This window comes from Sminthopsis crassicaudata, chromosome 4 (assembly GCF_048593235.1).
Source record: "Sminthopsis crassicaudata isolate SCR6 chromosome 4, ASM4859323v1, whole genome shotgun sequence".
Lineage (NCBI taxonomy): Eukaryota > Metazoa > Chordata > Mammalia > Dasyuromorphia > Dasyuridae > Sminthopsis > Sminthopsis crassicaudata.
Window position 1 is genome coordinate 459,394,721 of NC_133620.1, and position 288,358 is coordinate 459,683,078.

The following is a 288,358-nucleotide window of genomic DNA, read 5'->3' on the forward strand; positions in this document are numbered from 1 at the left end:
CACACACACACACATACACATACACACACACACACACACACTCACTTACATACTCACATACCATCTAATAATTTCATCCTCCCGGCATGTGCCATTAAAGAAAAAGTCGAAAAACCATAATTTATCCTTTCCCCACTTGGAGCAAATTTGTATTTATTTATTCGCTTGAATTATTTATATGGCACATAATGAAATGAAAACTCATCCCTTTCTGTTACAATGAGTTTTCTCACTGCTTGCCTTTTGTTTGTAGCACGCGACTATTTCTTATGCAAATGGGGACAGAATAACAAGTTAAAACATTTTCTACTGATTTCCTAAAAAAGAATATGTTCCATCCATATGCACAACATTCTCTTCCTTCTGCCACAACCCTAACATCTCCCTTTAGGGATCAGAACTTTTATTTTTCCAAAAGGTCACCCCATTTGTGGCATTTGTGAGCCTGTATCACTCTTTTCCTGTTTGAGGGCCTTTAATTTTAATATCCTGAATCTGGATTATTTTCGTCTCCAAAGAAGTCTTCATGATCCCCCATGGTCTTACGATGTATAAATCACCCGTTTATTACTCGCCATTGTTCCTTATTCCTGCTGCCATACTGGGAAATATTTATTGTACTCTGAATTAGGCTAAGAATTTTACACATAAAGAAAAGATTTTGATTGGAGAGAGATTTGCCTCTACTGATTTTCTCAGGATTGAAAGGAAAATGTCTACAGGAAGGCATTTCAAACAGCAACCCACTGAAAAGAGGTAATCTCTAGCAATCAATCAATTCAACAAGTATTAAGTGCCTACTATATGCCCAGCACTGCACTAGGTTCTGAAGATACAAAAAAGATATACATATATATGTATATATGTATATGTGTATATATATATATAGGATAATTTAAAGTGAATAAATAAAAATACATCAAAATTAGTTAACTATATTGTAGTTTGGAAGCGAGGATTCTGGTAACTGAAAAAGGTGAAAGGGTGGCAAAGAGGCAAAACCAGGAAAGGCATCCAAGGTCAACAAGTCAGGGGTAGGATTTGAACTCAAATCTTTCTTAAAGAAAGAATATCATTTCTGGATTCAGAAGACTTGACACTTCCTTTGTGACCTTGAATATCTTTTGAATTCAGTCTCCATATTTGAATCAAGTCACTAGATTAATGTTAAAGAATCAAGAACACAGACTAAATTCAGAATTCTTGGTCTATAGTGTATAGAAATAGATCTGCAACCTCATTGCTTTAGGAGTTCCCTCCAATAGTGCAGATCATGACCCATCCACATTTGAGGAGTCTTTCAGGTGTCAAACACAGGCCCCATTAGCCTTATTATGGCCCCACTGGAAGGAAAACAGGAGGAAAAATGGTAGATCCTGAAATACCTATGAAACACTTCTCAGAAGAATATTTTAGATGAATAAAATATTGAGATTTTAAAGGAAACCAATTATATTTTAATACAGTTGTCAATATAGGAATATTATATTGTTATTATAATACAACCTGTATAACAACCTAAATCAAGGCTCTTGAAAGCCACAAATGAAGCAGAAGTTCTGACAAGTTCTACCATTCTTGAAAGGACTCAAGTTTCATGTAAAGTGGAAGTTTTCAAAAAAAAAAGAATTCCAAGCTATCAACAATCACAGAGGGGAAATACTCTAAATCAATAATAATCGGAAAAAATGTAAATTAAAATAATGTTAAGGTTCCTCCTGGTATCAGTCAGACTGGCAAAGATGACATTAGAGGAAAATGACAAATATAGGAGAGGCTATGGAAAAACAGGTACCCTAACGCAGAATTGATGTGACTTGGTCCAGCCATTCTGTGAAAGCAATTTGGAACCATTCCTCAAAAGTCACTAAACTATGCATAACCATGGATCCAGCTCTACCACTATCACATCTATGCCCTAAAGAGATTCTTTAAAAAGAAAATTATCACTGTGTTAAAATTTTTCAGAGCAGCTCTTTTCATAGTAACCAAAATTTGAAAACTGATGGAAAGAAGGATAGTTACCTATTACTGTTCAGGCATTTTTCAGTCATGTCTGTAGAAGGCCACAGTCAGTGGAGAACTCTGGGTAAGGTATAAGACCCTTCATCCCAGAGGGAACCTGCTGACAATGTCTGGTTTGGCTCCCCATCTCCCCTAAGGGCTCTCGGCCTTCCTAAGAAGTCAGGGGGCAGTGACAACCTTTGTTGAGATTGAGGCAGAGTGGTACCAGGTGGCAAACTACGTACAATAGCAAGTTGTTCATGTGGTAGCAAACTCAAGTAGAAATGGGGGGTAGTAAACCATTCAGAAGAACCAATATAAGTACATATCAACTTTAAAAGACACATATTAACATTAAATATGATCTATCACATTTATTTATCATGATATTGAATTTATTTATTCTGTTAAATATTTCTTGCATTTATCTTGTTAAATATTATTATATTTAGCTATCTTGTTAAATAGTTTTCATTTATGCCTTAATCTTGGGATGTATTTAACACCTCTATAAGTATACACCAAAAAAAAAAAAAAAAAGGCAGACCCTGCCCTATTTTGTAAGGAGAAAGTAGGACAGAATAGAATATTCTATTCTATTAGGGAAGACCACGAGTTCTTATGAAAGAAATACAAAATATATTCAAGTAATTTTATGGAGAAGGCATTAATAACCAGTGAGGAATAAGACAGGCTTCCTACAGAAGTTGGTATTTAAGCGGCTATCTGGGAGGAAATCTGGAGGAGAGGGGGCATCTTAAGCATGGGAAATTGCCAATAAAAGATATGAGGATGATAAATGGATTGTCAAGTATAGAAAACAAAAGGCTACTTCGCTTCAAATTCATGAAAGGAAGTATTGTATAAATTGTATAATAAGACATTGAAAGGTAAATTGGGGGCAGGTTGGGAAGGGCTTACATGCCCCAAGATTTTTTTTAAAGGCTCCATTTACATCATCTTTTCCTCCTAGCATTCTACTCCCTTCATCCCATGTTCTCAGCCTTTAGACCAATGCTTTAGGAGGTCCATCTATCAAACAACATTTATAGCGTATTTTTTTGGTCTATAATGTTTTGTCTAGCTCCAAAGATCTCAGTGGTCACATTAGTTTGGGAAAAAAAATGACTTAAAAAATAAATGACTTATTCTAGGAATATGTACACACATACACACACACACACACACACACACACACACACACACACACACACACATAAAAACAATATTTTGGAGAGGACTGGACCTAAGATTTTGTCAGTGTGAGGAACTCCCAGGCAAAAAATGTCCTTTGTCAATGCAGATTCGACCCTCCTCTCCAAATTATAAGTCATGGAGAGTAGCCTGGGACCCTCAAAGATTACACAGTCCATGGAAAGCAGAGTTTAGACTCCACATTTGTGCACAATCTGAGACTGGCTCTCTAATCCCGGATCACATGGCTTCTCTAACTCTCCCTTAGCACAGCTCACAGGTGCCCCAAACCCTAGGCTCTTCTAGGTCTAAAATTGGTCCATGGAGTTTGTGCTTTGGCTTCCAAATGGATGGCATGGGAATTAAAAAAAAAAAAAACTATCACAAAATTTCCCTTCTCCTCCCCACCAGGTTCTGTTTGTACAGAGCTAATGAACTCAGAATCTCTCTTTTCACAGTAAACACCCACGTTTGCATACTACTAAAGCCAGAACTCCCAGGCCTGCACCCAGATACCAGAACAGGACCATTTGCATAGATCAGGGAAGGTTCCGGATGCTGCTTCCAAATCCCACCATGCAATTGCTAAGCATCATTTTGGCAGTATGGTAGACACGGGGTGTGTGTGTGTGTGTGTGTGTGTGTGTGTGTGTGTGTGTGTGTGTGTGCATGTGTGTACAGATGTATATATACACGTGTACATGCCTAATTTAAAAGAATTTGGCTGGTGGTAAATGAATATGTGGTGGTACTATAGTCAGAGTGCCAAGTTTGGAATCAGGAAGTCCTGAGTTCAAATCCAGCTTCAAACCCTTCCTAGCTGTGTGAGTCTGCCTTAATTTCCTCATCTGTAAAATGAGCTGGAGAAGGAAAGGACAAAGCATTTCAGTATTTTTGCCAAGAAAACCCCAAAAGGGGTCACAAAGAAGTAGACACAATTGAAAAAAATGATTAAACAACAATAAAGTGAATATGATAGAATATTGTATCCCTGTAAGAAATGAAGAGTAGAGGAATTTAGAGAAAGATTGGAAGACTTGAATGAACTCATACAAAGCAAAAAGAACTAGAGGAATCTCTCTCTATCTCTGGCTCTGGCTCTGGCTCTGTCTCACACCTGCAATGATGTAAAGAAAATAACATTAACAAGTATCGAGGTGCAGATCAATTATGATGAGCAATCTGAATCCAAGAGAAGGATGAAAACGTATTTCCATCCTCTCAGGAGAGGAGGGAATATGAGAAGGCGCACCCCGTCTCACTGGCTCGGTCATCACTTTCGTTTACCTGTTTCTCCTAGTGAACAAGAGTGTTTGGTTGGGGATGGAGAGGAGGAAGAGAGATGTCAGGGGAAGGACTATGGTCTAAGCCACCAAATGCATCAATAAAGATTTTAAAATCAAATAAAATAAATGCTTATTTTCTAAACAGAATAAAGGGAAAGGAAGCAACCCAAATCCAAATCAAAAAACTTGGGGAGCAACTCCAAAAAGAGCAGACGTCAGAATTTCAGAGACAAGGTCACATCGAATAGCCGTTCTAACCTTCCAATGACCTTGGGGGCAGGCAACATGGCAAGGACAAAAGGCTGATGCAGAGACTTTAGTCAGTAACAAGGAAGGAGTTTAAGGGTAGGGTCACATAGGCCACAGAGGCCCAGCTTGAAGGGATCTCTATCATCTAAGGCAACCTCCTCCTTTGGAGGATGAAGAAATCTATCCCTGAAAGGTTATGTGACATTTCAGAGTCACATGAAGATTAAATGTCAGTGATGGGATTTGAACCCCATGCTCTCAGATGCCAAACCTGGCACTCTTTACCAAACAATAATTAGGAGTCTAGTGCTCAGCAGTTTAAGTGCTTAGTTGGTGTTTTTCATTCATCCATTTATCTACTCATTCATTCATTCAGTTCACTCATTCACTCACTCATTTCTGAATTTGGCAAATTAACCCAAGGACATCAAAGTACAGAGACCAGCAGCATCTAGACACAGGCTGTCCCCCGGGAAGCTTTGTCACCTGAACCAAGCGGGCATCCAGCCCTGGAGCACCATTGAGCCAGGGCAACAATAATGTCCAGCACCTGACCCAGCCACATCTCCTCCCTGCTCTGCAACCTCTAGGAACGAGGCTCTAAAGGTGCCTCATCTGGCCCAAACCCTCCCAAAATAGAAGGAGGATCGAATTAGCACAAACCTTTCACCTAACATGTCACACAAACACCTCCTGGGTCTGGCTCAGGAACAGGAATTCTCAGGTTACTTGTTAAAAGCAACTTCCTCTTCAAAGGACGGAGACCGTTTGCAGATCCCAGCTTCCCCTCCTCACTCCAGTCCCGTCCCTTCTCACATTTTGTTGCCATAGAGAGTCATATCTAGAGTGTGTGTGTGTAAACATACATGCACCACAAACATGCTGAACACATACATGTGGATGAATATACATGTACACATGGTATGTCCCTCCAGACAGATATGTAGTACATGTACACACTTGTATGTGTGTGGGTGCCTGGGTGAGTACACACATCTACATGGTGTGAATATATTGTGTGCGCATGCATGCCTACTGAGGCACATAGTAGGCACTATAGACAATGTTAGCGATTATTAATATAATGTAACACAACAAAATGACATTCATTCGTGACAACCTGTCATATTGTTGGCATGCTATGCTATATTGTTATATATTTTGTATCATTCCTACCATACACTAAGAACTTTACAATTACTCTATCATTTCCTCCTTATCATGACTCTGGGGGAGGAGGGGGAGGTGCTATTTTTACTCTCCATTTTACAGATAAGGAAACTGAGGCAAAGTTACCCAGCTGCTGAGTGTCTAAGGCCACATTTGAACTCGAATCTTCCTGACTTCAGACCTGCCACTATCCACTGAGGCACACAGCTGTTGCTTTATATAGAATTGTACAGCATATATACATACATATGTGCATTTCACAACAGAGAAAATAGAGAGAGAAATAAAGAGAAAAGTGAGAGACGTTTGTCCCTCAACACATCTTAGAGTGACGGGCGTCAAAGCAACAGAGACCTTTCCTGGAATTTTTTTTCTTGCAGGTGAATACTCAGACCCCTGTGCAAGCTTGAAAACTGAAGTATATTTCTTTCCAGTCTCCCTCCCCATAGTCTGTCTCTCTATCTCTTTCTATCTCTCTCTGTCTCTGTTTGTCTGTCTCTTTCACGCACGCACACACACACACACACACACACACACACACACACCCCTCAGCAAGTTCACCTTTTATGATCAGATGGTCAAATCACAAAGCTTAAAAGCTTAATGAGCAAGTCACAGAAGTTGCAGGTTCCCCGGGAAAGCCATCTTTCTCAAGGCACGAGGCACTCTATCAAAGGCTCCCTCCATCCCTGTTGTTCCAGAGTTGCTCATGATAAAAAATTTATTCATAGAAACCATCAGAGTGTTGAGGCAAAGGCTTAGAAGCAGCAGCAGTTATCCTAACCTCCAGGGCTAACCAATCTATCCTGGTTTCTTTCCCTTCCTAATCCCTTACATTACATTATCATGTTCGGCACTTCCTCTTTCAACAGCCACTTTTCCATCTATTGACTGATTTGGTCCTCCCGACAGTGCTGGAGGCCAGTTGAGCTGCACATCACAGACTCCTTATTAAACTGAGAAAAAGGTGGAGGGACTTGTCCATGGTTCTGATGGGCCTAGGCCCGGGGTCTTCCGACTCCAGTGTTTCTCAAGGCACTTTTAAACACCAGAGAACATGACTGTCCAATTCCCAGAGACTTTTCAAGACTGAGGACTCAGCTGCTGGCTGATACATGCTGATGCTTACACCCTCTGTTGAGCACCAGAAAGAAATCAAAGGAAAATGCTAAGCTCTCTATGGTTCTCAAGGAGTTGGCTAGCTCTACCTCCCAGATCCACCCCTTTCTTGTAAGCTGTCTTCATCTTGTTAACCTAGAGCATATTTATCCTCTTAATCTCTTGGTTCTGCCGCTACTCATGTGGAAACTCCTCCTTTCATTCTTATAAGGGACCTCAATTACATGAGCATAAGTCAAGTCGGCCAACGGGCATTAAATGCTAACCATGCGCCAGGGAGAGGGCACATAGATGGCATAGTGGATAGAGCACCAGGCCTGGATTCAAGAAGATTCATTTTCTTAAATTCAATTCTTGCCTCAAGTACTTACTAGCTATATGACACCGGCCAAGTCACTTCACCCTTTTTGCCTCAGTTTCCTCATCTGTAAACTTAGCTAAGGAAGGAACTGGTAAGCCATTCCAGTATTTTGCTTTAAACCATGAAGAGTCAGACATGATTACAACTGAACAACAAAATAATATTTAAATTCTCTTTTCTGCACGCATCAGCTTATCAGGGACCAATGTCACTGCCTGGCAGATGTGGAGATAGCAAAGGAAAGCTCCCAACATTTGTAACTAATAGGACTTCAGCCTCTTCATAAACATAAATGTCATCATGGTATCTTGTGGCTCTCCACTGGAGACCTAATTATTTTACAGTAGCTAACAAATGATAATCTTAGCATTTGGGGCTTGGGAAGTCTAAAATGTGTACTTATTTCACCATTAATCACTAGATAATATCTGCCAACAATGCTGGTTTTCTCTTTTGAATCTGTCTCAGAAACAATTAACAAGTAGCTGGGTGATTCTGTGAATAAAGAATTAGATTTGGGCAGACAGATCTGAGTTCAAAGCCTCCCTCAGCTGCATCCCAGTTCTGTGGTCCTAGGCAAATTATTTCACTACTGTCTCCCTCAGATTCCTCCTTCCTAATAAAAAATAGAATAATAATAGTACCTACAGCATGAGCTTGTAGTAAAGATCGAATGAAATAACATGCATACAGTGCTAACAAATCTTAATATTACTATTTTTATTATTAGTGTTGTTTATTAAATGCTTACTATCTGCCAGGAAATTGAGATAAAACACTAAAATGAAATAAAGGTTCAAGAGGAGGACCATTTTTTTTTCTCTTGGAAGCAAAGTTTACCCTTTTAATCTACCAAAAACCAAACAAAGAGAGAAAATGGGGAGCAATAGGAAGTAGAATGTGCTGGATCACCAGTAGATGTGTTTAAAAAAAAAAAGGCTATGAATATAAAGTAGCTTCTAAGAGGTCTGATGTGGGTTTTCTTAGTTAGATACAAAATTAATATATGTTTATCAGGCAGAGAGAGATTAAGCCCGTTTCTTGGCTAATGCTGCAATTTAAAATCCATTTAAGATAATTTTCTTTATCTCAAATCTATTTTAATCAGCAGCCAGGATACTTGACTTAACTGGTTTATATAAAAACTTTATGGGGGGAGAAAAACAAACAATCTCTAGGGAAGGATACATTCTAGGTGGGAAGAAAGGAGCCCTGGGAAGCTGTCTGGGACACATACAACTGCCTACCTGGAGATCGTTAAAGCAGGATGGATATTTTTTGCTTTAAAGTGTTAAGGAAATGTTTTAGCTGAATAATAGGGGGAAATGACTAAACAGCTTCCAGAAGTAAAATAAGAGACTTCCTAGAAGATCTCTCAGACTCTAGTTCCATCCCTCTCCCCATCTCAGCTCTTGAATCCCATGGTCCTACGGCCCCCTCCAGTTTCATTAGTTGATGGCCAACATCCTTCCTCCACTCAACAAAGGGAAGATTAAAAAAAAATTCTTCACAATAAATGTACCAGAGTAAGAAATCTGTTAGACATTTACCACCTCCTTGGAAGAAGTCATAGATAGTGAGATTATTTATTTGGTAGATGGAACAAACATGGGGTGGGTTTCAGAAGTCCTAAATCGGCTGGAACAAAGGTCCACATTGTCCATATGAGGCCAAATAGGAATAAACATAAAGTCTCACTCTTAGGTCCAAAAAGTCATTCATCCAAAAATGGGATGGGGAAAGCCATTTTGTGCCAAATACTTAGAAATATTAATTAATTAAAAGCTCAATATGAATCCATGTGAATGTGATGTAGCTGCCAAAAAAAAATGTTATTCTGGACTCTTTATAAATAGTATAAAGAGTCCCAAAAGTCTTAGTGCAGTTTCAAGTTTTAATTAGCTTTAAACTAAAGTAGCTTTAAATTAAACTTTAGTGGCTTAAAACTGTATTTAGACATTGGGGACATCCCATAGAGTTTCCAAAACAAAGGAAATACTGGAACCAAAGGATTATCCAAAGCCAGGTCAGGAAATAGACCTCAAGAACTTCCAGAAAATAAGACTTCGCCTCAGCTTTTTGCAATACCTTTCAACTGAGGCTCAGAAAGGTCAGTTTGATCGCCTGGCTGAAATGAGCATTCATTGGCTGCTGTATCTACCACTAGAAAAGCATCGAATCGTTTTGAATTCTTATGGCTTATGGAAAGTCCAGAGTCCATTGATGCTGGTACCCACAGTGAGTGAAAAGCAATTAAGAAGCTCATTTTCCAGAGCCAAGAACAGTTGGACTATACAGAGAACTGTAGGGATTAGTTGACCTGCGGAGAAGTGGAGAAGGAGTGCTAAGGAGAGCGCAGTAGGCTGGTCTACAAATGGCGCCCCTTCTATCCAGTGTAAAGGAGTTGGGTAACAGAATGGATTTCATTCAATAAATCCTAGATGAAAAGATTCTCCCATATTTCTGGCTTATTTCCCAATATCCAACATTTTCTCTCCCTGTACTCTCCACATGATCTCATTAGCATCCATGATCCCCTCAAAAAAAAAAAAATGACTCAAATCTGCATGCGAAGAACCCATTTGTTTCTGACGTGTTACTAGGTTCAAATCCCAGCTATACCATTTAATCCTTAAGTGAACACTCTTGGCTTTGGTGACTTTACCTACAAAATGGGAATAATAATGTTGATACTACCTTCTTTATTAGGTTGTTGTAAGTAAAACTGAAGGATGAGTCCAACCATGCATTTCCAACTATCCATCTCATGGACATTTCAAATATATAAAATACACCTAATTAGCTTTCCCCTCAAATAAGACAGGCAGTATGAGCATTTTAAAGTCCATTTTGTAAGTGAAGAAACTTAAAAATAATAACAGCCACAATTATAGCTAACATTTATGCAATACTGTAGTATAGCACTTTACTACAGATAGCATTTATATACTACGTCATGGTTCGCAAACTGCTTTCCAATTCAAAACCCCTGGAAGGTAAGTGTTATTATTGTCCCATTTTTACAGAAAAGGAAACAGAGAGAAATTAAGTGACTGATCCAAGATCACCTAGGAAATGAGTGCTTAAGGCTATGTTTGAACTAAGGTCATCCTAGTTGCAGGTCCAGCCCTTTCTCCCACTATGTTACCTAGGCTACGCAGAGAGGTAAATTATATATACATATATGTGTATGTACATGTATATGTAAGTATGTATATATAGGTATATAGAAAATGTATATGAATATATATTAAGTGATTAGCAAACCATAAAGTGCTATTTAAGTGCTGGCTACTTTTTATAATTTCCTATTTATAATGAAAGACTGAAATCTTTCCTTGGATGTCCCATAGGCACCCAGAATTCATCACAGGTGACTGGATTTCCAATCACAAAAACCTTGGTTAGGATTTTGCCTCCAGACACAAGCTGTACAAGCCCTTAGCTTCTCTGTGCCTCTGTTTCCTCATCTAAAAAATGATTTGGATGTTTTGTTATTATTCTTGGTTAGGTCTGACTTTTTATGACCCCATTTTGTATTTTCTTGACAAAAATACTAGTGTGGTTTGTCATTTCCTTCTCCCGCTCATAGTCGATCCATTTCCAGGTCTAATGGATTTTATCTCCACAACTTCTCTCCCATTAACCAATCCCCACTTCCATTCACATGGCCGCCACCCAAGACTATACTCTTATTTCCTCTGCACCAACACAAAGAAAAAAGCTTTTTAATCATTAGAACTGTCCAAAAATCAAAGAGGTGAGTCACCTACCATTGAATGTCGGACAAGCAGAAGCCGGATGGCCGTGTCAGGAACAGAGCCAACGGGAGTCACGATTTGGGCAGTTTTAACTGAATGACCTTTGAGGTCCCTCTCCACTCTTAAGTTGTATGATACTATGATTTTATCCTCACATTTTTATGCCAGAAAACGACCAAAGACCTCAGCATCATCAAGTGGTTCAATATTGGAAATAGATAAGGTTTATCGATGGAAACTACATTAAAGAAAATGCATGACTCTGCTTTTCCAATGCTCCCTAAGGGCCACCACAGAGCCAGCTGGAAATACATTTGCAATATGCGTTGTTCCCCTGACCCCAATTAGAATGGAAAATCCTCCAGAACAGGGTCTCTCTTGCTTTTCTATTTGGCTCCCTAGCTCTCAGCACATTGCTTAGAACATAATAATTATTGTATAGATGCATTTTTCCTTTCATTCATTTATTCACTTACACAGAATTTTGCTTACAATGACGCTTCAAAGTAGATAGTATGAGCATGATGATACCAATTTTGCTTCTGAGAAAAACTAAGGTCCTGAAAGGGAAAATAATTTGTCCAAAATAAGATGGGGATTAAGTGATATATCTGGGATTTGAATTCACTAATCTGTCAAAACCCAGATTCAAACCAAAGGTTGAACTTTCTCCACTATACCAGATTACCATTAATTAGCTTCCATTAATGAATAATCTGAAGGAATGGACAAAACCCTTTCACTGAGCAGGGTCACATATATGGTTTCCTAAAACCGACCAGAGTTTAGGCTTGGGAATGCCATCATTCTGCAAATTCACAAGTTGCAAAGAAATGGGTTTTATCTGAGTCATTCTTGGAAGTTGGCAGAGAATAACTATACAGAAGAACATTCAGAACATGATATATTCAAACCTCATGTCCATTTAATTTTAGCCAAAAGCAGACAACACCATCCCTTCAGTGAAAATGAATGACCTTTTCTGAAACTCTCATTACCGGGTGACCTGCCTCCAGCCTCTCCATTGCATTCCTCATGTCCTGAGCGATCTTCCTAAAATATTGTTTTCATCGTATCTTCCCTTTCATGGAAAAAAGTCTTCACTCATCAACCGAACTTGGGGGTAAAAGGACATTTTGGCTGTCCTGTCTGGAGGCCCATCCCCAATCCTTTCCTGATTCTTTTTGCTTGTACGTTGTCTCCCCCTCTAAAGTATAAGCTTTATACTTTGTTTTTCTCTTAATTGCATAATACATGGCAAGTGTTTTTCGTGTCTGACTCCATGTCCCCTTTTGGGGGTTTTCTTGGCAAAAATATCATTCAATTGCTTACATTCTACTATAGAGGAACCTGGGTTCAAATCCAGCTTTTGACATATACTGCCTGTATGACCTTAGGAAAGCACTTAAGCCCTTCATTTTCCTTCTCCAGTAGGCCCTGATCCTCCTGGGCAGAGGAAATTTCTTCATCAGAAGTTTCGTAAGATGAGGAAATCACAGGTCCAGTCCAAAAAAAGAAAGAAGGAAAAAAAAAGGTCGGGATGTGTACTTTTCAAAGCTATTCAAGGATGGGCCTATTTAACCGCTTCCTGAGTTGCAAGCAGTTTGTGCTAGAATGTCAGAATTCTGTGACATAAGGGTTTGGTCTCAGTTGAACTGGAGGAACGCCTGAGGCATTTTCAAAGCATCCACCAGACCAGGCAGGATTTAATTTACTGGATCCACCAGCACAATTTATTTCTCAAGAAGAAAACAGACGGCAGCTTTGATGGAAGAGAATACATTCAGGTTCACGGGAGACACTAGAGGCTTCCAGCATTTAACGAGGTGGGGGAAGAGCTGAGGGTCCTCCTGGGCCAAGTTCCTTAAGCTGACATCAAATATTAAATTTTAGTGTGAGCCTGCGTGTGTGTGTGTGTGTGTGTGTGGTGAGAGAGAGAGAGAGAGAGAGACAGAGAGAGAGAGAGAGAGAGAGAGAGAGAGAGAGAGAGAGAGAGAGACAGAGACAGAGACAGAGAGACAGAGAGAGAGACAGAAAGAGAGAAAGAGAGAGAGAGAAAGAAAGAGATAAAGAGAGAGAGAAGAGGAGGGGAGAGAGAGAGAGAGAGAGAAAGCAGACAGAGAGAAAGAAAGAAAGAAAGAAAGAAAGAAAGAAAGAAAGAAAGAAAGAAAGAAAGAAAAGAAAGAAAGAAAGAAAGAAAGAAAGAAAGAGAGAAAGAAAGAGAGAGAGAGAGAAAGAAGAGGAGGAGGAGAGAAAGAGAGAGAGAGAAAGCAGACAGAGAGGAGAGAGAGAGACAGAGACAGAGAAAGCAGACAGAGAGAAAGAGAGAGAGAGAAAGAAAGAAAGAGAGAGAGAAGAGGAGGAGGAGAGAAAGAGAGAGACAGAAAGCAGACAGGAGAGAGAGAGAGAGAGAGAGAGAGAGAGAGAGAGAGAGAGAGAGAGAGAGAGAGAGAGAGAGAGAGAGAAAGAGAGAGAGAGAGAGAGAAATAGACAGAGAGAGAGAGAGAAAGAAAGAGAGAGAGAGAGAGAAAGAAAGAGAGAGAGAGAGAGAGAGAGAGAGAGAGAGAGAGAGAGAGAGAGAGAGAGAGAGAGATATGGGGGAAAGAGAATGAAAATAAAGAGAGACAGACACAGAAAGGGGAGAGAAAATAAAGAGAGAGAGACAAGAGACAGACAGAGACAGAGGGATGAGAGAGAGAATAAACACAGAGAGAGAATCAGAAACAGACAGATGGGGAGGGGGAGGGGGAAGAAAAAAGGGGGAGAAGGAAGAGGGGAGGAGGAAGGAAGGAAGAGAGTATATGACGATTAAAAAAGAAAGAGATTTTAAAAAGAGAGAGAGAAATATTATAGAATATTAAACAAGAAAACAGTAGAGTTGAGTTTTGATCTAAAGTCAGCTTTATTAGCTGTTTGATCTTGGCTAAGTCATTTACTTACCTCTTGGAGTATCTTTTTGTTTTCCATAAAATTGGGGAGGGGAGGATTCTGCTGTTACTTTGTAGGCTGAATGAGATAATGTAAGTGAAGGTACTTTGTGAAACTATAAAAGTACTTTATAAAGGTAAGATGTTTTTATATAAAGACAGATTCAAGAAAATAAGCCCAAAGACAGGCTCTATAAACAGACCAGACAGAGCAAAAACACAAAGACTGAATCCGCTCCATTTAATAAGCATTTTTATGAAGCTTTTACTAGATGCTACAGACCCTGGGGCTAAAAGATAATAACAGTCCCTACCCTCAAGGAATTTGCTTTCTACTGGCGTGAGAGACAGAAAATGATGTGTTTCTCTGGCTATCTCTCTTTTCTCTCCCTCCTTCTGTCTGTTAGTCTCTTTATTTCTGTCTCTCTCTGTCTGTCTTTCTGTTTCTCTTTGTCTTTCTCCCTCCTATCTCACTCCCTCCTTCTATCTATCTGCTCTCCCTCTCTCCCTCACACTCCCCCCTGTCCCTCCTTCCTTCTCCCTCCCTCTTTTTCCATCTTCCTCCATCCCTTTCTCTCTCCATTTCCTTCTTCTTCCTTCCCTTTCCTTCCTTCCCTCCCTCCCTCCCCCCCCTTTTCTCTCTGTATTTTCTTTCAGTTGTACAGAGTGTATTCTCCCTTGGAAGGTAAGCTCCTGAAGGGGTTTCCTTTTTGTCTTTTCATCCCTAGCACCTGGCACACAGTAGACACTTAATATCCATTTGTTGAGCTCATAAGAAGATGACTCTCTGTACGGCGCACTAAATATTAAATTGGAACTGGCTCTATGTCATTGGCCTTTGTCCAGAGTGACCTGAAGGCACCAGGGCTAAGGATGCAAACTGGATTGTAAAAATAAATTGATTAATTTCTCTAAGGTCTCCCCTAACTCTCAGATAACACACACACACACACACACACACACACACACACACACACACACACACACACACAGCTGAATAATATATATAGTTGAATAAAATATTATTATTAAATTAAATAATATATATTATTAATATATATCCCCTGTGATTTAATAGTTGGAATTTTTATAGTGTTTTAATTTTTCAAAGCTTTTAATATCCATGGTCTCATTTGATTCTTCAAACAATCCAGTGAGGTAAGCACAATTACTAGGGCCACTTTATAGGTGAGGAAACTGAGTCACAGGAAGAATGCCAAATGGGCCAGGATCATATAGCTAAGAAGCATTCAGGTCAAGATTCCAACTCCAGGTCTAATACTCATCTAAGGCAGCTTAAATTGTCCACTCAAGGCTTTGTACCACCCTAAAGAATATGAATTGCTGAAAATAATGCAAATTGTATTTTGTCTCCATTTAGAAACAAGTAATATCATCATGGAATTTCAGTGTCAAAACGAATGGAAGAACTCTACAGCCCAACCTGAATGAGGAAAAGCCATCAGGTATAGAATGACTATTGTGAAGAAAAAAATAATCGCAACAGCAAATAAAAGGAATGAGTGAGGAGGTAAGAAGGGTCTTGCCAGTGGGGCATCAATCCACAAGCATTAATTAGGTACCTACTGTGTGACAGGTATTTAGGTTAAAAGTACCAAAAAATGAGGCCATTTTGAGGAGGTTCTTACATCCTAACAGGGGATACAACAAGGACATATACAAGCTGTCCCAAAAGTCTTTGTGCAGTTTGGGATGCACCAAGAATTGTGGGATATCCTCTCTACTTATTATTAAGAGAAATTTTAAAAATATCTATAGTGTATATAAATCATTCAATTACATAAAAGGTAGTTTGGGAGGAAGGGTATTAGTAATTAAAGAAATTAGGAAAGGTTAAGAATTAAGAATTAAATTAGAAATTAGGAAATTAGGAAAGGCCTCCAAAACAAGGAGGATTTTATGAGAAGGGAGGAGAGCCTTCTGTATATGTTAATATCATCCATATGGATAACATATACAGGCATGTATGTGTACATGTATAAATATGTTATATGTGTGGGTGGGTGGATGGGTGTGGGTATGGTCTCTCCCATTAGAATTTAAGCTTTAGGAAAGAAGGGATAACTTGAAAGAAGGGGATTTTGTGAATAGGACCAGGAGATCATTATACACTTCAACAACAATACTATATGAGGATCAATTCTGATGGATGTGGCCATTTCCAACAATGAGATGAACCAAATCAGTTCCAATAGAGCAGTAATGAACTGAACCAGCCACACCCAGCAAAAGAGCTCTGGGAGATGATTATGAACCATTACAAAGAATTCCCAATCCCTCTATTTTTGTCCTCCTGCATTTTGGATTTCCTTCACAGACTAATTGTACACTATTTCAAAGTCCGATTCTTTTTGTACAGCAAAACAATTGTTTGGACATGTATACGTATATTGCATTTAATTTATACTTTAACATATTTAACATGTATTGGTCAACCTGCCATGGTAGGGGCGGGGATGGAAGGAGGGGAAAAATTAGAACAAAAGGTTTGGCAATTGTTAATGTTGTAAAATTACCCATGCATATATCTGGTAAATAAAAACTATTTAAAAAAAAAGAAGAAGAAGGGGGTTTTGACCCAACATGGAGCAGAGGGCCTAACATATAAAAGCTTCATTTATAATTTTGCCTAGTATACTCCCAGTAAGAATGATCATGTTGGGAAAGTTCTTATCTTCTATATCAACTAGAACCCATTTTATTTGTCTCAGAATCTCTTCCTTTATAGTCAACATTACAAAAACAAACAAACAAACAAACAAATAAACAAAGAAAGTACAACAACTCACTAATACAGCCGACAGGGTCTTTACTCATATCATTCCCTTCTTTACTGAGGTAAGAAGGAAGGTCAAAGGGAAAGGAGTTATGTCAGCTCCCACAGAACCATCTTCCCGATCAATGCAACAATAGGCACTTACTTGGTTGGGCGGTAATCTGGTATGGATCGATCCAGTGAAATTTTTTCACTAAGGTAGGAATTGTAGCCATACTTCTCATGGGGGCCCTTGGCCTTTTCTTCCTCAGCTGGCGAGAGGGTGGCAGGGAGCCCCCCTTTGCCCCGTCCACCATAGCCTTCGATGAGCCCAAGAGATTTGGATAAGCCTGAGGAAATAAGGAAAAAATAAAGAAAAATTGATGACTTTCAGGAGATCAACAAGCATGGTACATGATGTTAGCCACCAGCCTCACTCTAATCCCAAGTACGATCTAAAAGGAAACGCTCCAACTCAATGTAACTCCCCAGTATTTATAGAAAGCAATCATGGAATCATAGATTTAAAGCTATAAAGGAACTGAGAGCTAATGGAGTCCAACCTCTTTGTTTTATAGATAAGGAAACTGAGGCACAGAGACTCAGTAACCCCCCAGGGTCACAGAGCTACTAAGGGATAGGGATCAAGACTTAGGAGATGACTGGGAACTATATGCTGGTGGAGTTTGGAATTTGAGAACCTGGATTCAAATCCTAACTCTTTCAATTACTACTTGAGCCCAGGGCTTAGTAGCAAATGACTTAGATAAGCCCCTTTCTGGGCAAGGGGTTTTTTAAAGGGAAGAGGTGGAATCTTAGACTAGATATGGGTCTCATTCGGAATCCCTTGATATTTTTGCCCTTCAACATCTTCATAATGCCAAACGATGACATCTAAAGACATTTCCAGCTCTAAAGCTGGTCTCCTGGGCCTCAGTTTCCTTACCTATAAATAGAGGGAACTGGACTGATGACCTCTAAGGTCCTTACAGCTTTGTATCTATGTTCCTATGACTTCTGTGACGGCAAAGAAGCAGCCCAAATGCTGGTGCCCTTAAGGCCCACGTTCCATGCTGATCCCAGCTTTGAAATGTGGTCTCCGAACGGGAAAAGGGAAGCAAGGGCTACTCCAATTATCTGTCCTCTGAAACCACTCAGGGAGCCAGTTCCTTCAACTGGATGGAAAGCTTTGGTTATTGATGCTTGCTTGCTTCCGTCTTTAGGGGAGTAATCAGCCATAAGGTTAGAGATCCCCAAGAGGAGAAGAGGTTGAATGAAAACTCAGAACAAAAAAGCCCAGATAACTACAAGGTGGAAGGCACTTTGGCTTCCCAGCAAGCAAGCTGAATGCAGATTTCTTTCCGAGTGAGTTTTAAGGGTACCTGTCTCCAGCCCAGAGCTCGGTGGAATGGGTTTATTTAAATTTCATCTAAATGGCAAATGGAAATATGCAAAGTCAGAGAATGAATCAAAGATAAGGGGAGAAAATACACAAAACACTGTGATTTGTGATAAGTAAAATAAAGCTTCTGTCATAAACCAAGGCTGTCAAAGGGCACCTGGCATTTCCCCCGCCCGTGACCATCCCTTCATATCAAAGGTTTGACTGTCAAATGAACAGTTTGATGGGTATTTTTTTTTAACTCCAGATTTTTTTTTGTCTCCTTCTTGGGAAGAGAATATTTATTAGCATCTGCCCAAGTGCCTGCCCTCTGGCATGATCTTCTGTCTACACTGTATGTGCAAGAGAAGGGAATGGAAAACCTCTCCGGTATCAGAACCCCAGATGGGGTCACAGAGAGTCAGACACAATTAAACAATTGAACACCAACAACTCCGGAAAGATCTTATCCGTCATAATTGTGAGTTCCTTAAGGGCAGACACTGTATTTTTTACCTTTCTTTGTAATCCTAGTGCTTAACATGGTGCCTGAAACAGGTGATATATGGATGGATGGAAAAGATTATTGTTGTTTGTTCTTCGTTCTCAAAGAGGATGGATTAGGAGAAGGGAAAGACAAAAGAGAATGATGGACGGATGAAGATGGATAAATGGAGAGGAGGATAAAGAGATAGAGATGAAGATAAGCATGATGACTGAGGGAAATGAGGATGTATAGAGATGAGGATGCATGAATGGAAGGATAAGGAAGAATGGGGTGAGAAGGAGGGATGGAAAAGATGGATGGATAGGTAAAGAAGAGGATACATGGATTACAATGAGAAGGGATGAAGAGCATGGATGGGAGGACGAAGATGGGAATGGATGGCAACAAAAAAATGAATATTGATTGATTCATTTCATTCATTCATTCATGTAGGGATGAAAATGTAGATACAAGATGATAGGGACAGATGACATAAAGTGAAGATAAGGATGAAGCTAATGAGGATGATGTCCCATTTTTCCTTCCATCCAAGCCCTGGGGACTACTCTATAACTCCAAGGTACACATAAGGCTCTTCATATCTACAAAGGACTTTTTGATGGGATAAAGGGCAACACTATCCTTAGAGTCAAAAAGAAATGGATTGCAACCTTTCCTTAAATATTAATGGGTACCCTCATTAGAATGTGAGATCTTTGAGGATAGGGATTATTTTTGCTTTCTTTGTATCTACTGAACTTAGTCCAGTGCTTGGCCCATAGTAAATTCTTTTAAAAATGTTTATTAAAGGTTTTCTATTTTCAAAATATATGCATAGGGGCAGCTAGGTGGTGCAAGGGATAGAGCACCAGCCCTGAATTCAGGAGGACCCGAGTTCAAATCTGGTCTCAGACACTTAACACTTCCTAGCTGTGTGACCCTGGGCAAGTCACTTAACCCCAGCCTTAGGGAAAAAAGAAAAAAAAAGTGAAAGGAAATAAATTTAATTTAAAAAAAAAAAAAAATATATATATATATATATATATGCATAGATAATTTTCAACATTTACCCTTGCAAAATCTTGTATTCCAAAATGTTTTTCCTTCCCTTGCCCTCACCCCCTCCCCTAGACGGCAAGTAATCTAATATGCTAAACATGTGCAATTCTTCAATCCATATTTCTACAATCACCAAGCTGCACAATAAAAATTGGATCAAAAAGGGAAAAAATGAGAAAGAAAACAAAAATGCAAGCAAACAACAATAAAAAAGTGAAAATGCTATGTTGTGATCCACACTCAGTCCCCAGAGCCCTCTCTCTGGGGGCAGATGGCTTTCTTCATCTCAAGACCATTGGAACTGGACCATAATAAAGTCTTTTTTTTTTTCTGAGGCAATTGGGATTAAGTGACTTGCTCAGGGTGACACAGCCAAGAAATGTTAAGTATCTGAGACCAGATTTGAACTCAAGTCTTCCTGACTTCAGGGCTAGTGCTCTATCCACCTGACTGCCTGCATAGTAAATTCTTAATAGATTTTTCTAGAATTGCTTAACTGGCTGACCCTGTGCACATCACTTATACTTACAGGGCCTCAGTTTCCTCATGTGTAAAACCAGAGTGTTGACTTGACTGATCAAGGACCTTTTCAGCTCAAAATCTACGGTTCTCTCATCCCTAAGACCACCAACAACAACACCAACAACAATATAAAGTTTGCAAAGTGTTCAACATATGTCTCATTTGATCCCTATTCTTCCATTTGAAAGAAAGGCACTGGCCCCAGCTGCCACCACCACCATTTCCCTTTCAGCGTCAGCAAAGAGGCAGACAGTAGAACACAGGGAGATCAGAAGCCACGAGGAAAACATTCTCTTTGTGGGATAGACGAGGGAAGCAGCCACAATTCCTCTGAGATCACAGGCAAGAGAGTGATTCCGCTTGGCAGAAAGTCCCTGACAACGAATTCAAGAGAAACATCTCCCTCCCCTGCTCCAATAAAGGCAGAAAGTTGTTCTTCAGAGACTCCCAAAGTACCTGATGAGCAGGGAACTCTCATCCCTCTCCGGCTAAGGCTGTGTTCTCTGCCTTTCAAAATCCCCTTCAGAGATATCAACATTACGAACATTTCTACCCTACCAATACTGCCCTGGGTTGAAAGCTTCATCAACCCTTGACAGCCATGACTCATGTTTGCATCCCTACAGCTTAGTATAGCTCATGGCCTACAGAATAAGCACTCAATAAACTCATGTTGGCTCCCCAGACTGAATCGAGGCACTCTGGCAAATAATAGGCACTTAATAAATGCCTCTTAGAACAACTGAGGAATGGTTGAACAGCTTCTGGTTTGCTGATAAAACTGAACATTATTGAACCATAAGATGATAAAATAAATAACTTCAAAGAGTTGTAGATGGTATTAACTGATATAAAGTAAAGTGAGCAGAACCAGGAGAATGATTTTTTTTTAATAAAGACAGCAACATTCTGGTAAAAAAAAAAACAATTCTGAAGTTAGAAACTCTGAGCACGGATCCAGACAACCAGAGATGAAGCATGTTACCAGCTTCCTACAGAGGGAAGATGGACTCAAGTGCAGAAAGAGATGGATATTTTTGGACAGGTCACCATGTGGATTTGCCTATTTGTGATCCTTTTTTATTTCTCTAATAGAAGTAGAAGGGTGCAAGAATGAGAGAGGATAGCAGTAGTGATGAAAAAAAACTACTGAAAGTTAAAAAATGCACAGAAAAGAATACAATTTATGAAGGAAGCACAGACAGGCAGGACAGTTTTGAAAGTTAGATTTTTAAAAAGCCATTGTTATAAAAGAGATTCATGGTTTCATAGAGAAATCTTTTATGTTGTTCTCTGTGAAAGAAAATGCTTTTTTTTTAATCTTTAGGCTCATATTAAAAAAAGTTAAATTTTAAAAACATACATATGCATATATATATACTATATATATGTGTGTGTGAATATATATACATATATATTTATGTATTTGAATTTGTATTCCCAATGCCTGGCACACAGTAGGCATTTAATAAATATAAACAAAATATAAAAGAATAAGTAAAATAAAAAGTATATACATATGACAAAATTAGCAGGCATGTAACAAGATCAAATTTGTAGATCAAATGTGAGTTAACCTTGAAAGGAAAGGTACCAGCTACCAGAGAAAGGCCTCATATTGAGCTAAGTCTTAAAGGAAATCAGGGTTTCTGGTGAGAAGGAGGGATATTGCAGTCCCTGGATACAAATATATAAAGCTGAGTCACTTTTTATATCCAAATAATTTTCTCTGGCATTCAAGGCTCACCATGGCCCAGCTCTATCTTAATAACCCTCCCTCCACTCAGAATTCCCAATATTTTCCCTCCGCTGCAACTAGAACTACTTCCTCAGTGTCCTTTGCTTAAATCATTCTAATTTCCATCTCCCCACTTTTCTCATTCAGTTACTCTAGCTTTACTTGCCTTCCCCTCTTCTTTCTTTCTACACAAATCCTTCCTTCAGGGCCTGGCTTTAGACCCATCTACTTTATGGGGCCCTTCTCTTATCCCAGCCCTCTCTCATTCTCTTAACTCTTATTTCACTTCTCATCAATATCACATAGTTTTATAAAACCTTTTTCCCAAGGACCCTTACAGTGCACATCCTGCATCTTCATAAGACCGTGCTTCCTTTCTGGTCATAGAACCAGGCTAATAACACAGTTCTTTGACCAATTTCTCCAAAAATCTCAATAAATCAGCTCTATCATTATTATGATTGGCAACAATAATACTTAGCATTCCAGTCCACTGAGAATCCATTAGGGCAATTTTTTCCTCTGAAAATGTTGAGGATCAGAAGAATCAGACATTGAAGGGGAAGAATTTAGGGCCAATTTCTGTCTGTACCACTGTCCCTGCTTTTTCTCCTAAGCCACAAAAAGGCCTCTGTGGCTTTTTTGAAAGCATACAGCTCAAAGGTCACTGAAGGAGCCTCCATGGAAATGAACAGAACTGACCTTCCCTCTGATTCAGCTCCCACAGTGGAAAGCTTCTGATTCCTTCTCTTCTTTTATCTCTAGGAATTGGGAGCAAGAGGGGAGTTGGCCCTTCTTCTAATTTAAAGGGGTGGCCTCCAACTCCAAAGTCATCATCTGGGACAATGGGGTAGAACTGCATCTGAGCTGGGCTGGTCTATCATTCTCCCCCATGGACCAACGTGCCAAGGAAGTATGAGGAGGAAAATGGGAAGTCCATTTGGCTTATTTTAAAATAGCACACTAATGGAAGTAAAGAAATCACGCCAATATTACTTAGGATGCACAAGGGAAAAGATTATCACAGGATAGTTTTCTCTTTTCTGTGGCATTTTTTCCAGCAACATCAAGGACGTGCATTTTGGAGGCCTCAGACAAAAAAAGAGAGAGACAACCATCAACAATATACAATAAATGGTCTGGATCTTTCTATTTCCTCCTCCCAGATTTAATATCACAGAAGTTCATCAAAGTAGCAGGAAAAAAAATCATTCACAGGTTTGAGAAACTGAGCAGTTCACCTCAACACACATATATAAAATCCAAATTTGTTCTAATTTAGCTGAAAAAAAGTTGTCTTGGCAAAGCTGGGATGACACATGGGTGTACACACACACACACACACACACACACACACACACACACACACACACACACACACACACCAGCAACCCCAAGATTTGTCATTTGCCCTTTTATGGGTCTTATAGACTAATGACTTAATTGTCAAAAGAAATTCCCTTTCCGAGTGCGTGTCAGTAATTTCTTAGAGTTCTCTGGGACACATAGATCTTTTAAGAGTCACATAGAAGTAGGAGCCTAACTCAGGTTTTCCTGGCTCCAAGGATATCCCTCTATCACTAGACCATTACTAAACCTGTCCTAAGACTTTAGCAGAGTATTTGGTACATAGTAGGTGCTTAATAAATGCTTATTGACTGGTTGGCTATCCAAAGGGATAGACTTAGGACCACGTTTAGGTAATATAAGCCATTGTACTACCACTCATTTTATCATGTTCTGCTGACTTACATACATATATATATATATATATATATATATATATATATATATATATATATATATATGTATATATATGTATATATATATATATATACATATATGTGTATATATATATATATAAACACTAATCCCTAAAGACAAAAAGAAGAAAAATTAAATTTCATATTTAGGCAACATCTAAGGCTAATTACAAGAGATTATAAAAAAGCACCTGAGGAAAATAAAAATAAGACACCATCCCTGCTCTCAGAAAGCATAGCATCTAATGACAATTAGGCCATCTTTATAAATTACCATAATAAAATATATTTAATAATGATGGATAATTATCAAATTATGATTTGTAAAATGATCTGTGTACATTAGCTAACTATAATATGGTATATGAGACTTCTGTTGCATTAAATCTGTGATTTCTACTCATTACCTCTCTCCTCTTCTATTACAATAATCTTTCTAATTGATCTACTTGACACATATTTTTCCCACTCTATCCTCTGCTTAGTAGTCAGAATGATATTCCTCACGTGTGAGACATAGACATGTGGATTTAGAATTGTTCTCATTTCTGGATGAGGAAATTGAGTCTCAGAGAGGTTCAGGGTGAAAGCCACTAAGAGACCAAGATGGACAAGGTCTTTCTGGCTCCCATCTTGATACCCTAAACATTGCACTATGCTGTTTTTCAAAAGATCTGACTATCATTACTGGGTCTGTATCCCAAAGAGATCATCAAAGAAGGAAAAGGACCTACATGTACAAAAGTGTCTGTAGCAGTTCTTTTTGTAGTGGCAAGGAACTGGAAATTGAGGGGATGCCCATCAGATGGGGAGTGGCTGAATATATTATGGCATATGAATGGTATGGAATACTGTTGTTCTATAAGAAACGATAAACAAGCTGATTTCGGAAAAGCCCAGAAAGACATACATGAATTAACTCTGAGTCAAGTGAGCAGGACCAAGAGAACACTGTATACAGTAACAACATTATGGGATGACCAAATGTGATGGACTTGGCCCTTAACAATGAAATGATTCAAGGCTATTCCTTGACTTGTGATGGAATCTGCATCCAGAGAAAAACCTATGGAGACTGAAAGTGGATCAAAACACAGTATTTTCACCTTTTGTTATTTGCTTGTTTTTATTTTTTTTCTTTCTCATTGTTTTTCTCCTTTGATCTGATTTTTCTTGCACAACATGATAAAGGTGGAAACATGTACATATTTAACCTATATCATATTATTTTGCTCTCTTGGAGAAGGGGGAGGTAAGGGAGAGAGGAAGAATTACAAAAATGAATGTTGGAAACTATCTTTACATGTATTTGGAAAAATAAAATACTAATGAAAAAAATTTTAAAGGTCTATGTTATCAAATTCAATAACTTCCAGTGCCTCCCTATTACACTCACGATCAAATATATTCATCTACTGGCATTCAAAATTCTTCCCAACTTCATTCCTTCTTATTTATCACGACTCCCCTTCAAATACCAGATACTCTATGATTCATCCATGCTAACCTACCGTCCTTCTTCAACCATGACCTCCCCACCGACTCTGCCTTCCCATGACTTGTTCCCCACCCTAGCATCCTTTCTCTCCTTGTTCTCAAATTCTGACTTTCTTCCGGACTCAGCTCCTATTCCAACTTGGATATTCCTTTTCCTCCCCTCCCCCCATGCCTTCCTTCTATCCACCCCCCTATATGTTCTTGGATGGATGTAGTTATCTGCATACTGTCTCCCGTATTAAACTGTGAACGCTTTGTTTATTTTGTCCTTCTTTGTATCCTCAATGCTTAGTACAGTACCCAGAATATAACAAGCACTTAAATGCTTCACAGGGAGGTGACATCATCAAGAGAAACATGGTAGAGTAGAAGGGTCATTGGCGTTGGGGTCAGAAGATTCCCTGTAGGATTCAGATCCCACCTCTGACACCATCTGTGACTTTGTCCAAATCACTTTCATCCCCAGAGGCCTCGGCTTCCTCAAACTGAAGGGGTGAGAATATGGTTCTAAGATCCCTTTCTGCTCCGAGTCTACAATCCTCTTGAAAGATCACGCTCTCTCTCTTAGAATAAGGGCTAAGCACTGCAACAGAAAAAATGCAGAGCCCATGACAGGTCCAAGCAGGAAGCAAATCATCCAAACAACCCTAGCTCAGCTCAGGGAGGGCACCACACACTCCCAGGCTTCTCTGCTGAAGAGGTATTTTCAGAAACATTTTCCCCTAAGGAAATGGCTCTTTGTTTGAAGGTCAAAGAGTTACAGCAGAAGCTGTGTCTATTCTAAGAAAAAGAGAAAATAGGATGGGACTCAGGTAGGCGGCAATGCTTCTTTAAAGACTTCCCACTGAGCCATAAAGGGAGCTCCAAAAGGAACTATAATGTTCTCTGCCAACTCCCCCAAGCCAAGAGAGTATCAGGAGTCTGTCCAACAAAGTGTCTGCACTCTGGGGCTAGAGGTAAGCACCATCGTTAGTCTTTACATGAGTTCCAATATTTCTGATATCGATCAATCAACAAACAATCATTAAGTTGTACTATATTCCAGGTACTCCTGGCAGGCCGTGGCGACATAGAGACCAAAATCAAACATCCTCTGCCTTCAAGCAGCTTACAGTCTATCAATACTACAAATAGGTGTACAGACTGTAGGTCAAATAAATACAAGGCCATACGGGGAAGGGAGGTACTAAAGGGAACGAAGCGATGTTTTCAGTATTATGCATCCACTTAATTATTGTATGAAAAAATAATTTCATGGCTCAAGTGAATCTGAGACAAACACATTATAAAAGCTTAAGCCTGGTTGGTTTGTTTGGTGGGGGCTTTGGACCAGACTTACACAAGAACAGATGGACACACATCCTTCAGAGTCTTAAAGATACTTAAAAAACTGGTCCAGAGTCACCCAGAGAGTGTAGGTATGAAATAGAACTCTCATGTTTCCCAATTCCAGGACAACTCTCTGGGTCAGTGTATCAAAACATTTTTACATCAGGAAAGAAATTTCCTAGTGAAAAATCAAGTCTCGAGAAGACTGACTTCTGAACTCATGGCAAATGATGGTAGAGTTCACACAGCTACTCACCCATCACTATTATTGTAGAATCACAGAGTCTTGAAAGAATGAGAAAGGACCCGAGGCTTACTTGAACAAGGACTCCCACTATTCCAGCATCAACTAGGGACCCCAGCCCTTTCAAAAACAGAGAAACCCATTAGTTTCCAAGGCAGTTCATTTCCTTTGGGAATTCATTGTGAAATGTTCAGAAGTGTGTTTGTTTTTTCCCTTACATCAATTCAAAATTCGCTTCTCTGTATCTTCAACCCCCTGCTCTTGATTCTGCCTTCTGGGATTAAAAACAAGTGTTCACAAAAAGAATGACATGTCTTTCACATGACCAACTTGCAAACACTAACAGACAATAGTTTTCTCTTCTCCTCATTTAACATCCCCACTGATCTTCATTTGGGATAAGCTCAAGACCTTTCCACACTTTGATGATCCTCCCTGGGATGCGCGCCAACTTCCTACAATGTGGCACCTGAAAGTGAATACAATATGTCAGATTTTCACTGGCAATGAGGTACATTGCATAGGGTATTGAAGATGGAATAAGAAAGACCTGGATTCAAATCCTGACTCAGACTCTTAACTCTGTGATACAGATCACTAAACTGTTCTAATCTTTAGTTTTCTTATCTATAAAATAAGTCGGTTAGACCAGGCTATGTCAAAAGTCCCATTCAGCTATAAATCTATAATTTCCTTCCTTTCCTAACCCTTTTCCCTTGCCACTTCTTGCCTGTGTGGCTTTGAACAAATAACTAAATTGCTCTAGACCTCAGTTTCCTCCTGTGTAAGATGCTATAATTACTTGGCATCTCTAAGGTCTCTCCCGGTGCCAAATCTATGATCAAATGGCAAAATAAATGAAGCTATTCCATCAATGTCCACAGCCCCATCATCCTACCATACATGATTGATCTTTAAGGCTTTCACTTCTAGGAAATAAACAGTTATGTATGTATACAATAATTACCTAGCAAGATAAGGAATTTAAGGGAAATGGATGATTACTTACAAAGCTCTAAGATATGCTACTTAAATGAACATAAAATAGAAATCTTGAACTGTCCAGTCTCAGAAAATGAAACTGAACAATCCATTAAGTAACCATCAAAGAAGAAAAAATAATCCTATAGTCCACATTTATCTATAGGTAAAACCTATCAATGATTTAAAAGCACTATACAAATGAGCCTCAAAAATTGGAAAATAAAATACTCAACCAAACTTAGGTAATCATCAAAGAAGAAAAAATAACCCTATAGTCGACATTTATTTGTAGGTAAAACCTATCAATGATTTAAAAGATAAATTAACAAGCACTATACAAATGAGCCTCAAAATTGGAAAATAAAATACTCAACCAAACTTCTGTTAGGGTCAAACATGGTCCTACTGGGAGGAGCATTGTCACCTGACCTCATAATAAAGTTTAAGTCTGCCAGGAACTTTCCAATCATCTAGATGCTGCACCCTTAAGGATTTCTGGGATTTTTCATACACCCGGTTGAATTATTTTATATGTATTATATATTCCAACTGAAGCATGAGCTTCTTGAAAGCAGGGACTATAATTTTTTTCCATTTATATTCCCAGAATTTAGTATGAAGTGTTACCTATTTACACACACACACACACACACACACACACACACACACAAACACAAACACAAACACACATACACACCCCTCTAATGGGAGAAAATGCAAGTTTTCCTCTCAGCATAAGTTCTCCCTATTCTATCCCACAACCCTGGTTGATCTGAATGATCTGGTTGAGCATTGTTATGGACCAGAACTCTATACTTAAAACCAGAATTCTTACAAGGTGTTAAGTCAGATTCATTCCATCATCCACCTTTGTGGTGGGGCTAGAGGCTGAAGCACAAACCCTCGGACTCAGAGACAGATTCACTTCATCTCACAGCACCATGGTGGCTAGCCTCCCATACTTCCCCTGCTGAAACCAAGGCTGGTCTGAAAGGCTCTCCAGAAAGCTGCCCAGCCCCAGGAAGGAGATAATAAAGACTTTGGACTTTACCACCTGGCTATTCTTGTGGTGATTACTCTGCTGAAATGAAGGCTGGTCCAGAGACCTCCAGAAAACCAACAAGAACACTACAGAGCATGGATGTTTTGCCAAAGGCAAGAGGACTCTGTCTTTCATAAGCTACTCTGATCAAAGGGTGTCTGCAGGTAAATGGGCCCACTGAATCTTCAAACAAATATTTTGCTATGGTTGTTGTTTAATCCTTCCAGCCCCATCTAGTTATTTGTGACTCCATCTAGGATTTTCTTGGCAGAACTGTTAGAGTGGTTTGCGATTTCCTTCTCCAGCTCATTTGACAGAAGAGAAAACTGAGGAAAAGAGGGTTGAGTGACATAGATGGTGTCTGAGACCACATTTGAACTCATGATCTAATTACTTCTTTAAAAACAGGAAGGACTGATAGGCAAATTCAGTCAAGATGATCACTCAGAACTAGCCCACTCTCATCTCCAGATTCCCTGAGACTCCAGTATTCCTGAAAGTTCCCTCAGAAAATGGGACATAACTACAGGAATGGCTCTCCGTCAAGACAGAAATATTCTATGAGACTCAAGGACTTTGGAAACGTTGGCAAGGAAAAGACTCTAAGACCACAATTTTGTCTATCCATGTCTTTTCTCCTGTGTTTAAACTACTGTTGCTCAAAAGGAGAATTTTCAAACTTCCACTTGGGTTTTTTAGTACTTGGAAGTATCTGCTATACTTTTAGATTGGGTTAACATACACCAGCCAGTTTGGGAAAGGAAAACCCAAAATTAAATAAAATGTGATAAATATGTGTATTAAAAGCATTCAAGTATGTGTTTTAAGCACTCAAGGATGAATAACTGTTGCAGCCACGGGACCCCCTGAAAATGCGGAAGACAAAAGGACTCACTAGAGCTTATAAGCATACAAAAAACATAATCATTCAACATTTATTAAGCACCTACTGATAATGTATGTTTATATTTTATTGAAGAGTGAGATATACTTAGAATTAAGAAGGGAAATCCCTAATCAAGCAACCTTAGACTGGGAATAAATATTTTCACTGGGGGGAATCAGGAAGAGGAAAGGAGGCAGCTCCTGCATGAAGCCATCACCTGAGGTCATTCCTAAAACTTTTCAAGTGGTCCTTCTTAACTCTTTTTTTTCTGATTTTAGTCTCTTTCCTTCTCTAGCCTCTCTCATATAATTACCAAGTAAATCGTATAAGGCAAAGATCTGGGTATATTATAGAGAGTTAAAGGCCATTAGTGGACTTGAGAATCAAGAAGACCTGAATTTGAATCCTGTCTGAGATGACCCCTAATGATGTGATGCTAGACATGTTATTCAACCTCCCTGTGCCTTAATTTCCTCATCTCTAAAATGAGAGATTTGAACTCAATAATCTCTCAACTCCCTTTTAGCAACCCAGTGCAGAAAATGTACCAATTGTCATCAAAACTAGTCACTATCCCGTTGTTTCCCAGGATTCAGCAGAGTTGAGCCTCCCTTCTGATCTAACATGGCAATTCTCCTCTCTGCTTTCCAGACTCAGGGCAGCGTGAAGACACAAAATGGGAAGGATCTGAAATTAGTAAATGATGTGAGACAAACACCAAAGAACTGTCTCCATCCCAAAAATAAGTACTAGTAAAATGACTCTTGTCTGTTCACATTTCTGACTTGGCAAACCGGCCCTGCTCCTAAACTAAGAACAACCAGGGAGATGATACTTAAAAACAAAATAAAAAGCAAATCTGGTTATAAAATGAATCCTAGGCTAGAAATCAGAAGCTCTGGATTCTAATCTTAGATTTACCAACTCATAGTCATATGATCTTAAGTAAACAATCTGTGACTTTATTTCCTTCTCTGTAGTAAAGCCAGGGCTTACAACAACAAAAACCACTCACTCCCCAATATATAAGCAATGAAAAGATATGAATATATTTCAAAATATTCACAAACTATAAATAATCCCATGAAAACAAGAAATAGCAGAGCATACTGATTTGGAGACTGAACTAGGGAGTCAGAAGGATCCAACGTCAAATTTTGTCTCAGACACTTATTAAGTCTGTGACTCTGGGCAAGTTTTTTAAGCTCTCTGTACCTCAGAGTTTCATTTGCAAAATGAGGTGGACCCAATGACTGTTAAGGTCTGTTTCAATTATAAATAAATAATTCTATGGCCTCTTGTTCTGAATGACTAAGAGTAAGAGAAAGGAAAATGGAAGCTATCATTGCTGGTGGGGCTATGACAAAACAGGCCCAGAAAATTGTCATTCCTGAGAAATGGTCCAGTTTTTAGAGATTTCCATTAGGGATTATGAAAGAAAAAGTGACCAACCTGCCTGTCCAACAAATGAACATATGCCATAAGGACATTAAAGAAAGAAATGAAAAAGGCTCTCAAAAATCTTAATTTATTCATAGTATTTTATGTGGTAGCAAAGGACTAAAAATAAAGTGACTATCCATCAATGAATGAAATTAAATATTAGAACTTTAAAAGTGGCTCATTTCTTTAAGAATTTCTTTAGTGGACATTTTTAAATGACTAATATATAAAAAAATGAAGATAGGGAAATGAGGAACATGAAGAGAACTATATATTATAACAGCTATAAGAAGGGAAATAAAATGAGATGTCTAAAAAATAATTCACTAGATTACAATCAACACCCACTGGGGCCCCAGTCCTACCGGGCAGATTGGACCAGTTTCTCCATGAAAGGTGCCAAAGTTGTCGCCAAGACTTGATTGGTCCAGGAGGTCAATAACCAAGGTATACTTCCCATCACATAGCTTCCTGGTGACCTCTAACCATATTGATGCAGCTTTCTAGTTGTTTACAAAAGCCCACTCAAAAATAGGCCTATTTAGGTCTTGCTAACCAGACAGTTTCCATATGAAGCACGTATGGAAGCAGACATCCATATGGAGAGTACCATAGAAGTTCAGTAAACCAAATCCTGGTCTTCTATAATTAAATCTTTTGAGATCATTGTTGAGTGTCCTTTCTATGTCACAGTAAGGAAACAACCTTTTTAAACTGTTGAATGACCTACAAGTAGACTTTTGTTCTAACACCAAACCCAAAGAAAAATCTGAACCAACATGAGTAAGGTCAGCCCATTGTAATCACTATGGGAAATTGAATTCTGAGTAATGGAAAAATCAATAAAGAACCTAGAGGGAAAAAAAGATAATGAAGCATACTTCCTTCCTCATGGATGAAAAGTGGAGGATTCTAGGACAAAATATTAAAATATATTTACATATATATATATATATATATATATATATATATATATATATATATATATACTCAGATATAGTCTCACTTTTTTATTGGATATAATGATATAATTACCTTTCTTTAACAAAAAGGAGAGTTCAATCTGGAGGGAGTGGGTCGGAAATAATCAAGGCAGAAAACAAAAGGCAGAAACAAATTATTTACTCAGAGACTCGATTATTTAATTATATCACATATGTTAATGTATTGCTACAGATGTTTGTTTATTTTTGTACTCACCTATTGAATACAAACACATTCACTTCAAAACATCGTGCATAATTTAAAAACATTATTTGGCAAAAACAAGAGTCCTATCTACCAGAGCGATTCAAGAGTGAATTAGATGGTTGGGGAGGGGAGTTGGGCTTGACTCCCTACTTGAAGGTGTTCAATGAAAAGTTAGATGGCCACCTGTCAAATGGGAGAAAAATACTCATGTGTATGTTCATGTAAATGTATAAATTGTATGTGCATGTATGTGTACATATGTGCATTCTATGGAACACATATACAAATGAATTGTTATACATAAAACAATTTTACATTATATAGGGATTTTAAAATCTTAAAGCATTTTGTTTAAATGTTGACAGTGTTGTTAGTAAATATTGAGGTTGTTACTACTTTTGGTATTGAGAAGGGCTTACGGGATCCTATCCAATCCAACACCCAATTCTGTCATTTTCGTGTCAACACCCACAGAAATGTCATCACTGATAAAAAAAAAAAAAAGACTTTAGGGATCATCTATTTCGATGCTTTCTTTTTAAAAGATCAAGAATAAAAATGGAATATTACCCTTCTTCAGGTGTACTCCCTGCTCCATTGGTGTGTTCCCTTCAGGTCTCCACTTTGTAAAAAGGTCAAGGAATGCTAGCCAGCTCTTAACTCTGCTCCTGACTTCTAGACTTCAAAACCATGTCCCATCCTCACATTCTAGTCATTTGATATCTTATATCTTATATTTAACTGTAGTTAAATCAAATATTTATTTTTTAAAATAAAATTATATTATTCTTACACCACCTAAATATGCTCCTTTATTCCTTCTCTTCTCACAGAAAGTCATCCTTTATAACAAAAACAAAATTATAAGAGTGGAAAATGAGTAAAACCAATGAATATATCAGAAAAAATCTAATAATATAGGCAAGGTTCTGCACCCATTTTCCATTTCCTTCCCTGCAAAGGAGTAGGGGAAGATATATTTTCAGAGCTCTTCTTGGGGGTCAAACTTGTTCTTTATATTCTTGCAATAAATTGTTCATGATACTTAGATTCTAAGTTAAAATTATTAAATTTAAAAGAAAAAGAACACTATCAAATGAAAATGTACAAACTATACAGCATTTAAAAATCATTTTAAATTTTAGTGCCCTCTAAAATTTTAGTGCCTTAGGACAAATCCCTGTGGTCCTACCCCAGTTGCAACTCTGATTACATTAGATGTATTATAGTACTTGAGACTGGGCAAGCTAGGTAGCACAGTAAGTAGAGTACATAAAGTAAGGAAGAGTCATCTTCCCGAGTTCATATCTAACTTCAGACATTTACTAACTGTGTGATCCTGGGCAATTCAGCTTACTTTGCCTCAGTTTCCTCATCTATCAAATGAGCTGGTGAAAAAAATGGCAAGTGTCTTCAGTATCTCTGGCCCCCCAAAATACCCAGATGGGGTCACAAAGAGCTAGATACAAATGAACAACAATACTTCAGAAGTATTGTAATTATGCTAGCTAATTACCAGTTTTCCAATTGACCATATTTGTTTTCACTCTACCATCTGGGAGGACTACCAAATAAGGTCTCTCAAATCTAACAGGAAAAAATCAAACCTATCTCCTAATTCCATGACCTGAGGGTTTTCTTGAGATTTCCAAAGCATGGGACACAGAACCACAGAATGTTAAGAGCTGGAAAGAACTTCAGAGACAAGATACTATCCTGAAACCACCAAATGTCAGAGCTTAGAGATCACACAGTTCAATCATATTCTCTTACATGGAAATAAACAGAGACCTTCACAGGTTCTATAAGATCATACAAAAATTGACAGTCAGTACTTTTTAAAACTAGGCTTGGAGTTATGTTCTTTCTTTTATATTTTTGATGGAATAGAGACCAGTAAAGTGGCTCATCCAAGATCACACAGGCAAATGTGAGAGCAGAACTGGGAGTAGGCCTCTAAACTGCCAGCCCAGTGTTCAGTGCCTTGCCAAAACACACATATATGAGGGACGGAGGATGGTGCATTATGTAGGTAATCTATAAGTCTGTATCTCTTTGTGTGTATGACTTCTGCCCCTACCTGGAATATAAATCTCCTGATACTCTGTTAAGTCTCAGGGATGAGAACATCTGTTAGTTTAAGCATTATTCTTCTATAATAGTAAGTCCATGGGAGATCAGATTTCAACAGGGGGATTTAAAGTCCCCAGCTCCTTTTCCCTCCCATTAATAGGAATACTAGGGCTAAGCTTCCATCCTGAAGATTTATCCAATGAAGCATGTGGAACTTAAAGATAGTATTCAGGAGGGAGAGGAAAAGAGAGAAGGAGAAAGAGGGAAGGAGAAAGAAAGAGAGAGAGAGAGAGAGAGAGAGAGAGAGAGAGAGAGAGAGAGAGAGAGGGAGAGAAAGAGAGAGAGAGAGAGAGAGAGAGAGAGAGAGAGAGAGAGAAGGAGAAAGAGAGAGAGAGACAGAGAGACAGAGAGAGACAGAGAGAGAGAGAGAGAGAGAGAGAGAGAGAGAGAGAGAGAGAGAGAGAGAGAAGGAGAAAGAGAGACAGAGAGAGAGAGAGAGAGAGAGAGAGAGAGAGAGAGAGAGAGAGAGAGAGAGAGAGAGGACCTTTCAAAGTCATACTCCTTTTAAGAAATGACCTTTATAGCCGCAGTCTGGGGGATAATCTGGAGGTAAAAAAAAATAAAATAAAATAAAATAAAAAAAAAAAAAACCTCCAGAATTTATTGTTGTTGGCTTAAGAAATTGTGTTTCTGCTCCAGGGAATTAATGGCCTACAAGGTAAGTGGACAGTAAGAGGCTGACATAAAAATGCTGGTTCTTGTCTCTAAGGGGGAACCCCACTTAGAGAAGGGGCAGGAATCTACTGATTCATGGGCACACTATGTTAACACAATATGCATCGACCCTCATTCCCCTTGGATCCTCTCCCTCTCCTCTAATAGTTTTCTGAATGAAGTCAATATCAGTTGACTTATTCTCACATTTTATCCTGATTCATTCAGTTACTCTAAAGGAGCGATAACTTCAATTGAATATTTCCTTGAAAGATGGAGATTGCAGCCCATCCAGGCCTGCCTAATCTGTACAAATCTTGTACTTGTCTTCCTTTAGCATGTGGGCTGGGGGAGGAGAGAAGGGGGAATTGGTTCCTTGCTCTTGATATCATGGAGGATCTCAATGGAGCACCCCGGCTCCATCAGTTATTTACTTGCTCTGGTCATATGATCTGCCTATCTTCTCTTGAGAATACACATTTCTTGGGGGCAGCTAGGTGGCGCAGTGGAGGACCCGAGTTCAAATATGGTCTTAGACACTTAACACTTCCTAGCTGTGTGACCCTGGGCAAGTCACTTAACCCCAGCCTCAGGGCAAAAAAAAAAAAAAAAGAGAGAGAGATTTTTTTTAAAAAAAAGAGATAATACACATTTCTTGATAAAAGATGTGGATTTTGTCTTTTCCAAAAGAATACACGCTCTATAAGAGCAAGGAATGTCTTCCTTTATCTGTTTCCATCTCTCTCTGAGTGTGTCTCTGTCTCTGTGTGTGTCTCCTCCTCTTGGTCTCTTTCTCTTCCATCTTTTTACCTTCAGCTCACAGAACATAGAAGGTTAATTGATAAATATTTGTTGATTTTTTGATATCCCTCAAAGCTTATAGGGTCAATGACCAACAGGCTCAAAGACCAAGCCTGGAGAATACAGACTCAGCTAGTTTGGACCACGCATAGTCCTGGGCCTCAGACAATTCCTCCTTCCTGAGGAGCAGCATCCCTAAGGGCAGGATTACCACCAGTAGGCCTGCTGGCTGATGAAGAATCTTTATTAATGGCAACCCAGTCAATTATTACCTTGAAACAAAATAGAAGCAAATTCAGATCTTAATGCATGGATGTATGTCTTCATAGGCATGTGTCCATATATATGTTTGTTTCTGTTTGTAAGCCTGGTTATACATTTCCTCCATAATTTTTAATGTTCCTGAGTTAGAACAATATAGGAAAGGGCCCCATATTGGGAGGAGAGGCTTCTAGGTTTAATTTCTTCTTTAGCAGTTAATTACAATAACAGTAATAATAATGGCCACTAGCCTTTATAGAAGTACTTTAAGTTTTTACAAAAGCATATTATATATGCGATCTCATTTGGTCCTCATAATAACCCTGTGACATAGATGCTGTCATTCTCCTCGTGTTACCAATAAGAAAACTGAGAGTGATAAAGTTTAAGTGACTTCCTTGCTCAGAGTTATAGAGCCAGTAAACGTATGAGACAAGATTTGAATTCAAGTCCTGGATCTAAGTGCAGCACTATGTCACTTTGCTGCCTTAATTATCCTGCTAACAGCAGATCCATCAACCTCTTTAGGAATAAGTTTCCTTCCTTTTAAAATAACCTATTGGAGAAAAGTTTAAGACCTTTAATATTTTGAATCTGTATTCCCCCCAAAGAACAAATTTGCCCGAGTTGTTTCCAACTAGCCTTTGTTTTTCTTTTTATTCCAGAGTTCCATTATTTGTGAACCAAGAAACCATGACACACACACACACACACACACACACACACACACACACACACACACACACATATACACACATTCCTCTCTCATGTTCTAATTTCCAAAAGGAAGGAAGAAACATAGCCACCCTCACTACAAAGATGAAGGGCACCAAAGTACCTGATGTGATGGTTAACAGGGAGTCCAAATTAAATTATCTTTTCTCGTATCCATTAAGATGAAGGGTTTTTTTTTTTTAAGTGGCCAGCCTAATGCGCTCCTGATGAATTTTCTTTACATCTCCCTGAGGCACAAATTTTCTCTTTAATCCCTTCCCAATCCTAACAGTGGCAGGAACTCAACACTTGAAATTTAATTTCCCTTTAAAAAGCTGGTTTCTAGGGGGACTCTCCATCTGACACAATAGCCACTCTGGAAAGAGTCCAATAGGCAATAGCCAGGCCTTAAAACCAATATGCAATCATTGTTATGCAAATTGCCTTTATAGAGAGAAACTCTGAGTCGATAGATATATTTTCTCCACTGACTGGCTCGTTCTTTCTTACTAATTGGCTTTTTACCGAGCCAGGGCCTGTCACTTTTTAAGGTCAGGAAAGTATTTTGCAGAGTTTTACTTGGTGCATTTAATGGGTTTTAGAGGCCGGTCTTCCTTCTTGACCATCACTCTTGTGCTCTTCTGGATTGGTTCGGTTCTCTGCTCTAGGGCACTGAGGACATGAACTACATCTCATCTCAGGACTATTTCAGAGGTTCTTCAAATAGCATCCCATCTGTTTTTCCTGCCAGGTGCCATTTCTACATGGTTTCTACTGGTCACCATGGACAGAGTATGGTGTTCAGTTCCTCAAATTCCCCAAAGTGTAAATCAAATCCTCAAAAACTTTCTACTTAACGAGCATGATGATGCTTACAACGTATTTATTTAGATATCAACTTCTTATCTCCCTAGTGAAGCATAAGCTTCCTGTGGGCAGGGATTGTTTCATTCTTTGTACAGTAATTAATAAACATTTATCGACCCTAGAAGAAACACACGCTGCTTTAAGACAATGGATGGCAATATAAAAACCAGTGAAGAAGATAGGAGTGAGACAGCATCCCTTTTTCACCTTGTGGCTTGCTAATAATATTTTGGTTGACCTTTAAAGGAAAGCTCCCTGATTTGTGTGTCAGTTATGACACGCTGAGGCTTGAGCAAGATACAGGGTTCTAAGGTTTTTACTCAACTGCACCACTCTTTGCCAATTTTTGACTGACATGACAGAAGGTGGAGGCCACAGAAAGAACCGTGGAGAGTCATAGATTCTTAGATGCCAAGATGGAAAGGATCAGCCTTTGGGGGCCAAGACATTCTTAAGAACACACAAGAAACAAGCATCAAAAAGAGACGTATTCTCCGATTCCTAATACAGTGTTCCAATAATCGATAATGTTATATATATATATGTACATATATATATATGTATATATATATATGTATATTATATATATATATGTATATATAATATACATATATATGTATATATAATATACATATATATGTATGTATGTATATATATATATATATATATATATATATACCCTCCTCCAACATAGCCATCCTCAAGCTGGATACTCTTCAAACTATCTTAATTTTGGGAGAATAAGCCTTATAAGTTTAACAAGTTATGCTATATAAAGCCCAACAAACTTCCTTTTACTTTTCCTCCCTAAAATAACCTTTCTAAAGTTTTAAGCGATTTAAATTTCTAATTTAATCAAATATCTATGCATGTATACACATATGTGTGTATGTATGTGTATCTGCATATATGTATATGTGTATGTATGTATCTCCATATATCCACTGGAGAAGGAAAGGCAAATTACTTCATTATCTGTGTCAAGAATGAATAGCATGTTCCATAGGTAGTTCCCATATGTTCCCATATGTTCCAAGTAGTCAGACCTGACTGAGCAATAATAAATATGCATATATATGTATGTATAGATATACCATATGCATCTAAGCACACAATGTATACATGTGCATATATACATGTATGTATGTATGACGTGTATATCTACATAAAATTGAATGCCTGTTAGTACGCTCAGCACTAGTGGTCTGGTGGAGAGAATAAATCCCAGTCATTTCCTAAAGGAGTTCAAAGCCTGATTTTAGTCACTTGAATTCAAGAAGCATCTTTAAGCACCTACTGTATGCCAGGCACAGTCTGGGGGATATCAAGACAAAAATGGAAACCATTATTCCTTCCCTCTCCCACTTCTTGACCAATGACCACCAAGGAGTTTAGCATCAGACCAAAGTGGAGATGAGCCCTTCTACAGCATCACCAAATAGCTGACATTCATAGGGTTCTTTAGTGTTTCTGGTTCACGTACATTATACACTTGCTAATGAGATTGAAGTAAAACTAGCATTTTTATCCATCGCTGTGATAAAGGCATAGATGGCCATTAGATCTACACGTGACAGTAACCTTGGCCAGCTGGCAAACATACTGAGGATCAAAGGGGCTGCCTCACTGACCATCTGCTCCAAGCTCCTCACTTTTCAGATAAGCAAAGGTGGGATTTAAATCTAGATCTGAGGCAAGATAGCCACATGGGGAGCTGGGGGGGGGGAGAAGGAAGAGCCTTTCTTTGGATTTCTTTACATTGCAAAAGATCAATGAAACAAGGTCAAACAATCCCCCTAAATGCCAAAGACTGAGAAAACTTCTCTTGCTTTCTGGTGGATAGCCTTGCCCCTCCCTACCCCCAAAAAGAATGAATTCAACAGGAGAATCCACTAGGATGGAGATGAAGGCTTTCCTTCTACCAGTGTGGGTTGGCATCTGCTCTACAACTCTGGAGTAAGGGACTTCCAAGTTGGACAAAGGCAGCACTTGAACCCAGATCTTTCTGGATCTAAGACCAGTTCTCTATTCAGTTCCCCACTTTACTGTCCACAGAGTAAGCAGTTAGTCAATATTTTTGTAGTGGATAAATCATGGTCTTGTTTTGTATATAAGTAATCATCATATTGAAAAATAAATAAGTACTAAAATCAACACCTTGCAGAAAACACCAACCATGTGCCAGGCATTGTGCTAAGGAAGCATTACTCAATTTTTCAAGTTCCCAAATATTGGAGGATTCACTCAACAAAAAAACTCCATCTCAGATGCTACCAGTTAAGAGGCTTTTTTCACTCAGCCCTAGCCGAACTTTCCTTCTATATTGGCTAGAAAAAGAAGTGTTTCCAAAGCAAATGAATAGAACTAAGCTTGTAGGGGGCATGTTTAAACTGCTGGAGGGAATGAACTGTTCTTAAGAATATAAATACATTCATTATTGGCCCCCAAAATGCTAACAAATGAATCATCTTTTTATTAATGCAGTCCTAGCAGGTTATTTGCTTAGAAGCATTATTTGAGTTATTGTTTGCATTTGAAAATACATTTTTATAATAAGTCTTCAGCTCTGTCTTTTCTCTGCTTCAATCCTTCTCCCTTAATTCCACCTCAATCAGCTTAAATCATGAGACTGTATTATATGAAGCATGACTTTTTAAGCCAGGCCTATGATTTCACCCAATTAGGGAACTCCCAGGAAGGAATTCCCCTTCCCAGTGCAGATCAGCACCTTTGTTTTTAAAACTCAGGAGTAGTAGGGAATTATTTGAGGTATAAATTTAAATGATTTTCACAGGAACATACAGTATTCAACAGAGATTAGACTTGAAGTCAATGCTCTCTGATTTTGAGATCAGTTCTCTAACTACTACAACAGAGTTCTTTTAAATTACCAAAAAGGGAAAATTTATTTTTACTGATGTCTTTTGTTTTTTTTGTTTTTTTTTTAGTTATTCATTCAATTGTTCAGTCATGGCATGGCACCATTGTGGGTTTTATGGGCAGAGTGGTTAGCTATCTCCTTCTCCCACTTGTTTGACAGATGAGGAAACTAAGGTAGACAAGGTTAAGTGATTTGCCCAGGGTCACACAGGCTGGATTTGAACTCAGGAAGATGAATCTTAATAACTCCATTTCAGATACTCTAATTAGGTCCTGATTAATTATGGCCATTTCCAGATTATTTCTACCCTGTTATAACCTTTTTTATAATAAAACCAAAACTAATAATACAGTGATTTCATCTGAAAGGAATACAATATTCCACATCTGTAGCATCCTTTTCTATTTTAAAGTTTTTTTAATTAATTTTCCCCTTCTCCCTATCTCACTGAAAAAAAAAAACCCTAAGATTTCTATGCCTAAGTAAATATTCAACATAATGCCAAGATAACAGATATATGAACACAGATATGAGTTTCAGAATAAAAGTGGATGGCTTGAAAAATTGTTAAGTTTGGTCCCAAACAAGATATCCAGAACTTTAATTGTTGAACAAACAAGCCATTAATAGCGGCTGCACTAAGGTCAAAACCCTAATTTTCAATATGGAGAAGGTATCCCATCCTCAACTGTTTTCTAGAGGTAAATGTGAGAAAGAATATATAATTCTAGACTTTTTTCTTTTTATTTTGATTATATTTGCTGACTAGAACTTTTCAATCAGTTACGAGAAATAGTTTTGCAGAACAGGGAGAAGTACATTGGGAATCAAGGAAAAGTAACAAATTAAAGATATCACTAATAATTAATTTTTTTAATGCACAGAGAGCAGAAATCAAGTTACAGCTGAAGGAATTCAGGGTAAATGCTTGCCTGTGGTACTAGCAGCAGAAACAGAAATTAGGGGATTTAAAAAGCATTTATTCAACTCAACCCTAAAGTCAAGTAAGCCTGGAGGAGTTCCTGTGGAGGAAAAAAAGAAGTAGACACGAGGTAGATTTGACCTGAGGGATGCTTCCTGTGCTGGCTGGGTATAACTGTGAGTCTGGCTCACAAAAGAGCTGAATAGTCTTGAGGCTATGGGGTTTTTTCACAAAGAAATTGTAAACACATGCCTGTAGAGAAGAGGTCACCAAGCACCTGGAATTGAGTGAAGAAACAATAGATGACAATAGCAGCCAAGTATGAAAATGGCAGAAGGCAGAAAAGCGAAGAAAAAATCTAGGGGATGTAACTAGTAGCTCTGGATGGAGGCAGAAAGCAGCAGCTTCAAAAGCAGAAAGTCATTCCCGCTGGAATGCAACTCTACTATAATGAGTTATCTTGGTTATATGTGCACTCCCTCACCAACAGCATGGAAATCTATAGGAAAGTAGACCTTTGTGCATCAGGGAAAGAGAAGGGCTCCTAATTTAATACCTTTGCTTAATTTCATCCATCTTCTCTTTTGTTATGTTAAAAAAAAATTCATATGGGGATTAGTTTTAAATAGATGAATAAAGCATTTATTAACAGATGATAACTCAACAGATATTTTGAACTTATGTGTAGCTTTCAAAGGACCGGGGCACATAAAGAAATATAGAGTTTGAGAGCTATTTAAAAAATATTATTTAGATTGGATCTTTGGCAAGTGGGAGAGAATTTGGAACTCAAAATTTTTGAACATTCATGGCAATTGTTTAAAAATTACTGGATCTTATCCCAAATGTGGATAAGATAATAGTAAAAATAAAATAGATAATTTTGAGCATACCTGAATGTTCTTTTTTATAATTTTTGTAATCTTCCCACTTGTTAACAGTTTGCAATTAATCTGATTTGACAGAGAGAAGAGGGGATAGAAGAAAAGAAAAGAAGAGAAAATCAGCCATTTAGGGAGGAAAGACAGTAGAAAGAGGGGAGAGGAAAAGGGAAATTTTGAAATGGAAAGAAACAGCAGAAACACTTTGGAGAGAGAGAAGACACAAACATGTTCTTAGGGGGAGGATACAGAAGATCACTTATGAGAAAAAAGTGAGTGGGGAGAGATAAAAAGAAAGACACTTAGAGGGAAGAGAGACAGACAAGCAGAAACTGAAGGGGAGGGAGAGAGAAATAAATGGCTCTTCTTCCAAGCTAGGAGAGAACAGCTGCTCCTCATTTGGAACAGAAAATAACCACTTCCAGTTGATATCCTGTCCTACATTGTGATTGCCCAATAGCCAGGGCATCAGGAAATGCCAGAAGGAGCTTTTGAGAGTTGTTGAGATTTTATTTTTTTTGGTGGGATGGGGGGAGAGGAAATGGAAGGGGGAGAGGACTCAGGAAGAAAAGTGTTACTATTTTCTTGTGGCATATCAAATTTTGCTATCACCCTTTTTAACGCTTTTGGAGTCCTCCTGGCCTCTTACAGAAAGGAACACAACTATGAGCAGCAATCATAGACCCAGTTCCTCTTCTTAATGAGGACACAGGTTCCCCTGCTGTACATTATTAAAGGGGCCAAAAGCTCCTGGGGGGGTTTCGGAGTAATTTAAGCAATCTTCCCTTCAAAGCTTTATTGAAATGGTAGTCACCGAAGCGGGCAGTACCGAATGTCAGTATCAGCCAGCATGGAAATATAGGCATTGTGATGGGCCTTTAAGGTTATTATGGTTTTGCGTTTATTTATACCTTGATTTCTCTCTGGGGAGCTAAGAGCACAAGTACTGGACATGGCCATGTCCCGAGTCTGAAGTCTCAGTCTAGGTCATGAAAACACATGCACACAAATCACACAGTACATATCACAATGGTGATCCCAATGAACAACAGTTCAGGCTCAGTTCCATCACCTCTCACCTGACCTATTAGAATAGATTTTTAATTGGTCTCCCCAACACCATTTCAGTCCACTCCAATCTACAGCTCTCCAACTGATATTCCTAAAGGACAAGTCTAACTATTTCAATACCTTACCAAATAAACTCTAGGTCCAGAGCCTCTCGAATCAACTATGGGGGCCTTTACTATTTAAAGTCTTTCCCAACCAAATTTTCCAGGCCAATTAAATATGTCTTCCCTTTGTGAACTCTACAATTCAAGTTTAACTGGTCTTATTGCTGCCTCTCAGCCAAGATACTCTATATCTCACCTCCGTGCCTTTCATAAGCTGTCCCTCCTGTCCAGGATGTTTGCCCTCCTTATTTCTGATTCTTTGAGCCCTTAGTTTCCTTCAAAGCTCAGCTCAGCACTTCATCCTGCATAAGGCCTTTTGTCATTCTTCCATCCAGTTGCTGGTGAAGATAGAGAAATGCCTCTGTCTCAATTCAAAAAAAACCCTCCTTGCATTTATTTTGTTTATGAAAATTGATATGATGTATAATCTATATAATCTACAAAATATATTATCTATATAATCTATTCAATGTATAATCTATATTATCCATCACCTATATGATATATAATCTATAATATATAGGCTATATAATCTATACAATATATAATCTATATTATCCATCACCCATATGATATATAATCTATAATATGTAGGCTATATAATCTATACAATATATAATCTATATTATCCATCACCTATATGATATATAATCTATAATATGTAGGCTATATAATCTATACAATATATAATCTATATTATCCATCACCCATATGATATATAATCTATAATATGTAGGCTATATAATCTATACAATATATAATCTATATTATCCACCTATATGATATATATAATATGTAGGCTATATAATCTATATTGTCTATCATCTATATGATATATAATCTACATATAGATTATAGACATATTGGAATAGTGAATTTTGCATACTGTTGCTTAGATGTGAGCTTGGGGTGGTGGATATAATGATTACTCTTTGTGCCTGCCTGAAGAGTACAATTGAGAGTTTTGGAAAGTAGAGACATTCTTCCTCATTTTGAATTTGAGAAGGGCATGTCCTTTAGGGAAGAGATCAGTAGAAAGACTTTGGGAAACAGCAGACAAGGACAACAGTCATTTCCTTATCATCATCCTGATTTTCAGCTTGCCTCCCTGAAAATTCCAGGGAAAATCTTCTTGGGTGATATCAGGGATTCTCCCTTGGGTGAGCTAAGATAGCTTGTCTCCAGTAGGAGATTTCATTCATTCTAGGATTTGTCTGATGTATTCTAATCTGTCTAACTCCTCTGATTTCTGTTAACTATCTTTTTGGATAGAAGGATATGCAATGATACTCATTATTCATGATGGTCTTTTGTGTAACTAGCATTTGGTGGGAATCTTTATGTATAAGCTTGGGGTTTAAAGGATGGCAATCAGGAAATCTGCTTGAAATTTTTAAAAAATCACCCCATTAGAGCAGTAACATTTAGGGGGGCAGATGTAACTATAGTCCTGGACTCTTTTCGGAGGAGAATAGAGGAGCCTGCCTCAAGGGTCCTGTAGGTAAGAATCTAAATCTCCCTGGCACACAGATAAACAAGATTGCAGAGAAATCTATCAAAGCATCTCCATGAACTAGGTTAGACCATATTTACATGTCTACCACGTGTAAATCATGTCTGTTCATTGTTAGTTTGTCCTTCACTGATAACATAATGTGGTGATATTTCGACTCATGGATTCAAGTGAGGCCATTGAAACAAATTGTTCTCATTCACCCATTTCACCAGGGGAGTCTTCAGATACTTGGAGAGACACTTCCCTAATTCACCAAGTAGGTTTGAGGCTCTTCAGTTATCCTTAACTTGGGTTAGCCCATCCACTGAGGCAGATTATAGGGTATGGCCATTGTATATGACTTCTTGGAGCCACAGGTAAGAGTTGAGCACAGAGATCAAAGATGGATGAGCAATCCTATAAAGCCATGTAAGCATACATGTTTTACATTGGTAACACATGTACCTTACACACACAATTATATGAAAATGTGCTATGTCCCCCAGCAAAATGAAAAGTCCCTGAGAACAGAGTCATCACCTTATCCTGTACCTATCACACAGAAGCCAGTTAATAAATGCTTTTTGAAGACTGTGTGCCTACATCCTCTTTGGCAATAATATAATTACAGTGGCCTAGAGATGGTCAGGAATATCCAGAAAGCAAAATCTTTGTCCTCAGAGAGTTTAACACAGACCAATTCAGAGCAAACTGACAAAATCAATAATACCTGAAAAACTGCCTGATAGGAGTTAAAGGAGTTGGCCTGGGTGCTGAAATATCCTAGCACCTCTAGGAGGAAAATTACTTCCAATTCTGAAACGGTTTCCTTCTTTATAAAAGGAAAGTGCTGGACATTCTTGTTCTTTTTTTTGATGCAATTGATGCAGTCGTAAATGACTTGCCCAGGCTCACACAGCTAGTACGTGACAAACATCTGAGGCTACATTTCAACTCAAGTCCTCTCTATTCTATCCACAGCATCACTATAGCTACCCCGGTGTTGGACCTTCTTCTTAAGAATTCCATCCAGCTGACTTCAGAAAGGCCTGGAGAGACTTGCATAAACTGATGCTGAGGGAAATGAGCAGGACCAGGAGATCATTATATACTTCAACAATAATACTATATGATGATCAATTCTGATGGACATGGCCCTCTTCAACAATGAGATGAACCAAATCAGTTCCAGTTGAGCAATAATGAACTGAACCAGCTACATCCAGCAAAAGAATTATGGGAGACGACTATGAACCACTACATAGAATTCCCAATCCCTCTTCCTTTGTCCGCCTGCATTTTGGATTTCCTTCACAGGCTAATGGTACACTATTTCAAAGTCCGATTCTTTTTGTACAGCAAAACAACTGTATGGACGTGTGTGTGTGTGTGTGTGTGTGTGTGTGTGTGTGTGTGTGTATAGTATTTAACTTATACTTTAACATATTTAACATGTATTAGTCAACCTGCCATCCAGGGGAGGGGGGAGGGGGAAGGAGGGGAAAAATTAGAACAAAAGGTTTTGCAATTATCAATGCTGATAAATTACCCATGCATATAACTTGTAAATAAAAAGCTATAATAAAAAAAAAATTCCATCCAGCTTTGACATTGTACAATTTGACATTGTACAATTCCAAGGAAACAGGAGAAATGATTCACAGAAGCCTAATATTAACTTTAAGTCAACCAAAAGCATTTATTAAATGCCTACCGCATCCCAGGCATCATGTGAGATCCTGGAGATGCAAATCCAAAGAAAGAAAGCAGCTTCCCAGCCCCACTGGTGGGACCATGTTCATTGGTCCATCCCTGTGAATGTGAAAACCTGAATCCCTAGGTGGTTTTCCCAACCAATCTTCCATAATGAGCATTGTGTACGCTCGCCCATGTTGGCTCACTGTAAGGGAAGCTTACAACAGCATACAGTTTTAAAGCCCCTATTCAGCAATATTTTATTCAAACAAACCAACGAATCATCTCTACAAGTTCCAGATGCTTCCAGACAATTTTTGTGCCATACTAAGTGGCACTTACCCTGCTATCAATGTACACATTTCGGGGATGTTACTGGCAGCAACCCATCTTAGCAGTCATCTCAAACTGTGCAAATGGAAATTGGTGCGTTCCCGAGAACCCTCCCAGCCAGTGTTTTCTCGATTTTGAAAATTCCCGTCATTTATCTACCACTAATGGATGTGTTAATGGGATTATTAAAATGCATTAGGATTTCTGATTCAAGGGAGGGAGGAATACTGTACACTGCACGCAGAGTACTGGGAAATGGGCTTAAATTCATCAAAAATTAGAGCTGGGGGGAACCTCGGATATGACCCGAGTCAACTTGATCCTACAGCTGAGGAGGCTAAAGTGATGGCCAAGAATTTGGCAGCCAACCGCAGCAGCAGGAGTCCAGAGCTGAAAGGGATCCCTTCATTTTACAAATGATGAAAGAGAGCCCCAGAGAGGTCATAATTTAGAATTAAAGAATGATGGATTCTTGGAGATCATCAAGCTCTGAGGGAGTTCACAGAAAGGGTCCATGGACAGATTTCAGGGGGTTAGTGACCTTGGAAAGGAAAAATGATATAGTTTTATATTCACTGACCTCTAGCTGGGTTGTTCCTACAATATAAATGAAGGCAACAAATATTATTCTGAAAAGTGAATCCATTGGGTTTTTTTCCAGGCTACTATCAGAGTTCATAACATGAAAAAGGTTAAGAACTTCTAATCTAGCATGACCCTCTTCCTCATAAAGAAGAGAAAACCAAGTGATTTACCTAAGTCAATATGGGAGAGGAGCTTCAGAATAATATTTGAACCCAACCAATTCAAACACTTCATAGGAAAACTGGCCCCAGGATACAGCACAGGAAAGATAGCTTTGAAATAAGAGGAGAGGAAGCCCAGATTTCAGAATTGGCACTGAAGACTAAACTCAAGATGGAACAACCAACCAAGGTCAGTCAATCAGCATTTGTTAAGCATTTATGGCCAGGTCAACTTTGATCATTGGGGAAATAAGAATGAAAGAGGAAACCATCCCTGCCCTTGGGGAAACAACACACATACACATACACACGAAGAACTCTCTTTCTCTCTCTTATGTGTATAAATATATATAGAAAAACAGAGGAGGAGTGAAGGGATAGAGAGAAGAAAAAGAGAAAAGGAAGGGAGTAAAGAAAAGGAAAGAGGGAGGGAGGGAGGGAGAGAAGGAAGGAAGGAAGGAAGGAAGGAAGGAAGGAAGGAAGGAAGGAAGGAAGGAAGGAAGGAAGGAAGGAAGGAAGGAAGGAAGGAAGGAAGGAAGGAAGGAAGGAAGGAAGGAAGGAAGGAAAAGAAAATAATAGAAAGAAATGAAGAATACATGGACTTTTTGAATAATTTCTAACATCTCTCCCATTAGCATGTGAATTCTTTGAGATCAGACTACCTTGTTTTCCTATAGGCTTCTCCAGCTTTTCTAAATGTAGCAAAGTAAATGTTTTATTCATTCATTCACTCATTCATGATGCTCCACATCCTACTCCCTTACTTCTCAAAGGGTTGAACTTTCAAAGAAGCCAGTTGGTTCCAGATTTAACAGCAGAGCTAGGTCTAGAGATTTAATGGAACCAATTTTTTAAAAACACTCGTGGTATTATTTGCCTGTTGCATGGAATAGTAGAGAGATCACTGAAAATGGAACCCAGAACTCCAGGATTCAAATCCCTTCCTAGCAAATTATTTAATAGCCTCCCCTTCTGCTTCCCTTCTGTTTCCTCCTCTTTGAGAAGAAGGTGAGAGGACTGAATTCCCACAGCCCCCCCCCTTCACTCTCTGCCCACTGCCTCAGTTTCCCCACCTGTTAAAGTAAGAGGGATATGCTTCATGACTTCTCAGGTCCCTTGTAGCTCCAGACCTATTAACTCTTCATTATAACTACACAAACAACACTGCAGATCAGGAGAGGAAGGGAATAAGCATTTATTAAGCACCAACTGTGTGCCAGGAAATTTATAAATATCATTTCCTGTGATCTTCAAAGCAATCCTGTACAGTAGCAGGTAGGCACTATTATTATATTTGCATTTTACCTGAGAAAAATTAAGGCAGGCAGAGTTTAAGTGGCTTGTCCAGGGTCCTACCCTAGTAAGTGTGTAGGGCTGGATTTCAGCTCAGGTTTTTCAGACTCCAGTCTCTCAAAAGGAGTCAAAAGTCTTTTTTTCTGAAAGCAGGAATCCCATTTCCAGTCCCTGCTCTTGGTCCATTGCACCCCCTTACTGACTTTTCAGCTTGGGGAGAAATGTCAAGGAAATGGGATACTTATGTCTACTTTAGGTTCTTGGATTCCTGCTTCTTCCAGAAGAGAGCCCCATCAGTAGCCTTTTCCTTCCCAAATTTCCCTCCAAAACCACTACATTAGAACTGTTAGTGTGTCTATAGTTAAATGTCAGAATCTGTTGGGTCCCAGAAAGCCCTTTGTTTCTCCCCAGGGAGACTGCTCCAAGTTAGGGGAGGCAGGGAAAGCTACTAGAGTCTGCTAATTTTTGGCTGTTTTGATGTATGAATTCATTTTTCCACGTGAATGAATCTTTGTTGGTGGATGTCTCCTGAGTATGCATACATATGTATACTAGGCTTAACAAAGCTTCTTAATGAACTGATTCTCGTGAGCCAATAAATCTTTTAAAAATGGAATTCACTACCTAAAGTCCTATTCTAGCTGCTTCCTCCTCTATCTCATGAATTGAGCAATTCTAACATAATTTGGGGTGCTGTGATTTGACATAATCTCTCTGTATTAACATCTGATACAAAAAACAGAGGCACGTGACATGGTAGAGGGTAATTTGGACCCAGGTTTCCAGGCCTCCCAATCAAAGTAGGAAACTAGATGAGCAGCAGCCCAGGCAGGCAGATGTCCACTTATCCCCCAGCATCCAAATGGCCACAGAACCCCAAGACTTGTTGAGCAGCTCCCATAGCCTCTTCCTCCATTGCTAAGTCTTCCATGATGTGGCCCAACGTCCTGACAAAACAACTTGCATCTTTCTTGGCAGACCCGCTAATCTGGGCTCCTGGTTTTCCCTGGCTGGGTCCCTGAGATAAGACTCTGTACTTGGCAAGACCCCCAACTTCTTGGGAACTATCAGGATCTTCAACTCTGCCCTTCAATGAGCAGATATCATTCTGTAATAAAGTAAATTTTAAAATGTGGCAAAAGAATCTTAAAATCACATCCTTTGAGGTAAACCACAAATTTCCTAATTCAATACAATGTGTCATAATTCTTAAAATAAAACAATGCAAAATAATAATATTTACATTACTTCAAAATTTCCTAGGTCCTTTCTGTACATTATTTCATTTCAGCTACATGACAATCCTGAAGGAGATCCTATTCTTAGAGTCATTTTACAGATAAAAAAAAAAAACTGAGGTTGCCTTGGTCCCAGTATCTCTCTCCATTTAATAAATTATTAAATACTCTCTAATCTCTATCTTGCTCAGTTTCTCTGGCATTACAAAAGTAAGTTATTTATGGCAATATATAGTTTACTGATTCCAAGTAATGCAGCCCTACCTAAAGAGCCACACTGCCTCCAAAAGAAAGATAACAACTCTTCCTTTAATTTAGTAGACAAGAGGGAAGAGGACTCAGAATATGAAATAAGATGTAGTAGACAGAGGCAATCACAGTGCTGGTTGCTTTTGCTTGTGAAACATATCAGAAAATAGTGATATTTAAAAAATCAAAATCATTTTTAAAAGTGGAAGAAGGGTCACTACAAGACCAAGTACCTCCAACCTTTTATATCCTACAAGGAGATATTTTCACTCAGTCTAATAAGAGATCAATGCCCATGGTAGACAAAGGTAGATTGCTTCAAAAATCAAACAAGAAATTTTATCCCCTTAGGTGGAGAGGACCCCCCCTGGGGCATTATTCCATTGGGCAGACCAATGGCAGACCTGGTATGAGACCACCAAAGGGAAAAATAGCATCTCCAGTAACTTCCAAGTTTGCTTTTTCTTCTAAACTGTATGATCCTACCACCACCACCATCCCCCAACCAGCAGCTAGTTCCTACCCTCACCCCTATTTAAAAAATTATATTTTATATATTTTATGTGTATTAATTTATGTACATGTCTAATTAGGACACGTATTAATTTATGTATGTAAAATATGAGCTCTTTAAGAGAAGGTTATGTTCTATATGCATCCCCATATCCTCAGTAACTAACTCTTCTTAGTCATTAATCAATGCTTATTGGTTAATTCATTTGATAAAATTCATAGCTTCAGTAGAAATTGAAAGCATCAGCAAAATATAACTCTTGGACTCCTCTAAATTCTGATTGCCTCAGACAAAATCCCAGTTTCCCTGCTAGAGTTTGGGTTCAGGATAGATCTTTGGATCCCATGGCATTTGGAAACTAGGGAGTTTGGGATAAACATTGATAAATTAAAATTAATGTATATATATGAAAAGAGAAAAATTATTTCCCTGAACCATGTGGATGGCAGGGCAGTGGAGGGCACATCATCATCATCCTGATTGGTCTATTCAGACTTCTCTTTTTCTCATTTAAAGCCTATCCCAACATGGAGCTAACTTCCTTATGCATTATTCTCATGCATGATTTCTAGAGTCCAACCAGGAGGTCTCATTGTTCTTTCTCTTACACATGAAGTTTCATCTCCCACCCCCACATCTTTGCCCAGTCCTGGGAACATCTACAGGCCTAGATTCTGCCTCTAGGAATCACTGGTTTCCTTCAAGACTCAGTTCACGCTTCTTCACGTAACCTTTCCTGCTTTTTTCCTCTTAGACCCAATTACCTGTATCCGTGCATATGCATAGAATTTAGGCTCCTTGAAGACAGGGACTACTTAGTTTTTATCACCATCTTCCCCTTAACTGGCACACATTAGGTGTTTAATCAACGATCCTTGGTGACAGATTCATTTTTTAAAGTTCAGGATTTAGCTTTACAAAAATCAACAAAGAAATTTTTAAATATTCCATATCCACCAAAAACAAATTGAAAAGAGAAGGCCTTCAAATACAGAGAGAGAAATTAGGTTAGCGGTCACACTTTCTCCAGGTGAGTGGCCCCATTGCCAGGGAGGGAGGTAAGATGCATTTATGATCATAGGGCTTCCTCAGAAACCCCTTCTATGTAGAACGGTCAACAAGGCTGACCCGGGAAAGCACGGCCAGGCTGGATCCAATTCAATTCAACAACAGGAATCAGAGATCCTGGCTAACAGACACTAGCTCTGCCATTTAACACCCATGGGACACTCGCCAGTCATTTCTCCCTAAGCAGAAAGATTAAAATGAAACAGTTTCTGCCCTCAGAAAGCTTATATATACATGTACACGTATGTATACACATATATACATATATAATATATACATAAATATACATACATATGGATAGAATTCTATTTTATATGTAAGAATTCTATACATTATATATATAATTTTATATAGTGCACATATCCATACATACACAGATTAAATACACATATGTACATATAAAAGTTGTAGAAGGGGGGAGATGGGGGAGGGGGGAACTCTGGGTAAGGCATAAGACCCTTCAGCCCAGAGGAAACCTGCTGACAATGTCTGGTTTGGCTCTCCACCTCCCTTTGTCGCTCTCAACTTTCCTGAGAAGTCAGGGAGGCCGTGACCACCTCCCTTTGGTGTTCTCACCCAGAGTTCCCCCACTATCTGTGGCCCTCTACAAAAATTATATTTACAATATGACATTTATATGTATGTATGCAAATATATACATATATAATTACATGCATCTAGATTGTTACATTCTTATTTATAATCATAATATATATATATATAAAAACAAACATATTTATAAATTTATAGTTATAGCATAAATAGTAGTATTTTTTCTACTATGTATACATAGTATAAATTATACTATACTTACAATAAGGCTTATAGTTTTATGATGAGTGTGTATGTGTACACGAATATGTGTAAGTATACATGTTTGTGTATATGTGTTCTTATACATATGTACATATATTTGTACATATTTTAATCTACATCCATTTTTAGGTGCTTACCGTGTGTCAGGCCGTACGCAAAGACAGAATGGCACAATCCTTACTTCATTAGTGCCTTTTAAGCTCCACTAAGGCTTTGGGTGCCTTTCACAGGCAGAAGAACACATTTACATATATACCTATAGCACGTCCATGTTTCAGTAAGGATCTGCATTTACAGGAGTATAACTCCTTCCCTAGTACTGACTGGCCGCTATTCTGCCCCTAGATTCTTACAGAAGCTCCACAGTCAGGGAGGATCCTGACCCACTTGAGCCCAGTTCAGGGCTGTCTATCCATGGTGCTGCTATACTGAGCAACAATGATGGCGGCCCTCAGGGGTCCTGTAAGCGGGGAAGGCCCTTTGCAGGTGTAACATGAGTGATATCCTCCCCAGACAGAGCTCCAGATTGCTGGCAGCATCTCCAGCACTATCCTGATGGAGCCAGGAGGCGTTAGGAGAGCTTCCCTTCTGAGAAGAGGCTCCATCCTAAGAGCGCTCGAGAACAGAGAGATAAGGGATAAAAAGGGAGCTTACAAATAAAAGGAGGCAATGAATTTCAGATTACAAGATCTCCCCTTATCTGCTGCTTCCCTGACCCTGCCAAAGCACATCAGAGCTGTTTCGTCAGCCTGTCTGAGATGCCCGAAAATGGGCCTCTCACCACTCAGGAGGCCCTGGAAAGTCTTGTCTCTGCTTCTCTGGCAGCAGCTGATGGCCCAGACCCTAGAACTTGGAAGCTCCTCCCTGATCCAGACAGCAGCATCCCTGGGAACTGAAGCCATTGGGCCCACTGCAATAAGCCTCCAGGAGGCCTTAAATTAGGCTCTAGTGCAAAGCACATGGAGGTGGGGCAAAGGAGGCAAAGCCACAGCCAGACTCAGTCCCTGGGACTTGTGGATAGGTCCACAAATAGAACATTTTCCCCCAAAAAATTAGAAAGCCCATAAATACAAAGCAGCAGGCTTTTGATTATTTTGGATTTATTATTTATTATAGATGTTTTTATTCCTTCAAGACATGTAGTATAACCTAAGACACCTGAAGTGGTAAGGAAAAGGAAGTAAAGGACACCAAATAAGGAGTATAGTGCTGGACTTGAACAAATGAAGATCCCAGTTTAAATCCTGCACTAGAGACTTTGTCACTGTATGGTCCCAAGCAAATTTCCCCCTTTCAGGCTCAATTTCCTTAAATAACTCCTATCTCACATGGTTGTTGAGAAGATCAATGAGATAATAGAAAATGTTCTGCCAATCTTAAAAGCCTGATACTCCCTGCCCCTTCTCCACAAGTTCCTCAGCCTTGGGTGCCTCAAGTTCACCTGCAAACCTTCTCTTGAAAATGAAAATGAGCCCAAAATTAAAAAATCTTTTGCTTTAAACATGGTATAAATACTAGCTGATGATGGTGGTGGCAGTGGTGGTGATGCTACAAAGTTATCCCTCATCATTATCAATGATGAGACAAGGGAACGACCAGAATCTGGGGCAGGAAGGATTCCCAGGGAATGGGCCTTCAGGTGTGATGAAGCCCAGGCCAAAGGGGATGGGGAAGGGTACCAGCACGAGAGCCCACTAAGGCAGGATTCCCAAGCTGCAGGATCTCCTCACTCCACATTCTGGAGTCAATCATACCCATCAGGATTATCCTATTTTTTAAGAAGGAGGGGGGTCTGACTCAGATAGTGTGCAGGGTTCCCCATCATTGATGTCATAGGAACAAGGGAGCCACCAAAGGAAGCAGGCTGGAGAGGGCAGGGATTGTGAGACTAAGCCATTTTATTTTTTTAAAAGTACATAGAAAGGAAAATCAGAGGAAATAAATATGACAATCCCCATTGTTGACATATTTCTCAAATGAACTACTTTTCTAGTTTTCTCTGAGGATCTTCCTTGAGATGTAACTACATGGAGTGCTTGTAGAACCACTGAAGACACAGAAAAATCCAGAAAAACAGACTGGGTCTCCAAAGAATCATTTTTACGGCCAGGATAAGAATCTCCCTAGCCAGCGAGGGAAAGATCTAGGGAAAAATCAGAGGTGGACTTTTATTAACCATGAGTTTCTACAAGACTTCATCAATTTCTGCATCTGACAAGACAGGAAGGAACCTGCACACAAAGCCAATAGAGTCATTTAATACAACAACTTGAGAACATCTAGTTCATTTTACAGATAGGAAAACTGAGGTTACGAGAGTTTTAATTAGCTCACTCACAATCATACAGGGCTAGATAGCAAAGCCAAGAGTCAGCTTGGAAAGATTGGAAATATCGTCCTCCCTTCAATGAGTTGATGTTACCAAGCTAACTACATTCCCCTTATCTAGCATATCATCAAATCCTGTCCATTTTTTCTTTTTTCAAAATGCTTTTCACGGACCAATGATGGAGAGACCCATTTCATCCTGACAGAAAGGTGATGGACAGACTCAGGTGAGGATGAAGTGGGAGAGAAGGAAGGGGGGAGGTGGGAAAGGAAGAAAGAGAGGAGAAAAGTGGAAAGAGAAAAGAAGAGGGAAAATTAAAGAAAGGAAAAAGAAAAGAAGGAGGGAAGAGAGGAAGGGAAGGAGGGAAGAAGGAAGGAAGGAAGGAAGGAAGGAAGGAAGGAAGGAAGGAAGGAAGGAAGGAAGGAAGGAAGGAAGGAAGGAAGGAAGGAAGGAAGGAAGGAAGGAAGGAAGGAAGGAAGGAAAGGAGGGAGGGAGGGAAGGTAAGAGGGAAGAAGGGAAGGAAGGAGGGAGAGAGAGAAGGAAGGAAAAAAGGAAGGGAAGAAGGCAAAAGGGAAGGAGGGAGAGAGGGAAGAAAGGCAATAGAGAATGAAGCAGGAAGGAAGGCAGAAAGGAAGGAAAGAAGAAAGAAAGGAAGGAAGGAAGGGAGGGAAGGAGGGAAAGAGAAGGAGGAAGAAGCAGGGAAAGAGAGAGAGAAGAGAAGAGAGAGGAAAGAAGGGAGAGGGGGAAAAAAGGCATTTTTCAAAACTGCAAAGAAAAGAAAGAAAAAAAAAACAGAAGTTCAGAAAGATGCATAGGTAAGACAGTTTGAAAGTAACATGTTAAATTAATTATCAAAAAGCAAATTGTATATAGTAAAGAGCCGTGTTTTCCCACGTAATCCTCTTTTTCTGCTCTGCTTTATGTATAGAAATGTCCACCCCTTGCCAGGGAAGAGGGTTCAGAATAAATCAGATCTATTTTATTACACATCCCTGACATCCATCCCTTCTCCATTTCCCCTGACTCCTCCAGGGATCATGACTATACCTAGCCCAGCATGTCAATGAACAAATCTCAGTCTAAAAGCTGGCCTCGTCTGCCAGACTTCCAGAGGCAGTCAGCCCTGCCTAACCTCCCCAGACTTACTTCCTGCTCTTCTCCAAGATGGGTTCTCCATTCTAACAAACCTATTCTTCTCTGGGTTCTTTCTGACACACCACACTCATGGCTCTTTCCTTTCCTTCACTTAGGATTCTCTTTCCACTCCCCTCAAGCCATCCAAAAATTACTCCCATCCTTCACAGGATAGCTCGTGTCGTGTCTTCCACATGGACCTTCCCCTGGTCCTCACTGATCACCCCCTCCTGTACCACAAGATTTATCACTTAAATGAGTTGTTATTTCATTTACAGTCTTACCTTCCCAACTAAACTGTGTGCTTCGTAAGTCAGACTTCGAAAATCAAACATTTACTGCCTTGTAACATTTTTTACATTTCTGAACAGGCTTCATCCAGGTCCTTATTATGACTTCTTATCTTGAGTATAATGAACTCACAACTGGACAGTTGTTTTTATTTGCTTGCTTGCTTGCTTACTTTTTCAGTCTTTCAGAATCGTCATGACTGTATTTGAGATTTTGTTTTTGATAAAGATATTGGAGTAGTTTGTCATTTCCTTCTTCAGATCAATTTACAGATGAGAAATTGAGGCAAACCGGGTTATGTGATTTGCCCAGGGTTACACAGCTAATATCTAATACTGGATTTTAACTCAAACCTTCTTTTCTCCATACCTGGCTCTCTCTAACTACTTGTGCCACCAAGAAATTGATTGGAAGTGCACAAAAGAAGACTAAATTCACTAGAATTATCCCCTAAAATGAAGACTTCCCATTCTTTTTTTTTTATTTTTTTCTCAATGGTATTTTATTTTTCCAATTATGTGTAAAGATAGATTTCAACATTCATTTTTGTAAGATATTGAATTTCAATTTTTTTTCTCCCCTCAAGATAGCAATCTGACATAAGTTATACATGGACAAACATTTCAAATATATTTCCATATTTGTTATGCTGTCCAAAAAAAAAAATCAGAACAAAAGGGGAAAAACCACAAGAAAGAAAAAGCAAACAAACAAAAAAAGAGGTGAAAATAATATGCTTCCATCCACATTCAGTATCCATAGTTCTCTCTTTGGATGCAAACGGCACTTTACATCCCAAAATCAGACAAGTTGGTTCATTCCTCTTGGAGCTGTTTTTTTTTAATCAATAATCAAGGACTTACTGAGCACATATGGTGCTAAGTGTATGGGCACTACAATAAAAGTATGAGCAAAGAGCTTACTTTCAAATAGAGAGGCCCTAACTAATACAAACAAATCCAATCCAATTGGCACCTAAAAACCATCTACTACATGATACTATACCTTAGAGATATAAAATGATGGGAATAGTCCCTCCCTTCAAGAATCTTACACTCTATTTCAGGAGTGAAGGATGGAATAAGTAAACAAATACACACACACACACACACACACACACACACACACACACACACATATATATATCACTACAAGTTAGGACTAGAGTTCTTTATATCCCATAACTTTTCTATAGACCCTTTCTCAGAGTATTTGTAAATGCAGATAATAAAACACATAAGAAATTACTCATAATGTAAAAAAAAAGGATAATTCTAAAAGTTTAAAATTTTGCTAAGGCCTTGGGAATGCCCTATATAAGAACACACATAAGAGTGCATTCCCACACAGAAGATGTACTTGTCCAATTAAGTTTAGTTCATGAATCTCCTAAAATCACAGACTCCCACTGGTGGCCCCCAAGAATAGAAGTCCTGAACTGTGAGGAGCAGAAGAAAGCCCTTATAGCAGAAGGCACATAAGATCTGCCTTAAAAGAAGCTGGGAATCTATAAAACCGTTTTCCAGGCATAAGGGAGACGAGTGGGTTGTACAGCCAATCCAAAGGCATGGTGGTAGGAGATGGAAGACCAGGTGAGGGAAGGAGGGCCTTTGGCTGGAAGCTAGAGCATGTTTGGGACAATAAGGTGAGCCCGAAGGGTAATAACTCATGATGACCAGGATGCCCCAAATAAGAGTTCCAAGAAGGACCTGAGGATGTTGACTGGAGTAACATCTAATTGAGAAGTCTCCCCTTTTCTAAGAGTATGAGTTCCACAGGGAAAACCTGATTGAAGCCCAGATATCTTAGAAAATTTGCCCATGGCAGGCTAGTCCACTGAACTTGAGGCTCTGTGGCAGGCCTGTGTGGGCTTTTTATTTTGATACTATTTATTAAGACTCTGAGAGTCTGTGGAGCGTGAGAGCAGGCAGTCAATCATCTGGTGTGAAAGCAATGGAAGTCTTCATGAGGTCACCTTCCCAGCGGGTGCTGGTAAAAGCATCTTGCCTCCTCCTCTCCCCACAGTCCCAGCAGACCCCAGCAAGATGATTCCGCTTGGCCCTGCCCGGCTAGGCCCCGCCTCCTCCTCATTATTAGTAGAAAGGTAACGGTGACAAATTGCCAATTACAGTAGGTCCCAACCAATTACCTCGGGTCACATATTTCAATTCTGTACACAAATTAATCATCAACAGAATGGGAAGATAATGGATGAAAAGTTTCCTCTTTCTTTCATAATTGAAATAGTTTTCTTGTGACTAGTGCCTATACTGTGATGGAAACCAAAACCAGAGTTAGGACCTGGGACAAAGGAGGGTGGAAATAATTATTCAGAGACAGGTAATAAGCACTTAATAAATGCTCTAGCTAGGCACTAGGGTCTGGGTTGGGGAGTTAATACTGGGGGTTATACTGAATAGAGGAAAATCTGAATTCAAATCTGGTCTCTGTGACCCTGGGCAACTCACTTAACTTTGTTTTTCTCAGTTTCCTCATCAGTAAAATTAACTGGAGGAGGAGAATGGCAAAATCAGTTCAGTATTAGCCAAATGGAGTCATGAAGAGTAAGACATGACTGGAAAACAACAAAAAAAGACAAAACTACAAATAGAGCACCTACTGTTGTGATATAAGTGCTATGATTACTTCCATTTTACAGATTTTCCAAGGGAGGTAGATAGAAGTTAAATGTCTTGCCCAGGGTCTCAAGGCAAATTCAAACTCAATTCAGTAAGCCATCTGCTACTGTTTGAAGAAAAAAGAATCTGGCATTTTCTGCTGAGAGAACGGAAAATATGTGAAAACCATGTTCAAATCCCTGAAATCATGTGGAAGATGGAGAGAGATTTTTGCTACTTTGACACTAAGGAAAGAAGGTCTGATTTGAGTTAGATTTCAATTCAATAAGAGGAAAAACTTTCTAATAATTAAGCCACTCCAAAAATGGCTTCCTCAGAAGATAATGAGCTCTCCATCATTAGAGGGATACATTCCTTCAAAAAAGAATAAATATTAACTCATTTGAAACTAAGAGCAACTCATTGAGATAGTTGCTGTTATTATTCTTATTTTACAGTTAGAGAAGGATGAGGAAAGCAGTTTAAGTGACTTGACCAGTCTCACAGACAATAACTGCAGATCAGGTGCCATTCAGCTGCTCAGACATGTGCCAGTCTTACAGAAAAAAAATGGCAGACCACTCCCAAACATCAACTCCATCTTTCATTCTTTTAACTTATGGTTTCTTTGCTTTTGCTCCACGGTATTCAATGGACTTTAAACTCCTACACTAGTCTTCATCTGTATTCATCCCTAGATCTCTCATCCACAGAGACTAGAATTTTTAAAAATTGATACTTTTGACAAGGTAAAAACTCTCTCCACCTTCATTTCTATGCAAGACTCTACTCCTTTCTCTTGTGATTTTCTCCACCATGCCTTTTTACCTTGGTAATTCACGCTAACCTTTTAACCTTCCGTTCCTACTTCCCCCTCTAATGGGCAGGTTTCTCCTAGAACATCTATTTTAAGCGGAGTGCCCAAGTCAGCCATGTCTTCAGTCCTCTCCACACTTTCTAGTTTGTGCTCCAGAAAAAAAAAAAAAAAACTTCTTTTTGTGTATTGTCTTCCCTTGGTAGAATGTAAGCCCCTTGAGGGCAGGACCTGTTTTTCTTTCTACTTGCATTTGTATTCCCAGCACTTAGCCCAGTGCTGGCACACAGTACTGGCTTCATAAATGTTTACTGACTGAATGATGTTCTGTCAAGATGAAAAGCAAATGGTTTCTTCTATTTCTTTATCTAAACTCCAGTTCTTTTTTAATTATAGCTTTTTATTGAAAAAATATATGCATGGGTAATTTTTCAACATTGACCCTTGCAAAACTTCTGTTTCAACTTTTCCCCTCCTTCTCTCCTTCCCCTCCCTAGATGGCAGGTAGTTCCATACATGTGAAATATGTTAAAATGTATCTTAAATACAATATATGAACACATATTTATAGAGTTGTCTTACTGCACAAGAAAGATTGGATTTAGAATGAAGATAAAAATAACCTGAGAAGAAAACACAAAAATGCAAGCAGACAATAACAGGAAGAATGGAAATGCTATGTTGTAGTCCACACTCATCTCCCAGAGGTCTTTCTCTGGGTGTAGCTGGTTCTGTTCATTACTGATCAATTGCAACTGATTTGGTTCATCTCATTGTTGAAGAGAGCCATGTCCATCAGAATTGATCATCATATAGTATTGTTGTTGAAGTGCATAATGATCTCCTGGTCCTGCTCATTTCACTTAGCATCATGAACTCCAGTTCTAAGAAACAGAGACATCCTTACAAAAGGATGACGTTAGTCCTGTGTGTCCCAGAGAGCACAGACTGGAAGTGAAGAGACCTGAGTTCTGAGCCTCCCTCTGCCCCTAATGAGCTATGTGACTTTAAGGACATCATCCACTCTCTCTGGGGTCCAGTTTCCTCATCTCTAAAGTGAAAAGATTAGACAAAATCATTTCTATGATTTCTCTTACCTCCATCATGCTATGATTTCATGATGGACACAGCTGAAAGCTATGTACAAAATACCTCTATTTCTTTCTCTGAGTTTTCTATAAATGAGAGACAGGGAAGAGGAGAAGAGAGAGAAAGGAAAGAAAAAAGGGGAAATGGAGGTAAGAAGAAAGGAAAAAAGCTTTTCTGGAGCACAAACAAGAAAGTGTGGAGAGTAATGAAGACATGGCTGACTTGGGCATCTGCTTAAAATAGATGTTCCAAGAGAAATCTAGAAATGGGGAGGGCGGTGAGGAGTAGGGAGGGAAAGAGGGAAGAAAGGAAGGAGGGAGGGAAGGAGGGAAGGAAGGAAGTAAGGGAAGGAAAGAAGGAAGAGGGGAAGGAAGGAAGGAAGAAAGAAGGAAGAGGAGAAGGAAGGAAGGGAGAAAGAAGGAAGAGGAGAAGGAAGGAAGGAAGGGAAGGAAGGAAGGAAGGAAGAGAAGGAAGGAAGGAAGGAAGGAAGGAAGGAAGGAAGGAAGGAAGGAAGGAAGGAAGGAAGGAAGGAAGGAAGGAAGGAAGGAAGGAAGGAAGGAAGGAAGGAAGGAAGGAAAGGAAGGAAGGAAGGAAGAAAAGGAAAGGAAGGAAAAGAAGGAAGGAAGGAAGGAAGGAAGGAAGGGAAGGAGGAAAGGACAGAGAGAGAGAAAATGAAAGAAAGAAAGAACAAGAAAGAAAGAGAAAGAAAAAGAGAGAGAAAGAAAGAAAGAGAGAGAGAGAAAGAAAGAGAGAGAGAAAGAAAGAAAGAAAGAAAGAAAGAAAGAAAGAAAGAAAGAAAGAGAGAGAGAAAGAGAGAGAGAGAAAGAAAGAAAGAAAGAAAGAAAGAAAGAAAGAGAGAGAGAAAGAGAGAGAGAAAGAAAGAAAGAAAGAAAGAAAGAAAGAAAGAAAGAAAGAAAGAAAGAAAGAAAGAAAGAAAGAAAGAAAGAAAGAAAGAAAGAAAGAAAGAAAGAAAGAAAGAAAGAAAGAAAGAAAGAAAGAAAGAAAAAGTGAAGGAAAGATTTCAGACAGAAAACATGGAGCTAGCCATGTAGCAAAGAAAATGAATTGGTGCTCAAATTGTTATTCTCAGCTGCTCTTACACGCTGGAATGATTCTTAAAAAGCTTCCATCAGCTTTCTTTTTTGGTGAGATTTGATATTATTAGCCCTCTCTCATATGAAACAATTATAAGTGCAAATGCAATATTCATTTAAAGGGTCACAAGGAGCTTCCTGACAAATGTTGTTGCATTCTTATTGTTCCATGTTTGAGTGACTGAGGTCAGATAAGATGAGCACAAAGTCAAGGCTGCACGCAGAATATCGACAACACTTTTGTTGTCAGGTTTTGAGAGAGGATGGAAAAGGAAGAGTTGTAGCTGAGACCCAACTCTTTATGCCTGGGGTGTCTGCTTCACTAGACAATGAATGTTCTATCAACGCTTCTCACACTCCCCTCCCCTGAAAGCATCAGCTACCTCAAACATCACTTCCACTCCTGCCAGAATAGCCCAGTCGCCCAGTCAACTTCTCTCTCTCTCTCTCTCTCTCTCTCTCTCTCTCTCTCTCTCTCTCTCTCTCTCTCTCTCTCTCTCTCTCTCTCTCTGTCTCTCTTCCTCCTCTCTCTCTCTCTCTCTCTCTGTCTCTCTTCCTCCTCTCTCTCTCTCTCTCTCTCTCTCTCTCTCTCTCTCTCTCTCTCTCTCTCTCTCTCTCTCTCTCTCTCTCTCTCTCACTGTCTCTTCTCCCCGTCTCTCTGTATGTGTCTCTGTCTCTCTAATACCACATCTTTCGCTTTACATCCCTATTCATTTTTAATCAGGTACGTGCTATTATTATTCTCATTATACAGATAAGAAACAATCTTTTGCCCAAGTTCAAAAGAAACATGTCTCTGAGACCACATATGAACTCAGGCCTTTGTGACACCAGGCCCAGTGCTCTATCCACCAAGCTATTTGCACATTGGGTCAGGGAGTCAGTAGAGCAAATATTTTTATCCCCATTCCAAAAGTGAGTAAGGGGAGATTCTAAGAAGGGAAACTCACTCACCCAGGATAACACAGCTAGTAAACGCTAGAGCTGAGATGTCATAACAAAAACATCCCATTGGTATATGACAGAGATGGGGTCTGGTAAAGGCCTTGCAAATAAACAAATTGGGAAAGATATTTGCTGAACACCAAGCAGAACCATTCCCTGGGGCTGGTAGGGAAGGGGAGGGAGCAACATTAATTTCAAAACACAAGCATGGGGCCTGGAAATTTGTCTTCGCTGTCATATACCAAAGTTATTCCCGACTTTATAAATTATTTTACAGCACATTTTCAGCTACCAGATGTACTTATGGTGGGAAATGCCGACATTAAAGATTACATGACATCTTAGAAGTCATAATCTTCCTGGAGGGGGAGAGAACTATAAACTCACAACTAGAAATGGCAAGGTTACCAGTTATTCCTTCCTTAAAAGATGAAGAGAGAGGAAGATCTAAACCAGGATGTGCCGTTTTATTCTAGAAACACCAAGGGGAATTGAATGGTTAAGATTCTGTAAAATCTGTGTTCTTAAACTTGAAAATATACAATCGCCCCAGGCTTGAACATGCAATCTCCTATCCTTAGAGCAAATCATTCAAAAAGTCATTTGAAAGAGTGGCCTTCGTTGCTACCAATTGCCGAGTCCTACTAGGAGAAGTCAACGGCGTTTGATGAGAATGCAATTATCGCTCGCTCCCAAGTAGAGAAGGGCTACATTTCCCAGGACATTAGGCCCAGAGTGTGAGAGCTCCCTGGAAGACCAATGCCTGTGTATCCACCACATGGCTTTATTTCACTGACAGGGAGTCGTAGACACAAGAGAGAAACTTAATGGGGATCTGGTAATGAAAATCTGGAACCACGAGGGGTAGAAAGCCGTAGCAGGAATCACATGGATACCAGGAGCAGCTAAAGAAATGAGGAGTCATAGATAGCAATTTTCAAAAAGGGAGACCAAGATTGCCTGCTGGGAAGGCTCCAGCCCACTCATTCCTCCTAGATGAAGGGAAATCTTGCATATGCGATCTTTATCACATCATGAACCTGCAGAGTCTTAATTTAACACTTAATCCCTTGAGATTATAGTGGCTCAGGAATGTGTGGAGATATCCTTTCCTGTTATTTTACTGATCATTTCTATGGCAACTGTACTTTTATTTTTAATTTTTAAAATTATACATATGTACATAAATATATAACTACAGATACATTTATATAACTATGTAGTTACTATGTTTATAAAACTATATATAGTTACTATGTGTATAACTATATGCAATTCTATCTTATATCATGCTATATCATATTTATTATTTATTATATATTAAATAATATATCATCATTAAAACTATATTGGGCACTTAGGTAGCAGAGAGGATAGATATCATGCCTAGGGTTAAGATAATTTTTCCTGGGTTCTAATTTGACTTCAGACAATTGACTAAATTTCTACAATTCTACAAATTGCCTTCAGCTGTGTGACCTGAGCAAGTCATTTAACTCTGTAATTTACTCATCTGTAAAATGAACTAGAGAAGAAAATGGCAAATCATTGCAATATCTTTGTCAAAAAAAAAAACAAAAACAAAAACAAATGGGGCCATGAAAAATTGGACATGAAAGAAACTGAACAACAACAAAATAACTATTTTATTTTATATATAACTATTTTATATTTTATTTTATATATAACTAAGTATAATTTATTATCTACAACATAATATGTATATATAGTCCATAATAGTATATAATATATAGTATATAATAGACTATCATATATGATATGGTCTAATATTATATAGTATAGTGTATAATATAATGAATAATATAGTATAAGAAGTATGTTATTAATAACATATAGTATATTATATGAATACTATGTGTATATTACATAGCTTCAAATAGAAGGACAACATATTACCTTAAATTAACAGGCTCACAAAAATTGATATTTGGGTTCAACCCAACAAAAATGTAGAAGCCAATTAAAACTTTGGGAGCATTCTAGTAAATGTTTAACAACCAGCTGTCTGCAGGGAGGGAAATGAACACGTGGCACAATTTTAAGTTTAATATGCATTACTAACATTTTCTCCATCACTTTCTTATGCCTATTTTTTTAAAGCAATAAATCAAATCCTGATTTATAGTTTCCCAGTTTCCAAGGCGTAAGTAAATGCGCAAACTGAAAATTTAACAACCAATGAGTTAGTTCAAGCTGACTTCAGCACACCCCAATAAAGGAATGCCTTTGGTATCTCTGTCAGCAGTCTTTTATTCTCAGTTTAGCTCTTCCATTGAGAGAGAACTCACAACTTTTGTTAAGAAACCAATTCCACTGCTGAATTCCATCACTGGAAAGTTTACCCTCACATTAGCCCCAAATTGGCCTTCCTCTAACTCCCAACCCCTGGTCCTAGTTCTTCCCTACATTACCCTGATGAGGGCCTCCCACCATCTGGAGACACACATCCAGGAACTGTGCCTGAGGCACCATTAGGACTTTTAATAGCCATGAAACAGTCCGGCTCATACTCAGCTTGTGATTATTTCACATAAAAAAGACCTCAAGGTCTGAATCAATCTAGCCAAATCTATTTTGTTTTCCTGTATTTAGGTAATTGATTTGAAGCAAATATAGGATTTTACTTTCATCCCTATTAAATTGCATCTTTCTAATATGGGCCAATCATTCCAACCTATGAAGATTATTAGGAATTCCAGTTGATGCCATGCAACACATTAGCTCTACCTCCAAGTTCTGAGTCAGCCATAAATTAAAAAAAAAAAAAAAACCTCCTGTCTTCCTCTAAGGGCCTGTGATAAAAAATGCTACTAGTGTAAACTGAGATCTTTACTTCTTCCTCTTCCTTTCATGGATCCATTTGGAAGAATCAATGGTGCTCCCTGCAGAGTATGATCCAATTCATTTCCATCACATTGACATTTATTAAGTGCTCACTATATCATAACATAGTAAAATGGATAGTTTTACAGACACAGGACCCAGGTCCAAATCCAGCCTTGGATATACACTACCTCAATGACCTTGGATACAAGGGTCTCATTTTTCTCACCTGTAAAATGACAGAACTATATAGCCCCTGAGGTCCCTTCCCAACTCCTTTGATATATGTTCCAAGTCCTGTAATAAGTCCTGTAGATTTCATTCATAATGAAAAACAGTAGCTGATCTAGGAGGCTTCCATTCTATTAGCATGGGTGAGAACTACTAGAAGCACAATCTTTCTGATAGGTTGATGTCAGAGAAAAGCTGTTAAGACCAATGAGTGATTTAAATAATCCCAATCAGGGGCAGCTAGGTGGTATGGTGCACCAGCCCTGAAGTCAGGAGGACCTGAGTTCAAATCTAGCCTCAGATACTTAACATTTCCTAGCTGTGTGACCCTGAGCAAGTCACTTGACCCCAACTGCCTCAGATAGATAGATTGATCGACAGATAGATAGATAGATAGATAGATAGATAGATAGATAGATAGATAAATGAATGAATAGATTCATGAATAAATAAATAGATATCTAGATAGAGAAATAAATTCAGCTGGCTGAATTAATAAATAAATAATCCCAATCAGATTCTGAAAGGATATATGAGGAACAGCTTAAAGTGTATTCAAAAATGCCCAGATATTCTGTAGCCTGCTCATATTAACAAGAATATGTCAGATATTAGATTAAATGTGAACATTTATACCTAAGAAATAGATAAATGTTACAAAACCAGGCATGATTTTCTAGGGTTTTTATTGTCTAGACTAAAGAAAGTAATAGATAACATGTTGCTAATGCAAAATAAACTTAAAAGTATGTCTTGTGTACATTTTGGAAGAGCTGGTTATTAAACATTTCCCAGCACATCCCTAATGTTACCTCAACATCCACTCCTCAAAGATAATCAAAGTGAAAAAATCTAAGATTTGTGCTTACAGTTGAGTTTGGGAAGCAAGTTCTGCTGAAGCTAGAGAATTACTCAGGATGCTATTCCTGGTGAACTGATTCCAACAATGGTGGAAGCTCCATTAAGAGGAAATGATGGTCCTAGCACTAGTAACACAAGAGCAGTGATGAACTATGGGACAAATGAATCCTCCCTCAGACGATAAAACCAGGAGGAAAAAGCATATAACAATGACATCATAAAGACAAACCTACTTGAAACCCTCACTTTCTGAAAGAGGGGGGATGGACTTAAGGTGCACACATCTGTGGCCATGTCCAATGTGGAAATGTATTTGTCTTAACTATGTGGGTTTGTCAAAAAAAGGGGGGGGTGTTTTTCTATTGTTGTTTTCACTAATGGAAAAAGAGGTAGAAGAAAGGATAAATAGATTTTGAACATGATAGAGAGAAAGAGACAGAGACAGACAAAGACAGAGACAGAGAAAATGGAATTCCAAAAGTCAAAGGACCATAGACTGTAAAAAGGAAAAGGACCATCATAATCATTTTAAGAGGAAAGGCAATCAGAAAAAGATGTTCCTTTGATAGCAAAGACTGAACAATGGCCAAGAAAAAAATTTAAAGGTTTGTCCCACATTTACTAGGACCCTCTCTCAATCGAAAGCACCATACATACTTGTGAGGGAAAAACACATCCGAGGACACCGATAGGATCAGTGACCTATTGAACAGTAAAATAACAGGATCTGCAAAATACTCAGTGTTTGCCAAAAACATTTTATTGTTGGAGTGTTTATAATGCCCAGTCAATTTAACCAACTGGAGAAATACACCTAGGCAATCGTTCTCTTCATCCCTGGCTGACTGGCAGGGTTTACCCCCAAGGGTTCAGTCAGGGAGCTGAGCAGCCTAGGAGAATTAGGAAATTCAGTTTCACAGTATGGTTGGAGTTAGCCACTGATTGCTGACTTGTGGGATGCTTAGCTCTGGTCCCCAAACAATGAGAAACTATCTCTGGAGACAGGACAAGGTGTAGACAGGGAAGTGTGAGAGGATGTGGATTATGAAAGAGGGGAATGGAGAGGGAGAAAGTATTGGGGTGGAAAGGAAAAAATGGTATGGGGGAAAAGAAAGAAATGGGAGGGAGAAAAGTGGAAAGGGGGAGAGGAGGTAGAGAAAAAAAAAAGAAGAGGAAGCAAAAGAAGGGAAAGGAGGAGATGGAAATAGGCCAGAAGGAGATGGAGGGGAGTACAGAGTAATGAAGAGGAGGAAAGATGGGGGTGAAAGAAGGAAATAAAGGGGTAGAAATGGGAAGAGAAGGGGGTGGAGAAAGAGAATAGGAGATAGAAACAGGGAGAAAAGGAAGTAGATGGGGGAAAGAAGAAGGTGGATGGGGGGGAAAGGTGGTCAGAGGGAGAGAAGTAGGGTGGAGAGGGAAAGAGAAAGAAATAGAAAGGAGAGGGAAGAAGATTAATGGGAAAAAGAAGGAAATGAAAAGGAGGAAGGAAGTAGAAGGGATTGGAGTGGAAAAACAGGAGAAGAAGGGATGGAAATGGGGGACAGGGAGGCAGAGAATAAGGGATGGAAATGGGGGACAGGGAGGCAGAGAGTAACAGGGGATTAAAAGAGGAAACAGAGAAAAGGAAAAAAAAATAAAAGAATGATAGAAAAAAGATCTGTTAGCCTGGATATGAAAGCACCACCTTATAATGTTCCATGAGCTGGATCCTTTCAATCCCACCCAGACTGAATGCTTTAGTTTTTCCTGGAAGTCTGTCTTTATTTCCATATAGTGACATGAGTTGGTTCTGCTATCCCTCAGCTCATTGGATATGCTTGCAGAAAATAAGAAAAGAATAAGAGAGGTAATAATGCATTAATGTATTAAATCAGTTACATTTAAGTTTTTACTGTGTTCCAAGCACTGTGTGAAACATTTGTGATGAAAGGGGGGGTAGAAGAAATGGATGGATGGATGGATGGATGGATGGATGGATGGATAAAAAGAAATGGGAAGGAAGGAAGAGAGGGAGGGAGGAAAAGAAAAAAGAAAGAAATGGATGGTGGGTAGATCAATAAATAGAAAGAGATGGATGGATAGATAGAAGGAAAGAAACAGATGGATAAACAAATAGATAGAAATTGATGGATGGATAAACAGAGAAAGACAAGTAGATGGATAGCTAGAAGTGGATGAATGGATAGGTAGAAAGAAAAAGAAAGAAAGAAGGGAGGGAGGGAGAGAAGGGAAAAAAGAAAGAGAGGAGGAAGGGAGGGGAGGGAGAAAGGAAGAGAAGGGAAGAAGGAATGGAAGGGAGGGAGAAGAGAGGGGGGAGGGGAGGGGAGGAAAGAAGGAGGAGGGAGGCAAGAAGGAAGAGAGAAAGGATGGATGGCTAGACAAATAGACAGACAGATGGAAAAAATACTTGCCGTTACAGAGCTTATATTCTAACCACGAGACAATATGTTCAAAAACTAACACATGCTATAAGTCAGGCTTTAATCAATTCTTTTATTGATCATCTAGACTTATGAGAGTGATTGAAAAAATGTTAATAACAAGTGCATCATATATACTTTTTTTTTCAGTGAGCTGGTTGTTAAAACACTTCTCAGCATAGTCTTGGAAGGACTGTGGCAGAGAAAATAGATGGCAGGTAGACCTATGTACATTAAGTATGTTAAAATATATGTGAAATCCAATATATGTGTGTGTATGTATATATATATATATATATATATATATATATATATATATATATATAGTTATCTTGCTGCACAAGAAAAATCAGATCATGAAGGAAGGAAAAGAAAAGCTGAGAAAGAAAACCAAATGCAAGCAAATAATAACAGAGAGAGTGAGCTTGCTATGTTGTGTTCTATACTCAGTTCCCACAGTCCTCTCTCTGGGTGCAGATGGCTCTCTTCATCACTGAACAAATGGAACTGGCCTGAATCATCTCATTATTGAAGAGAGCCATGTCTATGAGAATTGATCATCGTATAGTCTTGTTGGTGGTACTCTCATATCCAGGCTAACAGTCTTTTCTCTTTCTATCATTCTTTTAATTTTTTTCCTTTTCTCTGTGTTCTGCTCATCTCACTCAGCATCAGTTCATGTAAGTCTCTCCAGGCCTCTCTGAAATCATCCTGCTGGGGGGTGGAGAGAAGAAGGGGAAAATTTGGAACAGAAGGCTATGCAAGGGTCAATGTGGGGAAAATTACCCATGCATATGCTTTGTAAATAAAAAAGCCTTAATAAAAAAATAAAGTTAGTAATTAAAAATAACCTAGCACATACCAGCAGCCCAGTCATGCTTCCTGGGACCTCTTGAAAGGCAAGTTTGTCAGCCCAAGAGACATCAAGGTCATGGAGCAATGGTGTGGAGGGTGAATCTTTTATGGAGCTGAGGGAGAGAGTCCCTGTCTTCCAATCCCCCCTCCCTGCACCCATGCTGAGGCATCCTACAGAAGTGCTATTTGCACCAAAGGAGATACTGCATCTGTCTGGGAGCAGCCAAAAGAAATACCCAGAGACATGAAGCAGCTTCCAGTAGCAGGATCTCTGAGTGCAGAGAAAGGAACCTTATGGATTCCAGGGAGAACATGGCTGGTGAGCTGAGAGTTGGCCTGTGGAGAAAGAAGGACTCTGGGAGCCCAGGTGAGCCTCCTTCCCAGTAGAGAAGCTTCTCCCAGAGTGAAGCACCCCCAAGATCCCATGAGAAGGCAGGACACTGGAGTGTTCCAATCCCAGGGTTACCATGGATACCTGCCTGGGTCCCCTCCTCTGTGCTCACACTTAGGGAAGGGATTGTTCTATAACCACCTGGCTCGCCATCTCAGTAAATGCTTCTTCTTTAAAGCCAGTTGTGTCCATGTGCCCATTATCAAAGTTAAGCTCACTGGGCAGGTGTGCAATCTGGAGAAGGAACGACTGACCTGGAGCCACATCAAGAAAGTTACTGAATCCAGACTCACAGTTTCCGGCTTTGAGCTTCTCTCTTTGTTCCAGGTTTTTTGATGGGGGGAATGTGAGCCAAGAGATGTGGCAAGAATAATACTCAGATCTATGGTTCTAAGGGAACCTCTGAAATGAAGGCTACTTGATAAACAAAACAGAGATGTCCTTCGGGATCAACCCAGTTATGAGTTACTCCAGTTATTTCTCTGCCTATGCAGAGCTGCACAAAAGACTCTTCTGGGGAAGGAAGGAGGTGGTGGTAGAACCAGTTCAATTTTTAAAATTTTAAAATAATTCAGCTTGAGCATTTACATCTAAGATGTCAACAAATGCTATAATTCAGGCTTTAATCAATTCTTTTATTGATCATCTAGACTTATGAGAGTGATTGAAAAAATGTTAATAACAAGTGCATCCTACATACTTTTTTTTTCAGTGAGCTGGTTGTTAAAACACTTAACAGCATAGTCTTGGAAGGACTGTGATCAGAGAAAAAATAGATTTCAGGTCATAGGTTTCAAATTGGAAAAGACCTTAGAGTTCACCCTCATCTTACAGTACAGTGAAACGGAGACCTAGAAAAGTGAATTGATTTGCCCGAGCTCACACTGAGGATAAAATTATCAGATCTTCTGATCCAAATCCCGGGGTTCTCTTCTAGCATGAAATGGCTGACCCTGGCAAGGAAGGTAGATAGAGCAGGGCCTGGAAGGTTTGGGATGTTTGCATAAGGGCCCCAGCCTGATCTTCCAAGGGCTTCCTTATTTAATGAAAGGAGGGGAAAAAAGAGTTGAAAATGAAAACAAAATGAAATAGGGGAAGAAGGAATCTAGCTACACAATGGGAATTGCTTAGCAAACACGTTGGTCAAACACAAGCAGGCACTTAACTAATGCTTATTGATTAAGTGATTGATTGATTGGATGGGAAAGAAAGAGTCTGTCATAAACCTGAAAGGAATGACTGCCCAGCTTAAAGGAGAAGTCAGGTGAGTATGGATTACCACAAGCAAGTGGCCAGAGGTAACATCCGGCTCCTGGAAAAGCCTCAGCTCCTTCTGTGCATGGAGGATTGTATTTCTAGTTTTCTTCCAACAGAGAAAAACTCTGGCCAGGGCTCTATATAAAAATATATTCTGATGTCAATCCAACCCCAGACAAGTCCTTTCATTTCCTCATTCGTATGTTTATGAATGCCCTCATCATATATTTCCTACACATCTCTAAGGTACAATAACCAGTGGTAGTTATATGACCTCTCCTGGCTTCCTAGTTCCCCAACTAAAAAATAAGGTCATTGGATGGCCTTCGAGGATGCTTCCAGCTCTGCAACAATGCAGTGACTTTTAAGGCACTCGGCAGGGAAGGGGAGGTAAGCTCCTGCCTCAGTATCCACAATACAGGCTAGAACTTGATGAGGATAGCTCTGCCCTGGGGTGATGCTATACGGTTTGGTAAAGCCCCATCATCTAATGCTGGTCCTAGACCACTTGATCTGCCTCAACATCTTGGTCTAGGATAAGGAATGTACACTATTGATGAGAAAATACTCCGAGAAGAAGCTCCCTCTACCAATACAGGAAGGTACCTTTTCTCCAACCAATAGCCTCCAACCAATGACTTGATTAGAACTACCATTTTATGTTAGAGGCAAGACTTAAAATCAGGTTTTCTTCACTCTCAGACCAATTCTCTAACCACTATACCATATTGCCTCCTTGCTCTGGAAAGAGGAAACAAAGGAAAATGGGAGGGAGGGGCAGTTAGGTGGCGCAGTGGATAGAGCACCAGCCCTGAAGTCAGGACCCAAGTTCAAATCTGGTCTCAGACACTGAACACTTCTTAGCTGTGTGACCCTGGGCAAGTCACTTAACTCCAATTGTCTCAGGGAAAACAAGGAAAATGGGAGGGGAAAAAAGGATAGAAGAAGAGAGCATCTGAAAGGAAGGAGAAAGGCAGAGTAGAAAAGACAAAAGAAACATTCCATTATGACAACCACAAAATAGATAGGAATCAAATTAGCATTTTCTTTATTAGACTCAAGAAGGCCAAAAATACATAATCCTAAAAATAGTATATTCTATAACTGTTCCCACTAGACTGCAAGTTCTTAGGAGCTGGAAATGTGTCCCCAAAAACCCAAGTGTCTTGGACAAACTTTGCTGATCAAACAACAGGCTTTCTTACCATAGGAAAACTTAACTGGGCTGTGCCTTTCTAGGGCAGATTCATTAAACTTCCTGGGCCTTATACTTATACGGTATTTACCATCTGCCAAGCCCTGTGCTAAGTGCTTATAATAATTATCCCATTTTTGATTCTCACAACAAGCCTAGGAGGTAGATGCTGTTATGAGCCCATTTTACACATGAGGGAATTGAGGTTGGTTGATTACATAATTTACCCAGAGTCACACAGCTAGTAAGTGTTTGAAGCAGAATTTGAATTCAGGTCTTCCTGACTCTATAGACTGTAATCATTTAACTTTATATATCTCTGTATAAACTCATATGTGTGTTTATTTTCTATTCTTTGGAAAGTGTTTCATTATTTGTGCTTGTACACAAAACACAGGCATTAAATGCAGTCCAGGGAAACAGTAAAGGCTAAATAAATGCTTCTTGGCTTAATAAATGACTTCAAAGACTCCTCTCCACTCTAAATTCAATGAACCTCATTGTCCTCAGCTAAGAAGGACATGCGAGACACATACAGACCCTGGCCTAGCTTGGCTGACAAAGAGAATGATATTCCATCCATAATTATCATGATTATCATGATCATTCTCAAAGAATCCTACTCTAATGAATGATGTCTGCCACAATCCGGCTCCAATAGTTCAAGTTGTTCCCCATTGTGTACACTCTGGTCAAATCATCTCCCATCCCCAATCCCCCAATCTAGAGTCCAGCCTCTACCCTTTTGCTCATGTTATTTCCTCTCCCTCTTATGCCCTGCTTTCTACCCAGTGTACTTGACAAATTACCTGTCCTTCAAGGTCCTTCTCAAGTACTCTGTCCTCCATGAAGAAGCCTTCCCTAAAACCCCAAGCTGCTCCTGATTTTCTCTTTGTTGGATCTTGTAATATTTGATATATCTCCTAGAGTGATTATATTCCGGTTCTGTCTGTTTTCCCTTTGCTAAATAAGGTCCTTGAGGGGCCAGGCTCATGTTTTATTTATTTTAGTTATCTCCCATCACCCTGTATCGAACCCCCCCCCCACTTTACACATAGTTAGAGCTGAATAAAAATCCACTGAATCAATATTGAATCCCTGAGGTTCCTCCTTCTTCTAATACACTACAGCTCTCCATTTCCTCTCTGATAGGGAGGTTTTGAGAGGAAGTTTTACATGATCAGGATGCCCATGATGGAGTCACTTTTTTGTACCGATGGGTTTTCACCTTTTATGGAACAAAGGAACAATTGTTCTCTGATTGGAGTGATTCCAGAGAGCCAAAGTTGTTTCTATACATTAACCCTGAAGCCAAAAAAAAGCCAAAATCGTGACAAGATCCTTGATGAATCATGACATTAACCAAGAAAAGCAAGGTACTCCCAAGAGAATTTATTAACTGTTTACTCTTTTCCCTACCCTGTCCTAAATGATGTAGGGGACATAAGACACAACCACTAGCCTTCTGGGGCTTATAGTAAGCTAAGAGACATGAAATGCATGCGCAATTCAACATGAGGCAGGTAAAAAATTATTTAGTAGACACCATAAGGTTTTGGATGCGCTCAGTCTAAGGCCCAGTCAAACGTATGGCATTTGTACCATAAAACAAAGATTTGGGAAGGTTTGTGCTTCTAAAATTGGCTTGGCAGACTCTATATTTCATTTCCCTTTTTGTGTTAAATGGGGTGTGGGCATCCTCCGAGTCAGACGATGGTCAAGACACAAGAGCGAGGAAGGAGAATCATCAGCCGATCCACCAACTAAAAAATACTCCTTGTGGGAGGTGAAACTTGGGGAGGGTTTGTAATGAGTAGCCTGACTAATGGGAAGTGGGAGGCGGCTCCATCTGGTTAATTGCTTTTTTATTATTACTGTTAATAATGGTTAAGATTTCTGATCAGAATTTCTCTCCTGCCAGGCCCCACTGCAAAATAGAACAAATTTTCACTTTCTCGTTCTGCCCTTGAGTCAAGCATAGAACTCTGTTGAGGATTATTTCTATGTGCTAATAGCAAAGGGGAAACAGAATTTAAAAAAGAAAATCTTCTTGATATTCTACCCTCCACCCTTTTCTGTCTTTTTTTTTTTCCTTAGAAGGAAAAAACAGAACAAAGTTCCAAGGATGACGATGCTGGGGTGAGGGGCTTGGGAATGGTTCCAGTTCTCAAAAATGGTGGAAAGATGGTTATCTTCAAGTATAAGCCAGGGATCTTGAGATTGATTCCGGGTAGAATTCCTGAATGGGTTATTAAAGAAATGGTTTGTGAACACTTAGAAAGGGACAAAGTAAACAGTGAGAGCCAGCATGGGTTCATTAGGAACAAGAACTGCCAGACTGCTCATTTCCACACCAGCGGGGTTATAAGACTGACAGATCAAGTGGTTGCTATAGACAGAAGAACGCTGGATTTGAGCAAAGAATTTGACAAAGACTCTCATGACATTCTGTGGAAAAGATGGAGAATGTGGGATGGATGACAGGTGGAGTATGAATCAACTCAATGATGGGGCCTAATGGGTGCTGTCCCAGCATCGACGGGTTCTGCCCTTGGCCCTATTCTGTTCAACACTTTTATCAATGACTTGGATGAAGGCATAGATGACACATTTATCAAATTTTCAGGTGATATGAAGCTTGGAGGGATAGATAATACACTACATGTCAGAACTGGGATAAAAAAAAGAAAATTCAGATGACTAGAATAATAAGGAAAAGATAGGTAGGTGAAATTTAATAAGGATAAATTGAAAATTCTGCACTTGAATTTTTTTTTAAATCCACAACTATATGAGTACAGGATTAGAAAGTCATAGCCAGACTGCAATTCATATAAAATTGCAGAGGGGGGTGGAATGGACTGCAGGATTCTTGAGTCACTGGTATGATAGTGTAGCCAAAAATGCTAATGTGCTCTTTGGGGATATTAAAATAAATATGACATCCGGTGTGAGGGATGGGATGACCCTGTTCAATTTTATTCTGATCAGACCAAATCTCAAGCCCTGTGCCCCATTCTTGAGGTAGGAGGTGTGGGAGGTAGGGGAGTTTTACACATTACACATTTACATTAAAGTGTTACCCTTTAATAATGCAAACTGGAGTGTTTTTGGAGGAGGATGGTGTGGGAACATGGGAAAATGAGCAGGATTTGGAAGTCAGCAGAACCGAGTTCCAATTTCATCTGGCAAGCAGTCAGTCAGCAAGCATTTATCCAGCACTTCCCATGTGCCAAACACTGTGCTAAAGGATAGGGATACAAGGGAAAACAAAGAGATGACCCCTGCCCTTGTGGAGCTCACATTCACCTGAGACTATTAGGGGCACAATCTGGGTCTCAGTTTCCTCCTACATAAAATGAAGGGACTGAACAAGAAGCCCCAAAGTCCCTTCCAGCCTGCAATTTATGTCTCTATTGTTACTTTGTGCCTCAGTTTCCTCATCCATAAAATGAAAGAGTCAAAGTTCCTTGAAATTCTGAATCTATGCATATGTCTTTAAACCATGCCCTACTTATAATCAATTTAAAGAAATTGGAAGAATCAAATGAGAGCAGTGTGATTATTGTCTTCAATATTTTAGGGATCATCCCATGGAATAAAGAGATTGAGTTTTTTCTGCTTGGCTTCCAATAAGTGTCTCTTTGAGCAAGAGAAGAAAGTTAAAGAAGGACACATCTTGGGCTTAATAGAAGAAACAATTTCCCAACAATTTCAAAGTACAAGTTTCTTAAAAAAAAAAAAAAAAAAACTTTATGAGCTTTGAATAACCCAAGATTTTCAAGCAGAAAATGTATAATCACATGTCAAGAAAAGTAAATTGGATTCATGCTTTGGACAGATACTGAACTCGGTAATCTTTGGTACCTTCTAACTCTGAGATGCCATGTCTAAAATGAATATAACCCTTTAAGGTTTGTAATATGCTTGACATATTTAATCCTTATACTAACTCCTTGGAATTGATTAATAATAATAATAATAGCTACCATTTATATAATACTGTGTACCAGGCACTATGCTAAGCCCTTTATAATCATCAGGACTCAAAATAATCCTGGAAGGTAGGTATTATTATTATTATATATTATTATTATACCAACTTTATAATAATAACAACATAGTGTCAACTATGAGCCGGGCACAATGCTAAGCATTTTACACTTATTATCTTACTCTGGCCTCAAAACAATCCTGGAGGTATTAGTATTGTTCTCATTTTGTAATAACAATAATAATATTGATATGATGCCTACTGGGGGCCAGGCATTATATTAAGCACTTTATAATTATTAACTCATTTGGCCTTCACATTAATCTTGGGAGATAGGTTCTATTATTAATCCCATTTTACAATCAACAGAGGTTAAGTAAGTTACACAGCCAGTTAAGTGTTTGGAATAAGATTTGATTGTAGGTCTTCTTGAACTCTCTGATTCTTTAATGTGAAAGAGAACTCCTCATTTTCCTCCCAAACAAATTGAAATTGAGCCAAGAACCTTAAAATATTGAATAAGAAAACTGAAAGTGATCATCCATTCCAAGTCCCATAAATAAATGTAATTACAAAGGTGAATAATTGATAGCAGCAGAATAATGTCCCGGGAGTACTAAGCCAGAGGAATGATGACTGATTAGGGAACTCATAGAAGGGATTTTGACCCTAGGTGGAAAATTAATGATCTCTTAGATCTTCTCCTTCTCCCAGATTCCCAGAAGCTCCCTTCATTCCCTCAATATGTGACTGACAACTATCTCCTCTCTCCTGGCTGATGCTGTCACAGAAGCCTCTGAGTGACAGAAGGCTGCTACACCCTGAGCTATTTTAGGGGTTCTGTCATTAAATGGGAAATGGGATTTTTGTCTCTTAAAGGGGGCTTCTTCACTGTGAGGTGGAAGAAGCATCAAACGAGAGGTGAGAAACACTTGCCAGGCTTCATTTCAACTACTCTGGCCTTGGTTCCCAATCCCATGAAGGATGTGCAGAAGCAACAAGCAGAGGAATTGAGACTTCTTTGGAAGTCTTAGAAGAAAATGAACTGAATTGGGAATCGGAAGTGCTAGAGGACCAGTTGAAATACGGCTTCAGACACTTACTAGCAGTGTGACCCTGTGTAAGTCCCTTAACATCTGTTTGCCTCAGTTTCCTCATCTTTAAAATGAAGATAGTACTAACCCCTGCCTCCCAAGGTTATTGTGAAGATCAAATGAGCTAATAATTGTAAAGTGCTTCACACAGCGTCTGGCACACATAGTAAGCACATAAATGTTAGCTTTTATTGGCTGTTATTAAAATAAAGGGATTAGATCTAAGGATTTTGAAGGCCCCTTCCAGCTCCAATAATTTATGAATCTAAATTTAACTTACTTAAAAGAAAAAATGATTTTGATAATTTTGGTACTTTGATTACTTACTTATAAATGCATCTTATTAATGACAAGTGAATCCATTCAGCCAAGCAGGAGCTCAGTTTGACACCAATTTATTATCAGCAAATTCAATGTTCTGTTTCTGTACTTGGAAGTAATAGGCACATTTTCAAAAATCTATCATTTATTCTTTTTGCTAATTCATGCACACCTCTTCTACCTCCTGTTGACATGAATTGGTGAAATCTTGAGTTGTTGCTTAGCCCTTCCTTCGCTTCTAAATTTCTATCTGTAGGAAGCCAAGGAAGAGACTGGATCATGTTACAGAATAGCACCCTAGACTAGGTTCTAGATCCAGTTTTTCCATTACTAGCTGAGCACCATTGGCCAACATTCCTATCACTTTCTGGGCCTTAATTTGATCTATTATAATATAAAGGGGTGATATATAGTAGTAGTAGTAGTAGTAGTAGTAGCAGTAGTAGTAGCAGCAGCAGCAGCAGCAACAATAGCAGTAGCAGTAGCAGGAGTAGTAATAGTGAAGTTCTTGTAGTACCAGTAGTAGTTGCTGTTATGGTACTAGTAGTAGTAGCAGTAGTGGTGATGGTGGTAGTGGTAGTGATGATAGAGGTAACAGTTGTAGTAGCAATAATATAGTAGTAGTGATAATAGTGTAGTAGTAGTAGTAGCAAGAGTAAAGTTGTAATAGTAATAGTAGCAGTGGTGGTGGTAGTGGTAGTGGCTGCAGTAGTAGTAGTTTTTTGTTTTGGGTTTTTTTTTTTTTTTGGCTGAGACAATTGGAATTGAGTGACTTGCCCAGATCACAAAGCTAGGAAGTGTTAAGTGTCTGAGACCAAATTTGAACTCAGGTCCTCCTAACTTCAAGGCTGGTGCTCTGTCCACTGTGCCACTTAACTACCCCACAGTAGTCGTATTAATAGTACAGTAGTAGTAGTATAGTTGTAGTACTAGTAGTACCAGTGATGGTATTAATGGTGATCATAATAGTGATAGCAATTGTAGTAGTAATAATAAAGTTGTAGTTGTAATAGTAATAGTGTAGGAATAGCAGTAGTAAAGTTGTAGTAGTAGTAATAGTAGTAGAAGAGCAGCAGCAGCAGTGATGATGATAGTGGTGGTGATGGTAGTGATAACAGTAGTAGTATTAATAGTATAGTTGTACTAGTAGTAGTAGTAGTAGCAGTGATGGTGGTAGTAGGGTTGGTAATGGTAGCAATAATAGTAGTAAGAGTGCAGTTGTAATAGTAGTTGTTATAGTAGTCCTAGTAATACTAGCAGCAATAGTATCAGTAGCAGTACTACTATTAGTAATAGTATCAGTTGTAGTTGCAGTAGCAATAATAGTGTAGTTTTAGTAATAACAGTAGTAGCAGTAATAGTGGTAGTAGTATTAATATTATAGTAGCAATAATAATGTATTTGTTATAGTACCTGTTGTAGTTGTGTCATGTTCCATATTGTCAGATTCTTCATGACCTCATTCAGGGTTTTCTTGGTAGAAAGATACTACTAGTAGCAGTAGTGCGATTGGCAGCTTCTGGAGACAACAGCATGTTACACTCTTCTTCTTTAGCTCATTTGACAGATGAGGAAATTGAGGCAAATAGGCCAAAGTGACTTGCCGAGGGTCACACATCTAGTAAGTATCTGAGGCTAGAATTGGACTCTGGTCTTCCTGACTTCAAGTCTTGTGCTCTATCCACCAAATCACCTAGCTTTCTTCAAAATCCCTATCAGCGCTAATATTCTTTTATGTCCTTTATTGATTTACCAAAAAATAAAAAATCCATTACCTCATCACATATAAAGACCCAGGCTCCTACCTCAAAAATAACACTAGCCTCAGAAGGAATCTGAAAGCCCCAAATGGCCAATGGTAGAAAGCCATCCATGTGCTTGAGGGACTCACAATCCCCACTGTATCCATCTCTCCTTCTCCCTGCAGAAAAACAAACATCCCACCACCAAATGACATATACACAAAAATCTCTCCACTTAACAGAAATCCATTGTTCTCTGTGCTGACCTGTCGAGGCCTTTCGCATACTCTCCCTTCCCTACGTGAATTCCTCACTCAGCCCCCACACAAGCTCTTCCCACTTAGGCTCCATCAAGTTTCTCATCACACAAAGCAGTAGATTTCAGGGACGTTGTTTTGTCTGAGCCCAACCAAAGCCGTGTTTGAAGGAGGCGGATAAAGGGCGGGAGTGTGGGTGCCAAACTAATTGGAAAGTCGTTATTGAACCGTTATCTGCCAGCCAATGAAGACTGTAGATTACATGGTGTGTTTGAAAGTGTCTAGTGCAATTATGTAGCCACTAAAAAGTCGAGTTATCCCAAATACATTGTAAGCTTCTTGATCATTCTAATCTTCCCCAGGATTTCCTAAGCCTAGTTCGAGCTCTCTTGATATTTCAAGAAAGATGCTGAAATCCTCCCCAAAATTCTCAAGGCAAAATTAATTTGGGCTCATTTGGATTTTTTTAATGAGCTACACAACATAACACTCCTTCCATCCTTGGCAGGAGTAAGGTACTATGGGTGTGGAATATTGAAGATGCTGTCAAATTCAGTTGAGGTGTTTGTTGAATTTTTCTAAGCTTTTTTTTTTCTTTTTCTTTTTTTTTTTTTAATTGTAAGGGGGGAAATGAGGAAAATATTCAAAAATGCTGGTTTGCCAAAACAGAAAATAGCAATCATATTTTTTAAATTAGCTGTGAAAGCAAAATACATGTAGATCTACTTGAAAGAACATAAAATTGTGGGTACAGAGGCATGAGCTTGAGTGCTAGTTCTAACATTTATCTATTTTGGGACGTCACCAAACTGCTTAAAACCTCAGTTTCCTCATCTGTAAAATGGGAATAATGATTATGTATTTTAAGTAATCCTATGAGATTTATTTTAAACAAAGGATCCAATTATAGGTTTTTACCTTTTTTTTCTCCTTTTGGACCCAAATTGCGATTTTCATTGGCATGGGGTATGGAGATACCCCTCCACTGTTGCAGATTGAAACTCCTCTGTAACCTAAACACATAACTTTAAACAACTGCTTAAATGATTTATCCACAATTCTTATAGTTATTATGGTCAGAGGTCTCATAGACAGGTTAGCCTTCTTACCACTATTGCAGACCACCTCGCAAGTTACTGAGATATCATGATCATTATTCTTATTATGACTGGAGTAGTAGAGGCCCTTTTTACCCAAGCAGAACAGATCAATGATAATCCAACAGGACCAAAAAATGGAGATGCAGGAATGACTTTGAGCTATCCTAACAGGTCCTAGCAGATTGCAAATATGGCAATCTTACAGGCCCACCTCAAATCAAAACACCTGTAGTTAGAGCTCAGATCTATACAATACAGGTCTAAATGAATGGAGAAAACAATGGCAAAAATGCCAAGAATAATTACATAAAATTACTATGCATATATATGTGTGTGGGAATATGTGTATATGCATATATATATACATATATATAAATGAAAGTTGTAACTATGTATATTACACTACTGAAGGTTTTTAAATATTTCATTTAATTCACAAAGATTTTTTAAAATTTCTGTTATCATCTGAATCACCTTCATGAGATGATAACAGAAATTTTTTAAAAATCTTGAATCTCATGAATCACCTTCATCACTCATCTCCCACCCTCATGCTTTTGCAAAGACTGAATCTCATGTCTTGTGTAAATACCCTCCTCAATTTCACTTTTAAGAATCTCTAATTCCCTTCAAAGCCCAGCTCAAGCTTCCCCAATTCTTGGGACCTTTCCTGATATTTCTGTTCTGAGGTCAGAAATTGCCTGATATTAACTATGTATATATTCATAGATACACACTTATCTCTTCCCCTAATAGAATTTAACTTTCCTGAGGGCAGGGACTACTCTCTTTTTATTTCCAATGCAGCATCTGACACATAGTAGGCACTTAATAACTGCTTGTTGATTGATTTACTGATTAACACCCTGATGTTGATCACATCCCAAGTTTATAGAGACCAGATTTGGGGGACAAATTTGGGAGACAGAAGTTTGGATTAAGCTCCAAAGAATTAAAAAAAAAATGTACTCAACAACTCTTTTCTATTTTTAATTTAGTAATTTTGTTCATTTCAATTCCTTATTGAAAGTTGTTTTTGAATTTTTTTTTCCTGAAGAGAGAGAAGACATCAAAAACTAGAGGTACAGAGATAGGTCTCCATCACAAGGTTTCACTTATTAATAATAACTCAGCTCTCAGGTTGGAGAACAATATAGGATCCCCATTCTGGACTGGGTTACAATGGTACATTGGATAGAGTGCTATCCTGTGAGTCACAAAGAATTGAAATTCTTCCTCAAACATTTACAAAATGTTTGGTTCTAGACAAATCATTTAACTTTTCTTTTGCCTCAGTCTCTCTTTTTGTAAAATTAGAATCACGAGAAATGAAGTATTTCACAGAATTGTTATGAAAAATGAGATAACATGTCAATAGTTTGGCAAGTTTTAAAGCATAACAAATTATTATTATCATTATTAAAAGAAGGGTGACATTCCCCAGAGATTGTGCTTCTATATAATGCAGTAAACTGTATAATTCATCAATAAGCATTCATTAAGTACCTACTATGTACCAGACACTATTTTCCAGAAAATTCAAAGGTCCTAAGGGAGTACAAGCCATGAGTCAAAACACTGAAGAAGAAGCAAAGAAGGTCCCTAAAATGCCACTATGATCAGTATCCAGCCCCCGAGTTTCAGTGATAATTCCTCTAGCCTCAGCCAAGACTTGTACCTTCAGATACATCTCTGGCTGTTCCAGCTTTTTCCCTAAGAACATGGCGTCAGCATCTTGGTATACCTCCAAGAGAGTAAGCATACTTTTAGTGTCAGATACTCTTGGAGGGAAAAAAAAAACAATGAAAATGTCATTTTGTAGAACTGTGAGTCATTTCCTTATTTCAATATGTCCAAGGCGCCATTTCAAAGACTTAACTTAGAAACCGAGTTCCGGTGCCCAGCTGGTGCCATATGAGGAGTGGGCAGGCTGTTTTTCATGAAGCTTTGCAAATAGTCACTTGCCCATTTTCCAGAGGCTGGTTACAAATCTCTCATTTGGCAGAAGCTATTTCCCCAGGTCACTCTGCTAGTTAGCGGCAGAATGAGACCCAGAATGAGAATCCAGTTTTCCTATCAGTTCCAAGTTCTTTTTTAGATATTTAAAATATTTAATTGATTGATTGATTGATAATAACAAGCCACATTTAAAGAGCTTAGCATAGTTCTTAGTATACAGCAGGCACTTAATAAATGCTTATTCTCCTCCCTCCCCCATCACATTATCTTTTTTACCATCTTTGCCTATTTATTAAGTGTGAGAGGAAGCTTCAGAATTATTTGAATTCAAGTTTTACATCAATCCCTCCTTTATGTTGTTTTGCTCTGCTATTTTCAGAGATCATACAAATTGTGGGGGATTCTATCAAGATGCCAAGAATTTCTGTGACATATTGGAACAAAATTTTATTAATTAAAAATGTTTTAAAAGATATATTCCCAACATAAGAACTGTTCCTTACTATCTAGATACAGCTCTCAGAAGTCACTGAAAGAAAATGGGCGTCCTCTGTGTAGGTCATCCAATAGATGCCAGGACAGGGTCAGCCCTCCCCACCTCAGATCACAATTGAGAAGACCGCCAAAGACTGTGGCTAATTGCAGAAACCTGTGCTGGGAAGCAAATATTCCTGTTCTTTATCTGGTTCATCTTGGGCCTGGGGCATCTACTTACCCCCAAGGCTCATGCTGACAACATGAATTTTAACTTAAATTTCCCTAATAAAACATCTCTCTATATCTCACTCCCCACAGATTCAGATGATCACAACACTGGCCTTCCTCCATCCTAACTCATTCCCCTTCTCCTTGGGCACTGTATACCAGCACCAAGAAATGCCCCTGACAGCTTTAAGTCATACACATCCTTTCCTTCCACCCCAGCCTATTGGAACTAGACCAGGTGTCCACAAAGTGTACATCTTCTGGATACAGGAAACGTGGCTCCCCTGTTAGTTCCCTCTGTAAGATCCATGACCCAGAATGACCTAAAAAGATGATCATGATAATGCATTTAAGTGGGAGATGATTGATATATATTGTATATACAAATATATAATATATTATATATAAGAGAGATGATATAGTTAGAGACACAGAGAGAGACAGAGATAGTTGAATGGTTGGATAGATAAATAGATGGATAGAAATATAGATAGATGGGTAGTAAGATGAGTGAAAGAGACAGACACAGAGACAGACAAAGAGAGACAGAGACAGACAGAGAAAGATGGATAGACAGATAGATGAATAGTTGTATGGATGGTTGGAGAGAAAAAAAAAAAGAGAGAGAGAGAGAGACAGCATTTATCAAGCACTGTATTGAGTACTCTGGGGCTACAAATACAAACAAGCAATATGCCCCTGCCCTAGAGGAGCTTACATTCTATTTCTAGTCAAGAGTTCCTAAGAGGTTCTGGGATTGTGGGGAAGGGGAAGGGAAATGCTACTCTGGCAATGCATAGCTTGGAGTTGCTGACAGGGACATGAAATCATAGCTGGGCTTTGAACAAGATAAAGCAAAAAATCTCATCTAGGACAGGCCAGGGGGAAATCCCAAAGCAGAGCAAAGTTCCTGGTGGAGAAAAGACAAGGATGAAATACAGAGTGAAATCAGAATGGATCTTATGGCCAGGATGTGAAGTACAAGCTAGAGGAAGATTCCGGAGGGCTTTGAAAGCCAACAGTCATATATCCTGGGGCAATAGAGGCCAATGAAGCTTCTTGTCCACTTTTTGCTTAGTCCTATGCTAAAGAAAAAGAAACTCTCAACACTCACATGCTAACCACTCTAACTCAAGCCCTTATTATTCTCAGAAGAGTCCTGAAGGATGCTCAAAGTCAGAGGTAGGAAACCATCAATTTCGGGTGAATCCTTAGAAGTAACTAAATGGGAAATCAGGCTCTCCATCAAGTAGCTGACCAGTGCCACCAGAAATCAGCCATGTTTACCTCAAAATTAATCTGATCCCTATAAGCATCCTCTCCTTCCCTATTCTTACCTTTATCTCAGCATCAGCACAGCCCAACCCCAATCTTTACTCTTGGACAGCAGCCTCAAAGGGACAAAGACCTTTTTCATTGTCAATATCCAACCTCAACTCTTCAAGCCCTTGATCCCATCAGTATCTCATCATCCTTACCTTTCTCTAATCCTTTTTTTTTTCTTTTGGCCAAGGAAATTAGGATTAAATGACTTAACTAGAGTCACATGGCTAGTGAGTGTTAAATGTCTGAGGTCCCATTTGAACTCAGGTCCTCCTGACTCCAGGACTGGTACTCTACCACACCATCTAGCTGCTCTCTTCCTCTAATTCTTAATCTCTCTTTAACTGTGTGTTTCTTCCATGCTTACAACAAAGAATATCTAAATTTCTCTCCTCTTCAAAAACTTTCCTTCTTTCTCTCGAAAATTGTCATCTCATCTTTCCTCCTTTTCACAACCAAACTTCTAAAAAAAAAAAAAAAAAAAAAAAAAAGCTCATTACGTCCATTTTCTCACCTCCCACTCCTTTAAAAAAATGTATTGATATCGTTTGTTCTTACATGACTCATCTCCAAATATAACTTATTCTTTTCCCTATCCAGTCAGTCTTCATTTGTAACAAAGAAAAAAGAAGGGGAAGAAGAAAGTGATTCGTCATCACTAACCAACATACTTACTGATTGTGACCAATGTCCCACATGTAGCTTTTTCTCCAGAGAAAGAAGGAAGTAGATTTTCTCATCTTTTCTTGGGGGTTGAGCACAGTTATTACAATTGCACACTATTCAAACTGGGGTTGTTCTTGGTGAATCCTTTTCATTGTTGTAGTTTTATGCCTTTTTTTCAGGTCTTGTTTACTTCTTTTAATACCAACTCCTACATTGCTTTCCTCTATTCATTATATTCCCCACATTTTTAGAGCACAGTAATCTATCACATTCATATACCACAATGTGTTTGGACCTTTCCCAATCAATAGGCATTTACGTGTTTGTTTTCAGTAGTTTTTTAGCCACATCTGACTCTTCATGACCCCATTTGGAGTTTTCTTGGCAGAAATATTAGAGTGGTGTGCCATTTCCTTCTCCAGCTCATTTTACAGATGAGAAACTGAGGCAAATGAGATGAAGTGACTTACCTAGGGTCACATAGATAGTGTCTGAGGTCAGATTTAAACTCAGGAAGATGAATCTTCCTGACTCCAAGCCCAGCACTGTATGGCACTACTTAATACCCTATTTGATTTTTATTTTTTGCTATTACAAAAAAAAAAAAAAAAAACTATAAAAATGTGAGGGGACTTTAAGTCTTTTCATCTTTGACTTTCTTGGGTAAATACTTAGTAGAATCTCTAAGTCAAAGATTACAACCTTGATTTGCGTAATTCTAACTAGAATAGTGAACAGATTCACAACTCCACTAACAATGTACAACCTCAATACTTTAAACTAGCCCCATATTTTGTCCTGATCATTTTTCAATCCATTTTGCAATCAAACTTTTGTTCCCATCATTCAGTTCTCTCCAGAGTCATCAACTAATTCATTTTCTATTGCTAAAACCAATGGCACTTTTTTGACTGCTTAGAATCTTAACATTCTTCCCCTCTGGATATTCTCTCCCTTCTTGGTTTTCATGATAATGTCATGCCAAATTCTTCTATTTGACCAGTTCTTATTTATATTTACTACAATGAGTCATATTGCCTATGGCTGGGGGGGGGGGGTGTTCTTAAACTCTGCCCTAGGTATTCCTCTACTTCTGCTCCCTCATGAGTACCTAGGGTTTAAACTATCATTTCTATGCAAATCTAGCCCTCATTTCACTCTGGAACTCCAGTTTTAAATCTCTAATTACCTCCCTTAGAATGCCCAGAAGGCAACTCAAAGTCAACTATGGAGCCAAAAGGAACTACTTGATTTACTTTCCCTGAATAAGGCACTAATTCTTCCAGAGATTAGAAATATAGGATTCTTCACTCTCACTCAATTAATTGTCAAATCAAGTTGATTGTAACTCCATCACACATGACAACTATTCCCTCCTTTTAATAACCACCACAATCACTCTAGTCCATGTTTTCAGCACCTTTTGAGATTATTGAAACAACTTTCCTTATTTTTTATTAAAGGTTTTTATTTTCAAAACATATGCATGGATAATTTTTCAATATTGACCCTTGCAAAATCTGGTGTTCCAAATCCTCTCCCCCCCCCCTTTCCCTTACTCCCTCTCCTAGATGGCAACTAATCCAATATATGGTAAACATGTTAAAATATATGGTAAATCCAATATAGCATACATATGTATATGATTATCTTGCTGCACAAGAAAAATCAGATCAAAAAGGGGGAAAAAGAGAAAGAAAATAAAATGCAAGCAAACAACAACCAAAAGAGTGAAAATACTATGTTGTGATCCAAACTGGGTTCCCACAGTCCTCTCTGGGTGTAGATGGCTCTTTACATCACAAGATCATTGTAACTGGCATCAATCATCTCATTGTTGAAAAGAGCCATGTCCATCAGAATTGTAGAGTCTTGTTGTTGCCGTGTATAATGATCTCCTAGTTTTGCCCACTTCATTTAGCATCAGTTCGTATAAGCCTCTCCAGGCCTCTCTGAAATCATCCTGCTGATCATTTCATATAGAATAATAATATTCCATAACATTCATAGACCACAACTTATTCAGCTATTCTCCAACTTTTGGGCATCCATTCAGTTGGAATAAATTTTTAATGGCTTCCTGGTGCCTAGACTTTCTCCTTTTCAATCTATCCTACACATAGCTGCCCAACTGATATTCCTAAAACACAGTTCTGACTGTGTCATTTCTCTGCTCAAGAAATTTCAATCAGTCCTTATTATCTTCACAATAAAATATATATTGTCCCATTTGAACTGAAGGTGTGTGGTCTAACCAAGATGGAGTCTGATAGAAATTAATCCCAGAAGTCCAAGAGCCCATGAGCTTTTCCTGGCTACTATATCGCACTGATAATTCATATTGAGCTTTCACCAAAAAATTCACTTCTCTTTCAAATGCTACTTAGCCATTCCTCCCCTATCTTGCTCTTGCAGAATTAATTTTTTGGAGCCTAATTATAGGACTTTACATTTTTGCCTTTGAATTTCATTTTATTAGATTGAAAACAATATTCTCCCAATATGATTCATAAAGAAATGTATATTTTTCAGAGAGGCTTGGAGAGACTTACATAAACTGATGCTGAGTGAAATGAGCCAGGAAATCACTATACACTTCAACAACAATACTGTATGAAGCTGTATTCGGATGGAAGTGGATATCTTTGACAAAGAGAAGATCTAATTCAGTTCCAATTGATCAATGATGGACAGAATCAGCTATACACAGAGAAGGAACACTGGGAAATGAGTATGAACTATTTACATTTTTGTTTTTCTTCCCAGGTTATTTTTACCTTCTGAATCCAATTCTTCCTTTGCAACACCAACAACAAGAAATTCGGTTCTGCACTCATATATTGTATCTAGGCTATACTATAACATATTTAACATGTATGGGACAGCCTGCCATCTAGGGGAGGGGGTGGAGGGAAAGAGGGGAGTGCAAGGGATAATGTTGTAAAAAAAAAAATTACCCATGCATATGTACTGTCAAAAAAAGTTATAATTATAAAATTAATAAAAAAAGAAATGTGTGTTTTTAAAAAAAATTATATGCATGTATATCAGAAAAAGAAATAAAACAATATTTTAAAAATTAAGAAAACAATTCTCTCACCAACCAAGATCTTATATCTTGATTTGTCAAGTTACCTATTCAGGGTATGTGAGAAATGAGATAATCTGCCTTTACATTAAAAAAAAAAAAAAAAAAAACTACTACTCCCCAATTTGGGGACCACTCTCACTGTCTGGATGGTTTCATATAAAGGCAGCTAGGTAGCTGTGATGGTCACTTCTGATTCTTCATAATCTCTTGGGGGATTTTCTTGGCAAAGATACTGGGATAGTTTGCCAACATCCGAGTTCAAATCCAGCCTCAGACAATAGCCATTTGACTCTCAATAAATCACTTAACTGCCTCAGTAAAACAGAACCAATAAGCATGCTGATATTCACCCGGTTGTCATGAGGACGAAATGAGAAATCTTGGTGAAAAAAAAAATGCTTAGCACATAGTAGGGGTTGTATAAAAGCTCGTTTCCTTTTCCTCACACTCCCTCAGAATTCTAGCAGACAAAGCATGATGCTTTGCCAAGCCAGTAGCAACCTAAGACGAAGCTCTCAGGTGATTTTTCTGAAGGTCATTTGGTGAGTATATAGAAGAGATAAAAATAGAAACCTGTCGGGAGGGAGTATGCAGTCCGACTTTGCTCCATGAAGGTCCTCACACTGGTTTTTCTCTTGTAATAGTCTGTATTGTGACTTTTCACTGCATGATCTGGAGTACTGGTGGCAGGTACAACTATATAAACTGAGCACGGTATTCCTGAGCTCGAGGTCAAGGGCACATACCCCAAAGCCTCCATCTTGCTATTGTTGCTGATGCTGCATGTATCGACCCTTATGTTTCTCCCTGAACATCAGCACACTGTTTGGGGGCCAATTTTAGGGTGGTGGGAAAATGCAGCTCCTATTTCTAAAGTGCCTTAGAGTTCTGAAAGTGGTTTGCTCCCAGTGATCTTATAAAGGTAAGACTGCTTTATATTATTATCATTCCCATTTTGCAGATGAGAAGACAGGCTCTGAAAAGGAGAGTAACTTACTTTCACATGACTAGGATACCAAACCTACTTCCTTGGTGTGCTTCATTGGGCCCAGATTCTTTGGCACAATGTCTGACATTCAGCAGGTACTCAATCATTGCTCAATAACTGATTGACTACAAGTTTAATATGCCTTCTATGATGTCACAGTGTTTCTAACCCAGCCCACAGTGACAGTCATAATGTGACTTAATAATTGTTGCTGTTCGGTTGTTTTCAATCATGTCTATCTCTTTGTGGCCTCGTTTGGGATTTTCTTGGCAGAGATCTGGTGTTTGCCATTTCCTTCTCCAGCTCATTTGACACATAGAGAAACTGAGGCATATAACAGGGTCATGTGGATTTGCTCAGACTCAGTCAACTAGTAAGTGTCTGAGGCCAGATTTGAAGTCAAGTTTTTCTGACTTTAGGCTCAGCTCTCTGTGTACTGAATCACCCACCCTGGATTATATTACAATGATGATGATGATGATGATGATGATGATAATAATAATAATAATAATAATAATAATAATAGTAATAAATAGTAACCATAACATTAGCTAGCATTTACAAATCATTTTAAAGTTTGCAAAGTACTTTATATGTAATCATTTGATCCTCACATCAATTTCAAGAGGTAGATGCTGTTACTATCCCCATTTTACATAAGAAAAAATGACAATTTCAAATGACTTGCCCAAGATCACTTAGCTAATAAGTGTCTGAGATTACATTTGAACTCAAGTATTCTTTACTTCAGGCCCAAGGCTCTCCATCCACTGTGCCATCTAGTTATATTATTAAAACCTTGTTCAAATACATAACTCCCCTTAGCTGCTTACTGATAACTAAAATTCCACAGAGATTCTTTCTTTAGGCTATAACTCTACCTCCAGTTAAAAGCGCTACCCTACAGAAGGGGTAGTATTCTTTCATCAGTTGCTTAGACCTTAATATGCATGAGTTTGTCAGATGCTTTCCTGAATGCTACAGAAAGAGAATAGAGGAGTAGAAAGGGGCCCAAAAAAAAGAGGGGGAGAAGGCTCGGGGACAAAGAAAGAAAAACTTCATTTCAAATTTTTTCTAACTTATTTTTTTAATTCAGAGTTCCAAATCCCTTCTTTCCCTCTAGCCCTCCCCTCATCTGCATGGAAGCAAGCAAGGATACCCATTATACATATAATTTTGCCTCAGGTCTGACCCTCCAAAAACACATTGTAAAACCTCATCTGGAAAAAGGCTTTAAATGATGTAAGTAAGAACTGCTTCCAAAGTCTTAAGTCCTGGAGGGCTGGGGAAGGGGAGGGGGAGGAGTGAAGGAAGGTTAATAAAATCTAACTCTCTGCCTTTTTTTTTTTTTAAAGAAGCCCATGAGGAGAATGTCTGATGATTTTCTTGTCTAATCTATTGTCTATGTTAGCTGATCATCCCTATCCTGGGCCAAGGCAAAAGTAGTATTCTCTTACTTCTCTATTCCTTTTTTTTTTCTTCTCTCTCTCTCTCTCTCTCTCTCTCTCTCTCTCTCTCTCTCTCTCTCTCTCTCTCTCTCTCTCTCTTTCTCTCTCTCTCTTTCTCTCTTTCTCTCTCTCCTTCTCTCTCTCTCTTTTCTTTCTCTCTCTCCTTCTCTCTCTCTTTTCTTTCTCTCTCTCCACTCCCTCTCGCTCTCTTTTTTCTCTCCCTCTCTTCTCTCTCTTTTTCTCTCTCTCTTTTCTCTCTCCCTCTCTCTTTTCTCTCTCTTTTATCTCTTCTTCTCTCTCTCCCTCTCTCTTCTCTCTCCCCCTTTTTTCTCTCTCTCTCTCTCTCTTTTTTCTCTCCCTCTCCCCTCCTCTGTCTCTCAGTCTGTGTGTGTGTGTCTGTCTCTATTTCTCTTTGCCTCTCTCTCCCTCTATCTGTGTTTCTCTCTGTGTGCATTTCTCTCTTTGCCTGTGTCTAACTCTGTGTGTCTGTCTCTCTTTGCCTCTCTCCTTGTCTTTGTCTCTGTCTTTGTGTGTGTATCTCTCAATCTCTGTCTCTGATTCTGTCTCTCTCTTGTACCTTCTGCTATCCCCTCCCTTTTGCACTGGACAAAGATTTCTCATTTCATACACCATTTATTCTGGCAATGCTTCCATTCAAATTACTTTAGGTCCTTAACTGTTAACAAGAACAAGAAAAAAAAGAAATGCAATCTTGTTGGAATGTTAAGATTGCAGATGCCGGGGATTCCATGGAATAATATCAGAAACTGCAAGCAAGGGATTCTTTCTTAGGAGAGAAACCCAGATGAGCAGGAAGGACCAAGACCCACCTTCAAAACCTTAGGTACTGCCTCCCAGAATCTCTGAACAAGCAGCTTGGAAACTCTAATTTCAGAAAAAGGATAATTTTTTTAATGAAGTGAAAAGCTATGGGCCACTTGCTCTACACATATATGATCCAAGTACAGGAAGTAAGAAAACAAGCATTTATTAAGCACCTACTATATGCCAAGCATTGTGCTAAACACTACAGATATTTCATTTGCTAGGATAGAGTTTTCAAAAGAAAAAAATTAGAAGTTAGCAACAATAAAAAAAAAAAAAAAAAAGATTGTCCCAATTAAGAGAAAGGAAATAACTTGGTGGTTTCACCAACCAGAAAATTAGCAAATACTTGAATGGCAAAAGTCAGAAATAGCCAAACATAGGAGGGGGGACTGTGGGAAACCAGACACATGAATGCACTGGAGGAAGAGCTGGAAAATTACATGACTGGAGTCCCAAATTTGTCATGCCCTTTGATCCAAAGATCCCCCTGCTAAAAGGGTCAAAGACAAAAAGAAGGCGTCACATACACCTAAACTTTTCATTCAAAGGAGTGCAGCCATGTGATGAATCAAAGCAATTCCAATAGATTGGGATGGAAAATGCCATCACTTCCAGAGAGAGAATTATGGAGACTAAATATAGTTTGAAGCATAATATCTTCACTTTTTATTTGTTTGTTTCCATTGTGTTTTTCCCTTTTTGGTCTCATTTTTCTTGCACATGACAAATATGGAAATACTTTTAAAAGAACTGCACATATTTAACCTGCATTAGATTATTTGTTGCTTTGGGGAGGGAGAAGGAAATGGAGGGAAGGAGAAAAAATTGCAAAACAAAGTTTTATAAAAAGAATGCTGTGTATAATCCATGTCAAATTGTTTAGTTTCTCAACAGAAGGAGAATAGAAGATGGGAGGGAGATTTTGGAACTCAAAATTTGAAAAGAAAAAGAATATTAAAATTGTTTTCCCATAGTTAAGGAAAGTAAAATATTAAATAAAAAAAAATTGGATGCTAAAAAAAATGAATGCTGAAAACTATCTTTACATGCTTTTGGAAAAATAAAATGCTCTTGAAAACAAGTAAATAAACAAAAAACAAAAGGTACATGTAGTTTTTCCTGCAATACTTTCTATAACTGAACATAAAACAATCAAAATTGGAAATAAAGCAGGTTGTGACATCTTAGAGAGGGGCTGACAAGGTATAGTCTATCAATATAATGAAATGTCATGCCCAAAGAAGAAGGAATATGAAGAATTCATAGAAATTTAGGAATGATATTATGAACTGATACAAAATTCAGTTACCAGAACTAGAAAAATAAAATGTATGACTATAATGTCAACAGAAAGAATTCTTTTTTAAAATTAAAGCTTTTTATTTTCAAAATATATACATAATTTTCAACATTCAGCCCTACAAAATCCTGTGTTCCAATTTTCCCCTCCTTTTTCCCCATTCCCTCCCCGTCAGCAAGTGATCCAATATATGCTAAACATGTGCATTTCCTCTATATATATTCCCGCAAATATCCTGCTGCATAAGAAAAATCAGATCAAAAAGGGGAAAAAATGGGAAAGAAAACAAAATGCAAGCAAACATCAATGAAAAGATTGAAAATGCTATGTTGTGCTCCACATTCAGTTCCCCAGGCCTCTCTCTGGGTGCAAAACACTTTCTTTATCACAAGATCATTGGAACTGGACTGAATCACCTCATTGTTGAGGAGAGCCCCGTCCATCAGAATTGATCATCATATAATCTTGCTGTTGCCGTGTATAATGATCTCCTGGTTCCACTCATTTCACTCAGCATCAGTTCATGAAACTCCAGGCCTTTCTGAAATCAACCTGCTGATCATTTCTTGTAGAACAATAATAATTTTTTTTTAAAAAGCCTTAGCTATTTCCTTCCTCTCTCTTGAAAGAGAAGAAATCACATCTCCTTCCATTCAGAAAAGAGGTGAGAAGCTATGGGTATTCAATATTACATGTGCCATTGGATTTGATCACTACACTGACTGATTTTGCTTTAGGTTAGTTACATAGTGACAAAGATTTAGTTAATTACATGGCTACAAAGCTGCTTTAGTTAGTTACATGGTTGTAAAGCTTTAGTTAATTACATGGCTACAAAGCTGCTTTAGTTAGTTACATGGCTACAAAGCTTTAGTTAGTTACATGGTTATAAAGTTTTACTTAGTTACAAACCTTTAGTTACAAAGATAAAAAGCTTTACTTAGTTACAAAGTTAGAAAGCTGGGAGGAGGGAACGAGATAGAAATCAGGGAGATTAAGTACTACTGTGATCTGGGGAGGGGGTAATGCTAAGGAAGAGATACAAATGGTAATCTCCAAATGTGAAGTTTGACTCCTCTGCTCCTGAGCATAGGGTTCTGGGAATTGTTGCTTAATTCATTCCAAGCTAAAAATGAACCATTTTCTACCCAAGTTGAAGGTGCATTCTAGAAGCACCCCCATAGAACATCATTGCTTATTAAACAGAATAAGATACACGGGGCTTAAACCATGTCCTCTCTCTTGGATATAATCTCAACACAGGGCAAAAGTTTGAGATAGCTCACCATCTAATCTAATACATTTCAGTTTAATTCAACAAATGTCTAGCAAGTGTGTACCAAGTGAATGGCACAGTGCTAGGCAATGGAAATATAAACACACAGACAGCAAAGCAGGCTCTGCCCTCAGGGAGCTCTAAGCACTGAAGAATAAATAATGACTGGCAGTGGTCCAGATGCACAACAGCTGGAGACATTAGGAGAAACTTCCTGGAAGAAGGTGGTACCTGAGCCACTCCTAATTATCTAAAAGGCAGATAGTCCTTTCCAGGCAGTAGAGTTGTAAAAGAACGCCATGATATTTGCTAAACCCAAAGCCAGCTGGCACAGAGAGAGTAACACATCTCAACCAACAACTCATAAGCCTCAGTTTCCTCATCCATAAAATGGGAATGAGCATAGCACTTACTTCATAGGATCGTTATGAGGCTCCAATGAGATGAGACATCTAAGAAACTTGTGCAAACATTAAAGCAGCTAATGATAATAGTTGACATTTAAATATCATTTTACATACATTATTTTATGAGAGATGAGTACTAAAAGTATTATTCTATTAACTCCATGGAAGGGAAGAGACTTGCCAGTAATTCTCTGAGGTGGGATTTGAACTCAGGACTTTGGACTTCAAGTCCAGCACCTAGGTAGGACAATAGGACCAAAACCAAAAGAGACAAGATTATGTTCCATTTCTTTCACCTGCTTCATCCATGGGATCACACAAGGTGAAATTAAATCCCATGTTTTCAAAGATACTCACCAGGATTGGGTGGCGGCCCCTTAAAATGCTTTGTTATGCTACGTCCTAGAAGGGGGTCACTATACCTCCAAAGTAACTCTAGAAGCAGAGACACTAGGGAAGGGAGAGGGAAGTTTGGGGAATGGAAGACTTGGGGGCACCCATGGGCCCCAAGAATGAGCCACTCCACTATGAGCAGTGCAGGATCTCCACGTGCTCTCTTCCCCATCAACTTTCTCCTAACCAACAATGCAGGGCCTGCTCACAGCTTTCCAAGTGCTCCCTCCCCTCCAGAGCTTAGCAAGCAACCTGCCTCCTAATGACTTTAGAGCATTTTTGCAGAGGAATCACTGGAAATATTATACCACGCACAGGCACACCTCCATCAAAGTCACTGGTGTCCTACTTCCCAGTTTTCCCATGATGCTCTCCTCCAACCGTACCACTTCAGGCTTGATCTAGGGACTGATGGGGAGGAGGTTGTCACAGAATGAGGTCAGGAAACTCAAGCAGAAAGTTCCTGCCCCATCTCTCCCAAGAACTTCACTAATTAGCACTGATGGAGAAGTCAATTTAGAAACTCTCCCTAGCTTGGCGAAAACCGGGCTCATTTACAAGCTCAGATGAATTCTACGTGTCATCTCAACATCTTCTCTCCAGCAGTTTTATCTGTAACCTAAAAACCTACATATCAGCAGCGTGGCTCCTGTTCCCTCTTGCACGTAGAAATAAAGACTTAGCCAACATCTTTGGACAATGAGGAATCACGAAATCCTGAGAACAGTTGTTCTCACTTTCTTATCTATTCTCTCTCCATATTTTACACCAGTCCTGATTTCTAATCACACAGGGTACCACCTTCATCATCTTTCACTTGGTCACCTGCAAAGGCCTCCTAGACTATCTCTAGTTTCTTTTTTTTCAATCCAATTCTCATCTTCCTGCCAGAATGATTTTATAAAACCTAGAATTTTGTCTAGAATCAAACAAATTTTGTTTCTCATTTAAGGCCTTTTACAAACTGTTTCCAACCTATACTTTCTACCAAATTATCTACATTCTACTCTCCAGTTGAAATGACTTGCTTGCCATTATTTATGTGTAACATTCAATCTACCACCTCCATACTTTTGCACTTTTTGCCCGCATGCCAGGAATGCCTTCCTTCTGCACATCCACCTCTTAGATCCCTAGTTTCCTTCAAAGTTCAGTTCAGAGATTGCCTTCTAAATAAGGTCATGCCTAATTCCTCTCTCATTCCAATACTATCCTCCTTGAAGTCATCTAATTACTTCATATATACTTAAGTTAATATAAACATTTTGTCTTTCCCATAAGCTCCTTAAAGGCAGAGATGGTTTCATTTTGGCCTTTATGCTTCTAATATGATACTTGGCATTTAGGAACAAATATATGTCAAACGACTAAATGACTGCTAGATTCTAGAGCTCAGAAAACAGATTACAAAGATCATCACCTCCTATAATTTCAGACAGGTACAGAGATAAAATACCCAGGATGCTCAGGACAGATGGTCACATTCTCCTCTTGAAAACTACTAGAAACAATACCCTCATTAAAATAATTAGCTTGTTTTAATCTAGGAATCACCCAATATCACATAATAACTCTCCTTCAGAGCTTCAGGAAACTTATTTGAGATGGAAAATTATGAATAAGGAACAATTAATCTGAGCCCCCAGTTAGAAAGATTCTTATCGTTTAGACTCTCTAACTTAAATTGCATTTATATCTGTCTCTAGTTGACACCTCTCTTTTTAGGGGCTGAAGCAAACAATATGACCACTGGACATTCTCCATCACTCCCTCCATTTAAAGTCATATCCACTTTAGGCTAAATGCCAGGATTTCACATTGTAGAGGCAGACAAGCTACCAAAACCACATCCTTTTTTGCTAAAATTTTCTCTGCGACCTGAGAACTGTGTTTAATTCTTGCTTTTGAAGCTTATGATAACCTCCCTGGGTCTCAGTTTCCTCATTTGTAAAATGAAAGGATTGCAGCAGTGTCTCTACCAGACTTGTATCCCAAAGAGATCATAAAAAAAAAAAAGATCCACATGTGCAAAAAATGTTTGTGGCAGCTCCTCTTTATAGTGGCCAGAAATTGGAAACTGAATGGATGCCCATCAGTTGGAAAATGGCTGAGAAAGTGATGGTATATGAAGATTGTGGACAATTATTGTTCTATAAGAAACAATCAGGATGATTTCAGAAAGGCCCAGAGAGACTTATCTGAACTGATGCTAAGTGAAGTGAACAGAACCAAGAAATCATTGTACACAGCAATAGCAAGATTGATTATATGATGATCAATTCTGATGGACATAGCTTTTTTTTTTTTTTTTTTTTTTTTTTAGGCAATTGGGGTTAAGTAACTTGCCCAGAGTCACACAGCCAGGAAGTGTTAAGTGTCTGAGACCAGATTTGAACTCAGGTCCTCCTGACTTCAGTGCTCTATCCACTGCACCACCTGGCTGCCCCTGACTTAGCTCTTTTCAACAATGAGTTGATTCAAGCCAATTTCAATAGACTTGTGATGGAGAAAGCTATCTGCACCCAGAGAGGATTATGGGGACTGAATGTGGATCACAACATAGCATTTTCACTCTTTTTTTGTTGTTGTTTACTTGCTTTTTGTTTTCTTTCTCATTTATTTCCTTTTTGATCTGATTTTCTTGTGCAGCACAATAATTGTGGAAATATGATTAGAAGAATTGAACATTTTTATTATATATTGGATTACTTGATGTCTAGGAGAGGGAGTGGGGAGAAAGGAGGGGAGAAAAAAATTTGGAACACAAGGTTTTGCAAGGGTGAATGTTGAAAACTATCTATATACATGTTTTGAAAATGAAAGGATTGAATTAAATAGTCTTCATGATGCCTCCCAACTCTAAATCTATGATCAATTATCCCTCTTAATACAGAAATCTCAAACCTAACAAAGGATGTTCCCCAAAATTTTCATTAAAATTTCCTTTAAAAAGCAATTGTGGCTGAAAGAGCACACTTTCTACCTCAGTTTACCATCTGTTAGCAAAAAAAAAAAAAAAAAAAAAAAAAAAAGGAAGGTTGTATGTCTTAAAATCGATAATCTGGAAGCCATTATATAGGACTGGAGGCTTGCTGCCCTTTGGCACCTTCTTCATCATTGAGATCATTTTCATCAACATCACCTGGACTCCCTGAAGAAAAGTCCCACTGTGTTTTTTCCCAAGTTCCTTATATGTGGTGTTCATTATGATCCACTAACATTGCATTGTAGTTGGCTCTTGGCTAAAGTATTGACAGCAACAACCTAGCCCCAGAGCGATTAAGCAATGTGCCAAAACTCACATGTCAAGTAAGGGTTAAGCAGAGCTCCTCTGTCTCTAGGTATCCCCTGCTCTTTTCTTTTATTTGTTTGTTCTTTGTCCTTCATTCCTGAAGATGACCAGGTTATCAGGGAGGTGATACCATGATATGCAAGTGAATTGAACTGAAGTGAGGAAGGGTTGGGCAAGGTCACTGCCTCACTTTCCCCTCCAAAAACATCTGAGTCCAGTGGCCAAATAGAGATCAGGACGAGTGAAGATAGCCGTGGATCCCCTGGGAGACCTTGGATTTATTCAGCTAAAGTCTTTGTCTCAGTTTGACTGAGGCAGCATCCATTTCAATGATTAAGGCTAGAGAAGAAATGAGGCAAAAGAAATGAGCCTCTTTTGTTAATAAATAAATGGAATGGAATGGAATAGAATCAATCTGGGAGGGAGACCCTCAGGATTTCGGGCCAAGACAGAAATAAATGCTCTTTACACTCATTCCAAATTGGACAGACTCATAGAACTGTGGAGTTGGACGGGACCTTCTAGATCAAGGAGTCTAACCTATAGTTTCCCTTCTACAACATTCCTAACAAGTGGTTAGACTTATTTATTCAATTATTTTTCAGTTCTTTACTTATTCTGGAAAGCCCACTAGTGATGAAGCAATGGCCTCTGAATCAGAAAGACCTGACTTCAAATACAGACTCAAACTCTTATGATTTGTGTGATCCTGAATAGGGGATTTAACTGCCTGTGCCTCAGTTTCCCTATCTGTAAAATGGGGATAATAATGGCACCTACTTCAAAGAGTTGCTCTGAGGATCTGAGTGTACAGTATTTCACAAACCTTAAAGCACTATATAGAAGTGGGCTCCCATTATTATTATTTCCTCCTATGTAGTCCATTCCAATCTGAAATAATTCTGGTAAGAATATTTCCCGCCCCCCTTTATCTAGCCAATCCCTCTCACCCGATGCTCCAAGCAGAACAAATCTAAACCATCTCCCATGGGACAGCCCTTAAAATTCTTGAAGATGGCATTCCTTGGCCCATTAAGTTTCCTCTTCTCCATATTAAACGTCCCTATTTCCTCCTATTGATCCACCTTATCAATGATTCTACCTTATTAACCCACAGGCTCTTTGATCCAGAGCTGAAAAGTACCTCAGAGACATCTAGATCAAATATCCTCTTGTTACATAGGAGGAAACTGAGGCTCATAGACTGGAAGGGATCTCAGAGAGGAATTCATCCATCCAGTGTACACAAGAGGTCACCTTCCCTCCTGCAGAGCATCTTACTCTCTGGTGTGTGCCCCATTCCTTTACAGAAATTGCTCTTTCAGGTCCATCACCCTAATTTTCTTACTTCTCCCCTTGGTTTAAGTTCCTATTCTATAAAGGTGAGGCTTTGGGGAAAGAAACAGGCCCTGGGAAACTCATCCCATTTCAGTATTAACCTGCTCCCAAGGCTACGAATCTCAGAAGGAGCAACGTGGCCTGAAGCCAGAAACCTAAAGAGAGGCACCCCACGCTGGTGAGCATGTGGGCCAGGGTGCCATGTTGCCATCTGATGAGATTTCCAGCAAAAAACTCATAAACTCTTCATGGTGGCAGCTGACCCCCATTAGAATGTGTTTCATTAAATGAAACCATCCGTCCCAGGAATATGTGTTTGCTTAAGAGACAGAAATGATAGGGAGCCCTCGGGCTGCACGCCATCAACTCAAATCAAATGTTGGGAACAAATAGAATGATGTCATCAAGTAAAGAACTCGAGGGGGACAGCAAAGGCCTCTGGCCAAAGGAATGGGGAGAACACCAGGTGGAAGAGCTGCGTGTGACCACCAAGTATGATACAGGGGTTTTCCCATGTCCTCCACTGCCCTTCTCTCCTCCAACACAGTTCTTAACCATGCTAGGGTCATGGACCCCCTTGGATAGTCTGGTGAAGGCTATAGGCCTTGTCAGAAAATGTTTTTTATAAGAAAACCAATTATGTTGTAATAAACTGACCAAAATTCTCTTTTTTCAAAAAATTCACAAACACCTGATTAAGATACCTGCTCAAAGTTGAGTCATGATTCTAGAGAGAACACAATACAATGGAGACACATACTGGTGTCATTGTGGGGTTCAAATCCCACAAGTCTACCTGCCGACTGTGTGACTTTGGCCAAGTCTCTCACACTCTCTCAGCCCCAGAGACGGCCTCTAAAATCCCCTCCCAGCTCTGGACTGAGGATCCTCTAAACTCCCATTGCCATGACAAAGTAAAGTTGCAAAAATTTCCTCATATCAATCCTATGAATTATTATGTCTATTTTACAGATGACAAAACTGAAGCTCTGACAGATTATAAGTCACTTACAACCACCTGGTCTCCTGATTCTAAAGAGGTAAGTTATATAATCTAGCACTGGCCTAGTACTCTTTTTACTATGACCCTCAGTATTAAAGTATTAAAGAATTAAGTATTAAAAAATATTAAGTATTAATTATTAAAAGTATTAAGAATAGTTAGCATATGTATAGCACCTACTATGTGCCAGACACTGTGTGGAGCGCTTCAATAGTAAAAAGAATAATAGCTAACATTTATATAGTGCCTACTATGCACCAGATACTACATAAAATGTTTCAATAGTAAAAATAAATAAATAACAATAGCTAACATTTATACAGCACATAATATGTGCCAGGCACTGTGGCAAGGGTAATAATATAATAGTAATAATAATAGCTAAGGGGTAGCTAGATGGCACAGTGGATAGAGCTCTGGCCAAGGAGTCAGGAGGACCTAAGTTCAAATCTGGCTCTAGACACTTGATACTTAACTAGCTATATAACCCTAGGCAAGTCACTTAACCCTAATTGCCTCACATAATAATAATATAATGATAACTAACATTTGTATCACAACTATTATGTGCCAGTCATTGTGTGAAACATTTTAATAATAATAGCTAATATTTATTAAATGCCTACTGTGTGCTAGGCACAGTGCTAAATACATTACAGTCATCTCTTTTGATCTTCATAATCTCTCTGGCAGGTAAATGATGTTATTTCTGTTTTACAGATAGGAAAACTGAGGCAGGGAGAGGTTAATTGACTTGCCCAGGACCCTGTAATTAATACTAAGTGTTTGAATTTGAACTCAGGACTTCCTAACTCCAGGCCAAGGTTCTGTCTAGGGCTCCATCTAACTGCCTCACTGAGGCCCTATTTTTCCCAACTCTATGACAGGAATATATATTTTTTTAATTTAATAGCTTTTATTTACCAGATATATGCATAGGTTAATTTTACAACATTGACAATTGCCAAACCTTTTGACAGGAATATTTAATGGATGTTTTACCTATTTCATGGAACATCTAATGAGAGATATGGCATAGTATTATGGCAAAAGTCCCCAGACTTGAGGTTAAGATGAATCTTGGCTCAAGTCTCCTCAGACCACTTGTGTGACATTGGTTCAGTCTTTTTTTTTCCCTAAGCCTCAGCTTCCCCATCTGTAAAATGGGTTTAACAAAGTTCCCAGTCCCTATCTCAGAAGGAAGTTGTAAGACTCAAATGAGAGACGCATAAATACTTCAGAAAACTAAAAGAACCATAGGCCAGTTTATCTCATTCTAAAAGTTTCAATACACGGAATTACTGTTTAAAATATCAACATAGAAGATGACCAATCACAGCTTCTGCTCTTTCTCTTTAGTGAGGTGGGAGACAATGAAGAATACTGCATATATTTGCAGATGAGGGTCCTTTGTGCTTTGATTTTGGAGAATTATTTTTCATTGTTATGAAACATGGGGATTCTGAGGAATGGAGAAAATTTGGAATCAAAAAGTTCCTTAGAGACCATCAAGACCACTGCTAATGTGGGGCCACAAAGAGCCCTTCCCCAATTTGAGCTGTAAAACAAGAAGCAAGACCTGATGGGCTCTGAAGTTTTTTCCAGCCTGAAGGTCATGTTCCTGTGATTCTATAATTTGGGGTCTTGGGGTACCAGCTCTGGGAGTTTCCCATGTTTCCCACTGGAGCTTGTTGATGTTTTTTCAATAATCATCTCATCACATTAGCTCCAAAGCAGGGGTCTGTTTCTTATGAAAGTCAGCCCCCAATGCTGGGCTCCTTCCTAGAAAAAGTGATAGTAGCACAGAAAGCACAATGGGTGGGGCTATGAGACCAGATCAGAAAACAATTTGAAATTATTCTAAGAAAGGGACATTCCCTCTGACCCAGAGAGCCTCCTACCAAGGATATTCCCCAAGGTCATCAAAGGCAGAAAGAAAGATACTAAATTTATCAAAAACTTTCCCAGAAGTGATTTTTGTAGTATCTTAAAGCAAAAAACAAAATCACGTCAGAAACATTTATTAAGAACCTACTATGTGCCAGGCACTGTGCTAAAGGGCTGGGAAACAAAAAGAGGTTAAAAAATTAGTCCCTGTTCTCAAGGAGTTCACAGTCTAACAGAAATGGTCACAACAAGAATAGTCAATATGTAATTTTTTCCTTGTGGGAGTTTGATCTTGTGGGAGATTTGAATCATCCAAAAAGTATGCGCTAAAAAAATATTTTTAATATTCACTAATGACCAGCTGAATAATTTGTGGTATATTAAATCAATCAATCAATAAACAATTATTAAGTGACTGCTGTATCTGGATTATGTACTCAGTGATGAAAACATTAAGGCAATTAGATATGAATACATGAAATTTCATATATTTGAAACATATGACAATGTATTATTGTGCTATAAGAAATGAAGAAATAGGAGACTTCAAAAAAACCCTGGAAGTTTTTTATGAACTGATGCAGACTGAAGTCAACAAAGAGCAGGAGAACAGTAACATTGTATAAATAAATGACTTTAATATAATTCCAGGGGACGCAAGAGAAAGCATGTGTCCAAGAGAGAGACAGAGATATTTTGGGGTGCATGCAATGATGGAGTTAGTTTTGCCCGGCTATACACATTTCTTACAAGGAATTAGGTTTCCTTTTCTCCTTTTTTTTTAATGGACTAGAGGTAGAAGGGGGAGTTAATGTTAATTAAAAGAGTAATTGAAAATATGGGAGAGGGGGTTCCTAGGTAGCATGTTGCAGGTCCTTTCAGATATGGCCCCTGTATGGTTAGTTTTGATTATTTTTACTTTGTTATAAGAAACTATCGTGGGATGGGGATAATCTGTAAGTGTAATGTAAAGATAAAACATCAATAACTTTAAAAATATACACATCTACATTTTCTTTCGTTAGATGTCAAAATGTGAGGCAGCATAGAATAGGGGAAAGAACTAGATCTAGAGAGACCCTATTTCAAAACCCATCTCTGACACTGATTAGCTGTGTGATCTTTAACCTCTCTGGGCCATTCGTATCTCTTTAAGTCAAGGGCAAAGATCTAGGGGAGGAGGTGGGGAGAACGAGGGGAAAATTTAGAACAGAAGGTTCTGCAAGGATCAATGTTGAAAAATTACCCATGCATATGCTTTGTATATAAAAAGCTATAACAATTTTTTTTTAAAAATAAGTCTAGGGCAAAGAAGCCATTCTCTGACTTTAATCATTGAATGGGCATTAGCTCAAACAAACCAAGATCTGCTAAAGACCTTAGCCAAGGTTTCCCACTGCATCCTGGGCCATCTCCAGGCACCCTGATCTGAATCTGGCCACTGGATTCAGATGGCTCTGGAGGAAAAAGTGAAGCAGGTGACCTTGTATGAACTTCCTCTCTTAAATTCAAATCACTTCCCAATCATGACATCACCATCCTGATGTCAAGTCCTCTTTGAGAAAAAAGAACAAATAACTAAGCTATAGATGAGTTGCAACCTATACACACATTCAATAACTAGATTTCAATAAAATTGGTTTCCTTTTAATCTTACATATTTTATTTTATGAATTGAAAAACATTATTCTGAGAAAGGTGTCTGTAAGCATTATCAGACTATGAAAGGGGTCCATGGTAAAAATTAAATTACGAAATCCTGATCTAGATATTCAGCCAAGGGGAAGGAGGAGGGCCAGAGAGAGCAGACACAGGGAAAGAGGGAGAAAGGGAGAAACAGAAACAGAATTAGAGACAGAGACACAAAGACACAGAGACAGAGAGAGGGAGACAGGGAGAAACAGAGACAGAGGGAGGGATGGACATAGAGAGAACTATGAGAAACAGATATAGAGACAGACACAGAGACAGAGAAAAATACACAGAGAGAAACAGAAAGAGGGAGATAGAGGTAGACAGAGACAGAGAAAGAGAAAGAGGAAGAAATAGAAACAGAGAGAGCCAGGGACACAAAGAGACACAGAGATAGAAGCAAAGACAGAGAGAGGAAGAGACAAAGAAAACAGAGAGACGTAAACTGAGTCCCAAAGAGATGAAGTGACCTCAGATCATGTGGAATTTTAAGAGATCTTGGGTATCATCTAGTCTAGCTCCCTTCGCTTTATAGAGAAGGATCTTTGACTCAGAGAATTAGAAGGATATAGGGACCAATTTCCCTTATTTTACAGAAATTTGGGGTCCAGAGAAATCTGCCGACTTAGCCAGCATCTGGCACCAGCAAAATGCAGAGCTGATGGCCAATGGAGCTCTTCTGAATCTGAATTCAGCTTTGTAGAATTATCCCCACAGGATTTCAGTTGGAACTGGATGGGAAATCCAAGGGGGATTTGTCCAGGTCTCCTCAGGGGCAGAGCCCCCATCTACATCCCCCTTGCTGCCTGGTACCCATCAGAGTTTCTCACCCACCATCATGGCTCCAGATCCTTCCAAAGGTAATACAAACTCTGAAAAGCCCAGAGATGCTAGTAGGGGAGAAACTGTCTTTTATTAGTAAACAATTTATTTTCTCTGCTTTGTGTAAACAAATCCATCAGGCTAGAAGGAAGAGGAACAGCAAACAGAGGCAGCAGAGAGAGAGCCCAGCCAGGAGGCTTATGTCCCTGATTCCTCAGCCCCTCCTCCCTCCCGCCTTCACAGGACGGAAGGTTATCAGCTAAGACTCAGGGATGTCTTCCTGTGCTTGCGCATCTGAGCATCTTTTCTTGGGCAAACAGCTCCTCCTGACCTGGGCAGCCCTACCTATTCTGGTGCGGTGTTAAGCCTTGTTTTTCAGTACAAAACCCACAGGGGGATGTGGGCGGACTGAGGGGGAGGCTGTGCATTCGCCTGTGAATTTACCTTTGGATTAAAACACAAAGAAAACATATACTCAGTCCCTAAGGGAAGTGAGTTGCTGAGTTACAGCCAGCCCAGCCGTTCTTGCCCTGTGGAAATGATGCTCCTTTTGGTATTTTGCTGGTTATTTTTTTTCCCTTCCTGTTCAAATACACCACCAGGTGCACGGGAGAGGCTCAAGTCTCACTTCCATTTCCCTCCCAAAGAAGAAAATTATGGTTCTGATGGCTCAAGTCCAAGGGTGGGAGAGAAGTTATAACATGAAAATTATTGAGAAATCAAAATTTCATAAAAAGCTCCATTTTAAGAACCGTTAATACAGAAAACTCCAAGGTGGTCAAGAAATTGCTCTTCCGGTTAAACCAATAAGTACCCCCAAGTAACTGAACTTAGCACATGCAGTAATGTTTAAAGGAGAGAGTTTTAAGCTGGGGCCCATGAATTTGTTCCTGTTTTTATTTTTTATTTTGATTTTGGCATTTTAGTATAATCGGTCTCCTTTGTAATTCTGTGTGCCTTATTTTATGTGCCTAAGATGATTCTGGGAAGGCAGACTTCCCTGGATTGAAAAAGTAGGAAAGGGGGGTAGCTAGATGGCGCAGTAGATAGAGTACCAGCCTTGAATTCAGGAGGACCTGAGTTCAAATCTGATCTCAGACACTCAACACTTCCTAGCTGTGTGACCCTGGGCAAGTCACTTAACCCCAGCCTCAAGGAAAAAAAAAAAAAAGAAAGAAAAAGTAGGAAGAAGGAGAGAACAAGAATTTATTAAGCACCTACTGTGTAACAGGCACTATGTTAAGAACTTCACAAATATCTCAGTTGATCCTTAGAATAAACTATTTTTATCTTCACTTTACAGTTTAGGAAACTGAGGCAGACAAAGGTTTATTGTCCTACATAGACCATGATACAAAAAAAAAAGGTTAAAAATCTCTGATTTAGAGGAATGATTTTATAAGAATTATCACAGAATCATAGAACCAGGGAGGTTCCTGAGCATCCAAGAGAGAGAAAGGATGATAGAATACAGAAGTTTTTGTTCTTTTTTGTTCCTGGGACACCTATGACAGTGTGGTAAAGGCAATAGAGCCCTTCTCAAAATAGAATTTTTTAATTGAGAATTAAAGAAAATATAATTTTCAGTTAGAGGTTTATTAAAATAAAATGTAATTTTTTTTCCAACCCAGATTCACAGATTTCCCTGAAATCTTTCCCTTGATCCCAGATTAAGATGCTCTATTGTAATGCACAGAATTCTAGGCTTGAAGTAAAGAAGCTCTGGTTCAAACTCCATCTCTAATACTTCCAGGCTTTGTGAACATGACAAGGATAGAGAAGGAAGCTCATTGGCTCAACAGAGGAAGCTATGGACCTGGAGTCTGGAAGCTCTAGATTCAAATCCAGCCTCAGCTGACCCACCAGCAGTGTGAACTTGGGCAAGCTACTAGACCTTTCTCTCCCTCAGTTTCCCCAATGAGTATAACAATATCAAAATATTTTAAAGTTCTCAATATCCTTATAGTATAATAATAATAATAATAATAATAATAATAATAATAATCAGCATTTGTATAGAACTCTATCATCTACACAGAGCTTTTAAGATTCGCAAAATACTTTATATTCATTACCTCATTTGATCCTCATAACAACCTTGGGCTGAGGTAAAATGACTTGCCCAAGATCTCACAGCAAGGAAGTGTCTGAGCTAGCCTTGAATTCAAGTCTTCTCAATTCCAGGTCCAAAGCTCTATCCATTTCACTACCTGAAAGAGATCTGAGCCTAGAGTTCCTCTTCTGTTAAGTGGGGATGATAATACCCTAAGTTCGTACCTTAAAAGTCTGTTAAGAGGCTCAAGGAAAATAACAACTGTGAAATGCTTTGAACTTTAAGGAGATAAATAATTTTTGTTTATAATTTTAACAGCCCTTAGATGAGGTATACATCCCCTTTTAAAGTAGTCAAATAGACAAGGAATCTTTTCTTTTTAAATTAGGATATTAGAAAGTATATTTAACACTTAGATGGTATTAAATATAATAAAATCTTTTCTTTGATAATAATAATGAGAAAAAGGGTAGTGGAGGATGGTCACAGCGTCCGTTAGTGCTAGTCACCATTTGTGTCTCACTAAACTCTCCACAATATGTTGTTATCTATAGAGTACGTGACCTAGTCAAGAGACCTGGATTCAAATCTCACCTCAGACTCCAATTAGCTTTGTGATCACAAAAAAGTCTCTTCATCTCAAGGCATATTTCTTCATCAGTTTTTTAAAAAAGGATAACAATCCTCATGCCAGTTCCCAGAAGGCACTAGAGAAATAAATGGGACTTATTATTATTCTATTATGAGTAGCATGATGACATCTGGGAGAGCTTTCAAGTGGACGCCACTGTGAGGGGAATCAGCTTTTATTAATATGGTGACAGGTCACTTTGTCTTTATTTTAAAATGTATTATTTATGTCCTAAGATTAGATATAGCTTATAAGAGAGAAGGAAGCTACAAATGGGGCCCTTTAAAAGAAACTCCAAAAAAGTTATAATAAAAAAAGAAAAGAAAAGAAATTGCATATTTAAATGTTCTTCCATCATTAGAGAACCCAAGATAGAAGAACAAAGAGGTGACCTGTAGGCCATATGTAAATGAGAGGAGTATATTTTTTTTCTTTTACCGTTCATTCATTTACTTTTCATTCCTACTGTTCTTTGTTTTTTTTTTTAGCTTTTTAATGTGTAGATTTTATATACTTTTTAAAAGGTGTATATTTCTTAAATGATTCCAGCAAGAAATAGACACATTAATTACATGGGCACTATGGGGTGGAGTTTATACAAAATCTAAGAAGACATGGTGTCTGCCCTCAGGAACATATAGTCTAGAGGAGATATTAATCCAGAGAACTATAATGTGCAATATCTAATCATCCCATCCATCCAAGTACTCTGGATAGCTCCTTACCATTGGTCCTAATAGCAAATTTTCTATCAATGTAGGTTGCATAATCAATGTTCTCTGTGGGATTTTTTTGTGCTGGAATCATTTAACTCCTTCTACCTCCATGTAGCTCCAATTCTTCTTTCCCTCTCCCCATCTTGATCTCTTAGGGCTAGTTTTCACTATTTGTTGGTTGATTGATTTCCCTCTCTTTCTTTTTAATTCTTCATTACAAGAAATGGCTCTCTGGGTAACAGATGGAGAGAGATGTTTCAGGGAAAATGATGTGTTGTTAAAACAAAAGAAATCAATGATTTTTTAAAAAGGAATTGCGAATCTTTACTGAAACTTTTGTAAAACCTCAAAAAATATATTTTAAAAATGCCAGAAAACTATCACAATTCTATATTTTGGACAAAAGTAGGGGGAAAGGGAGGTAGGAAACACCTCGGCGGGGAGCATTTTGTGCATTATGAGTGCAATGTCAGCGCAGAAGGGAAGTGTTTGCTTTGTTGCACTCCCATCTGGGACTGCCATTCTTTGGAGCTGGTACAAGAATGTCATCAAGATCTCAAGGGCAGGTAGTTCCAGGGCCTTGGATAAGAATGAGGGTTAAACATAACCATCGCCATGCTGTTTGTAATGAAAACTCCCCTTCAGGTCCCTTTCAGCTCTAAAGGCTATTATTTCAAAGAAGAGAGGTCACTGCCATCTGTCTAGTTGCTCAGTCTTGAGCCGAAGCTGAAAGGAAAAATAGAATTTCTTGGTGGGACATGAACCTTCCTATGAACATTGGTAAAATGAAAGCTTTGATGGCTTGTCTCACCTCTAGAAAAAAAAAAATCCTCAAATTGGGCATTTTAAGCCCAATGAAGCTTACTGTCAATCTGTCTTCCCAAAAGTAACTCTATATGGCTACCCTTCTGCTTAGAAGCCAAAGAGACTTACTGACTGGTGTCTGGACTCGAATCCCTCGTGTCTTGAATGCCCCGCCTCCCCATCTCTCATATCCCCTCCTGCCATTTCCAATTGCAGTTCCCTTCAAGGATCAGTTCACACGCCAACTCTACTTTGGGGCTTTTCCTGATTTTCCCAGTCATTAGCCTTCTCCCTGTCCCTGGAAATTAATTTCTATGTATTTTGCATTTATTTATCTGTGTGGATAATGAAGCTTCCAACTAAGACTACATAAGTCTGCATGCTGCTGGTATGGGGGAAATGTGATTAGCAGAGAAAATTCTGAGAACAACATGACACATACCTGCATGAGGGGAGTGATGCTGGCGACAGAACCTCTTCAGTGAGAGAAACATGCCCCAAATGTGCTTGGAGAGGGATGTGTAAAAAGGCTTTGGAAGCTCCAGACACGGAGGCAAAGCCAGCCCAACATGTTCCTGATTTCCACTTTGCCTCCCTCTAAATATCAGAGTCTTTCCCTTGGGTGAGATCAGGCCCTCTCTTTCAGGCCGAATTAAGATTTCATCTCATTTCCAGCTAAAACACTCATTCACTCTTTATTTATTTTCTGGTATGTTCTAGTCTATAAAATCTCTCCAAATTTGCATTTGCTGTTTCCTTGAATAAATGAATTCATTCAATATAAGCCATTTCTGAGGATTATTTTTTTTTTGGTAATCAGTATTTGGTGGGAAGGAACTATGCCAGGAGGTGTATGTATACTAGGGACCACCTTCCCCCTTCAGAGTGTCCAGGGAAACATCTTTTGTACCCCTAAATCAGCAATAATGGAGAAAGGAGACAGAGAGATATAAATCCGTCCCAGTACTCATCTTGGAGATAAGTGAGAGAATACCTAACCATGGCCCTTTTCCTGCTCTCCTGAAGGAGGACTTCAGAATCCTACTTAGAGAGAGGTAGGTCATATTCCAGAGCTATCTATAAGCCACCTGTAAGCTGACAGACATCCAATGTAGAGATGCATATTTTCCCTAAGTAAAAGCAGTTTCCTTAATAAAATGTAAGTTCCTTAAGGGAAGGGACCGATTGATTTTTTTCTGTATCTCTAGTACAAATTATTACAAATAATAAACTCCATTTTTAAAATGGAATTGAATAGTACTCAGTACCTGTAAAACTGTCCATGATTCTACTCCTGCCACATACTATTGTTTATCCTATTAGTGCTCAAATACTGAAACTACTAGAGGAAACAATTACTGTACATATCAGAGTACTACATTTGGAAAACCCAAATAGAATAAGGATCATAAAAAGAAAAAGTTCTTTCCAACCCAGTCTGAGACATAATCCCATAAAGAGTGCCTCCATTTTTTTGGAGGATCTATCCGTGTATTAACTACTTGACATGACTCTCCAGGTTAATGAGAAGATAAATGGAACAAGAACATCATCCCCAAGGCTCATCTGGCACTAGCACCCCAGCGTTTCACCCGTTTACCCCGCATGAGGCTCATGTCAAGTGTCACAATTCTCCCTCGATGAATCCCTGGCTCAGAATTTGTGGCAGAACATGCTCTGCTCTTGAAAATGATCCCCAAGAGTCTCAGAAACAAGACTCTCTGCTACTTCTCATTTAAGCAAAATAATGAACTAGATTTCCTACAAATGTTAAACTGTGATTAACATTCCCCAAAGTCACCTCCTTGACTTTTCCCTCCAGCAGACGGGTTGGTGATTTGGGGTCTCTTGGTAGAGTCCTCCCCGATCAGCTTTGTGATTTCTGCCACTGGCAGGATGGACCAAATGGATTTCAAAATACTCTTTGATGGTGTCTATGAGTGGGGGCTCATGTTAAGCTCCTGCCAAATCCCCATTTGGCTTCAGAAGCATCTTAGACTCTTGTTTCTGCTCCACCCCCAGTCTCTTCATCAAGTCTTATTGTTGAATCTCAGTTTGATGTGATCATTCCCTGTTCCTACTGCCAACACTTATCACCCCATGCCTGGATTACTGCAGCAGCTATCAAACTTGTTTGAAATCTCTCCTTTCTAGTCCTCCTTACTGATTATTTAATAGGATAAACATAATATGTGGCAAGAGTAGAATCATGGATGGTGTTACAGGTACTGAGTACCGGGACTATACTTATTGATTAACACAATTCTATTTGGTGAGGACAGAAGCTGGATCTGTGAGTTTAATAGTATTGCAAGTGAGACTTGTGACCCAATCTAATGTAATGAGTGACCCCTGCAGTGACCAATCAGCACTATGGAGCTCAGGACATGACATGGGTAAGTCCTTCAGGACTTTGTTTCTTGGTCTGGGTAGCATGGTGAGTGAGGAAATGGTGACTTTCATCTCTGAAGCAAAATCCCATGATGCCATGACCAATACTGCTAAATATCAACCTACTGACTGTTCTAATCTCATTTTCTTCATTCCTTCTGACCCCAAAGGTGAGTCACTCAAAAATCCGACTCTAGGATGAAATACAAATGGCTCATTTGGGTATTTAAAGCCCTCAGTGATCTAGCTCCCATCTACCTCTCCAGGCTACATTCCCATCATTCATCTTTAATGGAGTTATCTATGATCCAATTAAATGGATCTACTTTCTTTTCTTGAATTCAAAATGCTTCTCTTCACTTTGGTCCATCTCACTAGCCACCATGCCAGCCAGGCCAGAAGCTAAGTCCTGAACAACTTAGCCCTTTCAGACCTGGAATTATTGAGGCTTCTGGGTGCCAATTGGTGATTGCTCTGTTCATTCTTGCCATCTAGGTCCCGGTCTACCTGTGCTTTTATTCACTAGACTTTCTAGACATGTTACCACCATGCAGGTATTCCTTGATTCTCTCCAAAGACCCTCCCTTCCCTTTCTGGAAGCATAATCAAATCAACTCTAGAGAGACAGTTTCACAACTCAATCAACCAACTACGGATTGACAGACCAACAGATAAATAAGTGAACCAGTAAAGAAGGAAGAAAAAAGAAAGTCACCAAAAAAAAAAAAAAAAAACCCACCACATCACCCAAGAATTTTCCATACTGAATCTTCCACCTCTTTGAAAAAAGGAAGGAAGTCTATTATCTCTACTCTTCTCAAATATAAATGTTCTTGATCATCATAACTACACAGTGATCAGTTTTAGTTTTTCATTATTTCCATTTACATTTTTACAATCATTGTGTATATCGTTTTCCTCCTTTTGCTTACTTCATTGTATCTTAATTCATTAAAATCTGTCCATGTTTCTAATAGACAGTAATAGGTCAGTCAGTCAATAAGCATTCATTAAGTAGCTACTATATGCCAGGAACTGAGCTAAATGTTGGGGATACAAATAGAGACCAAAAAAAAAAAAAATACCTACTCTCAAGTTGCTTACAACCTCTATTAAATTAATGTTGAGCTATTCTCCAATAAATGTGCATCCACTCTATTACCAATAACAATAATTATAATAATAATAATAACAATAATAATAATAGTGCTGTAGCTTTTTTAATGTATATGAATATTTCTTTCTATCTCTGAATTCATATGCCTATATACCTAATGTGAAAATTCTGGATCAAAAGGTTTCAATGTTCTGGACTAGTTCATTTTTGCCTTTATATTGTACCTGGTCCCTTGTATGCAGACAGTGTTTAATTGAATGTTTACTGAACTAACTCCAAATCCTACCCATTCTTCCAGGTCCCATTCAAGTTAATCTTCCTTCATCTGACCATTATTCCTGTCCACTCTAGGCTCCCACTCTGAATTTCTATTATATTCTTTGGCATAGACCAATTTAGTGTTCTCTGATTCTCTCATATGAGTGGTTTCTGCCACTCCACAAAAGAAAGTTTTTGGAGGGGAAGAAAGAGTAGGAAACTACATTCCCTAAAGAGACAGTGACTTATCGTGGAAAGCTTGTTGATACTGGAAATCAGAAATTCTTGTCCTGATTTGTACAAATGGATTTTTAAGGTCCCTTCCAGTTCCAGACCTAGAATTATCTGAAAAATGGTTATGAATCCTGTCGCCAACACTTCATCACAATCATGCACAGACACGATATTTAATCTAAGCCTCGGTTTCCCCATGTGAAAATGAGAACACTGAGAAGGTAAACACAGGGTTGCTGTGAGGTTCTCATGAGATCTTTGTCTCATGAAAGCACTAGGAAACGTCTGTTAATATATTGTTATTATTATTACTATCCTCTGCCTGGCACAGTGTTGGGCACACGGGCATCAAGCATTCAAGGGATGCTTGCTTGTTGATTACTTGATCTAATTCCACCTTGGCATCATAAACACTAATAGTGTTGCATTATTCAGTGGAAGCCTGGAAACAAATTTCCTTCCAGGGTTTGAGACTTACATGACTGACACTAAAGTAGATTAATCATATGTATATAATTCAGTCATGCAAAGATCACCGATTAATGATGCAGCAGGCTAAGCACATCAAAAGCTTCTTTCTTGCAGGCAAGCTTCTTGGGCTTCACAGACTTCTGGGCTTGGCAAAATCAGACCAAATTCTATGGGGCACCTAGAGAAGCTGGGTTCAAATCCTGCTTCCACCATTTACTACTTAGGTGTCCTTCACTTCTATCAGCCTCATTTTCCACAGCCGTAAAATGGTGACCCCTTCTAGCTACGATTTTAAATTGGCCACATTCTGCTCTGCTCCTCAATGACAATCAACAGCTTTATTGTCAACCCTTTTTGTTGTTATTCAGTCACTTCATGTCTGACTTTTTGTGACTCAATTTAAGGTTTTCTTGGCAAAGATACCGGAGTACTTTGCCATTTCCTTCTCCAGCTCATTTGATAGATGAGGAAACTGAGACAATCTTGTTCCACCATTTACTACTTGGGTGCCCTTAACCTCGTTTTCAACCTCATATGCAAAACGGGGGTCCCTTCTAGCTATGATTTTTAAATTGACCACATTCTTCTCTGATCCTCAATGACAATCAGCAGGTTTATTTTTTGTTATTATTCAATCATTTCAGTCATGTCCAACACTTCGTGACCCAATTTGGGGTTTTCTTGGCAAAGACACTGGAATGCTTTGCCATTTCCTTCACCAATTTATTTGACAGATGGGGAAACTGAGGCAAAGTTAAGTGACTTGCTTAGAGTCACACAGCTAGGAAGTATCTCAGGCTACATTAGAACTCAGGTCAGATCTTTCTGATTCCAAACCTAGTACTCTATCTACTATGCCACCCAGCTGTCCTTGTCAAATTAATCCATGTTAACATAGACCTCCAAACAATTCCCCAAATCCTTTCAGGACAAAGGAGAGCAAAATCCCATAGGTTCATTTTTCTTTGCCTGCCTTCCCCGCTATTTGGATGGTTAGACTATCAATGGACTGCAAATCACTTAAAAAATAAATTTTTTCATTTTAAAATATTCATCCCCTTGAAGTAGGTCACTCTTCTCATGAATGCCAGCTTCTCTTTGAAGCTGGGGCCTTGTGTTTCCCCCTTATCTCCATGCTAATAGAAATGAGCAATGCAACCCATATTTTGTTGGGTCTTTTTTTTTTTAATCCAATTTCAGGCTCATCTTACTGATTCCTTCCATTGTCTCCTCATTTTGAATGCAAATTCATGTTTGTTTTAAAGAGGAGAAAAACAAAACAGCCCTTTCAAAAACAATGCCTTAAAATCTGTAAAAAGCCAACACATTTTTATTCAATTATGAATGAGTTATGCAAGGTCTCAATCACTGGCTGGAATTGAAAATTGAGCTGAATTCATTTCAGAACACTCAAAACTCCCTTAGATAATCTTGGCTCCTTCCTGCCAACTGAGTGAATGACTGAAATAGATGGTGCCGACCTTATGACCACACCTTATTCCCATCCCTTCTCTCTGGATTTCCCGATGCCAACATTTTGTTCCCAGAGATTTTGTGCTATTTCCACCATGGGGGCCAAGCTATCTTGATTACCGAATGAGAAAATACAAACAATTTACTATATACAAACGGAGCCTATTATAAAATGCCAGCCCCAAAGCAGACCACACTCCCCATCCCCTCTGGATATCTAGTCCCATCTTCTTGCCATCTGTGTTTCTCCATAAGGATGTACCAGCCTCTCATGAGCAGACCCTGAAGAAGTTTTATATCTTACTTATTCATCTCATGGCTAAGAAATACTGATTAGTGGAGGATATATGGAGGAAAAGGACGGTTAGGTGGGTTTGGACTCATATTCATGAGTTCAAATACAGCCTCAACACTTATCAACTGTGTGACCCTGGGCAAGTCACTTAACCCTCTTTGCTTCAATTTCCTCATTTGTAAATTGAGACAGAAAAGGAAATGGCAAACCACTCTAGTATCTGGGCTAAGAAAACCCCCAATGGGATCATGACTGAAAAAAACAACAACAAAAATGAAAGAAGAAGTGAAATAGCATGTAAGCATGTGCTCTACTCTAAGAACTGGTGCTAGGATAGATTAAACAACCGAGTCATCACTCATTCACAGAATTCACAGAATGAGCAATGACTCGGTTGTTTAATCTATCCTAAAACCAGAGCACACTTCAAATGTCATTAAGTCATCCAGCCCTGGTCCTCTTCTTGACGCTCATCTTGCCATGAGTATAGCTCCTCTCCCCTTGTATTTATCGTTCCAGGACCAGTAATCAAATCAAGTCCCTTTAGGAAGGACCCGAGAAATACCTCCTCTGTGGTTCCACTCATGGCTTTCCAATCAAAAACTCCCTTCCTTGGCCTTTATTCACCTAATTGTGTATGTGTGTGTGTGTTTTTTCTATTAGATTCTAGCTCCCTGAGGACAAGAACCCATTTGTGCCATCGTATCTCTCATGTCTGGATAGTGTCTGGAACCTAAGTACACCCCTGATAGATGTTTGCTAATCTTCTGAAAGATTTAAGAACTCAAACTACCAGTCCAAAGGACTCTTGATAAAAGAAGTCACCCACCAACTGATGGGGAGATGAAGAATTACAGTACGTAATTTTCTGGCCAGTCGGGAAACTGGTTTTTGATCAGCTACGACACGTTTGTGACAGTGGTTTGGATTTTATTGTTTTCTCAGGAGGAAGGAGGAAGGAAAAGTGAGAGGAAGGGAAGGCTGATCTTCCTTTGAAATTAATTTAATTTTTTTTTTAAGTTTGTTGATTGATTTCTTCATTTCCTTAGCAATTAGTGCCCTTTCCCTCCAACGACTCAATCGATCAGTATTTGTGAAGCACTTTACTATGTTCCAGGGACTGTGCTAAGTGCAGGAGATGCAAAGAAAACATTAGAAGTCTTTTAGAGAAAATATCATGGTACCGTTGCATAGTCTGCCCTCTCTTTCCCTCCAGGTCCACTTCCCAACTTCCACCTCCAATTCAGGACTCCAAAAGAGAGAGTTGACTACAACTCCCCCCTCCATACTACTCTCCCCTCCAAGTTTCTAGGTCTAACTCTAAGAAGTGCTAGTGATTCTAGGACTATTAGAGGTCCCCACCAGTGTTACCCACTGATTATCAGCCATATTTAATTAGAGTTTAGAAAGGGAATTTACTAAGCAAGTTAAGGATAATTGTTAGACAAACTGTGGACAGATTTTCCCTTTGTATGACAAGATCCTTGGAGAAGAATGGGCTCAAAATCATATACGGTCAAAAAGTAAACAGTGCTTCTGGTAATTGGAAATCATTTTCTCCCTCGGTAGAATCAATGAAGTTCCCCTTAAGCACAGTTACCTGTTAGGTTCCAAGGGTTGTTGTACTTAGAGAAAGCTGCCTTTCTTGGGTGTATCCTTTTAGTCCATAGAGGGTCTTGAAGCAACCAATGAAGGGCCTTGACCTTCAGATACCCATGTCCAAAGGGGGCAGCTGAGCCTGAAGAGCTAGGTCATACTGCTTTGGAAGATCAGGGAGGTGCCAACAGAAACCCTTCAGAAAAGATGCTGAAGGGACAGCTAAGTGAAACGGTGGCTAGAACAACAACCCTGGAGGCAGGAGGCCCTTGAGTTCAAATCCAGCCTGAGATACTTAATACTTATTAGCTGTGTGACCCTGAGCAAGTCACTTAACCCAAATTGCCTGGAAAAACAAACAATCAACCCCACAAGCTAAACAGATGAGATACTAAATCAAGAGCCCTTTTCATGGAGTCCCTGAGATCCTAGGGGGCCTTATCTGCCTTGCCCCTACATCTCTAGACTCCTAAGTACTGCCACTCTCCTGCAGCCAAATTCTCTTAAATGGATTGTCTCCTCCAATCATGCTTGAGTTCCTTGAAAGGTCTCTCTCACTCTATTAGGATCCCCAGTCTTTAGTACAGCACTTGGCACATGGTAAATGCTTAATAACCGCTTTCATTTGGTCATTCATTTACCTGATGTGAAATGAAGAGAAAGATTGAACTGACCCTCCAAGCTACTAACGTGACTCCAGAGTTAACAGAGTTATTCCTAGCTCTTTGCTAACTCGATCGATTTTAGGATCTACACTAACTCTTAAGAGGAAACTTGTCACATAGGAATGTCTTAAACTGTCCAACTAATCCAAGATGAGTTCTTCCCCAAAGGAATAAAGCAAAACGCTGACCCAAAAACAAAAAAAAAAAAAAACAAAAAAAAGTGGTTCTGAGGAAATTGATTAATTAGTTATTTAAAAATCAGGAAGCTTTCTGCTGACTCCATTAAATTTCTTAACACTTTTCCTTTATTCTCCAACTAGAGCCATTCTTCTAAACACATTTCTCCAAAATGTCTCTCTCTGGGGCTTCCTTCTACCCCCCCCTTCTAGACTAGACCATCATCCCTTCACGCCTGGATTACTTCTGCAGGTGCCTAGCCGGCCTTCTTTCCACTCCTTCCACACTCCAATTCTTTACACACCTATCTGGACACATATCTTCCTTCAATTATTTCTAGCATACCTGCTAAAAGAGAAGAGATAAGCTATTTATGGCTCCCTACTACTTCAGAGAAAGTAATCGATATTCCCTGACACATCATGGGGTAAAGATTGGAAAATGGTGTGTTTAGAGCTCAGAGACGGTCTAGTCCAATGCTCCCATGTTCCAGATGGGGAGACTGAGTCCATAAGGGGTAAAGTCTCTCACCTAAAATTACACAGGTAGTAAGTAGTGGATAGAGCAGTGGGCCAGGAGTTAGAAAGACGTATCTTCATGGTCTCAGACACTACTCAGATCACACTAGCAGTGTGATTTCTAGCAAGTCACTTAACTCTTTTTGCCTCAATTTACAGATTTGTAAAATGAGCTAGAGAGCAAAATGGCAAATCACTCTAGTACCTTTGCCAACCCCAGATAAGGTCATGGAGATTTGGACATAACTAAAAATGACTGAACAATTAACTTCTAACTCTAGAGCCAATGTTCTTTGTACATAAACCATAATACTTAAGTGAATCACATTTAGCCACTGATTCCAAGAAGTAGCACCTGGCAATCTCACCCTGAGGTGCCATTTATGAGCTGGTCAAAGACTGGCTTCAATATTGACTTGCCTCTAGTAGACTTGACTTGACAATGTCATTCTGTAGTAAGGATTGGACAAGATAAGGAACGTGGTAAAGGACATCTAATATAGCAAACTGGTGAGGTCATCACTTCTACTGCAAGATCACTTCTGTTTCTCTATCTAGTGACCTCCAACCAAAAGTTCATGACTACGTTTCCTTACTGTGCAGCAGATGGAGTCAGGAAGACCCAAGTTCAATCTCTCTTCTCATCCACTTACTAGCTATATGACCCTCAGTAAGTCACAACCTGTGTCTCAGTTTCTTCATCTGTAAAATAGGATAATAACAGCACCTACTCCCAGTGTTGATGTGAGGGCAGAATGAAACAATATTTATAAGTGCTTTGCAAGCCTAAAAACATTATGTAAACACTAGCTATGATTATTATCTGTAATTATTATCATTGTTTTTTTATTAATTATTAAGGTTTTTCCATTGACTCATGCATCAGTTCAATTCTTAATAGAAAATGCTACTAACTCCATTATCTCTTATCTAGATTCTTCCTTTGTAAATAAAATATACTCTTTCATAAACATACTTCATACGTCTCATAGCAAGTCTCGGGGAACTCTCTGGTAAAATGTCCCTTCTTACCCTAAGCTCTCAAGATCACCTTATTACAGTCACTGATATTTGAGATCAGAGGTGTTGTTAACCTTTTCTAGAATGAATGGAGATTTCCACTGAAATTTTTCTGAAGTATTTTTGCTCCTCTTTGAGGCAGCTGGGGGTCAACAGATGGAAAGCTGAACTTGGACTGGGGAAAACCGAGCAAATCCGGACCTAGTCTAAACCAGCCATGAGGGGCAAATTACTTACCCTTTCTCAGGGTAAGTTTTCTCATCTGTAAAATGGGGATGATAATAATACCAGCTTCTACTTCACCAAATTATTGAGAAGAGCAAATAAAAACATATATAAAGTGTTTTACTCTTCTTATGTCTGTGCATTCAGCCTGTGGCACATAGTAAGTGCTATAAATGCTAGCTAATATTACTATTACTGAATATAATTACTGATATAATAACTATATATTTACTAATTTACTAATTACTAGTAATAATTACTAAATATAAATAAGTCTATATAGCTAATGTACTGTAATATAAGGAATAACAGGTGTGTGTCAGAAGTGTTCTCCCTCCCCTTCCATTTTCTATTTAATGTCAGTGGATGAGATGCACTCCATTCCAGAGCATGGGCTTTGAAATTCTCTCTCTAAATTACTGGTTTAGAGATCCAAGAGCCCCAGAAAGCAGGGCTAGGAGGAAAGTCTGGTAGTTACCTTCCTGGATTGAAAGTCAGGGAAAATGGAAACGTGGCTGGGGCTGGACCACTCTGCTGGCCAATGTGGTGGCTAGACCCAGGACAGGTCATCTTGCCATCTCTCTGTCTACACTGGCCTCCTCGTTTCACCTTGTACTTCCATCCAGAGGTGTCCACAATCCAGCCCCCAGGCCGCAGGGAAATCAATCCACTCAACAATGCTGAAGCTCTAGCTCTAAGGTCCAGCCCATGGATTGGTAACTGAGTGCAAGGAAAGTTACTTATCCATCTGTCTATAGGCTGCCCCCGGGCACAGGACTATATCTCATCCCTTTGCTTTCACCTCCCATTCAGCTGACCATCTCCCCCCTTGCAGGCATCCTTTTGGCCCATCCCTGTTCCCTTTCCATCTCTTCCATCTCTGGACCCAACAATCCAACAACAGCGTCATTACTTTTGGGGAAATACTATCAATTACCTGCCCACACTCACTCTGTGTCACCCTCCGCCATCAAATCTCCCTTTCCTGGATTACTGATCCCTTATTATAGAATACAGGTTTCTTGAGGGCAAGGGCTCCCTTCTTCTAGCTCTACTTCCAGGGCTTAGCACAGAGCCAGGCACATGGTAAATAGGAAAAGCCACTTTTCTCATTGATTCAGTGGGGGGCAGGTGCCGAGGGGGCAGGGCTGGCAGCAGCTAAGCCGGTGGATGGGTCCCTCGGTTTGTGCCTTGAGTCCTCGGCCCCCTCCACTCTAGCATCCTTTGATCCCCCTCTGAGTTGCTATGGTAACCCCCTTCTTGCTAAGGCAACTTGGGCAGATCCGTAGATGCTAAAGCTTTTGAAGCTACTCTGGATTTTTTCCTGGGATTGGGAGACTGGTAGTAAAAAGGAAAAGATTTTCACTGTAAAAACCTCCAGGCTCAGCCTCTACTAGAAGCTATGGCAAAGCCTGCTTTATTGTGGCCTGCTTCTCACAGCTTAGGTGGCTCACCTCTGGCACAATGCACTGCAAAGGCCTCGATGATAAGGTGAGCGGGCCCTTAGCCCACGGGGCAGAATCTTTAGCTAGTGCCCACAATGGGCGATGCAAGGATAATGACCCCAACAGAGACACGAACCAGGATCAGAGAGAAACACGAACCAATATTACAACTTATTAACTGGGCCTCTGCCTCCAGAACACTTTGATGAAAAGATTTGTGTGTAAATAGGATTATTTGGGGGGAGATGTGCTCCTAGAATAAATGAGTAGAAAAAAAATATTCTTAAGAGGATAATAATAGACAACCTTTACAGGAGGCTTTTAGGTTGTAAGTTGCTGTCACAAAATAGATGGATAGAAAGAGAGATGGATTGATACATGAAAAAAAACAGATAGATGGATGGATGGATAGATAGGCAGAGATGGATGGATAGCTCAAAAGATGGATGGACAGCCCGAAAGATGGATAGACAGCCCGAAAGATAGATGGAGAGCTCGAAAGATGGACGGATAGCTCAAAAGATCGACAGACAACCCTAAAGACAGAAACAAATAGATTGAAACATAGATAGATGGAAAGATAGATGGATAGTTAGAGATATAGCTATATCTCCAATTTGATGCACAAAACAACCCTGTGAGATGCTATTATTACCCCTATATACAGATGAGCAAACTAAGGTTCAGAAAGTTGAGGGAGATGTACAGAATTGCTCAGTAAATAGCTGAGGGATAAAGGCACTGGGGGGAGACCAAACCCAGATCTCGCTGGGTTCCAGGATTTCATCCAACATTCCAGGTTGCCTGCATCCCATATTAGTAGTTAACATCAGAGTCAGGGCAGCAGAAGTTAGGGTCAATCAGGAAGAAGTCCAACTCATATTGGGCAAGAGAATGACTTGCTCTGGCATATTCTCTGACACACTCCTAACAGCCCAAAGTCACAGAGGCAGTATATGTTAGAGGAAGGATTTGAACTCGGGTCTTCTAGGGTTCAAAGCCTGCTCTCTGTCCTCCTTCCCCAGGGTGTTATGTGTCTGATTTCACTGGGTAAATTGTCTGTGAGGAAATTATGGTTAGGAAAGGAAATAATGCTCCCTCTAAATTTTGACACCAGGCACAAAGGCCCTTTTGCCCTTACGTAGATCTGACCTTGAGGTTCCATGAAGTCACAGGGCTTCACAAAACTCAGTTCCTTTTGCAATTTGCAGTCAGTCAAGGTTCAAATGTCCAGAGGGACAAAGCATCTCCTCCAGTAAAAGAGACTCAGAAATAACCAGAAACAGAATCTAACCCCGGGGTCTACTCTAACTACCCCAGGGAACAAAAGCCGTGTCTGAACTAACTAATGAGGTAATCGGGTACCACTGTTTACAAAATATCACCAAGGGTTCTTGGGAACATGATAAAGCTCCCAAAGGACAGCAACTCTCTGGATTCCTTGCAGTTAGAGCAGTCCCTGGCTCACAGCAGCAAACCCCAGATACATGTTTGTTGACTAACTCATTGACTCAACCTGAATAAGATGCCCCTCCAAAAGCAGGGTAGATGAGGACAGCGAGGAAACCCTCATTTCTGCCAAGGCTGCAGGAAGGGAGCCACTGGCCAGTTCAAGAGGGAGTCTATAATGACCAGAGAGGTCAACGAAGTGTATTTTTGTCAAAGAGCTCGAACGTTTCTTTCCTTAATCAGAATAGATTAGAACAAACGTGAAAAATGTAATTTTTAAAAATGGTATTTGCAAAAGATGAGGGTAAATGCAGCAGGACATTACATAGAGGAGGCTTCCTCAAATATTGGGAGGGAGCAGACTGGCACAAAGGAAGTATTGGTTCTTTCCTCCCCTCCCCCCCACACATTTAGCAACATCCTGATACTCACAGAAACCATTGATGGATCTGGAAAGGCCAAGATCATGTTCAAGCTCCCAGTAGGAGTTCTATATGGAAGGCATCAGGTTTAGAAACCAGGAAACTCCCTCCATCGAGGCCCTACAATCTAATGGTCCTAGAGTTGCCAAGATTTCACACTTATCTAAAGTAACAAAGCTAGAGTGGGAGGTTCAAACTTCAGGCTTCCTGCTCTCCAAGCTGCCTCCCTCTCCACTACTGCCTCAGATATGAAGCAAAAACAACAAATAAACCTACACTCCCTCATCTAAGTTCTTTGGAATTAATAGAGAGACAAAATCACGGATTTTCTTTTACTCTAAATGGGATCAACAACCAACAAAAGCTAATCCGTCCAACTCACACATGAAAGGAATCTCCAATATAATAAAAGTGTTTATGTTTGGAGGGAAGGAGGCAGGGAAGGCAGAGAAGGGAAGGACTTTGTGGTCATCTAGCCTCTGTTTAAAAACTTTCAAAGAGAACTGGCCAACTGTCCATACAACCCAGCCCCCTTCCTCCCAGAAATCCTCCCAGAAGGGAACTATCTGCAAAGGCACCGTGTATCAAATGAACTGGCTCCCCTAAAATTTAGGGGATCTCAGCAGGAAACTACCATTCTCAGACTTTGATGACTACAGATCCTGAGGAGACATAGCTAGTTTAAAAGGAGGAACATATCAAGGTGAGGCCATTAAAGAAGAAATTGGAAAAAAAGAGAGAGAGACAGACTAAGGGGAAGAAGATAAGGTGAAGAGGACTGTTTCTCATTGGAATAATGAAAATGGAGTGTATCGAATGTGACAGAGTGCATAACTTCTTCCTCTCTCCTCATATTTACCCATTTACCCGTTAGGGTTGGTCCAAATTAATCACAGAATAAAAGATTTGCAATGTATCAGCTCTCAGAGCCAGAGAAGGCAAAACACTTAAGCTCTCTTCTCTTCAGTGTCCTCATCTATAAAATCAGGGGTTCAGATAAAATAACCTCTCAAATCCCTTTCCGATCAAAAATTATAATGCCACAGTCTATCAAGGTAAGAGCAGACATTTTTGGAGACTAATAAGGCACATGGATAAATAATCACAGGATTCACCAAGATTAGGCATGAGGGGTGATCTAGTCCAGGCTGTACCCCAAAAAATCTACAGCAAAGTATCTCAAATATCTACAGCAAGTAGCTATTCAGGCTCCATTGAAAGATTTTTAGAGATGGGGAACTCACTCCCTAAGAAACAAAGTCTAGAATAGAACCAAGCAGAGGCAGTGAATCTATCACAAGACCACATTTTGCAGACAAGACCACTACCATGTTGATCTCCCCCCATATATGCCCTTCTCCAATGTGGTCACCCCCCTGATTATCGATAAGCTTATAAAGCATTTACACATTGGCTGACTTGATAAATAATAATCCCTTGCCCTCTTCCTAAACTCTGCCCCCCCAAAATGGGCACTGTCCTCCAGGGGTGATCTGACTAGGACAGAGTGACTCCTCAGGCTGGGCCAATGATGACATCGGCACTTTTTGGCTGCCAAATACCACTGCTGACTCACAGGAAGTTGGCAGTCCATTAACCCCCCAGGCTTTCTTCACCAGAAATGGGGTCTCGCCATAAATCCTGTACTTGTAAAGCTAATTTTCCAAACCCACATTTTCCCTGTAACATTTCACTGGATTAGATTTCCTCCCATTTTTCAGCCCTGTCAAGAATTTTTTTGAGATCCCAGTCCGGGCATTCTCTGATGTAACTGTCTCTCCCAGCTTTGTCTCAATGGCACTTCTTATAAGAACATCATTTAGGCCTTCATGCAAGCACTCATTTTGTAATTCATAATAATTTAATTATATTTGGAGTTGAATCTATAATTAAATTACATGATAATGATTTTTAACAAAATAAGTGACAGCAAACTAATGGAGCCGAGACATCTTAGAGGTCACTAACCTCCCCTTTCATTTTTACAAATGAAGAAACTGAGGTTCAGAAAGATGAGGTGATGTCCATTTTCTCACTGTACCATATCCCCCTGCAGCTCTTTAATAGAGAGCTGTCTATAACAGCATCCATCTCTGAGTATGATCATATAGTCCCCTTAAGAGTTTCATCCTCAATCTCCTTTTCTCCAGCTCATATCAATAAATCAATTAAATGAGCACCATTCTCTGGTCCCTCACCCCAGTGGGTGATCAGATCCCTTTATTTGAGCTTCCTCTTATAGGACTTTGAAAAATATTTGTTGTTCTTAGCACCCATAAAAATAAGAATAGATATCATGGACACACAGAGCAGCCAGCTGAGGTCAAGGGCAGGGAAAGCACCCAGAAAGCATGGATGGCAGGATTCGAACTCAGGCCTTCTTGATTCCAGATCCAGTTTTGTATTCACCATGCCCTCTAGTGGCCTCTTTGCCAACCTTGGCTCATAGTGGGCTTTGGTCATATTTATTCTTAGACATAATAACATTTACAGGACCATCCTTCAACTACTTGCTTTGCTTCCACTTTTTAAACAAGTTTTTAAAATTCTAAGTTGTTGATACTCAAATCGAAGATGGCGGAGAGGAAACACACGACTCAGTGAACGTCCTCACTCCCTCACAACCAATTAGATAAATTAAGTCTCAAAATTAGCTCAGGACTGATAGATACCACAAGGACTGGAAGCACAACTTACCAGCTGAAGAGAATCTGGAGTTTCAACAGGAAAGGTCAGTTCTCAGGGGAGGAATAAGAAAGACCAGCACAGACGGTGGGGTAGGGGCACACTGCGCCCATTGCGCTGGGAGGGGCTCTGGGATCAGAGAAGCCACTGAGGTAAAGGAATCTGGCACAGGCTGTTAGCTCTTCTCTGCTAATTATTTAGCAGTTCAGAAGAGAAAGCCAAAATATTTTAAAACTCAGATTAGATTTTCCCCGATCCTGGGGGTGACTCAGGCACAGATCTCGGCACCAGGGGGTGTGGCCTCAGCTACCTCCTGAGAATAGTTAAGAGACTGACAAGTGGGTGGATACGGCCCAAGGCAACACACACTGCCTAGCTTAGCTGGAGGGAGTGGAACTCAGCTCCAGGAAGTCCCAGAGAAGCGGAACCTTTGAACTAGGGACCGCGGTTTCTGGCAGACACTTCCAGTTTGAGCGCAGGGGCTTCTTACGTCACCTGCTGCAGACACCCACTCCCCACCCGGACACATAGGCTGAGCTTCTTGCTGTCTTCACTATTCTACGCCCTCGAAGCACAGTAGTGCTAATCACCTCTGAGGCACCTCCAGGGAGGGGGTGGGGAACTCTCTCCCAGAGCTCTCTCTTAGCTCAGGCTCAGGAGCCGCTGCATCCATCCGGTCTGGGAGGAAGCTGGTAAAGAAGTAAATAATTTCCTACCCCAGGGACAGACCCCAAAACATTTTTTCTAAGTATGAGCAAAAAAGCTAGAAAAACCATAGATTCCTTCTATACAGAGAAAGAGCGGGTGTCCAACCCCGAGGAAGTTAACAGCAGAGAATCAGATAACAACCTAAAGGGGAACGATTCCTGCCCCCCATCACATAACTCTCTCCTAGAAGAAGCTCTTAAGAAATTGAGGGAGATCGAAGAAAAATGGGGAAAGGAAAGAGAAGTTATGATAGAGAATAACAATGTCCTGAAATTGGAGTTGGAAAAAATAAAGAATTCACAGGAGATGCAGGGAAACAAAATTAGTGAATTAGAAAAGGTTAAAAAAACACAGGAAAGTAGGATTTCTGAATTGGAAAAGATAAAAAAGTCTCAAGAAAATAGAATTTCTGAATTGGAAAAAGAAAATAATTCTCAAAAAAAAAAAATTAGGGAAATGGAAAAAAACTCAATAGAGCAAAATAATTCATTTAAAAACGAAATTGGGCATTTACAAAAAGAACTAAAAACTGTGAAAGAAGAAAATAACTCCTTAAAAGTCAGGATGGAACAAATAGAAATGAATGATTCACAGAGAACCCAAGAATCAGTCAAACAAAACAAAAAAAAATGAGAAGCTGGAGAACAACGTCAAATACTTACTGGGAAAATCTATAGACCTGGAAAATAGATCTAGGAGAGATAATCTGCGGATTATTGGACTTCCAGAAAACTATGACCAAAAAAAGAGCCTAGATTCTATTTTACAGGAAATTATCAAAGAGAACTGTCCAGAGATAATAGAAACAGAAGGGAAAGTAGATGTGGAAAGAATTCATCGAACTCCTTCTGAAATAGACCCTAAAAAAAGAACACCACGGAATATTGTGGCTAAGCTGCAGAATTACCACACAAAGGAGAAAATCCTGCAAGCAGCTAGAAAAAAACAATTTAAATACCAAGGTGCCACAATAAGGGTCACCCAAGATCTGGCTGCCTCCACATTAAAAGATAGAAGGGCCTGGAACCTGATATTCCGAAAGGCAAAAGATCAAGGACTGCAACCAAGAATGAACTACCCAGCTAAGTTTAGCATCTTTTTCCATGGAAGAAGATGGTCATTCAATGAAACAGAGGAATTCTATATGTTTCTAAGAAAAAAACCAGACTTAAACAAAAAATTTGATCTACATCCACAAGACTGAAGAGAAACAGAAAAAGGTAAACAGAACCCTTGAGAACTGTAACTCTGTTGTGGGTATATAAAAAATACTCAAGGATAATTTGATTTTACTGATATAAAAGAAAAAAAGGGGGGTGTGGTAAAGGGAAGGAGGTCGGTTCAGAAAAAGGGGAAGGAGTGATAAAAAGAGGGAAACTACATCCCAGGAAGAGACATAGAAAATACACCATATCTGAGGGAACTTAGTGAGGGGGAGAATCATTGTGTGAATCTTACTCTCATCAGAAGAGGCTCAAAGAGTAAATAATTAACATATTTGTTTTTCAGAGAATTTTCTCTCACCTCATTAAAAGGGGGGAGAGGAAAAGGGGAAAGGAAAAGGAGAATAAGTGAAGGGACTTGGAGGGAGGGGGGAGGGATCCTAAAAAAAAAAAAAAAGAGGGAGGGTTGCGCGTCACAAGGGGGGTCTGTAAATCAAATATCGGGGAGGGGGATCAGGGGGGTCAAGGGAAAAAAGTATAATCTGGGGATAATACGATGGCAGGAAATACAGAATTAGTAATTTTAACTGTAAATGTAAATGGGATGAACGATCCCATCAAACGGAGACGGATAGCAGATTGGATCAAAAAGCAGAACCCTACAATATGTTGTCTACAGGAAACACACTTAAAGCAGGGAGATACATACAGAGTAAAGGTAAAAGGTTGGAACAGAGCTTATTATGCTTCAGGTAAAGCCAAAAAAGCAGGGGTAGCTATCCTTATCTCAGATCAAGCAAAAGCAGAAGTAGATCTCGTTAAAAAAGATAAGGAAGGAAACTATATCCTGCTAAAAGGTAGCATAAATAATGAAGCCATATCAATACTAAACATATATGCACCAAGTGGTATAGCATCTAACTTTCTAAAGGAAAAGTTAAGAGAACTGCAAGAAGAAATAGACAGTAAAACTATAATAGTGGGAGATCTCAACCTTGCACTCTCAGATTTAGACAAATCAAACCACAAAACAAACAAGAAAGAAATTAAAAAAGTAAATAGAACATTAGAAAAACTAGGTATGATAGACCTTTGGAGAAAACTGAATGGCAATAGGAAGGAATATACTTTCTTCTCAGCAGTTCATGGATCCTATACAAAAATTGACCATATATTAGGACATAAAGATCTCAAAATTAAATGTAGGAAGGCAGAAATAATAAATGCCTTCTTCTCAGATCACAATGCAATAAAAGCTACATTCAGTAAAAAGTTAGGGGTAAATAGACCAAAAAGTAATTGGAAACTGAATAATCTCATCTTAAAGAATGACTGGGTGAAAGAGCAAATTATAGAAACAATTAACAATTTCACCCAAGATAATGATAATGATGAGACATCATATCAAAATCTTTGGGATGCAGCTAAAGCAGTAATAAGGGGAAATTTTATATCTTTAGAGGCTTATTTGAAGAAAATTGAGAAAGAGAAGATTAACGAATTGGGCTTACAACTTAAAAGGCTAGAAAAAGACCAAATTATAAACCCCCAACCAAAAATTAAACTCGAAATACAAAAATTAAAAGGAGAAATCAATAAAATTGAAAGTAAAAAAACTATTGAATTAATAAATAAAACCAAGAGTTGGTTTTATGAAAAAGCCAATAAAATAGATAAACCTTTGGTAAATTTGATCAAAAAAAAGAAAGAGGAAAATCAAATTGATAGTCTTACAAATGAAAAGGGGGATCTTTCCACCAATGAAGAGGAAATTAGAGAAATAATAAGGAGTTACTTTGCCCAACTTTATGCCAATAAATTTGATAACTTAAGTGAAATGGATGACTTTCTCCAAAAATATAGGCTCCCTAGATTAACAGAGGAGGAGATAAATTGCTTAAATAGTCCCATTTCAGAAAAAGAAATAGAACAAGCTATTAATCAACTCCCCAGGAAAAAATCCCCAGGGCCAGATGGATTCACATGTGAATTCTACCAAACATTTAAAGAACAATTAGCCCCAATGTTATATAAATTATTTGAAAAAATAGGGGATGAAGGAGTCCTACCAAACTCCTTTTATGACACAGACATGGTACTGATACCTAAACCTGGTAGATCAAAAACTGAGAAAGAAAATTATAGACCAATCTCCTTAATGAATATTGATGCTAAAATCTTAAATAAGATATTAGCAAAAAGACTTCAGAAAATCATCTCCAAGATAATACACTATGATCAAGTAGGATTTATTCCAGGAATGCAGGGCTGGTTTAATATTAGGAAAACTATTAATATAATTGACCATATTAATAATCAAATTAATAAGAACCATATGATCATCTCAATAGATGCAGAAAAAGCATTTGACAAAATCCAACATCCATTCCTACTAAAAACTCTTGAGAGTATAGGAATAAATGGATTATTCCTTAGAATAATCAGGAGTATATATTTAAGACCGTCAGTAAGCATAATATGCAATAGAAATAAACTGCAACCTTTCCCAGTAAGATCAGGAGTGAAACAAGGTTGCCCACTATCACCATTACTATTCAATATAGTACTAGAAACGCTAGCCTCGGCAATAAGAGCCGAGAAAGAGATTCAAGGAATTAGAGTAGGAAATGAGGAAATCAAACTATCACTTTTTGCAGATGACATGATGGTATACTTAGAGAACCCCAAAGACTCTGCTAAAAAGCTACTAGAAATAATTCAAAATTTCAGCAAAGTGGCAGGATACAAAATAAATCCACATAAATCCTCGGCATTTTTATATATCACTAACAAAATGCAACAGCAAGAGATACAAAGAGAAATTCCATTCCAAACAAATGTTGAGAGTATAAAATATTTGGGAATCCATCTACCAAAGAAAAGTCAGGAATTATATGAGAAAAATTACAAAACACTTGCCACAAAAATAAAGTCAGATTTAAATAATTGGAAAGACATTCAGTGCTCTTGGATAGGCCGAGCGAATATAATAAAGATGACAATACTCCCCAAACTAATCTATTTATTTAGTGCTATACCAATCAGACTCCCAAGAAACTATTTTAATGACCTAGAAAAAATAACAACAAAATTCATATGGAAGAATAAAAGGTCAAGAATTGCAAGGGAACTAATGAAAAAAAACTCAGAGGAAGGTGGTCTAAGTGTACCTGATCTAAAGCTATATTATATAGCAGCAGTCACCAAAACCATTTGGTATTGGCTACGAAATAGACCGGTAGATCAGTGGAACAAATTAAATACAAAGGACAAAAAAGGGTACATCTATAGCAATCTAATCTTTGACAAACCCAAAGATTCCAACATTAGGGATAAAAATTCATTATTCGGAAAAAACTGTTGGGAAAACTGGAAATTAGTATGGCAGAAATTAGATATGGATCCACACTTAACACCATATACCAAGATAAGATCAAAATGGATCCATGATTTAGGCATAAAGAGGGAGATAATAAATAGATTAGAGGAACAGAGGATAATCTACCTCTCAGACTTGTGGAGGAGGAAGGAATTTATGACCAGAGGAGAACTAGAGATCATTATTGATCACAAAATAGAAGATTTTGATTACATCAAACTAAAAAGTTTCTGTACAAATAATACTAATGCAAACAAGATTAGAAGGGAAGTAACAAATTGGGAAAATATTTTTAAAAACAAAGGTTCTGACAAAGGTCTCATTTCCAAAATATATAGAGAACTGACCCTAATTTATAAGAAACCGAACCATTCTCCAATTGATAAATGGTCAAAGGATATGAACAGACAATTCTCAGAGGAAGAAATTGAAACTATATCCACTCACATGAAAGAGTGTTCCAAATCACTACTGATCAGAGAAATGCAAATTAAGACCACTCTGAGATACCACTACACACCTGTCAGATTGGCTAAGATGACAGGAACAAATAATGACAAATGTTGGAGGGGATGTGGGGAAACTGGGACACTAATACATTGCTGGTGGAGTTGTGAAAGAATCCAGCCATTCTGGAGAGCAATCTGGAATTATGCCCAAAAAGTTATCAAACTGTGCATACCCTTTGACCCAGCAGCGCTACTACTGGGATTATATCCCAAAGAAATACTAAAGAGCAGAAAGAGACATATATGTGCCAAAATGTTTGTGGCAGCTCTTTTTGTTGTAGCTAGAAACTGGAGGATGAATGGATGTCCATCAGTTGGAGAATGGTTGGGTAAATTGTGGTATATGAAGGTTATGGAATATTATTGCTCGGTAAGAAATGACCAGCAGGAGGAATACAGAGAGGCCTGGAGAGACTTAAATCAACTGATGCTGAGTGAAATGAGCAGAACCAGAAGATCACTGTACACTTCAACAACAATACTGTATGAGGATGTATTCTGATGGAAGTGGAAATCTTCAACATAAAGAAGATCCAACTCACTTCCAGTTGATCAATGATGGACAGAGGTAGCTGCACCCAGAGAAGAAACACTGGGAGGGGAATGAAAATTGTTAGCACTAATATCTGTCTGCCCAGGTTGCATGTACCTTCGGATTCTAATGTTTATTGTGCAACAAGAAAATGATATTCGCACACATGTATTGTACCTAGACTATATTGTAACACATGTAAAATGTATGGTATTGCCTGTCGTCGGGGGGAGGGAATAGAGGGAGGGGGGGTAAATTGGAAAAATGAATACAAGGGATAATATTATAAAATATATATATATATAATAAAAAAAAAAAAAAAAAATTCTAAGTTGTTTAATGAGGGGAAGAACAATAAGCACCTAATGTGTGCTGAGCACTGTGCTAAGTGCTTTTTTACAATTTTCTCATTTGACCTTCACAACAACTCTGCAAGGTAATTAATATTGCACCTACTATGCTAAATGCTTTTTACAAATCTCATTTGACCCTTATAAAAACCGTAAAAGGTAAATACTATTTTATATAGCACCTTCTATGTGCCAGGCACTATGCCGAGTATTTTTTACAAATATTAACTCATTTGACCCTTACAACAACCCTAAAAGGTAAATACTGTTTTATACTTACTACATGTTGGGCATTGTGCTGAGGTTTTTTTTTTCCATTTGACTCTCATAATAACTCTGTAAAGTAAGCAGTTTTATATAGCACCTACTATGTGCCAGACACTGTGCTAAATGTTTTTTACAATTATTTCATTTGATGCTCACAACACCCTGGAAAGATAAATACTGTTTTACATAGCACTTACTATGTACGGGGACTGCTTTAAGTTTTTTTATAAATATTATTTCATTTGAAGCTCACAACAACTTTGAAAAGTAAATACTGTTTTATATAGCACCTACTATGTGCCAGGCACTGCCCTGAGTTTTTTATGAATATTATTTCATTTGACCCTCACAACAACCTTGAAAGATAAATACTATTTTATATAGCACCTATTATGTGCCAGTAACTGCCCTGAGTTTTTTATGAATATTATTTCATTTGATGCTCACAACACCCTGGAAAGATAAATACTGTTTTACATAGCACTTACTATGTACGGGGACTGCTTTAAGTTTTTTTATAAATATTATTTCATTTGAAGCTCACAACAACTCTGAAAAGTAAATACTGTTTTATATAGCACCTACTATGTGCCAGGCACTGCCCTGAGTTTTTTATGAATATTATTTCATTTGATGCTCACAACAACCCTGAAAGGTAAATACTGTTTTATACAGCACCTACTATGTGCCAAGTTAAGTAAGCTAAGAAAGGCTTGCCTTCAAGGAGCTCAGTGTAATGGGGGAGGCAATCTGCAAACAATTCTTCGGAAACACACTACAGACAAGGCAAATGGGGTCACACAGCTAAGAAGCATCTGAGGATAGATTTGAATTCAGTTCTTCTTGACTCCAGGCCCAGTGTTCTGTCTAGTGTACCAGCTAGCTGCCCCTCTGATATAAGGCTAGCCTACTTGGTGATTCTAAATGCAAATTAATAACCTGCATTCTGGTGTATCCCTCAATGTGATGTGAAATTGCTTGGGCTGAGCTGGAGCTTGATCATCCAGGAGGAAGCAAAATAAAAATCACTGGTTCTGGGTTCAAATCTTGCTGGTCCCCCTGAGTGCTACTGAAGTTGCTTCAACTCTTTGGGCCTTGGTTTCTCCATCTGTAAAATGAGAAGGTTGGATTATGTGGCTCCTTCTGGCTCTCCCAGAGGCAGCAAGCTCATGCATGTGTGCAGAGGCATCCACTGGCCTCCTCTCCTGTTATTCAAACATTGAGTAACTGTACGTTATCCCTGTAGAAAGCCTCCCTCTTGTCCTTTAACCCAGGTATCTACTCCTGACCTCAGGGCTTGTACTTGGGCCCAGAAACTCCATTCTGGGAGGCCTGCCTGCCCGGGCTAGCACAGGGCCTGGAACTGAATTGAATCTATTCATGAGAAGGAAATGGTATGGGAGGTCTTGGCAAGGCCTGGGCCAGGCTAACTTCATCCACACAGACCCCAGGACCTCCTCAAGCTCCTGCTTGCTTCAAATCCTACGCCCCAATGCTACATCCCGACTGGTCCTGAAATGACCGTTCCATCGAAAGAAGGATTTATTTCTTATCTGGCCAGCAGGTAAGAGGTTTACACGGTCATATTAACAGCAAGAAGGGGATCCAAATCTAAGTTTCTTCTTCAAAAACTCCCTTCCCACGTCCCTTTCCACATGGGCGCTAATCAAAGGAATGAGAAAAATAATTTGGGGAAAGCCGACGCAAAGAAAGCTCCTCTGTGGGGAGCCAGTGATTGCAGTGTCTGACCCCAAGGGACACCAACTTAAAAAGAGATGCCAGTGGCAAAACACAGGAATAAACAAACTCTGTGAAGGCAGCAGAAAATACAGGCTGATTCCTAGGGAGGTCCAAGGGGCCTTCCTGAAGAAGTCTGCACCTCCTGCACAAGTACAGGTGGGTAATTAAATCACCATGTGCAGATCAGGAGTCCCCTGCTTGTGGTTCAAAAACTAGCATGTCAATGAGTCTCAAAAAGCTGCTTTCTGCATCTCCCCTCCCTGCCCCCAAGATCCCAGTGTGGACTCACGAGTGCAGACTTCCTCACTAACAATGTCCTTCCATGACTACCCATCCCAGGCCACTTACCCAGAATCAGGGACTTTGCCCGCACTAACCCTTTCATCCCTGGCACGGCCACTGGGATGACCCAATGTCCAACTATTTCTAGGCCAGCTCCGGTCATACTTCCTCTGGCTATATCTTCTCCCAAGCTACTTTGCTGTCCACACATGCACCCTTCACCTCAAGCCCTTCCAGTTCTGAAACCTTTCTACTGCATCTATCAATCCTCATGGCTTTACTCACCATCCTGCTCACTGGGCAAACCAGAATGTCCCTCCCTGGTCATCCTCCCTTATTCATGTTGTCTTTCCTTATTTGACTATAAGCTTCTTCAGGACAGGAATTATCTTTTGGGGGGGTTGTTTTTATCTAGTATTTTATTTTTTCCAATTACATTTAAAGATAGTTTTCGACATTCATTTTCCTAAGATTCTGAATTCTAAATTTTTCTCCTTCCTTTCCCTCTCCCCTCCCCAATCAAGACAGGTTCTGCATTTAGGAGTTGTCTCTAGTTTTCCATTTGTATTCTCAGTGTCTGTCACTCAGTGATCACCTAATAAATGCTTTTTAATTCCTGCTTTTGTAATTCCTTACTTGTAATGTCTGGCAGTCAGTTAATTATAACCGGTCCCTATATTTAATTTTTCAGAGACAGGAGTGTTCCCTGACTCAAAAATCTATATCACCTTAAGAACATTGATATTAAAAGACTGAACTTATCTTGACTTGAAAAAGCAGAAGAGGAAGCAAGGTCAACTGCCCCAAGGCAGGAAGGTAAAGCTCTCCAGGTGCAAAAGGAGGCCCATCTTTTCAGACAAGGCTAAAATACTCGTCCGCTTTCCTTGACTATAATTCTAATAAATGAGAGTCATATTTTAAAAAATGCATTGATCATTTTTCTTTTTAAAAAAAGATAGGATTCGGTTACAAAGAAAAGTTTGGGGGCAAAAGAACTGTTTTTGCAAAAGCAATCCAGTTCTTCCCTGTTTAATTCCATGCCCAGCTCAATGTCCATTTGAAGTGTGTGTCCAAGGAATAGATAGATTGGGGAGCCCTTTTCCTTGGCCATAAAGCGCTTGTGAGTTTGGGGAAGGGACTAGAGATAGACAGCTAGATAGATATGTGTAAATAGGTATATGTGGAGATATATACATACATTGTAATATTACATACATATATATATATATATTTAGATGTCTAAATACATATCTATATATGTATATAATATCACAATTTATATCTATATACATATTGCTTAATTGATTAATTTGTCATTCTTAGTAACTCTATAACTACATGTAGATATCTCCGTTATACATAGATCTATATTTGTATGTACTTTTATACACACACACACACACACACACACACACACTGAGTAGCAGTGTGCTCTATTAGTAGGATCCCTCACACCTTCCAGAGGCCAGTCAGTCCTTTATACCACATCATTAACTAACAAAGGCTCCAGAATCCTTCCCCTTCCCCAAATTCACTGGCATTTTATGGTCAAGGAAAACAGCTCCCAAAGTCAAGCTGCCATTGGAGAACGGCCTTATTTGATCGTCTTGGAAGCAGCTCAATAGGCTCCCCCACTGAATCAATATGGCACAGGACAGCGAGGATCCAAGGATTTTTTGTATTCTGTAATTGTATTCTGGCCTTATTCTCCCATGAATGGTGGCTGCACTATGGGACTGGGAGAGATTAACTTGACTTAGTTCCAGCCCAGCCCAGAAGCAGGATAATAAATGTTTATTGACTGACGGAGAAATGCATCTTAATCCGATCAGACATTAAAGGTTTGCAGGAGAGAAGGGACAGCCATCTTTACTAGACCACTCCAGCATTCAAGGAGCCTTATTAGAACTCTCCAAATTTATTTTGTCTTTGTCCAGGTCTGTGGAAATTCACCTACTCAGCACCAGGGAATCTTAGTTATCTGGAACTCTGAGAAGTTAAATAATGGAAACCGGATCACCCAGCAAGAATGCAAATTGTAAATCATACAAACCAGGAATTTCACTGTTGAAGGAACTTTAAAGGCCATTAATAAATCCAACCCACTCTCAAGCAGGAACTACCTCCATTGGCCAATATTCAATAAATATTCATTAAGCACCTACTATGTGTCAGGCACTGTGATAAGTGTTTCAGATAAAAAGGCAAATACAGTCTCTTCACTCAAGTAGCTCACAATCTAGTGAAGGAAAACAATCTATTAAAAAACCTCTACAGGGAGATTCTTCACCTGCCACCCATGATTTGGGGCTTTCTGTGTGTGATTGTAACTATTTCAAATCAGTTGGTTTCCTTTGTAATCCTCCCTATTTGATGAACCTTCAGAAGCATAATTCTGAGAATTCCAAGGCCTCCATCACAATGATTGTCCAAGGGCTCCACGATACGCAAAAAGACGAAGATGGCTTACTCTATAATATTCCCCAAAACTCATCAACCGACCTCTTCTTGACAGGAGCTAAGTTCATATTCTCTCTTCATTTAGATTTCCAGATTTGGATTTTTTGGATAATGATAATAATATAAATTATCAAGCTTAATAATAATGTATCTAGCATTTATATTGCACTTTTTGAATGTAAAGCATTTTATATTTGCTTAATATGTCATTTAAGTATTTGAAATAATTCATTATTTAAAACTCACAACAACCCTGGAAGAAGGCACTATTAACATCCCCGTTGTACAGATGGGAAACTAAGGCAAAGAGGTTAACTGACTTGTCCAGGATCACACAGTTACTACGTTCCAAACACTGTGCTAAAAAACTAAGATTTTTTAAAAAGGCAAAAGATTGCTCTCACTTTGATGGAAAGAGCTTGGTCCATGTATGCTTTTTAATAGGTCCTGGTGCCTTTTATTAATGTTGGTCAATTCAAGCTCCTTGAGAGCAGATTCCTTGCTTTTCTTTGTATCCACAGAATTTAGCACAGTGGCCCATAAGCACATAGTAGGCAGTTAATAAATGCTGGTATATTTGATCAACTAATTTAACAAGTCATCCCTAGTATGGCTACAACCCTTCAAGGTTTGTAATACAGATAGGGCAGCTAGATGGCACCATAATGGATGGAGCATTGGGCTTGGAATCAGGATGGCATTTATCTTTCAGAGTTCAAATCTGACCTCAGACACTTAACTAGCTATGTGACTCTGGACAAAATCACTTCACCCTGTTTGCTTCAGTTGCCTTATCTGTATTAAAAAAAAAAAAAAAAAAAAAAACGAGAAAGAGAGAGAGAAGTAAATGGCAAGCCACTTCAATATCTCTGCTAAGACATGACAAATGACTAAACAACAAAATCTAAAAGGACATATAGAGTTGTAGGGGTATGTGTGTATGTGGGGGTATATATATATATATATATATATATATACAAATAAATATACACATCTGTGTGTATATTTATATATGTAGGTAGGTATAAGTATATACACATGTGTATGTGTGTATGTATGTACATATATATGTTTATATATGCTCCTTTAATCTTCACAACATTCCTGTGAGGTACATTATCATTCCCATTTTACAGATGGAAGAAATGAGATTACAAAAGATCATCACCAGCATATTCACTTTCATATAGCTAACATCAAAAGTGGTGGTGTACTTTCTAATAATGTCAAACTCATCTTTCTTTCTACTACAAGAGACAGCTTTAGAAGAATTAAGATTATCATGATGAATAGGAGGAAAAGCCATTCTAAAGGATTTTGGCATTTGTTAGCATATTCTAACAAACGAGTCTTCATTATTTATTAGTGCAAGCCCAGCAAACCCTCTACGTGGAAACCCTATGTCTGTCATGGTTAACCGTACACTTGAAAATAGTGAAATGGTATTTCTTCCAATGATTCGGCCTGGCCTTGCTAACCATTTACAAAGAGTTTTAGGGGAATAAGAACATTGTTCTCTGTAAAGGGCTAGAACTGAGCAATGCACTTGGATAATGAAGCACGTGAGACTAATTGCCAAGGACAGTTCCTTATTAACTTGTTTGAAGGTTGACCCTCCCTAGCTGTTCTGTGCTGACTTGATTAGTGGGACAAAGAGGAGGAAGAGGAATTGAGACGCAGACTCGGGGTCAGTCTCTCCAGGTGTTTGAGGGAGGAAGATGTGTGTGAGGGTGCTAGACCTAAGCCCCTGACCTTGACCATAAAAGATCACGAACAAAGACGTTTAGTGATCCTGACTCCAGCTGATTTCTGGGAAGCAGTTCTCTACAGCTGGAGGGGAGACAGTTTGCAAAAATTCCAAACCCTCCAAAGTTATTGCAAATTAGAAAAAGTCACCATTTAGGGTAGGAAAAAAAACTACTTCCAACGTTCCTGTAAATGTGCCAAGAATTAACCTGAGGTCCGAGACTGGTAGACAAGATGCTGAAGTTCTCAATGGGCCACACTGTCCTGACAGAACATCTGGATTTAAGTCTCAGTGTCATTCTATGCTAGCTATATTTAAGACCCTGGAAAGTCATCTGGTTTCTCTGAGCCTGTTTGCCCATCTGTAAAATGGGAATAATATTTGCACGCCATCCCCCTCCCAGAATGACTGAGAAGATTATGTAAAATAATGAGTAAAGGGATTTGGCAGACTTGAAGTCGTATATAAAAAGTGGATGTTAGCAGTAATAGTATTTGGTTGTTTCATTTTGTCCAACTCTTTGTGATCCCATTTGAGGTTTTCTTGGAAGAAATACTAGAGTGACTCGCCATTTCCTTCACCAGCTCATTTTACAGATGAGAAAACTGAGGCAGACAGGATTAAGTGACTTGTCCAGGGTCACACTGGTAAGTATGGTAAGTATCTGAGGACACATTTGAAATCAAGTCTTCCTGACTCCAAGGTGTATATTAATATCCAACTGTATACTGGTTTTCAACATCAGATAATAGCCTGGCATATGTGGTTTTTTTGGGGGGTTTTTTTGGTTTGTTTTTTTTTTTTTGTTTGTTTGTTTTGTTTAGTTTTTCCTGTTTAGGCCATAAAAGCTTTATTTATTTATTTATTTTTCTTTTATTATGATTATTATAGCTTTTTATTTATAAAACATATGCATGGGTAATTTTTCTTTTTTTTTTAATTAAACTTAATCAAACATTAGAGAATTCTTCAACATTAGCCCTTGCAAAACCCTGTTTTCCAATTCCTCCCCTTCCCCCACACCCTCCCCTATTTAGTAAGTAGTCCAATATAGTTAAACATGGTAGAAATATATGTTAAATCCAATATATGTATATATATATACAATTATCATGGCATATGTTAGAATTGCAAAGAATACTGGTTCTCAACATCAGATAGTAACCCTGGCATATGTTAGTATTGAAAAGATGGCCCTTTGCTTTCAGAGGCAGCTGTGGGTTAGTAGAGGAGCATCAGAATTTCCCCAAAACGGTCCAGTTCACCCTCCTTTCTCTCACTTAACATGAGAGCCAACTGCCCTGTCTGACCCAGATCCACACTGTGATAGACAAGCTCCCTAAGGCCCTTCGTAAATGAGAGGTCAGCCTTACATTTGTGTGGATACTAACCTTCGAGCCAATAAAACGAGGCAAAAAAAAATCTTTGAAAGACACAAAATGAGAATTTCCCAATGACAAAATGGATCTATAGGGTCCTATAAACTTTAAAGCATCCTCTAAGCACCCATAATGATAGTTATTATCATAGTTATATCATTATCATAATTGTTACAATAGTTATTATTGTTATTGTTTTTGTTTCCCTCCATAGTCTATTCTACCACATGGAAAACTTAAAAAGGCTGTGAAAAATCCAATGAAATGGTTTATAGAACAACAATGGTAAACTGGCAAAAAAAAACAAAAACAAAAACAAGTTAACTTTATTGGGGAGCTTTCCATTATTCTTCCCTTAACTCCACCTTGATCTTGTGAGTACCTCTCAGTAATTGCTTCACAAGACTTGGAATAAACATAAATGTTTGCCTGATTTCAGTGAAAGTGCTGTACCAGCAAAGACAGAGATTAAAATCATAATTGCTCCTTCTTAAAACTCACCTTTTTTGGGTACATCTCTGTTTGGGAAAATGTCACAGCGCCCAGCAGCAGAGAACATGAGCAAAAGCAAGTCATGTATTATTTAGGATTTTATAATTGCTGAAAACTTAGCAAGTTTTCATGTGCCATTTCCCAGAAGTGCCCTGGGGATTAAGCAGGTGATTAATACAACTCCCATCACTCTTGGGAGGGAAAGCTGAGACTAAGGGAAGGTGGGCACTTTTCTTAAAGCCAGAAACTTGATCAGTCCCCAGGCAGAACCAGAGATTCTCCAGCCCAGTTCTCGAACATGACTGTCGCTCCTCTCCCCCACTCCGAGCATCCCTGACTTTCCTTCAAAGCAGAATCCAAGTACCACATGAGCCCTTTCCTCTCTCCCAGGTGCAAACCCTTCCTTCCAGATGACTTGGTTGTTAACTTTCACCATGCTTGTGATTTTCCCCTAAAGAATGGAAGCCCTTTGAGGGAAGAGATCCATTTTTATCATTCTTGACTCCCTGGTGTCCAGCCTGGTATTTAGTTTCTTTTCCAAGACTGTGGCTTCATAGTAACAGGTAACTCCTTAAAAGAGGAAACTCTCTTGACCCGGATGACTCTGGAGGGAAAAGTGAGGCAGGTGACATTGCTCAGCCCTCCCTCACTTAAATCCAATTCACATGAATGTCATGGCATCTGCTCCCCCGTGGTGCATGGAGAACAAAGAACTATTGTGCCCCAATTCTCTTTTAATTGTCCTGACTCAGTTTCCCTAATTGTTCTGCCTCAGTTTCTCTAAATTGTTCTGCCTCAGTTTCCCTAATTGGTCCTCCTTTGGTTTCCTTAATTGTTCTGCCTCAATCCCCTTAGTTGCAAACCACCCCCTTCATGAAGACTGATATAACTCAGGGCTATTTGCTCTAAGGTTATAAATTGTCAATGTGTAAACTCAGAAAGGGGGACTCCAGACATTCTGTCTGTAACCAGACACTTTCTTAACAACCAGTTAGTAAGAATTTATGGCCCTATCCCCCAGCCTGTCAGAGCTGAGTTGATAGTTCCTGCCTGGAGATTCCCAATCACCAGAGTTTGGACTCCACCCCCCTGCCTGTGTTCTGCTACTGTGTATAAATATGTCATTGAAAACTCCAATTGGCTGCTGGATGCTGACTGGATGCTTTGGACATCAGCCCTGGGGGCAGCATGCCCCCAGCACAATCTCTCCCTCTCAGAAATCCAAATAAATTATTAAAAACTCTCTAATCTCTATCTTGCCTCAGTTTCTCCGGCATTACAGGACAAACTACAAAATCCTAGATCCCGGAGTACTAAGAGTTACACAAGAACATACAGTCAGCAGTTATCAAAGGCAGGATTTCATAGCCTGACACATAGTAGGCATTTAATAAATAAGTACTTGTTGACTTGACTTTTGATTCTCAAGCTAGCTAACGTTAAGCACATAGTTACTGCTAAGTTGCTTCAATCATGTCCAATTCTTCATGATTCAATTTGGGGTTTTCTTGGCAAGGATAATGGAGTGGTTCGCCATTTTTCTCTCCAGCTCATTTTACAAAGGAGGAAACTGAGGCACACAAGGTGAAGTGATTTGCCCAGGGTTGCACAGCTGGGAAGTGTCTGACTTCAAGCCTGGTTCTATCCATTTCATCACCTTTTTACATAGTAGATGCTTGGAGAATATGAGTTGAATTGAATGGGTCTGGAATTGACTTAGTTTCGAATTGAATTGAAGGTTGTCTACGAGTTATCTCCAACTCATAACTATTTATTTTTCTAGTACCACTGGGTACTAAATGATTTCACAGATTTAAAGGAACTAATGTGCTGATTTAAGCACTCAGACCCCATATAGTTTTGTTGTGCTAATTTCTTTACAAACACAAGCAAAGTCATTTAATTAAAGGAATATCAATTTTAGTTTTCTCACATTTTGTTCTAATTATGGGTTGCATTTAAATTTCACACAGCATAATTTAGTGCACCCAAATTAATACCAGCCTTATTATTATTGTTTGTTTTTCTTCTAGAGGGCCATGACATCAGGAAGGTGATGCCGTGACATGCAAGTGAATGGATTTAAGTGAGGGAGAGCTGGCCAAGGTCACCTGCTTCACTATCCCTTCCAGAGCCATCTGGGTTCAGGGACTGAATAGAGATCAGAACACCTGGGGTGGCCCTGGATGCAGTGGGGGACCTTGGGCTTTTTAAGCTCAGTCTTCAATGCTTCAGTGACCACTGAACCTACGAGAGAAGGTTTGCTACAAGGAGCTTGTCAAAAATGAGATTTAACAACCATCATGCAACTGACCCTTCCCATCTAGTCACACTATCAGGCCACATGATCAAGAGGCATTTGAAAAACTGAAATCCACAGAAAAGGCCCAAGACACTGCATCTTACTGGGTCTCAGTTTTCTCATCTTTAAAATGAGCAGAGTTAGGCTGGATGGCTTCAGAGGTCCCAGAGCTTCCAGCTCTAAATCTACAATCCTATCTAGTTATAAGAGACAAATCACAATAAAAGCACATCAGTGGAGGCTAAATCCTGGTTACTTAATTACTAACCGTAAAGCAGCCTCTCCCACCTTTTATTTTTTAAAAAGTATAGTGTAGTAACAGCATAGGACAATGTAGTATAGTTTAGTATTAGTATAGCATAATATGATATAGTGTGGTATAGTATACTAAGATAATATTAATATACTATACATAGCATAGTATAGTATAATATTATATAGATAATAGTATATTAGTAAAAGCATAGTATAGTATTAGTAATAATGTTGTATAATATTAGTAATAATATAGTATAGGCAATAATATAATATTGTATTAGTAAAAGTATAGTATAGTATTAGTATTATATAATATTAGTAATATAATATAGATAATAGTATAATATATTAGTAAAAGCATAGTATAGTATTAGTAATAATGTTGTATAATATTAGTAATAATATAGTATAGGCAATAATATAATATTGTATTAGTAAAAGTATAGTATAGTATTAGTATTATATAATATTAGTAATATAATATAGATAATAGTATAATATATTAGTAAAAGCATAGTATAGTATTAGTAATAATGTTGTATAATATTAGTAATAATATAGTATAGGCAATAATATAATATAATATAGTGTTAGTAAAAGTATAGTATAGTATTAGTATTATATAATATTAGTAATATAATATAGATAATAGTATAATATATTAGTAAAAGCATAGTATAGTATTAGTAATAATGTTGTATAATATTAGTAATAATATAGTATAGGCAATAATATAATATAATATAGTGTTAGTAAAAGTATAGTATAGTATTAGCATTGTATAATATTAGTAATATAGTATAGATAATAGTATAATATAGTATTAGTAAAACTATTAGTATAATATTGGTAACAATGTTGAATGATATTAGTAATAACATAGTATGGCAATAATATAATATAATATTAGTAATGGTATAGTGCAGATAATAATATAGTATTAGTATTATATGAGTAATAACATAGGTAATAGTACAATAGAGTATTAATAAAAATATACTATGGTATTAATAATAGCATATTAATAATAGCATTGTATAATAGTAATAATATGGTATAGATAATAGTATAATCTATATTAGTAAAAGTACAGTATAGTATTAGTAATAGTATAGTACGGTAATAATATAGTATTAGTAATATTATACTATAGTATTAAGTATAGTATAATATTAGTATTAGTAATAGTATAAGTAATGCTATAGTATCGTATTTAGTGCATAGCATAGTACCATGAAAAGCATACTGAGTTTGGAGCATAAGGAGGTAGGTTCAAATGCCGTTCTACCACCAATTGCCAAGGGGATGTTGGGTAATTCATTCCAACCCTCTGGAGGAGGAGGAGGAGGGCCCATATGGCCTCCATGTTCTTTCCAGCTCTGGGCTGATGTCAAAACTGGAATGCACCATAGAGGTCATCACACAGCAGAAGTCTTATACTTGTCTGTATCCTAGCTCCCTCTGGCAGCCTGGTGAGACCTATGGAGCCTTTCTCGTATTTTTAAGTTCTTAACAAAAATACAAAGGTAACCAATTATGCTGAAATACAATTTTCAAAATTTGTTTTAAGGAAGCCAAGTGAACGAAGTCTAAATCAAGTATTCCTGACTATTCTAACCTCCCTCACTTGATATACTGATAGGCCTAAAAAGGGAACCACTTAAGGTGGAATTACTTCCAAATCCAGGGATTTTTTGGAGAATTTTCAAGAATTACATTGCTTCTGCTTTCCAATCTTATCATTTACTAAGTAAATGATGGTTGAATGCCTATAAGTGAATTCTTCATTAATGCCTAAGGATCCTAAGGAACCTCAGAGTAGGCATTAGAGCATTCATTCATCAGAATAAATTTAAATTGTTCTCATTGAACAATGAACACTGAAATCCATATCTGGAAGGAATTCTTTGGTCATGTAATCCCCACGCTCTCATTTGACAGAAGGGGAAATTGAAGCCCAGAGAGCTTATGCCCAATTATATAAGTAATAAGTGGCAAGGTCAGAATTTGAACTCAGCTTCCATAATTTCAAGTTCAACAGGAAAGGACTTAGGCAGAGAAACAAATGTGATTTGTTTTGTTTTGTTTTGTTTTAATTTTTAATCCCTCAACAAGAACATGAAACAAAAATTAAAAAAAAATACTCAGGAGGGAAGCAACTATGGTTCTAGTTTCATCTCATTCATCTTTCTGCTCTGGGTTTCAAGTGGCCTTTCCTAAGCTCTAGATGCAACCCTTTTTTCCTAGGGAATTGTCATTTTTTTTAGAAGCAGATGTTACGGTCAAAGTAGACCAAGGAATCAGGTGTTTGTTTCAATATGTTCAATAATGGAGGCTATTTAAAGGGCAGCATCAGCACCTAATAGAGTTGCCTGGTATATGATTGATGATGTCAGATCACTGGCCTTCAAGGAATGAAGGGGGAGGAAGGGAGATAATTTGGAATGCAAAATCATTTAAAATGAAAAAATACACATAATAATAAAAGAATATTTAAATGTAAATGTTTGATAGGTTGCTATGATAAATAGATGGATGGATGGATGGATGGATGGATGGATGGATGGAGAGAGAGACAGAAAGAAAGAGACACAGAGAGAGAGAGGGGAGAGAGAGAGAGAGAGAGAGAGAGAGAGAGAGAGAGAGAGAGAGAGAGAGAGAGAGATATGGATGAGATGGACATAAATATAGAGAGAGATAGACTTTCATCCTATACATACCCCAGTGAATCTACTGATTTGTTTGAACTACAAAGGGCATTGTTGGATTGTCTAATCAAACTCATTTACAGATGTTAAAGATCCACAAAGGTCCATACAGTCAACACAAGGATATGGGCACCGCAAGTAGCACAAATCCTGGACTCAAGAAGTTCTGAGTTGAAATACAGCCTCAGACATTGACTGGATGGGTGACCCTGGACAAGTCATTGACTCCTGCCTGCCTTGTTTTCTCCATCTATAAAATAGAGACCATAATAGCATCTACCTCCCAGGATTGTTGAGGCTGAAATGAGATAGTATTTGGAAAGAGTTTAGCACAGTATCTGGCACATAATGGATGCTTAATAAATCCTTAGTTTCCTTTTTTCTTGACTTTCAATTTAGTCCTATATTCTTCCCATTCAACCAACTATGTATGCTCCCAAACCAGTGCTGGGAATTTTAAAAGATTCACTTTAGAAACCCTTACTGTTCTTCTCTCCTCACTGCTCGGACCCCCAGATCCACCAGCAGTTACTCTGTCCAGGAAAGTGTCACATAACTATGGCACCAGCACCCATCATGGTGGCTAGTGATTTGGGGTGTGTAGTATCCAGAGTTGTCTATAAGTAATTACAGTAGCACACTACTTATTAGTCACCCATTGCAAGACTAGAAATCTGTAGATACCAATGACATGAAAATCATTAAAAGGGAAAGTTCTCTATCACAGAACAGTAAGAATAGCATTAAAAACTAACTAGACTGATCAAGAAAAAAGGCCTTTCATACAGTGTTGATTGGGGGCCTAGGACGAGATGGAAAGGGTTAGGTTAGTGCCTTAAGTGAGGAGAGGAAGCAAGAAGGTCTCAGATTAGTGCTTTGAACATTGAGTGTTGAAAGAATCTAGGAATTCTCCGGGGTAGAGAAAAGAAAGGAGGTTTTTCCAGGAAGGGAAAAGTTAGTAAACCAGTTTAGGTAGAATACCCACGCTCATAAATGTGTAATCAGCTCAGAAAGATCAGGTGTCGCCATGTTATGAAGAGCTTGGAAAGCCAAAGAGAAGCGTCTTTCTTGATCTCAGAGGTGATAGGGAGTCACAAGAGCTTTTTTTTTTTTTTCCCTCAGGAGAATGATACGTTCAGACTCATACTCTAAGGACAACAATTTGGGAGTTGTGTCCATGGAGGTTGAATTAGAAGAGGAGAGATCTGAAACAGGGAGTTCAACAAGGAGACTGACCCAAAAGTCTGGTTGAAGCGTGATGACGGTTTAAAGTATGATGGTAGCTTTGTGATTCAAAGGATCAGGGCACACAAGCTATTGCAGACAGAATCAGCTAGACTTGGCCATCAATCAACAAACACCTATGGGAAGGACCTACTATGTGCTGGGCACTGTACTTAGCAATGGGAACTCAATAGGAAGCAAAAGACTATTCCTGACCTCAATGAGCTTACAATCTAATGAGGGAGACAACATGCAGTTATATACAAAGCAAGCTATGCACAGGCTACATTAGAAACCATTAACAGAGAGAAGGCACTGGAATTAAGAGGAACTGGGGGAGACTTCCAATAGAAGGTGGGATTTTAATTGAGATTTAAATGAACCCAAGGGAGGTCAGTAGTCAGAACAGAGAATGGAGAAAATTCCAAGTAGGGATGGGGCGGGGGCAGAGACAATGCTTAGAGTTGAGTTTGGAGAGTCTTGTTCATGGAACAAATAGGAGGCCAAGGGATAGGATGGATGAGGCAAAGGGAGAAAAAGAGAGAGAGAGAGACAGAGAGACAGAGAGAAACAGAGAGAGAGACAGAGAGACAGAGAGAGAAAGAAACAGAGAGACAGAGAGAAACAGAGAGAGAGACAGAGAAACAAAGAGAGACAGAGAGAGACAGAGAGAAATGAGATAGAGAAAGAGCAAAGCTAGATATAAAAATGTAAGAAAGAACCATACTGGAGTGAAATCAAACTTATGGGAGCTGAGCAGAACACCAAGCAAATACAGAGAAAGAAGAGGGTCCAGAACAGAACTGAAGGGTATATTCATCATTAAGGGGCAGGACACCCAGCCAAGGGGAGCAATATTCCTGGAAAAGCAAAAGAAAATAGAATCACAAAACCCCAAAAAGGTGATCACCAGTGTCAAATGCTGCAAAGAGATGAAGGAGGATGGAAGCTGAGAAAAGATCGATTGAGAGATCGCTGGTTTTAGTTTAGTTTAGAGCAGTTTTAGTTGAGTGATGAGGTCAGAAGCCAGAAAGCAAAGGCTTGGAGAAGTGAGGGAGAGGAAAGGAGGTAGAAGGGTGAGTTTTCTAGGAGTCTGACTTTGAAAAGAAGAGAGAAAAAATGATGGGTTAAGAGGGCAGTAGGATTAAATGAAGGCATTTTTTTTTAAGTATGGGGCAATCCCTGGGCATGTTTGTAGACAGGAGGAAATTAGCTAGTGACCAATGACTACTATGGTACATAGATAAATAGATAGATAGATAGATAGATAGATAGATAGATAGATAGATAGATAGATAGATATAGATGGATGGATGGATGGATGGATGGATGGATAGATAGATAGATAGATAGATAGATAGATAGATAGATAGATAGATAGATAGATATAGATGGATGGATGAATGGATGGATGGATGGATGGATGGATAGATAGGTAGATAGATAGATAGATAGATAGATAGATAGATAGATAGATAGATAGATAGATAGATGATAGATAGATAGATAGATAGATAGATGATAGATATAGATGGATGGATGGATGGATGGATAGATAGATAGATAGATAGATAGATAGATAGATAGATAGATACAGATGGATGAATGTTTGGATGGATGGAAGGATCGATGGAGAAAAAGAGAGAGAGAGAGAGAGAGAGAGAGAGAGAGAGAGAGAGAGAAAGAGAGAGAGAGAGAGAAGATGAGATAAGATGAGATGGATATAAATAGAGAGACTCTCATGCTATACATATCCCAAGGTAAAATCTGTGTATTGAACCTTGCTTCTCCTGCCTAGCAACCCCACTGTCCACTTGGCCTTGGCAAAGATCAGAGTGCTGGATTTCTTTTCACTCCACCCCTGAATTCACACCACCTGCCTCTCTCTCCCCCCTCCCCCTCCCCCTCCATGCCTGGCAGCTGCTCCTGGCTCTCCCACATGGCACAGATGAATCTGGCTTTGATAGTTTTCCAGAAACAAAGCTCCCACCCCCAACCACTCCCGGGAGAGGCCCTGCTGCAACTGGGTGATGTAAAGCCATCAGCCCTCAACCCTCATCTAGGGTCCTGGTGGAAGCCACGAAACTTTACATCACACCACCCTGGGGGGAATCCTGGGCACTGGGGGCAGCTTCTGGGTGGGGTTCTCCGCGACAGCTAATTCAATTTTATGACTCTCCCCAGTCCTTGAACCTTTCTGATAAGGAACAATCCTATTTCTCATATTCTCTAGCAACAACACCATCCTTTAAAGAAGAGAGCAAGGGGGCCTTTAGCAACCCCAAACACAAAGCTTTTAAAATGTCATTCCTGTCTTTCTAACTTTTCCTCTGAAGCCCCCCAATATGCACACATATGTACACACATGTATTGTGTATATTTTCATTTGTAGCATGTTATTTTGTGTTATATGTATGTGAATATATATGTACTAGAGAGTTTTCTTATGTTGGCTCTGTATGTATGCATACAGTATGTAAATGTCTGTGTATCTAGATGTGTATATATTGTATTATTATGTGTATATATTTGTTTAAATCGATATGCTTATTGTATTGACTATCTCTATCTCTCTGTATATGTATGAACATGTAAATGTATATCTATGTATATTCACAAGTACATATAATATATATGAGTCTGAATACAAGTACATGGATGCATAACTTTGTATATATGCAAATTTGGCTATTTCTCTGTATATCATGAACATGTAAATATATGTATATGTATACTCACAAGTATATATAATATATGTGAGTTTGAATACATGTACATGGGTGGATAACTTTGTGTTTATGCAAATTTGGCTATCTCTCTGTATATGCATGAACATGTAAATGTACGTCTATGTATCTTTACTTGCATATATAATATACATGTATCCAAATACATGTACATGGGTGGATAATTTTGTGTATATGCAAATTTGGCTATTTCTCTGTATATCATGAACATGTAAATGTACGTCTATGTATCTTTACTTACATACATAATATACATGTATCTGAATACATATATGTGGGTATATAACTTTTTGTATATATACACACATGTACATATATATGTGTATGTGTATATAAATTGTGTATGTATGTATGTATATGAAACTTTGATCACTTCAAACAGCTCTTCATACCAATAAACTCTTTCCCACCGCCTTCCCAAAAGGACTATATCCAAATTAAAGTTCTCCTTGGATGACTCATCATGTCCTATATCTGAATCTCGGCTTTCAAAGATGGGGTCGGAGACTGTGTGTACCTCACCCAAACACCTGCCCAGTTAAATTTAGAGAGGCTCAGATCATCATATCAGGTTCAAGAGGATGAGCTGTCTACCACTGCAAGTTGTGAAGATTTTCTACCAAAGTATAGAAAGCTTGAAATCTCTCCAGGAGAAGCCATCAAAATTACAGTTCCGGAGTGTGTGTGCGTGCATGTGTGTGTGTGTGTGCGTGCGTGTGTGTGTGTGTGTGTGTGTGTGTGCGCGTGTGTAGCGTACACATATTTATATATGTCTCCGTGTGTATGCGTGTGTCTGTACAGTACGCGTATGTGTAAATTAGCCAAAGAACAGACACACATGTTTCCGTTTATATTTTCTACTCCCTTAAATTTAGCCCAGGAATCTGGGCTGGGCAATACAGGCTCATTTAGTTCTCTCGTCCTCTCTGACCTGGGTCAAAGCAAGAATTGGTCTGGTTTGCCTTAGATTAAATTTCCACCAAGAAAAGGGCCAATTCCTTCCAGCCTGCCTGCTTTCATTCCATCTCCCTCCCCAATCTCAATGGAAAACCTCTCCTGAATTGATCACACTCCTCTTGACCGCCAGGAAGCCCCAGGCTCATCAAGAAGAGCTCTCATCTGTCATCAAGCCAGTTCCTTTCCAAGGCTCCGCTAATAAAGGAGCATTCCGTATCCCTATCAGGGGCCTGGCACTTTTAACAGGAAAACGTCCGATGACATTTGGTTGGATGGGCAACCTGAGGAGCTAGCCCAGTCGTATATCTTACACAGACACCACTGGATAGCCCATGAGCTGGGTCTGGAATTGAGCAGGAGGAGATGGAGGCAAAGGAGGAAGTAGAGCAGGAAGAGTAAAATGAGCTGAGTCACAATTAGGAAATGTCACCCTGATCATCCCAAGATGCTCTTCTGTTGCTTTTCCATACTAATACATTTCTAATGTGGTACACCAGACAGAGAGCCAGCCAGGGAGGGTTTCAGCCCCATTTCTAACCCACACTGATTCCAGGACCTTTGACAAGGCTTCAAGCAATTCTCAGAGACTGTAAATTGCAGAACAGCTGACAATCTATATTGGTATGGGGGGAGGGGAATGTCATCTGGAACTTCCCAGAGGAATGAAATCACGTGTATCCAGATAGATCTGGAGAGAGACAGAAACAGAGATGGAGAGATGAAGATAAATAATGTTGGATCTCGAGAGGAGATTAAGACCAAAATTAACTAGAGATCTGTGTGTTTAGAGATCATATATAAGAATGTAAACTCTTGAGAACTGAGATCATGTTATTCTTTATATATATAGCCAAGCATCGGGCACATAGCAAGCATTTTAGAAATGTTCACCAATTAATTAATGTTCTATACAAATATATTAATCTTGCAGAAACAATATATATTTATAATAACGCTTTAAGTATGAGATTCTTAAAATGCCATAAGTGCAGAAAAATCTAATTTACCAGTGACTCAAAAGACAATTGTCTCCTTCCCAAAAGATAAGTGGTCAGAGGCTATGATAAGTTTCAAAAGAAGAATTCCCAATACTCTCTGCATGAAAGACTGCTTCAATGCACTAATAATAAGAGAAATGAAAATTTAATATACAATCTCGAGGCTTCAACTCATACCCATCAAATGGCAAAAAAAAAAAAAAAAAAAAAAAAAAAGGCAGAAAACCGAATTAAATAATGTTGTAGAGGATACAGGAAGACAGGAACTCTTATTCCTTGTTGGCAGAGCTATGAATTGGTCTGATCACTCTAGGAATCAATTTGAAAATGTAGGAGGAAAATCACTGGTGTTCCCAACCTTTAACACAAATTTGAGGCATATTCCACATAGGAGTCAATGACAAAAAATAAAGATCTCTATATTCTAAAATAGGGCAGCTAGGTGGCCCCATGATGGACTACCAGAAGGGACATCAGGAAAGCTCCTCATGTTCTGAGTTCAAATCTGGTCTAGACACATTCCAACTGTGTGACATAGGGCAAGTCATTTTACTTGTCATGGTTTTCTCCGATGTAAAATGGGGAGAATGACAGCTCACAGAGTGGTTGTGAAGATAACATATGTTATTCTGTTGTTCAGTAGTTTCGATTGTGTCCACTTCTCTGTGACCCCATTTGAGGTTTTCCTGGCAGAGATACTGGAGTGCTCTGCCATTTCCTTCTCTAGCTTATGTGACAAATGAGGAAACTAAGGCAGGCAGAGTGAGAGGACTTGCCTAGGATCATACAGCTAGGAAGTGTCTGAGGCTGAATTTGAACTCAGAGAAGAGAAATCTTGTTGATTTCAAGCCCAGTGCTCTACGGCACCACCTAGCCACCCCAGTATGTAAGCATTCTGTAAAATGCTACATAAAATGTAAATGTATGTAAAAATGTTATATAAAATGTTACCTAACTCACTAAAGCTGCTTTTGAGCCATATCCACCTTGGCAAAGAGGCAGCATGGCTCGGGGCTTAGAATGACGGATTTGGAGTCAGAACACCTGGATTCTAATCTTACCAACTGTGCCAGCCTAGATACATTACTCAACTTTAATCTGGGAGGGTGGACTTGAACACCTCAGTGGGGTCAGGGAACAACCATTTATTAACTATCTTTTATGTGCCAAGTGGTTTACAAATACTGACTCACCTGGTTCTTTTGAGCTTTTAATTTATGAATCCCTCCCTTGACTTTTCACTGAAACTGGACTCCAGATTTCCTCCTCCCCTTCGTGGACCAAGAGTCTTACTTAAAATAGGTGGGCACAGTCTTCCAGTAGGGGTTCTCAATTTTCTTTTTTTGTTTCAGGAAACCATTAGGCATCCGTGAAGACCATGAACTCCTCAGAATCATAGTTTTAAATGCATAAAATAAAATCCATAGGATTACAAAAAAAGCAATTATACTGAAATTGTTACCAACATATTTTTTTAAAAATCAAGACCCTGTTTTTCTTGTGTAGCATGATAATTGTAGAAATATGTGTAGAAGAATTGCACATGTTTAACATATATTGGGTTACTTGCCAGTAAGGAAGGGAGTGAGGGAAGTGTTGGGGAGGGGAAATTTGGAACACAAGGTTTTGCAAAGGTAAATATTGAAAAATTAACCACTCATATGTTTTGAAAATAAAAAGCTTTAATAAAATTTTAAAAATTAAATCAAGATCATGGCTTCTAGGTTAAAAACCCATGCATTTCCAATGCAATTCCCCTGCCCTGTGTCCCATTTAAAAGCCCCCTTTTTTGGGGCAGAAGAAAAACAGAAGAAATATGAGTAAGTCCTGAAGGCTCTTGGGAAAAGAGATTGGAAGAGACCTTTAAATTGCAGAACACCAGAATGTTCATGTTTCCTCTTCCAAATTATACAACACCCTATATAACCACAAAGATAAGCATCTTTCTTGCCCTGCTCGGGCTTGAATTCCTGGCTCTCCTAGGAGGAAAAAAAGTTTTGATATTCTTGGATCTCCATGAGAATTACCACACCTTCCCTCATGATACTAGGATGAAATCTTAATAATCCCTTCAATCCTGGATAGGAACATGGGCTACCAGAGGAAAAAGGACATAAGGTATAAGAAGGCATGGGTAAATGTTATCTCTCCTGTCTTTCTGAGTTTTTAGTGATGTTCTTATTTAATTCTCCTCCTCCCCTTCTAACTAGTCCTTATCAATATCCTTTCCTGGATCATCATCTATGTCCTGACCTCCTGATCCTGAATGGACAAAGCTTTTGTTCTGATCCTCTTCTTGTCTTCCCCTTGGTCATGGGTCCAATTTTCATCTCTAGGAAATTGACTCCAAGATCCACACACCCAGCCTTAGTCTCTCTCCTGAGTTCTGTAATGAATGAGAAATCCTGAGAGACAGTTTCTGGGTTATTAATAATCAATGTAAAATCTAATGTAATTAGATTACATGTAAAATACCTAATTTCCTTCTAAATTCGTCATGAAGCCTTCCTGATTCACATTTGAATGATTAATTTGCTAGGGAGTGCAGGATGCATCTGAGTAATCAACTAGTAATCAATGAATGGGTGATCAGCGGACTCTCTCCATAACCAAAGACAATCGGAAACCTTAACATCTTTGTGGAAAAGGGGGTGCCGCTGGCAAATGAACGTTGAACAACTAATGAGGAAGTGGACATTTAAATAAGGAAAGCTAAAAGTCTTCAGCTTCTTCTTCTAAGAAAGTGGCTTACCATGAAACTCAGAAACCAGTACAGGATGGAAAAATCCATCTCCAACTAGAACATTCTTAGTCTCAAACTGGGTGCAAGAGCATGGGTTTACTCCATCTGGGCAAGAATCTACCTACATTAAATTCTATTTACATTTCTTTTTTTTTTTCCCCTGAGGCTGGGGTTAAGTGACTTGCCCAGGGTCACACAGCTAGGACGTGTTAAATGTCTGAGACCAGATTTGAACTTGGGTCCTCCTGAATTCAGGGCTGGTGCTCTATCCACTGCATCATCTAGCTGGCCCTTCTATTTACATTTCAAAGAGAAGTAATGTCTCCTTGAAGCTGGGGTCCTTGGTCTCTTCAATCCTTTCAATCTTTGGTCTCTTCAATAGCCTTTAAAAGCCTTTCAAATAGCCTTTCAAAGGCTAGTTGACTAACGAATAAGGAAATAAAGGATTTTTTAAAATGGATCCTAACTTAATAATTAGTTATTGATATATTAGAAAAATAATTTCCCTGGGGTCCAGAATGTTTATTAGGTAGCTATTATTCTAGAAGTGTTGCATTAAGAAGAAGAAACACTAAGACAAAAACTAAGTCTGCCTTTGAGAAATTTATTAACTAATTGCTGAAAGTCTCCAAATGGATTATCTCAAACTCATCACCTCTATAAAGGAAGTCATTATCTCCTCCCCTCCAAAGACCCCTTCTCTAATCTTCTCCATCTTTTTAGGACACTCACAACCTTCCATTCTTGGAATCATCTTCAACTTCTCATTCTCATTCAGTAGCCAAGTCTCCCTCCATTAACATTCTCCCTCCATAACATCTCTCACATTCAGTCCTTCCTCTCCATTCACATGCTCACCACCCTACTTCAGGTCTTCTTTACCTTAACTTCATTTTGTTCCAATAAATGTTTACTAAGAGTCTGAAGACTATGTACTTGACACTGGAGACACAAAGACAAAACAAACCAGTCTCTGCCCTCAAGATGTTTACATTCTACATCACTTAAATGTCAGGAACAATGTCCCACTTGGGCCCCCTGGTCTTCTAGTTTCTCTCCTCTCAGATGCATCCTGCACTCCCTAGCAAATTAATCATTCAAATGTGAATCAGGAAGGCTTCATGACGAATTTAGAAGGAAATTAGGTATTTTACATGGTGGAGTGAGGAGGAAATGAATTCCAGCAAAGTCACAGAGTTGGCAGTTAGTGTGAGAGAGATGGCAAGGTCAGTTGGGCTGATTATTAGGAAATAATGTACATTAAGACTGACAAAACAGGCTGCTGGAGCCAGGTGGTGAAGAGGTTTAAATAGAAAGGGAGCAAACACTGAAAAAGTCCTTATAGAAAAGTCCATCCTCCAGATCCAATTCTTTTTGCAAAGCTGTGAAAAGGGTACAGAGCTCAGTAGAATATAAGCTTCTTGAGGGCAGGGATTGTTTCATTTCTGTGTGTGTGTCCCTAGCACCTTGCACTACTACATTTTAAAGGTTGGGTGGAAAAAAATGAATGTATTCTAAAAAAGAAGAAAATTATAGATTCTCTAAAGAATGACCTTACTTTTTTATTATTCACAAGCTAGCTGTCTTTTTAATCTCTGAATCTCACTTGCTGCAGCATCATAGATCATAAGACATAACAGGTCTACAGCTAGAAGGGAATTCAGAGGCCATCTAGTGCATTTTACAAATGAGGAAATTAAGTGACTTGCCCACGGTCACATAACTAACAGCAGGATTCCAAGACAGGTCTTCCTGATTCCACATTCATCACTCTAACCACTGCGCCATGTTGCCCTTCAGAAAGAAAGATTGATTGATTGATGAGCCACAGAGCAATGGAGAGATGGAGACAGAGAAGCAGAGAGACACAAAAAATTTGTCTCACAGCCAGACAGAGAAACAGAGAGAGACACACACAAAAACTGACACACAGAGAGAAAGACAGAGAGAAAGACAGAGAGGAATGAAAGGAAGGAGGGAGGCAAAGAGAAAGAGGGAGGAAGGGAGGGAGGAAGGAAGGAAGGGAGGGAGGGAGGGAGAAAGGAAGAAAGGAAGGAAGGAAGGAAGGAAGGAAGGAAGGAAGGAAGGAAGGAAGGAAGGAAGGAAGGAAGGAAGGAAGGAAGGAAGGAAGGAAGGAAGGAAGGAAGGAAAGAAGGAAGGAAGGAAGGAAGGAAGGAAGGAAGGAAGGAAGGAAGGAAGGAAGGAAGGAAGGAAGGAAGGAAGGAAGGAAGGAAGGAAGGAAGGAAGGAAAGAAGGAAGGAAGGAAGGAAGGAAGGAAGGAAGGAAGGAAGGAAGGAAGGAAGGAAGGAAGGAAGGAAGGAAGGAAAGAAGGAAGGAAGGAAGGGAGGAAGGGAGGAAGGGAGAGGGAAGAAAGGAAGGGAGGAAGGAAGGGAGAGGGGAAGGGAGAAAGGAAGGGAGAGGGGAAGGAAGGAGGGAGGGAGGGAAGAAGGGAGGGAGGAAGGAAGGAAGGAAGGAAGGAAGGAAGGAAGGAAGGAAGGAAGGAAGGAAGGAAGGAAGGAAGGAAGAGAGAGACAGAGACAGAGGCAGAGAAAATGTTTAAAGTGCTTTCTATGTGCTAAGCCTATGTTAATCATTCTCTCAACCTCTATTAACCAGAAACTTCTTTGAGTTTCACTCCCAGTTGTTGACAATTCTTCCTAAAAATACCTGCATCTCCTTGCTTGCCTTAGCAAGTCCAGCTCGGTAAAAATAATTGAACCATTCTTTGACAATTCAGCCTCTATCTTGCAGCACCTTCAGGGGCGGCCCTCAGAACATTAATTATGATTGTCCAAGACTGCAGATGTGAGTATAAAAGGTGTAGAAATGTATTCATTCATTCAACAAACACTTATTAAATGCCCAAGGCACCAACCAGATGCTGATTGAATCAAAAAATGTGCATTGATTCAGGAAAGCACTTTAAAAAAAAAAAATCCTGCCAAATCTTGTTTTGTTTCTTGTAAAAGTCAAGGACATTTTGGTTATCTGAGGGTTCTAATTGTGGTTCCTACAGGTAATACTTTCTTTTAATAATAACAGCTATCAGTTATAGAGGGCTGCAAAGCCCTTTATAATCTCTTATTTGATCCTCATCACTTGACTTCTATTATTATTAGACCCTTTTTATAGATAGACAAACTGAGGCAGAAAGAGGTTAATTGACTTGAGTTCACAGTGAAAATGTGCATTTGAGGCTGAATTTAAACTCAGAGTCCATCACTTTATCCATTATACCACCAAGCTGCCTCAGTCTTAAAAAAAAAAAAAAAAATGTAACGTTGCTGATTTTTGTTTTGTTTTGTTTTGTTTTTTTAACAGCACCACTGGAGCTGAGCTATCTAGGGAAACATTAAACTTGGTGTGAGTACAAGGAAAGTCACAATCCACTTTCCTCAACCAGGAGGAGTCATGCTAAGGGACTCATTCTGGAGTGGTATCACTCCTTCCCTTTAAAATAAAAATGATGCTTCTTCACCAGAGCACGCTACTGAAAAGAGTCATCATATAAAGATGTACAACACAGGCTTAAATTCTCTTTCTACCTCCTCCAGACACTGCTCACTCCACTAAGTCTGGGTCGAGACAAAGATGGGGCAAGTCAAGTGTAGTCTAATCTCAATTATCCATGGTGATTCATGGATAATACAAAAACCTATTTCATTGGCTTTTTGATGCATTATTCTTTTCTCAGAACACTTAATATATCTAATCCCATTTGACTGCATAATAAAAATAATATGGCTAATCCTAACTGACCACTGCAGCCAGGGAATGCTGGATTTAGAGTTAGAATCAAATCCTACTTCTTCTACTTCAATGTGATATGTGCCTAGAACTTCACTACTAAGTCCCAGAGTTAGATCTCCATCAGTGTATAAGAAATCATGGATTTCAAACAATTGAAACTAAAATTAAAATGAGTCTCCTATTCTCTAAGCATGACATGAAGTGATAAGCAGCCCAGAAACACCTTCGAAGCAGCCCAAAGTGCAATATTTGCCTTTGTCATACTTAACTCCTTCCAAACCAACTGGAGGAATCCTGTGGGATCCAACAAATGCCCACCAGGTGCTAGATACCGGGGACAAAGAGACAGCATGAAGATGAACTCTCGTCAGCCAGTTATTTCTATTCAGCTGGAGAGATACCCCAAACACACACACACACACACACACACACACACACACACACACACACACGCTCACAAAGCTGAGGGGAGAAGGAGGCTCACATGATAGAGAGATAGACATCTCCCACCTAGACTGGCCACATGTCCTGGACAAATCATGTAATCTGTCAAGGCCCAGAGCAAATCTGGAAGACTTTATGCATTTATAAAACTGCACAGCCAGCACTGGAACAGGGAATTAGAAAAGGAAATTTACCTAATCAGGATAAAGTAATCCCACGTCGAGTCCAAATTATGTACATATGTATCTGTGTATCTAGGAATGTCTAGAACTTGAAGTATATATATATATGTGTGTGTGTGTGTGTGTGTGTGTATGTATGTATATAAAACTGACCTGATCTTCTGTATATTATATATATATATGTGTGTGTGTGTGTTTATGTATATATATAAAACTGACCTGATCTGTATATTTTATATATATATATATATATATATATATATGTGTGTGTGTGTGTATGTGTGTGTGTGTATGTATACATATACACACATATATATATGACTTGGCTTCTATGTGTATATAGTGCTTACATGTAATATATATAAAGGTTAAGTCCTATAGTGTTTATATATAGTGTGTGTGTGTGTGTGTGTGTGTGTGTGTGTGTGTGTGTATAAGAGCAGCTCAGTGGCACAGTGGGGACACACTTGGTTTAGAGTCAGGAAGACGTTCCCTCAGTTCAAATCCAACCTCTGACATTTTCTAACTGTGTGACCCTGAGCAAGTCACCTCACTCTGTTTACCTCAGTTTCCCCCTCTGCCAAATGAGCTGGAGAAGGAAATGGCAAACTACTCCAGCATCTTTGCCAAGAAAACCCCCGATGGGATCACAAAGAGTCAGATGCTGAAATGGCTGAACACAAATGTGTGTGTACGTGCCTACCTGGTGGGTATTTTAATAGTACTTTCTCCACCACACACATAACACATACACATTGATACACACAATACATATATACACATTGCACACACGCACACATGCCTATACATCCACATAGAGCAAACAGCAGGAATTGTATGAGGAGTGAGGTGCAGTAAGTTTGGAGAGGTGGGAGGAAGCCACATTGGGAACGACTTTAAATGCCAGGCAGAGGAGTCTATATTTTATCCTAGAGGCAACGGGACTGACATATGATTACCCATATATGACACTGAGCCGGTCACTTTATTCTCTGGGCCTGTTTTCAAAAAAAAAAAAAAAAAAAAAAAAAAAACAATGGAGCCAGATTACTTATAAAGTCCCTTTGAGGTTATAGGATCTTGGAACACGGAACTTGGAGTCAAGAAGAACTGAGTTCAAATCCTGCCTTAGAAACGTATTAGCTGTGTGACCTCCAACAAATCACATGACCACTCTGCGCCTCAGTTTTCTTATCTGTAAAAAGAAAGGTTGGACCCAATGGCCTCTAAGATCCCTTCTAGCTCTAGCCTTGACCTAGAACAGACCTCAAAGGCCAAACCCCACATTTTACAGAACTGAGGCCCAGAGGAATGAGGATCCTTTTGCAAAATCACACAGGTAAGGCAGGATTTAAACCCGTCTCCTCCAAGCGCAGAGTCATACCCTTACCTTGTACTGTGTGACCCTGAGCAAGTAACTTAATAATCCAGTTGCCACAGTTTCCCTCTCTGTAAAATGAATATGATAACATCTATCTCCTAGGATGGTTGTGAGATTCAAATGAGATAATGCTTACAAAACAATTAGCACCAAGCCTCTCACAGTGAGCCCTATATAAATATTAGTTATTATAATTAATTATTACTTGATGTTAACATTAAAATGCAAAACTCTCTCCCTTTTGAAATCCCCAGGGCCAGACAGATCCACCTTGAATAAACTCATCTCAATGCTAGGAAAAAAGCCGGTGGAAACGTTTTTAAATGGGGCAGCTTCTCACAATTGTCCCTTTTAATTAGCTGGCTCGCCTCTCTTTTAAAGTCTTTAAAGCCTGCCTCCTTAACTCGGCCCACAACTCGACAGTGTCTTCTGTGCAACTCCCCTGGAGGACCTGGTGGATTTCTTAATAGAACTCTCCCCACCAGACGCGAGGAGAGAAGGGCTCCAATTAAAAGCTGTTCAGACAGGACTAGAGAAAAATGAGGGGCTATTAATCGAGCTTATCACCAAAACGCTTTGGCTCCTGGACTTTCACCCTCTATTTTTGATCATGAATCCTTCACCGTTTTATTTTATTTTAGTTTAGTTTTGTCCTGAATGCCTCTGGCATTCTGGTGAAAACCGAGGGACCCTCTTCCCCGAATAAGGTTTTTAAATCGCTGAAAGAAAGGCTAAATTTCGGTTCGAGATGTCATTCCCTCTCCCCCTCCCCCACGCGAGTTCGTGGAGCCCCACAGACATCACTCCCCAGAGGCCAGTTTTAAGAAACCCCGGCTCTAGATTGCCTCTCCCCCTCCCCCTCCCCCCTTTAACTTCACGAGAAATAAATAATCATCCTAACGCTGGTGGTAAAAAGCTATTTCCTCCATCCATACGCAGCACGCTGGCGCAAAGCTCTCCTAGTTTCTGCTCTCCTGACGGAAGGGATAATTTCCTGACCTGCACAGGGGAACCCGGGGCCCACGTTATGATTGCAAATGTCAGGCACTGATGTGTTTTCCTAATGAAACCAAAGTTACAGCTGGGGGCATGGACTGCAAAGCGCCCCCTCCCCGCCCCCATCTCCCACCCTCCCACCTCCCAGTCTCCCGGAGGCTGCGGGCGGCCGAGCCCACGAGCCCCCTCCCCGCGCCCCTCGCGAATTTCCCGGAGTCCCCCGTTTGCCCGGACTGGCTCGGTACCCGCGGCCAAGCAAGGCTGAGGGATGATGGGGGAGAAGGATGCGGGCTGCTCGCCTACCATTGAGCTGCCTGTAGACGATGTCCTCCAGCAGGGAGAGCCTCTTGAGCACCCCATCCTGGACGGGGTTGGGGCCGTGCTGGCTCAAGTTGGCCGCGTCCGCCCGGGGATGGACGTCCCGGAACACGTCCGCGCTCTTCACGGCGATGGGCCGACACTTGGCCAAGAAGAGCACGAAGCCGGCCACGGCGATCAGATTTAACACCAGCAGCACTTTGACCCTTCTCAGTGAAGCCATCAAACACGCCAGGCTGGCCCCCTTCAGCTGCTCCCCGAGCCCGCGTCCGGGGTGCCCTGGCCGGCCCCTTCAAGGACGGGCGCTCAGGGGACAGGGCAGGAGGCTCCCCGGCGTCGGAGCGCGGAGCCCGGCGCGCGGAGCGGGGGGAGTCCCGGGCAAACTTCTGGTCCCCCGGGAGCACGCCGCTCCGTCGGTCCCGCAGCTCGGACCGCTGCCTGCGCGCACAGCGTGGGGCTGTGTGGCCCGCCCGGCTCGTTCTGCGCCCCCAAAGGGCTAAGTTTGGCCAGTCCGCCGCTCCCTTCCCCGGGAAGGGTCTGAGTCCGGGAATTCCGGGGCTGCAGGAGGGATACGGCGGCAACTGCCGAGTCCGGTCAGTCTACGCAACTTGGGCTGCGTCCCTGCGAGTTCCGAGCCCGGGACCCCGGCCTCCCAGTCCGGCCCGAAGGGGGCTTCTCAGGCTCGCAGGGCTCTCCGGGGGCCGCCCCGGCCGCGCTCCTCGGCGCGCTCCATGGCACGGCGCAGAACCGAACCCCGCTGGAGTGGCTGTGAAATCCTCCCGGAGCCCCGAAGTCTCCGAGCTGGGGGAGGGGGTGGTGGAAGGGGTGTCCCCGCCCCGCCCCGCCCTCTAGGGACAGGGACTCCACCAGAACCTCGCCAGAAACACCCAGGGAAGCGCGGGGCAGAAGCCGCGGCGCGCAGCGCGGAGCCGTCCGGGCGTCCGTCGGTCGGTCCGGGAGTCCGCGGGAGCCCCGGGCCCGGAGCCACAATGGGCGCTGCGTGGCGGGGAGCGCTCCGGCTCAGCCCCCGGGCGCCCCCGGCGCGGCCCCGGCGCGGGCAGCCCCGCGGCGCGTCCGCCCCTCCGGAGCGCCGGGCAGAGTCGGAGCCAGAGCGGGAGGGAGCCCGGAGCTCCGGGAGGAAGTCGGCAAGGCTCGGAATTGACTAACGCAGTCCGACCGACGCTGCGGCAAAGGGGGGGCAGCCGGCGGCGGCGCAGCCCCGGCCGGCACTCGGGGCGCCCGGGCGGACACGCAGGTGGCGGCGGCGGCGGCGGCGCTAGGGGCGCGGAGCCGCTGCGCCCATCGCCGCTCCGGCCGGGCTCCGCGGGCCGGCGCAGGCGGAGGAAGCGGTCCCTTCCTCCTCCTCCTCCTCCTCCCCTCCTTTCTCCTCCTCTGCCTCCCGCCGCCGCCGCCGCCGCCCGCCCAGCTCGGGCTGTCTCCCACCTCCCGGCTTCTCAGCGGCGGGTGTACATCTAATCCTTCGGAACCTCGGCGCGTGCACATACACGCAAACACCCAGGCACCGCAGGGACGGAGGGGGAGGGGGCGCCGAGGGAGGGGGCGGGGGCGGGAATCAGGTCACGGTCCCGGGGATTCGGAGGCTTTGAGGAAACCTTTGCTTCTCATTCCCGGAGAAGCGGCTGGCTCTCTCGGCTGCGTTTCCATCCCCTGTTGGCAGATGAAGACATCCTTTCTGTATGTGCCTGAATCTCCCTTTTGCATGCCCCGGGAACGGCTGAAAGGAAAACCTGGGCTGGAGACGCGGATTTAGTCACCTTCCCGGCAACTGGGGGGGCCAGGGTGGGTGGCGGGGTTCCCTCGGGCTGCGGAGGCCAGCCGGCGGGGACTGGGCCCTGACGTCTGGGGGGAGGGGGGCGTCCCACGAGCTGCTCTCCCAAGAGTTCAGGGGCCCCGAGATGAATTTCCGGTCCGAGCGAGGTCTGATAGAAATCAGGCTGCTTCTCAGGCCTAATGGAAACGAGACTCGGGAGCCCCGGAGAAACTGAACAGTCTTCACTTCAGCTCCACAATCTCTTTGGATTTCACAGCGCGCCTCCATCTAGTCTTTCCCAAGCGCGGGATCATGGGACGGGAAAAGCAAAACCCCAAACCTGGGTTTGCTGGGAGGCAGACGTCTCATAACTCTCCCGAGCCAAGAACGGGAGGTGACAATCAATAGGAGGGGGTGAAGATCTCTAGCAAAAAAAAAAAGCAAGGGAGGAGGGCAGCGGGAGCACCACAGTAACTTAACTCGAGTGGAATCCTCTTTGTGCCGTGGGATGAATTTTTGAAGGCAATTCGCCAGGCCGGTCTGCTCGATGCAGGCCTAGGTGGGCATCCTCCCCTCCGTTACCCGGTGAACATTCCAGAAGAAACATTGGGAAGGAGCCAAGCTGGTCCGGGAGATATCGAGCCGCGGCCGTCCCTTCCACTTAACACCCACGATGGCAAAGCCGTGGGACCTGGGTATCCCACCGGGATTGACAATAGACGGTTTGGGCATTGGCCAGCCAAAAAGAGGAGACCCAGAGGCCACGGCTACTTGGATCCGGTGGTCGGCGAGCAATCATTAAGCGCTTACTATATACCGGTCCCTGTGTTAAACACTCAGGGTACAAAGAAAGCAAAAAAATAAAAATGAAAGCAGTGTCTAACCCCAAGGAGCTTACGTTGGAATGGGGCAGACAATATGTAAATAACTAAATACACCCTATACACATATATGTGTGGATGTGGCTATATATAGTGTGTGCAGATGCTATATATAGAGGGAGAGAGAGTAAATAAATCAGTCAGTATGTGTGTTTCATTTATATATATATATATATATATATATATATATATATATATATATATATTATACTATCATATATGGCAGGGGTTCTCAAACTACGGCCTGCGGACCAGATGCGGCCCACTGAGGACGTTTATGTGGCCCTCCCGGTTATGGCAAATGGGCCAAGGGGCGGAGACAGAGCGTGAGCTTTTGTTTTTACTCTAGTCTGGCCCTCCCACAGTCTGAGGGACAGGGAACTAACCCCCTATTTAAAAAGTTTGAGGACCACTGCTATATGGTATATGTGTGTACATTATATACACATATGCACATATAACATAAGTATTATGTAGAAAAAAGTAGAAAGAACCAGAAAAGAGACTATTCTATCAATGAGTAGATGGGGAATCATGGAATGGGGTGTTGGGAGGAAAGAGTACCTGAGTTAGGTCTTCAGGAAAATCACAAAGTACAGGGGAGGGAGCCAGCTTTCCAGAGCCAGTGCAAAGAACAGAACTGGGAAGTTGTTCATTCAAGCACCTACAAATAGATCTTGGAGGCTGAATTGAGGGTGTGTGGAAGGGAATGGGGTGTAAAAGAGAAGAGCAGGAAAGTTGGAAGATGCCAGGTTGGGCTCCAGACCACAAACTGAAAATTTTCTCTTTAGGGAGTTGTTGAAGCTCATTAAATAGAGAGATGGCTTGATCAGAACTATAATTTAGAAAAATCAGCTTGACAGCTGAGTGGAAGATGTATTGGAGTGAGAAGATACTTGAGGCTAAGAAACCAATTAAAAGGCTGTTGCAATCGTCTGGTCTAGAGATGACAAAAGGCCTAAATGACACTGGTGGCGGTGTGACTGCGGAGGAGATACACACCAGATCTTTGGCCAAGGTAGAAAGCACAAGGTTTGGCAAGCGATTGGCTAGAGGGGACAGTGAGTGTGAAGGGTGAGTATGACATGGAGGTCACAGACCTGATGACATCAGCAATAATTGGGAAGTTTAGAAGAACTGAGGAAAAATAGAATGAATTGTGTTTTGGACACATGGAGGCTAAGGATGTCTAGTTCAAGTTGTATAAGAGTTGGTTGGTGGTAAAGGCCTAGAATTTAAAAGAGACAGAGACAGACAGAGACAGAGACAGGCAGAGAAACAGAGAGAGATAGAGAGAATGGGAGGGAGGGAGGGAGAGGGGAAGAAGGGAGACAGACAAACAGACAGAGAGAAGGAAGGAAGGAGGGAAACCCAGAGAGAGAAAATGATGAGGTTAGAAGTCAGATCATGGAGTTTTTAAGAGAGGAGTAGACAGAAGGGGCTTATTACTGGCACCTAGCAGTCTCAGGTAGGTTTATGGGTAACCACAGTAGGCAGGTTCGATGGAGCTAGAAAGACCCCAGTACAAAAATTAATTTTCCCCTTAAAGGCTTAATGAATGATCCTTAAAATTCTCCTATTAGAAAGTTATTTCTTTGGCCCTTAGTACCATAAATTGAGAGTTTGAAGGTGAAGGTCATTTAGCCCAACCCCTGTCTTTTAGGGATGGTATTCCGAAGCCCAGAAAGATGCTATCTGCCTTGTCCAAAGTCAGATGCTAAGTGAGTCAGGATTCAAACTCACATCTCCTGACTCCAAAACAACCACTTTTTCTCATACTTGTATAGTTTTCACGTAGTAAAGAGAGGGCTGGGATGGGAGTCAGCAAGATGTGATTTCAAATGTGGCCTCAGAAACTAGTTGTGTAACCCTGGGCAGGTCATTTCACCCTGTTTGCCTTGGTTTCCTCATCTGCCAAATGAACTGGAGAAGACAATGCCATATCACCCCAGCAACTTTGCCCAGAAAACTGCAGTCACCAAAAGGCAGACACAACTGAACCAAAACAAGCTTTGCGTTTAGACCTCCCCCCTCCCTCCCCAGAACTGGAAAGGCCTCACTGGTTCTCAAAGCATGAATCTGATTTGCAACTTCCCAAGTAACTAATAGCCAACATTCATAGCACTTTAAAGTAAATTTTCTCATTTAATTGTCATCTCTATAAAGCTGAGTGGTATTGTTACTATCCCTATCTTACAGAAGAGAAAACTGAGGATCAGAAGTTAAGTGACTTACCTAAAGACTCATAGCTAGTCCACTTCAGAGGCAAGATTCAAAACTAGTCCCATCCCAAGTTCAAGGTTCTTCCCACTACTCTTCCCTAGTCACTCACTGCTTTAAGCCCCTCCAGTGATGAGGAACTTGATACTCCCTTCCATTTGTGGGGAGCTCTTAATGGGTAAGACTTTTTCCTTACATTGAGGTGAAATCTGTTTTTCCTCTAACTTCCATCCATTATTTTTAGGTCCACCATCTGGGGACACATAAAGCAAGTTTTAATCGACCTTTCCATGTAGCTGCTCTTTAAATATTTGAAAACAGCCATCATGTCTGCCCAAGTCTACTCATCTTTTGGCTAAAAGGACTTGGATCTTTCAACTAATTCACATCTGGCATGGGCTTAAGATCTGGTTCTCAAGCCTGGTCTGCTGCTTTGAACAGTTTCCAGTCTGTCAATGTTCCTTTCAAAATGTAGTGACCTTGGAGCAGCTAAGTGGCACAGTGGATAGAGCACCAGCCTGAAGTCAGGGACGATCTGAGTTCAAATGTGGTCTCAGACACTTAACTCTTCCTAGCTGTGTGACCCTGGGCAAGTCACTTAACCCCAATTGTCTCAGCAATAAATAAATAAATAAATAAATAAATAAATAAACAACAACAACAACAACAACAAAAAACAACAACAACAACAAAAAAAAAAAAAAACAAGAAAAACAAAATGTAGTGACCAGAGTTTGGACATAATACTCCAGATGTGCTCCAATCAAGTGAGAAGGCAACAAGTTTTAAGTGCTTACTATGTTCCAGAAACTGTGCTAAGCTGTGGGAACACAAATACAAGCAAAAAAGATAGTCCTGCCCTCAGAGAGGAGTATACTTCTCAGAGAGTACACATTCTAATGGGGGAAGATGATATGTAAAAGGGAGCTGAAAAGCAAGAGAGAGAAAAAAGATAGCTACTCCCCCAAAGTTCAGGAGAGAGACCAGAGGATAAGCTGGAGAGGAAATAAAACATGGCTCCCCTTGGAAGGAACTCATGTGGCAGAGGTATAGTGTCTCTGTCTCTGTTTCTCTGTCTCTCCCATTCTCTCTCTGTCTCTTATATCTTGTCTCTGTCTCTGTGTCTCTATCTCTGTCTCTCTGTGTATCTCTGTTTCTCTGTCTCTCTATCTCTCTGTTTCTATCTTGTCTCTATGTTTCTGTGTGTGTGTGTCTATTTCTGTCTCTATTTCTCTCTGAGTGTGTCTCTGTTTCTCTGTCTCTATTTCCCAGTCTATCTCTCTCTATCTTGTCTCTCTGTCTCTGTGTATTTATCTCTGTCTCTATTTCTCTCTGTTTTCTCTGTCTCTCTCTTTTCTCAGAATACTTACTCAAAACAACCTGAAATTGCATTAGCCTATCGTCCAGCCTTTCCACCTTGGGTCACATGACCTGCTTTCTAAGGGAAGCTCCTCCAGCCTTTATTTGGACCTTCCTTGAGTTCTTCTGGAATCCTGGCTCTAGACAGTCAGGATGAGGACACCGATGGCCTACAAAGTCAAAGTCTTCTATGACCTAACCCAGTCATAGAAGGTCAATTACAAATAGCAATTAATAGACCCAGGCCTTCCAACTCCAAATCAAATTGACCAAATACTCAAATACTGTTGATGAATGGATGATGCATGTCACCCTTGAGGGGTATTAGGAGAGGAAACTGTCAGTATTTTTCTCTTCTAATAGCCTTAAGATGGAAAAAAAATAAGGAAAATGTCCAGCACGATGAGTGGACCCACTATGGAAAACTTCAAGAGCATGTGGACTGGCATGAATGGCCTGTGACCTGCATTTTAGAGAGAGCATCCATGTCACCACAATGCATTGAGGCTGTTCACTGCGAGGAACTGTACTGCTAGGGTAGCTAACCCACCTGGCTTAGTGATACAAGAATGGGAACACCATTCCATCTACGGCATCAGTAAATGTTGATAAGACTCCCGAGAATACTAGGATCAAAGATAGGGTCATAGATACATAAATTTAGAGCTGAAAACCTTTTAGAGTGAAGGCCAACCCTCTCCTCATCTTCCCCATTCTCTCCTGAAACTAGAGTTTGGAGATCATTTCACAGATGGAGGAACAAATATAAGATCATCTCATTGTTGCCCATCAGTCCTGTCTCTAGGATAAACCACCATCCTCTGCTTGGTATTTAACACCTTTACCTATCTGGTTGCCTCAGTTAGACTGAGACCTGCTAAAGTTCTTAGCTGAAAAAGGTCAATGTCTCTTAAGCATCCGAGGCCATTTCCGGTCATCCTGACGGACATCTGGCCATTGAACCCAGAAAGCTTTGGAGGAGTAAGTGAGGCTGGTGACTTTGCACAGCCCTCCCTCACTTCAGTCCAAGTCACTTGCATGTCACACTGTCACCTTCCTGACATCATGATCAAACAATCCATATCCTTTCCCAGATTTATTGCCCATTATATCTCCTCTCACTATCTGATAGCTGCCATTATCTAAATTTGCTTTTTCCAGGGGCACGCCCCTGGAGATCATCCTCTTCCAGATTGACATCTACTCTTTGTCAGTGGTTCTCTTTGGTCAACTAATCTATTCTGTACCTTGGATATCAGAAAACCTGACTTCCAATCTCAATTCTGCAACTTCTGCCTCAAGTAGGTCAGTTCACCTGTCCAGGCCACAGTTGCCTCATTTGATTGAACTAGACAGCTTTTGAGATCTCTTCCGGCTGTAAACTGTGATCCTATGATCCTGTCATCAAGCAATACCACAAAGTAGATTTGCAGTTTATTGAAATGCCTTTTGGGGGTCAGAATGAGAATAATAAACATGGGAGTTAAAGTGGAAATGCTTCTGGCAGAGATAACAGAAAGCCTTATCAGTTACCACCTCACTCCAGATTGGTTTACCTAGACAGATTAACAGAATAAATAAAGCCCAGCTGGGAGAGGACCCAAAGAGGTTCTTGAGGGAGTGCCAGGATGAGGACTGCAAGGGGAGGTGGGACAAACCTGAAGCCCTAGTGATTTTCCCTTGGTCCTGGGGCTTATACAAAAGTCTCAGCTCACCCTGAACCCAATTTTGGGGTAATATGCATAAGTGTGACCACCTCACTTATTGATCATAGCTGGAGGGTTTTCCTTTTGGTGGATGAAGTGGAAAGAAATCATCCATTTCAGAAAGAAATTCAAATCCTCTTGAATAGTCCCTCCCAGCCTATTCCACTGGGGACAAATAGGTAGGCTCTACTTTAAGAAACCAACTCAGCTCATTGAAATTTGCCCCATCGAAGAGCAGCTAAGTGGTGCCAGCTCTGAAGTCAGGAAGACCTGAGTTCAAATATGACCTCAGACACTTAACACTTCCTAGCTATGTGACCCTGGACAAGTCACTTAACGCCAATTGCCTCAGGAAAAAAAGAAAGAAATTTGCCCCCCCCATCTCCCAAAAAAGTGAAAATAAAAGAAGTTGGAAGAGAGAGACATGATTCATAAGGGAAAGACTAGAGCTGAAAGGAGCCTCAAATACCACCTGTTCCAATCAATTTGTCCTTCCCATGGGGAAACTGAGGCCCATGGAGGGTAAGTGACTTATTATAAATGAGATCATCTTCCCTTTTTAGGCTTTAGAGGATGGATGTGGGAGGTGACAAAGTGTTAAATGACTAGTCCATTTAAAACTCTTGGATGACAAATAAAAAACACAACCTCTCTAGAATGAGGCAGTTAGGTTGTACTGTGGATAGTCAGGAAAACCTTGAGTTCAAATCTGCCTCAGACACTTACTAGCTGTATGACCCTGGTTAAGTCACTTTATCCTACCTCAGTTTCCTCATCTGTTAAATGAGCTGGAGAAGGAATTCCCAGACCACTCTAGTATCTTTGTCAAGGAAAGCTTTTGAGCTTTCATAAAGACTGAATCATAAGATCATAAAGATCATAAAGACTGAAATGACTCAAAAACTTTGGAATGACAATTTATTCTATGAGAAAATAGAAGAAAATTTACTCCAAATGAATTTAAATAACTTTTTTTTTAAACAATCATCTCCCTTAAATAAAAGGAGGTACATCAATACATTACTTTCATTCCATTTTCAAGCTGAAAGGATCTCCTGGTCCAGGCTGTGCTGGAGAGATCCAGTTATTAAATTTTCAGTGTGAGTATTTACACCTCTAGAACCAGCAAAAGCTACAAATAGGACTTGATTTATTGTTTTCTTGATTGTCCAGATGTAAGAAAATAATGTAGAAAATAATAATAATGGGTATTATGCTTATAAGTAGGTCATGCATACATTTTTCTCCTATACACACATACACCTAGCTAATTATTAAACATTATAAGTACATCCCTGCTACAGTCCCACTTTAATATTAACCAAAATGATAATCATTTTTCCGGTCACAATTGGACAGGCAAAGCGAGGACATATCATCTCAATTCTCTACAATTTCAAATTAAGTAGGGTTTTGTTTTTTTTTTCAATATTTTGATAATTAATTTCCAAAAGGAAAGTAGGAGGAAGTCTGTAGGCTAGGTTCCATTCCAGAGAGGAATTCAGTCTGTGAAAACTGGAAAAATAAAAAAACTTAAAAAAACCAAGGTTTTTACAGAAAGCCCCAAAGGTCCTCTTAGTTAAGGCTGAACCAACATTCCAATATTAACTCTTGTTTTCAGAGGCATTAGGGAACTTTGGTGTTGAATTCAACCTAGATCAAGGCTGTCTCTGTAAGTCACTAATTCACAACAAGGTTTCCCCAATCAGACTCTGAATATTAAGCCAAATAAAGACATGGCTATCTCAATTCTCAAGTATTTTGAAGGATCAGGGAATGGTGCCGCAAGAGGGATGGCCATTTATCATCCACCTCTATTTGTAGTACCCTTGCCCCCACTTAATCCCCAAGGCTGAACTGAGATGCCTTTTTTGTTGTTGAAAGGATCAAGCTAAGAGATGGCTGAGGGCTCGCTGGGGCACAAATCATCTTCCCTTTGGGTCAGTGAATCAAAGCATTCTTAGACCGACAAGTTCCCGGAGGATTTTCCTTTAGGAAAGCCGCCTGGCATTTTAGATCGTGTGCAAGCCTCCAGAGACTCTCTGGCTCAAAGATTTTTCTCAGAAATGTTATTTGGATACTTTCCTGGTGGCAGCTATTAAAACATTTTTTTAGGGATATGAAGGATTAGAGCTTTGGATCTCTTCCTGGATGTAGACTTGATATCCTTGACCTTGACCTTGAGCTTTTGACCTTCTTCCAGTTCAATGGACCTGCTTGGTCCTTAGTTATTCAGCAGCTCCCTCATTGTTGGATTTGGAGGGAGGGAAGGAAAAGGGGCAACGAATTCATTTGTAAATAAAGATGATATAAAACAAAAGTTATCAATAAAATTAATCCTAAAAAAAAATTATGTCCTCTTCCATCTCCTGCTACTTATTATGTCTCTATATCCAATTCTGGTTCTGCATCTGTTTTTCTGTTATTAGATCTGCTGCTAGCACATATTTCAAACCCCAAGAGAACATTTTCTAGGATTTATTCCCAAGGGAAAAAGAATACACACATTCAGAATAAATCAACAGAGGTGAGGTAATTTGAAGTTATCGATAAAATTAATTTCTACCTTGGTTTAGTGAAAAGAATGCTGGATTTGGGGGTAGAAGACCTGGATTCAGTGTCTCAACTTTTTTACTTCAAGAGCTGTGTGATTAGGACAGGTTAATTAACCTTTGTGGGCCTTACCTCTCTTGTCTCTAAACTGAGGAGAGAGCGGAATTTATGCTTTTTTTGAAGTCTCTTTCTATATTAAATTTATGAATCCCCCATCCTAGTCTGGGGTGATGGTTAAATCGTACTCATGTGTTCAACAGCTTTGTCATTGATGGATTTGGGGGGAGAGGAGGAAGAGGGAAAATGATTCATTTGTAAGTAAAGATGATATAAAAACAAAAACTATCAATAAAATTAATCTTAAAAAATACTTATGTTCTCTTCCCATGTCCTGCCACTTACTATATCTCGATAATTCTGTTCCCTGTTCTTGAAGTCCAGAAGCCCTCTACTCAACTTTCCTGGGTATTTAGTATCGCACTTGACACACAATAGAGGCTTAAAATAAATTTTTACTCATTGACTGACTTTCCCATCAAAGGAAAGAAGAAAAGGCAAATGAATTGTTCCCACCATCTCAGAAGTGAAGCCCTATCACTTCTCAAGCAAGTCACAAAGTCAAGCCTGTCCCTTGTGGTTGGAGATGGGCCACCATATAACTTAGAATAAAGCCTTGCTTTGGGCAGGGATAATAATAATAATGGGGCAGTTGAGGGGTGCCAGAATGCATAAAGGACCTGGAATCAAAAAGACTCATCACTCTAAGTTCATATGTTATACTTATGTAACCCTGGACAAGTCTTTTAACTCCATTTGTCTCAATTACCTCATGTATAAAGTGAGCTGGAGAAGAAGAAAATGGCAAATGATTCCAAAACCTTTGTCAAGAAAATCCCAACCCAGGTCACGGAGACTTGGACGCCATTGAAAATAAGTGAACAATCCCAACAATAATTGATATTCTCCTAATGATTTAAAATTTTCAAAGGATAAATCGATGCCCTCATTTAATCCTCAGGATTCTGTGAGAAAAGACTCAGACAGATGGTATGATTTAGTATGTTTCACAACCATTTTTGTCCCTGATTATTTTTAATTCTGTGCATTATCAATTGCCTTCTAATTGCTCTACATGAAAAAGTAACAAATGTGAGGTGCACAAGAACAGACCAAATATCCCACGATTCCCCTATCAGAAACCGAGATTGAGCTGGATTTGAGTCATGGAGCTGACCCAGGGATGTACAGTTTTGTCCTTATGCCTGATAAGTCACTTCCAAAGTTCAAATTTATGTGTACTGGGATTTTACTTGTTAAATCTTAGTACTTTCTTTCTTTTTTTTTTATTACACCAATAAAAATAGACCAGAAGTGATGTTGGAGAGACAAGAGAGGTGTCTAATACATAGGAGAAGTTCTTTATCACTTTCCATATGACCAAACCAAGAGTATCTACTTTCCTTACATCCCCTTTATGTACTTTAGCACCGGGCTTTGTACATAATAAGCACTCAAGAAATGCTTCATTCATTCATTCACCAGAGAATATCCATGGATGTCCAGTGGATATTCTATAATGTTAACAGAAATGGCTTGGAGCCAAAAAAAACTGATTTCCTATCAGAGACAACCATTTTATAAATTAACCAATAAATGTTTATTAAGCACTTACTATGCGCCAAGCTCTGTATAGATTTGGGCTTCACAACCCTGGAAAGTAACTTAGGATTTATCTCTTGATTTCTTTGGATCATAAAATCATAACCCTAAATAGATTTTATTTCTTTCTTTGTAGCTCCGATGCTTAGTACAGTGCCTGGCACAGAGCAGGTGCTTAATAAATGCTTATTGACTTGATTTGCAGACTTTAAGGTGCTATATAAATGTCAGCAATTGTTATTATTAACTTGTGGCAAAATAGGGAAGGACAGACATAGAGAGAGTCCTTTTGCTACATACAAGCATTGAAGATAGAATGGGAAAATGAAGGTGTCTTCTTGGCCTTGAGGTCAATGCAACTTTACAAACATTTATTAAGTTCCTACTAGATTCAAGGAACCGTGCCTACTGTATACAAGGTCTTTGTAGGGTTATTTAATTACAACTGTGCATCATGGATCAGAGGTTAATAGGAAATAAATCTGAGCAGGAAGTGACCCTGTAGGCCACCTAAACAAACCCTCTCATTTAACAAATGAAGGAACTGAAACTCAGACAGGGTCAAGTCACATGGCCAAGATAGGATTTGAACCCTCATCCTCTGACTAAAAGTCAATGTGTTCTTTCCATGATTCACAAAGGACATAATCTACCTTTGATAACACTCTCCTCCCTATTTAAAACTATTCCTTTCACTCTCTCCCATCCATCTACCTAGAATGCACACAGCAGGTGCTCAATAAATGCTTCTTGACTTGACCAAATCCCAGATTTTCATCTTGGAAGCACCTTAGAGACCACCTCTTCTAACTTCATCATTTCACAGATGAGGAAACTAAGGCTCAAAAAAATTAACCCAAACTCACACAGAAAGTAAGTGGGAGACATGGGATTTGAACTTTGGTCCTGTGACCAGTCTTTCAAATTCATTCAGATTTTACTCTTTTGGATCTCTCAGCAAACAACTCTACTTAGTGTATAGTAATGTCTAGAAAACGACCATGCTAGTATATGCAATGAGGTTTTCCTTATTGCATCCCTTTGGATCATGTTCAGAAGCCACTGTGAATAGGAATTTGGGGCTATAATAGGATCAGAGAACCTTATATGTCTCCTAGCCTAACCCCTTTCGCTTGAAAGACGAGGGAGGGGGAGAGGGAGAAATAGAGCAGTAATGAACTGAACCGGCTACACCCCGCAAAAGAACTCTGGGAGACGACTATGAACCACTACATGGAATTCCCAATCCCTCTAATTTTGTCCGCCTGCATTTTGGATTTCCTTCACAGCTAATTGTACATTATTTCAAAATCTGATTCTTTTTGTGCAGCAAAATAACTGTTTGGATATGTATACATATATTGTATTTAACTTATACTTTAACATATTTAACATGTATTGGTCAACCTGCCATCTGAGGGGGGAGGGGGAAGGAGGGGAAAAGTTGAAACGAAAGGTTTGGCAATTGTCAATGCTGTAAAATTACCCATGCATATATCTGGTAAATAAAAAGCCATAATTAAAAGCAGCAGTCACCAAAACCATTTGGTATTGGTTAAGAAATAGACTAGTAGATCAGTGGAACAGATTAGGTACACAGGACAAAATAGGGTACAACTATAGCAATCTAGTGTTTGACAAACCCAAAGATACCAACATTTGGGATAAGAATTCATTATTTGAAAAAAACTGCTGGGAAAACTAGAAATTAGTAAGGCAGAAATTAGATATGGACCCACACTTAACATCATATACCAAGATAAGATCAAAATGGGTCCATGACTTAGGCATAAAGAATGAGATAATAAATAGATTAGAGGAACAGAGGATAGTCTACCTCTCAGACCTGTGGAGGAGGAAGGAATTTATGACCAGAGGAGAACTAAAGATCATTATTGATCACAAAATAGAATTGATTACATCAAATTAAAAAGCTTTTGTACAAACAAAATTAATGCAAACAAGATTAGAAGGGAAGTAACAAATTGGGGGAATATTTTTACAATTAAAGGTTCTGATAAAGGCCTCATTTCCAAAAATATATAGAGAACTGACTCTAATTTATAAGAAATCAAACCATTCTCCAATTGATAAATGGTCAAAGGATATGAACAGACAATTTTCAGATGATGAAATTGAACCTATATTCACTCATATGAAAGAGTGTTCCAAATCACTACTGATCAGAGAAATGCAAATTAAGACAACTCTGAGATACCACTACACCCCTGTCAGATTGGCTAAGATGACAGGAAAAGATAATGATGAATGTTGGAGGGGATGTGGGAAAACTGGGACACTGATGCATTGTTGGTGGAGTTGTGAAAGAATCCAACCATTCTGGAGAGCAATTTGGAACTATGCCCAAAAAGTTATCAAACTGTGCATACCCTTTGATCCAGCAGTGCTACTACTAGGCTTATATCCCAAAGAAATACTTAAGAAAGGAAAGGGACATATATGTGCCAAAATGTTTGTGGCAGCCCTTTTTGTTGTAGCTAGAAACTGGAAGATGAATGGATGTCCATCAGTTGGAGAATGGTTGGGTAAATTATGGTATATGAATGTTGTGGAATATTATTGCTCTGTAAGAAATGACCAGCAGGACGAATACAGAGAGGCTTGGAGAGACTTATATGAACTGGTGCTGAGTGAAATGAGCAGAAGCAGAAGATCACTATACACTTCAACAACAATACTGTATGAAGATGTATTCTGATGGAAGTGGATATCTTCAACATAGAGAAGATCCAACTCACTTCCAGTTGATCAATGATGGACAGAAACAACTACACCCAGAGAAGGAACACTGGGAAGTGAATGTAAACTGTTTGCACTACTGTCTTTCTACCCAGGTTACTTATACCTTCAGAATCTAATACTTACCGTGCAACAAGAAAATTGGATTTACACACATGTATTGTATCTACGTTATACTGTAACACCTTTAATATGTATGGGATTGCCTGTCATCTAAGGGAGGGAGCAGAGGGAGAGAGGGGAAAATTTGAAAAAATGAATATAAGGGATAATGTTATAAAAAAAATTACTCATGCATATGTACTGTCAAAAAATTGTAATTATAAAATTAATTTTAAAAAAATTTAAAAAGCCATAATTAAAAAAAAAAAAAAAAGATGGGCATGAAAGACCTAGACAGGTAAAACCATTTGACCAAGATTATGGCCAAGATGAGTCAGAATTTGAACTCAGAACCTATCCTTCCAAATCCAGAGTGCTTTCTACAGTGCTATGCAGCTTCTGACACCTTCAAATTTTAATACTCAAACTGCCCTTAATTTTGGACATTACTGTCAAGGAATTAAGTTACTGAATTTTTATTCGCTAATTTAAGAAATTCCTCAAGTGTCTCTGCCTTAAAATGAATAATTTTCCAATTTTCCTCGTTAAGGTAATTTTTTTTCAACTACTGATTTTTATAGGCTTGAGTGTGTGAAAAAGGCTGCTACTGTATGTCTTTTTAATTAGCTTCTTTACAGGATAATTAAAGCTTCTCCAGCTCCTCCATCCTTCCTTACCCTATGCAATAACGTGGTTATGGAACACTTTAGCCAATAGTGGTACAGGAACTTTGCTGGCCATCTGGAAGCAATAAAACACTTTAACCTTAAAATGCAGGCTGCCATTTAGAAGTAATTCCAGATTAGACCAACCAGTCATTGACTTAATGAATAAATGTCAGGGACCAGTCCAATAGCAAGTTTGGCAATATCAGAGTTGGGATGAGGGAGTAAGCCTTTTTAAATGCCTACTATGTGTCAGGCACTGCACTGAATATTTTATAAATATCTCAGTCAGCTCTCTAACAAACAGGTGCTGTTATTACCCATTTTACAGATGAAGAAACTGAGACAAAAAGGACTAAGTGAGTTGCCCAGTATCATAGAGCTAGAAAGAAATCAGCTCTTCCTGATTCCAGGCCCAGCACTCTATTCACTTTTCCATCTATCTGGGATCTGTTAGTTAATATCTAATCTACCTCCCTATCTTAAAACAAAATCAAAGCTAATCTCCTCTTCAGAGTGATAACTAAGATGGGAAAACCAGGATTTTGAGCCTGGGTACTGAAATCTATAGGATATAAATAACACGTAACTTTTTTGCAAGAAAAATAACATTAGCACCTAATTTACAAGAACACTTAACAAAAACAGGAAGTTACTAGGTGAAATCTTCCTCTGTATCACTGTTTACAAATTGATAATTTTGTATGGTTTAAGAAGAATATTATAAATATCCAAATGCCCATTGGCAGAAAAAAAGGTTCTCCGGCCCTGCTCTGTGTGATGGAATCAGTAGCCAAAAAGAGATTGCTAATCTAATAACTGAAATTCAGCAACTATAAATACACAGTGCTATAGTTATAGAATGGGGAAAATAGCAATTTGTCTGAAAAAGATCTGGGGATCTGAGTGGATTACAAACTCAATATAAATCAACACTTGATGTATTGAAGCCAAAAATGTTCATGGGCTCTTGAAATGTCCTGAGAAGCACAACTTCAGGAATAAGGAGATCCCTCTCAATTATGTCCAAATTGACCATACCTGGAGTATTCTGTTCAGGTTTGGGATCACAGATGAAGAAGGATATTGTTAAGCTGGAGAGTACCCAGAAGTCAATGAGGAATGGTGAATAGCCTTGAGTCTGCATCAGAGCATTCATTCATTGGCTGAATGTTTGCCTCCCTTTCAGCTCTAAATTATGTGATTTCATGACTCTCCAGCCCCACCCCCATTTCCTTAGGGAAATCTTTGAAGGCCCCATGGGATATCAACACATAGCATTTCTATGAGTGCTTTAAGATGTACAAACACACCTTAGCTCATTTGTTTCCTATAGTAATTCTGTGGGATGCAATTGCTCACTCATTTTTCAGTAACATTTGATTTTTTTGTGGCTCTTTCTGGTTTTTTAGCAAAGATACTGGACTGGTTTATCATTTCCTCCTCCAGCTCATTTTACAAATGAGGAAACTGAGACATATAAGATGCAGTGACCAGGTCAAGGTCACACAGCTAGTAAGCCAAATTGACCACAGAAAAATAAATCTTCTTGACTCCAGGTCAATGCTCCATGCATTATGGCACCCCCTAGCTTCCCACTCATGAAATAAGTGCCTTATTCATCCAGTTTTATAGCCTCAGAGGTGCCTTGCCTGGGTGACTTTCTTAGTAAATGGCTGAGGCAGAATCCAAACTGATTCCTAATTTAGATTTCTCTCCCCTTGGCCACTCATCATACAACTAAAATGCCTTGGGAGAGCGATGAAGGGAAGGGCCAAACCATAACTAGGAGTTTGGGGACCACAAAGAGTTAGATGGGATTGAAATGACTCAACAACAACCACCACCAAATTGTGAGTGCTTATCCTGAATATTTAACAACCAGCTCTTCCATGTTTGTTTGAGCTGGCTCCAGCATACTCCTGGCTACAAATAAATATAGAAACATATTTATGTACAGACATACCAATCTATGGCAGTATATGAACCAGGTAGGGGTGTAGCCATAAGAGGGGATGGAATAATCTGGCCACATAAATGTTGTAGTTGGTGGAAGGCATCAGGAAGGCCACCTCCCAAAATATCTCCCCTTCTGACACCTTAGATTCCACCATTAGTGGTTCATTTCTTTGGGTTAACCATTGTTTAACTACCTCTTTCTTTTTACCAGAAAATGAGTCTGCTGAAATTAGACTCTCCTGAGGTTCAAGGGGTCGGAGGGCAGGAAAATAGGGTGAGTGAAAAAATAAAAAAGCAAACAGAAAAAACACAAATCTAGAACCAGACACATATTGTGTATTCCCCCCACTACTCCAATAGAAAAAAAGAAATTTGAAGGTAAGGACTGCTTATTTTCAATCTTATATCTCCAGCACCTAACACAAGACCTGGTAAATGGTAGGTGCTTAATAAATGCAGTAAATAGGTTGGCCAAAGGTTGATGAGCAGGAGAGAGGTTGGTGGATGATTGAAAGCTCTCCCATTCTCTTTATTCTCCCAACCAGGAACTATCCATCAACCCAAGAGCCTTGTGTCTTGAGCAAGGACCTCACCTCCCAGCATCCCCTTCTCAGATGTCAATGCTCATTCCTTTTTAACTCTGGGACAATGGATTGAGATCATCTTTGAGGACCAATCACACCTTCAACAAGACACATAACCTTTCCTTTCTTCTCCCTTCTCCCTTCTATTTCCTCTTTCTTCTTCTCTTTAGATTTTCCTTTCCATCTGTCTTCTGTCCTTTCTTTTAATCTCTGCTTCTTTTTCAAGACATTCGAAAACTATTAATTCTGTATTTCTTCCTTCTATTTCTTCTACCAGAGTCCCTGGAGTAGATTTTAGCTCCTGACATCTACTGATTCCCTCATCTGTAAAACAAGAGGGTAGGATTAGCTGGCCTAACAGTCCCTTCTAGCCTTACATAAATCCCAGAAATAAACAGTCACTTGAGGGAAGTGGAGAGAGTTTATAGTATCACAGAGAGTGGAGTCATGGTGCCATTTTTCCCCCACTGGGAAAAGTTCTTCTGAATTTTTTTCTTTTCCTTGGCACCCCATATGATTAAACATCCTTTTGTTTTGGGCAGAAATCTATGTTATGACTGAATCCCAGCACTGAGATTCAAAATGATCTCAGCAGGTTGGAATGATGGATTGAATCCAAAAGCATTAAACTGAATAGGAATGAATATAATGCCGTGCATTTATCTTTTTAAAAAATTAGCCACATAAATGCAAGAGAGGGGACACCTGGCCTGACAGTGATGGATGTGAAAAAGACCTTCATATTTAGAGGACTACAGATGTCAGGAGTGTGATGGGACTTCGAAAAAAGCCAACATCAACTTAGGCTATCTTGACAAACATAGGGCATCCCACTGCACCTACAGGAGGGAAGACTACCATTTTGTTTTGTTCTGGTCAATCTATTTCTAAGGTATTATATCTTTATTTATTTTTTTACATTTCTATTCTTATAGTATTTTATTTTTCCAAATACATACAGAGATAGTTTTCAACATTCATCTTTGAGAAACCTTGTTTTTAGGGGAGTGGGGAGGAAAGGAAGGAGAAAAAATTGCAACACAAGGTTTTAGAAGGATGAATGTTGAAAATCATCTATGCATATGTTTTGAAAATAAAAAGCTTTAGTTTAAAATGAAGAAAGTTTTTTAAAAAAAGAAAAACTTTATGTTTTTTCTCCCTCCCACCTCCTCCCCAAAACAGCAAGCAATCTGAAAGAGGTTAAACTGTGCAATTCTTCTAAACATAAAAATCAGATCAAAGGGGAAAAGAACATGAGAAAGAAAAAAAAAAAGCAAACAAACAAACAACAACAACAAAAAAGGAAAATATTGTGCTTTGATCCACATTCAATCTCCATAATTCTCTCCCTGAATGTGGATGACTCCGTCCATCACAAATCCATTGGATCAAGCATTGCATCTTTAAAGTCAGAGGTGAGTAAGGGAGGACAATAGAATGGGTATTGATGCTTCATGATAGGAAATGGAGTTTGAACCCTGACAGTTAAAGGAAGTCACATTACAAATATGTGAAGGGAAGCAGATATTCTCTTATGTAACTCCAGAGGGAAGAACTAGGACTTAATTGATTAACAAACATTTATTAAGCGCCTACTATGTTCCAGTTTCTGTACTAGAGCTGCAAAAGAAAAAAAAAATCTTACTTTCCAGGAACTTATATTCTAGCAATGAACAATACTGGACCTGGATTTAGGAATATCTTAATTCAAATCAAGCTTCAGACACTTATCTCGATATATTGTCCTGAGAAAGTTATTTTAACCTTTAATCACCTCAGTTTTCTCATCTGTAAAATGGGAATAATAATTGTATCTATTTCCCAAAGTTATTGTGAGGATTAAATGAAATAATAATTATATAGCACTTAGCACAGTGCCTGACACTTAATGAACACTATATATAGGAGTAGCTATCTCATCATTATCATCATATTTAGAAGCTAAGAATATATAAGATAAATACAAATGGTCAGGGAGGGGCACAAGCAGCTGGGGGAAGGGAGGGAAGGGAGGATGAGTCTACTAGCAATTATTAACCACCTTCTAAGCATGTGCTAAGCTGGTAACGAATACAAATAGAAGGAGGAAAATTCCCTGCTCTCAGGGAGTTTAACATTCTGTTGGGGGAAAGGAAGCTGATGAGGTGGGATGGAGGAAGGGAAGTCAAAACAAAGACTTGAGATGGAGAAAGAGTAGTGAAGATCCCAAACGCAATCTGGAGAAGAACGAGATAGGGTTCTGAAACGAAGACTTAGGAGGAAGCTAGCCAATCAGAAGGAGAAGTCATGGGGCAGAGGGAACTTCTAATGTGTAAATTCCAGTGCCAGAATGAGTTTCCAAGATAATGAGTTCTCCAGAGCCTGGTAGAGAAAAAAGACTTCCTGGAAGGGTGAATTTGGTCTAAAATTTAAAAGGAAGTTGTGAATTCTAAGAAACAGAGGTGAGGACCAATGGGTAAAAGTTACAGGAGGCAAGATGGAGATTTAAATTTGATATAAGAAAGAACTTTCTTTTTGAAAATAGATTCTATTGATTTTTTTTATTTTTACACCACCTAGATTTCCCCTTGTATCTCTTCCCCTCCCTGAGAGTCATCTCTTGTAGGAAGAATTTGTTTTAAATGGAAAAGAGGAAGAGGATGAAAAAAAAATCAGCAAAATTGATCAAAACATGTCGGGTAAGGGGTGGGGAGAAATCTGACATTATAGGGAGAGAAGAAAGAATAGAAATTCAGGCTTTCTTGGAGTTTTGGGATTTGATCAGTGTGAAGAATCTCTGGAGCATCAGCAACTTCTCTGGAACGGGAAGTTAAATAACTTACCCAGGATCACACAGCCCCTTGGTGTTGTAGGCAAGAAAATAATGTTAATGCTGAAGACAAAAATAGTAGCTAGCATTTACGTAACTTTTTATGGTTTGCAAAGCACTATATGCATATAGTCTCATTTTATCTTCTCAACAACCTTGAAAAGTAGGTGTTAATATTATTTCTATTTTATAGATGAGGAAATGAGGCTGAAAGAAATCAATTAAGTAGTTTACCCAGGGTCACAAAAGTGATGAGATTTATGTAGGCACCATCCAGGAAGGCCTTAATTCAAATCAAGCCTCAGACACCTAACTGTATGACCCTGAGCAAGTCATTTTAACTTCTAATTGCCTTAGTTTCCTCATCTGTAAAATGGGAATTAGGATCCAGTAATGTGAATTCAGGATGGTCATAATTTAGGTTAAAACCCTTTTCCTTGCTAATTAGATAATCTCCCAAATAAATATGGGTGAAGAAGTTACAGATATAATAGAAACCAAGAATGGTAAATATGAAATAGAGTTGGGAGAACATCTAGTTAACAAGGAAAGGGGTTTTAACAATTTCCTTTTTTGCTGAGGCCATTGGGATTAAATGACTTGCCCAAAGTCACACAGCTAGGAAGTATTAAGTGTCTGAGGCTGGATTTGAACTCAGGTCCTCCTGACTTCAAAGCCAGTGGTCTATCCACTGTGCCATCTAGCTAACGTGATTTTAACACTCAATGATGGAAAAGACAAGTTCCCTAATGGAACTCACAATTAACCAGGAGAAAAGGAACACTCCGGAGGTTGGAAAGTGATTTAGCGCCCTAATAGAATTAGTTATCTATTTTTAAAAAAGAGAGAGAAAAAAAAATAGAGACATGATAGGAGATGAGAAGAAAGATACCATGGGCATGTGGACAGAGTGAGGGGAAAAAGAGACCCAAAAGGGATTCTGCAAAGATGGTGTGGGCTATGGACAGATTTATAGGGAAATTTAACTTCAGGGATTTGACATAATTTCTGAGCAGCCATAGCAAGGTAGGGCTGCCCACACTTCCATGGAGAGTGGGACTATGAGTTTAAACTGATCCCCCTCAGTGCTCTTCCCTGTTTGCCTCAGGGACTAATTCCATCAATACTTTAGCCTTTCCCTGTCATTCCCATCTAATTACTCATGACTTCAAAGGTAGGAAGTATCTGAGGCCAGATTTAAATTTTTCATAGAAGCACAGAATTTGAGAGAGTTGGAAGCTCTGCTGTAAGTCATTCCCACTATTCTGTACCCACCAAGTGATTATCCTGTCTCTATTTGAAACTCCCTAGCACTTGAAGCAATCCATTTCATTTGGGACTACCCTAATTATTACCAACCTTGCCTTGTCATTAAATCCAAATGTATCTCTTTGTCTATATTTTCTTTCCAACTATTGCTCCTGGTTCTGTCCTCTGAGCCAAATAGAATGGTTCTAACATATCCCTTTTCCACATGAAACACTTCCCATATTGGAAGATGCTCTCCTCTCATTTGGAGGCTAAAAAATCAATTCTTAGAGATCCTACACTCAAGGACCATCCTAAAAACCATCCTCCTCTGGATGTTCTCTATTTTATCAATGTCCTTCTTCAGCATGGCGCTTCCAGTATAGTTTGGGCCCAGGTCTTCCCAACTTCCTTCTTCTACTACCCCAGACAATCTTTCATTAATTAGAGCTGCATAATAATAGAAGTTGTATGGATCAAATAAGGCTGTAACCATTGACCAATTAGCAGAGGCTAGCTAACCAATCAGTTATCCAGAATTCATTGCTTGGTAGAGAAGTTAAACTCTAATGTTCCTTTCCACTCTGAGTGTCTCTGTTTCCATACCCTGATAATGTAGAGTAACCAGTAGGACGGATGCTCAGTACTAGTCAGACAAGGCTTGTTACCAGGAAACAAAATGGAGCATCTCAACTACTCACTTGTCATTCTTCACCCTGAACATATGACCAACCTGTCTTCTCTTCCTCTCATCCATTTCCCTGATGATCTGTTTGATGCCTTTCTTTGAAGTTCCTCATTAACAAGAATTAATTAATTAATTAATGAGCACAATTTTATGTTAATAAGAAGATAATACATGAAAGGTGAGATAGCTAGCTTCAAAGTCAGGAAGATTAAATATAAGTGCTACCCTTGAGAGATGATGTCTAAGTGGCCTTGTGTCCCAGTCAGCTCCCTAGGATTCTAAATTGCATGGGACATGCCCGCGTGCATTGGCAGATGGAGTTCCTTCACTGGGCATGAAATCATGGATCAAGCAGAAAAAAGCCACCATCATCAACAAATAATCAACCTAGAAATAAATAGAATTCAGTTATTTCAGTCCTTTCCAACTCTTCATGACTTATTTAATATTTTCTTGACAAAGATACTGATGTAGTTTGCCATTTTCTTCTCCAAGTCCTTTGAAAGATGAGGAAACTGAGGCAAATAGGGCTATAAGCAACTTGACAAGCATTATGGCGCTACTTAGCTTCTTAGCCATCTTACCTAAGCAACAATAACCCCATCTCTCTTGGTTCCTTCCTAGTCTGGGGCCGAAGAAATAGATTTTACCCCATCTTCCCTATGACAACCCTTCAAATTCTTGAAGAAATCTGTGATGTTTGGAAGTCCTGAGTCTCTGATATTTGAAAGTCCTGAATCAATGATCCTACGCTAGCTCAGGTCCCTTCCATCTCTGAGTTGATATGACTCTGTGACTATGACTATCATAGGGGAAGACATGGATCCAAACCATACTGAGAGCACCATACTGTAAATTGGAGAATATTCAGAGGAGGATTGTGGGGGTTTTTTTGGTTTTGTTTTTTTGTTTTTTTCCTGAGGCTATGGTTAAGTGACTTTATACAGGGTCACACAGCTGGGAAGTGTTAAGTGTCTGACCAGATTTGAACTCAGGTCCTCCTGAATTCAGGGCTGGTGCTTTATCCACTGCGCCACCTAGCTGCCCTGGAGGATGGTTTTTAATATGGTCCTTAAATCCATGACCTATGAGAACTGGGTTTTTAGCCTGGAAATGAGACAAGACTGACTATAACTAGTTTTTCTTTTCTTTGCTCTTCCAAGCACTAATTTTGGAAATTAAGGCTGTTGGATTTTTTTTTTAAATTGTGCAATTAGGAAATAAAACATGTACACACTCAGAGCACTTAAGATAAGTTTATTATGGGATAGAGATTCCAAATTAGCCAAAGGAACATGATCAGATACCTTTCTAAGGTCTTTTTTTCAAGTCCAATCCATCTCCGTTGGCCCATGGAAAAAGAAAAGTTGTTCTTGGCCTGGCCTCCTTGTTCTCAATGAAATAAAGATACTCCTAGGAGATGACAAAGTGAAGAATTCCTTCCTTACCTCTCTTCCAAAAAAAAGGAAAAAGAAAAAAGGTTATGGAGCAGAGAAAGCTGAAGCAAAACTCTGAGGGATTTTTCTAGGACCGGGCCACTAATGAAATGTGGGCACATCAACATGTCCCCTAGAATATGCCATCTTAGATCATTGGAAGGGAAAGGGCACCAAAAATGTCATCTGCAGAGCTGGAATTTTGACTGAAAAGAAAAGAATAAAAAGTCACTAAAGAAAGAAAAAGACAGGTCTCTATTCATTCCTTCCCCTCTTCTTTCCAGCCTTGGGACCCCATGTTCCCCACCCCAGTTCCAGTAACTCTTTTCCCCACCTGAATTCCCTCTCCCTCATCCCCACCTTCTATCATTTTAATATAAAGATGTAAAGAGACAATTGTCCTGCTAGGAAAGAAAAAGCTCCTTCCCAACTCTCTGACCAAAGTCCTCCTTCTTTCCTCGCCCACAGTACTTGTTCTCGGATGGGATTTTTCGGGCATGAAATGGGAAACACTGCCTGGCTTTGTTGCTCCTGTCTCTCCTGCTGCTGTCTCATCACTCTCTTAAAGTGCCAGGCACATCAGCCGAGCCTATAAAATGCCTCATAAAGTTTACTAGCTCCCCCCTTCTACACCCCTCAATGCCGATGGATGGCAGGATCTTCTTTCCCTTCCCCCAACGGTGAATCTAAAGTCAGTCATGAAAAACTGCTAATGTGTTTCAAGAAACGATTAGCCCCTTTTACCCAGGGCGGCCCTAATTTGTAAAATTATTCTGAGAATTATTCATGAATACAGAAGGTATGCATCTCTGCAAAAATAGGTGGATGCTGTGAATTTGTACATGGGATTTATGGATGGTGAGACCTGAAACTCGATTTTTATCCAGAAAGAGAGGTCAGCGACTATCTCTGTATGGAAACTCCCATACTTGTCATGGATCCAAGATTTCTTGGGTGTGGGTAGTCACTCCATTGGTTCAGGTTATGACCCCTCTATCTTCCCATTCCTTATTATGCCTAAGTCTGTCTAGACCCTCAACAGTGGTTCTACCCAATGGATTGATGATCTTCTTTGGAGTATTTGTTTTAGCATTTCAGGAATTCTAGCACAGCATTTAATTAGCTTATCCTGTGGAAATCTTGTATGGGGATAATTGTATGAAAGATTTCCTAATTTTGGATCAAATTCAATGACATCCTCTTAGATGAAGATTGAACCTAGAACTATATTAAATGTGAACTTCTTGAGAGTAGAGAGAATATTTTTCTTTCTTTGTACTCCTAGGCTTAGCAAAGTTCCAGGAACATTTAGGAAATTCTGGTTGGCTAGTCTACATTTTCTAATTGTGTTTTTTGGCTATATTATTTAAATCAGTTAAGTAGCCACTCAGCAAGCATTTTTTTTAAGTGAAAATGCTATGTTGCGATCCACACTCAATCCCCATAGTCCTTTCTCTGGGTATAGATGATTCTCTCTATCACAAGAGCTTTAGAAGTGGCCTGTATCACCTCACTGTTGAAAAGAGCCATGTCCATCAGCATTGATCACCATAGAATCTTGCTGTCTACAGAGTTCTCTTGGTTCTTATTCACCTCATTTAACATCAATTGATGTAGGTCTCTCCAGGCCTCTCTGAAATCATCCTGCTGATCGTTTCTTATAGAACAATAATATTCCATAACATCCACATACAGTAACTTATTTAGCCATTCTCCAACTGATGGGCATCCACTCAGCTTCTAGTTCCTTGCCACTAACAAAGAGGGCTGCTACAAACATTTTTGTACATGTGGGTCCTTTTCCCTTTTTTTATTTCTTTGAGATACAGACTCAGTAGAGACAATGCTGGATCAAAGGGTATGCACAGTTTGATAATCCTTGGGCATAGTTTCAGATTGCTCTCCAGAATGGTAGGATCAGTTTACAACTCCACCAACAATGTATTAGTGTCCCAGTTTTCCCACATCCCCTCTAACATTCATCATTATGTTTTCCTGTCATCTTAGCCAATCTAAGAAGTGTGTAGAGATATCTAAGAGTTGTCTTAATTTGCATTTCTCTGACCAATAGTGATTTAGAGCATTTTTTCATATGACTAGAAATGTCAACAAACATTTTTTAAGACTCTATGTCCCAGTCAAGGTACTAAGGTGAAAACAGTCCCAACCTTCAAATATCTTGCATTCTAATAATGGAGAGAACATGCTAACAACTATATGTGTATACAAGATAGATAACAGATAAATTGGAGGTAATCTCAAATGAAAAGCAATAGGATTAAGGGAGACTAGAAAAGGCTTCTTATAGAAGCTGGGATCTTAGTTGACTCTTGAAGGAAACCAGGAGGCAGAATGAAGAAGATGAGGTATTTAGGAATGGTCAGTGAAAATGTCTGATGTCAAGAGATGCAATATTTTGTTCAAAGACAGCAAGGAGATGGATCGCACAGGGCTTTATACATTTAAACTAAGTAATTTTAAAAATCAAGAAATTTTCATTTCAGTTGGCTGACCACCCCCTGAAACAGGGGAGCTGGCCAACAGAGACAATTCTATGACATCTTCTTAGACATGAAAGATGGGGGAGGCAGGGTGTCCAGAACAGTAGGGGACAAAGAGAACAGTTAGTTCATTAGGTGGGATGACAATGTTGCATGCCTTTTAAATTAAAAACAAACAAGAAATGGTCATTTTCAAAAACTCTTAATTGATGAGATATCCCTGATGAGATGCTCCAAGTTCCTCTGGCTATTTGTTCCTGGTTTATGTATCTGAGTCATTACCGACCATTTCTTCTGCATTTGAAGATGAATCATAGTTCCCTTTGTGAGAAACAAGGAAGATCTTATGAAATCATCTCCATCTGCACCCATTGCTAAACCTTTGAATTTAGATGGGCTAAGAAGAGTCTTTGAATTACAAGGAGAGTGGAGATCTTATTGGGAAGGAGGGAGTACAAAAAGGAAAGGGGACATCAGTCTATTGCTTTTTACTGTTATTTTGTGGTTGTTCAAGTCATGTCCAACTCTTTGTGACCACCATTTAGAATTTTCTTGGCAAAGATACTAGAGTGGTTTGCCACTCCAGCTTTTTTGACAGATGAGGCAACTGAGGCAAACAGGATTAAATGACTTGCTCAGGTAATAAAGCCAATCAGTATATGAGGCTGGATTTGAATTTAGGAAGATGAGTTTTCCTGACTCTAACCCAGCACTCTATCCACTGCACCATTTAGTTATCTCTCCCCCCCCCCAAATCTAATGTCTGAACTTGATGGACAGGGCCATACAATGGCATGTCACAATATAACAATTCATAAGCTAGAAATATACTTACTGGTGCTGCAGAAGCAATAACAAATCACATTTGGCTTGTCCCCCCCTTTCTGCAACCACTTAATAAGCACTTATTGAGCTCCTACTGTATGCCAAGCACTGTGCCAAGCAGGTTAGGGATACATAGAAAGTCAGAATTCAAACAGGCTCTCAGGGAGTAATGAAAAGCAGGCTGTCCCTAACAGTTGCTGAGTGTAGTTTATGTTTTGGCCACTGGGTAGTCCTACCATCAAGCCACTTGACCAAGCCACAGGTTATCAGAGCTCAAGAGCTGACTTTCAAAAGGATAAAGCAACTTCATTGCTTATAAGAGGAAGTATAGTCTATAAACTACTCTTTTATTCCCTTTTCCCCAGTCCCAGAGCTTACACACCCTGTGACTCCATAGCACTTGCTCCAGGTTCAATTTTGATCTAAGAATATGAAATAGAACTTGTTCCAAAAATACTAAAGTAAGAAATCTCTCTTCTTTTCCCTTCAGCCTCCAACCACATTGGGGAAATCTAGCATTCTTGTCAATCAACTTAATTCATAAAACAGAACATTGACAAGTTTTGCTGTCAATACAGTTTACAATAAAGTATAAGAGCTTGAAATAGTGTTAAACAGGAAACTAAAAGAACTTGAATGTAGGAAAATTAAAAAAACTATGAGGGGATAGAGCTAATAAATAGGAAACTTTTAGGTAGGGAAATTGGCTCTTGTTATGTAGGTCAGCATCTTCTCTACAACTTATGGTATATTTTATACATGCTTTTCTCCCCTAGCTGAATGTAAGTCCATAAGAAGTAGGAAATCTGTGTCCACAATGCCTCAAGTCTCTTCATGATCAAAAGATAATTAGAAGACGTGTAGGATATTTTCCCTGGGGTCTGTGTCCCTTCTAAGAGAGAAAGGAGGAGCCATTAGGAATATCCCACCACGTTAATCCGAACAAAAAAATTTTTTTCATCCATTTAGTCCTGAAGTTTTTTGTGTGGATTGTTATTTTTGTTTCCTGAATAACTGGATTTCATAAAAGAGGCTGTAATATGTTCTGGGACTTGATGGAATTGACATAATAGTGTCCATAACCAGGAGAATGTGGGAGGTCTCACCATCCAAACATAACAAGTATATTTAATAAACATATTTTGAGGGGGAGGATTCTGGGAAGATGGTGGAGTAGGTTGGTAAATTTTAAGCTCTCCAGATTTCCCCCACAAATAGAACAAATTTGCCTTTCTGATTCAACATAGACTGGTGAAAAATCAAGAAGACTTGGAGCAGAATAGAGGTCTTCCTGGTACAATCTGAGATCTGAAGAAAGACCCCAGAGCAAGATTAACCAGTGTGTTATATAAACAACTCCAGGCTAGCTCTGCAGAACCACTAAGTGGGGAGCTTTGAGTATGGCTGGAGCCTCCAGAAACTTTTACCTCATAGACAAAGGTAGAACTGGGGACTGAGTCTAGGTGGGATCCCTGTTAATTAGGACCAGCAGGACCAGATGTGTGACAGGGCCCTTGGTGAGAAGGAGCCAGAACCCTGTGAGTGCATAGGTGGGGGGGGGCAGAGATGCTGCTAGGTGAGGGCACTTGCCAGAGGGGGAGTTTTTGGTTTGGGGTTTCAGTTTAGAGAAGAGAGCTGAAGAGAAGTTAGGGGCACTATAACCCACCCCATGATTAGAGGTGCTTAAAATAATACCTCTTACTTTAAAAAATGAATTGGCAAAGAAGAAAGAACCCCACTATAGAACCATACTATGGGAATAGGGAAGATTGGGGTTCATCTTCAGAAAAGGACATTAAAGTAAAAAAAAAAACAAAAAACTTCTGCCTCAAACAGTAATGTAAAATGGCTCCCTGCCCAGAGAGAATGCATAGAAGAATTTTTTAAATAATTTAAAAATCAAATGAGAGATAATGAAGAAAAACTAAAAATAAAAAATAAAAACCATCCAAGAAAAACAAAAAAATTATGAAAAAAAAGTTGACCAACATAAAGAGTCTCAAAGATGAAAATATTCTTTGAAAATTAGAATTGGACAAGGGGAAGCCAGTGAAGCTATGAGAGTCAAGAAATAACAACATACATTATATAGAATAGAATGTGAAACGTTTTATACAAAAAATAACAGATCTGGAGAACAGAGCAAAAAGAGAAAATATAAGAATAATTGGACTGCCTGAAAGTTGTGACCAACAAAAGTACTTTGACACAATAATGCAAGAAATAATCCAAGTAAATTGTCCTGGAGAGATAGAACATTAGTGGAAAGTAGAAATAGAAAAAAACACAGCTCATCACCTCCTTTTTGGGAAAAAAAAAGGAATATTATTATCAAATATCAAAACCCCCAGATCAAAGAGAAAACTTTTTAAGAAACAAGAAAAAAAATTCAAATACAATTAGAATTGTACAGGGCTTAGCAGCAGCCACAATAAAAGACCACAGGTCCTGGAATTTTATCTACCAACAATTAAAAGAATTAGGCCTGTGGCCCAAAATATCAAATCCAGGAAAATTATCTATAATATTGAATGAGAAAAAATGGTTATTCAACGAACTTGCAGATTATCAGGACTTTCTGTTGCTCAAACCTGAACTTAATAGAAAAATTAACATATAAGAGTCAATAACAAAGATCAATCTCAAGGAATTCGACGTAGACAAATTGTTTATGTTATTCTACATGGGAATATATATCATATGTTTAAAAATGACATCAATAATAGAATAGCTCAAAAGAAAGATTGGGGCAGAGTTAAGGTAAAAGTAATAATCATGTTATACAAATGAGATGAAGAGGAAGATATAGATACAAAAGCCTTAAAAGGGGGAGAAGGGTGCATCGTTCTGAAAACCTATTCACATTGGGAATGGGTTAAATAGACAACAATATATATGTACCATGAAGAGTACAGCACCCTCCAAAATCTATAATGAAATGTGGGGGGAAGAGATGGGAAGTCTGGGAAGCAAAGAGTAAGGGAAGAAGACAAGGGAAGAATCCATGGGTAGGGGGGGTTTAAATAACAGCAAGACAAGTTAAGGAACAGAATTAAAGGAAAGAGTCAGCAGGGATAGGAAAGATATGTGTGTGTAAATATATGTGTATGTGTATATCTAAATATGTATACATAAATATATTCTTTCTTAATTATAGCCTGCTTGGAGGAGGTAAAAGGGGGGAAATGAATAAATAAAAAAGTGTACAGCAGAGAGCAAAAGAACAATTTACAAGGAAGTAAAGAAAAGATGGACACTCACGAATATAATTTCTTCTGCTAATATATATACTTTCTTGTACCAATAATTTATTGTTATATATTTTGAATCCACTGAGCACATGACAAGGTTCTCTTTTGCTTTGTTTTATTTCATTTTGTATTCCTTTTCTGTTTTTCTTTTTCCTTATTCTATTTTTTTAATGAAATAAAATTTAAAAATAAATATATTTTGATGATAAGATGAAGGGTTTAGTCTACAGAAGTCAAAACAAAGGAGACATTTCAGTGTCTGAAAAATATTCAAAAGGCTGTCATATGGAAGAAAAATTAGACTTATTATGCACTGTTTCAAAGAATAAGAGCAACATATGAATGACAGGGACAGAAATCTCAGCCCTATATAAAAAATAGATTTTTTAATAAAAAAAAATCCAAAACTGAATCAGCTATATTGCATGCTTCTTTACATTGGAGATTTTCCATTAGATCAAATACTTATTTAGGGATTTTATAATGGGTGAGAGATTCATAAGATCACAGTATGCATAACTGAGGGACAACTAGGTGGTGCCATAGAGTGCAGGACCTGAACTCAGGAAGATTTCTCTTCCTGAGTTCAAATCTGCACCCAGACACTTACTAGCTGTGTGATTCTGGACAAGTTGTTTGATCCTGATGACTTCAGTTTCCTCATCTGTAAAATGAGCTGGAGAAGGAAATGAGCTGAGAGACACTAAAAGTTATCTAGTACAACTCCTCATTTTAAGAAACTAAAGCTCAAAGAGGATAATAAATTTGTCCAAAGTCAATCAATCAACTAATGAGTATTTATGAAGCACCTACTGTGTGCCAGAAATTCTACTAAGACATTGAGCATATAACAAAAATGGAAAGCAAGCTCAAAAGAAGCTTACATTCTATCTGGTAAGATAATATATGCATGTATAAATAAATGTAATGAAATGAATACTGGATCTAATAGGTATTAAGTGGCAGACCCAGAATTGGACTTCTTTGATCCTTCCACTTCTAGGTTGCACAATGGTTGGAGCACAGGACTTGGAATTAGGAATATTTACTTACTAGAAATGTAACTCCAGGCGAGACAAACTCAGTTTCCTTCTGGTTGATTTCCTTGTCTCAAATCTCTCCCCATTCCATTTCATCCTCCACTCAGATGTCAAATTGATCTTCCTAAAGCTCAGATATGACCATGCCATCCCACTCTCCCCCTCCTTCTTTCAATAAGCTCCAGTGGCTTCCTATCACTTCCAGTATCAAATATAAAAGTTTCTGTTTGGCTTTTAAAGCCTTGAATAACTCAGTGGCTCCCTATCTTTCCAATCTTCTTGCGTTTTATGCCCCGTTATAGTTGCAATCCAATAATCCCAGACCCCTTGCTGTTCTTTGCACAAAACATTTCCCCATCTCCCCCATTTGCGACTCTCCCCCTCTTTATTTCTACTTCCTGGATTTCTTTGGTTACTTTAAATCTTAACCCATATCCTACTGTGTGCAAAAAAAAAAGAAAAAAAAAAAAAAAGCCTTTCTTGATTTATCCTTCATGTTAATGCTTACCTGCTAAGATTAACTCCAAATTTATCTTTTTTCTAGCTGTTTGTACATAATTGTTTGCATGTGTCTTCCCCATTTCTGTGGGCTCCTGGAAAGACAGGGACTGGTTTGCATTTGCTAAATGCTGCTTGATTTGATAACTTTATTGTGAAGGTTAAATAAGAGTAGATATGCAAAGCACTTTGCAAACCTTCATGTGCTATGGATATTGTTATGATGATTCTAAATATGACTTAAGAGGGCAAAGAGGACAAAGGCATTAAAGTATAAATTAGAGTTATAGACACTGACTATGGCGTATCTGCCCATTTTTGGAAAGAGAAAAAACTCACTAAATTGTTGTTTTTCCAGTCTTTAAAGAGTCATTAGCCAACAGCAGACAAAAATTCCAAGTGAAAATAGAGTTCATATTACAAAGAGTCCCTGGTTTTCACCAGTGCACTCCATGCTCTTTACCTTCTTGTGTCCCTATCTTCCCCCAACCTTTCAGAAAGAAGTGGGACTCATTTATGTGCTTGTATTTGATTTTTTTAACTTGTTTTTATTTATTTTTTTAAACTAAAGTACAAAATAGGAAAAGAAAAAAAAAAACAACATTGTCATGTGTACAGCAATGTAAGAGAGGATTCAAAATATAAAGCAATAAATTTCCATTTTGAGAAAGCTTAAATAGTAAATATTGTGTTCAATATATAATATATATGTATATATTATATATTGAACACAATATTTACTATATATATATGTATATATGACCATACTAGGGTTATTTGTTCTGTTTCTCTGAAGGTAGATAACATCTTCTTTTACAAGTCCATGTTTTTCCATTTTTTTTTTTAATTTCACCTGTTCAACATTTTCTACACCACAGCAATATTCCTACCATATATTGTTTTATGTTAATTTAAATAATCCAAAACAATATGGATTAATATAGTTAACATATGTGGTTGTTTCCCTATGTTTCTCTTTTGATTAAATCTATTTTAACTTTAATTTTACTATCCCTTTTTTTACATAATAAATCAAACTCCTGATCTTTATTTTACATTTTTGTGTATCTGTTATTTCCTATCCCTCTTGACTCTTCTACTTTACTTTTACCCACTACCATGCCCTCCTATTAGTTTATCAACCTTTCCTCCAAGGATCTCTCCCTTATAATCTTCCCCCCAAACATTTTTTCTGGCCTTCATATACATATATGTATATATATATATATATATGTATATGTATATGTATATATAGTTCCTTCTTTATCCCATACCTGTAATCTACAATCTTATTCCCATGCCTGTTAATCTACACAACTTTCTATATCCCTCCTTATCCTATTCCCTCACCCTTATTTCTTTACAAATTTAGAAGACTTTTATTCCCTTCTAAATGCACACGTTGTTCTCTCTTTTCACCCAATGTGGTCATATTTGAAAATCTCGATAAATCTCCCTCTCACTTATACCTCCTCCAGAAGCCCACCATAGAACCTGAAATGCCCACAAGACACATGCTTTCCATCATCAGTAGTCTCCACTAACATCCTCTCCAACAAAGTAAACATTGAATAGTTTAGTAACACTATATTAAGAATTCCTTTACAGACTATTTGTTTGTTTGTTTATAAAGATGAGAATAAGGGCCATAAAGAGTGTTAACTTCTGAGAGAAAGGGGATCAGAAAAAATCTAGAAGATAAGGTACAATTAAGAAGATGAGGTTCTAGATAGCCAAAGGTCAACCCAATGGGACAAGTATAAAAGGAGGTGGGGAGGAAAAAGGAAGGAGGAGAACACAGAAGAAGATCCTAGGTCCTCTACCATTGTACTGAGAACTATCCTGAACATCTGTGTGGATAACTGACAGAAGAGAATGATGACTTTGGGCTTTCCCTGGGGGACACCCATCAACTCCTGAAGAGAACAGGATTGGCACTTCTAGTCTCAGAAAACAGGATACAAGACAGTGGCTTGATGGCTCTTAAAACCCGCTCTGTGTTTGTTTTATCTACAAATATAACCCAGACATTGTTCCTTTCTGGATGTAGCATCCTCCTTCCCATCCTCACTACTCCTGCTATTATAGACATGTCCATGATAAGAGGCCTACTGTCTGGGTTGAAACCAAATATAAATTCTTTTTGAAAATAATCAACCTATAATCAGTAAACATAAACAAATAATAGGAATGTCATGAAATGCTATTGTGCAATAACAAGTGAGAAAAGTAATGATTTCAGGAAAACCTGGGAAGAATTGAATGAACTGATGCGGAATGAAGTGAACAGAACCAAGAGAAAAATTTATACAATAACAGCAATATCATAAAGACAAACATGTTTGAAAGACATTAGAACTCTAATAAATACAATGACTGACTACAATTCCAGAAGACCACTGATGAATACCATCAACTTCCTTACAGAGAGGAAATAGACTCAGGAGACAGAATGAGACATGCATTTTTAATTTTACATATATATGTGTGTGTGTGTGTGTGTGTGTGTGTGTGTGTGTGTGTGTATTTCTAGATATATATAACTCAGATATTTGTTTTGCTTGATTATATATGTGTGCATATTATTACATATGTATACACACAAATATATATAATTTTTGCTCATTGAAAAATATTTAATTTTTTAAAATCACAATAATAAACAACTGTTTGTCAAATACCAACTATGGCACTGTGCCAAGCCCTGGGGATACCAAAACAAAACAAAACAAAACAGCTCATATCCTCAAGGAGTTTACATATCCTCAAGGAGCTTAAATTCCTTTGGAGAAATATGTAAGTAAAATATGTGTATGCAGTGAACACAAAGTAATTTCTGGTGTTGGAGAGGGAGCACTAATATTTTGGAAAGGGCTCCTGGGGAAGGAAGCACTTCATCTGAGTTAAGAATCTCAACTATGGGTGAGCTGGGAGGATATTTCAGGTATGTGGGCCAACCTTGGAGATATTCTTGGAAATATATAGAGATCAACAATGCTTGAAGACAATTATAAAATTATAGGACAAAAGATGGAAGAGTTTTTAGAGGCTATCTTCTCCAGCCCTCTCATCTTATAAATGAAAAACTGATGAAGATAATAGACATGGAGTGATTTATAGTTACATAAGGAACAAGTAGCAGATCTGAGATTTGAGATAACTCAGGAATTTGTTTTGCCTCTCCCTTTTCTTCTCCCTCCCTCCCTCCCTCTTCTCCTTTTCCTCTCTCTCTCTTCCTCTCCCCTCTTTCCCTCTCTTGTTTCCCCCACCTCTCTCTCTGTCTGTCTCTCTGTCTCTCTCTGTCTCTCTCTGTCTCTCTCTGTCTCTGTCTCTCTCTCTCTGTCTCTCTCTCTCTCTCTCTCTCTCTCTCTCTCTCTCTCTCTCTGTGTGTGTGTGTGTGTCTCTCTCTCTCTCTCTCTCTCTCTCTCTCTCTCTCTCTCTCTCTTTCTCTCTTTCTGTCTGTCTCTTTGTTCCTCTCTCTCTCTGTCTCTTTCTTTCTCCCCCCCTTCATGTGTGGGTATATTTGTTAAAGGATCTTTTTTCAATGAGGCACTACTGATTTTGATCCTAAAGCCAGTACTCTTTCAATTGTATCACACTAAGATTGAAAAGGTAGATGGGGAACTAGAGGTTGATGGGCTTTTAAATTCATTTTCAATGACAGAAGGGGTTTGTATTTTTTTTCCTCCAGTATCCATTGGAGCTTTCTGAGCAGGTGAGTGATATAGCATTGCCAATCCTGGGAATGGGAAGACCCTGTATCTTTCAGATAAACTTAGGGAAGACAGGGGAAGGGAAAAATGAGATGTGCAGAGCTGGAGCTCAGTTCTTTTTTTCATCTTTAGTCCACTCTCCTCTGCTCAATGAACATAAAAAGCTTTAGAGTGTCCCGTTCACCTGCCATTTTTAACCTCTCATCTTCTTCCATATGTATCTCGTCTTCTCATCTCTTTTTTTTTTTTTTCTCTGAGGCTGGGGTTAAGTGACTTGCCCAGGGTCACACAGCTAGGACATGTTAAGTGTCTGAGACCAGATTTGAACTTGGGTCCTCCTGAATTCAAGGCTGGTGCTCTATCTATTGCGCCATCTAGCTGCCCCCTCACTTCTTTTTAAAACTCAAAATAATAAAAGTAGGATTGGCTGGAGTTAGGGTTAAGTCATGAGGAGAGTTGAGGAGTGAAGCTAGAGCCGGAATGGACAATGGTTGGGAAAGCAGGAGAGGCAAATGTCTCCATTTCTTTTTCCTCACAAAAGACTTCACAAGGGACATCCCAAGATTCTCCCAGATTTCTTAGCATGCAATCAATCATAATTAATTTTAATTAACATATATTTATATGTAGATATGTAGATTATCTGACTACCATACAGCACTTTTGGAAGGCGTGGGGGAGGTGTTATGAAATCAAACGACGATAGTAAGGAATAATTCCAAAAAGAGCTGGGAGTCTGTTTTCCATTTTTGCTACTTCTTTTGGAGAAAGCATACAAAAAAATTGTTGGGAACCAAACCCCATTTGACTGAGCAGTGTCTGGAGGGGGAGGAAGAGAGAGAAGCCTGGAAATAAAGTTATATGGCAATAACTTGGATTGGACTTGACCAGAAGATCTCAAAAATTATTGGAATTTATTAGCATTGTGTAGCCAGACAGACTCTGGGAATGAATCTAATCATTTTTTGAGGAGTCAATTAAAATCCCCTTGAGAATGAACAAATCATTTTCAGTCTAGGAACTCTATATATGGAGCACTGATCTGACCAAATTACCATAGGGAAAATCTCCAAATATCCCAATAGTCTCAACCCCGTGGAGGGTTTTGACCTTGTATATACTTACCCTTTCTTGTCTATGGTGAGTCACAATGGAGGTTAAAGAAAAGACTGATATTATTCTTCCCATCCCTATGCTCTTTTGTTTGTTGAGCTCATCTACTCTCATCATTCCTACTACCCAGGAGTAACAAAAACTTTGGAGTTTTTCTTAACAAATCCCAAATCTTTATCTTTAGCTTTGACTTCTCTCCTTTGAAATCTAGTTATGTACATGTTAGCTTCTCTAGGATCTTCCTGTCTTTTCTGCTCTGCCTTCTGGACTTCCAGCTCAATAATTAACAAACTTCTTTTCATTTTAGAGCTCTTTCTTTATTGTTCCTTCTGGCATTCACTGAGAGGTGACCCCCACAACTGACCCTGCATCCTAGGTCATTCTTTTATAAAACCGCACACACCTTCTCTCCTTACTCATTGGCCCCATTGGGGAAATTTGCAAATTCCTTGCTCTCAATTGCTACCTCCAGCCTCAGTTTACATATATCACTTAGTAACTTTTTCTTTGCAATTTATTCTATCCAAATTTATCAGTCAATCTACATCCAAGTGGTCCTTATCTCTGAACTCCAGCTCTTATGCCGCCTTCCTCATTGACTTCAGTGCCTTGTTTAAGGTCTCCTCACCATTCAAAATTCCTATCTTCACTCTAGAGTACTTCAACATACATATGTCTGCACATATATGTTTATATGTATGTATACATAGATGCACACATACATATGGAATTTCTTCAAATGCCCCAAACCCAGAGTTGTTTAATCTACTCACTTCTTATTAACTACACCTCCACTCAGTCTCAGCACACACACATAAAGGAATAATGCCTTGCCAAATCCTGTTGTTTCTACCTTTCCATAACTCTCCATTCACATAGCTGTCACTCTAGTTCAAATCCTCATCGCCTCTCCCCTTACGATAGTCTTATAATTGGTCTCCTTGCCTCAAGTTTCTCTCTATTACAGTCTGTCCTCCACTCAGCTGCCAAAGTGAATGTTATTTCTCTTTTTAAAAAAATAATATTTTTATTTCCCCCAATCACATATAAAGGCAATTTTAAACATTTATTTTAAAAAGTTTTGATTTTTAGGTTTTTCCCTTCTCCCTTCATCTCACCACTCCCTGAGATGATAAGCAATTTGATCTAGGTTATACCTGTTCAATCGTGCAAAATATATTACCATATTAGTCATGTTATGAAAGAAGATAAAGATTCAAAGTAAAAAATAACTATGGGAAAACAAGTGAAAATAGCGTGATTTAATCTGCATTTAGACTCAATCAGTTCTTTCTCTGGAGGTAGATGGCATTTTTCACCACAATTTTTTGGAATTGTCTTGGATCTTTGTATTGCTGAGAATAGCCAAGTCCTTCACAGATGGTCATTGCTACAATATTGCTGTAGCTGGTTACAGTGTTTTCCTGATTCTGTTCACTTCACCTTGCATCATTTCATATAGATCTTTACAGGTTTTTCTGAAATCAATCTGTTTATCTTTTCTTGTAGCACCTTAGTATTTCATTACAATCAGATACCACAACTTGCTCAGTCATTCTTCAATTTATAGGTATCCTCACAGTTTCTACTTCTTTAACACAACACAAATAAATTTTCTAAAGCTCAGGTCTGAAAGTGTTTCCTTCCCCTCTGCCTCCCATTCAATTTTCTTCCTACTAGACTATTTGGAGATGTTCACTATGGTAATTTGGTCAGTCCAGTGTTCCGTATGTAGAGTTCCAAGACTGAAAATAATGTCAGATTATTTGCTCATTCTCAAGGGGATTTTAATTGACTCCTCAAAAAAATGATTGATTCATTCCCAGAGTCTGCCTGGCTACTCAATGTTCATAAATTCCAAAAAAGGATGGGGAGTGGCAAAACTTCTTCCATGAAAACTTTTTGTATTTGTGAGAAAATTCATCCCAGGTTCATGGAAGGAATGTTTTGTAGTATTTCATGTTGATTTTGGAGTTTTTGTTTGTTTGCTTGCTTGTTTTATCATGCTAAATATAATAATAATATAATATTAATATATATAATATAATAATAATAAATATTATTGCATTGAACTAATTGTGTTTACTGACTAATTATTAAGGGAAATTCACGGTGTGAGCTTATGAGCTATAGTTTTAGGAGTCCCGACTTACAGGATATCCTAGAACCTGGAAGGTCAATAGCTTTCTCCTAGGGAGGTAATCCAGATGAGGTTTACACTTAAAATATGTGAACGTTAAGAGACAATATGGTATCTGAGATAGAATATGTTGAGTACATTGTTTCTAGCTCTTCATTATCACAAATAATGATGTAAGCATTATTTTTGCACTTGTGGGTTTTTTTTTCTGGTTGTTGACAACCTCCTTGGGGGATAAAACCCAAAAGTAAGATCTCTGGGAACAGCTTAATGGCTTTTCACACATAATTCCAAATTGTTTTCCAGAATAACCAAACCACTTCCCAACTGCACCATAGACTGTCTTTCTACAGCATCCCCAACAATGAGCTTTATCTTTTGCTAATCTGACTGCACTTTTTGTCCCTTATTCTTTTTCTCTTAAATTATTAAAGCACTAAACATACACAACTATCTTTCCATAGACAAGAGATGACAAAGGCTGCTCTTATCAGTTCAGGATGAATCTTAGCCCCCAACCATTTCCTGTGCTATTGCACACTTATCCCATGGGGTAGCTTTTGTGGCCGGCTGTGCATTTAGTCAAATTATGCCCTTCCCTCCCCCCTATTAAGTAGCACCAGAACAATACACTACTGATTCATGCTAATAATGCTGTCACTGACATTGCATGCTATTTCCCAAACAGCAGGTATATGAGATGGGCTGAAGTAGGGTTGCCTAGTAAAAGGGTGGGCTTTTCTCCTCCCACAAACGCCTCTTAAATAAAGCAGTGAAAAAAATCAACAAGTCCCATAGATGGAACAGCTGTTAGCAAGGCCTTGGACAACTGTGTAAAACAGACAATAGTAAAAGATTCCCAGCCCATCCATCTGTAGGGAAGAGAATGAAGGGAAGAGGGAGATGAGTGGTATTCTCGAATCAGCAGAAGACCCAGACAAATATAGTAGCTTGCTTCAAAAGAGTAGCTCCCAGTTTCCCTGAGGTCTGCAGACCATGGCTGGTTGACCGTTTGTCAGGGATGCTCAAGGTCAGAAATTTTTAACCATTTTTGGAAATCTAGGGAAGCTTGTGTGCTTCCTGGAAGACTATTTTTAATTGTATAAGATAAAATATATAGGATTATAAAGAAAACTGATTATATTGAAATATATACAAATAAACTCAAAATAGTTTTAAAATGTTGTTGGGGACCCTTGACCTCGAACCAGAAAGAGTTTTTGTTTCTTAGATATCTTCCAGCTCTAAGATTAGATGATTTTGCAATTTTATGATAGTGATATGTGTAGAGTTATTGTTTTATGTGATTTTTAAATTAAATTTTCTTTCAAATTATCGTATTACAATTATTTTACTTCAATTATTTTTTTTTTAATTATGAGAGTCCACATTAGATAATGAATAGAGTGCTAGCCTTAGAGCTGGGAAAACTTGAGTTCAAATCCCAGTCTTGTGACCTTAGGTAAGTCATTAAATCTATCTGGAAAACTTTCTGAGCCAATAATATGCATGTAGAATTGCATTTGGTCATAGTTTCCTCATTGAAGAATTCCTATCGGTTAAAAAAAAATGTTTCTATCAATCCATCTACACATATACATGTTACAAGTATATATGCCCACACCTATGTATGTAACACATACACAAAAAGTTTCAGGGAAGCTCACAACTGCGTAGGTAACAGGGATACCTTCATCTAGGAATTCTATATACCCATGAAATAAAAATGGCAGTCCCTATTCTCATTCCTTTTTTCTGTGAACATAAAAATGAATCATACACTTCAATTCACAAAAAAAGGATTGCATAAGAAAGCACGAGTTTCAGTCATGTGCAATTTAGCTTTTAAAAATATATATATATTCATTTTAACAAGACAGCAACAAAATTGTCCTGCTTGTGCCCATTTCTGAATTTCTTTTTGTTTTCTTCTGTGTGCTTTAAAAATGTTTTATTGATGTTCTTTTCTTTTTTTGTTGCCTCTCTATAGATTATATGGGTATTTAAAGCTGAGATTAAATACAATTTTTTCTTTTTATAAACCGAGAAATCAACATAGAACTAAATGAACTTTCCCAAGATCCCACGGTTTGTAAAGGGTATACCCAGAATTAGATACCAGGTTTTCTGTCTCTCTCTCAATACTCTTTCCTACCCAGTGTGGTTCAAAACCCCTAAGATGTGGTATTCGGATAAAAGAATCTCTGGGGATCTTTGTCCAATGAAATAGTCAGTGACCAGTAGCTTGTTACGAACTGGGATCCTGTCTTGGACATGCATTTGACTGGCTTTAGTATATTGTCCTAAAGAGTAATGTTAAAGGTTTTTTTAAATGGAGATAAATATACATTCATGTATATACTTAGAGGTTTTTGAAGTCATGTCTACTCAAGAGCAAAACAGAAATAAAACCTGACCTCACTTTACTCATCTGTAAAATGGAAGCAGGACAAAAAAGGGGGGGGGGGGAAATCAGACCAATTTCTATGATCTTATGATCACACGAGTCTATGAAAAGTGAAAAAATCAGTTAATCATTCATGTCTGGACTACACATGCCCTTGTATTTTGCCTAGAAGACACAACTCATCCAACCTTCTGGACAATGCCTTTCTTGATTTCTCCCAATTGCTAGTGTTCTTCTTTCTTAACTGTCCATTTGATTATGCCATAAAGAAGCAACATGATATAGGATATAAAAGATTGACTTCAAAATGAAGAGAACCTAGCTTCAAATCTCACCTCTTTATGTGCTGTCTGTGTGGCTCTGGACAGATCACTTACCCCTCAAGCTAAAATCCCACTTCTACAGGAAGCCTTTCCCAATCTCCTTTAATTCTCGTGCCTTCCCTCTGTTGAGTATTTCCTATCTATCTCATTTATAGCTTGTTTGCACAGAGTTGTTGGCATGTTACATTGTGAGCTCTTGGAGGACAATGCCTTTGGCCTTTCTTTGTATTTGCAACATGTAGCAGTGTTTGGCACATAGTAGGGGCTTAATAAGTATTTATTGACTCTCAATGCTCTATGAAACTCTCTAGGACTATAAGCTAATCCACAGTGGTAGGAATTCCCTTTCCCTGGTCCTATGTTGTATGTATTCTGTTTATACTTACATGTATGTATGTGTGCATATGTGAATACATATACACGAGACACAATTAGTCTCTTCACTAGTTCCTTAAGAAGAGGGATTGTTTAATTCTTTGTACTTGTAGCCTTAGCCCAGAACAGGTGCTTAATAAATTCATGTTGAATGATTGGCTAAATTCAATAATTTTTCTCTGAATACAGACCAGCTTGGATGTTGAATAGATTCAGTCACATTTTATTAGACTGATATGTCAAGGTCCACGTCCTAAAATAATAGATCTAATGCTGGAAAGGAACTTAGAGACAATCAAAGCCATTTGGTTCAACTCCCTCATTTGACAGAAAAGGAAAATGAGAACCAGATAGGGAAGTTGAGTTGTTACCCGCCTCCTAATAGCCACAGATCAACAGCATCAGCTGAAGACCTTGACACAAAAGTGTTGTTTGAAAATACGTCCTTCATACCACCATAGCAAGTGGAAGTTGTTGTGTAGAGACCCCTTTGGGATCCCTGGTTCAGAACCTGATTTGGGGGCTCTTGAGAGAGTTGTAAAAACCATTATATACCATAGCAAGAGCTTGGATGTGAAGTTCAAGGACAAAGATTCAAAATCTGTGCCTGTCTCTGGGTTTCTTAAAGTTTCTGGTCTTGGGCTTCTTTATGTGAGAACCAGATGGTCTTTATTCAGTCCTTCATCTCCAAAACTATTATGCTATGTTTCTGTGAGCTGGTTTTGGATTCTGACCGCTATTTACCAATTATATGACCTTGGGCTAGACATTGGACCTCTAAAAACATTCATTTCTTCAACTGTAAGGCAAAAGGATTGGACTAAGTGATCTTGAGATTCCCTTTCAGCTCTAGACAGGGGTTCTCATGATGATTGCAGGAGCAGCCTGGGAATTCTTCCACAAATAATTGAGTCTTAATAATAAAGTACTGTACTAACCTGACAATGCTCAATATGTTAGCAATAGCTATTATAAGACTTCTAGTACTGAAAGAGCCCACTGTTCCATGAGGGGTATCACCATGGTGGTTCTGAGCTCATGATGTATCAGAAAAATCATCTGGAATCTTCCCAAACCCAAACTCTTCCACCAGGAAGGGGGTTTGAAAAGTTAGCTGCTCCTTCCAGCCTGTTTCCAGGTAGACACCTGATTATCTAGCCCAGACAAAGGCGACTGTGGTTGCTGCTTAATTCAGCAATTAATTAAGCAAGTGCTTAAAGGCAAAGGTGCCAATTGACAGCTCCCATTCCCCTGTCACCTCTTACCTTCAGATCAGAGGGACCCCATGTCATATTTCCCTCTCTGGGGAGAAAGGATGGAAGCAAAAACAACCTCTCAAGTTTTCCTCGGTAACCAGAGACACAGCAGAAAAAACAATGTAAAGATAGATCAAGTAAGGTAGTGTAGTGCTTAGAGCTCTGGAACTAGAGTCAGGAAGACCTGAATTCAATTCTAACCATAGACAATTGGTGGTTGTTCTTTGATTTTTTAAAATTTAGTTTCCTTGTTATTATTATTGTTTGGTAAAATAATTGGGTAAGTGAATTACACAGGGTCACTAGCTAGAAGTGTTAAGTGGTGAGGCTGGATCTGAACTCGGACCTTCTGACTCTAGAATCAGTCCTCTATCCATTCTAGTGCCATCTAGCTGGCCCTCTTAGTTCTAGAAGAAGACTAAAATGGCATCTCTCTATTCAAACAAGGTACAGTGTGTCCAACTGTGGCAGATCAGACTAATATGAACTCAGAAGACTCTACCATCAGGAGGGCACATGGTCCACTCTGTGACCCTGGACAAGTTACTTCACTATTTGTTTCAGTTTCCCCATCTGTAAAATGATCTGGAAAAGGAAATAGCCAACTGTTCCAGTGTCTTTGCCAAGAACACTTCATGGATGTATGCTCCTTGGGGTCATGAAGAGTCGGACATGAGGGTCACAAAGACATGACTAAACAATATCAATAAACATACATATGTGAATTATATATGTATATATTCATAATTAACCTAAGCATAGTAGAAAAATAGGTCATCCAATTTTTAATAGGAAAAAATCACTCAGACAAGTTATTTCGTTCTAGTCTAATTACACAAATAAGCTCATAATAAATAACTGGCTAAATTCAGTGAGAGCCTTTAAACATATTTCCTTTAAAGCAGCAGTGAACCCATGAACCTTTAGACCAAAAATATGAAATACATGGCCTATAGATCCACAGAATTCCCAGCAGTCCCAACCAGAGCAAAATGTAATTAGGGAACATCCATAAATTACCTTTTAAAAGTGCATTAAAATATAAACAAAATTACATTTTAAGTCAATATATGGCTCGCAAAAATCCTTATGTTTGGTTTAGTAGTTGCTGCTTCTACTTGAGTTTGATGTCATTGATCCAGACCCTTCATTGGTGCAGATTGCAATGAAAGGTGTGCCTAGGGCACTGATTGGGTGTTCCATCATAATTGTTTCCAAAGGGGAGCAAGAAGGATGTTGGTATACAAAAATGTTTGTGGCAGCCCTTTTTGTAGTGTCAAGAATCTGAAAATGGAGTGGATACCATCAATTGGGAAATGGATGAATAAGTTATGGAATATGGAATATTATTGTGCTATAAGAAATAATCAGCGGGAAAACCTGGAAAGACCTAAACGAACTGATGCTAAGTGAAGTGAAAAGAACCAAAAGAACGATGTACACAGTAACAAGATTGTGTGATGATCAATTGTGATGAACTTGGCCCTTCTCAACTATGAGATGATTCAAGGCAATTCCAATATATTCTGATGGAAAATGCCATCCACAGCCAGAGAGAGAACTATAAAGATTGGATCAAAGCATACTTTGTTGTTGTCGTTTGTTTGCTTGTTTTTATCTCTTTCTCGTGTTTTTTCCTCTTTTGATCTAATTTTTCTTGTGCACCATGACGAATATGGAAATTTGTTTAGAAGAATCATACATGTTTAACTCATATCAGATTGCTTGATGACTTGAAGATTGGGGACGGGGAAGAGAGGGGGAAAAAAATTGGAACATGAGGTTTTGCAAAAGTGAATGTTGAAAACTACCTGTGCATGTATTTGGAAAAATAAAATGCTATTAATTTTTTTAAAAAGGAAGAAGGATGTTGGTTTTTTATGTGTTGCTTAGGACCCCTTCTAGCTAGAGAACAGTCTTTGGTTTCCTTTTTAATGTCCCAACCTTGAAATAACATGCATGTATGTTACTTTACGTATATGTACGCATGCTCATATACAGATGTATTATGTACACATATAAATACCATATGTATACACACAAATGGGTGCATAAATGCATATTGTGCATATGTACATTGCAGGTACATTAGAGAAATCATACATGTGTGCACATACACATGTGTTCACAATGCTTATGCATACAGTGTGTACACACGCGTGTGCATGAATGCACATTGTGCATATGTGGATTGCAGGTGTATTAAAGAAAATACCGGCATGGAAATACTCATGCCTGTGTATATATACACCTGTTTACAATGCATATGTATACAGTGTGTGTGCAATCTGTCCATAATGTGTGTATATATACACATACACAAAAGAATGCCATGTTGTACATTGGTGAGAGAAAACAGCATAGGAATGCTAATATGTGTTATGATTATGTTATTGGCATGTTTTTAATTAGCATGTTAATCCTTCTTAATCCACACTGGGCTTATATACATGCATATGTGAACAACATATCCATGTGCATGTATGTTTTGTTCCTTCTTTGCAGAAAGTTTGCTTCATTTTTGTGTTTTTTGCATAATGTAGTGCTTGGCACATTGTAGGCATTTAATGAATGCTTGTTGATTGATTAGTTGATTGATTAGCTCTGTAAGAATAATGTCTGGTTTTGCTCATTAGGGAACAAGTCAAAGTGTTTGAGCTTTCAATTTGGGGTTTTGAAAAGGAAGCAAAAGACTAATTTCATTTGTCATCTAGGGACACTTGTAATATATCAGAAACCAACGTCCTTCCTACTCTCTCCCCATCTCTCCTCAGAAACAATTGTGTTGGCCCAAACAATTGTGTTTCCTCTATTCCAATGAAGGTTTGTAGATCCAATGTGGTATTAAAAGAAGTATGTTTAGGGGCAACTAGATGGTCCAGTGGGTAAAGCACCAATCATGGAGTCAGAAGAACCTGATTTCAAATCCAGCCTTGGACACTTAATACTTCCTAGCTGTGTGGCCCTGACAAAAGCCCCTCATCCCCAAATGGTTTGCAAAAAAAGAAAGAAAAGGACATATGTTAAAGATTTCACACTACTTTTAGTCAATTTTGAAAAGCCTGTTTAGATTTGCTAAACAGAGTTAACTCATGGGAATGAATTTTTTCCAAAAAAATAACTGATCTATTTTATTTTAATCTTGGCTACTTCATGAATGGGTGGATCAGTTCATTCATGGGCCAATTGGAACAGCTCAATCGGTCCAACCGTTGGAGCCATGCTGAACCAAAGTTTTCTGGGAAGAGAAACACTGCAATGACAAGAGAATAAGAAGTTGGTCCAGAATCCAATCCTCTTTTTATTTTAGCTCCAGGGGAATGCTCTCACATCTCACCAAACATAATTACCTTCCTGGCGTTTAATGAATACAACTTTAATTCTTGCCATACAATTTAAGGCTGCTAAAAATCTCAGGCATGGGGAGGGGTTTTTGCACTTGCTGATTGGGGAACATAAAAGTTAAGAATTAAATGTCTGTCTGGAGATTATTGATTTGGTTGTTTACTTTGGGGAAGTGCAGTAGAGTCTCTTCACAACCCAATTACCTTAAGGATCATGTTTTGGAAAGCAAGTTTAAAAGAAAGGAGAAGTGACAGAAGAGAAGGGTATTATGGGAGGAGCAGATTGGTAGTAGAAGGGCCTGGATGGAGGAGTGAACTCTTCACTAAGGGGTCAGAATCAGGGAATTCTGGAGCAGGTAGAATGAAATCTTCCCAGTCAGAGGTCCAAGGTACCTTCTCTCAGGTCCTTTGAACAATGACTTCCTCATCAATCAAAATGCTGCAGAGGTAAATGTGTAGAATTGGCTAGCCTTTGGTTACAGATTGAGGGAAAAACAGCATAATCAAAAAGGTACCAAGTGAAGAAAAACTCAATTATATTTTCTTTGACCACATAATCAGAGTTAAAAGAGACTTGAGAGGTCATAGAGTTTAAATTACAGCTGAACGAAAAGGCTCAAGACCAGAGATGAAGTATATTAGCCACAGAGAGGTAATGGACTCAGCATACAAAACCAGTATTTGGGCATGGCCAATGCAGGAACTTATTTTATTTTTACTATGCATGATTTTTACACGGGCTTTAATTTTTTTATTTTATTTTCAACGGTAGGTATGGGTGTGAGGGAGACAAAATCAATTTTGGTTAATTGAAAAAAAATTAATTAAAAAAAAAAAAAAAGAATCCCACTTCAACATTAATGGATAAATGGTCATCCAAGTTTTTGCTTGAAGGCCTCAAGTAATACAGATTCCCCTATCTTCCAAAATAGGTCATTCCACTATGGGATAGTTTATACATGCTTTTATTCTGCCATATTGTTACCCTCAATCTTTCCCCCCTAATCTACTGAGCTCAATGGATTAAAACTAATGGCCTCCAAGTCACGAATGTAATTACGTTGCGGACTTGCCCCCCCCCCCCCATCTTAGCTCACTATATTACAAATTCATGTCATGGGTCATAAAGTCAAGAATGGAAGTCAAGAATATGGATGGACTTCTATAAGCCACATCCACGATGATGACCTTTCCGACAGTGGTATAATGTACACAAAGAATGATGGGTCTGGACCTCTGGTCCAGGTGTGTCCAAACGAAGCTATTAACAAAGGCAGAGCTTTCCCCGATCTTGTGTCAGAGCCATCATTTCCCGGCCTTTTATTGTTCTCTGTGCCCAAGACTTCAGGCAGCCAGCAGCACAACCTGAAGCACATTATTCTCTCCAGGGAAACACAATATATGGAGATGCAAACATAGACACACAGAGAAAGATGTCAAGATATACTCCTCTGCTCTCCTGCTTTGTAAAAAATAGACTTCACCCAGTTATCTCTTGCTTTTCCTTTTTTCTCTACCTATCCTTACTGACATTACAAATATATAATGCAGCAAACTCAACCTAAGCCCTGAGTTTCAGGCCCTCCCAGTTTTTACATGCTGCCTAGAAGCAGCTTATAATTGAGACAGAAGCAGGTTCTCTTGCTAAGACAAACATCAATAACTGCTGCCTTCTCTCCCACAGGGCAACTGTCCTGCCTTCCTGACTGTGCTAACAGTGTCTCCGTTTCTCTTTCTGGAATTGGTGAAGAAGAAAAGGATTTCCTCCTTTGCTTTGCAATGCCAGAAGAGAGCTGGTCCCGTTGGATCACTGCCTTCTTTTGAGCTAACGGCTCCCTGTCTGTAATGGCATCTATGGTCCCATTCAGTACCTCTCTGGGCAGCAGCCTCTGATTTTTCTTTCAACCAGTCCTCCTCCTTGCCCTTCTCTGTAAGGGATAGGGGTCACTAAAGTCCACTCTAGGCAGTCCCATTGCTTCTTTTCTCCCTTTAGAATTCTTCAAGGAAGGAAATACTACCTACTCTTGTGCCTTCTTTTCTTTCCATTAAAAAGAATTTTTTTTTGAGTTCAGGAACTTGACTTTCTTTGTATCCCCAGGGCTTAGCATAAAGCCTAGCACATAATAAGTGAGTAAAGAATGATTGTTGACTAACTGACTCTTCAACCAAGGCAGAGGCTTTTGGGAGCCTCTTATTCTTGTTAGCAAGGTTTCCCCAAAATGCCATTCTCTGTGAAGGAGAATGTCAGCTGGCCTTTTCCCCAGAATAATCTTCTAAAAAAAAAAAAAAAAAAAAAAGTTTTGGCTCTGGGTGCAGGAGACCATATGGATTTAGCCAAATTTCTTTACTTCTCTGGGTCTTAGTATCATCCATCAAATGAAAGAACTGAACTAAATTATCTCCCACTCTCCCCTAGCTAATCCTCTTATCCTTTATAATTATTTATAATTTATAATTTTTATATTTATATATATTATAAATATAATTTATATAATTTTTAATTTATAATTAAAACCAATTTGAAATTATAGATTATATTTATTTTATACTTTCAAAGAAAAGTAAATTCTTCATAATATACATTTGCAATTTCACATCCAGTTTTCCTTTTATAAGGTAGCCCAGTAGATAGAATACTAGGACTACAATTCTACCAAATCTAGCCTATGATCTTATCTTTATTTATTCCTAATGAAGGAATCCTTGATGCAGAATCACTGACTCTTGAAGCTGGAAGGGACTTCAGTAGCCATCTGGCCTACTAAGGATGCCCTCTACCACAATTCTGACAAGTGTTGGCCAGTCTGTCAGTCAAGAAGCATTTATTAAGTGCTTCCTATGTAATCAAGTGCTATATTACAATTCAAAGAAAGAAAGATTGTTCTTGTTCCCAATAAGCCTACACATCACACAAAATCTTACTCAAAAAAGTACAATCGAGCTTTTGCTGGAAAGCCTCCAGTAAGGTGGATCTCTGCCTCACAAGCAAGTGGTGCAGATAAAATAAGATGTTCCTAGAATTTTTGGCCCCATTAAAGTGTTTCATGACCTGAAAAAGCATTCAGCCCATAGCTGTGAAAGCTTCTTGATATTTCTCCTCATGACCAGCCGGTGTGATCAAGGTTGGAATGGGTGAAGGTGTTTCAGAATTGACCTCCCTTGGTCACTTTGAAGCATCTACATCGTTCTAGTTCATCATCTTTGAAAACATAGAAGTTAATCTGTAATTTTCCCATCCTTGAGGTTTTGTGTCTATGCGTCTGTGAGGTTTTATTACTCCAGAAGACCTCTTTTGAGTTCAGCTTTGTTTTGTCTGGTTCAAATAAAGATAAAGAATCAGGACTTTTCCAATCTGTTTTTTTATTTGTTTTAATCTATAATATATCTGCTTTTCCCTCCAAAGGGTTCACCTCCGTAGCAATCCAGTAAATAAAAAAGCAGGCTTTGTGATCATTTTAGAAACTGTTCTTCTCTGAGTCTCCATGTTAGTATTTTTTTACTTCATTTAGGGATAAATGCAAGAGTAATATATCTCATCCCATTGACTACAGTGACAAGACTCTTATTTGTTAAGAGGCTCGATAACCTTTATATTTGTGCCAGAAAGGGGTCAAGCAGTGATGGTTTTGGAGGGAAGAGGGAAAGGAAGCAGAATGAGAAGCAGTATGAGAAGACAAAAGAAAATGGTCAGAAACCTAAGCTCTGCCTATATATGAGAAAAATAGACACCAATTGAATTCTTCTAAATTTGTTGCTTTTGATTTGGGGTAAACTTGGTTATTTCTCTGAACCTCAGTTTCCCCACTTGTCAAATGAAAGGATTAAATGGTCTTCCTACTCAAGATCTCGGAACCCACGGCCATCTTAGAGCCACAACACAGGCCTTTCTGTGACTTCCCATTGCCTAGAGCAGGAGTTCCTAACCTTTCACTGTTATGGCAGCTGGTGAAACCCAGGGAATCCTTCCAAGAATTGTGTTTTTGGATAAAGTAACATTCATGGAATTTAGAGGAAACCAAGTCATATTAGAAAGAAGTTATCAAAGTGTTAAAAAAAAAAATTAAGTCCTGGCATATGAAAGTAATGGAATATTATTAATATTATTATTTTTCAAAGCCTATGCATGGACAATTCTTTGACATTAACCCTTGCAAAACCTTGTGTTCCAATTTTCTCCCCTTCCCCCACCCCCTCCTCTAAATGGCAAGTAGTCCAATATATGTTAAATCCAATATATATATATATATATATATATATATATATATATATATATATATTTATATATTTATACAATTATCTTGCTACACAAGAAAAATCAAATCAAACCGGAAAAAAATGAGAAAGAAAATAAAATTCAAATAACAACAAGAAGAGTAAAAATGCTATGTTGTACACCACACTCAGTTCCCATAGTCCTCTCTCTGGGTGTAGATGGCTCTCTTCATCACTGAACAATTGGAACTGATTTAAATCATCTCATTATTGAAGAGAGCCACGTCCATCAGAATTGATCAGCATATATTATTGCTGTTGCCGTGTGTAATGATCTCCTGGTCCTGCTCATTTCACTCAGAAGCAGTTCATGTAAGTCTCTCTGAAATCATCCTCCTGATCATTTCTTATAGAACAATAATATAATGGAATATTATTGTTCTATAATTAATAATAAGTCTGATTTAGAAAAGCCTAGAAAGGTTAACATGAACTGATGCTGAGCGAAGCAAACAGAACCAGGAAAACATTGTGCACAGTAACAAGATTGTGTGATTGACTATGATAGACTTGGTTCTTCTCAGCAATTCAGTGATCCAAGGCAATTCCAACAAATTCTGGATGGAAAATGCCATCTGCATCCAAAGAGACCCATGGAGACTAAGTGTGGATCAACACATACTATTTCTACCTTTTTCCATTTTTTTTCCCTTTCTTATGTTTTTTCTTTTTTGTTCTGATTTTTCTCTCCCAATCTAACTTATATGGAAATATGTTAAAAAAAATGAATGTACATTTATAATTTAAAAAATAAAATAAGAACAAAAAAGATAAGTCCACAGACACAAGTACCCATTAGCATGACATTTAGTTTCCCACAATTTTAACTAGATTTTTAACCTCATCCTCCATTGCTTCTATAAATAAAGCCCAAAATTCAGGCAAACTGATCACTTATTTTATCCCTGCCATGTTTTTGTCCTCAAACTGAATGTTTTCCCCTCTATAAAAATCCTGTTCATTCTTCTTGGCCCAATTTAAAGTTTTGCTCCTATTTGGCCCTCAACTATGAACTTTTTGTAATGTCTCTTGGATTGGTTGTTTACTAGGGAGATAAGGAATGTGATTTCCTTTCATGGAAATGGAGCTACAAATTAACTTCATTTATGTTTTATTGCATTTTTGTTTATCTTATTAAATATTTCCCAATGATATTTAATCCAGCTCTTGCAAATTCAAGTTACACTCCTCCAGAGTTTGACCTTAGAACATTTGCTCAAAAGCACATGGGCAGGATTTGAACCTTTATTCCTGACTCTGAAGCCAGCTTTCTATTCTCTATACCACACTTGTCCTGTCATCTGGTATTAGAGTGAGGAAGCTATTTCTTAGCCTTAGGACAGAGGACAAATCACTTAACTTTTTAGCTTTAGTTTTGTATCTGCAAAATGGAGATAATAATAGTACTACTTCATAGTGGAAGGAGGATCCAAATGAGATAATTTATCTAAAATGCTTTACAAATCTCAAAATAAATGCTAAAATTATTATTACCTTGCAACTATAGGCAAGTCATTGACCTCTCTGTGTCTCATTTTTCCCATCTGTAATATTTGGGCTAGCTTTCTGGAGATCCTTTGGATGGGCCTTAGTCTCAGCAGGATAGATACTATGAGAATGGTTAGGAATAGAGCCTAGAGTCTTTACTCTGGCCCAGTCTTGATCTTAGTGGTGGAGTGCAAGAGGCAGGAGAGTCACCGGGAGGATGATCAAAAATGGAATGTGTCATTTCCAGTCCTTCTCAGCCCTTAAAGACCCAATTGTAATTACATCATTAGAGCACACTGAGTATGTGTGAACTAGAGACCCATGACATCAGCATGCTAAGTGAACTAGAGAACCATTGTCTCATCAATTCCACTGAGTTAACACCTCACTGTATCCTTGTTCCAAGTATATCTCCCAGAGTTCCAGCCATCTACATCCATCTATAAAACAAAGAAGTATAGGTCTATGATTCTATATCTCTTCATACACACACACACACACACACACACACACACACACACACACACACATTCTAAACCATCACAGACACATAAACTTAGAAAAAAGAAACTTTCATCAACAACTCCCAGGAAGCAGGATTGTGGATGGAGGAGGCTGGACTCTCACATCACTAACTCTCTAATAAATTCAGGTTGCTAAGTTTTATTGCCACTTTCCCCTGCTTCAAAGATTTTTTGTGATGTTGCCTTTAGAGATTTTAAAATCTAAAATGCCAAATCACTTCCCTGGAAAGACTGGGACACCAAAGGATGAAGCTGATGAACCCATAATTATTGATTCACTATAATCACTTTTTCAATCTTTGAGAAATCTGAGCCAGAGATTCCAGAGATTCTGAAGCCTATAGTAGCCATCCCCAAAGTAGCAAACTTGCCTGGGTCACTTTCTTACCTTTTAAGGGATCACATCTGGAAAAGTTAATTTCTCTTGTCATTCAAGCAACAAGTATTTTTAATGCTTATTGTGTGCCAATGATTGTGTTAGAATAGAAGAACCATTATTGTATGATAGCAGGGAGGGAGGAAAGGAAAGAAGGGATGGAGGGAGGGAGGAAGGGAGGAAGGAAGGAAGGAAGGAAGGAAGGAAGGAAGGAAGGAAGGAAGGAAAGAAGGAAGGAAGGAAGGAAGGAAGGGAGGGAGGGAGGGAGGAAGGAAGGAATCTTTCTGTGACACTCCTCTGCTCAAAAACTTTCAGAGACTCTCCATTACCTATTCAATATTTGATACTGAGAAAGTAATTTAATCTGAGACTCAGGCTTTTCAACTGTAAAATGAGAATGATAAAATTTACATCTCTTACTTCACAGGATTGTTGTGAGTTAAGAAGTCTTTAAGCCTTGAGATGATGTGTAAATTTGAGCTATTTAATTATTATGAAAATTACCAAATAAAGTTTAAATTCCAGATTTTAAAATTAGAGACCCTTTGCAATCTGGCTTTAACTACTACTTTTTCAGTCTTGTCTCATATTTTTCTCACAAATTTTCAGCAAATTGAATTCCAAGGTAGACATCTTAGTCTTCTCCAATTAATTCCCTATTTCAGTCCCATTAGAAGTTTGTAATAAACCTCTTTTCTCCTCAAACACCCTACACTTCTTCCTCTGCCTCTTTCTCTGTTGAGAATGTTGTTTTGTACTGAAGAAATTGGGGCTATTCTACTTGAGATCCATCTTTACCTTCTCTTCATCTCAAGACCCCTACTCTCCTCCTTTTCCCCAGTCTCTGAATGTGAAGCAGTCCTCCTTGCCAAGGCCAACTCTTTTATATTTGCACTCAATCCCCTTCTTTCTCATCTTCCCTAGTAAATTTCAGTTTCAATCACCACCTTTTCCCAATCCTCAACACTTTCAAATCGACAGTTTCTTCTCTATAGCCTTCAAACATTCCCAAGTCTCCCTCATCCTTACAGAAATCTTCACAAAATTTTACCATCCCCTCAAGTCATTGTCATATTTTACATATCCCCCGTGTCTCTCTCCATCTTTATTCTCTTTCTATCTCTCTTTTTGTCTCTGTCTCTCTGTCTGTCTCTCCCTCTCTCCAATCTCTCTTATTCATGTACATGTGTGCACACACATTTTATGCACAAATGTTGGACTCACAGAGTGTAAGTTCTTCTTGAGTAAGGGTCATTTCATTCTTTGTTTAGATAAACTCACTATTTTCTATTTATGATCGTCTTATGTAATTAGCATTTGGTGGGAAGGGGCTAAGCAGGGGAGAGTTACCTTTTTCTCTTAAGAGCCCTGGAAATATTGTTTGACTCCCAGAATATAAGTACTTTGAAAGGAGCACTTCATTCTTTGTGTTTGTACTTCCAGAATCAAGCACAGTTCCTGGCACAGACTAGGCACTTAATAAATGCTTGTTAATTAACTTCCCAGTCTAAATCCAGACTTTTAGATATCATACCAAACTGCCTCTGGCCATTTATATAGTCAGCATTTAATAAGTGTTTGTTCACTTGAATGCAACTGCAATATTTCTGCTACCTTGGGCATTCCTAGCATGTCCTTCAATTTAGGGGAGCCACCCTGTGACTGTGTGGATTTTCAAGGATTTTTCTCTTCTCTGAGAATTTAATCTTTGGTTACCATAACACCTGGGGAGGCTTCTCAATATAAAGTCAGAACACAAAACTCTTAACTTAAAGCTTTATTAGATTTTTATCAAAATTCCCCAAAAACCCAAGAGACTTAAATCTAAAACAACCAAGTAATGGCACCCACTGATAGAAACAGGTTAGTCCCAGAAGATTGTCAACTATTTCTTTCCCCTGCCTGGAACTTGCTGAGTCCCATTTGACTGCCGCCATAGGGCTTGCTGAGAGAAAGAGTAAATGAATAAATCCCATACTAAATTTGTTTTTGGTGGGGAAGAGAAACATAATGAGACTCTCTCTCTACCTTTCCTGGTGCAAGCTGTGGAGCTCCCCACGGTGTAAGTGGTTAAGGAGATGAGAAGGCAGCTCATGTTTCAGAAACCCTGGAGAATCTGTACAAATAGGGCATCACGGGAGACTGAAACTATTAATTAGGTGGGAGACAATTTACATGGCCCAAATCCTACCGGCTTCAGGTGAGGGTTCTCTTCTGTTCTCCCATTTTTCTTTCTGTTGGTCCACCCAATAGTGAAACAAAAGATTCATCAGGTTTTCCACCCCTCCAATCCTTCATCCCCTTTTCTTGAGAGGAAAGTTTAGACTCTCTTGCCTTTTATACTGACAGGGGGGCCAACCTCATACCAGATCAGAGCAGGTGGCTGCCTACTAGGCACAACTTAGAATGGGAGGGTGGGAAGTCCCTACCTAGCTCACTATTGCCTGAAATTCTGCCACAGAGATTTATTTCTATGGATCATAGCTTTAAAATGCAAATAACCCCGAGAAAGATAACTAGGGAGCATTATCCGTCATTGGTTCCCCAGTGTGAGGGAAAGATCAGAAAGCTAATTTTTGAAAGGGGGAAGTTAGGAGTGAAAGCATAAAGGCACTGAGGTCTACAGGTGGTATAGCTCCATCGAATGGCAAAATATATATCTTAGCAATAGATTAGGGGGTGGAGCGGAAGAAGGGAAAATAGTGAGGAATTAAGAATGACGCCTAGGAAGCAAGTCTATGTGACTGACTAGAAGGATGATGGTACCTTTGACAGTAATAGAGAAGTTAAGAAAAGGGGAATTTGAAGGGAAAGATAATGAGTTGAGTTTAAGACGTGCTGAGTTTCAGATGTCTATGGGAATCCAGTTTGAGATCTCTAATAGACAGTTGACATGTTAGCCTGGAGGTTTGGAGAAAGGTTAGGAGTAGATAAATAGAGTGATCTGCATAGAGATGATAACCAAGGGCATCAGCTAACACAATTTATAATTCTAAACTGGGATGTGCACTTTCAACAGTTCTCAGACATGCTTGCCCAGAACGGGGTTACATTCTTTCTCCCTTATTTATCAATGAGAGAGGGAGAGGGAAAAAAGATCTCAGTATCCCCCCACAAGGTTAGTTTGTGATTCAGTGGATTTATATTTTCATTGCTTCCTCGTGCCAAGTGGTACTATCTGAATGGAATAGAATGGCTTATGTTTCTATGGGAAGCTTAACGAAAGGCAGCTAAAAGAATGTTGATTCTCATTTCCTTCATTTTGTGTAGAAACTAGGACATGGTTTGTAGTCACTGTGTATGGAAAAGAGGCAAAAAATAGATATTTAGTCCTTGGCTTTGTTACTGGAACATTAATGCTAGAAGAAACCTTATTGTTTGTCCTTCATTTTTGAAAAGCATCAGTGACATCATAGGATGATATTTTGACTTGTGGGTGGATTGGATTTAAGTGAGGTAGAGTTGACACAGCTCCACTTTCTGGAGTCCTGTTGTAACACCGGATGACTAGCAATGGCCCGTGATGCAATGGATGCCTTGGAGTCTTCAATAACCAAGCTCTAAGCACTCCACAGCAACTGTTTCAACAAATCGTTCTCGGACACCCATTCCACCATGTGCTTGGGATAGACATCTCCCTAACTCACTGATGGGTCTGAGGTCTCTGGATTACCCCAAACCTGTTTTAACCCAAATTCTGAGACAATTATTCCAAGGTGTGGCCACCGTACATGGAAAGAGTGGAGCCACAGATGAGGGTTGAATGTTATGTAAATTCCAAAAGTGGATGAACAACCCAGGAAAGAACTTTCATTTTGCCGAAGATGGCTCCCTCCAACCCTAGTTTTTGTTAAGTTTTTGTCATTGCTCTTTTGGGTTTTTGTTTTTGTTTTTTTTTCTATTTAGTCGAAAACCAAAATCCCCAGCAAGATAAAACTAAGAAAATATGAGTTCAGTAGTTCTCCATTTACCTTTTGGAAACTCGGCTTCCTCTCATCATTCAGTGCCTTACTCACTACCCCTACTCCCAGAAATGGTCTTTTCCTTCTTCTGCCTCTCACACCACTCACGTCCTGCATCCTGCTGTCATTCCTACCCAATGCATCAGGAGTGGTACCAGTTCCCCCTCTCTCCCTTCCTAACTCACAGCTCTGGCCCTTGGTAAAAAGTGTCAAGGATGGGGGCAGGACTCAGGAGACTGGTATTTGTGGTTGGGAGGAGAGGTGCCTTTCCCAGGACCCCTAAGTCATAGATTTTTCCAGATGCTTTCTCTTATAAATAAGGCCAGCCAGGACCCCATGGGGGACAGGAAAACATCCTCTCACTCTCTTTTTTTTCCTCTGTGCATGGGCACGGAGACAAGAAGAAGAAATGTCAGAGGCAGAAAGGAGCCCTCACAGCACAGAATGGCAGAGCTGGAAGGGGACCTCACAATGCAGAATGTCAGAACTGGAAGGAGGCCATCTGGGCTAGAATGTAGGGGGGCTCTCTGCCTTGCATTCCTCCATTACAGCTTTATTCCCCAAGGAGTTTGATAAATACAAAGTACTATATTTTGACATTTAGAGTCCTGTACAATCTGGCTTCAGTCCCCTGTTCCTAGTTCACTGGATATATATCAATCTCCCTCCCAAAAATTACATTTCATCCCAACTGGCTTATTTGCTGTTTTCTCTCCAAAACATTCCAATCCTCTCTCCCTTGGCTATTTCCACGGACTGACCTCCTTGCTTGGAAAATACACCCTCTTATGCTTCCGATCTTTAGTATTCCTTGAAGTTTCCTTCAAGGCTCAGCTAACATATGATCTCTTATCTCTCACACATCCTCATCCTTCTAGTTGCCAGTGACATTCTATACCACCAAATTGCATTTTATACAGACACACACATACACACAACCACACACACACACACACACACACACGTGTATATATAGTGATTGACCAATATTTATTTGAAATATTTGTAAATATGTTATAAATTTGTAAATATATTATAATTGATATATTTATTTAAAATATGCAATGTGATTTATATATTTATTTTATATACATGTAAATATACTCTATAAAGATTTTTCTTTTAAATATTTATATACATACATGCATACACATACATATATATGTGTATATATATATATATATACATATATATGTATATATATATATATATATACATATATGTATATCCTAGGAAGTGGTTCTCAAAATTTGGTTGACAGACTCATGGGGATCTCAGAGAATACTTGAGAGGTCAAAACTATTTTAAAATAATTTTAAGTCCATTGCTTGCCTTTTATATTTTTATTTATTCATTGATTATTCATTAATTCATTCACAGAGTTTCAGATTTTACATTGCAATAAATCTTTAAGAGACTCTCACTTGTTGAGTTTGAGCATAGTCTTCGAAGATTATCTACAATTAGCTGAAAAGACTATTAAAATACACCTCCCTTTTCCAACTACATATCTGTGTGAAGACAGTTTTTCTTCCTATACTTCAACTAAAATGGCATAGCATAACAGATTGAATGCAGAGCAGCATAAGGATACAGCTGTATCCTATTAAGCTAGACATTCAAGAGAATTGCCAAAATGTAAACTAATTCCACTCTTCTCAAATTTTTTGCAGGAAATAGATATTTTTTCATTAAAATACATTGTTTTTGTTATCATATAATTGTTTTAGTGGTGTTATTCTAAGTGAACTAATTAATAAATATTTTTAAATTTTAACAGTTTTAATTGATAATGTGGTAAATCTTAATGGATATAAACCACATAAACAAAAGCTCTTTGGGTTCCTCAATGATTTCTAAGCATATAAAAAGATCAAAAGTTGGAGAACCAATGGTTTACACCATCCAGCTCTTGGGAAATAATTTACTAGCCATCTTTATTTGAAGATTATTTTTTGAAAATGGTATCTTTCACTTAGATGTACCCATTGCATAGAAATAGATAGACATAGATAGAAGTTGTGTCAGTATAAGGCAAAAAAATTAGGAGAATGGTGAAAAATCAAAAAAGAATATAGTGAGGGGATAAGTTGAATGTAGGAGGGAAGCTGGGGACAGAAGACATGAAGGTTTTCCAGCTAAGGCTATTGATTTTTCAGCAGCTTTGCTGGGAACTCCCTGATTGGAAGAGGCTGGAGAAAATCTGAAACAGTGACTGGAAAGTCATTAAAAGAGGGCTAAATCCTGTTTTTCTGTGAAGAGCTATTAGAGCTTAGCTCGAAAGAGTCTTAAGGAAGGAGTCCAGAGTTTTGGAACTTGGGTTTTTGTTCTGTTTCTGCCACTTACCTTGGGCAAATTCCAATCTCTTTAGGCCTCAGTTTCCCCATCTTTCAAATAAGGAACGAAGTATTTGATTTCAAAGAATACTTCAGTTCCAATATTTTCTGCTTCTGCTTCTACTTTGTTTCAACCAGCAAGTAGGGCTTTTAGATTTGAGCTCCTTGTTGGCACAGCATTAAAAGGAGATTGAGGGAAGATCAAGAATGGAGTTATTGGGTTCTCCCCGCATGTTGCAAGCAGCTTTTCACTTTCCCCTTACCTCTTCCTGCAGTGTTACTTACTTCCCTTTCAATATTTTCATGCCAAATCACTGGGTAAGTTTTCCCTGTCTATATTATCAAATCTTGCATCACTATGTGAGGTCACTATCTACAAAGGATTCATCTTTTCCTGAAACTAAAAATCCTTTCTTTTCCTCCTTCTCTATTTAATGTATGTGCCAAGACTCCCTCCCATGTCTATTGATCAGGGAAGAGTAAACTGGAATTCCAGGAACATGTTCAGTTTTTAAGAATTGCCTGCCCATCAGACTTTTTCCCTGCTTCAAGCCGGGCACAGACCATATCTGTGGTCCAATTCAATTATTGACATAAGGAAAGATGGATTGAGGAAAAGAGTGACTAGAAAACATTTGCATTGAGGTTCAGATATTTCTGGATCAGGTCAGAAATCTCTTCTCTGTAAATAGTTTAGATTGAAGGGAAAGTAGAGGTCTATTCCTAATGCCCAATATTGAGGCAGAATGGTATTATAGAGTACTACTCTCTTGGAATCAAGAAGACCATAGTTTGGAACAGAATGGTTCACCCCGGAAAAGTCATTCTACCAAAGTGAGCTTAAAAATCATCTATAGAATGAGGCATTGGATTCAATAATTTCTGCAATCCTTTCCACTTCTAAATCTATAATCTTATATATGTGGAACTGTAAGGAGAAAGGACTTTTCAGGAGGGGGAAGAGGTATTGCTAACCATTCATTCCCATTTCCATAGATGTGAATTCTATGAGAACAGGAACAGTCTGAATTTGCTTTTCCATTTATATCCCAGATCTTTGTGCATAGTTAATAATGTGGGGGTTTTTTTCATTCATTCATCTTGCCACCATTTTGAAGTCTTCCTTTTGATTTGTCATGATAATTGACGAGATACTTTGCAATCTTTCTGAACCATTGGTCTGGATCAAGGTCAAGAAGCCATTGAGTTGATCCCCAATCCTAAGCTCATTAGCTGGGCTGCAGAAAAACTAAGACAGATCATTGTTAATGGTCCCCAAATTGGTTGATCTCACTTCTACCCAAACCACTAAGTCCCTGGCCTTAAAGTAGTAGATTATTGTTGATCCCTCATTCCCAAAGAGGACAAATGGCATCAGTGGGTGATATCATGATTTGCAAGTGGATTGAATGTGAGTGAGGCAGAGCTGTGCAAAGCCATCAGCCTCATTCTCTCCTCCAGTGTCACTGGAGTCCACTGTTGGACATAGGTCAAGACAACTGGCGATGGCCTGGATCAGAATGATACAAGCCTGGAAAGTACCTTAAAGATCTAGTTAAACCACCTCTTTTTATAGATGAAGCCATGATTTTATGGAATCAGGAAGCAGTGGGTAGAGTGCTAGACTTGCTCGGAATCGGGAAGATCTGAGTTCAAATCCAGTCCCAGATATGTACTAGCTGTGTGACACTGGGCAAGTCAATTCACCTTTCTTTGCCTTCGTTTCTTCATCTGTAAAATGTGGGTAGTAATAGCATTGACTCCCCAGATGAAAATTAAATAAGACATCTATAAACTATATGGCAGGTCTTAAATCTTATTAGCTATTATATTATTATCTAGTACATTTTATAGATAAGGAACTCTCATCTATGAATCTCTTCCATTTTATAAATGAGGAAATCAAGTCAATGAATAGTTAAGAGACTTCCCTGAAGTCAATCAGCTAACTAGTGTCAGGTCTTCAGACTTTCAGCCTGGTACTTTCCTCATCATGCATTCTTTCTCTCCTCTTTCTCTTTTTCTTCTTTCTTTCTCTCTTCCTCTCTCCTTTCTCTCTCTTTCCTCTTCTTTATTTCTCTTTTTCTTCTTTCTCTCTTCCTCTCTATCGTTGTGTGTGTGTCTCTCTCTCTCTCACATACACACACACACACACACACACACACACACACACACACACACACACACACACACTGTGGTTTATTATAACCCTCCTTAACAACACACTCCATGTGCTGCAGTTCATCATATGCCAATAATATAATATGTGGTTATGGGTTCAGGGCAGCATATACCACCATCAATGAGGAATAAATCAAAGTCAGGCACTGGAGGGAGATGATCCAAATGCTTCTCGAAGTCGGGTGTCTCTGGGCTCAAAGCCCAGAGTTCAATGGCCTCTTTGTGAAGTTGAATAACATGGATGTGATTACAGCTGTTTTGCTGTTAAATGTGGAGGTGGGACAAGCGAGGGGACTTCAAGCTCTGGCAGAACTTAATGCAATGGCTACATCACTTCCCTGGAGGAACTGTCAATCTACTCAGCTCTTCGACAGCTCATGGGGAGAGTTTCTAAGGAAGAGGAAAGAAATGTGGCCTGAAATCCCTCATTTTTCCTCCTTGGTAAACCATGGGACCTCACACAATTCCATTGGGGATTGTGCGGCATGGAAGTCAAGTCTATGATTTCTCTGGAATAAGGAACTCCAGGAGGAGGAATTTCCCTCTACCACTGTAGCTCATCACCATCTCTGCAATAGCCTTAAAAAGTTGTCTAGGGCTCCTAAAACTTTTTTCCATTTGCGAACCCTTTATGTCCTAAAATTTTTTGCATGACCCTGGCTATATATGTATATAAAATAGGTATATAAATCAATCATTTACCGATAATAAATCAAAATTTTGCAATCCCCACATTTAATAATTTCAAGACTCCATAAGGGATCATGAACCACAGTTCAAGAGGCTGGGGTTTAAAGCATGAAAAGTTAAGTGACTTGCTCAGGTTCACACAGCACATAGGTGTTAGAGGTAAGACATTAATTCAACTCAACAAAAAATTATTTGTAAGGATACAAAAATAATTCTAGTGGTTAGAATATAAAAATATATAAATTCTAGGGGTTAGAAAAAATTAGAATAAAAAAATTTGCTCACAAATGATAATAAAGGCAAGAATGGAGACCAAGAGGTAGAGAACAATTCAATTTTTTTTAAATAAGCATTTATTAGGCACCTACTACAAAAATAAGATTGGAAGTCCCTGCCCTCAGGGAGTTTACATTCAACTCAGAGAAAATGATATGAATACAGATGAGGAGATCTGTATGTGTATGTGTGTGTGTATGTTTTTGTATACACATATTTGCTTTTGTTCAGTTATTTTTAATTATGTTTGGCTCTTCATGACCTCATTTGGGGTTTTCTTGACAAAGATACTCAAGTAGTTTGCCATTTCCTTCTCTAGTTCATTCTACAAATGAGGAAACTGGAGCAAACAGGGTGAAGTGATTTGCCCCATTTTATATAAGTAGTAAGTATCTGAGGTCAAATATGAACTCAGGAAAACTCATCTTCCTCATTTCAGGCTCAAAGCTCTATTTGCTGTGGAGCACCTAGCTGATACAGATATAGAGATAGATTTCCTAAAAAAGAATATTTTCTTTTTTTGTTTGTTTTTTGTTTTATTTTTTTAATCTTTTCCTCATTTCCCTAGTTATTAATATTTCACTTTGCCTATTTAAATACTTCAATATATGTGGACACTTCTCTCTCTGTCTCTCCCTGTCTCTCTCTGTGTCTCTCTGTCTCTCTGTGTGTGTGTGTCTCTCTCTCCCTGTATCTCTCTGTCTCTGTCTCTTTCTGTCTCTGTCTCTTTCTGTCTCTCTCCCTCCCTTTCCCCCTCCTCTCCCTCTCTCTTCTAATGCCAGATAATCTTTGAAATGTATCTTTTCTACACCTCATGTCTAGCATCTTCCCAAAAATATACATGAGAGAATCCCCCCTGGAAAAGGCACCCAAAGTACCTTTATAGTTACATTGGGGATCCATTTGTTATCAGATAGAGGACAGCTATTTTATTTCTCCCATCATTTAAAATTAATGGTTGGACAAATACAGGAAACACGAAACAGCTCAAATGGCTGCTTCCATTCATTATATTCCCCTTGGAAGGCAACGGCCCTTTGTGGAGCAGCTGAGGAGATATTTCCTATTCATCATGAATCTATACTGCCCAAGAGATTCACAATGAATGAGAAGAAAAGGTCAGGAGAGCCAGGGCATATAGTATGTGTGTGTGTGTGTGTGTGTCACACACACACACACACACACACACACACACATATATATATATACATATATAGGCATATAGTATGTGTGTATATAGTATATACACATATATATGTATATATGTATATATATACACATATATATATAGTGTCTCTAAAATGTAGGACGATTGGTGATGGTACTTTTCCTTTGAGAAGTGTGTTGTAAAGTGTGTTTCTCCTTCTCATAGGCTGATGATGTATTATTTTGAATAATTTTTTTTTGGGGGGGTACATGTCTTATCCCTCTGATGGCCTGTAAAGCCCACGAGATAAAGACTACATTTTACTTCAACTTCTAATTGCCATCAGTGCCTCACTCAGGTGATAATAGAATAATTGTTTAGATGCCCAGTCAGTTTCATTTGTCTCTTGGAAGGTCCCAATCAATGGTGGTTTGGGAATTGGACTCATTCAAGGGATCCCCACAAGATGCAAAGATTTATTTGTTTTCATCCTTAGCTCCTCCCCGCTGCTACCCAAAGATGATAAATGGAAGACCCTTTCTAAGGGAATAGCCTACTCCATCAGAGTAAGAGTTAAGTACAATGAAGCTTTTACTCCATCAGAATGAAAGTTAAGCACATTTAAGCTTTTGTGTGAAAGGAGCAAATTACAAGTGATCTATATTCCACGCTCCTTGGCTATATTTTCTGGAGAGAGGAGAAAATTAAAAATTCAGCTGCAGGGAGCTTTTCTATGGGAAGCAGAAAGAAAAGAGAAAGGGAAAGGACAAGAGAAAGAAGAAAAAAGGAAAAAAAGAGGAATGCCTTTGATTAAATTTTACTTATTACTTAATATAAGGGATAAAATAAGGGAAATTATCCTTATTTCAAAATGACATAACAAATCATAGAATCATAGATTTAGAATTTAGGATTAATATGAGAGACTAGATAATGAGAGTCCAAATGCCTCATGAGCCCTGAGAGAGATTAAATTATTTGCTTAAGGACACAAAAGTGTAAGTAGAATATCTGGGATTCAAACCTCAGACTCACATCCCCCTATTATCACATAGAGAAAAAAGAGATCTGGGAGACAGAGTAAGAGTAAAAATCAAAGAGAGATGTGTGTGTGTGTGTGTGTGTGTGTGTGTGTGTGTGTGTGTATGTGTGTGTGAATATGTGTGTGTGAATGTGAGTGTGAAAGTGTGTGTATGAGTGTATGTGTGTGAATGAGTGTGTGTGTTTATACAGAGATAAAGTGACAAAATTCCAAGGAATAATCTTCCTATTATTATTCTCCTATGAGAATGAGAGTTAATCACTGTACTGTTCTTAGCTCTCTCACTGCCAAAAGACAAGATGGCAGATGACTTCACTGAAGGAGGTACTGTTGTGCCTTGAGAAACAAGAGAATCCACACTTGGGATCTAGGCTCTGAAATCCAAGAAAAGAATAACATTTGGCTGGAAGTATGCTGTGGTTCAGTGTGCAGCAAATAAGGCAGCCAAGCTCCACATTGTGATTCTCAACTATTATTTCCATCCTGCTATGACTACATGGCAGTAAGACCAGTAATTCAACCAAGATGGTAGAACTTGCCTATCTGGTATTTTGAAAGTTGTCTTCAGAGATGTTTCCCAAACCCCAGGTTTACTTCTTTAAAGTCATTCCTTATTCTGGACCTTCATGAGACAGTGTCAGCCATCTTGATTGCCTGCCTTGACCACCATCTTTAACTCTGAATGATTTTGGGTAGTTCCCAAGTTCAAATTCTGTTGTGACCCTGGATCTCTTAGAATCAGCTGGAGTCAGGATAAGCAAAAGTCTTTATTCTTGGTCTTTTGGGGTCCCAGTCAGGGGATTAGATCTAGCAATCTCCACACCTCCTTCCTCTCTCTTTACCTCCAAAAGAAGTGATCCTCCTCCTCCTACTCCACCAGCTAATCTCTCCTCCCTTCTCTCACCACACCCACACATCCAGCCAGCATAGAGTTGAATAGGGTCATCCTCCAAACATGTTAATAGAGAATTGTCCAATTGGTGATTAGCCCTAAGTGCTAGGTTCCCTTACATCTAGGTTAAATACATCTGCTCAGTTCTAGCTCTTTACAAAATTCAGCTTTAAATACTAACTGTGTGACTCTGGGAAAGTCACATTATCCTGTTTTCCTCAGTTTCCTCATCTTTCAAATAAACTGGAGAAGAAAATAGCAAACCACTTCAGTATGTTGGCCAAGAAAAAACCAAAGGGGGTGACAAAGAGTTGGATATGATTGAAAATGATTAAAATGGTTGAATAAATTACTCCATTGGCAATGATGTTAAAGGAATAGATATAATTAGATAAGATGATGATGATGATGACATTTATATTGTGCTTTAAAGTCATCAGAGGACTTTACAAATATTACCTCATTTGGTCTCCATAACATCTGTGGGAAGAATGTGCTACTATCATCCCCTTTTTACAAATGAAGAAACTGAGGCTGAAAGAGGATCAAGGATTTGCCCAGGATGATACAAGTGGTAAGCATCTGATGTTGGATTTGTACTGAGGTCTTCCTAACTTCATAGATTTAAATCTGGAAAGGACCTCAGGGTAAACCTTTCATCTTACATATAAGGATGTTCAAGGAGGGTGGTATAAGTAGTGATCCTTAGCAGAGACAGTATTGGAACCCAAGTCCTTTGACTTTAGAACTTTAAAGACTTTAGTCTTTCTGCTGGAATATGTTATCTCCTTTTAGTGTAAGTGACTGAAAGTCAGTAATGACTTTATAGTTAGATGTCAAATGAAATCTTTCTTCTTTCTCTTCCTTGTTTTCTTTCCTTTTTAATCTTTTTAAAGATTTCCTTTTTTCCCCCTTTCTTCCTCTCCTTCCTCTTTTTTTCCTTTATCTGCTTTTCTCTCCTCCTTCCCTTTTGCTTTCTGCTTTTCTTTCCTTTTTCTCCTTCCTCTATCTTCCTTTCCTCCTTTTTCTCTTCCTTTCTCTCCTCCTTCTTTGTCTTTTTTCCCATTTTCTACCTTGTAATATAACCTACAGAAGTACTGAATCAAGCAATGGGTCGTGAATTTCACTAGGTGTGTACTGATGTTTTGAAATCTTATCATTTTAATATAACATATTTTAACATTTAATATTGTTATTTTGTCATTTTGGTATTTATCTTGTAATATAATTATAACATAGTTAAAATTCTTATATAATAAATCTCACCCAGCATGCCTAGCATGATATTATAATTGGTTCGCAATAAAATGGCAATTATGATTTACACTAAACACATCAGACTTTAAACTCATAATGACTCAACAACAAAAAACTTCTCTCACTGAAGGAAAAATGCATATATGACTCTCTGATTCTCCCATTTCTTTTTTGGTCAACTCCGATGATCATTGGGCTATCTGTCCTCATGGCACAGAATACAATGCTGTGAGCAAAACCAATTGGAGAGCCATGACAAGAGGTATCAAATACCATACTCCTGAACCAGGTTAATATGTAATTGGAAAATACTGAACAAAATAAATAAAAATACACTAAAACACAGATGATGTTAGTATGTGGTTTTCTCAGTCAATATGATGCCCGTAGGGAGCCTTATGTATGGTATAATGACCCTTATTTCTCTTTGTGCTTGATATCACTGGTTTAGAACAACTAGAGATAGTCACTAGCAAAGTCAGCCTATCCTATCTCCTTATATTTGATTTCAGATCTCTCTCTCTCTCTCTCTCTCTCTCTCTCTCTCTCTCTCTCTCTCTCTCTCTCTCTCTCTCTCTTTCTCTCTCTCTTTCTCTCTCTCTCTCTCTCTCTCTCTCTCTCTCTCTCTCTCTCTCTCTCTCTCTCTCTCTCTCTCTCCCTCTCTCTCCCTCTCTCTCCCTCCCTCTCTCTGTCTCTCTGTCTCTCTCTGTCTCTCTCTGTCTCTCTCTCTCTCTCTGTCTCTCTCTGTCTGTCTCTCTCTCTCTCTCTCTCTCTCTCTCTCTCTCTCTCTCTCTCTCTCTCTCTCTCTCTCTCTCTCTCTGTGTGTGTGTGTGTGTGTGTCCCCATTACCTGATTCTTGAAAAGCAGAATGCTATTACCATATTTTTAGAAACTTTAAAAGGATACTTTCCCCTCTCATTCTAAAGGAAGGAGCTAGAGATGAAAATATAGAGAAAGAAATAATGAAGCAACACATTTAACAGAGGATTCTTTCTCTATATTGGTTCTACTGAGAGATGGCCAGAGCTCCTGGGAACCAGCTGCCCCCAGTTACCAATGTCACCTGTGAGGGAGGGGATGGATGCTAAACCATGAAAAAGCCCCCTTGAGCCAGGCAGGAGAGACTGTAGCTAAGATCATAATATCACTCCTTTTCTTCTTCTTTTTCCCTCTCTCCTCTCCCAAGGAGAGTCAGTTTAGACAATGGTCAATAAGCATTTATTAAGTACCTACTACATGACAAGAACTGTGGTAACTACAAGGACGCATTCCAAAATTTGTTTCTTATATGTTATTCTGTGGTCTGACTAGTATCTAAAAGATGATATAAAGACAGAAAATGATGTTACTCGGAGGTGCAATTGGGCTGCATGGATTTCATATGCTGAAGGACAAACCGAGGGAAGGTTATGATAATCTATCCAGAGAGAATGTGGCAACCTCCCTTTTCTAATCACCAGGATTTCCTTCTCCCTACCTCCTCACTCAGAGTCCAAAAGATACAAAAGATTTTTATTAAAAGCATATTATTAAACTCCCCCAAAGCAGAGATCAAAATGAATCCAGACTGCTCATGGATTCCCCTGAGCACAATTGAGCTATACAAGAGAGGCTCAACAAATAAGCAGTAGAAGTGACTTCTTACTGATATTTCTTTGTTCTTCTTTGCAGATTAAAAAGCCTCATCTTTTTCTCTGGGCCAGGAGCAGAGTGGAAGATGTCCACTAAGGAAAAAGTCATTCCCATAGAGATGGCTGAAGGGAGGAGCTGGGGAAAAATGGCTCCATCCATACAAGAATGGGGGCCATCTCAGAGGAAGCAGTTCACCTTTGTACCAAAAATCTCCCACACCCCAACCACAGTTACCAGTAGAGTTACAAATTACAACAATTTGGGACTTTTTTTTTATTTGACACTTCACTTTTCACTACCTACTTTTAATTCTTTTTCTCTTATTAAACAGATTTTTCCAATATTTTTATTCTTTATGTTATTCTATTTTTCCTTGTGTGCTTTGAATTTAGATTTTGTTTTATTTCACTTATTTTGCTATCATTTTGTTGAATTTTATCATTTTGATTTATTTCTTGTGGAATATATAAAATAAAGGTAGGGTAAAAGGCTCTAGTCACCTTATTCTTCCAGATCCAGGCCAACTATATAGCCACCTCAACATTCTAGGTATCTTTTTCTAATCTTATTGGTTCAAGTCTTCATTCTGGTGTGTTCCCCCTACGTTTGGCTGCTAGGTATTAGCATCCCTGTTACATATAGCCAATTAACATTAATTAGCCTTTACCAGCTAATTGGTTTTAAAGATACAGCAAAAAAACAAACATTCTCTTCTACACAACACTTGGGGGACACATTCCCCCGGGGTTCCTTTGCTCCCTGGGGATTTAATGAATTTTCTGCATAGCATTTCTCTCACTAAGTCCACATTCACTAGTGCTCTTGCTGTCTGAAGGGCCACTTTTTCAGTTACTACTGACATGAAACCTCAAAATTTGCTGCTTTATCTTTGGGACCTCAAAACTGTTTTGGAAGGCTGGTAGACTCCAGCTCAAACTTCACTCCTAGACCTCGATCGTTCTCAAATCCACAAGGCTGTAGCTGCCAATCTTCACCTAAAATGAAAGGACAAAGGTCAATTAAAAAGCCCAAGGTCCATACTCATAAGTTGCAGACCAGCCTCAGATAGAAAGGGTCCAAAGTCTCATATAATTGTTTTTCTTCTTTCAGTGAAATGCCACTAGACAGAAATAAGGTAGACCAAAGAGAAGGGGAAAGCATTTATTGGGTATCTACTATGTGCCAAGTACTTCACAAAATTTATCTCATTTGATCCTCACAACAGCTTGTAAGATAGGTGCTATCATGACTTCCATTTTATAGTTGAGGAAACTGAAACAGATTAAATAATTTGCTCAAGGTCAGAGAAGTATCTAATGATGGATTTAAGGTCAAGTCTTTTCTGATTCCAGGTTCAACATTCTAGTCATTATATTATCTAGCTGCCTCCAAGAAGGGGGAGAAGGGACAGAAAGAGAGAGAAAGGGAGAAAGGGAAGGAGGAAAGAAGGGAGAAAGAGAGAAGAAGAAGAAGAAGAAGATGGAAGAGGAAGGTGGAAGAGGGAGAGGAAGAAGGTGGAAGAGGAAGAAGAGGGAAGGAGGGAGGGAGAAGGGAAGAGAAGGGAGGGAGAAGAGAGGGCAAGGGAGGGGAAGGGAGGACAAGGGAGGGGAGGGGGAGAGCATGCACTGAGGACCAGCAAAAAAAAAAAAAAAAAAAAAAAAAAAAAAAAAAAAGAATTCATAGTTCATAAATATTTCTGGATTAATAAACTCAACATAAATAGAAAACATAATTCTTGATTCTAAGAATAAAGGACATACAAACTTTCCTGAATAAGGTAGAAATATCTCATACCTCACAGAAGAATTGTGGTATAGTGGCTAGATCATGAGATCACCAGTAAAGAAAATGGTTTAAAATCCCACGTCAAATATTTGCTAGCTCGGTGTCTCTGGGAACGAAACTTGACTCCTCTCTATATGAGAGGACTGGATTTGATGTCCTCCATGGTTCCTTCCAGTACTAAATTTGTCCCAAACCTGATGGATCCTCTCATGTAGCCCTTAACCAAGAATGGAAGAGCCAAGTACTCCACTGCCTACTGGAGAGGAAAAAAACCTAAGATCCTTTTGTTCCATTGACAAAAAGGAAGGGAAGAGAAGAGTGTCATCTCTTTCATCCATCATGAAGAAAGAGTGAAGAAGCAAACTTTTCAAAAGAATTATGTTTTTAAGACCCACCATTGTTCCTGCTGGTATGATCACTGGTCGGTCACATTCTTCCTCCCCTTTGCCAATGGAGGATTAGAAACCATATTCTACTTCTGTAGTTAGAGCTCTGGGGACCTGCCAAGTCAAAACAACACAAAGCTGCCTCCTCTTTCTAGTCAATAGGATTTGATGGGACCCACCCATTTGAGTGGGATAAATATATCTTCATCCCATTATCCTATTGAGAATAGTTAGAAAGGAGCCAGGTAAAAATCACAAATCACCAGAGATGGCTAAGCAGGTGAGCACCTTACATTCTACTGGGCTTAGTGGGAAGGGAAGAAGGAGGGAGAATATAATTTTTGCATAGGTAGGTATAATATAGGTTTGGCTATGAAGGGGACTAAACAGATCCAGACAAAATGCAGGAAGAAAATTGAAGGAAGGAGAGAAAACATTTTCAGGTGTGAATGAGCTGAGAGGGAAGAGAAATCAAGGAAGGTTGCATGGAAGAGGTGACACCTAAAGTGAACCTTGAATTGGAGGATTCAGAAAGGGGGAGAAAAAGCTTGTGTATATTCCAGGCTACATGACTTCTAAGGTCCTTTCTAGCTCCAAAGGTCAATAATTCTATTATTTTCTGGCCATGTTGCTCTCCTTTTGTAGTTCCTTTGCAGAGTCTTTATATAGATAGTCAGATAGATATGTATATATATATATAGATATAGATATATAGTTATAGATATATAGAGAGATATAAATAGATATAGATATATGAAGTCTAATCAATATTTATTGAAAAGGACTAAACTGAGGTAGAGCAATACTTTCAGCCTTATCAGCCAATTACAACTCAGTATGTGCCTGGGATTGTCAGAGCACTGGATTTGAAGTCAGGGAAACCAAGGTCAAAGACCACCTTTTCCTCCTACCTCCCATGTGACCCTGAGCAAAGCATCCCATTCTTTTTTTTTTTTTTTTTTTTATATATATATATATATATATTTTATAATATTATCCCTTGTATTCATTTTTCCAAATTACCCCCCCTCCCTCTATTCCCTCCCCCCGACGACAGGCAATCCCATACATTTTACATGTGTTACAATATAGTCTAAGTACAATACATGTGTGTGAATATCATTTTCTTGTTGCACAATAAACATTAGAATCCGAAGGTACATGCAACCTGGGCAGACAGATATTAGTGCTAACAATTTACATTCACTTCCCAGTGTTTCTTCTCTGGGTGTATCTACCTCTGTCCATCATTGATCAACTGGAAGTGAGTTGGATCTTCTTTATGTTGAAGATTTCCACTTCCATCAGAATACATCCTCATACAGTATTGTTGTTGAAGTGTACAGCGATCTTCTGGTTCTGCTCATTTCACTCAGCATCAGTTGATTTAAGTCTCTCCAATCCTCTCTGTATTCCTCCTGCTGGTCATTTCTTACCGAGCAATAATATTCCATAACCTTCATATACCACAATTTACCCAACCATTCTCCAACTGATGGACATTCATTCAACTTCCAGTTTCTAGCTACAACAAAAAGAGCTGCCACAAACATTTTGGCACATATATGTCTCTTTCTGCTCTTTAGTATTTCTTTGGGATATAATCCCAGTAGTAGCGCTGCTGGGTCAAAGGGTATGCACAGTTTGCATCCCATTCTTTTGAGCCTCAGTTTCTTTTCTTCTTAAAATGGGTAGGTAGAACTAGATGACCTCTAAGGTCTTTTTTGGTTCTGAATCTGTGGCCCTTTATGTTCCAAGCAGATCTTAACAGAAGAGCACATTTGCACCTTGTATTTCCCACTCTTCCCCTTAAAAATATAAGCTATTCTAGGGCAGAAACTGTTTCTCCTTATCATTGTATCCCAGCACTCAGCACTAGGACCTAATACATGGTAGATACTTAATAATTACTTCTTAGATTAGTTGTGGTTGTTGGATACAGGGGAAAAGGGGAAGAAGCATGAAAGTATTGGGCTTTATAAAAGCTTCTAAAGAATCACAAAATAGAGTGATGGGAAGGAAAAAGAGGAAAAACAAAATTATTGACCTGGACCAAGCCAGGCAAGCTCATTGTCACTGCCTAAGATGGAACGCTGACGATCTTTCCAGCTCTAGAAAGTACATTCAGATTTTTTGGAACCTGACATGCTCAGGTTATCAAGGCATCCTAAAGGGGCAGTTGTGGTGCCTTGAAAACTGGTGAGAAATGTTTGCCTTGATGTTCCGGCGTGACGGAAAAGCCAGTTTCTAGGTTGGCCATTGCTTAAGAAGCAGAGCCCTGTGTTTGGCAATTGATGATAAGAATGTAGCTTTAATGATCAGAGAGGGATGGGGTCAGGGGAAGAGGATTAAGGGTTTAAGCAATAATTTCATTCCTGGTTCTATTGAATTCTGGAATTCCAATGCTCTGAACTACCTAGAGCTTTCTTCCTAGCATTAGCCAGAAAACAGCAGAATTCAAGGGGCAAGTACCCAGTCCTAGACTAACGAGGCCCTGGGAGTCTCCCTCCCACTTTCCTCTTGACTTTTGCACCAACCCTTAGCTCCCTGGCATCTGGCTCAGCACAGCTAAGGGTTCCAAGTCCCTGCCCCCCTGTGAGTACAATTCAATTTGCTCCAGTGTGAGGTTTTCAAAGGGAATCACTCAAAAGATTTCAATTCAACAGGCCTCTCCATTCCCAACAACAAAGAATGGCACTGTTCTGGGAGTAAAACAAGTTTGAGAACCACCTTCCAGACCATCGACGACAGCTTCTTCCCCCAAAATCCAGGTGGAAATCTTGTGAGTGAATTGTCCCAAGGAGACTAGAAAATGCATTAAAATCGAACACGCCTCCCTCTTCCCCTTAGGGAGGTGGGGATCTATGAGTGTAGAGTGGTCATTAGCAACTGTCCTTCATTAAATGCTTTTTCTTCTATTATAGAGTTCATTGGTCGGGGTGGGGGAGAAAAGGAAGGAAATAATTGTTATAGAAAACAAAAGATAAATAATGACTTAAAAAAGAAAAAAGTAAAATCTAAAAATAAAAAGAAATATAATGAAATTGGCTGATTCACCATTCTACAAACATTTACAAAGCATCAATTTGAGCATGACATTTTAATATTGACATGGGGAGTGGGGGAGGGGGAAGAAAATGGTATAAAGATATATGTTATGGTCTGTCCCTAAGAAGGTTATGGTCCAGGGAGTGGGGGGTGGGGTGGGGAGGAAAACTGTATACAAGTTAGAATATAAATAGTACAAAGAAGAGAGGACTATCAGATGAGGTGATCTAGGAAGGTTACTTGGAGGAGGTGACGTTTGAATTGAGCCTTGAAGGATAGGTACAATTTTTGAAAAGTGGAGATGCAGAGAAGAGGAAGATATTCTCAATGGAAGGAACAGCATGGGCAACAGGAGAGAATCAGGCAAGTTTGAGACTAGCTCGATGAACTAATAATTTAGGTTGGTTAGAGCAGAGGGTAGATGAGAGCAAAAAAAAAAAAAAAAAAGTAAAAGGGTCTTAGAGTCAGGAGACCTGGATTCAAATTTTACCTCAGATATTTATTAATTGGGTGATCATGGTCCAATCAACCAGTCAAAAAGCATTAAAAATGTCAGGTATGGACCAAACCAGGAACTGTGCTAGATGCTGGGGATATAACTATAACAAGGAAACTGGCCCTACCTTCAGGGAGCTTATATTCTATAACCTCTCATTTTTTGTCTTAAAGTGGTTCTAATAAAAGCTGTTCTACTGAAAAGATTGAAGTAATTGAGTTGTTGTTAAGGAAAACACTTTGGAAATCTTAAATTGCAGTATAAATATGAGTTATTAGCAGTGGCAGGAGGAAGAGAAGGATAAAAAGGAAGAAGAAGAAGAAGAGGAAGAAAAGGAGGAGAAAGAGGAAGAGAATGAGGAGGAAAAGAAACCAGAAAATCTGGATTCAAATTCTGGGTTTTAGCCCTGTTTGACTTTGGATAAGACATTTACCCTCTCTGGAACTCAGTTTCCTTTTCTGTAATATGTTGATGACTGTCATCAGATCACAGATTTAGAGCTAGAAGAGAACTTTGAGTTCACGAGATCCAATCCCACTTATTTTACAGATGAGGAAACTGACACAAACAGAGGTTAATAGATTTACCTAAGGTCACACAGGGAGTAAATACTTAGGTGAAATTTGGATCCTGGTCTTTCTGAGTCCAAGCCCACTGCCCTATCCATTACACTTTGCTGCCTTAAAGATGCTGGTGCTATCTCAGACTGAGATATGAGAACATGCTTCTCTCTGCCTCCTTTCCTGAGGTCACGGATGATGGGTACAGAATACTCCAAAAATGTCAAGCTTGCTTAGTGCATTGATTTGTTTTGCGTAACTGTTTTCCTCTTTTTCTTTCTTTCTTTTAAGAGATTGCTCTCTGAGTAGGAAGATGTACTTGGAAATGGAAATAATGTAAAAACAAAAGATATCCAAACAAATTTAAATTTAAACTAATAATCCTATCTCACATTTATATGGTACTTATCACATAATGGATGTAAATCCATTATCTTTTTATAGCTATTATCTCATCTGGTTCTCAAAGAGAATATAACAGATGCTGACATTATCTTGATTTCACAGATGAAGACCCAAGGAAGGTAAATAAATATTTTAGGCAAGATTTGAACTCATGTTTTCCTGACTTGGGTTCTATTATGTCATGAAGGGGTTCTTGCTAGCCGACTCCTCAGAAACCTAAAAGATGCCTTCTCAGCCATGTTTTGTGATTAGCAGCAAGGACAGAGGAACAGGATGAGAAGTGGTCTACATCAGAGATGTCTAGAACATAGATAATGTTAATGTGTGATACAGTTAGGAAAATTCTGGGGTTCTGGAGTTAGGATGACCTGAATTCAAGTCTGGCTTCAGACATGCACTGACTATGTGACCCCATGGCAAGTCATTTAAATTTTGTCCGCCTCACTTTCCTTATCTGTAAAATGGGGTTAATTATAGTACCTATGTCCCAGGGGTAGTTGTTATTTGAACTTCATTCTCAAAGATGGCCATGACATCAGGGAGGTGATGGCATGACATGCCAGTGGGTTGGACTGAAATGAGGGAGGGCTGTGCAAGATCTCCAGCTTCACTTTCTCCTCCAGAGATATTTAGGGTCAGTGACCAGATGTGGATCAGGACAACTGGAGATGGCCCTGATGCAGTGAGAGACCTTGGCCCCTTTAAGCTAAGGTTTTTAACAGATCTCAGTTGGATTGAAGCAATACCCATTCAATGATTAAAAAAGAAATGAGTCAAAAATGAGCCTTTTTGACCTAGTTAAAAATTGGGATTCGGTCTGGGAGTGGAAGACCCTCAGGGTTTCTGGTCAAAACTGCAAAAAAAAAAAAAAAAAAAAAAAAATGCTATTTATACTCCTTCTGAGGCAATCAGAGCTAAACCAGAGACCCAAGTGGGGCTTGGTCTGGGACCTTTTGTTGGCCAATGAATAAGAGCCAGAGTGACTTGGATTCAAGGCACAGTCCTTAAACAAATCTAACCCACAAACCCCAAGATATTGGGAAGGAAGGAAGGAAGGAAGGAAGGAAGGAAGGAAGGAAGGAAGGAAGGAAGGAAGGAAGGAAGGAAGGAAGGAAGGAAGGAAGGAAGGAAGGAAGGGAGAGAGGGAGGGAGGGAGGGAAGGAGGGAGGGAGGGAGGAAGGAAGGAAGGGAGGGAGGGAGGGAGGGAGGAAGGAAGGGAGGAAGGAAGGAAGGAAGGAAGGAAGGAAGGAAGGAAGGAAGGAAGGAAGGAAGGGAGGAAGGGAGGGAGGGAGGGAGGGAGGGAGGGAGGAAGGAAGGAAGGAAGGAAGGAAGGAAGGAAGGAAGGAAGGAAGGAAGGAAGGAAGGGAGGGAGGGAGGGAGGGAGGGAGGGAGGGAGGAAGGAAGGAAGGAAGGAAGGAAGGAAGGGAGGGAGGGAGGGAGGGAGGGAGGGAGGAAGGAAGGAAGGAAGGAAGGAAGGGAGGGAGGGAGGGAGGGAGGGAGGGAGGGAGGGAAGGAGGGAAGGAGGGAGGGAGGGAGGAAGGAAGGAAGAAAGGAAGGGAGGGAGGGAGGGAGGGAGGGAAGGAGGGAGAGAAGGAGGGAGAGAGGGAGGGAGAGAGGGAGAGAAGGAGGGAGGGAGGAAGGAAGGAAGGAAGGAAGGAAGGGAGGGAGGGAGGGAGGAAGGAAGGGAGGGAGGAAGGAAGGAAGGGAGGGAAGGAGGGAGAGAGGGAGGAAGGAAGGAAGGGAGGAGGGAGGGAAGAAGGGAGGGAGAGAGGGAGGAAGGAAGGAAGGAAGGAAGCTGTGTTGCCCTCAGTGGGGCAGCTCCTACTTACAGAGGTTATTATTTACCTCCCAGGGGTATTTTCAAAATCAAATGAGATAATAATTGTAAAGTGCTTAATGTAGCATTTAGTACATAATAAAAGCTATAGAAGTGTTAACTATCACTACATTATTATTCAATATGCCACAAGGATCCTTATGTACGTTTCTAATTAAGTTTGATGCCCACTGGCCTACACCACCTTGAAAGCCTAGAAATCATCCATCTGGGAGAACCACATAGAGTCCCCTTGGACGGAGGGACCTGGAGAGCAATGTCCAGGCCCTGTGGCAACTTTCTGAGCAGGAGAGAAATGAGGGTGCCTTCTCAGAATGTTCCCTTGAGCAAGTGCAAAGATTGTGGTCAAAGCCTGTCTGGGGAAAAAGTTGGAATCTCTGCCAGAAGACTGCCTCCTGTGTCTTAACTATCGGTTTTACAATGTCATCAATCTGTTTGTTGAGCTCCCTGGTGGGCCTTGCAGCAGGGAGGTACTAGAATGGTGAATTAATCCTCACTCCCTAATAGAGCTTGCTCACAAACTGTAGGTGTTGGCTGGAAAGGTCATTTTCAATCCCCTCATTTTACAGATGGGGAAACTGAGACACAGGGAGGTGAAAGTGACATATAGGATTATAGATTTGGAACTGAAAGGAACCCTCATGTCACATATAAGGAAACGAGAGGTTCCGTGACTTCTAGGATCATAAATCTAGAATAAGAGGAGAATTCATGGGCTATCAAATCTACACTCTTCATTTTACAGATGGGGAAACAGACACGGGGAGGTGAAAGTGACATATAGTATTATAGACATATAGATTTGGAACTGGAAGGGACCCTCACGTCACATATAAGGAAACGAGAGGTTCCGTGACTTCTAGGATCATAAATCTAGAATAAGAGGAGAATTCATAGGTTATCAAATCTGCACTCTTCATTTTACAGATGGGGAAACTGAGTACCCGAGGTCATGCAGGTGGCAAGATTAAAGAGCCAGAGTTTGAACCCAGGCTTTCTGATTCTAGATCCATTATTTTTCCAGTGCGCCATGTCACAAAATCTATTAGCCTGAAAAACCCTTGGCCTTTAATAGCTTTCCCTGAAGCCCTCCATTAATAACAGTCAGTTCAGATGAATGGCATAAAAATGTCATTAGGCTAAAGACTGAACAGGGAAGAGCTATTAGTAAATTGATCAATTATGGTCTTGATCCTAATTCTTTTGGAAGAGATAGTCATTGAATGGTGATTAAGATCTGGAGTCTTCCAGAGAGCTGCTGCTCTGAAAATGTTGTTTAGATCTTAGTCGGAATTGGAACCTAAGGCTTCTGAGGGTCTATGCAGTGCTCTTTTCCCTCTGGTAGCTAATTTCAAGGCCCAGCTGAGATGTTACCAGCTCTGTAATGCCTTCCATTAAGGCATACTTCCAAAATCTATTGTGAAAGATTTCCTTTGAATGCTTGAGTAAGACCTATATAGCTTCAGGAAAATTGCAACTCTAAAGATTGAATGGATGGATGAATGGATAAATGAATGAATGAATGAAAAAGCATTTTTAAACACTTTTTATGTGCCAGGTTAACAGGGCCTCTGATACTCTATGGGAGATTTCACAATTTCATATATATTTGTGAAATTCAAGTCCTATTTCTGTTTCCCCAAGTAAAACTGGGTTCTTCCTCCTATTTTAAGCTTTACCAGTATTTCTCCTTTACATTCATCTGACCTATTTAGCTACAGCTAGACATTTTTTCATATAAGGCATAAACAATTTGGAGGGAGGGTGGTCAGAAGTGTAGTCAAGCCTGCAGAGTAAGAAACAGATTGTTTCTTTTTTGTGGGTTGGGAATAAGGAGGAGCCAAAGAGGGGTGCCAGGATGACAGGACCCTCTGAGCTTGAATCAAAATATAGGCTCAGGACAAGGGGAAAACACCCACTCTGGAGGGAAGTAGTGTGTCCCATCATCATGTCAACACTCTGTGTTAAACCCCTTTTCTCCTTCTGCTAGATACAATTCTGTTCAACATCCTATAGTAGCTATTTGTGCATTTGCTTTTCTACCCCTCCCCATACTGTAAGATCCTTAAAAACAAGGTCTGTGCCACATTTGTGCCTCAAACAGGGTAAGCAATTAATGTGTGTTGGTTTAAATGGTCTTGAATCAAAATTAGAGCATTGGATTAGATGATCTTCCAACTCTAAATCTCATAATCTTTTGCGCTGAATTCTGCAACAGAAAAAAATCAGAGAAAACTCTTTTTTGGGGGGTTATGGGAATTCTATTTCTGCTGAAGGTCCCAGTGGGTCCACTTCAAAGAGGAAACTCATGAAATGTTTCTAAAGATGGAAAGTACTTCCAGCCCCTCTACTCCAATCCCTTCATTTTACAGATGAGAATGAATGCCGAGTGCCAACAGTGTTTAATGACTGGCTTGATATCACACGGGTGGTCCAGGGTCCATTCTTTATATTTTGTTGTTGGGTTAGCTCAGCCATGTCTGGTTCTTCATGACCCCATTTGGGGTTTTCTTGGCAGAGACACTGGAGTGCTTTGCCATTTCCTTTTCCAGCTCATTTGACAGATGAGGAAAATGAAGGTCACATGGCTAGGAAGTGCCTGAGGTCACATTTGAATTCAGCAAGATGAGTCTTTCTAATTCTAGGTTCCAGCACTGCTTCCACTTCACTACTTAGGTACCCTTCTTTCTCTTTCTCTCTCTCTCTCTCTCTCTCTCTCTCTCTCTCTCTCTCTCTCTCTCTCTCTCTCTCTCTCTCTTTTCTTTCCTTTCCTTTTCTTTCTCTCTCTCTTTTCTCTCTCTCTCTCTTTTCTTTCTCTCTCTTTTCTTTCTCTCTCTCTCTTTTCTTTCTCTCTCTTTCTCTCTCTCTTTTCTTTCTCTCTCTTTTCTTTCTCTCTCTCTTTTCTTTCTCTCTCTCTTTCTCTCTCTCTCTCTCTCTCTCTCTCTCTCTCTCTCTCTCTCTCTCTCTCTCTTTTCTTTCCTTTCCTTTTCTTTCTCTCTCTCTTTTCTCTCTCTCTCTCTTTTCTTTCTCTCTCTTTTCTTTCTCTCTCTCTCTTTTCTTTCTCTCTCTTTCTCTCTCTCTTTTCTTTCTCTCTCTTTTCTTTCTCTCTCTCTTTTCTTTCTCTCTCTCTTTCTTCTCTCTCTCTCTCTCTCAATTTGATATAGATAGAGAGAGATAAATAAAGATAGGTAGATATAGATAGAAAGATATAGGTATAGATATGGATAGATAAATATAGGTATTCACTATATTATAGATAGATTTTCCTATTCATCTAATCTAATCTATACATCTAGAGAAAAATTTATATCACAAAATATTTCCCAATTACATTTTAAATTTTTTTAAGATTCATTTTTTTAAATGAGTCCTGAATTCTCACCTTCCCTCTATTCTCCCTTCATCCCTCAAGAAGGCAACCAGTATAAAGTTATACAACACGTTTCCATATTAGCTTCAAGGTCCATTCTTATAAGAAACCCAGGAAAGTGGCTCTCTAGCCTTCTTCTTTGGCTGTGGATAGCCTTCATCTATATCTGGATATCATGTACATGTGCATTTGTATATTATATATGTTTTAAAGTGTTTGATGTTCTTAAAAGCATACACACAGAGAATTATTAATTTCCAATGACCTCCCTCCCACTTCAATAAAAGCCCTTCTTTATGAGAGATAAGTACAGTCAAGAAAAAAAAATAATAAATCCTTGACTATGTCTGAAAATATCTCCTCCTGCCCTGTAGTTCACCATTTCTCTGTCCAGAAGCGGGAAGCATCTTCACCACCAGTCCTCTGGAGTCATGATTGATCACTTTACTGCTATATGTGTTTTCCAGCAAGACATTACAAATTTCTAATCACAGGAATTAATGAAAGGCTCCATCAGATTGTGTCTGCTTTCCAGGAAGCTTCCAATGACATTCTAAGTATCTTGTACAAATCCTTTTAAAAAACCCTATGAGGGTTTCAGGGCTTCTCTAGGGAGTCCAGATAAAATTTAAAACTTTCCTTTTTAACCCCTTAGCTGACATTGTATTTTTCATTCTAATTGAAAAGTTCCTTCCCATTCTTTTCTTCTTCCGAACTTAGAGGCTGTAGCGATGAGCAGATAAAAGATGGCTGCCTCTCTATGGCTATTCTGACAATCTCATAGACACATAGAATTCATGTCTTTTTGGCAAAAGAAGAAAAGTGAATGAGCTTCAGTGAAATGGCAGGCATGTTTAAAAACTGGGAGTTTTTCTCAGCACACAAAGGGAACACCATTTGGATTCAGTTCTTTCATTTGGAATCTCAACTATCGACTTTTTTCTTTATATCCCAGAAGAATAACGCTTACAGATTCTCTTTCCTGGACTCATCACAGTCAGAAGCCTGGAAGAAATCATGAGAATGTTCTTATCTCATGGAAAATGGAACCACCGATTCCCGTATGCTTCCCGAACTGTTGGCGTGTATTTCATGTTAATTACCTGAAATAATATCATGTGGGAAATGGTCATAGAGATCGGGGGGGAAACAATGAACACTAAAGGGAGTCACATGGTGTTAATTCAGGGCTATTTCTGGTTTGATACTTTATTTTAAATGGTGCCGTGATGGGGATCCTGGGGACCAAGTGAAGTGGCAGAAATCCAGGTACTGTGAAGGCCGGTATCAAAAGATTGTTTGTTATTAAAATCCAACACATCCAAGAAGAGACCTCAGGCTGCTTTTACCCTGTAATTGCTGACTTTTAGGCACACGGTAGAAAAAAAAAATCATCTTATGCTTTAGTGATTCATTAGAGTGGCAGATTTTTAACCTAATGATTTAGCTGTGTGCCAAGGAGAGAAAATCGTGCTGATTTCCATTTTCTATGTTTCTCATAAGAGGCTTTATGGAGTAGTGGATAGAAACATAGGGGTGGACCCAGGCAGAGGAGGTTTCAGATCACAACTTTAATAACGTGATCCTGCCCAAGTCACTTAACTCCTTCTTGCCACAGACAAGTCCCAAGACTCGAAATTGAGAGTATCTGCTAATTTGCATGGATATAAGGGGAAAGGGAAAGGGATGAGGATTTATATAGCACCTACTATGTTCCAGGCACATTTATATAACACCTACAATGAATATTCTGTTATGCTAAGTACTTTACAATTATTATCACATTTGATCTTCACAATACTCCTGTGTGATAAACGCTATTATTATCTCCATTTTATATTGACTTGCCCATGTTCCCACAGTTACTCAGTGGCTGAGACCAAATTTGAACTCACGGTTTTCTGATTCCAATCCCATCACTCCACCATCTGTCTCTATAGGAAGCTTCCTCCTTGGGAATCACAGATGCTGCACACATTCCAGTAGTTGCTTTTACCAGGTTTTATCTACAGGCAGAATTTAATGCAGAAATCAGAAAACTACAGCAGCAGCTCTCATCTACCTAGCTGCCCTCGACCTACATATGGTTTTTATATTGTAAAATAGAATAAAACTTTATTTAGAATATAGTGAAAATATATATAGAAGAACTGAACATGTTTAATGTATATTGGATGACTTGCTTTCCAGGGAGGGGAAGGGAGAAGGGAGGGAGAGAAATTTGAAACACAAGGTTTTACAAGGGTAAATGTTGAAAACTATCTTTGCGTGTATTTTGAAAATAAAAAGTTATTATTTAAAAATATAAAAAAAGCAATCTTAGCTCCCAGTTTGTACAAGAACTTATAGGCAGGCTGGATTTGACCCCACTGGCAATCGTTTTTAAAAAACCTCTGATATAATCCCATTTTTATCCCTTATAACTAACTTGGTTCATTATTTCCACAGAATTTCAATCTCATAGAATGTTGGTCTAGAATTAGAAGGCAGAAATCATTTAATTCAAAGCTTTTATTTTATAAATGAGAAACTGATACCCAGACACACTGTGACCTGCTGAAGGCCACACTCAGTTCTTCAAATCTAAATCCAACAGGGAAGGTAGGTGGTAAAGTAGATAGACCAAGCATCAGCCTTAGAGTCAGGAGGATCTGAATTCAAATTAAATCAGACACTTAACACTTAACTGGTTGTATGATCTTGAGCAAGTCACTTTACCTTGATTGCCTCCAGAGGAAAAAAAGAAAAGGGAAGGAAGGAAGGAAGGAAGGAAGGAAGGAAGGAAGGAAGGAAGGAAGGAAGGAAGGAAGGAAGGAAGGAAGGAAGGAAGGAAGGAAGGAAGGAAGGAAGAAAGAAAGAAAGAAAGAAAGAAAGAAAGAAAGAAAGAAAGAAAGAAAGAAAGAAAGAAAGAAAGAAAGAAAGAAAGAAAGAAAGAAAGAAAGAAAGAAAGAAAGAAAGAAAGAAAGAAAGAAAGAAAGAAAGAAAGAAAGAAAGAAAGAAAGAAAGAAAGAAAGAAAGAGAGAGAGAGAAAGAGAAAGAAAAAGAGGGAGGGAAGAAGGGAGGGAGGATGAGACTTTGGAAGGGAGAGAGGGAGGAAGGAAGAAAACCAAAATCCAATATTCTCTCCACTGTATCAAGTTTTCTTTCCAGATAGAATGAAAGCTGCTTGAGGGAAGGGACTGTTTTCTTTTTGTCTTTGTAGCATAGAACATATAGTAGATGCTTAATAAATGCTTGTTTATTAATTGATTTTTAAAATGTTTCTCCTTTTCATAGGAAGAATGTTTGCCCTTGAGAGTGGGGGGTTGGGGTTGTCTCATTTTGATTCTGGTCTTTTTATTTGCATTCCTAGAATAGTGTCCGATATTTAGGAGAAGCTTTACAGAATGGCAGGAAAATGTAGCAGAAAAGATGTAGAAAAGAAAAAAGCCTAGCCAAGCAGAAGTTACACTCCGGCTTCTCAGAATTCTCCCAGCCAGCAGTCATTGCCAGGAGCAATTATCAAGTCCCCTTGTTCTGACCCTCTGGCCATTGGCACATTCCATTTTCCCCAAGCAAATTCATTGATTGGGTTTAATCTTCACTTCAGCTCCAATGATGGCTTTGACTCTTCAGGAAGCCCATGACAAGTGATGGATTTGCTCTTTTCAGAAATGTGGCTATTGGCATTTGTGGAGCTGTGATGGGCTGATCAATGTCAGCATTTGATGAGATGAGTACTCTTCATCTGTCCTGTAGGATTCCCTGCTCTTCCATGCAGGCTAACATCTCCATTAGTTCCACTTGATGGTCCCAAAGCTGCACCAAGCTTTCCTGGAATTGCTTTCTTAAAGAAGCATTAGAGCAGACTAGGCGGGAGGGAGTGGAGGGGGAGGTCTAATGGTTTCCTTTTGCATCATTTAATAAAAAAGGCATTTGTGTGCTACATATTCTCCTGATTCTGTTACTTTCAAGCCTGTGATTAAAGGAAAAGATATGGTCAATAATATTTTGGGGTTATCATAAGTGGAAAGATGCTTTGAAATCCGAGAACCTGAGGTCAAATCTTGGTCCTGTTACTTCCTACCTGTATGGTCTTAAGCAATATATCTCCTTTGTGGGTCTCAATTGAGACCCACAATTGAAGGTAAACTCCACAGTAGGAATTATTTCACTCCTTACACTTGTATCCTTAGAACTGGGCATGGTGCCTGTCATATAGTACATGTTTATTGATTGATTAATCTAAAAAAGATGACTTGGAACCAGAGGCACCTTCTAGCTCTTTATCCCTGGTCCTATTTAACCCATAAGGCATCTTGATAACAATCACCAATACTTATGAAGGTCTTCAGAGTGACTTACATATACTATCTCAAGTGATCTTCAGAATGACCTTGCAAATCTGAACAACAGAAGAAGAAGAAGAAGAAGAAGAAGAAGAAGAAGAAGAAGAAGAAGAAGAAGAAGAAGAAGAAGAAGAAGAAGAAGAAGAAGAAGAAGAAGAAGAAAGAGAGAGAGAGAAAAGAAAAGAAAAGAAAAGAAAAGAAAAGAAAAGAAAAGAAAAGAAAAGAAAAGAAAAGAAAAGAAAAGAAAAGAAAAGAAAAGAAAAGAAAAACAGAACTCTGTGAAGTAGGTCCTAGAGGTATGTAGTTCCAGATCTTGAATGGAGAAATTAGGAATAATTGAGGGCAATTTCAAGGGCCATCTAAAAGTGAAAAGAGCTCCCTGAAGTGAGAATGGGCCTTTGAAGTTCTATAGGACCTTCTTCAGCTATGGTTTAGACTAGACAGCCTTGAAAATTCCTTTCAAATCTGAAATTCTATGCTTCTCCTTCAGTAATTTCTAGGAAAAAAATTAAGATTTGGAGTTGTGAATTTATTGAAGAAAGAAAGAGAGAGAGAGAGAGAGAGAGAGAGAGAGAGAGAGAGAGAGAGAGAGAGAGAGAGAGAAAGAGAGAGACAGAGACAGAGACAGAGACAAAGACAGAAAGGGGGGAGGGAGAGGGAAAGAGAGGGATGAATGCATAGGTAGAAGGATAGATGGATAAATGGATGAATAGATGAATAGATGGATGGATGGATGGATGGACAGAGAGAGTGGGGTGGAGGGTGAATCTCCTTCTAACAAAGTAGGTTGGCATTTTCTCTGCAATTTATTATCTTATAGATTATGGTCACTGAGAAGTTCAATGATTTGCCCCAAATTACACAGCTAATATGTGTCCGAGGCAGGATTTGAACCCAAGACTTCCTTATTCTTAATCTACTATGCCTAGGCTGCATCTTAGTTATTTCTAAGCCCTTCTAAATATAATATAAGACTTTATGGTACAGTTTTCCCAGTTTCTTAAATCATAATTTGGAGTAGAAGGAATTTTAACCAAAATAAGAAATCCTGAAGATCATAGGATTATAGATCTAGCATTGCAAAGGATTTCTAAAACTCTCAAGTCCAGATCCCTCATTTTACAGATGAAGAAACTGAGGCCCACAAAGCTAAATTTATTTGCCCAAGATCTCACAGGTGGTAAATATCAAAGACAGGATTTGAACCTCAGTCTTCAGATTCTAGAGTCTGAACTCTTTTTACTTTTTACCTGTCAGTTAGTTCTCCAGTGCAGACAATGGTATAATAGAAAGAGGGAACAATGAATTCAGGGTCAAAAGACTTGATTTCCAATCCTGAGCACAGTTTAGTAATTTCATGACCTTGGGCTAATGATTTCATTTCTTAGTCTTTATCTCTGAGATTCCCTTCTATAGTATCATTATTATTACTTGACAGATGAGGGAACAGAGGCTTCAAGAGAAGTGATTTTGTCACAAAGCTAGTAATTGTTAGAGGTAGGATTAGAACCCAGGACTTCTCCGAGTAGCAACCCTTTCAACTCAAAACTACTGGGATACATCATAGTTAACAACAAGAAGAACAAAATAATGGTTTAGGATTAAAGAGTGCCAGGAGATGAACTATTTATGCTAAGCTTTATGTGTCTTAAATATACTTTTAAGATTACTTTCAAGGTTATAAGTATATATTCCTCTGTAATTAGAGAGCAAGATTCATTCCTATTTATAGTCACTATGGGATATGTGCAAAGAATTCTACAGAGTTGTTAGCTATAGCTATTTCCACCAGCCTGCCTAAGTAAAAAAGCTGGCCTTGGTGTTAAGAACTGGGTGTGACCCATTATTATGATCTCATCAAGCTGCTTAATCACTCAGTATGAGAGATAGACAGAGACAGAGTCATAGAGAGACACAGAGAGACACAGAAGAGAAACAAATATATATATATATATACAGAGAGAGACAGAGAAAAGAAACATATATATCTAGAGAGAGAGAGAGAGAGAAACAAATATATAAATACATATATATACAGAGAGACAGAGAAAAGAAACAAATATATATATATATATATATATATATACAGAGAGAGAGAGAGAGAGAGAGAGAGAGAGAGAGAGAGAGAGAGAGAGAGAGAGAGAGAGAGAAGAGGAACAAATAGAGAGAGAGAGAGAGAGAAACCGCTCTTAATTGCAGAGGTAGTACCTATCTACATTGTTAGAGTTTCCTCACATGGGAATTCTTTATAATCATGAAATCACAAATCCATTCCCCATTCTTTTTGCACTTAGCTTCCTTAGTCTATTAACACCTTTTATAAGGAATCACTTGAAACTGAGCAGAACACTATAACTTCTTTAATTAAATTTCTTGAACTCTTAAACAGGTACATATTTGTATGATTGTGTGCATGAGTTATTATATTGAATTATTAACCATCTCTGGACAAAAAAAAAACAAAACAAAACATTAACTATAGCCTCCCTTGGGTCCAAAGAAACCAACCAGGTTCTGACCAGGAAAAAAAGATTACTACTCCATATTTAGAAAATTCATGAATAATTAAATTTCTAGTATTTATATAGATTTCATTCATGAATATTTCAATGGGCTTATTGATAATTGTTAACTAAGCTCTATCTTTAGCCCAGATAGATTTTACTTCTTCAGATTATTTCTGTTCTCTCTCTCTTTGCCTTCCCTGGTCTTCCACCTCACCTCTCAGTTTGGTGGAGCTTTCTCCCCCAAGATCATATATCTAGAAATGAAAGGGAACTTAGAAACCACCGAAGTCTAACCTACCTCATTTTACAGGTTAAGGAGACTAAGGACCAGTGAGGCTGAATTATTTGTGTAGGGTCAGATAGCTATGAGATAGGATTTGGGTAGAATCTTACTGAGTCTGAAGCCAGCTCTCTCTCTATCCATTACTCCAAGCTACCTCTATCATATCAGAAAAGGTAAAATGTTTATTCACACAATTTGCTACAGATAATCTCTCCTCACTTGTGACCAGCCCACACTGGTACCTCTGCTTCTTATGCCTCAGTTGTGACCAGCCCACTGGTACCTCTGCTTCTGATGCTCCATTTGCAAAGACAGGCTTTGGCTCCAGGTGCCCCATTCCTTCTTCAGAGTGACATAATCTCAGCCTTACCATGTATTCCACTGTATTCTTTTCTTCTTCCTTCTCTTTTTTTTTTTTTGTCTCCTTTCTTCCCTTTTTCTTCCTTTGTCTCCTTTTCCCTTTCCTCCCCTTCTTTTTTGCCCTCACTGTTTTCCTTGTTTCCCTTTCTCTCTCCTCCCCTTCCCTTTCTCTCTCTACTGCATCCTTTTTCTTCTGTATCTTTTTCCTTCTTCACTCTTTCTCCCAATTGTTCTTAGGTTTTCCTTCTTCTCCCTTTTCTTTCTTATCTCTGATGCTCTTATCTTTCTTTCCTCTGTTCATCTCCTACTTAGGAGATCAACCACCTTAGCATATCGTAGACCAGGGAAGTAAAGTCAATAGACCCAGCCCATTTCAGTTTCCCGTGTCTTTTCCACTCCAAGCCAGTTACAGGGTGAGCAGAGAAGGAAACCTCAAGCACAGCACTCCAAGGAAATATCAGGAAATATCAGCCTGAAGGAGATCTGCATCTTCTGAATATTAGAACAAAGAGAACTGTTCAGGTCAAGATTTATCTTCTGGCCTTAGCACCCTATCCACCCCACCCCCCAAAATCATCTTGGATTTATTTTTATTTGGTTTATACTTATGCTGTATATACTCATATATATGATTTTTGTCTTCTCCTTTATAATGTCATCTCCATCAGGGAAGGGATTCTTTCATACTTTGCATCCTCGGTGCCTAGCACTGTGTCTGGCACATAGTAGGTATTATGGTTAATAAATAGGTTAGTAACTAACTAGATAATTTAACTAGGCTAATAAATAAATATTATATACATAGCGATACATACATATATACATGTATATATGCATTGTACATGTGTATTATGTACACAGACAAGTATATAATATGTATACATATATATATATATATATATGTACACACATGTGTTTTCTTCCTCATTGGAATATAATCTTCTTAAGGACAGGGACTCTTTTTGCCTTTTCTTTGTAGCTCCCTAGCAAAGTGTCTGGCACACAGTGGGGGATTAATAGATACTTGCTCATTCTTTCATGAATTGGTTGGTCCCTTAGCCCACATCCCTGCCAATGCAAAGAAACCAGTCTGCAGCCCAAGTTATACTGTAGAATGTTTGCATAGCCAGGTTGCTGTTCTAAAATAAATGTTAAATATTTGAATCCATGTTAAGATCTATATTTCATGCTTCCCGACACATTGAGCATTATTTTAATGAATATTTAACTTATTTTTATTTCAAAACCTCCATGCCCTTTTCTGATGCTCTGGAAAGTGTCCTTGGGCCTCCTTTATCATCTCAAGCTCTGGCAACAAGGTGTCTGACAACAGGGCGTTATTGGAAAACATCCTCTGTAAACGCAAAGATTGCTTTCATGTGAAGTGCTTTTCTTGACTCCAACCTGTACCTGATATGTTATTTTTTTTTTAAATGCTGTTCCAATTTTTCTTTTTTTAAAATGGGATTTGCTTGGTAAAAAATGATTGGATTGCTCTCTTTGGTCTTAGCCCTTTGCACCAGAAGCCGAGCCCCTGGGTAGCAATAACAATGAAACAAGAGATTCAGCAAGAAAAAGAAGACTTAAATTTGATTTGTCTGAAAGTCGAGAGACTAGGTAAGAGATGTAAAGAGAGGCCAGTGAAAGATATCTTTGTACTTGCTATTGTTGTATGGCAGTAGGAGGTATAGGATTAGGGAGAGATGGAGGAAAGAGGGGAGAAGTGAAAGGATCCAGAGACAAAAATAGTCAGACACAGAGACGAATTCCGTTTTCCTTTTCATCTTTACACAATCTACCTCTTCTCTGTAAGAGGGTTCACAGTGGCCAAGAGAGCTGGACAGCAGTTTAGCTCAGTTTCATTTCATTCAATTCAATTCACCAAGCTTTCATTTCTACTCTGACCTCTTTCCCCTATCCCTTTTGTCTACACTTGCATTGAAGCAAATTTTTCATCTGTTCAGAGAAAATAAACCACTAAGGCAGGATCTTTTTTTTAATCCTGCATTTTTTATCCCTCCTTTTTTTTTTTTTTTTTGGCTTGATACCTCTGGTCTCTATGAGACTGTAGTTTGACTTGCAATTCAATATCCAGACATCCAGGAGAATTTTGCTTCAGTTTCAGTTTGCTTCAGTTCAGTCATTTTTTCCAGTTGTACTTTGTGATTCTTGGTAAAGATACTGGAATGGCTTGCCATTTCCTTTTTTAACTCATTACAGATCAGAAAATTGAGGCAAGCAGGGCAAAGTGACTTGCCCAGGATCACACAGCCAGTTAGCATCTGAAGTCGGATTTGAACTTAGGAAAATGAATCTTCCTGACTCTAGATCTAGCCCTCTTTCCACTGTACCATCTGGCTGCTTAGAGCCACCATATTTTATATTCAGAAGCAGAGCTGTAACCTGGCTGAGGCTACTAAGGCTTTTCCCCTGGGGGAGAGAATTTATAGGGTGCCCTTTGCAGTTGCATAGAAACCTCCTGCTATCCCTAGATACAATTCCTTTCTTCAAGTAGGTAGACCTCTCCCAACTCTTTACCCAACTATTTTTTACTTCAGGTGCAAAAATTGCTACTTATGGCTCCCTTAGAAGGGTCTAAGGGATTGATTTGTTCACTTGGTCCAAATCTGAGATTTTACAGATGAAAAATCTAAGACCCAGAGAGCTTGTGACTTGCTCAAAGTCATACATTAGTCAAATTAAGACTGGAATTTAGGCATGCTAATTCTCTGGAGTTAGGGTCCTTTTCACTCCCTCATGCTGTCTTTCTAGTAGCACCAAATGGAATTCTTCTTTATTCGTAAAGCTCCCCGTGGCAGGTTCAATATCCCTCTATCTGGTCAATTATTCATTCTGAATTGTATTCCTCCTAGGCCAGAGCCTGTGCCATCTGCAGTTCTGAGCACTGTTTAATTGATTACCAACCTAATTCTCTGACTGCTGTTTAGCCCTACAGTAATGGGGGTTTCTCGAAAGCAATTTTCAGTCACTAGGAGCTCTCCCAGTTTACTTGTTCTGTCTCAATTCTTTTCCACAACAGTAAACTAGGGTTTCTCCTTTCTCTTTGGGTTATTGCCCTGCTGTTCCATGGGAGGGGACAGAAAGAAAACTGCAGGCAGGGCCTTCTAAGAACTTTAAATAATCTCAGATTTGTTTATGCTTTGGAAGAGATGGGCTTCCCATTGTTTTGTTTGTAGGTTATTTAGGCAACTGTGTGTGTGTGTGTGTGTTTGTGTGTGTGTGTGTGTAGTGAGCAAGGGTGATTGGAGTCTTCAAAAAGGAGATGTAGTAGAAAGAGACCCAAATTTGGAGTCCAAAGACTGCCACTTTCCACCTTGTGATATTAGGTAAATGGTTTCTTTTTGGTGTGTCCCATTTTCCTTCTCTGTCAAATGAAGAGATCCATTCATTCATTCTACAAATGCTGTACAAGGCACCAGATGCTGGATACAGTGGAGCAGAAAAGAAACAATCCCTGGCCTCTGGGAGCTTACATTCTATATAAAAGTTGAATTACAACTAGATATCCTATAACTTTTCTAGTTTTAACCTTTAACCTTTCTAGTTTTAAAATTATCATCATAAAAATATACCCCCAAAACAACCTACCTGGCACCCTAATAAGTTTCTTTCTTTAAGGTCCTTTGATAGTAACCTTAAGATATTTTAAATTCAATTTTGAATTTATATCGCTCTCTTTTGTTTTTATTTATACTCTTGTGTCATATATTTTTTCTCCTTCCTTCAAGAGTCATCCTTTATTAATTTTTTTTTTCCTGAGGCAATTGGGGCTAAGTGACTTACCCAGGGTCCCATAGAGCCTGAGGTCACATTTGAACTCAGGTGCTCCTGACTTCTGGGCTTGTGCTCTATTCACTACACCAAGTAACTGTGCCAAAAAGAATTTTTTTTTTAAAAGGAAAGAAAAGCAGTTCAGATCTAACCATCAAGTCTGATAGTATATCTTATCTTCCACACCCATTGTTTCCTATCTCTGCCCTGCCCTCCCTGCTCCCCTTTAAAAAAAATAAATAAATAAAATAAAGGGAGGAGAAGATACATTTTGCATTTTTTTTTTTACCAAGCTTGATTATTATAATTATACAATGTTCATTTTGGGGAGAGACGGGGGAATAGGGTTATGATTGTTATTATTGTTTTTATTTACATTGTTGTAATTCTTGTATAGTTTTTTCCTTGGTTATACCTATTTCACTTTGCATCAGTTCATATAAATCTTCCCATTCTTTTCCATATCCTTCAAGTAGCATTACATTATATCCATAGGCCCAGTTTATGTAACCATTCTCCAAATAATGAGCATCTACTTTGTTTCCAATTTTTTGCTATTACCAAAAAAAAAAAAAATGTTATACACATTAATAGGATTAAGGCATCAAGTTAACTGGGAGGAACAGCCCATATTGTCCCTAGCTAATCATGATATTAGCAGAGATTAAGTGATCTGATTAAAAGTTATTACCAGCAGGTAAAAGGGATACAGAAATTAAGCTTACTTGGGAAGCAAAGAGGCAAAAGGTCCCTCTTGTGATGGAAGTTTTCTGAAAAGAATATTTTCATTTTTCTAATAACCCCAATCAATCATCTCCACTGCTGCTGTTAATACTCCAAGTAGGGAAAACAGAGTCAGTCTGGAGATCTTGCCAGCCTAATAATTTCCTATTATTCCTTTCTATATACTCCACATTCCCCTGGAACTGGCTGCCCTTGAGCTATCCCCTTATAGGAAATTCTGCTCCCCACTTTTATGTTTTTGCACAGCTGGTCCTCCATTTTTAGAATAATTCACTTCTCGTCTTCACTTCTTAGACTTTCATCTCCTTCAAAGCTGAGGTGTCACTTCCTGCATGAAGCCTTCCAAATGTCCCTAATTATTTGTATTTTCTCTTCAATGAATGAAAGTTGAGCTCAGAGTCAAAGGACCTGCTTTGTTGTCAGCCATTTTTTTCAGTTGTGTCTTTTTGTAATGCCATTTGGGTTTTCTTGGCAGAGTTACTGAGTTGTTTGCCATTTCCTTCTTCAGCTCATTTTACAGATGAGGAAACTGAGGCAGACAGGATCAAGTGACTTGGCCAGGATCACACAGCTTGGAATATCTGAGAATGAATTTGGACTCAGATCTTCCTGACTCTAGGCCTGGCACTCTCTCCACTGCAGCACCACCTAGCTGTCTACATATGCATGCATGCATACATACATACACACAGTACATACATATACAGATACACACATATGCCCAATACATATACACACAAGTATATGTGCTCATGTGTGCACATATATTCGTATATACACGTATGCATACATGTATGTTTATATGCATATGTAATACATAAAAGTGCATGTATGTACACAATGCTATGTGCAAATTTATAAACACATGTATATGTATATATACACATGAATAATATATCTGTATAAACACACATGTGTGCATGCATGTAAGTGTATATAAATGTATAAAATGCAGGCAAGAGATGTATGCATATGTGCTCATCTGTGTACATGAATGTAATGCACATTTTTCCTTTTATATAATTTCAATATTGAAAAATAATAATGTGTTCTCAACAAGATCTAAAATTACACTACAATGGATATATTAGGATGCCCTAATTATTCCACTTAATGATTATAGATAGCACAGTCCAAGAAGAAGGGCTCAATATAGAGTAAGAGTGTAAAAGGTGTACTGGAAAAGACTTGGGATCCAATCTCACCTCTGATGCTTACAATCTCTTTGATATTAAGCAAATAGTTTAACAGCTCAGCCTCCTTATCTATATAATGAAGAGTGTAGACTCTACAGACTCTAAGATTCATTTCAAGTGTTTCCAATCAGCTTTGCTATTGAGATAAAAATGCATCCCCCTGATGGAGAGAATATTGGTTTCTTGTTTTTTGTGTCCAGTTTCACCTTCTGGATTGTGACAATCAAACACATGGCTGTTTTGGTATTTTTTTTTATGTGCCTACCATAAAGTTTGGGTTTGATGTAATTTCTCTGACTTTTCATCCCACTTGTGGCTCTTCATCGATTGACGATGGGAGGTTGTGATTAAGTTTGTAATCTCATCGACTCTCTTCCATACCCATTTGGCTTCATTCCCATATGCGTCTAGTTGCCAACCTATAGACATTTTGGGGAAGGATTTATGTTTCTGGAGCTTCCCAACTATAATAAAGAAAAATGGCTCGATGTTCTGGTGTGGATATTCTAAAGCTAAAAAACATTATGTATTTTTATTCCTTTTGATGAAATCTGAAATATCACTAGTCAATTTGGTAATTCTCACTGAGAGATTCTCCAGGATAGATCTGACCTCACAATTTACCTAGTCCAACCATCCCCCCAATCCAGTGTTCTCTTTTAAAGTATCACTGATGGATGGCCATCCAACGTCTGCATGGATATTTTTAATCACGAAGAGGTCTCACTATTTCATAGTCAGCCAGCCATTCCATTTATGAAGAGTTCTAAAACTTTAATGGCTTTCCTTACATTGAGGCAAAATCAATATAAAGTGAAATTTCTGCTCATTGGGCTTAGTGCCTCTCAACAGAATATGCCTAGTCCAGCTTCTACATGGGGCTATTCAAATGACTCAGTGATAAAAATGTTCTTTGTTACATGGGATGGCTCCCTAGGTGAAAAGCACACCAGGAGAAATTCAGGCAATGTAAAAGTAAGATATTATTTTTAAAATTTTAAGAAAGAAAATATTGAATTTTATCTAGGAAGACCTTTGTTTGATTCCAGAGTTTTAAGCCAGGAGCAAGAGGTATAACCTGCAAAGAGAAAATGTTGGGCTCTATGAACTTCCTATTAGAATTTAGAGAGATTCTGGGTTTTCCTTTATTGGAGGTACCATGTTAAAATCAGGGGTGTGGATTTATTAGAGTGGAAGTTTCTTTTGTATATGGATTAAACCAGATGAGGCAGGTGACCTTGCCCAGCCCTCCCTCCCGCACATCCAATTGATTGCATCTTATGGCGTCACTTCCCTAAAATCATGGTCCTCTTCGAGAGCAAAGGACAAAAAAACAACAAACTAGATGAACAGTGAATCCCTTTTAGTCCTCAAACTCTGTGATTCTGTGAATTCCTTTTCAATCACTTATTTGTTATCCGTGTATCCATGGGCACATTTTTCTGCACCTCAATTTCCACTTTTGTAGAATGAAGGGCAGTGGGCTAGATGGCTTCTAACTGTGAGTAAGATTGGATAGTGAGTTTCTCTAGGGTAGGAATTGTCTTTTGCCTTTTAAATATTCCCAGCATTTAACAAAGTACCTGACACATAGTGAGGGCTCTATAAATTTTAGTTATTAATATTATCCTTTCCTAAAGAGTAGGTCTGACCATGTCATTCTTCCTATTCAGTAGCTCATTACCATCTCTGGGATCAAATAAAGAATTCTCTGCTTGGTTTTTAAAAACCTTGGTAATCTGGCTCCCTCCTACCTTTCCAGCCTTTACGCGCTTTACCTCCCTCCACAAATCCAGCCAAATTTGTTTTTTTGCTCTTCCTCACACAGGATCCTGCGTCTCTTGACTCAGTTACTTTCATTGAATGTCTCCTGTACTTGGGATTATCTACCTCTTCATCTCCATCTCTTAGATTTCCCTGATTTCCTTCAAGATAGACTCCTATTCCACCTTCTTTAAGAGGCCTTTCTTAGTGCCTCTCTCCTAGTCCCCTCCTTTCTCAGGTTGCCTTCCACTTTTATACATATCTTGCACTACATTTTGTGCATCTTTCCTCTCCCTTTGCCCCCACTGCGTTACAGTGTAAGCTTCTTGAGGGCAGGCAGTATGTTTTTTGCCTTTCTTTGTGTCTTCAATATCTGGCACAGTGCCTGGCACATAGGAAGCACTTAATAAATGTTTCTTGACTGACTAATTAATTGGCTCATCCTTCTGGTGCTTTTTTTCTCTCTGGTTCTTTCTCTGGTCTGGCAATTGTCCCATTTTAAGTATGCCACTCAGAATTAAACATGCTAGTTCAGACATTTTCTGATTATTGTAGAGCAAGGAAGAGATCGTATAATAAAGTAATCAGTGAGAATGATGATTCAGGAGTCAGAGGACTTAACATCAAATATTGATATTATTAATTACTTGCTTAGACAATTCACTAAAACCCTTTAGGCCTCTATTTCCCCAAATGAAAAAAGGGAATGGAATTGGAAAACCCCTGGAGTTTCTTCCAGTCCTAAATTAAAGCTTTTTACATCAGCATATTTAATGAGAACACTGTCCTTCTGTTAACATTGCCTTGCCTTTTGGAGTTGATTCATACTGAGCTTGCAATGAAAGCTCCCAAGACTTTTTTTTTTTTTTTTTTTTTTTTTTTTTTGGTTCTTTAATCAAATAAAAGCCTTAGAAAGAGGGATAAGGCTCAGTCTTGGGAGATTCCATTCTATCTTTGCCACCCTCTACCATGACACTGACCAGCACTAGACATTAGTCTTTTATACTAGAGTGAAGCAATTGGCCATTTCCATCATCCATATCATCCCTGAATAGTCACAAGTGAATTCTGAACAATGCTTTATTGTGACTAACATATGTCATGTACACAGGACACCAATTCAACAAGTTGATTTAGGCACAAAAATCTGTCTAGTCTGATTCAAAAGACCCATCAGTTTAGCTAAAACTGGGCTTTGTGGACCATCCTTTCTTGTGAAAGCCATAAATATAACTGTTTTTTTTTTTTTCATTTTCTCCCACTCAACTCCAACTCTGAAGAAAGAGGGAAGGAAAGGATGTGGAATAGGACAGAGAAGCAATGATCCCATTGTGCAGTAATAAAGAGAACAAGGTTCTCATAATCACAAGCACTGGGTTCGAGTCCTGGTCATCTTACGAGTCTTATCACCATGACAAGTCATTTAAACTCAAACTCTCAGTCTCACCTCAAAATCTGGAATAACAGTACTTGCCCTGGTAAGCCCAAAGCCACTGTGGGAATATGATTAATATGCCTTAAAGAAATATGCTAGATTTTAATTCTGAGGAGCATGATTTGAATACCAACTCTGCCACTTGTGTGATCTTGGACATGGATTTGCTTTCTCTGTGTCTCAGTTTCCTCATACATTAAACAGTGGCATTAGATCAGATTGCCAATTGGCATCATTGAGCTCGAAATCAATGATCCTATAATTTCTCTGTAACTTAGTCATTACCCATATATCTCTAAATCCCATTGTGAATCATATTACTGCTTTCATAATGACCGTTTCACTGGGCACTGATGGAGAGGACTGCACAAGAAGCCTATCCTAATATTGGCAGGCCCTTTATAGGTACATCTCTACCTGTTCCTACAGTCCCAAGTAAAGGGATGATTTTAAGATCTCATAAGAAGAAAGGGGAATAAATAGTTCCCATATTTCACCTATTGTGAAATCCAGTTCTCAACTGAAGAGGAAACTGCTGAAAGGGAGATTTTAAATACATGAAGCAAACCAGAACCTTTAGGCAAGAAAAAAGTTTCTTCCATAAGACCAAATTAGGAACTGTTGCACCCATGGCAAGAAAGATGAAATGCAGGTTCATGCTGGTAACATGTTGAGACCAATCAATGCCAGGAAAGCCTTAGTCAGCAAGTCAGATCAATGTATCAGGCATGGTATTGGCCACTATGACCAAAAGGAAAAGGAAATAGAGGTGGGGAAGGAGGAACAGTGGGCTTATTAAGTGCCTACTGTGTGCAAGGCACTCTGCTAAGTGCATCACAAAAAATCTCATTTGATCCTTATTCACACTATAGGTGTTGTGCTATTACAATTAAGGAAATTGAGGCAAAAAGTGGTTAAGTAATTTAGCCCAATTTAAGTAATTTGAATTCAGGTCTTCCTGATGCTAGGCCCACTTAGCTAGAAAGGGATGGGAAATCGGTAGATAGAACGAGAGAGTCTGGACAAAGGAAGCAGTACCTGGTAGAGAAAGTGTGGAGAGCATCCTGGGGGAAAATGATGCAAATTTCCCTCCTCAAAAGAAGGTTCTTGGAGGAGCCATCCAATCAGGAAAGAGGTCACAAATACACAGATTGAATTCCAGATCAGGAGTTTCCAGGTCTCTGGAGGCTTTTTAGACAAAGTCTAAAGTGCAGTCTGGAGAGGAAGAACAGTCAAGGACCCATGACTGTACTAGGAAGAAGTTGCTTGGGGTACAGCTGCAAGGGGAGGAAGATACTGGGGATTTCTAGTCTAACTAATTAGCTTTCCTAATTAGGTGCTAAACTCTACACTTTCTATGCTGCTGAGGGTCTGGAAGTGCTACCAGTGCCCTTTAAATTTCATCATCTTTGAACTAAGTATAAGGGACCCAGCCTTAGTGCCATGGTGGAAGGAGCTAAAGGAATGAGGTCCAAATGTCGCCTCTTCTACTCACCACCTGCAGGATCTTGGGCAAATCATTTAACCACTCAGGTTTCAGTTTTGTCATCTGCAAAATGAGAGCATTGGACTAAGACCACTTTGGTGTCCTATAGTTCTGGATCTAGGATCCCATGTTCCTGAAGTTAAGAGAAGCAGCAGCTTAACAAAGCAGAAGGAGGCTAAAGCCCATGAGGTAGTTTCACTGACTAATGAATTCACGTTAAGGGAATCATTACTTAGTCCAACATCTGCTGAGTTCTTAATCCTCTTCCCTTTTGCCAAAGGCAGGAAATATGTCTTACAATTTCTTTTTTAAAAAAATATGTTTTTTAAATTCATTATTTATTTTTAATATTCTTTTCTTTTTAAATTTTGAGTTTCAGATTCTCTCCCTCTCACTCCCTCACCCCACTGAGAAGGCAAGTAAAATAATAATATATAAGAAGTCATGCAAAACAAATTTCCATATTAGCCATATCCCTCCCCTCACAAAAAGAAAAAAAAAGAAAAGAAAGTGAGAAAATTATATTTTTATTTGCACTGAATTCCTCATCCTCTCTCTGGAAATATGTTTTCATCGTGATTCCTTTGGAATTGTCTTAGATCATTGTACTGATTGAAGTAGACAAGTCTTTCACATTTGATCATCATTATAACATTGCTATTACTGTGCACAATGTTCTCTCAGTTCTCACTTCACTTTGCATCAGTTAGTATAGTTCTTGCCATGTTTTATTTTTAAATTTCTGAAACTACCTTTCCACCATTTCTTACAGTACAATGGTACTCCATGACAGTCATATATTATAACTTGTTCGGCCATTCCCTAATTGTTAGCTATTCCCTCGATTTCCAATTTTTTGCTATTACAAAAAGAGCCACTCTAAATATTTTTGCATGTATATTTTTCCTTTTTCTTTGACCTCTTTTGGATACAAATTTAGAAATTGCACGATTAAAGGGTACACACAGTTTTATAGCCCTTTGGGCACAGTTCCAAATTATTCTCCAAAATAGTTGGACCAGTTCACAACTTTAGCAATAATTCATTTTGTTATTGTTGCTCAATTGTTTCAATGGTGACTATGCTTTGTGACCCTATTTTGGTCCTGGTTGGATTTTTTTTAAAAAACATAGCTTTTATATTTCCACTCTTTCTGTCATTTTTCTACTTGCAGTTTTGTTTTTCTTTTCAGGTTATTTTTACCTTCTTTCTAAATCCAATTTTTCTTGTGCAGCAAGATAACTATATAAATATGTATTATATTTAACATATACTTTAACATATTTAACATGTATGGGACTACCCATCTAGGGGAGGGGAAGAAGGGAAAGAGGGGAAAAGTTGCAACAGAAGTTTACAAGGGTCAAGGTTGAAAAATTACCCATGCCTATGTTTTGTCAATAAAAATCTATAAGAAAAAAACCATAATTTTTTAGGTAGTCCAATAATTCTTAATGTATGTCTCCTCAATCTATTTTCCAGGTCAGTTGTTTTTCCAGTGAGATATTTCTGACCTGGCTTCTTTTTCCATTAGGCCAATTCTGTTTTTTAACATTTTTTTTCAATCAACCTACCATCTGGGGGAAGGGGTTGGGGGAAGGAGGGGAAAATTTGGAACAAAAGGTTTGCAACTGTCAATGCTGAAAAATGGCCCATGCATATATCTTGTAAATAAAAAGCTATAATTAAAAAAAAAAAAAAAAAAAGGTTTTTTTCAGTATTTTTCTTGCATCTTTTACAAAGCTGTTAATTCTCTTTTCATAACTGTCCTGTTTCATTCTACTTTCTTTTCCCAGTTTTCTTCTACCACTCATCTCTTTCTTTAACTCTATCAGGAATTCAGGTTGGACTTGGGTCCAATTAGCATATTTCTCAGAGTGGTGGTTTTGTTGTCTTTTCCTGAGCTTATATCTTGATTTTTCCAGCTACCATAATAGTTGCTTGTTTTTGTTTTTGTTTTTGTTTTTTATGATCAAATTCTCTATAAGTCTCTTTCTGACCCTTTTTACAATCTCTGGGGCAAGCGTTGCTTCTGCAGCTGCCATCCTATGTGGGAGTTCTGGACAAACTTATATCCCAGCACCACAAACTTTTCCAGATGATGTCCTAAGTTTCCTTTGGTCAGAAAAAGGTTTTACTCAACCTTTTGTTGGCTCTATAGCTCCAAAATTTGAATTGAGGCATTATTTTAAAATAGCTTTGAGGGGCAACTAGATGGCACGGTGGAGAGAGCACCAGCCCCAAAGTCAGAAGGACCTGAATTCAAATTTGACCTCAGACACTTAATACCTCCTAACTGTGTGATCCTGGGCAAGTCACTTAACCCTAATTGTCTCAGAAAAAAAAAAAAAGGCTTTGAATGTTGAGCAAGTTGATCTGAGTTGCCACTAATTTATTATCTTGGCTCCACTCACCTGGTCACACTATTAACAGGTTTTGTTTTACTATTTCAATATAGAGAAGAATGACACTTTTTTGTGTTGAAACCACAACAGAACTAGCCTGTTGATTTTGTGGATTCAATAACAATAATTGCAATATTTGTTTCTTTATTTTTTTATTAGCTTTTTATTTACAAGATATATGCATGGGTAATTTTTCAGCATTGACAATTGCAAAACCTTTTGTTCCAACTTTTCCCTCCTTCCCCCCCTCCCCTAGATGGCAGGTTGATCAATACATGTTAAATATGTTAAAGTATAAGTTAAATGCAATATATGTATATATGTTCAAAGAGAATATTCCTTTCTTTAAAAAAAAAAAAAACACCTCACAACTCATAGTGGTACTAAGGTACCACTTTATGGATTGAATTTTTCATGTATCCAGTGATTTTCCTGGTATTGTGTAGTTCAAAAACTGCCCCCAGAATGTTTATTTGGTGAAAAATCAAATTGATTTTGATTAATTTGATTAATTCTTTCACTTCTCTATTTGTTGTCTTGGCATTGGATTGAGCCAAGACAATTATCTCTGCACAGGGTCAAAACAACCAGTTGAAATATGAAAAACTCAATCAAAACAAGAAGAATTTCATTTATTTACTCACACAGCACTCGTCTGTTTGACTGCCCCGATCCTTTTTTTTTCTGAGTTTGAATCTTGCCTTAGATCCTTACTACTGTGTGACTCCAGGCAAATCATTTAATTGTTCTCAGGATGTTTTTCCAACTGGAAAGTAACAGTACCTAACTTAAAAGGTTGGTGTGACTGGGAAGTGAATGTAAATTGTTAGCATTACTGTCTATCTACCCAGGTTACTTATGCCTTCGGAATCTAATACTTAACATGCAACAAGAAAATTGGATTTACACACATATATTGTATCTAGGTTATACTGTAATACATGTAAAATGTATGAGATTGCCTGTCATCTAGGGGAGGGAGGAGAGGGAGGAAGGGGAAAATTTGGAAAAATGAATACAAGGGATAATGTTATTTAAAAAAAAATACTCATGCATATATACTGTCAAAAAAACTTTATAATTATAAAATTTAAAAAAATAAATTAAAAAAAAAAAGAAAGGTTGGTGTGAAATCAAATAAGATAACATATGGAAAGCCCTTCGTAAGCTTTAAAGTGATATTCATCATCATCATCATTATTGACTTTCCATCAAATCAATTAGTTATTTCAGCTTTGAAGGAACTTCTCAATGGCAAAACTCAATTTCAAGAAGCCACCTGAAATGGTCTTTCCCTGTGCCTCCAGCCCTTTCCCTTAAACTCAATCTGAAGGCTTTCTGGGTAAGGCAATTGAGTTGGTTTGTGACACAGCTGTTAAGTAGCCATATAATCTGACCTCAGTGGGTGCTGGGAAGTGGGGAGAGGAAGGACGAGGGAGGAGGAGGGAGGAGGAGGGAGGAGGAGGGAAGAGGAGGGAGGAGGAGGGAGGAGGAGGGAGGAGGTAGAAGGAGAAAGGAGGGGGGAGGAGGGAGGAGGGAGGAGGAGGGAGGAGGGAGGAGGGAGATGAACACCCTGGGGAGTTAAACATTATCATTATTCTCTGCTTGGTTTGTAGACGATCAGAGACAAAGCCCCAACCTTTAAAAGAATAACACACTTCATAGTTGAGGGGAAGTTTAAAAAACCTTAGGACAAAAAAGAGCTAAGAGGTTCTCTGTGTGTTAACCTGTCAGCACAGGTTAGAGTTACTGAGCAATTGCTCTGTGTCCTTGGGAAGGGGGTTACCATAAAAATAGTAACTTTAAGCTTTAAGAATTGGGAATATTACCAAGCTTGGATCCAAAGAATACATATGAGGGGTACCTCTGATGCTTTTTTATGCAAAACTGGAGGATTATGGATTTGGAACACTGTATGTAATATCAGATTTTTTTCAATTTTTTTTTTTTTTAACTTTCCCCTTTCATTTTTATTTTTTGTTACAAAGGATGACTCTCTGGCAGGGGAATGGAAGATATATTGGGAAATGTAGATGGTGTTAAGATAAAAGATATTAATAAGAATAGATTTAAATTTAAAGCATTTGGGGTTTAGGATCATAAGAAAAGGATATTAGAGACCTCTGAGTCCACGCACTTCATTTTTTTTAATTTCTTAAAGACTGGCTCTCCCTATCTCGTCAAGACTCACAAACCTGATAGACAAGGAAACTTTGGTCCAAAGTCTAAAACTATTTGTATCTAGGCTAGCTCTCACCTCCTCAGTCTGATTCCTCACCTTTACCTTCAGTCTCGCCATATTAATGTTGAATGTAGTTGCACCTCAGAACTCCTGAGCTCAAGAGATCCACTCTTCTCAGCTTTCCAGTAGCTGAGACTACAGGGATATGCCATAGCTGGTTCACTTTCTCCATTTTATAGATAAGAAAATGCAGACATGTTACTTGTTCAGTATCATACAGTTAAGAAACATCTGAGGCAAGATTTGAACTCAGATCCACACCAAATCCACCATTCCATGGGATCATAGCTCTGGAGCTAAAAATAATCTCAGAAACCACTTTCATTTTTAAAAGAGGAAACTGAGGCACAGAAAGATTAAATGACTTGCTTTAAATCACCATATAGCAGCATGAGTTTAGAACTAGAGGGACTTTGGAGGCCAAGGAGCCCAAATTCCTTTTCATTTTGAAAATTAAGAAACTGAGGTATAGAGAGGTTAAGGGGACTATCTTGAGCTATTCAGAATTTAAGTAATAAAACTGATACTTCTACCCAAGTCTTCTGATCTAAATCTAATGCTTTAACACTAATCCAAAACTCTTGTGTTCTCTCTCTGTCTCTCTCTGTCTCTCTCTCTCTCTTTTTCTCTCTCTTTCTTTCTTTTCCCCTCCCTCTATCTTCTTCCATCTGTCTCTCTCTGTATATAGACAGACAGAGAGATAGACAGATAGGTAGATAGATAGATAGATAGATAGATAGATAGATAGATAGATAGATAGATAGATAGATAGATTATCTTAATAGGCTGCCTATCCAACTAGACATCATAGTTGGGAAAATATTCATCTTTCATCCTTTTTGTTTTTCCAGGGTAAAAGACTCAGCTAAACTCCTTCATATTATAGTTTTCAGAGAGGAGACTTTGTGGTATTTTAGACCCCTGGGCAGTTAGTGCAATGTTATTTTTAATGATTCAAATCAACAAACTTGAACTGAGCACCTATTATTTGCCAAGTACTGTGTTAGGCAATGGGATAACAGAGACAAAAAAAATTAACAACTTTTGAACTTCAAGGAACTTAAATTTTTCCTCCATCAAAAAAGAATTCTATTTGAACTCTGAACAATATGCTCCTCATGAAACTGGTTAAGACCCTAAATGAACAAATGAACACTTCCCCAATAGAATGCTAATCTATTCAATGAATAAAGTTCTCTTTAGTTTTATCCAGGAATATGCTGGAGCCAGATTGAACCAGCTCAAAGGCTCAATTGATTAATTTTTGATTGTGAACTTTTACACTTAAGCAAATGCTCAAAATAAGATTTTGATTTATTGTTGCATCAATCGTCTAGTAAGAAAGTGATGGGAAAATGTTAATACTGCAGATTAAACTTAAAAGTTGTCATGAATGTGGAAACTAGATGGCAAAATAGATAGAGCACCAGCCCTGAATTCAGGAGGACCCGAGTTCAAATCTGGTCTCAGACACTTAACACTCCCTAGCTGTGTGACCTTAGGCAAGTCACTTAACCCCAGCCTCAAAAAAAAAAAAAAAAAAAAAAAAAAAAAAAAAAAAAAAGGTTGTCATGCATACTTTTTTCTCCTTTGTGATCCAGTTGTAAAACATTTATCAGCACACTACTAGTTGCATCTGTCATGGAGTCCTATGTCATTGAAACATATATTGGAGAGTCCCTGGTTGGAAGATATCTTTGCACCTGCATTCTGTGCTGCCAATTCTGATGTTTTGTTTGTTTGTTTGTTTTAGAGACTGACAAAACATAAATAGAGCATGATTGTATCTTCTCAATCTCTGTCAGTGGTGTAACCATAAAGACATGGTTTGCCATAGAAAATCATCTGTGAAGAGCTTCATCTTTCTTGAACATGTTCTCATTAAGGATTCTTTTAATACATTCAGAAACCTTTCCTTCAACAACTTGTAAATTTTGCCCATTATTATCAGGAACCTGAAAAATCTGTGACTTAATATAGTGGAAAGAGCAAGGAATTTTAAAATGAAAATAAAAAATCTTGGCTTTCTTATTGCTTGTGTGATCTTAAGCAAGCCATTTCCCATGGCTGGGCTTAATTTTTCTTCATAGATTGGAAGACTGGTCATTAAGAATCTAGCCCTTGGGAGTATGATTGATGCACTTAGTTAATACAATTCCCATATGGACTTTGGAGTATGTGCTGGTATTTCCTGATTTTTAATCTACTTAATAAAGGTGAAGAAAGGGTCCCTTCAATTGGCAGGAAATGGATCATATGTACCAAATTTTCTAGGACATGGTTGAGGGAGGACAAATCAAGTCTCAAGATATTCTTTAAATAAAAGAAACACCTGGAGTTCTTCCCATCCAGGAACATGAATACATAGCATCTTTTTACCACTTGCTTTAAGCTGAAGAAGTTGTGGAAATGTCAATGGACTTAATGAGCCCTGAAAGGTAAGAGGAGCAGATTCCAATGAAAGGTGTCCATATCAAAGTTTATTATCAGCCCATAGAGGATGAGGCCATATAGCTATATATATAAACTTATGAATTTATAAATGTGAAATTTATGAAATTGGAAGAAATGCCCTCTAAGGCCTTTTCTAATTCTAAAAACTGAGATATACTGAAATGGAATGCTAAAAATGAGAAAAGTGTACAGTTTTCTTATTGGTTGCATTTTTATACTAATATCTATGATTTTTCTAGCTTTTAAAAATCATCCCTCTGTTGTTTATATTACAAATTGATCCAGGAGTGTCTTTAAAGCTATATTACTTGTAGCATGACTTTCTCCTTTCTGTATTTACCTAGCCTACTTCCACTATTCTTCTGAACTTAATCTTCTTATGGGTCATTGCCACATAATACTAGAGTCCAAATGTGGTATTGTAGGTAATTGTAGAGGATACTTTTGTAAGTAATAGTAATTGATCATTGTAGAGGGACCAGCAGATCTGTTCCCTTTCTTGTTTGTTTTGTTGTCCTCCTGGTTTCATCCATACATGCTCTTGGAATCAATCAACACAGCTGAATCTTTTGCCAAGCTCGCTGCAGGTTCATTTTCTCATTTGTTTTTACAACTTTGTGACAAGGTACATCTTACGATCTTTAGTCAGCCTCCTGTATGATGGTTTATAAATGGAATTTGTATTCTAAATTGGCACTGGTTTTTGCTTCTCATGCCACCTTTTGGCAAATATTGTGTCTCCTGGCTAAGGAGATCTATCCTATTTCTGTAAGAAAAGATAAGAAAGTCAATGCTTTTACTTCTGTCTGTGTCCAAGTTTTCAAGATCAGCTGCTCATTTAAACAATGCGTTGATGCTATTCTAATTGCATATAAATGCGAGTGTTGTTATATCAAGGTTAAGAGAAAATTAATTTTCTGTCCTTTACAATGAGATTAGCCAAGTTTTAGTATAAAAAATTTGGCCACATAGGAAGTTGAGGGTCTAAGCAAGTTCTCCATCACATTTTGCTTAAAAAGCAAAATTCTCCCTAATCCATCTTACTTGTTTACCTCTGTTGACAAGCAAGTGAGGAGCAAAACCAAAAAGGTCAGCAATTCAGAGCACTTATAATAATGCCTGACAAGGAGGGAAAGTGGACAGGGCCAGATTGGGAAGAACTGATTAAAAAAGAAACTGCTTCAGATATTCACCATGGGCAAGAAGTCATGCTCACTTCCAAGGGCAGTTCTGGAAAAAGTTATGAAATTAGTCATTTTACCTTGGCAGTTACCTACTATATAACAACAACAATAATAATAATAGACGTTTTTAAGAAATGTGAGTTTAAAGGCAATAATATTTCATATGCACTAACTCATTTGATTTTTACAATATATCAATAATGCATACATTATGACTCCCATTTTACAGAGAAAGAAACTAAGGCTTGGGTAATTTAGGTAGTTATGTAAAGAAATACTAGATTTGGGATCCAAACCGAAGTCTCTTCTGGTTCCAGATTCAACATTCTTTCTTGATTCCTCTCAGTCTCTTATCTCAGACATCTATGAATGCTGAGGTCCAGACTGGCTTTATAATTCTTCACATACAATGTCCATTTTTTATCTTCATGGCTTTCCATGCTCTGTTTCCACTATCTAAAGTGCCCTTCCTGTTCACCTCCACCCAATAGAATTCCTAATTCCCTTTTGTTAGATTCTTACTCAAGTGCTAATGAGATAATGAGATATTAGATTCTTACTAAGTGCTAAGTCAGTAATTAACAATTCTCTAGTTCCGGCCTTTACTGGGAGTTTTACTTGTGAACTCCTGGGGAGGAGCTTGCATGCTTAGGAGGAGCAAGTTCATTGGTTGAAGTAATTTTTCCCAGAAGTCCTTGTGTTATCTCATGCCCATTCTCTGGGAGGAGAGATTGAGAGTCTTGTCTGGGCCACACTTGAGGTGGTTCACCGGAGGAAGAAGAAGTCACTACTCTGGACCAGAGTTGGCGGCAACTGTCTGGAGACAAGGGCTTTTTATAGGAAGAAGAATCTGTCCGAGAGATTTGAGTTGACACAGCAGATCTCCTCCCAGAGAACAATCAGCAGTCTCTGGAGTCAACAGAACTTTACACCCTTTAAATCTCAGATACAATCTTTGACACAAATTTTTCCTGAATCCCACACCTATTAATACATCCTTTCCCCAAAACCGTCTTTTATATGTTTTGCAAAAACTTGCATGTATGTATGTTTTATTCTTCTTCCTCCTCCCAACACAATGTAAGCTCCTTGAGAACAAGGATGAATTCATTTTGCTTTGGTCTTTATACCTATGTTGGGGAAGAGCAAGAGGCCTAGCAAAAAGTAGGCACTTGCTAAGTGTATATTGAATTGAATTACATTGAATCTTAACATCCTGAAATATTGAGCCAATGGAATTGAATATCACTTCAATGGTTGAGCAATGTCAAAAAAGCATTATAATCTGTACATTGGATTCATTTAAAACACAATCCCAATTATGAAAGGCATTGAATGTCAAGTTAAGGATTTTAAATTTGTTACTTTAGTCTCGTTAGTTTACATACATTTCCATAGGCTTCTCTGAATTCTTCATAATGGCTGTTACTTCTAGAATAATAATGATGAAGATGATGATATTAACCAGTATCTACCTAGCACTTTTATTTTATTTTATTATTACTTTTTGGCTGAGGCAATTAGGGTTAAGTGACTTGCCCAGGGTCACACAGCCAGGAAGTGTTAAATGTCTGAGGTCAAATTTGAACTCAGATCCTCCAGACTTTGGGGCTGGTACTCTATCCACTTCGCCACCTAGCTGCCCCCACCTAGTACTTTCAAATGTGCAAAATGCTTTATACACATCATCTCATTTGATTCTTACAATACCCCTGATAGGGAAGAACTATTATTATCTTTATTTTACAAGTACAGATTTTACCTTAAAGCTATGCAAGGTAAGATTACATGGCCAGAGTCACATAGCCAGTAAATGTCTGAGGTAGGATTCAAGTTCAGGTGTTCCTGACTCCAAATCCAGTGTTCTATTCATAGTCTACCTAGTGATATTATATTACATTCGTATGCCACAGTTAGTTTAGCCATTCTTCGATTACTGGGCACCTACTCTATTTCCACTTATTTGTTATCACAAAATGGGATTCATTAATGCCAACAGATAAATATTTTGGCATGTTTACAAAATGTTTCCTTTTGTCTTTCACTTTCTTGGGATCCTGCTTAGTGGTTGACTCTCTTAGTCAAAGGGTATGGACTCCTATTAGTTATTTTTTCCATAATCCCAAATTTCTTTCCAGAATGTTGGGCCAATTTACAGTTCCACAAACACTGTACTATTATGCCTGAAATATGGTCTTTTGTTCTTTTAAAATCCATGGCAATCCATTAAGCACCTCTGGGGGAAACCTGTACTTTCAGTCTGAAAGGCAATTTGCTTTGCTCAAGTTGCACCATTTGTCATAACAGAATGGACTTGAAGCCTCAGGACAAATTCTCTAGACCATAAACTGAACAGTGAGTGGGTAGGATGAGTGACTTGATCCCTTAAGTATTGGCCCCTTTTTCTAGGGCCCATTTATTGGAAGAGATGTCAGTTGCTTGTGAACCTGGTCACCTGATAATGAAGTTTGTTATTCTCAAGACCCCTAGGGAGAAAAACAGGTTTGCCTGTATAAGAACTCAGAGTCAGAAATTGCATTTTCTTCTATAGAAAAAAAAAAAAAGATTCCAAATTTGGAACAATACAGGGAATCTCAAATGCCTTCAGCATATTTTAATTTTTAAATAATAAGAAAAAACTGGTTCAAATGCATAATGAGTTAAAATGGAAATGGAGAAATTACCTGATAGAATTACAGCTTTAAAAAGGATCTTAAAAGTTATCTAGTCCAACCCTCAACACAATAAAGGAACTCTTGTAATTTCCCTGAAAGGTGGTTATCTATGATAAGCCTGACTGCTTCTAATGACAGGGAGCCTGCTACTTCAGAACTATTCATTTGGACAGCTCCTTATACTTGAGTCAAATCTACTTCCAAGTCACTCCACCCATCAGTGCTGGCTTTATCCCTTTTAGAAGACAGTAAAAAGCAAAACAAAACAAACAAAAAGACCTAATCTCTTTTCTCCTCGTATTTCTTTCTTTTTTTTTTCTTTTTTTTTTTTTTTTTTTTTTTTTTTTTTGACTGAGGCAATTGGGGTTAAGTGATTTGCCCAGGGTCACACAGTTTTAAGTGTCTGAGGTCAGATTTGAACTCAGGTACTTCTGACTTCAGAGCTGGTGCTTTACCCACTTTACCACCTAGCTACCCCTCTCCTTGTATTTGAAAGTCCTCCAAATATTTGTAGATTGCTACTATGGATGTCTGCTTCCTTAAGTCTTCTTGTCTCCAGCATTCAGCAATGTGCTTTGGTGCAAAGAATTTTGTATTTGGAATCAGAGGACGGCAGTTCAAGTCATTCTTTTACTGTTTACCAGTTTACTTCTGCAAATTATTTCATCTGTCAAATGAAGGAAGTTAGATCTAATGGCTTCTAAGGTCATTTCCAACTTGAAAACCATGAGAGTCCTGTGAACTTAGCACAATACTCCAGATGTGTTCTGGACAGAATACAGCGAGAATATCATCATATTTTTATGAATGCCATACCCCTTTATTAGCTCTTATGGAAGTGAGACTTAACTTAACTTAAATTTGAAATCCACTGAAATTGCTAGGTATTTTAAAAAAATTAATAACATTCATTTTACTTGCAAAATCCTTTGTATTTCATATACCATATCTTATTGATCCTTGAGATTGGAAAGGGCAGATATAACCCACCGTTTATAGATAAAGAAACTGGAACTCAAATATCTGAAATGACTTGGCTGAGGTCACATGGCTAGAATATAGCAGAGCCAAAAGAAGAACCCAGATATTCTCAATCACAGAATATCAAAGCTAGAAGGTCCCTGAAAGTTCATATACGTGCCATTTCTCTCTTATGAGTACTTACAGAGTAATCTGTTTTCTTTTAAATGGAATAGGGTCTTTGCTGCTCTCTACTTATAACAATCTCATCTTCCTTCAGGATTCATCTTAGATGCTACCTTTTACTTGGAGTTTTCTCTAATCTTCTTGGCTCCTAATGATCCTTCCCTGTTCATATATTCATAGTCTGGCTCCTGTATGGGCCACTCCTTTCTTCCCAAGACAATATCTAGTTTTCAACTTAATATTTGTATACATGTCATATTCTATACATCCTTTGAATAGAATGTAAACTTATTGAATCCCAAAAATGTTTTGTTTTTACCTTGATCACTCCAGTGTTTTATACATTGACTGTAAACAATTAAACAAAATTCATAATTATTTAGCAAAATAATAATATGGAAAATCCTAAATAGAAATACAAATATAGGAGGTGATGTGTGGGAGTGGACTTGTTATTGTCTGTAATTGTTAATTACTCCCAAATCATAAAAGAAAACTTAAAAGACTGTTCCTTTCACATGATTGTCTTTGTTGGTTTGGTGAAAAAGTTGACTCTTGGATATTTGGGAAAGAGTCCAAAGACAACTCTAGACCCTCATCAGAGAATTAGCCCTGTGGCTGGAGTCCTCTCTTCATCACAAGATCATTGGAACTGGCCTGAATCATCTCGTTGTTGGAAAGAGTCAAATCCATCGGAATTGATCATCGTAAAGTCTTCTTGTTGCTGTACATGTATGATGATCTCCTGGTTCTTCTCATTTCACTCAGCATCAGTTCATGTAAGTCTCTCCAGCTCTCTCTGAAATCATCCTGCTGGTCGTTTCTTACAAAACAATAATATTCCATGACATCCATACAATTTGTTCAGTTATTCTCCATCCACTCAGCTTCCAGTTCGTGGCCACTACAAAAAGGGCTGCCACCAACATTTTTGCACATGTGGATTCTTTTCCCTTTTTAATGATCTCTTTGGAATATAAGCCCAGTAGAAACACTGCTGGATCAAAGGGTATGCACATTTTGATAGCCATTTGAGCATAGGTCCAAATTGCTCTCTAGAATGGTCGGAGCAGGTCACAATTCCACCAATAATGTATCAGTGTCCCAATTTTCCCACATCCCCTCCAACATTCATCATTATTTTTTTCTGTCATCTTTTGCTTGCCATTTCTTATATCATAGTAATATTCCATTACAATCATATTCCACAACTTGTTCAGCTATTCCCCATTTGATGAGCATCCCTTCAATTTCCATTTCTTAGTCACCACAAAAAAACTACTATAAATATTTTTTGTAAAAATACTTTTCCTTTTTTTATATACACATCTTTTTCCCTTTTTAAAGAGTCTTTTTGGAATACAGACCTAGTAGTGGTATTGCTGAATAGTATGCACAGTTTGATAGCCCTTTGGGCATAGTTCCAAATTGCTCTCCAAAATGGGTTGGATCAGTTCATAATTCCAGTGGACCAGTTTAAATGGAATGGGGATGAGTCATATGAAATTAGACTGGAAAAAGAGAAGGAAACTATATTCTAAATGAGGTTTTAAGTGGCAGTCTGCAAATTTTGCATTTCTACCTAGAAACAATAGGGACCAACTGAAGATTTTTAAGTAAAGGAATTTGTCAGATGATGTTTTAGCAATACAATTGTGAAATTGGACAAGGGACAGACTAGAAGCAGGAAGACCAAATAGAAGTATATTTCACTAGTCTAGGCGCTATGAATAGGAAAAAAAAAAAAAAACATGTTGTAGACATCATAAATTCAAGACTTGGCAAGTAATTGCATAGCAGGATGTGTTAACTTTACAAAGACAAAATGGGAGACAGGGAAAGATAGCAATTCATATAAAAAAAAAAGACCTAGGGAGTTTAGTGGATTGTAAGCTCAAAGGGAATTAACCACATGATTTGGTGGCCAAAAAATGCTAATACAATCTTAGATTTCAGTAAGATGCAGAGTATCCAGAAAAAAGAAAATTGATAATAGTCCCACTGCAGTCTGCCCTGATCACATCATATATAGAGTATTGTTCCAAGTGCCATATTGTGGGAGATTCATTAACAAGTTAGTCCATAGATACATATTGGCTGGGTGACCTTGGGCAAAACATTTAACTTCTTAGTGCCCCAGGGCAACTCTCTGAGACTGTAAATTAAACCTGCATTGGTAAAAGGAGCTTTCTTACCTGAGACTTTCCATATACCAATGAAATCATATGTTTAGTTCTGATTCCAATCATCAATAACTTAAAGATTGTCCATAAGAGAGCTCCAAGTTTGGCAGAAAAACTCAATATCATGCCATGTTAGGTTAAAGGAACTGAGAATATTTCCTCTAGAAAAAAGAAGATTTAGAGGATCAATGAGAACTATTTTCAGCTATCTGAAGGGCTTCTATACAGAAAAAAAGTTTGCATTCATTCTGCTTGTCCCCAAAAGACAGAACTAGTAACAATGGCCGGACATATCATAGAGAAAAATTTAGGCCTGAACTAAAGAAAAAATTCCTAATAATCAGATATATCCACAGGTAGAAGAAACTTCCGAGTTCCCCCTCACTTGAGATCTTCAAGCCAGGGCTAAACAATTCATCAGGGATATTCCAAAGTATATTCTTGTTAGAGATAAATTGGTCTAGATCAGACATTTTTGTAGGTTTTTATTATTAATAGTACTTTATTTTTTTCAATGACATGTAAAGGCAATTTTCAACATTCATTCTTTGAAAGATTTTGAGTTCCAAATTTTTCACCCTTCCTCTCTCTTTTCTCCCCATTCAAGGCAGCAAGCATTTTGAAATAAGTTATACATGTGCAATAATATAAAACATAATTCCACAAAAGTCGTGTTTTTTCATCTAATCTCTAATTACAATTTAGCTTTTTTTTCAATCATAAAAAAAGAAAAACAAAACCACAAAAGTCTGAGTGTTGGTAGCACTTTCCATCATGACTCTTTTGGAATTTCTTGGATCATTGTATTGCTGAGAAGAGCTAAATCAATCATGATTGAAAACTGCATAGTATTATTGTTACTGTGTACAATGTTCTCCTAGTTCTGCTCATTTCACTCAGCATCAGTTCATGTAAATACTTCCAAGTTTTTTGAAATCTGCCTGATCATCATTTCTTATAGCTTAACTTGTTCAGCCATTCCTGGAATGGTGGGCATCCCCTCAATTTCTAATTCTTTGCCACCACCACAAAAAGAGTTGCCTCCTCTCCTTCCCCCTCCCCCTTTTCCTCCCCCTCTCCCTGCCCTCCCCTCCCCCTCCCCCCTCCCTCTCTCTCCCCTTCCCCCTCCCCCTTTCCTTCTCTCTCCCCTTCCCCCTCCCCCTTTTCCTCCCCCTCTCCCTCCCCTTTCCCCTGCCCCTCTTCCTCTTCCTCTCCCTCTCCCTCTCCTCTCTCTCTCTCTCTCTCCATATATATATATGGTGGTAGTGGTAATTCTGGAGTAAAATGTATGCATAATTTATAGACTAGGAGTTCTTAACCTTGGATCTACCAACCTCAGAATAGATTTCATGGCTAGATTTCAGGGGATTTGTTGGCACAGAGAAGTAAAAAATTACATATTTTTTTCATCTAATCTCTAATTACAATTTAGCTTTTTTTAAATCATAAAAAAAGAAAAACAAAACCACAACATGATTCTGAGAACAGGTCCAAAGGCTTCACAAGGATGTCAAAGAGGAACAATGGCATAAAAAAACTTAAGAATCCCTGGACTTGGCTCTTTTCCATAATAAAGTCATTCAAAGTAATGTCAGTAGCCTTGTGGTAGAAAATGCCATTCACACCCAGAGCGAGAACAATGAAAATTGAATGTGGTATATTTTAACATATTTAACATGTATGAGACTCCCTGCCATCTAGGGGAGGGAGTGAAGGGAAGGAGGGGAAAAGTTGGAACAGAAATTTTTGCAATGTTGAAAAATTACGCATGCAAATGTTTTATCAATAAAAAGCTATAATAAAAAAAATGAAAATTGAATGTGGACCAAAGCATAGTATTTTCATTTTATTGTTATTTGTTTGCTTGTCGTTTTCTTGTGTTTTCCCCTTTTGTTCTGATATATATATATATATATATATATATATATATATATATACATATATATATGCATACACACATAACACACACACACACACATACACACATATATATTTGCACAGCATAACAAATATGGATGTGTGTTTAGAACAGTTGTGCATATTTAACCTAAATCAGATTATTTGCTGTCTTGGGGAGGAGAAGTAGAGAAATTTGGAGAACAGGATTTTGCAAAGGTAAATTTTGAGGACTGTCTTTGCATATATTTGGAAAAGTAAAATACCATTAAATTTTTTTAAAAGAAAGACAAAAAAAGAATCCCTGGACCAGATGGTCTCTGAGTTCTCTTCCAATTCTGAGATTCTTTGATTCATTGAGATTAAAGAGCCTGGATTCAAAGAGACCTATCATGATAAGCCATGGAAAAGTAATGAAGGCCTGAACTGGTATTTGTTGAGTAGAGGAGCCAGATGGGAGACATTGCCAAGGCAAAATAGTCAGGAGTTGACGACAGCTTGTTGGCTATAAGGGGTGAGAGGGAGAAGTTAATACTGCCATATACTGCAGCCAGATCAAAGAGAATAGAACTTAGCATTTAGGAGGTCAATATTTGCCTTCTGAGGAAAGTGCAGGACAATCAACAAAATAAGTCACTCAAGAAGAACAGGAAATAGGCTCTAAAATAGCAGAATGACACTAAAACTGTGACAAAACTCAAACACGGCCTCAGTTTCCCATTTCAACTTGAGTTCTAGGTCTCCCTTTGCCAGTGACTTGGGAAGCACCTTGAAACCAGCACTTGTGTTTGTTTGTTTGTTTTTTTTTTACTTTGTACAATTAGTGCTTAGCACTTGATAGATGCATTCATTATTAAATTACTGGATTTATAAACTGAAGAGATGCCATTAAAATGGCCCCCAATATCCCTTCCAGATCCATAATTCTACTCTTTGACTGCCAGACTGCCAGGTCTGTATAAGGAAGAGTGGAGAGCTATCTGGCCACAGCTGTGCATCTGTAGAAAGAAAGATACCCTAGCTATGTCCTTGAACCAGCTAACAGCTCTCACTGACAAAAGGGAAGCCAGCTCCAATTGCCTATGGCTCAGGATTAGACCAAATGATCTCACATGGACCCTTTCCATTTCACAATGCTTCAATTCACCATCCCTTTTTCCTGACAGCTCTATCCAGCTTGGTTTGACAAGAGCTTTCCTGTTCCTTTTCTCTTTGCCATAGCCCATAAATCCGAAGAGCTCATGTTTTTCCACTTGGTAGAAAAAAGTAATTATTACCTTTCAAGTTTTACCTCTTAGAGAAATCAAAATATTCTTTTCTGAAATCAGATTTATGTAAAAAGCTTTTTGAAATTGCCCTGCAAATGAGTTTCTTCCATAGATAGAGCAGAGGAGACCTAACGAACCTGCTCGATTTTAAAGTGCTCGATGCCCAATTTTAAATGGATTCCTGCCTGAAAATATGAATCCACATCAAGAAGGGAAATGGATGGAGGAGATAATGGAGGTTGTGGGCAAATGCTTATGAAATGTTACAGCAATTTAGGTTTCTGCCAAGTAGAGAGCTGTGCAAATCTCAAAGCGCTATATAAAAATGAGTTATTATTATTAAGGGATACTGACTAATAGTATGATTTCATTGGTATTGGGAACTCCCAAGTGAGGAAACACTCTACCACTAAAGATTGGTACCTTCTTTGCAACCTATAATTATCAGGGACTGGAGTTTATAAAATATAATTTTATATCTATTTCATATATAACCAGTTTTCTTTGTGATATTTTATCTTATATATTTAACATTTCGTTTTATATCATATATAAATATACTCATTTTGTATTCATTTATTTATCATAAAATACTTAAAAGCATTATTATGAAAAGGTATAAAGACACTTCAGCTGATTTCCAAAGGGGACTATGACACAAAAAAGGTTGATCCTCACCAAAAAAAAAAAAAAAAAAAAAGATTCTTATCTTAAAAGAGTTTTGAGACAAGGGAAACATGGGCACAGGACTGCCCAACATGGTGGACTCCATCAAAGAAGGCATTGTGCTGCAGAATTGCAATAGCACAAAGGAAATGTGAGATGTGCAAATCTAGAAATAGCTTTATCCCAATGTTCACATGGACTATTTGTGGTGACCTGTGGTAGAGCCTTTTGAACTCATACTAGTCTGATCAGCCGTAGCTGAATACACACTGCAGCTTGACCCCAACATAGGGAAGTCATTGGTTCTCCTCCAATACAAAGGACCAGTTAGTAAAATAGCTATGCAAGTGATTTCTAGGGAAGCACTATCATGTACAGAGTGTTGGGCTTATAGTCAGGAAGACCTGAATTCAGATTTGACCCCAGATAACTACTAGTTGTATAACTTTGGAGTAAATCACTTAATCCTTGACTGCCTCAGTTTCCTCAACTGCAAAGTAGGGATAATAATAGTACCTGTCTCCCAGAGTTGTTGTGAGAATCAAATAAGATAATAACTGTAATTAGCATAGTGTCTGGCACACAGTAGGTGCTATATAAATGTTAGCTATCATCATCATTATCATTATCCACCACCACTAATGCCTTCCTTCGAAGTTACCTCCCTTTATGCTGTATATATTTTGTACGCTCAGAAATGTTCATAGGTTGTCTCTCTCATTAGAATATCTATCTCTTTCTAACACAATTGACTTTTTCTTCCCTCCCCTAATCTTCGGGTAACTGTCTAATAATCCCCAGTGAACCATCATTGATAACAGGCTTAAGATGTTACCTCTCCCAGGGGTATTTTCTTGAGAGTTGAAGTCTTTAGGAAATAGTTCTGTGGATCAGGTAAGAAAGGGACTTCTTATCTAATTTTTTTTTTTTGTTAAAAATTTAAAATTTTCAAAAGATATACATGGATACTTTTTCAACAGTAATTCTTGCAAAACCTTGTGTTCCAATTTTCCCCTGTCTTCCCTCCACTCCCTTCCCTAGATGACAAGTAATCCAATATATGTTAAACATGGTAAAAATATATGTTAAATCCAATATGTGCATATGTATTTATACAATTATCTTGATATACAAGAAAAATTAAATCAAAAAGGAAAAAATGAAAAAAAGAAAATAAAATGCAAGCAAACAAAAATCAAGAATGAAAATGCTATGTTGTGAACTACATTCAGTTCCCACAGTCTTTTCTCTGAGTGTAGTTGGCTCTCTTTATCACAAGATCATTGGAACTGATCTCAATCATCACATTGTTGAAAAGAGCCACATCCATCAGGACTGATCATTCTATAATCTTGTTGTTGACATGTATAATGATCTCCTGGTTCTGCTCATTTTACTCAGCATCAGTTCATGTGAGTCTCTCCAGGCTTCTCTGAAATCATTCTGTGGATTATTTCTGATGGAACAATAATATTCCATAACATTCATATACCCTAACTTATTCAGCCATTCTCCAACAGCCATTCTCCACTCAGTTTCCAGTTTTTTATCACTACAAAGAGGGCTGCCACAAACATTTTTGCACATGGGAGTCCTTTTTTCTCCTGTAAAATCTCTTATAAAGTCAGATCTAATCAATTAGAAAAATATCAAGTGCTCATGGGTAGGCCAAGCAAATATAATAAATATACTACCTCAATAAAAATACTACCTAAATTAATCTATTTATTTAGTGCCATCGCAATAAAACTTCCAAGAAATTATTTTATAGATCTAGGAAAAAATAATAACAAAGTTCATTTGGAAGCAAAGATGGCCTACCTGTGCCAGATCTAAAACTATATTACAAAACAGCAATCATCAAAACCATTTGGTACTGGTTAAGAAATAGAGTAGTCGATCAGTGAGATAGGTTAGGTTCACAGGACACAATAGTCAATGACTATAGTAATCTAGTATTTGACAAACCCCAAACCCCCAGCTTTGGGGATAACGATTCACTATTTGACAAAAACCACTGAGAAAATTGGAAACTAATATGGCTGAAACTAGGTATTGGCCCACATCTATATACCAAGATAAGGTCAAAATAGGTTCATGATTTAGACGTAAAGAGTGATAATATAAGTAAATTAGAGAACAAACTATAGTTTATCTCTCAGATCTGTAGAGAAGGAAGGAATTTGTGGCCAAAGAAGAACTGGAAATCATTACTGAACCAAAAAATAGATCATTTTGATTATATCATCCATTATTTTGGCCTCCTTACCATAAAGCCCATGGACTCGTGGCCAAAGATTCCAGTATAAAAAAGGAGGCTTAGAGTCCTAAAGCAAGATTTATTTGAGAAATCTCTAAAGTTGATGACTATTATCTGGTCTATGACCCCAATTCTTGCAGATAGGAGATGAGGAAGCAGATTCTAGAAAAACTGACATTCCAGACAAAGCCTCTTGTTTCCTCATCTGTAAAGCACAGTGATTATAATATATGACATCAAGTCAAATTGTTACTCACTGCTTGTATAATCTTGATCATTTAGGCCTTGGATTCCTTATCTGTAAAATAAGGGTGTTTGACTATTCTAAAGGTCCCTTCCATGATCCATGGTCCTATTATTCTTTGATCTACAGGATATCCATGTGCTACTATTCCCTCATTCTAAGATGAGCTTCTTCTGAATTCCCCAATGACATTGTCAGCCTTGAGAACCTAGAACATTCCCTAGCAAGACTAATTCTATTGGCAATGGCCAAAGACCCAGTTAGAAAGCGATATTAGTTGAGTTAAAGAGAAGGAACTAAGACAATTAAGGAATAATTCTGAATTCTCTGAATATTTGCATGTACAGTCAAGAATAAAAATGAAGATCTATGTAATCATAGAAATTTCTCCCTTAGTTTTTTAACTCTATCTTTCCCTGTGCTTGAACATTCAAAAAGAGGGTGAGCAATTTCCAATGAGCACAGCAAGGTTTAAAAAAAAAAAAAAAAAAAAAAAAAACAGAAAGGAGAAAGAGTAAGGGCTCCCACCAAGTTTATTTTCTCATGGAGGAAAAAGTAGAATCACAGCATCCAATGGGCATTTGGTGTCCAAGGCCAGGAGACCTGAGAGAAGCTTTGTTCCCATGGATCAATGGACTTTCATTTTGGATGCTCCTCTTTGTTTACTTAATCAGTCTGTGCTCCCTCAAGTGCTCCTCAGGTCTCCTGCCCTGCTCACACCTACCTACACTTTATGCATCCAACATCCTATCCAAGGGTCTTTTTCACAGGCTGGAAACCTCAGACTTATTTTCTGTTACCTTGGGTGTTGTCTTTGTACTTCTACACGTCTCAGTGACTTGTGTTTAAGCTCTTTTCCTCTACTTATACCAGAGTTGTGATCAGCCCTGACAAGGTTATTACTAACCCCTAATCAAGCCAGAGACACATACTACAATAGGACTGAAGTCAGAGCACCTAAGATTGGCCCCTGGCTCTGAACATGACTACCTGTGCGACAAGAGGTAAATCACATGAAAAATGGTGTCTCTTACCTGTCACCTTCAGGACACCAAACTGGATGGCCTCTGAGATGTTGTCCAACTCCAGAATGTCCAAGATCTTATACTTCCTACCTCTCCTGCTCAGCTCCTGGTGACTGCATGTAACCCAGAATGCCATCCCAGGTTATCCGCTGGGGTTCCAGATGATGCCCTTCCAGAATCACTGCTCCAAGCCTGAGTGATGAGGAGACCCGTAAGTCCATCAATAGGACCAGCAGGTCTGCTGTGATGTGAGGAGGGGACCCTGCTATAGAGAGCCCAATAGAGTGGTGCTTTGAGGGGTCCCAGGGCAACCTAAGGGCCCTGAATGAATAGAAATGGGGAAGGAGAGCCTTTAAGTCTCATCTGCTTCCCTATTTGGCTCATGGCAAGTCTAAGGGGATAAGGAGGAGAGAAGGAGAGTAACCTTCTGTTTTTCTTGGGTTGACTTTTATTCCCATTTCATCCCCAGACTGCCAAGCCTGAAGCAGCAGATGGCTGGGGGGAGAAGAGGAGGCCTGGAGGAGGGAATGAGAGGCCTTTTTGTTCCAGCCGCCAAATGGAAGAAGTCAAGATCAGCTCCCATTTTCCTTGCCTCAGGGCTTGAATTACACTCAAGCTTTTGGGAAACAAAGGAAATCCTAAAACTTCTTAGAATGAACGGAAGTCTTTTATCACCTCCTTTAGGCATTCAAAGGGTTGGGTGTGAATCCAGTGTGACCTTGCCAACTGGAAGAATGAATCGGTCTCTTCCAGTTCCCATTTCACAGAGATCTAGAGCTGGAAAGGGTCATCCAGCTCAAACATGTCACTTTATGGAGGAGGAAACTGAAGCCCAAATCAGTCAAGTATCTCAAGGTCACACAGGTGGGATTCTAAAATCAGAAGAGACTTGAGAGCAAATCCAATTTCTTCCATTTTTTAGAGAAGAATGTTGAGGCCTAGAAAGCAAAAGTGATTTGCCAAAATCATATAGATCATAGGGCCAGAATTCAAACCAGGTCATCTAATTCCAAATCTAAATCCAATCAAATATTTGAAAAATATTTATTAACCACCTGGCACATATGCCAGGCATTATTCTAGACCTTAGAGGGACTAATGTGATTCTTTCCCTGGATTACAATGTTTTCCCTCTCTGGATATCATTGTAAACAAGGCCTGAATGTAACCCAATGAGATCAAAGAAAGAGGGAAGGAACTCATAGTTAAAAAAAAAAATTTAGCTAGAAACTAAGGTGAATATTCATCCATTGGACAATGGTTAAAAATATATAGTATATGAATCTGATGGAATATTATTGAGCTAAAAGATGATGAAACTGACAGTTTCCAAGCAAACTTGGAAGACCTCAATGAATGGATGTAAAACAAAAGAACAGGACCAGGATAACTCCAGTGGTCCTCAAACTTTTTAAATAGGGGCCAGTTCCCTGTCCCTCAGACTGTTGGAGGCCGGACTGTAGTAAAAACAAAAGCTCACGCTCTGTCTCCGCCCCTCAGCCCATTTGCCATAACCCACAGGGCTACATAAATATCCTCAGTGTGCCGTATCTGGACAGCGGGCCATAGTTTGAGAACCCCTGACTTTTATACAATGGCAATAGCATAGAAACAATAACACAATCTAACATCATCATTGTCATCATAACAAACAAACAAACAAAAAACATAAAGAGATAACATAATGAAAAACAACTTTGAAAGACTTTAGAACTCTGATCAATGCAATGATGAACCATAGCTTCAGAGGACTGATGATGAATAATTATATAAGCCTCATGACAGAGAAGTGATAGACTTAAAATGCAAGTGAAACTTCTGTGGTTGAATGTGGACAATGGAAAAATTTGTTTTGAATGATTACACATATTTGTTAGGAGAGCTTTATTTTCCTTTTCTTTTTTGTACAATGATGGGGGTGAGAAGAGAGTGGGAGGGAAAGGGAATACGTGCTTATTAATTAGGAAAAATAAGAAAAAATTAAATAAACAAGGCTCTAAACCCCCCTCACTGGTAGTCATCTTTTACTGCCACTAATTGGTTGTGTCCTCAAGAACTAATAAATAACCATTGTCCCAAGATGCTTTCCCTCTGGAGAGGATGAAGTTGGAGAGCTCCTCCATTTAAAGAGGGGGTCCAGGTCAACCATCTTCTCATTTCCAACCCAAGTCTCACTCTTCTTGATTCTCCATCGTATGGATTACTTTTTCTTCCTTCCTTTTGAGTTCTAGCTTCTCCCATTAGATTGGAAGCTTCTTGAAGACAGAGGGTATCTTTCCTTCCTTCTTTTCTTAATTTCTCCTTTCTTCCTTTCTTCTTTCCAATCTCCCTTCTTTCTTTCCTTTCCCTTTCTTTTCTGCCTTCTTTTCCTATCCTTTATTTCCTCCTTTTTCTTTTCTTCTTCTTTTTTGAATCATTCTTATTTTCCTTCCTTCCTTCCTTCCTTCCTTCTTCCTTCCTTCCTTCCTTCCTTCCTTCCTTCCTTCCTTCCTTCCTTCCTTCCTTCCTTCCTTCCTTCCTTCCTTCCTTCCTTCCTTCCTTCCTTCCTTCCTTCCTTCCTTCCTTCCTTCCTTCCTTCCTTCCTTCCTTCCTTCCTTCCTTCCTTCCTCTTTCTTTCTTTTGTTCCTTCTTTTTGTATTCCTGGTGCTTAGCACAATTCTTGGCACCTAGTAAAAATACTTCATAAATGTTGATCAACTGACTCTGTATTGTTCATCCTGCAGAATAGCATGTGGTTAGTGGTACCTACTGCTTTGGAATAAATTGAGTACACAGCAGTTTGGTGCTCCCATTTGGAAAGTTACAGAGCTTTCCAGGAGAGCAGGCCAGGCTTGGGAGAACCTTGGCAGCTTTGAGAGACCCTAAGTTTGGTCGGCTTTGTTCACAAGCAGATCAGGCTGTCAGATCCTAATTTATTTTCCTTTCTTCTAGAAGAGGGAAGCTGAGGTAGAATGGTACCAGACTGCTTGGAACGGAGTAAGGAGGAGGTTATTAAAAAGGGGTAAAAAAGAAAGAAAATAGGAAGAAGGTTAGCAAAAATGCTCTGTCTTGCCAGGACAGGCAGATAACCCATGCTAAAACAGGAAAGGGAATAGAGAGCACAAGAGAACAGAGGGTCTCTGGCGTCAAAGGCAGCTAAACCTGGCCTTCTGAAATTGCAACTAGAATTAGAAATAAGTCTCAAAGGGGGCCTGAGCCAGCTCTTGGCAATTAACATGATTCTTTGCCGCCCAGTCACTCACTCCCTCCAGAAACCTCCCAATATTTTGAAATCCTTCTCAGGGAAAAAGAGGGACATTTCAAAAGGGGTGGAGGGTGGGGGAGGTAATTGATCTCAAACTAAGCACTCCAAGCAGCAGCCTGAGGCTTGAACAGCACCATATGCCTGCCTCTATGTTGTACACACACACCAAGTAACACATTAAAGAACATGTGAAAAGTGAGGGATTTTTTTTTTCCTTCTTCCTATTTTCACTCTGTTGAAAAATGCTTCAAAAGAAGAAATTTTCCTCTCTGAAGAATGATCCTATTAAATGAGATTCATAGAAAGAAACTAGCATCATGCATCTGTCTATATCCAAATTCTTTTTTATATAAACATGGGGAGGGGGCTTTTTGTGGTTGTTAACTCATTCTAGCATCGAGGCTCAGAGCTCTAGGGCTGGAGGCCACAAAGTCCAATGTTCTTTTTTTTATAAATGGGGAAACTGTGGCCCAGAGAGGCTAAGTAATTTGTCCAAGATCTCATAGTCAGTTAACATCAGAGAGAAGGTTTGAACGCATGACCTTCAATTTCAGAACCTCCTCATTTTCTACTTTTCCACACTCCATCCTCCATCTTCCATCAAAGCTTTGTTCTGAACTAATTAGTTCAACTGGTTTGGTCGCAATGATGTTAAGAGCAAGGTCATGGGTTTGCATAGACCAATTAGTTTCTCATGTTCCTAAGTCTCGGTCTTCACCTTTAACCTTGGCCATCTGTCAGATAAATCCACTTTCAGGTTTCCAGGGTGTGATGATCTCCAATCTTACTGAGGAGGGAAAGTAGCTATCCTACTCACCGAGGGTATCGTTTTTTAATGTGAAAAATGATTTGTGAAAAATATTTTTTAAGATTTATCAGAATTTTGAGTGTAAACTGTGAGCATTGTTTTGTTTTGTTTTGTTCTCTTTTTCTTCCCAGATTATTTTTACCTTCCGAATACAATCCTTCCTTTGCAACAACAACAATTCGGTTCTACACATATATATTGTACCTAGGATACATTATAAGATATTTAATATGTATGGGAATGTCTGCCATCTAGGGGAGGGGGTGGAGGGAAGGAGGGGAAAAATTCGGAACAGAAGGGAGTACAAGGGATAATGTTGTAGAAAAAAAAAATTACTTATGCATATGTACTGTCAAAGAAAATGTTATAATTATAAAAATTAATAAAAAAATTTAAAAATATATTTATCAGAATTGGGAGGGAAAGGACATAAGCTCAAGTTGGATTCTGATTGGATCCGTTACTAGTACCTAGGTTTTTTTTTAAATAGCACTGAAATAACATAGGACTT

At 38.9% G+C, this 288,358-nt stretch overlaps 1 protein-coding gene across 1 annotated transcript; it reads right to left on the minus strand.

Moving 5' to 3' along the window:
• Positions 1–16,992: 16,992 nt before the first annotated feature.
• GALNT17 (polypeptide N-acetylgalactosaminyltransferase 17) lies at positions 16,993–164,065 on the minus strand. The gene is made up of 2 exons (XM_074265566.1): positions 163,090–164,065; positions 16,993–17,197 (listed from the first exon to the last, which is right to left on the minus strand). The coding sequence occupies exons 1-2, from the start codon at positions 163,325–163,327 to the stop codon at positions 17,010–17,012; spliced, it is 426 nt and encodes a 141-aa protein (XP_074121667.1). The 5' UTR covers positions 163,328–164,065; the 3' UTR covers positions 16,993–17,009.
• Positions 164,066–288,358: the final 124,293 nt, after the last annotated feature.

Coding starts and splice junctions, on each gene's coding strand:
- GALNT17 (XM_074265566.1), bottom strand. CDS start 163,327: ATGGCTTCACTGAGAAGGGTCAAAGTGCTGCTGGTGTTAAATCTGATC. Junction 17,198..163,089: donor CGTCTACAGGCAGCTCAATG/GTAGGCGAGCAG, acceptor TTATTTCCTCAG/GCTTATCCAAATCTCTTGGG.